This window comes from Rhyacophila brunnea, unplaced genomic scaffold (assembly GCF_057557595.1).
Source record: "Rhyacophila brunnea isolate RB1 unplaced genomic scaffold, BYU_Rbru_1.0 scaffold_11, whole genome shotgun sequence".
Lineage (NCBI taxonomy): Eukaryota > Metazoa > Arthropoda > Insecta > Trichoptera > Rhyacophilidae > Rhyacophila > Rhyacophila brunnea.
In genome coordinates this window covers 42429733-42673525 of record NW_028232763.1, presented here as the reverse complement: position 1 = coordinate 42673525, position 243793 = coordinate 42429733, and the positions used below count along the sequence as shown (strand labels likewise).

Genomic DNA, 243793 nt, shown 5'->3' with positions numbered 1-243793 from the left:
GTCGTTATTCCGTGCGTTTTTAAATAAATATTTTTATAGTTGCATTTATGTATTTTTAACGAAAATATTTCACATGCTCTGTTAGGTAGAAAAATGCACTATCGATTGGTATAGATATAAGATTAATAACTATTTTACCTTGTGTAATGTTGTCGATCAAAGTCAACAATTTTATTTGTATGAGACGCCATAATACGCAATTTTCATTCATATTACAGCCCTCAAAATATTGGGTTTTTCAAGTGACCAGTGGTTCATGACCAATCATATTTTATTATTATAATATTATGTATCTACAATGGTATTTACAAAAACATTATAATACTACGTTTTACTTTTAAAATCAATTATTTAAAATTTAGTACATACATCTACAACACAAAAAAAGAATTAAAAATGATTCAAATTTATTTAATAGTAATTTTTTTGTTTTCTTTAAAAAAACTATTTATCTAACAAGTGCATTTTTCAAATACTTCACGACACATTGTTTTTAAAATCACCGGTCTAATTTCTGCAATAATAATGATGAATGACAAATTTAAAATGTAGATTGATCAAATGAATGACATTATTTTTATAGTGCAACAGTCCATTTTCTCTCACTTCAATTCATCCGAGAAATTCCACTATCATCATTATAAAATACAAAGGAATTATAGATAGACGAAGGACAGATTCTTCTGAAATTCCGGCCAAGACGAAATCACTTTGGAACGGTGTAGTGTCATTTGAAAGTAACAATACTAACACTTAAATAAGTCATTTACTCTGCCAAAAGAATCTGAATGAATGACATTGTACTCTTGTCCAAGCTACCATTGCTAGTCAAAGTGTATATTATCGAAAATGGTCGTACGACTTTACTTCGCGCGATTATATTTACAGACCTACAAACTTATATGAAGAATGGATGTGGGATCCACAGTCGAAAACTACCTAACCAAGACTCGCAACTGGACAGAAAACGTTTTCAAAATGGCGTCCATACGGTAGTTCGTAGTTCCATTTTTGACCGTTCTTTAGATAAATTTGTGGGATACATTCTTATATTAATTATTAATACTTTGGACGCGAAAGACGCACACGGCGCGTAATGACCAGGCGGCCGATCGATGTAATTAAAGTGCATTTCAAAGGGGGCAATTAAAATCTCATTATCTCTTCAGCAGCGAAAGCGTTAAGTATCATGTTTTGTTTTTAAATATCATTATTTTCCATTTGTTAAAAACATACCCTTCGAAAAAGACAGTCTCATATTTTTTTTCCTTCGAGGCAAAGATAATTTTTCATAAGGTTTATCGACATTCGTAAAAAAATTTAATTGCCTCGTAAATACTTGCTTAGGTAATATTAATATTTGCAACGCTTTGAAACGGGGCTGGCCACAAAGTTAATGTAATACATTTTTATAATGTCATTTTAATATAAGAAAGATATTCTCTTTACATATCAACGTAGACATCATTACATAAAATAATTACTTACTATTAAGCTTAAAAGTACCTATCCCAAAAAGCTTTCCTGCATTTTTTTATGAAAACAAGATGTTTAACATAAATATTTATTTTTAATCGATGTTAAGATTAAGTGAACATAAGTGCTACTAGAGGCACGATGACGGAATAATGAAACATACAATTTATTATAATTTACAGAAAAAATACATTTTTAAGGTGTTTTAATTAATCAAAAAGAACGTAAATTTTAAAATACATTAAAACTTTAATATAATAATTACTCAAAAATCACTTCTACATGTTCTAAAAGAATTACTCAAAAAATGATTATTGAACATACATAACTTGAAAACACCTCAGATATAGGTATACCCACTAGAAATATTTGAAAAAAATACGATGCTCGACGAGATTTGAACCCTGGTTTGAAACTGGTATCACGACAACTTTGCATTAACCAATTATGCTACGAGCCTCCTATCTAAATACGACAAGTTAAACCAGTAGGTCATAATATGTACATGAAATGCTTATCAAATCGCGCTATTATTGACTATTGGTCTTTGTGTATTAAATCAAGGAATATTAATTACATTAATTACTAACCGATGCCCGGGTTCAAATCCCGTCGAGCATCGTATTTTTTTCAAATATGATTTTTTCTAGTGGGTATATATCTGAGGTGTTTTAAAGTTATGTATATTCAATAGGTATATAGAATGTTACATTCTCAAAATCTTGTGAATTATTAGTTGAAAAAAAGAAATGGTTTATTATAATAATTATCTAAAAACACGTGCATTATTATGATATATACACTATTACAGTATGATATAAGTTAAAAGCTTTTACTAAGTGATCCCTCGTTAATTTTAGAATGTTTTTTTTATTCTAAAGCTCATATTATTTTGATTTAAGAATATTTTATTCAATTGTTTTTTTTTTAATTTTCTAAGGTAGAATGATTGATTATAACATTTATTAAACCATTTTTTTTCTAAATTGTATTAAATTGAATATTTTATAATTGAGTAGTTTGGAAGCAAAAGGGCTTCACTCATTTTATAAATGGACAACAGTCATTCATTGAAATATTAAAATTATAAATAATTTTATTAGTTTAATAATAAAATGTCCAGTGTCAAAATTGTCTCATTATTTTTATACGCATATCTCAATGTGTAAGTGATGGAGAGAAACCCTTTTGCTTTTAACCCATCCAATTCCGACTCTACGTGTCTCTAGTTACCTACTTCTGAGTATTTTATCATTTCATTGAATTATTTTTTTTTAATTTATATAACTATTAAGATATATTTTAGATTGTGAGATTACAAACTCACATGACGTGTGCCAATGTTATTTACCAATTTAAATTACATAGGTACAAAAATACTTATTATTTCGTCTAATTAAAATAATTTCTTATCTCTTTGGTTTGACCATTTTTTTTTAATCTTTAGTGATTATTACTTTTATAATAGATAATAATATTATGTACTTAAATTAATTTTGCTATACCTATATCTATAATAATGTTTTTATTTTCGTCAATGAAACAAAAATTTTAATATTCACCATAATTATTTAAAACAAAAAATATAATATAATATAGTGTAGTCAATAGGAAAATGAGCTTGTAATCAATTATTTCACATAGTTCATAGTTCGGAATTAATTTAATAACAAATGTATTAAATATTTTATATTACACGTCATTTATAATAATAATATGTTAGTATAAGTGATTTTTTTATGTTATTACATTAAAGATATTTTGATGATTAAATTGTGTTTTATATTTAATTTATATTAAAATCATTATTGTGGATATTGTATACATATAACTTTCGATTAAATAATGGCACATATTGAAATAATTACATTTGCCAGAAAAATAATTAAAATAGACGCAACTCTCAAAGATTTTTTCAATAAATTAAAATACTAGCTTTTATTATGTATAAATATAATCATTACATATTATAACTATATACCAGTGATTCCCAGCCAGGGTACTGCTAGAATTTGCAAAAGTTTTCGCAAAAAAGTAAAACTTGCAACTTTTTACTAATACCACGAGTAAAGAAAAGATTTATTGTGATCTATTTTGAACAATGAAACATTTTGAAAGTTAAGCTTGATTAGGTACCTACTTGAATAGAGATCTCATTAAGTAGGTATCTACATAATATCTTACGAAAGTTTTACTTGAGAGAGGAATTTTTGTAGCTTTGAGATACGATAGAATTATTTTGTCAATCGTACTACATCGCCTACTATGCACTATTCCTTTTGTTTCTGTCAAAACGCTAAAAATGTGCATGCTAACTTTACAATTCATATAACACAAATTTGATTTATTGCTGTGTTATGTATTATTATGTGTGCTTTATTGGTCTCCCCATTCGCGGCAAATTAATGAAGGTAATACAATTTTAAGATTTTTTTCATCTGCCGCACTAAATGAATATTACTGTTTATCACCATGTATATCACAATTGTTTTATTTTTATTTGAATACCCACTATTTAAGTTAGCATTGTAGTCATAGACAATGAATTTCCATAAAATTCTGATAAAAATATCAATGCATGATAAAGTCTGAATCAACTGAGAGTTTATAAAATGCTCGAAGGGTGAAGAAAAAATGGGGAATCACTGGTATATATTATGTACCACACAATTTTTAAATAGTCAAAAATTATTTGAACGTTAGTCGAAGAATTATAAATTTTAATAAAACACTCGTTTTTCCGGGGGGTTGATTTTTATTGCCAGTGTTAGTTTATGTGCTATATAAAAATGTTATAACTATTAAATGTACTTCATTATAATGTCACTTTTCATATTTTGACATGTTTGATATATACCTAACTCTCCATAACCAGATACCAGTGGCGAGGGGTGGAGGTAGGCTGTTAATATTCGACATAAAAAGTGCACACTAAACTTTCTCAGACACACATATTTGTTTTCATTTTACTTATAATACAATTTTCAGATGGTGATGGTTAGTTTTTAAAACACAATTAAACCCTGCCTAATACAAACCATAATAGTTTAGGTATGATATAGGCGATATGATAATAGTGCACACTTTTTCAGTTATACTTAATAATTTTTGTTGAATTAGTATTACATATTGCAGATGGTGTCGGTAAGTTTTTTTTAATTCATTAAGCCCTGCCTAAGCCAAACCATAATCGATAAAATTATTCTTCTATCTATAAAATATCTAAAATTATGTATGGCTTAATCGCACAATTTTAGATATTTTATAAATAAACGAATATTTTTGGACTATTATCTACTATGACTTGGATTAGGACAGGTTTAATTGAATTTCAAATACTAACAAACTCCATCCACACATTGTAGACTTAGTTGGCTGACAATGCTTAGTGTGCACTATTTATGTTGGATCTTAACGGCCTACCTCCACCCTTCGCCACTGCCAGATACAATATAATATTTGGATGTTTGCTTATTTTTCATTAGAAAATCTTTTCCATTAAAAAATGTCTTTGAATTAATTTGATAATTACATCATTTCGTTTCTATTCTCTCTATTCAACGCGATTTGAACAAAGATGTCGTTCCATTATCAGACAGTGTTGTAAATTCTGTTGAATTTCTGAAAACACAAATTCATTGTGCTCTCACAAATATATGAATTTGTCATTAGATTATGTTCGTAAAACAAAATTTACTGAATAAATACAAAAGACGACAAATGAATAATGTCTCGAGTTTAGCTCGTAAACCATCCCCGCGGCTTTCAAAGGAAATGCAATTAGACGTATATTACAAATTGGTGAGAATTTATAAATGCACCATAATAAATTGCTTTGTGAATATTGTATTCGGACGGAAGAACTTTCGTGTCTCATTCTATAAAGTTGCATAGGTGTGGAAACTAATATAATTGCTTTTGTTTAAACTAGTTTGACACGTTTTCGGCAAAGTTTCATAACAAATACCTACTCAACACTAACAAAACATAAAAAATTGTTAGCATTCATTTTATATAATATTTTTTGATGATCCATATTATGAAAGGAGATTGTATCTTCATGTAATAACTTTATTTACAATACTTGGCATTTGATCTGTATAAGTATATAGGTACTTCCATAATATAATATATATAACCACGGCTCTCTAAAATTGATTGTATTTCCAAGCTTTCTGATTACAATCAATAAACTATTTATTAAACACTTAAAATAAGTTTTATTTTTATTTGTTTAATATATCGGTAATATTTACGTATCAAACGATCCCTCTCATTTTTCTATTGTGTGTGCGGATCATTAACGCATCTGAGTAACTAGGGTTGTTGTCACCCGGTGCGTAAATTGACACTCCCCCCCCCACAACACACACATACAATTTTTCATTAAAACTTATATTTTACCCTTCATAGTTTACACCCTACAGGAAACATTACTTAAATTAAGGTTCATATTTCACCCTCAGTAATGATTATCTTGTTTTAAATAATTTCTTTTTGGTGTATCTTTCCAATAATTCATACTAACAACTCAATAATTTCAAAATCAGTATACCTAATATGTAAGAATCCACCAACGAGTTCAGTCACGTTCAACTTTAAGAAGGTACGCATTTGCTATCCTATATAAAAATTGGCAATGGTTTACCATACTTCCTACATTGTTATTCTTCAACTTTACCCCCCTTAACAAAGTATCATATTTGGCTGAGGACAATCACAATTTCCTCAGGCATTAAAAATAAATACACAATTTCCCATTCGTTTTGGTCTTCTTGTCACTATGCTCGTCTTCAAACTATTCTTTGACTGTGAAAAGAGCTTACTGCGGGACTGTAAGAGGAAACTTCGCCTCAGTTTAAATCACATAGATTAACACAATTTTATTCTTTAACTCCGGATGCAGCCCATGAATATGAATCAATATAATTATTGGTACGACGAGGTTACGCAGGCTTCCCTAGGTTAATTTTAAAACTACTTTCACGTAAGCTGGTTTTAGGATAAATAAAATATGAATAGTTAAATCATCCCCTTCAAAACCCAATGTAATAGTATTATATTACATCTGAACGTATACTTTACGCTTATTACATTTTCACAACTCAATTCCTATGGGTCTACCTAAATATGGTGCGATTGACCAAAATCTATCCCGCAATGGACGTGTTGGACATGTCTGATATAGTGTAAAAGGTCCCTGAGAAACCTAATAACACCACAGCACATACCGTAAACATACACGTTATTTCCAAACGTATGCGTAGAAATACTTACATTTAAAATGAGAAATCCCTCACAGATGTGGTAAAATACATAATATTATAATTTAAACGAGTCTGACTATTTATTATACTCGTATACGTCAATGCATCTAAACTACACCAAAGACAATAAACATTGGTACAAAATATACATACAGAAAAAAGTCAGTTATGTACCTACAGAAATAATGTCACTATAGGCAGTGGTGTAGCTTTCACAGTAAACTATAATTGGAAAATTGATCAAAAGCTTGTAATATCACTATATAATAAAAATAATCGCAAATACCAAAGCTTTTTTAATGACAAGTATCATAATATTATATGAAGAAAAATAAATGCAAAAAATGGCCAGAACAGAGTAATTATTGTATTGTTTTTGTATCAATTGAATTTGACATATTTTGCACTTATATGGGATGGGAAATTCGATGCAAAAAAACATTTCGGATTCTTCTACACGCGGTTGTTGCACACTACATAAATTTTGAGAATATCCGTTGTTTTGTCTTCTTATGATATAGTAAAATCTTTCTGTATTGTACAAGTGGTGTGCCTCTTGAAAGGCTACAACTTTCGAACTAATACAGTGTAGGTATAAATACATGACGATAGAATGCGTACTTTTCTCGTCAAGCTTTTCCTTGTATGGTTATCTACGAGTATCAAAGTGTATAAATAACTCTTTTCAAACAAAACAATCCATTGACTGCAATGAAAAATAAGAAAATGTCATTATAACAGATCTGCAGTCTCATGCCGTTGAATCGTAGTTACAAAATTTACTTTAAATGTTTTTAAAATATACCTATGCATATTCTGTCCAACGTCTCTTGAGAAAGCCATAACCAAGCACCTTCTATATTATAATATCTATATTTTTGTTTTAATTATTGTTCTAACCATTATAATATTTTAAATTCACAGTAAATTCTTGTTAACCACAAGATACATAATATCTGTCTTTATTGGTAGTGTGCGTATATATTTTATATTGTACCTAAATTTGAAATTATAGATAAATTATAACTTTAAAGCCATTCCCTAGTCATTTGAATATCAATTTAATATTTTCACATACCTATTTCATTTAGATTGAAATATTTATTTTAACGTAATTTATATGTAATATGCCAACGTCATTCATTATCTTTATAATATTATATTATAGAAATCATGATAAATCACAATATTATACCTACATACTTTCCCAAACTATTTTCTTCCATATAATATAAAATAATGTAATATTTAAATATGATTTCTTCATACTATTCCTACCTAAGCGAACTGTATAGTCACATAAGAAAATTAATTATGATTACATACTTTTATAAAGTCTTATGATTGTAGTATTAATATATTGTAATACCTACTTTAATTAATGTAATAGTAAAATATAAATATAAAATTATATAAGCCAATATAATTATTATTAGTATTAGAATATACATATTATTATATGTAGCTTCTAGAACTACAAAATTTAATTAAAATAAGTTTGCTACAATGACTGAAAGAAAATCACTTTTTTTACGCATCGTTACGTTTTTTCTTTTCTCTCCCGTTGTATATTATGGATAACAATTTGTTTTTGTTATCATAATGTGCTTTTTACGTATTCTTTAACATTGATATTAATGCGTATTATAAAACTGATTAAATTTTATATAATATTATCATACCATTATAAAATCAAACATTTATCACGATGTCAAATAAAAATCTAAAGAATGTTTTCGATGTTGTTAATGATTTATTGAGATTATTTATTTACTATTCCGATTTATACAACACTATAATGCATACAATTTGTGGAAATAATTAAATTAAATAAAAATATTTAAATTTGTGTCATAATTATGAAAAATATACCCATACTATTATTAATATTATTACTGTGTTGATGTATTGCTGGAATCGGATGAACGATTATGATAAAAAAAATGTCTTAATTTAAAAAAAGGAAATAAAGATGTATTGAATGAATAATATGGTTGTTATCTTTATAATAAAAAATTTGCCTACCACAGTCATTGAAATGCTATAATACAAGAGAGGGGACTTTTATACACATACCTGCGCATCTATTTCTATACACAAGACTGCTATCGGCGGCTATCGAGGGTAGGTTTTCATATGTTTGCATTGAATTATTATAATTTTTACAATAAGTTAGTTGTAATTGTTACAATAAGTGCGGTGTTTTAACAGCACCTCTATTGGCTGTGCTAACTTTTAGATCAAGATAGGCAGTTTTGACTGTTTAGACGGCTAACTTATTGTAACAAAGTATTAATACCTCAATACAAAAATATGATGAACTACCCTCGATAACCGCTGATAGCAGTCTTGTGTATAGAATAGATGCGCAGCAACGCTAGACAGCGATAGACAGACAGAGAAAACATTGAACGTATTATTTTTGTAAAAAACAACATGGCGACCTGGTATTGATGTCTGTCTAAATAAATAATGATGGTCCATTTTTTTTTTTTACTTTTATAAGCACTGGGGGCGTTCATATCTCAATACGGCCCTGCCAAATAAATCTCAAAATATAAGAGTGCTAATTATTGCTACAAATAAATCGGTAATTGTACCGCAGAGGTGGCCATGAGCTTTTATATTTTTTTACGATAACAGTTTATTCTAGGTAGACCAATGATACTCAACCTTTTTTTTCTTCGGGCCAAATACATATATTTGTAAAGTAACGCGGGCCGCATCACTACTGGTGTAACGAAAAAAATCATGAAACCCCCCCTTTTTTACAAAACATTTTTGAGATTTCAAAAATTATGCGTGTTTTTTAAATTAATCGTGTGCAATAGCAACACTCTTATACCAGATCTGTGCGTCAAAGTCGAAACGAATCTCAAGATATACGAAATTCCTGATAATAAATGTGTTTCAGGCCGCACATAAAAGCTTAAAGGGCCGCAGGTTGAGTATCACTGAGGTAGACCATGGTGTCAGGGGCGGCTCTTCCTTTGGGTACCTAGGGGACAGACCCCGGTCCCCTCATCATCATTCTATAATCAATATTCAATTGATATTCATGTTATACGTTCCTACCATAATACATTGATTTTGTATAAATTAATTAAGTCTATATTTTATTTGCACCGTTTACCCATCCCTAATTCTTGTTTCGTGGCGCAACCCTGTTAATGCTTCAGTCTACCTACGTAGCAGGTACGTACAACGATAATGTCGGGTCACAGTTCTGAGAACTTTCCGAGTTCCCTTGCAGCCGGGACCGTCTGGAATGGACCCCGTCAAATCAAAACAAATATTTATGCAAGCAATGCAATTATGAGACTGTGAAGAGCATTAAGCACGTCATATGCACGTTTCGCTGTACATGTATTGGTACTGGCTAAGGGTCGCCACTAGAAATACCCACTCCTACATAAAAAATGTTAGTACCTAGGTAAAAGTTGACGTACATATTATTATTATTATAATAATACAACATATGTCACAAGTTGTTTTAGTTTGCCAGTCAGACGTCAGTGATTAACGGTCATCCATCTATTTAAATATGTTTTAAATTATATTTGTTAATACGTACTCCCTATTAGTATTGTGAAGTTTGATTAAGATTTGATTTTTGAAATTTGTAGATAGTTTTCATCTCACGTTACTAAAATAATTTTGATAAATAATATTAAGTAGGTACTATGATGAATGAGGTGGATTATTTATTGAAATATAAGTTCAGTACATTGACATTTGAAGATAAACTAGAAGTGAAACGATTAGGGCCTCATCAACCTAGTGATTTAGTTATTGTGTATGAACTAGTGAAACCAAAAAAAAAATTGACATTTAAATCGGAATGGTTTACTAAAAAAACGTGGTTGACTGCAAGTGTATCCTTAAAAAGACTATTTTGTTTTCCTTGTTTAATTTTTGGTGGTGAAACTGTTTGGGCTCAATCTGGTTATTCAGATTTAAAACATTTATCAGAGAGGCTAACTTCACACGAAACTTCGTCGTCTCACATGAAAAATGCTGTGACATTAAAACTTTTTGGTAAATCAAACATTGTTGAAAAATTAGGCAGTGTATATAGGCGTAATATTCAACGCCATAATCAAGAAGTTGACAAAAATAGATATGTACTTTCAAAAATAATTTCTGTGTTAAGACTTTGTGGTTCGTGCGAAATTGGAATCCGTGGCCGCGATGAGACTTCCGAATCCTTGAAGCCGGGAGTGTTTCGCTCAGTGTTCCAGTTACTATGTGAAGATGATCTAATATTAAAAAACTATTACGAAAATTCGCCGTCATTTAAAGGGACTTCAAAAACAATTCAAAATGAGCTTTTAGACTGCATGTACGATTTATATAGAGAACTCCTCAAAGAGGAGATATCTACCACGAATTTTGTTTCAATCCAAGCGGATGAAACAACCGATGTTTCTTGTAAAGCACAGTTGGTTATAATATTAAGGTATATTACTAAACTTGGGACTGTTACTGAACGATTTGTGCAGTATTCTAAACTAGTGGATAAATCGGCCAGTGGCCTGACAGCAGAAATAAAGTTAGTACTGAGTGAATGTGGAATCAATCGCGAGAAATTGATAGCTCAAACTTATGATGGGGCGGCAGTAATGAAAGGAAATTTAAATGGTGTGCAGGCACAGATTAAGGTTGATTTCCCATACGCACATTTTGTGCATTGTTACGCTCATCAATTGAACCTTGTAATGCAGCAACTGTGTTCGAAAACACACAAGGAACTAAAAATATTCTTCGGTAATATTTCTGGGTTCTCATCATTTTTCTCAGTGTCCACGAAACGCACCTGTTTATTAGACAATGTTGTGAACCAGAGGATGCCAAGACCTAGCGCAACAAGGTGGAATTTTTCTGGGCGTATGATAAACACTGTTTATGAAAATTTGAATGAGATGCGGGAGTGTTTTTTTAAATTTCAAGAAGATCCAGGGTGGGATGCAGTAACTTTAAGTGAAGCATGTGGACTCTTAAATCTTTTATACGATAGGTTATTCTGCTGCCTTCTTTCATTTTTCGCGCAAGTTATGCCGGAAGTTGACATTTTATTTCAAAAACTTCAAAAAGTTTCCATAGATAATATTTCAGCAAACTTAGCTATAACACACTTTAAAGCAGCCATATTAAAAATAAGAGAGAAAACGGATGAATTGGGAGACCTCTACGCTGATTTAACATGTAAAAGAAATTTTTCCGCTAGTGATTTGAAGCGAGTGATGAAAGAAGCATGCGATGTCATTGTTGTGCATGTCAGCGATAGATTTTCAAATACTGACCATCTTACCGCTGCAAGATTGGTGGATGTGAGATTTTTCAAAGATTTTTCAAAAAAATTTCCCGATAAAGATTTTGATATAGCGGTTAAATATTATCCATTTCTACTTAAAAATAAATTAAGAACAGAATTACAAATTCTGTATGGACATGACGAACTCACTAGTGATGTAAAATCCGCCGCTTGTCTCTTAGCGACATTGGACGAGAATAATGTAAAAGAGATATTTACTGAAGTCACCAAACTTTTAGAAATTATTATCACGATACCAATGACGACTTCAGAATCAGAAAGGTGTTTTTCGACGCTGAAACGTATAAAAACATCTTCAAGAAATACAATTGGTAAGGAACGGCTGAATGCGCTTTCCATGTTATCAATAGAAGACGAATTCATCAAGTCCGTTCCTGATTTCAACAACAAAGTGATTGACCGGTTCGCCAAACTAAAAAATAGAAGAGTAGAATTTAATTATAAGACTCTTTCGGACACAGGAGGCATATGAAGATGAAGTAATAGCTACAAAAGGTATGTTTTCTTTGAATTATTTATAGAATCTAAAGCAACAGCTACTATACAAAATAAATCACTTAAGTACACACAATTAATGTTAGAATTCAAAATATTAATAAAAATAGAATATACGTTTTGATTGACATTAATTAGGTATACATATAATATGTATTTCATATGATATTTCACGCCATCTGACCCCACTTACTAAAATATGCTAGAGCCGCCACTGCATGGTGTGTAAAACTCCCACCTCCGCACCCGTTATGTATATGCAGCACGTCATACGCGGCCGCCTAACATAACCCTTACGTGTGCCAGATCAAAAAATTTTAGCCCTCGTCTTGTCCCGAGCAGAGCCGCACGGGACTGGTGATGCAATCTTGCACCGAAGTGCGAATGCATGATGTTAATTTATATGGCAACTATCAGAGTGACTTTAATTTGAAGAGTCGCAAGGGGAGTCGAGGGTATCCCGCTCTCCGTACGCTCTGGCGAATTTAGTAAAGGCTGCGTGTTCTATTGGGCCCGAATGGGGTCGGACCCGGGCAAACAACTCCGCTCGTTCGGGGTCCATAAGTGGACAGTCCCACAGGATGTGCTCTGCGTCCTGCTAGTCGTGTCCACATGAGCAACCCCACCCATGTCTTGCCAAACCAAACCCCTGCAGTTTGGCCGCAAAGTTTCCATGGCCAGTCATGAATTGACTGGTCTAGTTGAGCGGCATCAGTCTACTCGTTATGTGTCTCACCGAAACATCTGGAAAGTATAGAAAAGTCTGGCGGCCCTTAGTGGAGGCCACCCATCTCGCCTGCCATGCCGCATATGCGGTTTTGTAGACCAGCTCAGATACAGTCTTTCTGTAGCTCACGCCCTCCACTCTCGATGGCGGTGTCAGAGGGACACCGGCGAGAGTTGTATTGATCCTGCTCATAAGGAGAGTGATCGATCCTCTAATTTGAACGTGCAAGTCGAGGGGAAAGACCCCCGCATGGACCGCCAGGGCATCCGTAGATATAGTCCTATAGACCTTAGTAAGGCCAATCAGAGCAGCCCTCTGTCCGCTTAGCAGAGCCTTCTTCACAGTTGTCAGCGAGGCTTTGGTGTGTCACGCGCTAGAGGCATAGCCAGCGATGCCCATGAATATAGCCTCGTAGGCGATTCTCAGGACCCGAGGCTTTAGGCCCCAATTGTTGCCCGCCAGGCGAGCAACCTTCTGATAGGCTGAGTTGGCCTTAGCCACAATTACTTTAGCATGCTTCAAAAAGGTCTGCTTCTCGTCCAGAACGACCCCCAAGTAGGTCACCTCTCGAACAAACCTTATAGCAGAGTCGCCGAAGCGCACTGCGGGTAATCGCTTATTTATGTTTATCCTTGAGCTGCCCTTGAGGAGGATAGCTTCCGTTTTGCCAGGTGCCAATGCAAGCTTATTAAGCTTACCCCAGTTTAGGATTCTCGATGATGCGTCCTTAGCTACGCGCTCGAGTGTCGCACGGTTCGACGAGCCAACTAGTAAAAGAAGGTCGTCAGCGTACGGGACGAGCGCGCAGCCCGGTGGCAGAGGTAACGTCAAAACATCGTCAAAAAGTACATTCCATAGCAAGGGGCCAAGCACGGAACCCTGCGGACACCCCATGATGGTCTCCCTGTAAATCAATTCAGTGCTAGAGACGTATATAACTTCCCTTTTATTAAAATAGCTTTGCACTAAGGCAAAGAGGTCCCCCGGGATCTGTCGGAGCTGAAGCTTAGACAGAATTAATGGCCACCATGTGGTGTCGAAGGCACCGGCTATGTCCAAAAAGAAGCCTGCCACAATGACTCCTTCTGAGTCCTCAATAAATTTCTGTGCAAATCTGATGGCGTCCTCAGTAGACTTGCCGGGTCTGAAGCCAAATTGCCTATCCGAGATAGGGTAGATTTTCTCAAAGTGGTCCTCCAGCCTTCTGCTGATTAACCGCTCCAATATCTTACCCAGCACTGGCAGAAGAGTGATTGGACGGTACGCTTTTGTGTCATGCGGTGGTCGTGTGCTCATCTTAGGTATAATCCTAAGGATACCCTTCTTCCAACAGTCCGGGAAGATGCCCCTTCTCATGCAGTCAGCATACAGCCCGACTATCTCATGAGGCGCTCGAAGCCACGCCCTTCTGGCAATCACATTGCTGATCCCATCAGGTCCGGGGGCTTTGCCCGCCCTGAGGCCATCAAAAATTAATACCACCTCCTATTATCCCCATCATAGAGATCAAAGAGATTAATTATTTACAAAGAGATTGGACGATTATTTACAATCTAAATAATTTACCCCAAAGATTTCACTTGATTTTTATGTGGGGAAAAAATATTTAAACGGCTTGTAACTTATTTTAAGTTTATTTATTTTTGTTTTGATAATTTTGACATTTACAGAGTGACAGCTGATGGAAAGGCGCGGTATATCGAGATAAATAACAACATTTTATTAATAATTTTAAATGAATTCTTCCATTAGCAGGAAAGTAATTGATTTTAGAAATGTTTGTCGAGCTTGCATGAGCGACGAATGTGGAATAATGGGGTCCCTGTTCACAGGAGGCTTGTCAGAAATGTACATGACTTGCACCATGCTAAAGGTATTTTGTGTGACTTAAATCATTGGATGTTCTTTATATATATTTACTACGTTAAACATCTGGTGTAACATCATAATAATTATTATGCATTAGGTGTCAGAATTGGATCCATTGCCACAGAATCTGTGTAATGATTGTAGGACACTTTTGGAATCCCTACACAACTTCAGATTAAAATGCCATACTGCTGAAGCTGCTTTTATGAATTATCTTAAAAATCATGAGGTTTGTAATAATATACTGTATTATATTTCAATTTATTCAGTCTAGTTTAAGTTATACTTCTTTAGGCGCGTTTGGAAAATCAGATCAAAGTGCGGCGCGAGTCTCGACAGATATCGAGAGCAACTAAAAGGTAATAGACCTTCTTTCTAGGAAAAAAGACAGAAGAATCAATTTTATAATGAAATAAAAACACTTACAATATTTAATTTTAATAATTTTGATGGTAATAGTATATAATCCAAATAATCTTTTATTTTTAATCAACCGCAGCACCCCCAGATATAATATCCACGAGCCGCCACTGGTTATAATATATTTTTTCTGAAGTGTTTTCAAAATTATATATATTTAATAATTAGAATGTAAATTCTTAAATCTTGTGAATTATTCGTTGAATAATAAAAATAGTTAATTAAAAATATATAGATATATTTATGTGGGCGGTCAAAAGCAATACATTGACCGATATTTTTAAGATGAAAAATCATCTATAACACTTAGAAATACCTACGTAGGTTATGTAACAGACTTCCAACCAGAACAGAAGCTGCCATTTTATTTTTGGGGCTGCTAATAGAAAAAGAAAAAATAATGACCATTTTAGAGTATACGTTTTATATCTTTGCACTTTTTACTACACTGCTACGCCTCTTTACCTGATTACCTCGCATAAATTTAGATCAAATGATATTCTTCTTTCGATCATGTCTGATCCTAAGCGATAGCGCTCACAGAACGCGTCGAGCGGGCGAAGTCGGCGAATGCAGTGTTTATTCATAACCATAATCACACGTCTCTTCCCGCGCATTACCCTTCACCTATGTAATATGCGGCCCAAGCAGCACAAAATAAATATTATTACAGCGCCTCTCATAACAAAGCAATAAAAATATTATATTATTTCGGGGCTTGTAATTAAAATTTACGATGACATTATTCAACCAGCGATAAACTGAACACGCAATAAAATTAAACAATGATTCTCTGTTATTAAATAATTGCTTTTCGCCCGTCCATCGACAACGCCTCGAGCAGCGTAATTTTGGTAGCCGTGTTCAATGAATGGACTCCATTGTATTTTCTTTCATTCGTATCGCCGAGAAGCGGTGATTCGCGAAAAAACGATGATTCATGCGGCGTGCGCGTATAATGCGTCGTGAAATCCAGTGGGCGCTGGCGTATTTAATTACGTTGTATTTTCGTTGATTTACGCGCCACTTGTAGAAATTTTGCGCGAGCGCCGCACTCGCTGCGTCAATGGGCTTTATGCCTAATAGGATCATATGAGCCTCCACAGAGTAGAGGTTTGTATTAACAGATTTTGTTTTTTACGAGAAATGGACATCAGCCACTTGCTCAACCTATTCGGTCCATACCCTGGCACACACAAATTGAAAAACAATATGTGTACTTGCCAGACCCAGGATTCGAACCTGGGACCCACGACGTTATAGTCCAACGCTTAAGCTGCCCGTAATAAATAAATAGATAGATAATATATGTAAAAAATATATTTTTAGAATATATTACATCATTTTCATCATAGAGCCAGAGTGCAAAGTTATGCCGCGTATACTATACCAGTAATACAACCAAACATACAATGGTTCGATTCAAAAATCGAACTAATTTCAAAAATTCTATTATGGAATCTATAGACCAAATTCTTTAATAAGAGCCCCTTACAAATCTATGAGTTAATATTGAAATCCTTGAAATATTACAGACTACTGTTGACAAAACCGTTTTGGAAATTGGACAATATCTCAAAGTTGAGTCAGAGGGAGGTATCGATGCGTCTGATTTTGATATAACAAGAGATTATAATGGACTAAACTTAGTCACCACTAATAATCAACACGACATAGACTCTTCGGATGTTATTAACAATATTGCAGATGATGGTTTGAACCTTGAGCATGTGATATTACGAAAAAGGAAGATGAAGTCTCATAAAACCAAGCATTGGAGGATTGATGAATCAAAGAGACCATTGAAAGGCAATGGAGGTGAATGCAAAATTTGTAAAAAAACATTCGGTAAATACTATCTTATATTATTATTCTCATATTGTTTATGGACTGTTCTAAAGTGTCTTTCAACATTGGCCCTTTTTGGAAATGCTACGCTTGAAAGACAAATAATACAAATACATTATTTATCCTTTTACATTGTGAAAAAAAATTTCTGTTTCCATTCATCATTATAGAGATATATTTCCGGCTTCTTGGAACTTGTGGTTGGGTGACTCATTGTAAGTCAAAGAATAAAACTTCACTTAACACTTCAATAACACTTCCTGCAGACCCGAAGGTAGCCGATTATAGCGGAATGTCACTTCTAAAACCCAAAACGGCCACACATATATCTGCTATGCGCTACGGTCGCCACGTGAGTTACCTACAAGTCAACTCTTGTTTTACCCGTCGATAATCGGCTAACTTCGAGATTGTAGTGTGATGTCTCTGTCACACGGCTTGTCTCGCACGCTGTGTGGGACGGGCATCAGAGATGTGTACATCAGACAGGCGGGTCGACGCTTTGGCCACTCCTGATCTACTCTTACCACTATTAATAATTTAATTCATCCGATTTTCTTGATCGACATCCAGCCACCCAATAAGCTCCTCTTCAATGGATTCTAATTCTAAGGTCTAACGGTCGGGAAAACTGAACTGATTTAGTTGGATTATATAAAATTGACACAGTATCCCTGAGAGTAAAGAAATGGAAGGAGCTTATGACAGACAGAGGGGCCCATGATATTAACATTTCGATTGTTGATTAGTTTTTAAAATTCAATTAAGCCCTGCCTAAACCAAACCATAGTTTAGGTATGCTATGGGCGATCCGACAAAAAGAGTGCACACTTATTTGTTTTGTGTTGGTTAGTTTTTTTTAAATTCATTACACCCTGCCTTACCAAACCATAATCCATATAAAATATTCTTCTATCTATAAAATATCTAAAATTATGTATGGCTAAATGGCAAAATTTTGGATATTATATAGTTAAACGAATATTGTTTTAGTATCTATTATCTACTATGGCTTGGATTAGGCAGGGTTTAATTGAATTTTAAAAACTAACAAACACTATCTACACAATGTAGTCTTAGTTCAATGAAAACAAATACCAGTCAAAGTTTATCGTGCACCATTTATGTCGGATCTTAACAGCCTACCTCCACCCTTCCTTACTGTAATAAACTCATTATTTGATATTATTTTTCAGCTTATTCAGCATCATTACGAAAACATAAAAGATCGTGTGGTAAAAGCAGTGAAGCCATCAAAAAAGTGTACAGTTCTAAAGAAAATGAAAAACCATCATTGACACAACCTCTTCAATTCATATGCGGTAAGGGCATGTAATAATTATTTTAAGTTAAATTCAAAATATTGTACAAGTGCAATTTGTTTAAATACCTTATTCTGTTGATTGTTTTACAGGACTTTGTCCAGATGAGTATCAAACACAAGAATTACTAAATACCCACTTGGAAAATCACAAACAAGTAGGAATATTTTTATGCAAACTTTGTTCATATCAAGGCATAGATTGGGCCGATTTTTTGACTCACAGGTAAATAAAATAGATAACCATTTACAACAGAAGGAAACAAATATTTTTGATGTGAAAACTTTTTATTAGTTCATTTCACTTGAATCATTATGACGCATTATATTACTTTATTTTTCTGTGTCAGGAAAAGTTAGAAAGCATGGCTTGAATGCTGTATGAATGGGTTACATGTAAATTGTACGTATTACATTTCAACGTAGCACAGTTCACCGTGAGCTTTCTTAATGAAAAGATATGACCGTATGATATACGGTCATCTCTATAACACCGAGATGAAAAAAATACGCGTTCGGTATTTCTAATTTAATTACATAAGTACCTATTTTCTACTGTCTTGTATTTCGGTAGTTTTATTACATATTTTATAAGTGTTTTAGGTACATGTCGGTTTACAGGAAGCCAGGCGGGAACAGCGCCAATTTTCATAGCCTATTTTGGCAAAATTCAAGAATGAAAACCTAACCTAACCTAACCTGACCTAACAAATAATCCAGTAGGTATATCGGCTATTTTCAAAATTCAAAATCGAGAACCGTGTTTTATTTAGACATGAATTTTATCTCAGTAGGTACTATACGACACAAAGAGGTTGGACGGTTTTTAATATAAGACCATATATTTCCGATACAACATTTCACGGTGAAGCGTGATACAGCAAACTGCATATGTACAAATTTCCGGACACGATATGAATGAATAGTATTCTATGGGCAAAACTACATGACCAGTACTTATTATGTATACAATGAATCTCCTCCCTAGGAATGCCTGTGTAACACGTAATATTAAATTCTGTTTGCAACATTAAAAAGTTGACAACCTCATTAAATATTCATTATAATTATTACATTTCATTTTAATGGGTTATTATGTTAATAACAACTATAATGCTATGATCCGGTGGCCCCCACCACTGAGCACAGCAACGTTATCATGCAAGAGGCATAGAACGGGTCACTCGTTCAGAAAATATAAAACACTGTTTGACCTTCGTATACCAGTGTCCGTAAGAATTTATTTCCAGTCTACGAAAGCTTTCACCATGCTTTCAATCGACTATACCGCTACACGATTCAGGAAATTCCCACTAGATGAAATGCTGGTCTCCATGTCTACTGAAATTTCAGTAAATCTACTGATATTTTCGCCAATAACTGCATTTTTGATTTTTTTTTTAAATCCAAGATATCTATTGATATTTGCATGTTTTCCTTGTATCTATATATTATATTGGTTTTTATTTCTGACTGATACCGGACCGCGAAATATTTCTCATATGTTTGCCGGGCCACAGGTGTTAAAAGGTTAAAGAACACTGTCTCATACTCTTTTTTTATTACTTTTTTCCAAGAAGGTAAATAGGTGTTTTTATGATTTTTGATACATAAATTACGGTACAATGCCCGATATTTGAGTGACAAAATAGAACTGCAACGTTAAATGTGCCCTGCCATAAAGTACCGAGTAAAATCGTAAAATTCTTTAACAGAATTGAAAAAAGGACCTAAACAGATTCATCACATGACGAAAAAAGAGGTGATATGACAGCGGGTCGCAGTCACAGCTTCGGTATAATTATAAAAAAAAATGTCAGCTTGTGTGTGTATACATTCTTTTAGATATAATTCTTCAGAATTTAATAGGTGATTATCTAACTAATGTATGTTTTTATAAAATTCCAGATATTCTCACCAACCTGACGGTTATAAAATCGAGGTAAAATGCTGGGCTTGCACAAACAGATTCTCCATTGTAGAACGACTAGAATATCACGTGAGACAGGAGCACCTCGGTAAACTTCCAGGTCTTTGCAAGATATGCCATAAAGAGTTTTCTAGCGTCAATAACTTGAGGGCTCATAAATTTATTCATTCAGGAGACAAACCGAGAAAATGTAAAGTATGTGGGAAAGGGTAAGTGGTCCATTATTCACACTAATAGCTTCATTTATATCTCTCTGAAGTATTCTTTTATTAGCTCATCCAAAAACTAAACTAAAGGTTTGCGAATTTTTTCGTTTCATTTTACTATATATTTTGATCATTCAGTAAATTCGAAACACAAATAACTGTGGATAATATAATATACATTATATCGGCAAAGGTGACAAGAAAACAACCATGTTATGCATATTATAGTAGTACTAGTGTTAAAAAAGAATTTATATATATATTTTTTTTTTTTATAATTCACTATAAAACATTAAATATTACAAAGCTTCTCTTAATGTACCTAACAATTATTGTTCCTATAATTTTTCCTTGTTTTTATATCATGCTATGTGGGAATTTATTAGTGTTTTCTAGAAACTGTGAAGTATTGGTTTGTTTGGTTTTGTTTTAGTTTTGTATACAGAAGATCCCTCGCTCTTCATATGAGATGTCATTCTGATGTGAAAAAATATGTTTGCCACACATGCGGCAACGCTTTCAAATTTGCTACTGGACTTGTCGTAAGTTAAAATTATTAAATTTTGCACATCATTTAATTACCTACAGTTGATCAATTGCATAATGAACTCAAAAGAATGACAGTTATAGCGCCTGTACACGTGCATGGATTTACTGGCAGCAATAGTGTGTATTTTAAACTATCGTGACAATAACTGTTTACACGTAAAAGTGCTGACTGTCTCTCCAATCTCATTCTTCAAGTGTAAGCGAGACGCATTGTTGTCATTTTATGGTACTATTTGATAGGTCGTAAAAATCGGTTAACCTCAAAATGAGTCTCCGCGGTGTAGTTCGTTTTTTTGCCGGCAGGTACTATCACTAGCCACTATCATTCTACTGCGCAGTTCGAAAAAATCCCAACTGTCGTATGAAAATTCAGAAGCTTCCGAACTTTCATGACAATACATGTTTACAGGTAAACAGGCAGTAAATCCATGCACGTGTAAACAGGGTATTAATATAACTACCGATTGTGATGACAATGGTGAAAATTTGATATAAAATATCGTATTTTTTAGAGTCACCAATTCCGAATGCACACTGAAGTGCAAATGATGATTTGCAGCCACTGTGGGAAGACATTCAAAAACAGCGAAACTCTACGAGAGCATCTGTTGCGTGTGACAAGTGTCAAAGACTTTGAATGTTCACAGTGCAACAAGAGATACAGAAGCCAGAAAGAGCTGGACTACCATTCAAAATGGCACTCAGATGTGAAGCCATTTCAGTGTTGCGAATGTGGCAAGGGATATAAATCAAACAGTCATTTGATTAGTCATATGCGGCAACATACCGGAGAACGACCGTATCATTGTGATTTGTGCACAAAGTCGTTTATGACCTCTTATGTTCTTAAGAAACACAGAATGACGCATACTGGTGAAAAACCACACGTCTGTGAAGTTTGTGCAAAAGCGTTTGTTGAAAAATCTAATTTAAAAAATCATATGAAGACTCACAAATGAAGCATTATGATATGAAAATATTATGCCTGAATATAATGTTAAAATCATATTAATGAGTTTTATTCACCCCATAACACAGCTCAAAAAAGTTTGTAATTAATGCAGTTCCTTCATACATCATTTTAGAATCCATAAAAATATAATTTCATGGTAAACCCAGAAGTTTTAAAAAAATATAAGGATATCTAGAAATTTTTATTTTAACGTAATTGCTCTTGCTAATAATTTCTAATTGAACTATTTCTTTATTCAATAAATAGTACATAAGATTTAAAAATGTGGCATTCGTTATTGAACATACATTCGGTTCATATCAAAATTTTTGAGAGATCTTGACGCCATGTAAGAATTAAAGTAAACAGGTAGGTACTTATTGTTAATACCTTGATTCACAATCACAAAAGATGATCGCCAATATCTAATTACATCTCGGACACATGACTTTCGATTAATTTCGTCGTGAATAGGTATGATGCAGGTGGCTAAATTGGTGGTAAAGCAAATTAGCCAAATCCCTCGTCCAACACCAAAAATATTTTATTAAATAGGTACATAATAATAATATGTTTATGAGATGTTCTTAATTATGTATATGTTTTAAATTAATTTTATGATGTCTGTAATTACAATATAATTTGAAAATTGATAGATATGGCCATAGATATCCAATAAAACGAAATATATATCATGGCCCCCACATCCCGAAGCGGGCCCCCATAACTATCTCTAAGGTTAAAGGCGGTCTGACGCTCTATAGTGACTTTTCTAAATGGGGTTTGAGGTCAATACAAATTCACAGTATTTTTAGCGATTTTTAACGCATCGAATTATAGAGTAGTCGAGTTTCAACACACAATAACCAAAAATTGCATCGCACAACCATATATTTTTAAATGGTAATAATTCCGAAGTAAAGTAGCCTTTTTACTATTAGAGCATATTATTTAAGATGTGTTTATCACAATTATTTGGTCGACCCGCCACGCCGGGCCCCTAGGCTAGAACCCTGGCAGCCCTTGTGGGGGCCATGATATATATGTATAATATTAGAACTAAGACATTTAAAAGACTATCAATTCTTTTATAGTATAAAAATACGCGATGTGGAAATGTTTATTCATATTATGATGGGGCTAGGTAGGGCAGAATAACAATATAAATAACTTTCCCACAAACTATGGACTTAACCGAAAATCTCGCACTGCTGCCCTTTGACTGTAATGTTGTGTTCTTATGCAGTGATTTTTGTCATTCAACTGTATGTTGAATAACAGTCGAATGTCAATTGCTAAGTGGGAACCATCTTATATCGATTCATGTTGCAAGTGTAGCCAGTGGCCTATAGTAACCAAGGTGATAACAACTTGCATTACCACATCATTTGTTTCACTTGACACCATCTTGATTACGGTTTAACTTAAATCGATACGTGAGAACATTCCTTTCTAATTTTTATTCAAAAATTCAACAGACAGTTGAATGACAAAAATTGCCATGTAATAACGCGGCATTGTCACTTGTTTTATAATAATTTTAGTAATCTCAATACACAAAAAGTACAAAAGGAAAAGAGCTAAATGAGCAATTAATTCATATAAACATACAATAAAACAACCACGATAAGTTAGAAGCAATTTAATTATTTTCTATCTATAATTTATTTGTTCTTTGTACACAATTATTTTCTTCATTATATTCCAATATTGTATAATAATATTGCTCTCCATAATATGCATTACCGAAATGGAACACTTCACTTTTCAGATCCTTAAATTATTAGACATCGTCGGTCCATCTTGTAGATCTCGTAAAGACGAAACAACTTTTTTTTCATTTGACAGTAAAACCTGTCTAATTCAAAATTTAAAATATGAACAAAAAAAAAACAACTGGGACATGAAAATTGCAAAGTTTTCCATTGCATGGACACGATTAAGTATTGTGGATTAAATTTTGAAATTATTGAGACGTATGAATATGAGATTTATAAGATCAACTGACGATGTTTCATTTATCTGAATTCACAAAATTGTCTTTATAATGTGTATAAACTAAAGTTCGTATGGACCCTCCTCTCGCCGGGCATTATATACTTAAATCTTGTCAATAATCCTTTAGCCACTACGACCGTAACCTTTTTGTCTGCCGCGTACCTATTCCCATTGGGAAAGCTGTTCATGAATGGCGACTCCATATCCAACACTCTTCGTCTCCGTATCTGTAGCGGCCTGGACCCAGCGAAATTGAACTGTATACACTGTGAGAATTGGCTATATCTCGCTATTGAGTTATTTGATACGAGAAACTGACTATCGGGAAAATGTCCATTGTCTTCTCTCTTGATCGGGAACTGTTTGAGAATTTTTATTTTAGGTTTTCTTTTGAATGCTTTTCGTTGAAAGTAGTTAGAAGGATCAAAAAACTCTTGTGGTTCCGGTGGAGGCTCTTCTATTTTTTCTGAAAAAAAATAAAGAATTCGACTATAATAAGAAGGAAATACGTTAAGAAATTTCAGTACAGGCGCCCCTCAACTTTCGTACAATTCGCTATTCATACATAATGCAAACTTTTTATCAAGGTAAAAAATGGGAGGTATTCAACTATCTCTTGACGAGTTTACAAATAAAACACCTGATTGCTTTATTATACCCATTGATAAATAAATATTTTAGATGTTTTTTACATTGCTCTACTTTCGTACATTCAACATTCGTACACATTTTCAGGAACCAATTACATACGAAACTTGAGGGCCGCCTGTATTACATAAAATACTTAGGAATGTTTTTAATGTCGTTGATTCGTTAGCCATAGCAAAATTAATATTTTAACATGTCAGCTTATTCATAGCCAAACATCTTTGTTTTGGATTTTCAATACAAATGACGTAATCGCGATTGTTCATCAAAATATCTTGTACTTAGGTATATCTGTGATCTTGGATAATAATATGTGAAAAATTATGATTCAATTACATATGTATTGGGAAGCCATTTGACGACTATCTATCATCCAATTAATGATCGATAACCTGTATCGTATCTTCATTTATAGTCACAGCATACTGTTATATTATACCAATAATTTTTATGAAGCATCGTTGCTTTTTAAAAAATGATTCTACAACAAACAAATTGACACCCCCTACATATAAGGTCGGAACTGCAAAATGGTGACTTTTCAGTAGTACGATTTCAATCAATTTTAATGACACCATAACGTTAATTTAAATGCTGGAATCATATTTTTTTAGTTATGCCTGTACAATATTTACTAATTTTTTGTTTTTTTTTTATATCGTTTTAATATCTTTAAAATTATTTAAAAAAGGCAATGAAGTCAAAATAGTCAAAAACGCAGCTCCACCTTTTACATAGGAGGTGTCGAAATGTTCTCTCGACCAACACTCTTTACTGTCTGAATGCTATGTATCGTTCTACACCTGTGTGACTTTGGGGTGTGCTACCTACCGATTAAAATGCTACGAACTATGTAGTAAGTGCTTGTATTTTTTTTCTATATAATAATACTTTATTCTCATTAAACTTCTACTCGATTTCAATTATGATTAAATCACTTTAAATACAAAGTTATTTAATCATGTTTTATAAGAAAACGTATAAATAATTCGTAATTCATTTCAATGAAAATGATAGTTAACCGGTTCTATGCCTTCACCGAGTTATCTTGCTTTATGAGGCCGTGATCGACAGGTCCGAGAGTTATCTCATCTGACTTTAAACTCAAAAAACTAGCCATTGTCGATTGATTTGCATAATCGAAAAAATTAAGCGAAGTGACATGTCTCAATAATTATGAAATACTAAGCAACAAATTATCGGTATTACAGCGATTGCAGTAAGAGCTTCGCTCTACATTCAACATGTGTCGTTAAAAATCTGCGGCCTATCGGATACTGCCATAGTAATATCGTGAGGCATAGAAAAGGTTAACCTTCGTTAGACATTTCTGTACAACAAAATATGCATTAGTATGCCAAATGACTAGAACTCAGATAAAATAAGTTTTGCGAAAGAGCTAGTTTAAAAAAAAAAGTGTGTACTTATGTACGCGCGTTATAAATTATACTTCTTTGGCGTAACAAAACAAAAACAAAACTTGTGATAAACTAGATTCTTTGACTAGCTCTTAATTATCTGTATAATCGTCACGATTGCAGTATCATACTGTGGTGTAAAGGTAGTGCATTCGGCTGATAACCGAACAATCGGTGGTTCGAATCCAATCGAGTGCGTTTTTTTTCGAATGAAAAAATAAATTATGTGTTACATGTCACATGCCAAAAATACACTCTGATCTGATTTCCCAAACGCGCCAAAAGAACTATAACTTCAAAAATAATCAATATTCACAATTCAGCATATTCATTGTTAAATAAGAGCAAGTAGAAATAAATACCTGGGCAGAGACAGTGAATTCTTCTTGGTATTAATGCATCTCCTAATATTTCATATAAAAATTCATCAATGTGTGACATTTCCGTATGATATTTTATCGAACTAGGCCTGAGAAATACATGCGATGCATTCTGAAAAAGAAAACACATGTGTTCAATTTTAATTTAAAGTGGTTTTTTTCTATAACAGATATACAAATTATAAAAATAAATAAATCATGATATAAGATTATTTTCTAAAATGAGTATTTTAATGAATAAAATCAGCATATTACAATAAATAAAGATAACAAGTTATATTAAATTTACATAAATCCATCACTGGATGAAAATTTCTATTCTGAATATATAATGTGAGCCCAGTGTAGTAGTGGCAATTTCCACCTATGTATCTGTGGGTCACAGACTCAAAGTGGTAATTCACATGTAATTTTTGCAATGAGTGTTGAATTTGGAGCAGACTCCTTTTTAACCTACATTGATGGTAGAGTTGCCACATCATAACTTTGCGCTCCGACTCTCTGATTCTGATTCCAAATACAAATTGAAAAACAATATGTATTTGCCAGACCCACGATTCGAACCTGGGACCCACGACATTATAAACCGACGCTTCAGTCAGAAACTGGTGATCATATAGAAATCCGTAAAATCAATGTCTTACTACAAGAGCCTTCGCACACACAGCCACCGAACGCGGCCACAACTGCGGTCTAATTTATCAATGGGTTTCAATCAACGCTCCTCCGCACACTAGGCGCTTGAATGGACGCGTTCGGTCCACTAGCTGTGTCAGACGCCGCTGCTAGTGGCTGACGTTAATGGTAGAGCACCTGCGCACACTAGGCAGAAACGCCAGCGATTCTGTCTACCTCCGAAAATTGAAAGGCGAATGCGTGTGTTGTGAGTGTATATGTATTGTCTACTCGACATAATGGAAAATTGTCTGGGTGCAATTTAAGCTTTTCAAAAATCAGTGCAAACTCTAGAAGTTAGGATTGGATGAACCCAATATCATCGATAAACTGAACGTCTTCATTTTTGGCGTCGTTCTCTTTGTATTTGTAAAATTATCAACAGAGAATCCATTTCCATACACGTCCGCCTTTGTCAATTTCAGTTTCAGTATGAACTCAGATAGTGGCCGTCACCGGTGGCTTGACCCAGGCATTTGTGGCCGCCACCGGTGGACACCACTAGTGGCTCGACCCGACCGCTAGTGGCCGCGTTCGGTGGCTGTGTGCGCGGAGACTCTTAGTGGTAATTTATTTTAAAGTAGGTGAAAAGACCATGTAAGGACATGCAAAAATAATCTATAGCTAATAATAAAATTGGGGTATCTGTCAGCTTGGTTAAAACTCAAAACATTATTTTTCAGCACCATAAAATACATGTCTAAACTGAAAAGCAATCAAATCACAGGGATATTTGCAAAAAATCAAGTTTGACATCATATTAGTTCCCATCATCATAAAATATACGTCTAAACTGAAAATCAATCGAATCGGGCAATAACTATGAGAAAATTTCAATTTTAGCCGCTTCGATGCCATCTTGTTTTATCTGTCGTTGAGTTTTTAAATGTCAGAAACCCCGTGCGCATTTAAAAATTTTGGAGAAGTAGTATAAGTTTTGAATGCCTAAAAAAACTTACAAGTATAGCTTCATAGAGTCCAGGGCAAGGCATCATTATATTCTCCCCTCGTATAATAGACAATATCAAGTCGAAATGTGACAAGAGACCATCAACAAGAGCTTTTCTTCCGAGGGAAGCAAGACAGGCAACTAACGGAGCTGACAACCTCTCTTCAACTCCTTGTGATAAGTATTCAAGAACAATTCCTCTTCCTAAAAACAGATTCATTATTATCACAATTATATATATATTAGAAAGTATTATCTCAAAACTATGTTTCAGCTGATACATTTTGGCTACAGGACAGATAGAATTTACAATATAATTTTAATTGATATATCCTGCCAACCATCATGCATCAGAGTGTAGCAGTGGCAAGGGGTGGAGGTAGACTGTTAAAATTCGACATAAATAGTGCAGACTTAACTTCGTCAGTCATACTTATTTGTTTTCAGTGAATTAAGAATACATATTGACTGCTTTATCTGCAAACCAGCTATGTAGCTTCATTTGGGCAAATTGTTCAGGAAGGAGAAAAAACTGAATAATTGTTTGACTATCAAGCAGAATTTAACAATTCCAAAAATACACTTGGAATTTTTTTATATAAATAACCTGCACTATGAATTAATACACTATTTCAGCTTCCCTTTAATATATAAAGAAAATTTATATAAAGAGCAGAGTTGTTCCATTTATGATATTGGAAATTTGGCACCTGCAGTTGGCTGTTTTGTTTGAAGTACGATAACTCATTTATTTATAGGTCTAGGAGTTTTAAATTTTGTGTGAGCATAGAAAACATGCTTTATAACAAAATGCCATCAAAATGTCATTTTTGGTCAAAAGTGCAGTTGGCTGGTTTGCAGATTAATCAGTCGGTATTACAGATAGTGTCAGTTAGTTTCTTAAAATTCATTAAGCCCTTCCTACACCAACCATAATCAATAAAAAATATTTTATGGATAAATGAATACTTTTTGACTATTATCTACTATGGTTTGGATTGGGCAGGGTTTAATTGAATTTTAAAAACTTACAAACACTATACATTGTAGTCTTAGTTCAATGAAAACAAATAAGTTTGACTGACGAAAGTTTAGTGTGCACTATTTATGTTGAATTTTAACAGCCTACCTCCACCCTTCGCCACTGTCGTACCCACAGTGTATGTATGTTAAAATTTCATTGATTTTACTATACCTATCATTGCATTTGGTGGCGATGTGACCTAATTACACATATTAAAAAACCGGTTTTATTTGACTGACAATTTTATAAATGCTTAACTGTAAGTCAGTAAAGAGATCTCTCAGTGTTTCCCAACTGCCGGTCCGCAGATATTTTCTGCTGGTCCATAAATTATTATCAACATTTTCAACCACATGTTCATATGAGAAGATTTTTTCGGCTATGTCAGTAATAAAAACGATACAGAGCAACGGAATGGATGTCAATGCAGCGTTTCATCTCTCCGAAACAACACTGAAGCCATAGTTATCTACTATTCTAGAAAATATCTAGTAGCAGATTTCACATATTTTTTAGTAAATTAGAAATTGATTTCTCAAAATTCGAGAAGATCTTTTATTAATAATCGATTTACTGGTCGGATTCCGATATTTTTTTGTATTCGCAATAAGAGTATTATAACTGTTATAATATATGATTTAAAGTACGAGGGGTGTCTGTAAAATAAAGTCTCCAAGGCGCTGGAGTCGCGAGGAACGCTTTAACGCAAGATCCGGCAACACTGGCGTGTAGCTTGGTTCCCCGCCTATAAATCCCCACCACTCTGAGCTGTCTACGACGCTTAGTCTTGATTTGGTAGCCGTTCGCGGTGGAGCTTCCACTCTGCCAGGTGTGAGTTTAGTTCTGTTATTCTTTTTTTGTGTGCTAAGGACACTACGCCTATAGAAATTTATCGACAGTTATGTGAAGTGTATGGACATCAAAAACGTACGAAAATGGTGCAGAGCGTTTAAAAATGGACATACAGACGTCCATGATGAACAGCGTGCCGGACGGCCATCGGTTTCGGACGAAACAATTGCAATAGTGGAGAGGGTAATCCTTGAAGATCGACGGGTGACGATTCGGGAGCTGCGCAAATTGATCCCTGATGTCACTATTGACTATGAGACTACTATTGACAAGATTTTGACCGAACATCCGCATTATCACAGGGTGTGTGCAAGGTGGGTCCACAAAATGCTTACCGAAGATCACCAACGGCAACGAGTGGAAGCCGCCCGCGAATTCCTTGATTGCTACGCAGAAGAGATAATGTCACACACTCCCCTTACAGCCCGGACCTAGTACCAAGTGATAATCATCTCTGTCCTGCGTTGAAGTCACACCTGGGTGGGACAAATTTCAGGACCGACGAGGAGTTGAAGAGGTTGTACACTACTTGCATGCCGCGGCGGGAGAGTTCTATGACACGGGTATACAAAAAATGCTACACCGCATGTAAAAATGCATCGATCGTAACAGGGATTATGTAGAAAAATAGTGGAGTCCAGGCTTTCCAACAATGTTTAATTCATTGCAAATAAACGTGTTTTTCTTTGTGAAAAAAAAATTGGAGACCTTATTTTACAGACCACCCTTGTAATAAACAAAATACTATTTAATTAATAGTTGTTATTTATGTGTTGGCGATCCACGAAATATTTCTAGTATTTTAACCGGTCCGCAGGTATAAAATGGTTGGGAAACACTAAATGATGTTTTGTTATTTCTTTATTAAAATAACATTGTTATTTACGGTATTTTTTGTGTAGATACACGTGTTTAATACGACATAAATTTTTGAAACGTCCATATCTATGAATTTTACAAATATCGAATATCATTGTTTCCATTGCAAAATTGTATATCTGCAAAATATGCGTTTTTGACATTCTTGTATAAAATATCGAATATCATTGTTTCCATTGCAAAATTGTATATCTGCAAAATATGCGTTTTTGACATTCTTGTATAATTAAAACCACAAAAATCCCCTTTACACACCTGCAAAATAACACAATTTACAAAAATTGCATTTTCGTTGAAATTATAAAAACCTTTTTTGAATTGATTCAAGTGCCATACATTTTGTAAACTGTTTTTATGCTCCCCTGAAAACTTGAGATTTTGCAGATATACAATTTTGCAATGGAAACGAGGATACGTCATTTCAGCAAGTTAATTTCTGACTATAAATATCATATAACACCATTCTGTGCATTAACCAGATGGCTGCCAATGACGTCTTAAGACGCGAACTTTTCCGAGAATGGAACGCCGCTCATACAAAAATGACATCGTTGGACGTCCCGCTTTAAATGGAATTCTACGTAAACGTTTAATGTAAATCAATTATTTTAAACAAACAAATATGTTGAACACACAACGACGTATATTGGGAATATTGTCACATACTCAGAATTGAAACCGAATTCGTTTTTACCACTTGAAATGTAAATTGATTTTAATTTTTTATATTTGCAATAAAATTCGCGGCGTGCAAGGTACCGCCATACATACACCTACCGGCAGTAAAAAGGTTAAAGACTTAAATATCATATTACATTATTGTGTTGTAATAAACTAACCTATGTGAGCTAATTGTGGCCAAACTGTAACAATAGACATCATGATTCGGCACATTTTCTCCGATAAATTGCTTTCGGTAAGTACATTCGACACCAGAACAGGAAACAGCCTATGTAGCTAAAAAAATCAACATAAATTATTGCATACATACAAATACATAATTATACATACAGCATTACTTTTAATACCACTGCAGAAGATACGAAAATATATACCTACTATGCATCGGAAAACTTTACATATCAATGATTAATTAGATTTGAAACTACATGTACTACCAGTGGCGAAGGGTGGAGATAGGCTGTGAAAATCATCCGCCATAAATAGTGCACACTAAACTTTGTCAGTCATACGTATTTGTTTTCATTGAAATAAGACAACAATTTACAGATGGTGTTGGTTAGTTTTTAAAATACAATTAAACCGTGCGAAAACCAAGCCATAATAGATAATAGTCAAAAACACTCGTCTATCTAATAAATATCTAAAATTATAGAATTAAATCATGCATTAAATATTTTATAGATAGAATAATATTTTTTATCTATTATAGTTTGGTTAGGCAGGGCTTAATAAATTTAAAAAAACGAACCAACAATATGTTTATTATGTATTCTTAATTCAACGAAAACAAATAGGTATGAATGAAAAAGTGTGTACAATTTTGTCATATCGCACAAAATATACCAAAACTATTATGGTTTGGTTTAGGCAGGGTTTAATTGATTTTTAAAAATAAACCAATACCATCTGTAAATTGTAGTCTTAGTTCAATAAAAACAAATGCGTATGACTAACAAAGTTTAATGTGCACTATTTATGGCAGTAAGTCTACCTGTAATCTACCCTTCGCTACTAGTACCTACTGACAAACTGCTTGGGACACAATATAATCTGGAAGTAATTTTTATTGGCAATGCTAGATCACTCTCTCAAGACAGGAGTGCTTGGCATTGTGTGATTTTCAGAAGTCTCCAAAGTCAACATCAAATCGCTTAAAAAAACCTACAAAATATGGGACTAAATTTTATTTCAATAGGCGATAAATCCAGTCAGTTTATTTTCAAACAGGGTCAAATCCATTTCAACCAATCATATCATCACAAAGGCAGACATCATTTTATTAAATGACATACATTATGAATGTGATCAAAGTGACGATTTGTTTTTGTTGCTAGTAAACACAAACTTTTTATAAAGGAGGAGTGAAAATATCACATTATCTCATTTTGTCATTTTAGATGAATCAAATTATTCAGGACTTACAAAAAAAAATTAAAATCTACCCTCGTTATTATGCTCATAATATAGCAGTTTTGTGTTTCTCCTGGACAAATTTTGTCACATCGGAGTTAAAAACTTTTCTAAGAAGATAGTATGTGCCATATTCATTATCACAGACTGAAAAGTCAGGGGTAGGCCATGGTCTGACCAATTGGATATATTGACCTGGTTCTGTCCAATGAGAATATACCTATTCCAGTTCCGGATGTTATTAAGTATGGTAAATAAACCCATATAATATGTATTTATTAACACACACATGGGCGGCTCTACCTTAGGGGTTCGTAGGGACCATCCCCACATATCTATAATGTCAAAACTACACTATGATATTTTTATTATTCCACATAATATTCATTACATGATTAAATTTAATATTTATTATTTTTATAAAAACAAACAAATCAAATAAAATATATTATTAAATACGCACCATTTCGCCGTGAAACATTAAGATATTTAGTAAGCGTATCAATTACTATGATCACTTAGTCCCATTCCGTTGCCGCAGTACAAATCTCATTCAACAAAGAATTCAAATGCATTACGTCGTTGAAACTAGAAAATTGTGTAACTCCAAAAACACTACTTTACAGGAGAGACAAAAAACATTATGGTTTCCTATACAAATGTATGGTTTTGGAGTGAAATCATCCATGATTTAACAATGATACAATTTTTCTGGAATTACAAAATTTGCAAGACGGATAGATATTATCAACGGCCACTAGATGGCATTCAAAGTCAATTTTCGATTAAAACGGAGTTACACAATTTTCTAGTTTCAACGACGATTAACATTAGTATACATATACTGGGGATGGATTAAAACAGCCCCGAGGTAAGTAAATTACATTGTCGAATTAATTTTACATTTCAAAATACTGATATTTATTCTGAAAAGGGTATTTAATATATAAAATTACCCTCAATACCCATTAATAAAAATCATATTAATGTAAGAGCCGAGCCACACCGGGCGACTCTGGTCTCGAGACCAGTCGCGCGACTGGTCTCTTCGGGCGACTTGCCGGCGACCAGAGAGGCAGCCAATAATAATAATAATAATGAATGTATACGCAATTATGCAAAAAATGCGGCATGGCTGCCGGCGACTAGTCGCCTAGTGTGGCAGCGCTCAATACATAGCTATATGTTTTCATACATCGCTACTGATCGCCCGACCTGAGAGACCAGAGAGACCGGGAGACCAGACCGAGCGCACGAACGAGATTTTACTGATCGTGCGACTTTATTGCTTGCGCGATTACTGGGCGACCAGGTGTGGCATGCTCCATATAACTGCATGCATCGGTCTGGTCTCGGCGACTGGTCTGCTGACCAGAGTCGCCCGGTGTGGCTCGGCACTAAGTAGCTTAGTAGATAATGTATAATATGATTAAGTATGTACACAGGTATATTTAATAATTAATGGCTAAACCCCATTTCCTAAAAATTTGTAGGGCCGCCACTGGATACACATATCATCTGGTAGTTTTCAAATATGGTCAAATCCACTTTTAGACAAAGTGAGAATATGAGAAAACAAATAATATGTCGACTCTCTGATCACCTTCGTAATGTATGGCGTCTGCTTTTGCGATGACATGATTGGTTGAAATGGATTTGACGCTATTTGAAAATACACCTGGTCCACCATTGAAAATTAGTCCCACATTTAGTTGATTTTTTAAACAATATGATGTTGAATGTGGCCAGTTCTAAAAATCACATATGTACTAACAAGCACTCTTAAAGCGCCGGCAAGACACTCATCGGGAAGCCCGTGTGCATGGACGGGAAAACTGTGGCTCGCGCAAACCGAAAACGCTGTAAAAGTGTTCCGTTTTTTTGCACAAACTATACCGCACAGGCAAGTCGCTGCCATCTAGCGGGCGCATATGAGAGTAATCTAACGATGCCAGTAAAACAATTTTTTTTTTTGGAGTTTTGAACTCACCTACTGATAAATGAAGACATCATTTAATAACTTATACTGTTAGCATATTTACAAAACAGCTATTCAAATAATAGGCATTTTGGGTATTATATCATTAATTTCCAACCTGCAAGGAAACATCCGTATCGGAACAACACGGATTGATGAGCAAGGAGTCTAATATGTTGAGTGCTTGATTGTACAACACTTCATGAGCGGATGGCATCATCACAGGCATGCATTCTTCGCTTAATAAATATATCGACAGATTCATCAGATTCGGTACAATCGAACCGATATGTGTGTTTGTACTTAGGTCGCGGAGTGCCACCCTCGCCAACTGCTTGTTATGGCTTAAAATAGCTGAAAAAAAAATAATTTATGTTATAATAATACTACCCAAATACCCTATTTAAAATTCCTTTATTGAATAAAGTGAATATTTTCAATCTGTTTTTAAACCTTTGATGTGTATTGTCCGACAACAAGAAACCTGTGATAACAGGAAGTCGCTGTAATCGCATGTAGAAGACTTCTAGTGACGTACCTGTCATGGCGGCAATACGTGCTAGAGGCGTGTTTAAATAATGTATCGGCTCTTCTTTTAGATACTACTCTTTTTCTTCTCCGCAATAAACCACAAGTTTACTAATAATAATTGTAACAATAAGTTAGTTAACATAAATAATTTTGAAAAACACTTCCGAGAAAATATATTATAACCAATAGAAAAAATCTTTTTGAAAAAAGTAAGACACCCGGCAGGATCGAACCTGCATCTCTTGGGTTTACGCCCCGTGCACGCATTGTCCACTATGCTACTCGGTGACATACTAATTACGACATATTTTAACTATTGGCCTTTTATAATACCTGCTCATCAGCGGTCTTCCAAAATTTTCAAAAAGATTTTTCCTATTGGTTATAATATATTTTCTCAGAAGCGTTTTTCAAAATTATGTATGTTCAATAATTAGAATGGTACATTCTTGTGAATTATTCGTTGAATAAAAGAAATATTCAGTCAAAAAATAAGTTAGTTGTAATTGTTACAATAAGTGCTAATACTTTGATACAAACCTACCCTAGATAGCTGCCGTAGCGGCCGAAAGCAGTTTTGTGTATAGAATAGTTGTGCTGATCGTTTTAGACATATTTTTATTATAAAAAGCTTCAAATTACGTAAATTGACAAATCCGTACACCGCAGGAGCGTAAATTGAAATGATAATTTTGGAGGTGTTCCTCATTTGAAAACGGAAATGTGATTAGCTGCACTGGAGGGGATTGTTAATTGACAGTTGTGAAGTCCTTGTTCGACAGTACACACTTCTTTTGTTTGTATATAATTTTTGCTTTTATTCCTCGTCCAAAATACATAGATCTTATGCACAGGCTAATAGACATTATATTTTGACACACATACCTCTGGATATCTTAGTATAGTAGTTCTGTAATGTGGAACTCAACAAGTTATTTCCAGAAATATTTTTATTATCCGTTATCCAAGCAATTGACAGGGTGGGAGGTTCAACAGCTAAAAACGACTGTTGTTGTGTAGCTATTGTTATCACATCTATAATTGGATCCTGTAAAACAAAATCAAATTTATAAACAGTCTATGTTTTGATTTAACAGATAAAATAATTATACAATTTCATTAAATGCATAAGAAACAATAATAAAAGTGCAAACCCATGAAATTTTAAGTATTTTCTTATATCATCTATATGTCTGAAACTACATTATATTTTAAGTAACATAAATCAATATTTCGTAATTCAGTCATTGAAGAACAAAAAGTATCAAATCATCAAATATGAAAACAAATTTATACTACAAATTTGTAAGCATATTTGTGCAATTTTTTTGAATGAGTGTATGATAATATGAAACAAGTCTTTTGATTGTATAAGCAACATGAAAATATTTGAATTTCTTTACTGTAGTGTCTTTACTGTAGACTTTGGTTCAGAATGTGAATATCGAATACAATACCAGATAACAATATTTTTCCAATCTGTCAGGATATTTTTAGTTATATGGTAACACTGAATTGTCAAAGAATACCTACCTACCATTGCATCGACTTTACCATTGACTTTATTTATAGAACTTGCAGCATGCACAAATAACGAACGTCAAATGATTACAGGGCGAGGGGAGCGAAGAGGAATGGGTTAGGGAGGATTGTAGTTCTCGAAACGGCCACGCTTCACGATATACTTTCCGCAGTCTAGTATTTTCTAATCTGTATTTATGAGATAATACAAAATATAACTTACCGAAGGTGCACAGAGGTTCTCAATATCTCCAACCGCAACCCACTGCGGTTGGGAGGGTCCAAGAATGGGCTCCGTATCCATTAACCGTAAAACAGTATTAACATCATCAACATCCACCCTATGGGTTTTTGTTTGCCTACTATGTAAGGCTATATTCTGAAAATACAATTTAAACAAAGATATAGTTTCTAAATGACTGTAATCTGTTATGTGAAATATTGTAGAGATATATATAGATGTAAAAATCCAGGGCCTATAGCTCTGTTCCTCTTCCTTGGGTCTTAGGTTTAAATCCTGCAACTCGGTTCAATTAATATGTTTCATTTGCATTATGTTTGGATGCAGAACATAGACCTGATGCGGAAGAACCAATCCTTAATCCTTTCCACGTGGACGGCACACCCGTTTGTGCCCTCATTATTTGGCCATTCGACATAATTAGCATGTTATTTAAATAGTAATTAAATGCACCGAGGTCAACAAGTTAATTATCTTAGATATCCCTACACTGCATGTATCAAGTATCGACTAATAATTATGGAATGGTTTTCAGCCAATGAGATTTCTATCGGGTTTGCTCGAACTGAAGGTGGGAAATGTACGATTTTCATTTATAAAACCGTCTCCATTAGCACAGAGAAAAAATTAAACCTCATCGACTGGAACCAATGAAATGACTGAGGATTAAGGTATAGTTTGATAGACTTCTTGTTAATGTGGGGTCATTGCTAAACTTACGTGTATCAGCTGTCGTAGTTTATAACTAACATCTTCAGCGAGGCTCGAACAAGCATCACTGGAAAGTTGCTCGGCGAGAACCTGCTCACCCATACATTGCACTGATTCAGGGCTAATTCCAGCAAACTTTCCATGCGAAAGGCTCTCCTGAAAATAGGTCGAACGTGTTAACATAGTAAGTACGAAAAAATCTGTAATATTCTTAGTCTACTTATATAAAGAAAAAATACTACAAATGACTTTATTTATGTTAGCAATAAGTGAAAAGACAAGGTTTTCAGTTGTTATTATCAGTTTCATATACCTTTTCATTCAAAGGAGGTGTATCACATTGACTTGAGGCACCAGACTCTCCTGACGGTCCTGACCTTTTTTTGTCTCTATCTCGACTGTGACTTGATTTTCTAGCGGCAGACTTGCTGCTGCTGGAATTGCTGGTAGTGGAATTGGAAGTCACAGGCTTGGTCTTCATGTTAAAATTATGTTACGAGCAACAACAAACAACTCAAAGCATTTCTCAACAAAACCAAAACTGTCAAACGTGTGTACATAGACAACTGTTTATTTTAAACATGAATTGTAGAATAATTAATTGTGAAGTTGTTACAGCACAATGATATCACGACAAAAGAGCCCTTTGATCAACGTTCTTATTTTATTTATTTTTACAATAATTAAAAGGACGACCTTGTAAAATTGTAAAATTAAAAAATCCATGAAAGAATATTTGTATTAAATAATTATGTATGAAGGTTTTTTTTGTTGTGATTTTACCGAGGCTTTGACTGCGACTCGCTGTCATATCGCCTCTTCTCTTCTAGAATGGGATCCGTCGATCAGGTCCTCACTCCTATTCTGTTAAATAACTTTACAATTTTGCCTAGCTCTTCCGTTTTACCCATCGCCAGGACACCTTTCAATTCGTCGACATTCTCATAGATATCCGCAATTCGCAGCTGTACTCTGTGAAGTTCATATTTAGGGCATTGTAGTGCTATATGTACAATGTCCTCTAAAACATGACATTCATCGCAGAGCTGCAATTCGCTTCTTCCCATGAGGACATCAAATCTTTTGCCCATGGTGTGCCCTGTTCTTAGCCTCATTATTAACTTAAGCTCATTCCTCGTCAAAGAGGACTTTACAAACCAGGGCACCTCTCGTGGTGATAATAGAATAGACTTACTCCATTTCCCCTTTTCTAATGATGCCCTATGGTGAAAATCTATCCACATACTTTGGCACATTTTCTTTATAGCCTCATTCCAGTCCAGGTTTTCTGGTATCCACTGATATGGTACCCCTGAATGGTCAGCTTCCTGTGCCAGATCATCTGCCCTTTCATTGCCCTCAATGCCCATGTGCGATGGGATCCATTGAAGGCATAGATCTCCTCTCCTATTTTTCTTGGTGTCGATCTGGTCAAGGATGTGGTATGCTATGGTTTTACTGTTATGTAAGCGAGTTGCTGCGGCAAGATGTTGTAAAGCGCTTTTGGAGTCTGTTAAAATGACAGCGGATTGCGCCGAGAAATCATCGCTTAAAGTGTATTAATTGCTTCGTTTATCGCGATGAACTCCACCGTCATTATTGGTATTGCTGGGTTTGGCTTCCAGCTCTTGTTTATACCTACTTCTGGTATCACAAGAGCTGCTCCTGCTCTATTATCATCTTTGGACCCATCTGTATAAAGGTGGATCCATCCTGCGTACCTCTCTGTCAGCATTTTTTCGACGAGTTCTTTTATTTTATCGGATACTATGCTCCGTTTTGGTTTGTCTATTCCTTTGACATCTAGTTTGATAACAGAGCTGAGGTCGTAGGTACCAACTGGCCTCCTCAGCGAATAGGTACATACCTAGGCATTTTGTATTTAATACCTCCCAACTTTCTGTGGCTTTACGGATTCCTAAGAGTAGTGGGAGCTTTCGTTTCTCATAGTATATATTGCTTTCCACGAGCTCCTATAGGAGTTTCATCTTTGCCAATATGGGGTTATCTATTATAGATTTCCACTTCATCCATGTCTTGGTAGCCAGTGCCCATCTTCTGACATTCAGTGGAGGTACGCTGAGTTCCGCTTGTAGCACATGAATGGGTGTTGTCCTGATAAATCCTCCACATATTCTTAATGCTTTGGACTAGATGCGGTCTAGCCTCACCGAATTAGTTTCGGCAGCGGAGTGGTGAAACATGCTCCCGTAATCTAATCGGCTTCTAATGAGTGCCGTGTATAGCCTTCTCATATGAATGGGGTGCACGCCCCACCCACCTCCCGCCAGTACTTTAAGTATGTTCAGAGGTTGTGTCAGGCTGTTCGCGCAATGACTAATATGATGCTTCCACGTTAGTCTATAGTCCAGGTTCATACCTAAAAATTTATAAGTGTCTACTCTTTCTATTATAGTGCCGTCGATTTTTAAATTAAGCTGGTTTTGTCTCTTGCCTCTGGCAAAAAGTACCACCTTAGTTTTGTTGGGAGCTACTTTGAGGCCTCGAGTTTCCAATAATAATTTCATTTCATCAAGACTTCTTTGCATTAACCTTTGACATTCATCTACTCTTTTTCCCAAACAAAAAAGTGCGAAAATATCATCTGCATATTGTACAATGTTGACCTTTGTTATTAACTTTAATATGTCAGTTGTAAGAATGTTGAATAGTAATGGGGATAGGGGGTCTCCTTGTGGAAGGCCTCTTGAGCATACCGTATTCTTCCTTTCATTATTAATGCAAATGGTGATTTTTCTTTCTTTTAAATACTGACTAAGATATTTAACGATCTTCCCACCGATTCCACATTCATTCAACACCCTCGACACTTTTTTCACCTGAACATTATTATACGCATCCTGGATGTCCAGGAATGTTGTCAGAGTTACTTCGTTTTTGACCTGTGTTGCATTGATGTCTAGTACTAGGTTGCCTATGTTCTCTAAGAGTCGACTTTTGCCTTCTGAAACCCGTAGTATTGTGATGAAATAGTTGTTTTTTCTCTGCAAACCATTCGATTCTTCGTGCAATCATCTGGTTGAACGTTTTGCACATGCATGATATGAATGCAATTGGTCTGACTGACGACACCAGGGTAGGGTCTCGCCCTGGTTTTAAGATTGGGATAATCATCGTTTCCTTCCATTGACTTGGGATTTGGCCGGTTTCCATGATTAAGTTGAATATCTCCACTAGTTTATTTTTTCCGGTCTCTGGTAGCTGAGCGATCATGGAATATGAAACTTCATCCATGCCGGGGGCAGTGTCTTTATTTTTGGTTACTGATCTTAGTTCCGCCACTGTAAGAATTTCATTCATTGTATCATTAGGATTATTTGTTTCCTGTTATGCGATTTCTTCCTTCGTTTCGTCACTTTTACTTGCTAGTTGTTGAAGGAGGAGTGACGCCATGCTTTCATCCAGTTGATTGTGTAGGTAATTATATATTTTCTACTTTTACTGTGTATGACTATGCTTTTAATTTGTACTTATTATAGTGTCGCAGTTCTTAATAATGTAATTTAAAATATAGAATATAAATACGAATGCGTAGTGAATTCTTCCAACCACAATTATTTTCTCTTGCCTCAAAATATGGTTTGATTTATCGGAATCCTTAGACAATTTTCCTGATGTGGCAACTATAAATTGTAAACTGAACTGTCAAAAATCCGTCAAACTGACTGTCAAGCAGGCAAATTTTATACATTATCCCTTTTATTGCAATATATTAAATCTTTTTTCTCATGATGGTCCTAGAAGGGTCCCCAGACCCCCCTGATGAAATCCAGGAGCTGTCTCCGCCGATTTGCGGAAATATTGATTTTTTGGAACAGGCCGATGACAGTGAGGATGAGATTGACCAATATGAAGGATACGAACCATTACCATTAGGACCTGTGGATGATGACTTGCGAGCGTGGAATTCAGATCTTATGTCAGGCGATAGCAGCGAAGAGGAAGAGGTAAGAAATACATATTGTATTCAATTTTAGTCTACAAGTCCGGAAGAAACTACAATTTAGGGAAGAAATAACAACAGTAGAACCTTGGGTAAATGTACCGCAGAGGTGGCCATGAGATTGTACAACTTTCTTTATAGACCAAACCAAACCTAACCTACCCCAACCTAATATTACCTCATATTCTAAGTTTGTGATAATGGTGCATCAAAATGTATGAAAAATTCAAATTTTCAATTAACGATTATTGGATCGAAAAGCCGATGCGCCGACAGAAAAAGGTATTTATTATAATTGTCTACATGGAATAAACTGTTTTCGTAAAAAAAAAATTACAAAAGCTCATGACCACCTCTGCAGCACAATTACCTTTTTCTATACTATTTCAAAGTTTTGAAACTAAAACTAAGTAAGTACTAACTCCAACTAATTATGATAATGAAGTCCAGGTAATTGAGATTCTACTACATGTTAGTAGGTAATAAAACAGGTAAAGATTCTCTAAGCATGGATATGTACAGACCTACAAACTTATCTGAAGAATTGATGGGGGAGCCACAGTCGACAACTACCCAACTCGCAACCGGACAGAATCTGACATTCGAATAACGTTTTCAATATGGCGTCCATATGGTAGTTCATAGTTCCATTTTTGACTGTTCTTCAGATAAGTTTGTAGGATCAATCTTTGATAATTTAAAATCAATTCGATTACATTGTTATATTAGGTAGGTACTTATAAAAGTATGTCAATAAATAAAAAAAACAATATGGATAAATTTTAGACATTTTATAGACAGTTACCCCAATTTGAAACCAGTCATGAAGACTGCCAGTCGGATTCTGAAAACAGGGATCCTGATATTTATCGATTTGCTAAATACCCAATTTAAAAATCCAAAATAAGTACCAGTATTCACAGTAAGTATTAAGAAAGTAAATGAATTGCAAAGAATCATCTGAAAAATGTGAAATAAGGTAACCGGATAAAACAGAGAATGAATAAACAGAACTGTGACAAAACAGAACACCCAGTGGAAAAATAAAACATTAATTTTTATTGTAACTATTTATTAATTAAATAGTGGTAAAACTTACGTTTATAAAAGAAATAAATATAAATATTTAATACATATTATAATCACTGCATGTTGGCCATTCGGCGTAAAAACCTCAATTTATCTGCTTGATTTTGATAATCATGCACAACACAGAATTATTAAACTCATTATTACTATTTTGTTGTACCTAGTCACCCTAGCTAGCATTTTAAACGCATTAAATTGATTAAGACGAGATATACCTAGCTTACTGGCAACACCAAGTTGAGTCCCGGCTTAATTGAGGCTTTACGGCGATTGGGAATGCAGAAATTATAATCATAATTTGATATTTTTACGGTGTATTGAAAACCTGTTATTAAAAATCTATACAACAATATATAGAGATATGACAATTTCAATATTAAACGTTATAATTTACCTGAAATGTCATAGTTCTGTTTATCTGTGTTCTGTTTTGTCACCGTTCTGTTTATTCATGGAACCGTGAAATAATGCCTAACAAAAATTAATATTTTTTTAATGAATACCGGTATTCAATACGAAACCGAAATACTGATGTTGATGTTTTATTCAGTATCTATTGCAATAGCTATATGTAGCTAAATGATTATTCATACATTTTCAATTTGTTCTATCGCATTTGAGATAGAGAGTAGAGATTTGAATAGTCATAAAATCCTCAGCATGCACTTCCAACACTCCATGTTTAAGTCATCAATCTTACGTCTTTTTCTTATCTTTTATGTCCCAAGTGTCAACATGATGAATAAAATTGAAAATGACGAGAATCATGACCAGGCGAACTCCGGTCCTCTTTGATACGGCATTGTTTTTCCATGTTGTATTTTTTTCTAGTGGGTATAATACGCATGAGATGTTTTCAAATTAACTATGTATTCAAGAAATTTATGTTGTTATGTTAATGTTTTGTTTTCTCATCTGCTAGATTGATGAACCAGAACCGATGGTTATAGCCGATGAAGCTCCGCAAATGCCAAGCACCGTTCCACCTATAGAATCAGTTGACAGTGAACTAACAAGAGAAGTTTGGACTGCCCCAAGAGACCAACCGAACATCGAAATGGATTTTGAAAAGGCTCAAGAGGTTACTGTTTAATTAACTTTATATTATATTCTGCACTAGAGCAATTGTCCATGAAGCCGTGGGTCGCGCGTTTGATCCACACCTGGTCAAAGAAAAAGCTTGTTGTTTTTTATATTGTTTGTTTGATCTAGCGCAAAAACCCATTGTATTTGGCGAATGACTAATAACTATTCTTCCTAAAAAAATCTCGACTCTGTGGAGTCCCATGTGCTCTACTTAGCGAAAATTATAATTTAGTCTATACTTACAGGACGAATGGATCCATTGAATAAAAATAATTGTTTACTTTTACTCTTGTATCTTTTCAAATTTCTTCCATTATTCATTTGCTACCTGACATCTATTGAAAAAATGTCCAATTAAAAACCATTACCAATTATTTCAAATTCACCATATCTTATTTGAGACTATACAAGATTTAATAATGTAACATTCTTCATTAGCCGCCTCACAATAATCCATATTAGTAAAATCCTTGTCACTGCCGAATCTTGGAACAAATGGGGTTTGAACTTACATCTATCGCATTCCATATCAGTGTTGCCAACTTTCATTGGCAAAAACATACCAGACAGGGTACGGAAACAAACTATTTGGAGAGAAAAAATGCTAGATTTTGTGAAAATAAAATTGCAAGTAAATTTACTTATTCTACCAAGAACGAAGTCAATACTTTTCCTTTCACGTATTGAAAAATAGTGCAAAATTCTAAAAAATGTGTATACATGTAAAAATCACACATTTTAACAGAAATATATTTCAAAATTGACAACTAATGCCTATATTGTGACAACGGCGTTGCAAGTCTCGTTTCATGTTATTCCGATAATCGTCAAACTGATGTCACATACCTCAGCACACATTAGATTATATGATACCATTTCACTATAAGGCCATGAATGCTCCTATTGTTTCAAGTCTTAATATGTTGTTTTATTTCTCACGCTACATGCTAAAATATATAACGACCTACCTGAATTAAGTAGGTACCTGAAATATTCGCATAAAAATAACTAAACTGAATATCTAGAATATTTTCAGCACATTTAAAAGCTGCTGGAGACATCAAAAATGCTAGTAAAAATGCCACAAACCAGATGCCTATCGAAAAATGCTAGATCTGACAAGAAAAATGTTAAATTCGCAACGCTGGCCCCTATGGTAGAGTCCGTATTCTATATTATGCTGGCATGCGGTTTTCCCCCGCTTCAGCATCTTAACACTGCATTCCCTCTTGTTCCCTCCCATTGAAAACTTGCAACAGTCAAACACGCGATGACACAATGCTTTCCGTCCGCGAGCAACGTGACGTGAACGCCAGCTTAAAGAATACAGACTCTAGTAGCTTAGAAAAAATTTAAAAGAAAGTTGAAAAATTTTTCCATATAGAAAGATACTTGGTGTATTTGTTTTTGCGTTGTCACTGTATGTTGTTCCTCATTCCGTTTTCAATGTCTCGGGCTCGTTACAGAAGTCATTCTCATGATTATCATTGAAAGAAGAAGAAAGAACACAGGATGACAACCCAAAAACTGAATATGAACATTCAAGAATGAAAGTCTCAAGTAATATAAAAAGAAATCAAGTTACAATAATTAATTGCCGATACAACTATTTCTTGAACTTTTTTGTTTCTACCGATATTGTATCCATGTATGGCGTGAATATGTTGATAAGTCTAATAACATCAATTCTCAGGGCAGCTATTTGTAAGTAGGTATAAATTAAGAATGTTTTTAAATCTTAGTTTGTTGAGAATTTACAAACATTTTACTAAAATTTAAAAATATCCAAAAACATTTACCTAATCTGATTTACTACAGAAAGCCAAGCGTACAAATAGCTGCCCTGAGAATTTATGTTTTTAGACTTATCAACATATTCACGCCTTGCACGGATGTGAGGGCTGCAGTTTTCATTACTGTATTTATATTTTTGACAGGTGATGACAGCCATGGCGAACTTCAGCTTACCTGCATCTTCTTTCCCCGAGTGGGCTCAAAGCATTACCGAGGACGAATGGAAGCAGCAACTGGCCAATAGAATAAATGTCACCAATGAAAATAGCTGAGAATCTTTTGGACTAAACTTTATTTTATATCGAATGAGATGATTTCATTATTTAACCATTGGTGTAAAAAAATCAGGTACAATAATATATAATTATGTATTTCATTACATTCAACATTATTTTTATAAATATAGTCATAACATGTAAAATAATACAGTGAGCTTGCGATTTATGTAATATGTATGCATAATAATATGACACATTCCTCTGATGTCTTCCCAAAAGCAGAAATGTAGTCAATATTTGCCATTGATTTACATATTGTAGGATACATTTTTAATTAATATCGTATAAGATTTATGCATACAGTTATTTTGACAGTTATCTTCGATTTCAAATGCTATTTATGTTATAGGTTTTATTTTTAATTATTCAAATATTTCGTTAATTTTTTCAAAAAAAAAAACAATAAAACTATTGAAAGAAGCTTTGTTTTGTTATTATATTACATTTGAAGGGGTTATCGCAAGACAATGATATGCCACATAATTATGAATTTGTTGATTTTGAACAAAATCAATTCCCAGGGCACAACTCACATTTTACTAAAGACCTTTTTAAAAAAAAAAAAACACATGTCTCAATAATATGATCTATGTGTAGTTCTTGCAAATTCAAATTTTGCTCTAAAAATGGTTATAACATGATATGCCACACCCGTCAAAATGGACACCGGTCAGTCATATTTGTGCGATATATCGAACATTTTAAGTGAGGATAATGATTTTTCCTTGGATAATAGTGATGTTGATCAAGAACATGTGAACAATGTTAAATTTCTCACATCTCCAAACTATGTTTGTGTGGCATAGTATTTCATAATAATTCAAGATGTTACTGTGTGTTAAATTTTTTAGATTACGCAAATCAATCGACAGTGGCTAGTAATTTGAGTTTAAAGTTAGACAAGATAACTCGCTTAAGGCATCGAACCGGTTAAGGACGTTAATATTTGAGGTTATACTATACAGCCACATCTCGACACTACTTCCCCATATTAACCGTTTAATCGATTATATGAAGAATAAATTTTTTCCATTTAATCCGCTAACTTCCACTGTACATATCTCAAGATTTTTAACTCTAAGTTTGAAAAATTATATTTATCAAAATATTGACAATGAGACTAGCATAAATCAACAGCTCACTGTATGGGTACCTAGATTTTATGCATGTGTTAAAATTAAATTATTATAATACTTTAAAAAACTTATATCAACCATTAAATAATAGATAATTGGAACTTAAGAGTAGTTGGGTACTGGGCGATACACTGCGCCACTGAACAGTATAAATTTGGTTTCTTCGTCTCGGATGACAAAGAAAAATGGTTCGTTGGCTGTGAATACTGGACGCCTTCCATCTTTTGTGATGAAGACTGCTGTGGCAGCCGCTGCTTCGGTGCCCGTTTCTGTTAAAACAAAAATATATTAATTACTTTCTTATCCCTTTGAGACCACTCCAGCAAGGCTATTCTTACATATCACTTAACACTCGCAAAAAGCTAAATGTGATAAATATATCACATGTATCACTTTATGTATCCAGGCAGTTAATTATTTCAATAAGTTATCCGTTTGAACTGTCAAAAAGTGCTATCTTTTAATAGCCCCTCTCTTGGCCGCGAACTGTCAAATATCGAGTGACTAGTAGTAACGTAATATTTGTTTTACTACATGCTGCAATGACATAACTTATAAAATTCAATCAAAATTTCGAGCATTCCTAATTAGGGTAAAAAAAAACATAAATACGCCAGCACGAATGCACCCGAATTTGACCGAATAGAGACATATTTCACACACATGTCTACCAACTCAAATTTTCGCTGTATCACGAATTTACCAATTATTGTAGATAACTGTTGATAGCCACTGATACTGTCTTGTGTATGGAATGGCTCCGTGTTAATTTGGACCAATGAAAATAACTGAAACGTGCTAAAGTGCTAATTGTTAAGAATAGCTACGCAGGGACAATTAATTTACTTCTCAGTGTGTTAATTAAATATAATGCCAAATGAAATTTCAATTATTATTATATACACATGATAAGCTTGCAATCAGTCACAATTCAATAGATATCAAAGTTTAATTTTACCTTATTAAAATAAAACAAAATAGTACTTATATAATTCACATAATTTAACAATGATTAATTAGACGTGATCGAGAAATCTCGTCTCAAGAAATTAATTTTCCGAAATTTCGTGAATTCACATTTTTCGAGACAATTTGATATCTCGGTTATATTAAAGTGTGAATTTTTTCAATTTCTTGTGAAATCAAAAACAACCCTGAATTCCCAAGAAAACAATAATACTCTTGATTTTGAGAATCCTCTAATCTTAAGAAATGACAAGTTTTAATCAAAACTTTTATACAATGTCCTAATCTGTTGAAAACGTTCTTCTCCCAATCTTGTTCGCTAATTTGTGTTGTATGTTAATTTGCAAAATCTCATGAGAAAATGAAATAATCCATCAGTAAAGCGTTTAATAAATTAACTTGGTTAATTATTCACATGATTCGGTTATTATTGAACTACTTTATAAAAAAAAAATGCAATAAAGATTTAACTTACGAACTTGCGAACATGACGTAAAGCAAAAATGTTTCAGCCAGATTCCTTGAGATTTTACTAATTATTTTAATGTGTCCCCCAACCAAAAATGATTTGGAATCATAATTGGGACAAGATGGGTCCTGATTATTTTTCAATTAGTGATACCTACTATGTAATATATATTTTGTTGTATTTTAATTAAGTATAAAGTAATCTATCAATTTGTCAATGAACATCATTAAAATGACTATTTATTACTTTTAAAAAAATAATTAAAGATTTATAAATGAACTTGTTGATAGTTTTATTCAACAACTTTTATTGTACAATTTTATGATTTGGCCTATGCTTTACAACTGCTGCTCCCACTCAAAATTTCACCCGATAAAACCTAAGCGTACGGCCTGAGTGGACAGCGTTCGGCGGGGCATGAGCAGTGTGCGCAACTCAAACGTAAAAGCAAAAAAAGACATTGTCTACGAACATTTTCACACACGGTTATAGGTTTGAGTTGCACACGCCGTTCACACCCCCCGCCGAACACTGTCCACTCAGACCGTACACTAAGAGTTCATTTATAATGTTTGTTTTGCAAATATCAATTTTAATACATTTTTTAGTTGTATTGTCGTAAAAAGATGATCTTGTGTTAAGCCTTGAGATTAAAATTATATTAATTAGATCTATATTTTATCTATTGCCGATTGCCAATATCGAAGAGGAATTTCATTGCAATGATATTCTTTCAATTATCAGAATATAACGAAAAAAATATCTTGCAATTTCAATATCATACTGACAAAATAAAATCAAACTTGTTTTATATAATGAATTTCCACTGTAAATAATTGTCAGAAAAAAACATTAAAATAGGAATCGACCATAATTGACATCTTGCGATTTTTGGTATTTTTGACCCACTCGTCTTCCATCGTCACACTTAGCCACAAAATCTTTTACACCATGTCTAAATTATGTGACATTTTTTGTTTGAAAATAACTATCCTAAGTATGATGGACGTTCTCAGAAAAAAAATATATAAAATCGTTGGTTTTGTAGTAACACAATATCTACAACTCCCCATCCTCTTTGTCATAATTGATAACATTATGTCCCCCCAGAGGATGTGAAGTCATATAATATAGACTTTTAAATACCATTGTGTTATCTCTTTAATAACAGGTCTCATAACGTGTATGTTTTGGAACATAATAAACGTTTCTGTATACTGTCTGACAACAAGATCTCTATTTAGGTACGACTCCTTTTCTTCTTCGCAATAAACAAAAAGTTTACTAATAATAATTTCAATATTTTTCCTGATCGTTTTAGACATATTTTTATTATAAAAAGCATCAAATTACGTAAATTTATAGATCTGTACACCATGGAAGCGTAAAATTAAATGATAAATTTAGGGGCGTTCCTCATTTGAAAACGCAAGGCAATTTTCTACAAACACGTAGGTATCCCAAAAAACACAACTTTTCAGGAGAGGCAAATAACAACTTTATTCTCTCAGTTTTTAATTTAGAAATAAATTTTCTTCTATGACATATCCATTTAGTATGGTTACACATATTTTCATACTTTTTACATTTCATACAGTCATACTGTCGAAGATACGAGAATGCGTTACAACTTTACCGTGAATAATACTGCAGTAAACATGTATCTTGACTTACGAGAAAGAGCTTCAGTATAATCATCTGTCAGAGTTCAGTATTCTGTATACTTACAAACACGTAACTCAAGATACGAGTTTATAATATTTAGAAAAGTTTTTTATTCTGATACGAGTTTTTGTAATTGCTTAAATCTATTATGTTATAAAGTATGTTTTGAGATACGTGTTAGTGGAATATGTGCGTATTCATTACATCAAACAACTCAAAACTGACAAAAATTGAGATACGTGGTTGTAGAAAATTACCGACGAAGTGTGATTAACTAAACAGGAGGGGCTTGTTAGTTCACAGTTTTAACACGTGGACAAAAAGTTCTTGTTTGACAGTAGTTTTTTATTTCTTCGTTGCAAAAAGAAATATTTGTATCATTTGGGTAAAACTGCATAAGTCAATTTTTATTGTAACTGAGTTTTAACCCTCTTACTCCCGTTCGGCCGATATTTCGGCCCACCATACCTATGCGAAAACTCCATCTGGGCCGATCCATCGGCCGAAAGTTTGGAACCAAATTTACGATTCATTCAAAATTTTTTCCTGTCATATTTCGTCTGGTGTAGACAAAGAACTATATTCACTGTGTGTTGAGTGTGAATAACATTTATTTTAGTGTGGTTTTTGTTTATAATTATGACATACCCTAATAACTCACAACACCAAAGAGGGTCATAAAAATAATAAAACATTATTTTTATGACACATTTTAAATTCTGATATTTCTTTTAGTTGTTTTATGATTCATATATATTACAAAATGAATTTTGTAATTTTTATGAACTGAACGATCATACAATGGCTGCTCACTGTACTTTTGGTAGGATGGTGAAAAAACACATGAAAAAATATTATTATAAAAGATTTAGTGCTTTGAAACTTATTTTTTGAAATTACTTCATTCTCATATCAGTTAGTCCTCGATACTGTATCGAATTCTCTTGCGATTTCGTGAATTGAATAATATTCTTGAATACCTTGACACTATACGATTTTTTTTGATTACTTTATAAAAATTCTATTTCATAGAGAAATCATAATATGTTTATTTTTTTCTGTTACTAGATAAGAATAGATTATATTATAAAATTTAATATCTATTATAAATAAAAAAATGTTGTCACACTTGTTTTGTAGTTCAAACATAGTTTTATCTGTTCATTACTAAATAAATATTGATACATTATTTTTTTCTTTTGTTTTATTGATGTAAACTATCAATATTATTAATTATTATTGCTTTATACACCATTGAGAACACACAAAAAAAGTTTCAAATTTTAAAACATGTGTAGAATTATTTATTTAAAAAAAACTAAATCGACGATTTTTTGGCAAAAAACGCTTGGGAGTTTTCACATATGCTAGGCTAAATCAGCTGGGAGTAAAAGGGTTAAAAACCTTTGGGTAGAAATACTTGCCAACAGTCAATAATTTTAAGATTTTAAAAATCAGTATGAAATATTGCAGAAATAAAATAGCATAAATCAATTTAATGTTTCCAATTTACTAAATAAATAAATTATAAGTCGGTAATAGCGATTCATAAAGGTACTTTCAACTTTAAAATATTTTCGACATACATAGTTTTACCCAGATTTATTTTCTAAAAACAGGTGTGACACTGATGTTTATAATTAGTAGTTTTAAATAGAAGAAAATATCTATATTGTGGCTGACATGTCATAACCGCCATCTAGGCTTAACTATAAATCCTACCCACTATTTCACATAAATATCTCTACCTCTCTTCCATCCTTCTGTAGAGGTTTACCTAACTCTACAACCAACGTATTATTGTCTGTGGTCATTTGTATAATACAGACAATAATACTAAGCGGAAATGAGAACTAACAAATCAGTCGCATTTTCGGCGTTGAACTGTACAGTCAGATATTCACTCGCAACTCCGTGAATATCCAAACTCAGTCAAAATTCATAATGTGAAATCCTACGTAATCAACTCTCAATATCAATGTATCTCTATTCGTAATGCCGTGTACAACCCAAAATGTTTTACAACAATATAAAATAAACAATGTCAACGCTGTGTCTTATTTCTATTGTGCCCCGAACATTAATTTATAACGTCACACACACGACGCAACCTTCTGCATACAATTAATAGATGTTATATCCACACAACCAACAACACAAGATCATACATCTACACTTCCACACTGTACACAGCACTATGACATCTAGGTGACAATATTGAAATTCCTCTCGTAAGATCCTTTTATCCTATTTATAAACTATATAGGAAAATAAACCTAACTTTAATTCTATTTGTATATTATGTATTTTTTTACCTGTAAAATCTATGTCCACCTTATGCACCACCTCGTCAGCAAATAGACCCGGATTCCACTGATCACCATTGACTTGCCTATGAACTCTTGCATACTTGTGTTCTTTTAATTTAGTCTTCGATTCATCAAGACTTCTCTTGGCTATTTTCCTTCCAATCTTATCACCCAGTCTCTTGTACGTTACTCTTATCGTCTTATCACCTATAATTTCAGTCGTAGTACAGTTTTTCACGGTCGAGTTTTGTTTTTGGAAAACCTCTGAACATTTATCGTCTTCAGCTTCTTCAGCGCCTATTCTAGAGAATACGAATTGCCCGTCGTCATTGTCTTCAGTTCTTTCAATATACTTATCTTGCGTTGAACCCAGTGATGTTACACCGGGAGACGTACTTGGAGAAAGTAAAGCCAGATTAGAAAGAGAGCTTGAGAAGACGGATTGGATGCCCATTTCTTCAAGAATCAACTTCAGATTGTATGTTCCTGTCACTTTCATCTTTGGGAATGTGACTATAGTTGACTGGCGTCTTGAATTACGGATCAAATTGTCCAACGTGTCCGCATTGAATTCGTTAATTAAATGTTTCAAGTCTTTCTTTGTCGCATCCAATGGCTTAATCGCATATAATATTGTATTATTTCCTTTGTATGGTAATCCAACCAACATACAACCTGTAATTAATTCAAATATTATAATTGATAATTAAAAATGATGTCATTTAAAAATATATACCTAGTCTGGTTCGAGACAATTAATATGTTTGATAAATATCTTCTTTTATAGTTAGTAATATTTGCATACCCATTTATAATAATTGAGGCGTCTAATTCCAAAAAGCGATAAGTCCACATTTGGTCAAAATCGAGAAAAAATACGTACATATTCTGTGTATAATTTTACACAATATGTGTTGATCTATAAATTCCAAAACGCGACCCTACGAGTCTACAAAGTCTCGATTTATTACAAAAAGCGCCAAGTTCGTGTTTCATATTATTTACAGCTTGGTTGATTTCGCGTGTGTTTAAGTCAACCAATAAGGGAACGTTCAATATTGAAAAGAGCGTCTCCCATGCTGTAGCATCTGGTAAACTCATGACAGTGCCACGGAAATATGTGCCTTATGTGGAGTAAATTAAAAAGTGAGGTACAAATAGCGCTACGTCCAATTTTATTTTGCCTATATTTATTACATTTAAGAGTTTATCGGCTGAAACAAATTGCCATTTGGTTCTAATTTTAACATAGAATACAACGGAAAAAGTAATCTCACGTTAAAACAAATAATTGAAGCTTGAAACATAAAAACGTTGTTTCCCGAAAATATTGAATTGTGGACTTGTCACTTTTTGTAATTAGACGCCTCAATTATATCAAGACCGGCTTCCTCTTATGATATTATAATTGAACTTCATATAAGGCCGTCCATATAATAATTATATAATCTCTTACCTATGGGTTAGGGAATCTGATAATATAGTGATGATTTGTGATAATGGGGTTGTAAATGCCACGAAACCAACAAAATATAAAACCATTATTTCATAAGAATGAAATATTACTCTACTGGAATTGGTCTAATGTGACGTAATTTAAGCAGGGGAAGTAAACGATTTTGTGACAAAATGTGACAATGGGAGAGGGGGATTAAAAAATTTGTATGAAGTAATTTGTGGACGATGCCTAATGTCGTAATACAAAAATGGTCTTGATATGTATATTAAAAATGTGAAAAATTTACTGCAAATAAAAATATTTAACAAACGTAATAATAATAACTGTGTTTTTGTTTCTTTTATACATCATATCTTTCCGCCTAGAAATTTACAGTACTCAGCCAGAGACATACATAATTTTGTTGCAACATAAACAAGTAACATACTGACCAAAGAGAATGACTTTGAAATGATGTATAGCAGTAGCGAAGGGTGGGGGTAGGCTGTTAAGATATGACGTAAATAGTGCTCTCTATACTTGGTCAGTCAAATATTTGTTTTCATTGAACTAAGAATACAATGACGTGTAGATAGTGTTTGTTAGATTTTAAAATTCAATTGAACCCAAAGTTTTTTTTTAAATATTTTAAATTATGCCATTAAACCATACATAATTTTAGATATTTTATATATTATAGAAGAATATATGGTTTGGTCTGGGCAGGGCTTAATGAATTTTAAAAATTAACTGACACCATCTGTAATAATATCGCACCATGAGTGTAAAACCAAGGCATCTGCAAATTTCGAGATTAAATGCAAAACAACTGCAAAAGTCGTGAACTTGATAATGTAAAAGTGAAGTAACTGAAATAACATGCAATATAATGTAGATATAAACCAAATATTACGGTTTTTTTTTAGAAACTCTATTTCTCCTAACAAAACGAAGACTTAAAACCCGAATATATCCAAAATATGTGCAGATGCCTTGGTTTTACACTCACGGTGCGATATGTATTCTTAATTTTATGAAAACAAAAGTATGACTGAAAAAGTGTGCACTATTTTGGTCGGATCGTCCATAAGATACCTAAATGATTATGGTTTGGTTTAGGCAGGGTTTAATTGAATTTTAAAAACTAATCAGCACCATCTGCAAAATGTATTCTTAATTCAATGAAAACAAATAAGTATGACTGACAATGTGTAGTGTGCACAATTTATGTCAAATCTTAACAGCCTACTTACACCCCTTGTCACTGATGTATATGATAGAATATGTATATGATAGAATACAGGTACAACACACACTAACACAATGTTTGAGTATTAATATTTCTTCAATTAATTAAATTGATAACATTTTTTTTTATATAAATCTATCTAGAAACGGTCTATAAAGAAGAAGAAACCCCATGTTCGGAGTACCAAACCAACTCCAAAAATTAATAGAATCTATTGTCACCGAATCAGCACCTGTATACCGAATTTCAATCATTCGGTATACGGAAAACATCAAAAATACTTTTTAAAATAATAAGAGACGATATTATAGTGAAGACATAAGTATTTGAAATTGTATATTAACCATTGGCATTATACAATATTATGATGATATGTAAATCAGTGCTATTTAAAAAAAAAAAAAAAAAAAACCCGACTTTCAATATAATATATTCAGGAAATAAGTGAATCATATTTAATTACTGTTAATATTGGAACAACTTATTATTATTGTTTTGTAAAAATAAATTGTGTATTAGAATAACCAGTGCAATGTGTTGACAGTGTTGAAATTGAGAAGCTGGGTGGAAAAGAAACTTAAGTGATAAAACTGCATTTAGAGATTTTGATGCTGTCTTTTTTTAAATATAATACGAACCAAATATGTTGAAGAAAACCTTCTTCTATATGGTTTATTTCAAGAGAACTTCACAGTTCTACTATGAAATTAATTTACGAACAGATAATCTGTCACAATCAGTAGATCACCCAATAATACACACTTCAGTATTGTTATTTAATAGAAAATTTATGGAAAATCATTGATAACTACACTCGAGTAAGTATACTGTAACATAATGAATTCCAACAAGCAGCAACCAATACTTGAGTTAGGAAATCAGAAATACCAACTTAACAGTATTAATATCTATCCAGTTTCCGAATTTAATGAAATTGGCTCAAATATCATAATAGAATTAATAATGAATAAGACTCCTACGGAAGTAGTTCAAATTCTTTGATGTGTATACACTTTTACTGATAGTAGCATCTATGACCGAAATGATTGTTGGTGACATTGTAAAGAAGTATAGTGCTTGTACACGTACATGGATTTACTTGCAGCAATAGTGCGTATTTTAGGTTCCATGAAAAAACAGAACAGTGACAAAACAGAACAACAATAAATATAACTATGACCTTTCAGGAAAAATATAAATTTAATATTGAAATTGTCCTATCTCTATTATGTTGATAGATTTTTAATAGCACAGATTTTCAATACGCTATAATAAATCAAATTATATACCTAATTTCTGCATTCCTAATCGCTAGAAAGCCTCAAATAAGCGGGACTTAACTCGGTGTTGCATGCAATCTTGCAACTTGCATGATAATACATATTTACACTTGCATTTTCTTGTTATGGCCGCGATAATACGTAAATTCAGAAGTAAATCCATCCACGCGAGTTGGAACACACAAATCAGGACATTCCAATTTTGCTTATGCCCATCTTATAAACAGTTTCTAAATAACAGTTGACTTTTATCAAATACTCACCGTGTTCTAGTGATTTATAAAATGGAAATACGCCTTCATTTGCCATCATGTCCACAGTTACAACTTGCTCAGGATATCTCTTGTCGAGAGTGAATGGTAACCTATAGGAAAAAGGGTAATTGCTTTAACATTGATATCATAAACTACATAAACATTATTTATAATGGAAAAAAGCATCCATTGCCTCACAGTGATATCATCCATTCTTATCATCATCATCATCATCAGGGGCGCGACAACCCGGTGTGGGTCCTGGCCTCCTCCAACAGCTCCCTCCACCTGTCCCTATCCAGCTGCTTTCCAATTTGGTACCCCCAGAATACGGCAGTCACTGGCAGCTCCATCTAACCAGCGAATCTTTGGCCTCCCTCTTCTTCTACGTCCTATTGGATTGCTGGACATCACTCTCTTTGCCGGTTCATTGTCATTCATACGGTGCACATGACCTAGCCATCGCAGTCTCCCAATCTTAATTGATTGAACTGCGCTGCAATCTTTGTACAGTCCGTAGAGCTCAGCATTATATCTTCTCCTCCAATTGGTGCCATCCCTGATCGGTCCATATATACGGCGGAAAATTTTTCTTTCAAAGATGTTCAGGGCTCGTTCATTTCGCAGAGTTAATGTCCAGGTTTCCGATGCGTAGGTGAGCACTGGCTTTACAAGTGTCTTGTAAAGAGTGCTTTTAGTTCTTTCCATTCTTATCCTATCTTGATTCTTAGATCAATTAAAAAATGCATGCAAACGAGTTCTCTTATTAATTGATTCACTTGTATTCTCGGAAGTTGTCAATAACAAATGCAACACAAAAGTAAAGCATAATGCCACTCTTTTTGCTTGTACGTACAATAAAACCTTGATGTAACGGACTAATTTAGAAAAGGGGGATATTAAGCAGGTTTTCTGAATGCATATGTTAAAAACTTGTCAACTTAATCAGTTTTCCTGTTTCTAATTATATCCATTTAAATAAACAATATTTACAAAAAATAATTCCTATTTAAATGTCAAAACAAACAATTTCGTTGGTCCCATGTTCAAATCCTGGGTCTGGCACGTATACATATTGTTTTTAGATGTGTGTTTGGAGTCAGAGTATGGACCTAATACATTGAGCATGTGGCTAACATCCATTTCTCGTAAAAACAAAAATCTATCAATTAAAACCTCCGCCTTCAACCTTCTTAGGATGGACATGGTCAAAAAAAAAATCACCATTTGATATCATTTTACAGTGATATTATATTTGGTGATTTAGTTTAGTTTAATGTGTTTAGTGAAAAAATTAGTATTTGGGACTTTTTGACCTACCAAAATTTATTCCCGTATCCACCTCTCACTGTGTACATTCCTAGTGACAATGCCAAAACTGACAGATTTAATAAATCTTCTGTCTCGCTAATATATTTATTTAAAGTTTCTCTTGACTACAAATGACTAATTCAACAGCTGTTGTTAAATTAAATAAAAATACTTATTTATGGTAACACTCTCATGCAAAATTAAATACAAAGGTGATGTTTATCTACAACTACATTATGCAGGCTCCCACATGAAAAAAATAATTGTCTGATAATGAAAATTTTCCGCTTATTAATAATTATTAATGGTCTGTAATAATTATGGTTTAATTTTTATGTAAATACCTGCTTGTAATGCCATCCAAGAAATATTTCTCCCATTCCGCTTTGAAGTATAGTGCACTCCCAATAATCAAGCGAGTTTGAACTGGTGGAACAGACGTTAACATTTCCCTGATTTTGCCGTTGGTTATATCCGAAACCCATCTGTAATAAAAAAAATAATAATATAAGATGGTTTCATTTATAAAATAGAACCACTTCCGGTTTCAGTATTTATTCAGAGTTCACAGAAATTAATCAATAATAACAGAGAATACTTCAAACGGTACACGGAAATGGATTAACAAGATAAGATGACTCGCTCGACCAAATAACCAGATGATCTTGCCAAAGAATTAGTTCAGGTAGGTATCACATTTGACAACTATATAACCACACTTGACACTAGAAACAATCTCGATAGTGTAAGGTGCTTAGTTTCAAAATAGAGGACCTGTATCATCAAAAGGGTCAGATCTAATCAGACTAAGCTGACTGGCTGTAAGACTGAGTAAAAATTACAGAATTAACATAGGGTTAAATCCTAATCCATCTACATAGCGCTTGCGGTGTCCAGTGATTGGGCAGCGCCAACTGTGGGTCTCTTTTCGAAGTCATGCCACTACATAAATCAATATTTATTAGAATGAATATAAACCTTATAAAGACATCAGGGCCAGACTCTGACTTTTTGCCGCTTCAGCAAATAATATTATGGCAAAAATATGGTGTGGATGGGTGGAGCATGGGCTTTGTCATGTGTGACTCGTCCATTATACATGGCCCAGCCATCTAAGGACTATACAATATACAAAGCTCACAGCTTGTTATATCATTTCCGTCTCTACCCCGACTGTGTGACATTAATGGATCCAAATATTGTGTACAGCATGCTACGCTCAAATGATCCCAGCACTCTTTCCATGTGTTTGATCATGCACCAGATTTCTGAGCACCATACATATCGTCGGCTTAACTAGAAAACTGCTTATCTACGTATTTGGTCGAAAAAAAGTTGAGAACGCCATTTTGTAGAGAATTTTATACGTCATCGAACTGCAAACTACGTATAATTAAAAAAAATATGGCATTTGCACAATCTTCGCTTTAGAAAAATGCGTAACTTCTAACATCATATTAGTGACAAGAAAAGTGCGTATCTGCTTTCATTCGCTATAAGTTTGGCGAGCAGCGAGCAACGTTCCTGTTCAGACTAGTTCAATTGCTCAAATTTGGTGTTTTTAAACGAATCTTCACATTATTCGAGGTATGTTATGTCATTATAATATCATTAAATATTAAGTTTATATGAAAAAGTGCTGTTTACATGTTTAAAATGAACTTTAAATTCACTGTGGTAGATACCTACTTTTCTCATAAGAGTGTGTCAGTAGATACGCAGTTTGCGGGCGTTTGTAATACGATTAATATGATATTATTATTTTTGTTGATCCCATTTCTTGTACTAAAACTTAATTACTGACACTACAAAAGTATAGAAAATAATTTACAGTTTGATAATAAATATTATTATGGTTATTTACTTGTTTTATTAAAATTCACGGAAGGGGTTAGTGACACATTGAATTTTTATGTTACAGAAATCAACCATGTCGTCGTTAAGAGCCCATAAAATTATGAATGCCCTTAAAAATTACGTCGTCAATGATGATGGTAGTCTCACAAAGAAAATTGAGCCAGTGGAGACAAGGACTGTAAATACAATTATTGATTCAAACAATCTTGAATTAGGTGAAATTTGCATTTCGGTAGCACAGGTGGAAAATGGTTATGAAGAAAAGACAACTCATTGTTTGCGCAAGCGGAGACTCAAAACTATATCCAAATGGAGTCAAATAACATTTTAGAGACAACTCATTGTTTGATTGAGCAAGTGGAGACTCAAAACTACATCCAAATGGATTCGAATAACAATTCGCTAGACGATGTGTTAGTCTTTGCAGAGCAGGTGGAAGGAATACATACAAAAAAGGAGGTACAGATTAATGCTAGTCTGTCAACTGAAGATAACACAGTTGATAAACGAAGATCTCAAACGGGTCAGATGGATAAAAACCAATGGGCAATCGCAAAAAAGAGAGAAAAGGGTGAATCTTACAAAGGAAAAAAGAAAATAAATGGAAAATGGAAGTATGGCATCGGCAAAGAGAAAAGAACACTGAAAGAAAGGTTTAATTGCAGTTCCTCAAAGAAAGATCGCTCTGTTATAAAATATCAGTCGATATCAGAAGAGAGGAGAGTTATGTTTAATGATTTTTTGGAAGTTATCTTGGGCAGAAAAGAAAGTGTTGGTTAATACGCTTGTAACAGTTAATGCAACAAATAGAAAAACCAGTACGAAAAAAGCATCAAGAAGATCAACTTCCACTGTGCTATCCTTAAAATGCAGAAATAGATATGTCAGAGTGTGCAAGAAACTATTTTTGTAAAAATTTTATATGTTAACATTTTAATAAAATATTATTCTTCCATAAGTTAATAGTTCAAACTTATTTTCCTATGATTATACTTGGTAGGAGAAAAGCTTGCTATGTAGGTACTTCTTTCAGCTTGTTATATCATGCTGTTACATTCATTGTGTGTTGATAATTGGGTAATATTAGTATTTTTTTTTTTTTTTTCCGACCATGTCCGATCCTAATAGGATCATATGGGCCTCCACAGAGTAGAGGTTTGAATTAACAGATTTTGTTTTTACGAGAAATGGATGTCAGCCACTTGCTCAACCTATTAGGTCCATACCCTGACTCACACACATATTGAAAAACAATATGTGTACTTGCCAGACCCAGGATTCGAACCTGGGACCCACGGCATGATAGTCCAAAGCTTATGCCGCGCGGCCACCGTGGGTGTGATATTAGTATTAGTATCCTCACACTAAATTTGCATACTTAAAATAAGTTACGCAAACTGCGTATCTCCAAATTTTATGTTGGTAAGGAAAAGAGAATAATACGTATCTGCATTTTTTGTGTTTTTTGGGAGACAGGTTAAAATTTTTCTTAATATTTGAATGCCAAATCAACAAAAATTATTATTTACGTAACATATGTAAAATTCACAACATGATATTGGTTACAACTGATTTTATTCAGTTTTTATGCTCTCCTGAACATTTTGCTAAACTGTAGATAAGCAGTTTTCTAGTTAAGCCGACGATATGACAACTGTATTATTACTATTTTGTACATGATGCATTTGAAATATCTATTTACAAAAACGACATACCTACATAATACTATTTGTAATTATTTTCACACAATAAGTAATGATGTATAATATCCGTGTATGGCTTGAATATGTTGATATTGAGTCTAAAAACATAAATTCTCAGAGCAGCTATTTATAGGCTTGGCATGTTTTTGGATGTTTTTAATTTTTTTTTTTAAATGTTTGTAAATTCTCAACAAATTAAAATTTAAAAGCATTCCTGATTTACCACAGAAAGCCAAACGTACAAATAGCTGGTCTGAGAATTAATGTTTTTATACTTATCAACATATTCACATCATACAAGGATATAAAGGCATCCCCCGAAAAGGGTCTATATGCAAAAACAAATTTGTTCAAGAGAGGAAAAAAATGCTTTATTCAATCATGCGGACTTTTGGAGTATATCTGTGATAATAATTATGTTCATGAAAGCACACTTTATCATTGATAATTTTTATTTTTTTTTATTTTGGATAAAATAAATCATATATAGACCCCTCTTCTACGGTAAGCATTTTAGTATTGCCAATATCTCAAAAACTGGCAGATAAAATAATAAAACTTTCCAATGACGTGAGCTATAGACCACGATAGAGACTATATAGACCCGTTTTAGTCAATAAAATCACTTTTTGATAAATGATGTATTATATAGATCCCTTTTCGGGGGACGCCTTCATAATATATTGGATAACTTCCAAAACCCACGAAAAGCACATGAAAAAATGTTTATAAATTTAATGACTTTCAGTATGTACCTAATCGGTTATATATTATTTTAAATGGTACAAGTAAATTTCAATACACCCATCCAGTTTTATTGTGTTTATATTATTATGTATGTATTACAATAAAAGGTTTATTACCTAATAAACCCTTTATTGTTCTTGTCTCATTTCTGTTTAATACCTTGAAACATAGCCAGCCCAACTTGGCGTAATACAAAAGTCACCACAATGTTATTTTGTTTCAGATGGGAATTAGATATTAATGGTTTTACACCTCAAAGAGAAATTCAAGTAGTAGAAATATACGGATTTATTTCCATGCAATGCCATCTATTTTTTATGTTTGTAACCTGCTGCTATAATATCAAGATAATATTGTTTACTTGTTAACACTTCTTTGTGCGTCAACTGCATTACTCCGAAAATCAACTGGCATCACCATGCTCCTGTAGACAGTTCGAACGAATTCATCATACTGCTGCCGGATCGGGCAGTCATTCTGAACAAATAATGCACTTCCATATGCAACGTGAGGAGAAGTGTTCAGATTACTCGAAGCAAAGTCTCCTTTTCCTGTTATTTTGTCAAGTAGACCTGCGAATTCTCGGTGAGTGTTTCTGCTCGTTGATATATCTGAAATTAAAAATTAATATTAATATAATCATTACAAGAAATTCAGTTTACTTCTTTTTAATAATAATACGCTGAAATTTTCCAATGGCGAAGACTCAATAATAAACAATGATTTAACATTTGATACATTGATTTGTAAAAAAATATTTTAACACAAGAGTTTGGTAAACGTAAATGCAATTATCGTCAATTATCAATCAAGCGTCGGCTTATCGCGTCGTGGGTCCTAGGTTCGAATCCTGGATCTGGCAAGTACACATATTGTTTTTTAATTTGTGTATGAGTATGGACCTAATAGGTTGAGCAAGTGGCTGACATTCATTTCTCGTAAAAACAAAATCTGTTAAAATAAACCTCCACTCTTGGAGGCCCATATTATGATCTAATTAGGATCGGACATGGTCGTGGAAAAAAATGTTATTATCAGAAATATGTAATGTGAATCAACTTATTATTCCTTCCAGAGGTAATGAATTTAAAACTTTATTATATAATCTTTAAATGACATGAAATTATTGGTTTATAATTGTAATTGATATTTTTTTTATAAAATTAACTATTGCTGTACTTGGGGAAATAAGAAAAATTCACAAGTTTCTCAATAATATTTAAATACATTTAACAAGCCTATTATTGTTCATGTACTTCCAACACCAGATTTTCTACTTACTTCTTTACATAGGTACTGTTAATGTTTTTGTGATCTTTTAATATAGGTACCTAGTAATTTAGTATACAAGCAAGAATTGGCTGTATTCTATGTCAATGTGTATAGTGCCTGATGATGCTGAAAGGTGAAACCCTGGTCACAAAAAAAATACAACTACAAATACTCAAATTGAATAGTACAAAACTCACATTAATAAGAATTTATTACTTATTAAGTTATGTAATAGACATGTCAACTGTTTACTTAAAATATCTTACCGTGGAAAAATCCAAGAGTTGTTGCAATTTCATCATATGTCCTTCCAATGCTTCCCAACAATAACAATGATAATGCACCTGAAAACATAACGATTGATGTACATTCACCTTTTATATATTATATACCTACACCAGTTTAGGAAAAGGTTACATTTTAATAATCTCTATACCCCGGTGGCGAAGGGTGGGGGTAGGCTGTTAAGATCCGACATAAATAGTGCACGCTAAACTTTTTCAGTCATACGTATTTGTTTTCATCGAAATAAGACTACAGTCAGCAGAGTGTTAGTTAGTTTTTAAAAATTAATTAAACCTTACCAAATAGTTTTAATATGGCTGATCTGACTAAAATAATGCACATTTTTTTCAGTCATACCAATTGTTTGTTTCGTTGAATTAAGAATACATACTTTTACTAAATGGTGTTGGTTAGTTTTTTTAAATTCATTAAGCTGTGGATAAACCAAACCATAATAAGTAAAAATATTCTTCTATCTATAAAATATTCAAAATGATGTATAATTAATTTCATAATTTTAGATATTTTATAAATATATGATTAGTTTTTGACAGTTATTTTGTTATGGCTTGGTTACGCAGGGTTTAATTGAATTTCAAAAAACTAACCAACACCATTCTAATTATTGAACATACATAATTTTGAAAACACTCATGAGAAAATATGGCCAATGGAAAACATCTTTTTTGAAAAAAGTAAGACACCCGGCAGGAATCGAACCTGTGTCTCTTGGGTATCGCGCCCTGTGCACTGTGTTTTCAAAATTATGTATGTTCAATAATTAGAATGGTACATTCTTAAAATCTCGTGAATTATTCGTTGAATAAAAGAAATAGTTAATGAAAACAAATACGTATGACTGAGAAAGTTTAGTGTCCACTATTTATGTCGGATTTTAACAGCCTACCTCCACCCTTCGCCAGTGATATACCCAGACACTCCACACTTTGACTCCAGCGATAAACATCTGGCTTGCATAGAGCAAAAGGTGCTGACTATATCCATAAGTGGTTTTCGAATATATCATATATTATAACGGTCATAATAATGTATGAGGGTCAATAGTGTCCGTTTGTGTCGTCCGCACTGTTTTCTCTTTTAGACACATCACATCAGAGTATTAAAGCAAACATTGGACGCCTATTATTCAGGGCCATGGGTCTTTCAATAGCCACAGACATTGCGTGTTGTGAATACTGAGAGGAGTAGAGCCAATCCGTTGAGATGGTTGTTTAACAGCCAAATCATCTGGGTCACGATCCTCAGTCATGAGGCACTAACGAAGATGAAGAAGAAGTAATATTTCATTCAGATAAATAATTTGTATTTTTCTGTTCCTGGAACTCCCCCTCCCTTGTGTGCGTGATCATTAGTACCAATAAGTGAGCACAGAACCACTTGTGGTGGAAGAAGATCCGTGGTAAAATCTTTAATAGTGTTTTTCCCAAAGCCTGGGTGTTTGTGATTGTTCAAATTACTAACAACCAACAACCACCTTGTACGAAAAAGCAAGGACATGGTTATTAATAATTCTAAAAAAAAAAAAAATATTAATGTTCACCATCCTCAATAATGAGGCAACGGAGAAGAAAAATATATATTAAACTATATTTACCTGCTATGCTTAATGGAGACAAGGCAATGTTTTCATTTCTCCCTCCATTTTTGTTCAGGAGTACCTTGTTGATATTCAGAGCAAAATTATTAAGACCCCGTGAGATGCTGTTCTCTTTCAAAGTGCTATCCAGTGGAATGGAGTTCACAAACGAATTGGCGCTTGTGTCCGTATTCTCAGATGAGAAGTTGTCATCAGCTGACTCCACGAAACCAACTCTGCAAAAGAATGTATTACTAATGTAGTGTATTGTAGTGTAAGCGGGTCCGATTTTTGATTTGATTGGTTGTGTTAATTCTCTACCTTTTTCGATTCTCGAGAATCACGAATTCAAGAATGTTAGAGTCTCGAAAATTCGAGATTGCTTTACTGAATTCTAGAAAAATATCTCCTTACGGTACATTTCCTTCACAATTTTATTTCCATGCAGAAAATCTTGTTTTAACTTATCCGGCCAAAAATTTTAACGGACGAATTTAACAAAATCGACTGTTTTTAGCACTTAATTCCGTTTCAAATCATTTGTTTGTATACGGAACCTATTTTAGCCATAAGGTTATTTTATTCCCGGTAAAATATTCTCGTAAATTAGTAGTTTCAATACGTACTAAAAAATAAATTTCGAAATACGAGAATCATGTTTTTTCAGCGCTCGAAATAGAAAAGTTTATGAATCGAAGCACCCGATAATTTTCCGAAAAAAATTGCCTTTAAATATTATTATGATATGCACTACTACTAAACATTTGGGCAGGTAATGAATTTCAGCGCCGCAGGCGAAATAAATTATTTTTTTCGAAATATGATGTCAAAAATGATATTATTATTTTTCCTTCATTTATCTGCCGCATATAAGCATTGCATTTGTAAGGAAAAAATGTATCATAACTACACAAATTGTTATTATAGTTTGTAGAAATAGAATATTTAAACAGGTGTAAGCGACACATAAGTATTTTTATTATAAAAAAGTAAACTTTACCTAGGTAATGATTTTCATAATAATTCCTGAACCGGAGCGCTATTTATAACTTTTCCACGAGATGAAACGTGCGCTCCGGTGCGTTCCGGTCCATTTCGAGCACTGTAACTTTTCTCATTATTTATCGAGGATCTTCAACCTACCATATTCGATATTTTTTACACTCAAACCGAACCTTTCAAAAAATGTGCGTCTCTAACAGCTACTAATCATCTTGCAGAGAAAGATTGGTTATACAACCTCAGCTAGCCCTAAGCTCAAAATATTGCAGAACAAAACAATTATCTAATTTTAGAATCAACATATTAATTAATAATAGTAGATGTACAGCAATTCCAGTCTCTAAATCCAGATGTTGCCGGCAGTGACGTCCCGTGGGGGTAGGCAGATTGAGCGTCGCTTGGAGGCGGCAGTTACTCGAAGGGCGGCAAATCGAAGAGAATCTTTTGGTATATCGCTCACGAGAAAGCAATACCTCGTATGCCACATGACACTTTTTGTGGATGAGATGAAAAAATATCTATATTCTCTATGATTCCATCAAATTTATCACGTATTTTTCGTATTCTACTATTAATCTTAATAGTGATATACAAAAAATGAAGAATTTGTATGCCTTGATAGTGACTAGAGAGAGTTTTCTTCATCTCGTGTTTTGTGGCATACGAAGTATTGTTTTCTCATGAGCGATATATAGAAATAGCTACATAAACTGAGTACTTAATAACGAAAATATCATTTAAAAAAATCAACTCACTGGTTGGAAACAAAATGCATTAATTAACGTAAAACGTTTAACAGGGCTGTATTTTTATTGTCGGGTATGTGATGTCTAGTTTACTTCCGTTTCCCTTCGACGTCCTTGGTCACCAAAAACGACACGAACACGAATATTGTATACTAATATTGTATACAAAAATGGGGCGGCATTTTGTCTAGGGACGTCACTGGTTGCCGGTTTGAAACCAACGGCTGGATCAAATTTACGTGTGGTTTTTCAATCTGTGTTTGTATCTCGAGTACAGATAAAATGAATTGATTGAATTAGTTACAATAAAATTGTTATTGTTATTCCCCGTAAAAATATAATAAGTACAACTTTCATACAATGTAGGTGAATAAGAACTAGGTTGTACCTACTTATAAATAAGAAATTTCCGACGAATCGATTTGTTGTTCTAATTTTAAATTCGAAATTCGAATACCAACTACTTAGATCAAGTATGTCACACATTAACCTCTACTATTGTTAAAAAAATATTATTAGTCGGAAAAAGACTATAAAGGGCCTATTGAATTTCCGGTCGGAATATTAATAATTCAAAGGTAGAATGAAATATTTATTTACAACTGTTACAAAGTGTTCCCCCGCGTTAGTAGTAAAAATAATGTCTGTATTAAATGATTGTGTGTTTTATTCCTGCCCAACTAACAGCCTGCATATTTAATGTTTTAGATGTTTGCCAAACAAACCGTAGATAGTTATGTAAACAAATCACTAATCAGTAAAAAACAAAATATTTTTAAAAACCTAATCGTGGTTAAAATATTATTATTAAGAACATATTATTATTATTGTGGTTGACCGCTAAAAGTTGGCAAATAGCTAGGAAGTTATAATACATTGTATGTAGTTTCATTCCATAGCATTACAAATATAATATTATGTTAATTTATGTAGTATGTAAAAGTAATCATGCCACTCAGCATTAAATGAGTGACACCCTTTAATATGTATGTTTTGTTGTCAAAACAAAACAATAGAGCAAAAATATTAGTCAGCATTAGATCAGTAGGGTCTGTTTTAATTTGTTAATTGCGACAATCTTGTAGTACAATATGTATAGGTAAATCATTCTATAGTGGCACCATGGGTACGGAAAAAGCGACTCGCAGTTGTAGTGGTATTGTTTGTTAGCATTAAATTAGGCATTGCAGCAAAGAATTCCAATACATACGCGAAACGCCTATGGTGCCATTGTAGAATGATTTACCTATACATACCTACAAACTTATCTAAAGAATCGATGCCACAGTCGAAAACTACCCAATCAAAACTCGCAACTGGACAGAATCTGACATTCGAATGACATTTTCAAAATTGCATCCATATGGTAGTTCGTAGTTTCATTTTTGACCGTTCTTTAGGTAAGTTTGTAGGACTGTACTGCATTTGTATAAATTGGAAGGACAATGCATGAATCCTCACTCAACTCATCGAGTCCGTTACAAGACTCAAGTCACTCGATATAGTTAACCATCACTCTACTCGAATCAAGTCTCTCAGTTCATTCATATAATCAATCTCTTGATCACATCGATCTCACCTGTACATCATTACCCACGATTATAATCTCACGTTATCATCCTTATTATTGTACTCAGTGTTATTCTTGTAACGATCAATAAACTCTCCTCCAAACATCCACGCAACTACGACTTTATCTCCTCTATCTCATCAACTTCCAAATATATTTTGTTATATTAGATTTGTTTATATGTTTGTGTTTATATGCTTTTAAAATACAATATTATTTTATTACGACGTTTTTATTAGCTCGTATTCTTGTTTGTCCAGTACAAATCTTGCAATCGATTGTTAACTAACTTCCCGACTAGCTAGACATTTGAAACTTTTATAATATATCAGAACACGATGACAATGCATTCTTTTAATACGTTTAGCCATTTTTAAGCAGAATTGAATTCATTTTCAGTTAATTCTGTTTTGTATGGAAAGTTATTTCGGAAAAAATTCGTAAAAAGTAAAACACTATTATTGGTTGCTGAGGGGGTTCTAGCAACTAAATTATTAATATATACCTACGTGTGTTCCTATAGAAATCAATATGAAATGTCAAAATAACATTTCAATATTCTATATTTATTCAGTATTTCTATCAAGTACAAAAAAATTAATACATAGAATTGTCATGTTTATATGATTCAACAGATAACTTAAAAACATTGTATATAAAATGTTCTTTTTATCTTGTAATTTATTTTATATAAGTAATCACCAAATGTGTTCAGTTCAAGCTCGGAAAAGTAGCATGGTCAGCATAAATAAACATTATTTTATTCATTTGAATGTTTATAGTTCATATTACCTAATTTAATTAAACTATAAACCATCCAATCGTTGATTGGTCTATCGATAATACATTATGTTGTTAAAAAAAATGCAAAATACCTACTCGAAAGACGTTCAATAAATTAGTAAACCTCCTTCTATAGAGACGGAACATAAATATTTGATATTTAAGCTAAAAAATGATTAAGCAAAACATGTCACATTGCAGATTAATTTAAATCAAACACCGCACAATTGTGCTGACAATAAAACATGTTATGTTTATACAAAAAATGGTGTCAACTGTAAATTCTTAATGGAAAGACATCGTATCAATAATTAAATAAAATCACATTACATAATGTGTAGTATTTATTCCATATTATTTAATAATGATCAGCAGTGACGTCCCTAGATAAAACGCCGCCCCTAGGCAGCACCAAAATGCCGCATCATTTGTTCATACATTATTTTTTATCATCCTTTCATGAGTCCAATATCTAAGAAATATGTTGTATGGATACATTACTAACCAAATATCAGACTAATTTTATTATTCGCAAATCTGCACGTGTCGTTTCTGGTCACCAAGGATGTCGAAGGGAAACGGAAGTAAACTAGATATCGCAAACCCGACAAAACCAGTGAGCTGATTTTTTTAATGAAAAGATATTTTCGTTGTTACTAAGTTAATGTACTTAGCTATTTCTATATATTCCAAATGATTTTCCTCGATTTGCCGCCCCTCAAGTAACTGCCGCTCCCAAGCGATGCTAAATCTGCCTACCCCCACGGGACGTCACTGATGATCAGTACTAGTTTACTCCTCTTACAATAATACTTAATTTTGATCTACATACATTTTCTTTCTCTTTAGTTGAGAAAATTATTACCCATTGAAGCGGACGAAATTGTAGGATGTGATCGAGAAAACTCTATAAATAATCAGAAACGGCGAATCTCGAATCTCAATGATTTTCTTGAAACATCGATAAATTATCACTAGGTTAAGAAGCTGCCGACCACATCAAGAAAATATGATTTCTCGATAAAAAAAAGCCTTAATCGGTTTTGTCGGTAAGAAATTTTTTGGTTGGAAGATCTAAAAAATCAAAAAAAAATGGCATTATGAAGTAATTTTGTAATAATGTCGATTTCTCGAGAAATCAAAAAACCAATCACGAATAATTATTATTATCGAGAAAACAATCAAGTTTCTTCATTTCGAAAATTCTCGAATCTGAAATGAAAATAGTTTTGGTATCCCTGTAATATGCTCTGTTATTTAGCTTTACTAAATTGTATTTAAATCATTTTATTTTTTCCTACCTGTAATAATTGGAAAATCAAAAGTCTCCGAGATAGGCAACGCGGTGCTTACGAAGTGCTCGCGAAGCAGTTTTAAAGTACCTATCTGCCACCAACTTCGTAAATACTTTTCTCGGAGTGAGTTCAAAAAGGTTGCTAACCTCTGCCCTACGCGACTAGCTAGTAATGCTAGTGTATGTGAGCTCTCAATTTAGTAACGGGTAATAATTATACCTAGTCATTATCAAACCCTTTTGATGAAAATCCTATTTCTGTGTCAAGGAAATTTAATTCATACAAGTAACCTAGCATTAAATTTAGGTTCACAATACCGTCAAATCAACAATAATAGCACCATTTTCTGACATACATCCGATGTAAAAATAAATATCAGGCCCTTCCGGAATGATTACTTTAAAAATATTTTATTTATAATATTTTGATTGATGAAGGAGAAGGAATATTAAGTTATTTTCAATATTTACGCATTATCATGATATCGAATGTAGAAAATAAAAACGACGTAACTAACCCTCAGTTTTTCAAAATATGTTTTAATAAACTATTTCTTTTTATTCAACGAATAAGACAAAATATTTGAGAATGTAACATTCCATATTATTAAATATGCATACTTATATAAATAATTAATATATAGAATGTTACATTCTCAAATCATGTGTCTTATTCGTTGAATAAAAAGAAATAGTTTTTTTTTAATTATTAGTAAGTCTAAGTACGTTATAAAAACAAATAATGGAGTAATTCGTGACATCGGTTAGTAATTAAGGAATTAATTGATACCTATCTTAATTTAATATACTAAAACCGATAGTCAACATTATAAAGCAATTCGATAAGCATTCCATGTAACAACAGTTGTTACTTTTAAATCGTTGTAATTTAGTAAGATGCCCGTAGCTTAATTGGAAAAGCATACTGGCGCGAATACAGGTTCAAGTCCAGTCGGATGTCGTATTTTTTCTACAAAAATGATTTTTTTAGTGTGTATGCATGAAATGTTTTCAAATTATCTATATTAAAAAAAAAGGTTTTATTGGATAATAACGTTGTACACGAAAATACAAGTAGTGTCCAAAGGATGTAAGTGCCGATTTATTATCTATACGTAGCTGGCATTTTTTTTAATAAAAGAAGGGGAAAGTGAAGTGAAATATTATTTTTGTTGCTGTTAATTGTTGGTGTTTAATCAACTCAATAGCTAATATCAGATTAGGAATATAAAAACCAAATTATTAATTAGCACGCACTTCGCGGTTTTGTCTTTTTTATATTTTAACTTTGGCCAAAAACCATAACAAAAACGTTTTTGTGCTTCCTGTAAAATTCGATGTATGTGAATATGCGTTAAAGTTTGTCACGTAAACGCGCATTATTGATAATATTGCTAATCTTAACTTGCTAATCATTCAACCGAAACTGCCGTCAAAGCCTTGGTGTATGACATCTGGCTTTTGCATTTTTATCTTCTTGCCATCCCCTATCAACATATTGTCAGCGCCACACTAACTAAAAACACAATTTTTTGAGAGTGGCTACGCGGAAATGCTCTAATTTCAGTGGATGTTGTGTACCTAAGTAAATTTAAAGATTTTTGGCGTATTCGTCTATTTAAGATAGCCGAAAATTAAACAAATAATAAAATAGTATCAAAGTCGGGACCTGACGATCTAAGTGTACTTAAGAGCGGTAGATCGCCTAGGGAGATCACTGGCTATTTGGATTGTTCCTCAACATTAGTGTACAAAATCAACTACGCAAAGTGTATGATGACTCAGGCTATTTGAAAATAAAATGTTTGTCACACCCACCGCACCACTAGTTTTATGATATGCCATAGAAAACTCTTAACTTTAAGTTATACCGTGAACCGAAAAAGTTGAGACCCATAGATTTAAATAAAGATGGCCCATTTGCTAAAAAGTTCATTTAGGAATGTAAAAGTTTATTAGCAAATAAATCTTAAGTGTGAAACTTACCCCAAAATATGAACGCCAATAAATTGTTTCGCAGCTAATTTAACCAGTAACCTGAGTAACCTTATTGTCAGCTTTAGTCTCATCATACTATTAAAGGCTCCGTCTCCATAGAAAATGGATTTTCATCTAAGCTTCGATTTAAATTATCTTAATTATTTTTCTTACTGGTCAAACTGGAATCTGCTCTCTGGAAAATGCATTTGGGTGCTTCCGCATCCAAGCTGCAGTAAAAAGACTGCAAGTGCAAGTCCTGCACTCCATCTCCTCCGCATTTTGATGAAAAGATCTGAAAATAACAAAAAAAAAATTATTTAATAAATCACTAAAATCGTTACAAAAATACATTTTTAGAAAGTACAAAATGATAAACAAAGTTGTATACCTACATAATATTTATTAGTTTTATTTTTAAGCCTCGTCTCTACGGAACAACTCTTGGCACACCTTAGAACTAATGAAATATCTAATATATTATAAGATCACTTGTGTATTAAAAACTATTAGTTAAAATTTGTCACAATTAAGTAGGTATGACCCCTTTAGCATAGTGGCGTGATACCCGAGAGATGCAGGTTCGATCCTGGATGTCTTACCTTTTTTCTATTGGTTATTTACTATAATATATTTTCACAGAAAAATTTTCAAAATTATGTACATATATATATAAGAATATCATCATCATGATTAGCCAGGGTCAATCCACTGCTGGATAATTGTTAAAAAAATCATTTATCCTTCATTTGCAATCGAGTCTCAAATTGACTTCAAAATATGTGATCTCTTCACTGATCTTTCACGTCATATTTCATATATGTATACTCATACCAGTCATCTCAAAGACAAAAGTGATGAGAAACTGCTTTTCGAACCCTGCGATTATCTGTATTAATGGCACCCAACTCGAGGAAGTCAACAGCTACATCTATCTCGGACAGCAGGTGCCCATAGACGGAAGCATGCATGATGAAATTGCTCGCAGAACAAAGCTGGGATGGAATGCTTTCGGACGTCTGAATAGTATCTTCAAGAATGACCTACCATTATGTCTTAAGCGTAGGGTGTTCAACCAATGTATGCTGCCAGTGCTCACGTATGGCTGCGAGACGTGGACCCTCAACACGAGAGATATTCAAAGGCTAAGAGTCGCACAGCGAGGCATGGAGAGGTGTATGTTGGGCATCACGCGAAAGGACCGTAAGAGAAACGAATGGGTTAGGAAGCAGACAGGAGTACGCGATGTAATAGACGTTGCCAAACAGCTGAAATGGAGATGGGCGGGGCACATTGCTCGCCGAAAGGATGGCCGCTGGACAAATGCCGTCATCCAATGGTACCCAAGGGGCACGAAACGGCCACAGGGTTGCCCCAAAAGCCGCTGGATTGACGAACTGATAAAGTTCGGCGGAAATACGTGGCAGCGAACGACACAAGACCGAGAGAGTTGGAAGAATCTTGGGGAGACATTCATCCAGCAGTGGATTGACCCCGGCTGATGATGATACCAGTCATACCAAATAACGTATTAAATACCTGATTTTAATAATCCTATGGTCGAAAAATCGACAAAAGAATATTACATCTAACTCGTATGTTGTTAGTATTATCTATAGTTGTAACTTTTAAATAAACGAAACAAAGTGAGAAAGTGAAATAGAAATACTATATATAAAAACGTACTGGTGTATTAACTAGGCGGGATAGTGAATAGATAGTCGGTAACTAGCCCTTGACCGTCTCTCTGGCGCGTCCGAATCCAATAATTCGCCACCTTTTCGTACCAAAATGTGCGTGGCCATGAAATATTCATAATAACTTAGTACGCCGCCGTAGTGAACGGTCGATTTGTTTTATCCGCTCGATAATTGATTTTAAAAAGTAAATTCTTTTAATATTACATAACCATAGAAGACAATAACAATAGTGTGTGACTTGTGTACATAAATATATTGATTAATCTTTATTTAATTATTAATGTGTTAAAACAAATCAATATTTTATAAATAATACTTTATACCCGTGCATTACATAACCCAAATTTGATTCCAATTTTTGTTCATTCTGTTTGTGCCAGTGCCGTGATCAATTAGCAGTAATAGCCAATTACCATAATCATTATTACTGTACCGCGCTCAACGATATTATTTACAAGTACCTATATTTTACCATAATTAATAATACTCGCGATGCCGTGTGCTATTTTAAACTGCGCGTTGACGACCGGAGCTGCAGCTGACTTGGAATGCAGTACTTGCAAATTATCCTTCCATCATCAGTGTATCGGATTACCTGCTTCAACATTAAAAAAAATGACCTCCAGCACCCGATCAAAATGGAAGTGCGCCAGCTGCAGTAAGTGTGACGCCACTAATACCCCTGCTAAATCTGTCGTCGGTTCACAGAAATCACATGATAATCCCAGTTTGACTGACATATTTAATGTAGTTAAGGGCATTCAAATTGATATCTTGGAATTTAAAGATCTAAAAAAAGAAATTTTAGACATAAAAAAATACTTAAATTTTATGGACGAAAAATTCTTGTCCTTCGACAAGAAGTTTAAAGAACTTGAAAACAAAATTAACAAAATAAACAATTTAGAAACCCATTTAGAAGCGGTCAAAATTAAATTAAATGACCTTCAAGAAGAAAATAACAAAAATGCTCAGTGGGATCGTCTCCTTAATGTGGAGATAATTGGAATTCCAGAAAGAAAAGACGAAGACCTCCGTAAAATTGTCTCTATGCTAGGGGCCAAAATCGGAGTAGCCATTCCTCCCAACGATGTCGATTATGTCTCAAGAATTAAGCAATTCACGCCCGTTCCGAACAGACCCAACCCAATTATATTAAGGCTTTGCCGTAGGGATATGAAAGCTGAAATAATATCGGGAGCGCGAAAATCTAAATCCGGCGGAAAAATGCTACATTCTGCCGATATCGGCATCCCAGGATCATCACTCCCAGTGTACATTAATGAACATCTGACTAAACAAAACAAAATACTGCTAAAACTTACTAAAACCAAGGCAAAAGATCTGGGGTTTACTTATACCTGGGTCAGAAATGGTCGAATTTTCACAAGGAAAAACGATACCTCCCCGGCTATTTGTATAGCAAAAGAGGAAGAATTAGGGAAAATGAAATAAACTATACAATGAAACTCACCTTCGTGAGCACTTCACTTTTTATTAATCTTGAGATACCGAGGAATATCATATTATTTTGTGTAATTAACTTTATTGGTGCAACGATATATTTTTATTTAACTATTTATTACTTAAGTTATCTCAGGCTCTGATATCCAAATTTATTATCAAAACGTACGTGGAGTCCGCACGAAGACGCACGACTTTTTAAATAGTGTCCTTAACTGCGACTATGATATAATTTGTCTTACTGAAACTTGGCTTTTGGACGAAATTAGGGATCACGAACTAATTGACTTTAGGTATAACATTTTTCGCCGAGATCGCGATTATAAATCAGTTGGGAAAAAAATGGGTGGTGGTGTATTAATCGCAGTGAAATTGGAATTCAGTGCATCCCTTCAACCTCAGTGGAATAGTAGTGCCGAGGATCTTTGGGTCACCCTGAAGACTGAAAGTCTCGCTAAAATTATAAATCTATGTTGTTCCTACCATCCACGCGGAACCGATTTTAAAACCAATCTTAGCGCGCACTTGGAAAAAAGCTCTACCATATATCATTCTCATACTGATGAAGTTTTTATTATGGTAGGAGATTACAATCTTCCAAATTTAGACTGGACATCATCTGATGACGTCAACTATCTCCACCCTGATTACAACATTGATCCGTTTTGTACCAGTTTAACTGATTTTTTATCCTTCACGAACATGCATCAATTTAACTCTAATTGTAATATTAATAATCGTATTCTTGATCTTGTAATTTCTGACATTAGTAACTGCGTGGTTACCTCGTGCATTACACCCCTTACTCCAGAAGACGCACATCATAAATCCCTTATTATTAATTTTAGTATAACCAAAAAGAAAACGTTACAAGCGGCTGTTCGTGAGACATATTTATTTAAAAATTGCGATTATACCAAACTCAAAAAGGATCTCTCTGCAGTATCTTGGGAAACTATTATGTTACCAAACATGAATTTGGAAGAGGCCTCGGCTTGTTTCTATGCTAAACTTTGGGAGTTAATTGATACTAACGTACCGAAAAAATGCATAACTCCAATTCATCGTTATCCTCCCTGGTTTTCCAAACCCCTAATAAAAGTTATAAATGAAAAACTAAAGTATCATAGGAAATGGAAAAAGTACAGTAGCCCCATAGATTACGATACATTTGTCATTTTAAGAAAAAGGCAAAAACGCCTTGCTAAAAAATGTTATGAAGACTTTATCTTACGGGCATAAAAATCCATTAAGCGAAACTCAAAATCTTTTTGGTCATTCGTTAAATCCAAATCCAATGGGTCCAATATTCCCGGTGAAATGCTCCTTGATGAAAAAATTGTTTCGGATGGCAAATCTATATGTAATTTATTCAATGACTATTTTAAATCTGTATTTATTCCGTCATCCTTACAAACACCTGTTTTGCAAGATGTTAGCACTATGATAATTAATTCAATAATATTCACTCCGTCATCAGTTCTTTCATACATCAAAAACATAGACATAAATAAAGGCGCCGGTTCTGATCGTATTCCTCCCATTTTGATTGCTTCTTGTGGAGAAGAATTGGCCTCCCCGTTATCAATTTTATTTAACTTTTCTGTTAAAAGCGGATGTTTTCCTGATGTATGGAAGAAAGCATTAATTACTCCAATATTTAAAAGTGGGGACAAAAGCGTCATTACTAACTACAGGCCGATATCCAAACTTCCTTTTTTCGGAAAATTGTTAGAAAAGATCATTTCCGACCATATTTTTGCAGCTCTACGTAACTTCATCACACCAAATCAACATGGTTTTTTTAGGAGACGCTCCGTAGAAACTAACCTACTCGAATTCACTGATTTCATACTTAATTCAATGGGCAGTAAAACACAAGTGGACGCTATATATACGGACTTTTCTAAAGCTTTCGACAAAATCAATCACTGCATCTTACTTAAAAAACTCTGGGCCCTGGGGATTCACGGGGATTTATTCCGTTGGATTTCTTCATACATCTCAAATCGGTCGCAAGCTGTTGCAATTAAAGGATTCGTCTCCAGTTTTATACACATTCCATCTGGAGTACCGCAGGGGTCCCACCTTGGTCCCTTATTGTTCATCTTATATATTAATGATATGAGCACCTGTTTTCTTAACTCACAATTTTCCATCTATGCAGATGACACAAAAATATATAAAAATATCTCTTCAGTTGATGATTGTATTGAGTTACAATCTGACTTAGATAGACTGTAAAGATACTGTCAACTGAATCACCTTTATCTAAACGTCAACAAATGCTCGTCAATAACATTCTCCAGAAGTATGAACCCCGTCATCACACCATACAAACTAGGAGTCGAACCCTTGAAACGCAGCTCAAAAATACGTGACCTGGGTGTTATAATGGATAATAAAATGAATTTTAACGCTCATATCAATGAAACCATCAATAAAGCATTAAAATTACTAGGTTTTATCCTTCGGATCTCTAAACCATTCAGATCACCTGATGTTCTGAAGGTTCTTTACTTCTCATATGTTAGATCCTTAGTTGAGTAAGCCTCTGTCGTGTGGAATCCACAGTACGTTACTTATATAAATCGGCTCGAAGCGGTGCAAAAGCGATTTTGCAAGCACGTTAATTTTAAAGCCTACTGTTATGATTTATCTAATTCTACTTCGACCGCTGCAACTTTTATGGTACCATCTTTGGAAAGTCGACGTTCTATATCTGATCAATATTTTCTTTTTAAAATTATCAATGGTTTTGTTGACTCGCCAAACCTACTCGAAAGGGTGGGTTTCCATTGTCCATCAAGATTTACACGAAACCAGACTATGTACCATATCAGTCGTAGCGGTTCTAATTATGCACAAAACTCCTTTATTCGGCGCTCTTGTTTAAATTATAATATGTATTTCTCCACCGTTGACCCTTTTAATAATTCACCTGTTTCATTTAAACATGCTATCTCAAAAATTTTGTATAAATAGATATATAATGTATTTACTTATACATATACATATGTATTTATATTAATTCTTTTATTTTTTATGTTACTTTTTTATTTTTCTTTTTTATCTTTTGTATATTATTTAATTATTCATTATTCTTCCTCATTTTTCTCATTTTTTCTTATGTAATCTTCTCATGTAATTTCTTTATATTTATGTTATTTTACTCTCTATCTTGTTAGGCTTAACTATATTATAATGTATATATGGAAACTTTGCTGGTTGCATTAACTTTTTATTATTATATTATAAATTTCTGTTATCAATATGTAACTGTTTGTTTTCCTTAATAAATAAAAAAAAAAAAAAAAAAAAAAATTTATTGATACTTTGATCAATACTCGTATCTATGTTTTGTATTTCGTGTGAAAAGCGAAATATACTTAATATTATTTAATCTCCCAGAATCCGTAGTTTTAATAATTGTAGTTAAACAAACCCTCCGATGTAAACCCTTACATATCAATACAAACTGGAGTTTCCTTTTTTTAAACGTATTAATAATGAACCCAACTAAAATTATTATTTTTGTTCATTGTAAAAGCGCGTATTTTCCAAGCGTGATTACCATACTGATTCGTCATTTATTACTCAATTTTTTAATGCGTATTATTTAACACATTTCATTCAAAACATATACATTTCTCTAAATACGTATTAAACTCTAACATTTTCGGCATAAGAGCATTTTTTGGGAAATTCTGAAGACAAATTTGACTGTTTTCCGTTTTAGCTATTTTTGCAGACATAAATTTTATTGCTTTTTGCGAGATTTAATAAGCGAATCGAGCCGAGTTTCCCATTTTACGATACTCCTGTCAGGCCATTACAACTACCACAAAACAGATTAATACAGTGACGTCCCGTGAGGGTAGACAGATTGAGCGTCGCTTGGGGGCGGCAGTTACTCGAAGGGCGGCAAATCGAGGAGAATCATTTGGAATAGTTATATGGAAATAGCTACCTAAACTTAGTAATAACGAAAATACTTTTCTATTAAAAATCAGCTCACTGGTTTTATCGGGTTCGCGATATCTAGTTTACTTCCGTTGCCCTTCGACGTCCTTGGTGATCAAAAACGACACGTGCAGATTTTCGAATAATTAGTCTGATATTTTGTTAGTAATGTATTCATACAACACATTTCTTAGATATTGGACTCATGAAAGGATGATAAAAATACTGTATAAAAATGAGGCGGCTTTTATCGCTGCCTAGGGGCGGCATTTTATCTAGGGACGTCACTGGATTGATAAATATAATTCCGATAAGCTATATCCCAATACACTATATTTTGATGCAGGGTTTTGAATGTGTGAGTGCTTACGAAAATGACCCACACATTATAGACATGCAATAGTGTGTGTTATACACCAACATTGCATGAGCGCCAGTGCATAAAACGAGAGCAGTTGTCAGAACGAATGCGAACCTGTATTCTTGACACGTGTTTAAGTTTATCCCGTATCTTTCCACGACCGAGATCGGTTGCCTGTTTTTCCAAACCCGTTAGGTATTTAGTTCCCATTAACGTATGGCTGTCAAAAACACGATGGTTTATGGCGGGGCAAATATCCATTGAAGTGATTTTTTTTTCGAGTGTATGACCACCTCAAAAATATGTAGCTATATGATAATATGATGATTGATATAATTAAATGATAATTCACGCGTATGATTGTATTTTATAATTATTTTAGCGAGTTGTTTCCTGTCTAATAAAAGTGGCTATTTATCCAATATGGCGAAAAGTCGCATATTACTTGGTTACCACAAAATTGTCGCGATAAGTACTCCATAATACTATGATGCTTAGTGCCGACAAGTCAATAATTCAAATTAATTTATTTAAAAATCCCCGGAATGCCGTTAATTTTACCGCGGAATACCATTTTGGTAACACTATTGTAAAACATCACATTGCTCTTAATCGTAGCGGCATGTAGGGGGGTCCGCCAAACATCCTGGCCTGATGGCCCACTTCTAGATATGCGGCCATGGACGTACCTTTCGAATCAATACCAATCAATGTCTCATTAGTGCGTAGCATTCTTGAATATGGGTCGATTATCTGGTGTCCTTATGAGGTTTCCTATAAGCTTATTTTAGAACGCGTCCAGAAGAAATTTCTTCGAGGTCTTTATTTTAAGACATTTAACTATTTTCCTTTCAATAACTCGTCAAATAATTATTTTCCAACTGCCTTTTTACAAGGCATGCTTACTTTTCACTCTCTTGAATCTCGTCGGTCTATTCTTCTCTTGAAACACTTTTGCTTGTTAGCGCGAGGGATGGTTTCCAATCCTGGTGTCCCTTAAATTTTAATTTACATGCGCCTGCCAATTACCTACGTGGTCGCAGCCATGATTTATTCCGGATCGGAACCGCGTCCTCGTGTCAAACCTATCAGGCACCATTAGCGAGGGCTGCTAGATTATTAAATGCGCTCCCTAAAGACATATACATCTTCAGTGATGTACTTTGCATTTTGTATTTGAAACTTTATTTTTCTGTGTAAAATTGTATATTTTTTGTTTTCAAAATTTTATTTTTCTGTATTAAATTGTACTTAAGTATGTTTTGATTTAAATTGTTTTTATGTTATTAGTATTATTATATTATATATTGTAATATTTGTTATAATGTAAATCTCATGTTGTGTACGCCTTGAACTTAGATTTGTATGTCCACAATGTTTTGTATTCTTAAATAAATAAATACTAATTTTAAAATAACGCATCAAAAAAATTCGTATACACAGAGATAATTTGCCAAGTCCTTGTATAACAAAAAACTTCGACAAATACTCGAAATCAAGATCTTTTTTCCAAGATCCAAATTGTAGAGATACTCGCCTAAATGATAAGTATAAGCCTGAGTGGACAGCGTTCGGCGGGGCGTTAGCGACGTGCGCAAACGTATAACCGTGTGTGAAAATGTTCGTAGACAATGTTTTTTTTGGTTATATGTTTATACAGTTATATGTTTGAGTTGCTGTCCTGTCCGCTGTCCACGCAGGCCTTACACTAAGAATAAAATCTATCGATAGAAAAATGTACAGATATCAAAAGAACGCAACTTTTTCCGATCTGAAAAAAGGGTCACAAGGGGGGCTGACAGGGCTCTAGCCTTGTTTCCTGGGCTCTGGGGGGGTCGGCGTGGTGGGTCGACCTGATAAGTGAGATAAACCCACATCACAAAGTCAAACCCATCACTAATGGGAAAAAAAGTCGTTTGACAACTCCATAATAATTCAAGTGGATTTATTCAACAATACAAAAAAATCGCTAAAAATACACCGAATACCCTTAATTTTACCTAAAACAACATTTAGAAAACGATTCTGTGTAGATCGTCTTACTGTCTTCAACCCTAGCGATGGGTAGGGGGGTCCGCTTCAAGATGTGGGGCCATGAAAAGGGTAGTCTGTTAATTATTTCAAATGTATAACGTAAATAATATAATATCCACTTTCCATCTCTTACTTCTACTGAATGCTGACAATTGCGCCGTTTATTAACAAAAAAAATCGGTGTGTGTACTTATGTACGCGCGTTAGAAGTTATACTTCTTTGACGTAACAAAACAAAAACAAAACTTGTGATAAACTAGATTCTTCGACTTTAAATTAGACACTCAAGAAAAAGGACCGCTTATTGGAACGCCGTTGGTTTATTTCTATGCACTTTAACTTATATTACTAAATTATAGAATTATTTATCGTTGTTTTTATTTTTAAAGAAACAACTGCCACTATGACGTTTAATCGTTTGTTTACGTAAGGAATTGCAAATGGCCGAAAATAATAAATACGCTGCCTAGGCAACGGAACAATTCTAAACTATAATATTATACTCTTTATAATCGTCACGATTGCAGTATCATACTGTGGCGTAAAGGTAGTGCGTTCGGCTGATAACCGAACGATCGGTGGTTCTAATCCAATCGAGTGCGTTTTTTTTCGTATGAAAAAATAAATTATGTGTTAAATGTCATACGCCAAAAATACACTCTGATCTGATTTCCCAAACGCGCCAAAATAAGTATAACTTCAAAAAAAACAAATAATTCACTGTTATCGTATTAAAAATACTGACAGATGTCGATAGAAACTGCATGGGTATTGTCGTGTCCTCAATATCGCTCCATAACAGATAAACAAAAGATGACTCATGTAAATAGTTTGTTTTTTCACTTTGTTCTCGAAATTTTCTATTGCCCCACATCCTGTCACCTGTATCGTCTGCCTCGTCGATTTTCCACGGTCAAAGCTGTTGTAATTGCCGAGGTTACAAAGACAATGTCATACAATCCGCGAATCACTAATTTCCTCATCAGCCTCGCAAAAATCAAGTGTTTTTGTGCACTCTGATTAAGTGGGGTTATCTATGCGATCAATTCAATAAAAAAGTATTTAATTTACAATATAAATTAATATTCTCATAATAAATACGTATTTAATTTTGAATATAATATGTAGTTAATTACGTCGATGATCTTGACAAAATGTAGATTGTGTTATTTTTATTGTATTTCAGAAAAATAATAATAATATTTATTTTATACCATAACGTTATTAGCCAATGCGCGACAATAAACCTACAATCAATCAGAGTTAGTTGTTCTCTAATCAAAGTGCTACCTTTTAGCGGATTCCACTAGTCGCAGATGACACAATTGATTCGTCAGAAAAATTAAATACGGTACTCGAAACAGTTCAAACCAATTATACAAATAATATTAAACTATAAATCACAAAATATTAGATAAGTAAAAAAATACCCAGAGCATAACAAAATCCCTGCAACTAACGTCAAAAAACTCTGTAACCACTGAAATAAATACGTACCTACTTGCACACAAAACTAATATAATTATTGTGTTATCAAAATTGTCATTTTCAATAATAATAATTGTATAGGGAAAAGATACATTCTTATATTTACTACTTACTTACGTTGATAGTCGGGATTTATTGTTTTTATTTTACTTTTTTATCTTGAGAATCTTCAAAATCAGACAGAGCCTTTAATATCCAAACCCACCATTGGTTACAAATCCTGTCTCCGTCATTGTCGTCTCAAAATTTATATATTTTTATTACATATTTTCTTGTATCATTTACGGAAAATGCAATACGTCCAGCGCTCAAAATGGAAAATTTTACGAACCGGAGCGCGCTATAATTTTATTAAAACATATTTTTCTAATTTTATGTATATTATTTTATATAAATAGGTGTGTTAGATTTTTTTATTATATAGGTATTTATCTAACGCATACGATCAAATGAACAGGGGCTTACGACACATCCTAAATTTTATTTTTTTACCATGAGTGAGATAAGTTTTATGGTAAACTTAACAGTAAATTTACCAGAAACGCCATATGGAATTTTTCACGAGAGGGAGCGATAATTTAGGGCATTTCACGAACCGGAGCTGAGCTCCGGTGAGCTTCGGTCCATTCCGAGCTCGGATTAAACAAACTCATCGGAAATAAGAACCAACATAATTATTGTAAAAGCGTCTAGCATCAGAAATTGGAACTCACATCTTTCACTTTCTGGGTGAATACTCGTTTGAGCTAGGTACCGATCTGTAGATATTTAATTAATTTTTACAAGTATGTTATCGTATGTAAATTAATTTTAATAAATCTGGTGTACCATTCTAGGTTGTTTAATACAAGTTGTAAACTGTTTGTAGTGTCGAAAAACAGTAGATTTAAAGCCATACCTTCACCAAATGCGCATTTTGCATACTATGATGTCCATTTAAAAAATTCTAAAAGGTAATATCATCATCATCATCATCGGCACTACAACTCAATGTGGGTCTTGGCCGCCTCCAGGAAACGTCTCCACTACCCTATGTCTGCCGCAAATTCCCTCCACCACCTTAGTCTCAGGGATGCTGTGTCTCTTTCTATACAGTCCAGCCACCGCAGTCTATGTCTCCCGACCCTCTCTTTTCCTTCTGGTCTGTTGAAGAGAAGCCTCTTTGGTGGTTGGGTGTCTTCCATCCTTGAGACATGGCCTGCCCAACGAAGTCGCCCTACTTTCAAGTGTGAGACTACAGGAGGATCTTCATACAACGCATATAGCTCATGGTTGCACCTTCAGTTCCGAAGACTCTTCTTAATATCTTTCTTTCAAAGATATCCAGCTTCCTCACATCTTTTTTTTGATAAAGCACAGCATTCCGACTCATAGGTTAATATTGGTCTGATGAGGGTTTTGTATAACTTTATCTTAGTTTTCTTTGAGAGGAGTCTTGATCTGAAGTGTCTCTGTAAACCGTAGTAAGATTTGTTTGCCAGAGTAATCCTTCTGCTAACTTCTTGGCTGATCCTGATAAGGTAATATGGATACAGATAATATATAAGGCAAATAAAGGAATATTTGGAAATATTACTATTTTCGATAACAGTTTTCATGAAAATTATTATTTTATTGCATTGTCACGTTGAACATTAATAATTATTACTCTATTATACATAATTGTTTGGCTTTTCCAAGCTACCAATCGAAAATATGTTTATCAGAATCAAACAAAAGAGAATTTTCTCCACGTCAATCTATGTTCAAATTTTTTTTTCTATTCTTCCGTTTTTCAAAATTTTAACGAAAATACAGTACGGTTTTTGAATAAATCTAAATGATATAACGCTAAAATAAACGACTGTCCTCTAAAATAACTGATGAAATGGTAATCGCATCCACAATAGAAGAATAGTTTACATAACATATTTTTAAATCGCCTGAAGAAGGCAAGCACCGATGCATACGTATATTAGGTATATCGTTGTGATTTAAATTAAGTTGCCAGTGATTTAAATTAAGATTGTTCGAAATTATTATTTTTTCAAACAGTCTGCGACACAACAGCGTTGCCAATTCAGCGTTTTTCTTGCCAGATCTAGCATTTTTTGATAAGCATATAGCTTGCAAAAAACGCATCTGGCTTGTGGCGTTTTTACTAGCACTTTTGATGACTCCAACAGCTTTAAATGTGCTGGAAATACGCTACCTACCTAAATATTTAGTTTCTTTATTTTCGTGCGCATCAGATACCTACTTCATATTGGTAGGTCGGTACCTATTTTAGTAGCGTGAGAAATAAAACAAAATAAAAAATAGTTTAACACGTTGAAACAATATGAGTATTCATGGCCTAATGTTGAAATGGTATCATGTAATTTAATGTGACATCAGTTTGACGATTATCGGAATGACATGAAATGAAACTTGAACACCGTTGACACAATTTTGTCATTTGTTGTCAATTTTGAAATACATTTCTGTTAAAATGTGTAGTTTTTACGCATATAGACATTTTTTAGATTTTTTACCCTTTTTTTTGATACGCGAAAGGAAATATATTGACTTCAGTCTTGGTAGAATAAGTAAATTTACTTGCAATTTTATTTTCACAAAATATAGCGTTTTTTCCTGCCAAATAGCTTGTTTTTGTACCCCGTCTGGCATATTTTTGTCAAAGATAGTTGACAACACTGGACGCAACGCCCATTGGTGTTATTTTTTATCCCTCATTTTGAATACCATTGTATTAAATGATTATTTTACATATTATATATAATACCGGACTAATAATAGAAAATGTTATATTTTAAGTATGTTTAAGGGCGACAATTTGCCTAGAAACGTCACTGATTACAAGTTTATATAATAATTTTATATTGGAGAGCCATTTTATGTCTCTGACTTCGCGAAGATTTATCGCTAAAGCCAGCCCTGCATAATGTGAACAATAATTTATTAATGGTGGAAAACATATTATTATATTATTACAGTAGGTTCGTAAAATTATTTGATTTCTGGGAAAGTTAACACAAAAATATTCACAATTAAATTTCATTGTACAGAATACAGATATAACTAAATACATGTGTCCTTATGAGGTTACCTATAAGCTTATTTTAGAACGCGTCCAGAAGAAATTTATTCTATTTCTTTATTTTAAGGTAGGTATAAATAACTACTTTCCTTTCGATAATTCGTCAAATGATTATTTTCTGACTGCCATTCTACAAGGCATGCTTACTTTTCACTCTCTTGAATCTCATAGGTCACTTCTGCTCTTGAAACATTTTTCCAATCCTGGTGTCCTAAAGAATATGAATTTACATGCGCCTGTCAATTACCTACGTGGTCGCAGCCATGATTCTTATGGATCGGAACCGTTTCCTCGTGTCAGGCCTATCAGGCACCATTAGCGAGGGGTGCAAGACTAGTCAATGCGATCCCCAAAGACGTAGACATTTTCGGTGACGTGCTATGTAGGTATTTTGTATTCAAAATTTTATTTGTCTGCATATGTTTTTTTAATTAAGTATTACTATTACATATACTATTCTCTTCTTCTCTCTTGTGAGGGTAATATTTGTTATAATGTAAATCTCATATTGTGAACGTCTTGAATTTAGATTTGTTATGCCCACAATGTTTTGTTTTCTTAAATAAATGAAAAAAAAATCGGTGTGTGTACGTATGTACGCGCGTTAGAAGTTATACTTCTTTGGCGTAACAAAACAAAAACAAAACTTGCGATAAGCTAGATTCTTTGACTAGCTCTTAATTATCTTGTTAAATTACACACTCAAGAAAAAGGACCGCTTATTGGAACGCCGTTGGTTTATTTCTATACACTTTAACTTATATCACTAAATTATATAATTATTTATCGTTGTTTTTATTTTTAAAGTAACAACATGACGTTTAATAGTTTGTTTACGTAAGGAATTGCAAATGGCCGACAATAATAAATTCGCTACCTAAGCAACGGAACAATTCTAAACTGTAATATTATACTGTATAAAAAAATTCGCTGTCTAGGCAACGGAACAATTCTAAACTAAAATATTATACTGTATAATCGTCACGACTGTAGTACGAGTATCATCCTGTGGCGTAAAGGCAGTGCGTTCGGCTATAAATTATGTGTTACATGTCACACGCCAAAAATACACTCTGATCTGATTTTCCAAACGCGTCTAAAGAAGTATAACTTCAATAAATGATAACACAAGGTCGCTGTGAATTTCAAGAATGCCTGCTAACCTTAGTTAAAATAGGATACAATTACAGGGTCTGTATCATTAGTCCCCTCACGATCATGAAAGTCATTATATTTTAGTAGGTAATAATAGTAATTTTAATATAATTAATTAATATGAAAGAAAACTCTATTTTCCCTAATAAATGTAATAAGCTAACACGAATAGACTAATAAGAACCATTAATATCAATCAATTCATCAAACTACTGTTCATTGACATTTTATAAATAGGATAATTTAATAATAATCATATTTGTGGCTAGGTATTTTTTGTCAATAAAATATAGCTCATCAATCATTTCTATAACAAATATAATACATACAGTCGGTGAACTTACCTTCACGAAATGTACATCATAATTCATATTAATTTCAGGTGCTTATTTCCTAAAACCAATAAGTCCACAGTGTAGTCAAAATCTAAATAGGTAATATTATATTATAAATATTATGTAAAATAAATTATTATAATATGTTTAATTTCTGACAAATTAACGATCGATAACTTCCAAAACCCGCTAAAATAATACATTTTTTTATATTAATGATTCACAGAAACGATTATTCAGCGGTGATTTTCTTTGACGCAGATCTTGCAATCGATTCGTCATATATTATGATTTAAAAGCGGGGCTTGAAAACCTGTCATACAATTATTATATTATACCAAACAAACAAACACACACAAAAAAATCAACCAATAATATTTATATTATAATATATTATCACCACTGCCATTTACAATAATATAATATGAAGGAGATGCATTATGTTATATTTTGTACTAGATACATTGGTAGTTGGAATTTATTTTGTATCGTGAGGGTCTTTCAAATTAATCAGTACCTTGGAGCTCCAAGTCCCTAAGCCTCCCAATGCTATATATGTAATTAAAATTATCATGACTTAAATATACGATATAAAAAGGAACACACCTTGAATACGCTTGAAACACACACTCCTCGTGTATGGTTAATATTAAATTGTGTACTTATCAGTACGTATTTGAAAATACAAGCCTCATATATGTATGTAATTGGCAAACTAAGATATACAATATTATGCCGATTGGTACTTATCAGTGCCGTGCGGTCCATATATGCTGTAGTTGCTCCGCATCTCCAGAAATAGTAATTTAATTAATTAATATTTAATTAATAATTAAATAATTTTGTACTTTGTAATAATATTATGATGTCCGTATGTATTGTGCAGTCAATTAAACTAAATTTTACTTCTAAAGGTTCTTGTTATTATTAATATTAAGTAGTTATTTTCAAAAATATATCAAATCTTCCAGGCTGCAGGACCACATACTATACTACTTCATCGGTCAGATTAAATGTTCTATTACCAATGTAGTAAATATTAGGTAGGGTGAGTTTTTATTATATTACATTTTTCAACAGCATCCCTATAAGCAAAAGACACCGCACGTCACTGGTACATAATATAATATTTAATTAAGTATTTGGTATATATTATTATTTTAACCTTTATATTAATTTCTGACATATTGTGATAGCAATATAATACATTGAAAGCTGTAATAAGCCTGACAAATTAAAAAATAATTATGTTCTATAAAATAATAATTGATTCTTAGGTATTTTGTTATTTTAATGACCATTTAATTCTAATAATATGCTAAAGTAGTTACCTACTGGTTTTTCTGAGAACCTAAATATAATTAACAATATAAAGGATTTATGTCTAACTTTATCATTATTTAGATTTTTTTTTAGATTAATATTTCATGAAAACCAATATACTTACAATGTGTGTGGTTATTCCAAGTTCTCTCTTTGCTAATAATTATAGTAAAAAGATAATACGTACCATAGACAAAAGATATATTTGAATACAGTGTTCATAAATGGTACATAAACTATTCATTATTTTTTGTTACTATTTTAATGGCTGTTGTTTGAATACCTACCAACGGTTTAATAATGATCATTAGTTCACAATAATATTGTTTTTAAAAATAAACGATTTTTTTAATCTACTAAATGACTGATATACGGACGTACTTACTTTGTAATGACTTATGACTGTTGTCATTATTCATTTGTAATAAAAAATATAAATATACTGCAATATATCCTTTATGGTGGACCGCCATGATCAGAAGAGTGGAAAATTTAAGTGTTTCGTAAAATTCAAATGAGACTGAATGTCAATGGCGAAGGGTGGAGGTAGGCTGTAAAAAATCTGCCTTGAATAGTGCAAACTAGACCTTGTCAGTCATACGTATTTGTTTTCATTGAAATAAGACTACAATTTATAGACAGGTGGTGTTGCTTCGTTTTTAAAAATCAATTAAACCTTGCGAAAACCGATAATAGTCAAAAAATACTTACTCGTCAATCTATAAAATATCTAAAACTATACAATTAAATCATATATAACATTGGATATGTTATAGATGGAATAATATTTTTTATCTATTATAGTTTGATTTAGGCAGGATTTAATGAGTCTTAAAATATGAACCAACAATTCGAGGGCTTAGTGTCAAACAACACTATCTACAAAAGTGCAACTTTACAGGAGAGCCAAAAATCGTTATTTTAGATTCTTGTAACTCAACACAACAACTTAATAAGAAATTAGAAAAGATTGACATAACGTTGTTTGACTATCATGTAGCCGTAAATGTAAAATAACGTCATCTCAAAAAAAAAAAAAAAACACTTTTTTGTAGATAACGTTGTGTAAGATGTATTATTAATCCAATGAAACAAATATGAATGAAAAATGTGCAAAATTTTGTCGTAGGTATCGTCCAAAATATATCAAAACTATTGTGGTTTGGTTTAGGCAGGGCTTAATTGATTTTTAAAATCTAACAAATACTATATGTAAAATTATTGTAGTCTTAGTTCAATTAAAACAAATACGTATGACCAGCACAGCAAAGTTTATTGTGTACTATTTATGGCGGATCTTAACAGCCTACCTCCACCCTTCGCTACTGCTGGATGTCCTTCTCTCACTTCACTTTTATGTATGTAGGTTCCATTCATACAGAATTAGGGTTTTTTCAATATATTTGATTTGATTATATTATAATTTTATTAATAGTACTATGAGCACTGTTGAACTTAATAATATGTTTGTAATTAAGTATTTCTTTTATTCAACGAATAATTCACAATATTTAAGAATGTAACATTCTAATTATTGAACATACATAATTTTTGAAAACACTTATGAGAAAATATATTATAACCAATATAAAAAATCTTTTTGAAAAAAGTAAAACACCCGGCAGGATTGAACCTGCATCTCTTGGGTTTATGCTCTAATCCACGCATTATCCACTATGCTACGAGGTGACATACTAATGATGACAAACTTTAACTATTGCCCTTTTTTGCTCAGATTTGGAAGAACGCTGATGAGCAGGTATTAAAAAGGCCAATAGGTAGTTAAAGTATATCGTCATTAGTATGTCACCTCGTAGCATAATGGATAATGCGCGGATTAGGGCATAAACCCAGGAGATGAAGGTTCGATTCCTGCCGGGTGTCTTACATTTTTCAAAAAGATTTTTTCTATTGGTTATAATATATTTTATCAGAAGTGTTTTTCAAAATTATGTATTTTTAATAATATTATAGGCGCATGTGTCGAAATAACATATTTATTTTCCTTACATACCGCATTTTTAATTTTTCCTATCCCAATCACTGAAACACCCAGTATGCCCCCTTAAAATGGGATTCGCGAGCTAAAATTAAATTAAAGGTCCTACTGAGGTTACTGTTTTTTGTTAGATATAAAATTATGACAAAAGTGATGAACCTGATTAGCTAAAAATATTTCAATTACATTTAAAATTATGTTACATAAAGCGGTCCACATTAATAAATTCGAACATCACAGTGGCAATGATTTTAAATTGTATGTGAATACATTTTGGGTAATTGAGATTTGGGCCTGCTTTTGTAGCTGCTTTAGTTAATATTTCCAAACGTTGCTGGCATTATTTATACATTTCAATTATTTACATTTCGTGGTTATTCAAAAAAGTACTATTGCTAACATGTTATCAAAATTAAATGACGTGTATGTACCAATCCAAGGAAAAACGTGAAAATTTCAGTGATAGGAATAAATAATTACAAGATAAAAAGAACTGTTTATATACCTACCACGTTTTTAATTTTTCTGTTGAATCATATAAACTTGAAAATACTATGTATTAATAAATAATTTTTTTGTACTTGATAGAAATACTGAATAAATATTATAGAATACAGAAATGTCATTTTGACATTTCGTATTGATTTCCATAGTAACGCACGTATGTATTAATAATTTAGTTGCTAGGACCCCCCTAGCAACCAATAATAGTGAGTAGTAGATATTACCTTTTTTCCGAAACATACAAAACAGAATTAACTGAAAATTAATTCAATTCTGTACAATGTCATCCATTGCAATGCATTTTCCTCCATTTGTCATGTCTAATCTTTTGGTACAAAATTTAAATTATTTTTTGTTATCTATTTGGTAAAAAACTACAAAAATTGTTGAATTGTATTTAATTGGGTTGCATTAACAAATTATAGATATCTGTTTCATGAACTGTTTCGGGTAGCAGATAAGGCAAAGATCGCAATGATGATGGCTGACCTCAGTTAGGGGATGGCACGATAAGAAGAAGATCAAAACTTGCAGTTATATGCCACACTCTCACTCAATCCGAAAAGTATACTGTACGATGGTATAGGGAACTACGCCTCAGTTAAATGCACTACCTATCGCTTTTGCGATATATCATGAGTAGGGATTCCAATCCCGGGATCCCGAGCTATTTTCGATGCCTATAAATCCCGAGATTGGTAAACATAATCCCGAAGACTTCGGGATTGATTTTTTTTATCAATTTTTATGGAAAATAAAATTAAAACGAAAATATAACAGAAAAAATACTTTTAATAACAAATAACTAAATGAGAAAAAAACTGAGTTTGAATGAAGTTTAATTTATACCCATATGTAAGTTGCGGATTCATTTTATTTTTTTACATAAATTAAAAATAATGAGAAAGATTGGAAAAAAACAATGCTTTGGACTTTTAACAAAGTAATTCCACCATGATCTCATACGTTTTACGGCAGTTTCATATTTGACTGACTAATTAGATTTATGAAGCGGAAAGGCCATACACCACGATTTGTTTTATTATTTTAAATCTCGTTAACCCATCCATTAAGTCTTTATTATCAGAAACAGCAATCTCATATTAAATTCACATTATTATTTATATTACAATATTATTTACTCCATTAAACTTACGTATAACAAGATTAAACGTACCTACACAATAAACAATAAAAATGTCTTAAATAGTATAAATTATACTAGATTTATTTTTGAAAATTCTAGGCCAAAGAAGTAAACTTCTAATTTATAAAACAATTATAAGGCCAGTGGTCACTTATGGCTGTGAGACTTGGTGCTTAACTCAAAAGGAGGAATACAAATTAGCTGTCTTCGAGCGCAAAATACTCCGCAAAATCTTTGGACCCACGTTGGAAAATGGGAACTACAGAATAAAAATGAACCACGAGTTGGAAGAGCTGATTGAACAGCAAACAATCATAAGATACTGTAAGTCCCAAAGACTACGATGGGCGGGACATGTGGAGAGAATGCCCGAAGTTAGAGCGCCAAGGATCATGACGAAGTGGCTACCCCAACGGAAGAGACCCAGAGGCCGTCCAAGAAGGAGATGGGCTGACGCTGTAGACGTGGACTGGCTTCATATTGGAAGACCCGGTAACTGGAGAAGTGTGGCGAGAGACCGGAGTGAGTGGAGAGTGGTTGTGGAGGAGGCCAAATCCCACCCCGGGATGTAGCGCCGTGGAAGAAGAAGAAGATTTATTTTTGACCGATTTTATCAATGTTATTTGTAAATATAAAAAAATTATAAGAACTGTGGAAAAAATGCCAATCCCGGGATTGTCAAATTGTAATCCCGAAATCCCGGGATCAGAATTTTGGCTCGGGATTGGATTCCCTAATCATGAGTAAAGCATTACGAATAAAGTAGTCATACATACTTTTCCTTTCGGTATATTTATTATATGTGTTTATGTTGCGACCGACCAAAATTAATCCCGTGATTGACGCGTTGGACATGCCCTGCTGTATGGGATACATAAAATATTATTATCTATTAGCCTTTAGATAGAGTGTAGTGCAATGTTTACATTATATAATATTTGGATTGCAAATAGTGTTAATAACATTACTGTGTATCTAGAATTTGGAATCTCCTTTGACGACATTGACAAATGAATGCACAGACAAAAGGTGCTAATTAAAAAGGCAAATAATATTTTTAACAAGTTTCCGTTAGAGACAGCTAAAACAATGATTTTTTTTTTACATTTTGACATTTGACATTGACATTTGACCTTTATAATTTCGGTATATTTATTCTTTTCGCTTTCTAATTGAAAACTCAAACACAACATGTATGCTGGTAATTTATAAAAAAAAATTCTCTTCAATTCAGAAGTATCGTTAATATTTAGAAAATAATATTATCATGTGCCTACTACGTGAAGCATGAGTTCGATGGAAGAAAACATGAGTGTTCGTTTAGTATTAATCATCACCGTTCAGGCAAAAGTCACCAACCCAAAAAACATCATTTCTAGATATCGTAATTTGGAGATGAAGGAAAAATTTAATTTTAATGTTGTATCTACGTTGCATAATTTTCTTATGACTTCTTAATAAATTCTTTATGTTACTTTTACTTTTTGATTCTAATTAATACATTGTAATTTATTATTAAATAGTCATTACAACTAATATATTAAGAGCCGGAGTGCTGTGTGAAGGTAGACTTTGTAGAAAAAACGAATATGTCAGTATTAATAATTTATATTCTGGAAGGTTTTGAAGGGGTGGCTAAAATGTGGTTTGGTGACTTTTGCTTATTAATAATCTGGGCCAAAGCGATCTTAATATAACAACCTTAAGTAACTATTCCTGTTAAGTCATTGTTGCCTGTTTCAGACAAGTATTATAAGTTTTCAAATAACAAATCAGTAACAGTCACCATACATAGTTTAGGAACTTTTGCTTCTGTATTTAAAACGAGGATGTATTTTTTTTATAATGTCAATAATGACTTATGACTTGTTAAGATTTTATCGAAAGTCATTCAGTGAAAAACAAATAATTCGGATTTAAGCAAGATTTTAGTAAAAAATGTACCGTGGTGACTTTTTCATCCTAAAGACTAAAGAACATAATTTTACACTGCGGGTGACGTACTCAACTCAAAACTGCCTTTTTAAGGGTTGGTGACTTTTGCCTGAACAGTGGCGAATAGACGCGTGTGAAAAATAAAAATCACTACAAAATTTTAGTGTGCCAGAATCATTCCATATGTTTTTGAATTCTAACGGAATAAACATAGAAAGTGACAGGAAAATTAAATACGCCTGCATTGTACAGACCTACAAATTTATCTGGAGAATGGCCAAAAATGTAACTACGAACTACCATGGGACGCCATATTGAAAAACGTCATTCGAATGTCAGATTTTGCCAGTTACGAATCGTGATTGGGTAGTTTTCGACAGTGGCTCCAAAAGAAAATGATTAAACTTTACGTATTAAATAATATTATAAAAGAGAATTAATGATTTATATAAGTAAGTACACATTGTACGAACTCAACGCTGAACTCTACCTATATTGCAATAAGGGTCTATCAAATATAATGGGTAATTGAGAAAACTTTTATTGTCGGCGTCCTTGAAAATATTTGCTCTATGAAATCTTCATATAAAAAATCCACTTCAAAATAGCTTGGTTATAAAAATAACTATAAGCCCAATAATTGCATATTGAAAATCATCTCGACTGGGACTCAACCTGCCACTTTCTTCCGTGCGTATAGGCGAGGCCATGCCGAGACAGTGACGTCACACGATAAACCAAACTAAATGACGAAGTGCGACATTTCGGGAGTATACCTGCACTTCATGCCATGGGAAATTTGTTACATGCGACACCAGCTTTTTTTCAAACTAAAAGGTTGCAATTAGGGATTCCAATCCCGTGATCCCGAATCCCGAGATCACAACCTATTTTCGATACATATGAATCCCGGGATTGATAAACATAATTCCGAAACTTTCGGGATATATTTTTTTTATCAATTTTTATGGAAAATAAAAAAAAACGAAAATATAACAGAAAAAATACTTTTAATAACAAATAACTTCATTAGAAATAAACTGACTTTTAATGAAGTTTGATTTATACCCATGTGTAAGTTCATTTTATTTTTTCACATAAATTAATAAAAATGAGAAAGATTGGAAAAAACAATGCGTCGCACTATTAACAAAGTAATTCCATTCGTTTTACGGCAGTTTCATATTTGGCTGACTAATTAGATTTATGAAACGGAAAGGCTAGTACGCCATGATTTGCTTTACTATTTTAAATCTCGCTAACCCATTCATTAAGTCTTTACTAACAGAAACAGTAATCTCACATTATTATTTATATTACAATATTATTACTTATGTATTTCCAAGATTGAACGTATACAATATTAACAATGAAATAAATGTCTTAAATAGTATAAATTATACTAGATTTATTTTTGACCGATTTTATCAATGTTATTTGTAAATACAAAAATTTTATATCAACAATGGAAAAAAATGCCAATCCCGGGATTGTCAAATTGTAATCCCGAAATCCCGGGATCAGAATTTTGGCTCGGGATTGGATTCCCTAGCTGCAATCATGCGGTGTACTGCGGTATATTTAGTTACATGACATGTAAACACATAATAATTACATTGTGTTTTGTGAATACCAACAAAATCACATCGACATATTCGACGAGTTTATATGTGCGAGCCGGCTTAGAATAATATAATAATATGTTACACAATTATAAAATCTACCATTGCAGAGTAAAAGTTCTTAGATCGGTATCATAGATTTTGTCACGTGTAAGAAAAATAAATAGATATTATTTTATTTTGTAGAAATAACTTAAATAGAGAAAATAATTTTTAACTCAAAGTAAAATTACTTATTCAAAACATTGAATATAACACAATATCAAAAACTTTAATTATACATAAATGATGTTAAAGAAAATTTAAAACAAGATACCTACACAATATTAACTTCTAAGCAAGAGTATTTTGAAAACTGTGATTTATTTCAAAATCAAATATCTCAGCTGCAACCAAACTAACTTTTACCCGAAACCACTTTTCACAAAAATTTAAATATTTATCAGCAGTGCCAACAATAACACAAAACACGTAAATGTTGTATTGATGCCGCGTGTGTTTCAGAATATTTAATTTATCCTATAGGTATCACATAATACAGTTTAAATTTTGTTGAATGTCATTAATATTATATAAAATAGTGCATATCTTGGGTTATCTACGTTTAATATATTATATTTGGTACAAATTTTATAATAAAACAAAATTATCCGCGTCGATTCATTGCATGGATTAATTTAAATTGTAATATCCATAAAATTCATTCGTACCATAATATACCTATGCAATAAAAATATGATTTAAGCTGCTTGATTCTGTAATACCTACTTCATTTTGTTCTGTTGTATGTCAAATTTGCTTAGAATAAAGTGGTCAGCAAACACACTCGTACTAGTTAACAACATTTTTTTTAATAACCATCCGCATGTTATTTCTCTTTGTGTGTATATCTATGTCATGATATACATCGTACAAACTGACAGTTAATGATACCTAACCACTATGCACCATAAGTGTTCAAACTTTTTCAATACACGGCGCCCTAAACATACTACATAGAATGAGTAAGCCCGTCCTTCAACTTACATATCGCAAATCTTGGAATAAGTTTTACTGGTGTTTTTTATACACTGTCAAAAACCCAGCTTCACAAACGTTACTTATCACAAAAACTAATCTAGGATTCGCTGATCTTTACCACCTAGAAACGGTATTCCTTATTTCCTGATATATCCTTCAACTTAATCAGATATTATATGTTGCCTAGTTTACTTTTAAATGTAACGCAATCAACTATCTTCCACCGCCGCGTATCCAGAAATTTGTACGTAAACAGTTCACCGCAGGGCACTTATTCGTGCGCCGCAGTACGTGAAACTTGAGTGTAACATTTAATGTGTAACATTTAATCAAATGACGAGTTCTTCGTTGAACATTTCACCGTTGAGTATATTTGTACATATGCTACAACATGTGGCAAATTTTATGAGATGTCTTTACTAGGTTAGGTTAGGTTAGGGTTAATCTAATTGGAACAGTACTATTTGCAAACTATCGCCGCATTTTGTAAGATACGTACAAATGTATTCCACGGTGTAATGTTCAACGAAGAACTCGTCATTTGATAAAATGTTATACGAACTCATGTTTCACGTACTGCGGCGCACGAATAAGTGTCCCACGATGAATTGCATACGTACAACTTACATGTAACCCCACTGCCGAAGTTAAGTAGAGATTAGGCTTAGAATGGGTCTTGAATCCACATAATCTCCCCCATCAGTTTAATCATCAATAAATTGTTTTGATCTCCAATATAACAGAACGTGGAACGACCACGACCTGTATCGACACAACGCAACGTGTCGACTCTGGAAATTGTCTAACAGTCTGCGGCGCATATTTTGAACACTACTGACATACTCACTAAGAATGATTAAAATCAATCACTATAGCAGGCATAACTTCGAAAAGAGAGACATCGCAAGCGCTATATAGGATTTAACTCGATAATATACAGCGGGATAACTTCGAAAAGAGATCCATTTTAACTCTATGTTAACTCTGTAATTGGGATCTCTCAGAGACCTTTCTCAGAGAGGATCTCTCACAGCCAGTCGGTTTAGTCTGATTAGCTCTGACCCTTATAATCATAAAGGTCCTCTATTTTGAGACTAAGCACATTACACTATCGAGATTCGTTTCTAGTGGTGAGTGTGGTATCTAGTTTTCAAATGTGATACCTGACCTGAATTAATCCTTTGGCAGGTTCATCTGGTTATTTGTTAGAGCGAGTCGTCTTATTTTGTTAATCTATCTTCGTGTACCGTTTGAAGTATTCTCGCTTATTGTTGATTAATCTCTATGAACTCGAAATAAATACTAAAACCAGAATTGTTTCTATTTTATAAAGACTATAACATACTCTGACTGGTGACCAACGTGGGCCCAAAGTTTTTCTAAGTTATAAATAAAACCATTCTATAACTGGCGTCCAACGTGGCCCTAAAGTATTGTTATTGTTATAAATAAAAACCTTCTTATATCATTTCATAAGAAGTATTCTAGATCTACTAAATATCTAATACAATCTGGGCTTTTTTTAAAAAAAAAAAAACCAAACAATTTACCAACTGTAAAAACGTCATATATTTGAATAAAAGTATTATAGTGATTTCCATGGTACCCACATTCTGAAACGGGCCCCCTACATATCAGTAAGGTTAAAATATGTAGTATGGCGCTCTATAGTACCGTTTTCCAAGTGGTGTTCGAGGTAAAATTAAAGGTGTTCAGTGTATCAACAAACATTAACCAAAAAATGTAATTACACAACCAAATATTTTACAATGTTAATACGCCCGAAGGAAATTAGCACCGCAGGTGATTTTTTTTACAATTATTGCAAATTTGTGATGTGCATTATTTCAAGTATCTGGTCGATCCCCCAGGCTAAAGCCCTGTCAGCCCCCCCTTTGTGGGGGCCATGGTAATTTCCATAGTTCAGTCCAATTTTCGTCTGACAAATTGTCTCGATTCCTTTTCTTATAGTTAGAGTCTATGGCCGAATGTCTTCTTCCACTGAGTCACCATCGATCAATGTATTTTGAATGATCGAAAATTGTCAAATGTGGTCCGACGAGTTTGATGACCAAAAGTGCCGAAACTGTTTTGGTCTTCAACAAAGCTCTTATTAGGGTAATAATTAGATTCATTTGAGAAAAATCGCATTCACATTCACTTGAAGAAGTGATTATAGAATTCAATGCATTTATCAAACGCGATAGTTTTTCAGGATATGTCTTTTCATACGAGATGATTCAGGAAAATTAACTTGTACCTACTATGTAATCGCAAACAATGTTTCATCTAATCAAATCAAATCAAATGTATTTATTTTACATATAATGAGCATAACAAATTATAAATTCAAAGCATTCACGACATGACATAAAATAAGTGTTAATAATTTAAAAAAATAAAAATACAGAGAAGTGTGAGTTAATAATACAATAAGTAATAAAATAAGAAATAAAATAACAAAATAATAAGATAAAAGTAGATGGAAGCACACAGAGTGAACTTTGATAGACCCTATCTTAAAAACTTATAAAACAACGTCCACCTAAATTCACCCTCACGTAAGTGGAATATATCAATATCCGAAGCTATTTCATTAAACATGGTTATTGCCCTCCCAATTGGCATTACTAATGGCAGGTTAGTTCTGCACCGTAGGAGAACAAACAACGGATGCCCTCGATTCCTGAGGTAATTATCAGAGACACACAAGCCACACCACCAAGAATGTCAGAGGTCACATTTACGCCGCGTATAAGTCTGAAAAAATATGTAGCTAAATAAAGATCCCTTCTAAATGTTAAGCTACAGTATGTAAGCATCCCTAAGAGAAAATCAGTCAGATAGAGCCACGGATAATATCCATACAGCCGAAAGTAAAGGAGTCTCAAAAATTTCTTTTGGACTCTCTCCACCATAAGCTAATTGCTTTTGAAACGTTAAAAATACCGTGAAAAAAGGTGCCGGAACGCCGTACCACCGCGTTACATTACAAAAAAAGCCTTGAATATAATAATATCCGCACTAGATTCTTATTAGAAACTGATGAGAGATAATAAATTGCTACTATCTATACAATTTACTCTTCCTGGGTGAAATGAATGTACTTAAGTAATATGTTATTGTTGAATAGAATAATATAGAATACTGACTAATAGACAAATCGCGGAAAAACCAGATAATTTCGCTGAGCTCTAATTATTATCTATGTATGCATAAAATATATTAGCAGCGACAATAGATAATTACAATAATTGTTAATGCCACCATTTTTGCTTTGAATAATTCTAATATAATTATAAATATTTAAATAATTAGTTACTTATCTATATAGCCGATGACTAATAAATAACTAGCAGGTAACTACGTATCTGCATAATGATGATTGGGATTCGCAATTTGTTTTTTAATACAACTAGTGTAATTTTGTATTGGACTAATATTTACTGCAATTCCATTTACCGAACACGTATGCCACGCCATTAAATTAACCTCAAATTAAATCGATACAGTCAAGAGCAAAATGAGCTCATTAGATGCGAAGTCAGTTACCTCTATGTTTGTAAAATCATTTTTTACCTTTCCCAATGATTTTTTGTAGAAAAAGAAGAAATAGATACTAACATATTCACTTTTCTACCTCTTAGCGCTAGTAAAATTGAGTTAAAACATAAAAACCATTAGTTGATAGGTATTGATAAATTATTAGACCAATAGCAAAGAGATCTTTGACCAGTGGCATAATAATAATTAATTGCAGTGTTCTTTTAAAAAAATAACTTTTAAAATTACAACATTCGAAGTTTTTGAAATACATTTACGAACAAGCATTCGATGAGTTTTAGTAGATATGGATAAATTTTCTTCTCATTCCTCCTTCACTCCTGCATTCTTCGATCAGAACATATTATTATTGTTTTTACTCAATAATACTTTTTATTCGGTTTATTTTTATAAGTACTATAATATGTTTGTTATATATCTCGTACTTTAAATATTTTTACATGTTATATTGTTAACAATTTAAATAATAAAAAAGGTAATTTCTAAATTCCCTATCTTCTTTTAAACATACACGACCCTACCCTAGTATTAAACCTTAAAGTTGAATGTGACCCCCACGTTTGAAAAAATTGTCGACCCCTGGTCTAAAGCGTAAATTTCCGCAGAAAATACCTACATGTGGTGAACCATTACCGACTCAAGTAGAAAGCCGATACATTCACAACGACTGGTCCTACTTTTTCCGCCCCTCCCGTTTATGTATGAACTGTCATTGCCTGTCATTTTTCTAAATAGTGCTCATACTGACGCGTCTGTCGTGTTCACACAGGGGATGGTTTGATTTGAATGAGTAAGTTACATGATATAAATAATACACTAGCATTAACACACCTTCTACAAATGTAATGCATAGATCAATGCTACATATTTTTTAGAAATCGATATTACCACTGGTTTTTGTGTTGTTTTGATGAATAACAGGAATGTGTATTATTTATAAATTATTAATATATTTGATTTGAGAATTTTTTATAATTCAATTTGAAACGAGAAAGGGCGAATCAATATGTCAAGTAATCTGGGATCTGATTTTGACAGCTAAACAGTCGACCACTCGTTGCTTGTGCAAAAAGATGTGCTCAGGCTTTATTAATCTAAAGATGGCGCTGGGTGAACCAATCCAATTTTTCTCTATGGCGACTGACCGAAACTATTTTTTTTTTTTAAATAAATGATTTTCAACTACCGAATTGGTTATAAAATTCATTATAATATTAATACATCAATAAATTAAACATGGTCAATAATCTTATGGATCTTGAAAGTATGTTTGTATAAATTGAATAAAAATGCGTAAATACGACAACGTTTAATAATTAAAATATGTTAAATATCGATTTTTATGCACTGGCAATACAATCGTAAAACAGAAACGTTAAGAAAATAAGGAATTGCTTCGATTATTATGATATAATACTCGTAGATAATAAATATTTTTAATAATGGCCACCATTCCCATAAAAATGATAAGAATTTTCAATAATTATATTTTCACGTTTTCCTGCAACAACATTGAAATTTTGAAATATGCGTATGAAAAGTAGGTACATTTATGGGTTTTAAAAAGAATTTAAAACATGCTTATTAAAAACGAGTTTTTCAGTGTACCTATAGACTTTTTTAACAATAATATGTCCATTCAGCAGAGAATTAGGCCCATTAACTTTTAATGGTTCACAAAATTATCTACAAATTATCAAAAAATACTTTTCGACAATAATCACACACGGACATGCAGCGATTTGGCCGATTTGTATATTTTAGTAATATTTTATAAACAGGATCATTTCGATTCGGTTTTTTCATCTTTCAATACAATCGATTACCTAAATCGTTATTCAAAAAACGATTCGAGACCAATCGATTTTCATAGCACATCCCTAGAGGAAACAAACAAAATACAGGAAACTTCTAATAAATTTAAGCCGCAAACTGCTTTGCCGATAAGAAAGAACGACGAACACAGAATAGAAGTGTCAGAAAATGCAGAGAACCGTCTTGTCTTGTATCCTTGTTAATTGGGGATGCTTATACCACCAGAGGCACCTAGTAAAAAAATACGAAGCTTGCAATTTGAGACATAAAGATATAAGAGAGATAAAAAGGATTTCAAATTACTTATACACACTTATATTTTTATAAAAAATCGATGTTTTTTAAAATAAATATAAAAGATATTAAATCTATGAATTAGTCAAGTTAGAGAGAATTAGTCAAGTTAGAGTCAAGAAGTTAGTTTTTCAAAACATAGAAAACTTACGAAAACTAAATTTTAATAATAAATAATAATATGACCATAAAATATATTATGTAATATTAACGTAACTGTGGGCATACATATGTAACAAATTCATATTTTTTTACAATAATTGTAAGTTTATCTTTGATAATTAATTTTTAATTCATAATTAATTCAGTAGAAATTGTAAATTATCAAAAAAAAATGTCTCAAATTTAGAGCTTCGTATTTTTCCGCTAGGTGCCTCTGGTGGTATAAGCATCCCCTTAATCTCCTTCCAATAGTAGCATATCTGTGTATTTGTATTGTTACTATCCGTGGCTTTATCCAACTGACTTTCTCTTAGGCATGCTTACATACTGCAGTCTGCAATTTAGAAGAAATCTTTATTTAGCTACGTATTTTTTTCGACTTATACAAGGTATAAATGAGAACTCTGCCATTCTGGGCAGTGTTGACCTGTGTGTCCCTGATAACTATCTTAGAAATAGAGACCACCAGTTGTTTATTCTCCCAAGGTGCAGAACCAACCTGCCACTGGTAATGCCAATTGGGAGAGTGATAACTATGTTCAACGAAATTGCTTCGGGTGTTGATATATTCCACCTACGTGAGAATGAGTTTAGGTGGATGCTGTTTTATAAAATCTTAAAATAGGGTCTGCTTAGCTCATCCGGTGTACTTCCTTGTACCTATCTAATTCATCTACTGATATATCTCTTTTTTTATGTAATACTGTTATATTTATATATCTTTGTTTCTAAATGTCATGTTGTGAACGTCTTAAACTTATAATTTGTAATGTCCACAATATGTTAAAAAAATAAATGAATTGAATTGAATTGAACACTAGGTACGGGTATTACTAATTAATTATCGGGTATTATATAATAGAAAATTTAATGTAAGTAGGTATGGTAATATTTTACAAGCTCATTTAAATAATCGTTTGCACTAATCCCGCGAGAAACCAAATTAAAAAAAAAAACAAAATAAATAGGTAGAAACCAAATACATTGGTAGCGGTGTTAGATACATGGGTGCACTGACAGATTTGGATGCCACTTTACGAACATAATATTGCCTTTGTGATAAACCTACATTGAGTGTTTTTTACCGATTTTTTTACACTTTGATTGTTTTTTGATAAATATGCAAGATTCTTTTTATGATTTTCATACTTTATGTTGTAAACTCCTCAATCGCCTTCATAGAAAACCATCACTGGCCAAAAAATAACAAAATATCAACATATATTATTTCTTTTCTTTTTCCCATCATGTCCGATCATAATAGGATCACATGGGCGTTCACAGAGTGGAGGTTTGTATTAACAGATTTTTTTACGAGAAATGGATGTCAGCCACCTGTTCAACCTAATAGGTCCATACTCCTATCCATGACTCATACACAAATTGAAAAACGATATGTGTACTTGCCAAACCCAGAATTCGAACTGGGACCCACGAAGATATAGGCGGCTATCGTGGTTGTAAATTTAAAATATTCATAGTAAAAAGGTTTTTATATAGGTACCTATTTACCTAATAATATAACATAATACGTATAATTGATTAATTTTTAAACGTCATTACACACACAACAGTTAGTTACCTACCTACTTCAGATTACGCGTGATTCATCTCATTCAAGATATTATTATAAAATTTACTACGATTATTAAAATGGACAACAATTAATATGGTGGCCCTACGCGCGGCAGAAGTATAACTTAACCGTTGTAATAATTTACATCAAAGTGAAAATTATTCGTCTGAATTATCGTAAATCAAAATTTGAAGAACGTAAATATACTAATAATTATTTTATGATGAATTTACGGTGTAGATTCATGAACTCTACGGACAAGATAGTTTATTGGTACGAGTGCAGCTCCACCGAACTGTTTCGGGTAGCAGACGACAAATATAAGATCGCCTTGATGGTGGCCGACCTCCGCTAGGGGATGGCACAATAAGAAGGACAAGATAGTGGAAGTTAATTATTGCTGCCTTCGAAATGTGGTTTTTGCCAGGGCTCGAAATGGTCCGGAGCGCCGTTCCGGTTTGTGACATCGATAAAATTATCGCTCCGTCTCGTAGAAAATATATTTTGACTGGCTGATCATAGACCATAATTATAATAGAATATCTAACACAATTATTTTTTTATAAAATACACATAAAATTTGATAACTATGTAAATATCTTCAAAAACTTGTCGAACGCTCCGGTTCGTAAACTTTTCCATTTCGACCGCTGGTTTTGGCATCGAATGCTTCGTATATATTTATATGGCAGAGCACGGGACGAATCAGTCAGGTTCCATACAAAGGAAAGGCTTTCGATAAATTATGTCTTAGACGAATTATGCAGTATTTTGGACATATTAATTTGGACCGGATAATTTTAAGAGAGTGGTGATTTTGGATGGCTTCCAGAGAAGGCGAACCATATTAAGAGCATCAGCGCTGGAGTGACCGAGTGAAGGAGCTTACTTGGAACAGCCTTAATTCTTCCCCGAGAGACCAGACAACCGTGAGGGTTGAAGGGTCGCTCAGAAGATATTATAAAAAAGATTTTCTTTTATATTTATGTATTTTATATAAGAATTAAGTATATTTATGTTTTTTTTTATTAGTAAACGTATAATTTTGTAATGTTTTGTAAACACACGGAAAATAAACTATAATAGTAACTTTCACAAAACTAAGCATTATAAATATTTTAATAGCAGCGCTCGAATTGGAAAATTTTACGAACTGGAGTGCTCGATAATTTTCCCAAAATTAAATAACTTAGTTGAGTACTTATCTAATTGTACATATTATATTTTATAAAAAATAAGTGTGTTAGAATGTATATATATATATATAATTATAGACTATCTAGCTTAAACGGAATGATAATTTTGTCAATTTCATGAGCCGGAGCAGCGCTCCGGTCCATTTCGAGGTCTATAATCAATAGTTTGGTTTGACAAAACGATAGAAACCATAAATAATAAACCTCTATATATAGTTATCTCTAAATTATTAATTTAGCATTTATAAAAAAAAATACAAAATCACAATTATTAGGAAAAAATAAACAACATTATATTGTGTGTATTGTATGCAGTTATTTTGTTTTCATTTGGCAAACTGTTTGCATATTATGAAAACTGCAAGGCATTATTTATTACAGATTTAAATAATTTTATATGTATACAATGATAGTAAAACTTACGATTTTCTGCTCAGCTGAATAGTCACGCCTGTTAATAAATTAATCACTGATTTCTAGCACATACGTCCAAGGTTTTATCTTAATATTCTTTCTAAACAAACTGTTTTAACCTTTCTTTTGAAGATGACAGAAATCAGTTTTACGCAAAAAGCAAATAACGTCGACGCGATTTGATCAGGCTTTGTCAGTAGCCTGAGGTTGACTAAATCATTTAAAAATCATGTCGCGAGTTTACATACCCTCCACCACTCTCGGTACCGACTCATTAGATGGCATACACTCCGCGACCAAATTATTAGAACAACGATTATTTCAGAGTTGAGGATTAAAGGAGTGCAGTTGACTTCAAAATTAAATGTGTCATTGTAAATTCTACAGAACTCTTTTTAATATTTTATAAATGAGATAGATAGATTCAGTGGCGAAGGGTGTAGGTAGGCTGTTAAGATCCAACATAAATAGTTTACACTAAAATTTGTAAGTTATACGTATTTGTTTTCAATGAAATTAGACTACAAATTACAGATGTTGTCAATAAAACCCTGCGTACCAAGCTATAATAGATAATATTAAAAAAAAACTCGTCTATCTATAAAATATCTAAAATTATGCATTTAAATCATACATAACTTTGGATATTTTGTAGATATAATAATATTTTTTATCTATTATAGTTTGGTTTAGGCAGGGCTGAATAATTTTAAAAAAATTGAACCAACAATATGTGTAATATGTATTTATTAATCCAACGAAAACAAATAAAAATATGAATGAAAAAGTGAGCACAATTTTGTCATATCGCCCAAAATAAGCCAAAACTTTTATGGTTTGGTTAGGCAGGGTTTGATTTTTAAAACTAACCAACGATAATATCTGTAAACTGCAGTCTTAGTTCAATAAAAACAATTACGTATGGCCAAAAAAGTTTCATGTGCACTATTTATGGCGGATCCTAACAGCCTCCCTCCACTCTTCGCTACAGGACTAGATATAGTTCATAAATGAACCATTATTACTATTTTGAGAATAAATCTTGATACCTACGTAGATATAATTTGTATTAATATTTGAAGGACAAGTCTATGAAGAAAAAAAATTAACACAAAAGTGCATAAAGTATAATATGGAATGTAGGCAAAAGTTTTATAAAAAATATAAAATGGAATAATAAGAAATAACATAAACATAGATTCCTCCAAACCAACCTGCCGTGCACCGCACGTGGTCTTGATCGAGCATATCACGAGGCTCTACGTTTGGATGTGAAGCATCAATGGTTTTTTTACGTCTGGGAATATTTCAGGAGCAAGACTAAAATCGCCATGCACTTAAGTGTGCTTCGACTGAGTTTACTGAGACTTTCTAATGAAAGTGCCCATGGGAGCGAAATAAGAAAAAGCACGAAAAAGAGACCATAGCTGGACAAATCTTGTTATGTTATGTCACGAGATAGAAACGTCCATAGTAAGTTAATTTCTACGGAAATGGTACCTACCTAACAACAAAAATTAAAGCATTCTCAAAAAATGATGTCTATTAATTTGTGGTATCTCTGTATAGAATGAGTTAATAACAATGTATATACATTTTTATGCATCAATACGTCGTTCATTGAAGTAAGTTCTTTCAAGCTACATAGTATAAGCCAAGTACATTGTAGGCACTTAATAATATTATTGAAGAAATTTTGATACAACTGAATTCAACATACATATTTAATGAAGTAATGTAAAATGTAATACTAATGACAATATAGTGTGAAATATGTTACTAACAACAAGACCTATTCAAAACAAAAAATCAATCCATTTACCACGACATGGTCAATAATCGTGACCGGAAACTTGTACGTATGCTGTTCGCCGTATCACACTTCACCATGAAATGTTGTATCGGAAATATATGGCCGTATATTAAAGACAGTCCAACCTCTTTGGGTCGTATAGTACTAACATAAAATTCTTGTCTAAATAAAACACGGTTCTTGCCGATTTACACTTTACAGCAGTGATTTCCAACATGTGGCGTACGCCCCACCGGCGGCAATTTGAATGTTTTGGGGGATAAAAAGGTCATCTTGAAAATCATTTGAAGACGAAGCATAGCACAAGGATCGTACTATTTTTTTCTGAGTTCTACATGTAACGTAATATACATATAATTTACTTACGAAAGTTAAATTAAAAATAGTATTTCCTATGTGTATTTTTTATTTGAAGCAATTCATTTTTACAACGTTTTTATCGGCTCGTATTCTTGTTTCTCCGATAGTTGTTTGTCCAGTACAAATCTTGCAATCGATTTTTAACTAACTTCCCGACTAGCTAGACATTTGAAACTTTTAGAATATATCAGAACACGATGCCAATGCATTCTTTTAATACTTTTAGCCATCTTTAAGCAGAATTGAATTCATTTTTAGTTAATTCTGTTTTGTAAAGAAAGTTATTTCAGAAAAATCCGTAAAAAGTAAAAGACTATTATTGGTTACTAAGAGGGTGGTCCTAGCAACTAAATTATTAATATATATGAGCGTTACTATGGAAATCAAAATGAAATGTCAAAATGGCATTTCAGTATTCTATATTAATTGTTTGTTTGTTTGTTTTTTATTTACTTCATATCAAGTACAAGTTTGAGCAGATTGAGAATAATAATTCAACAGAAAATTTAAAAACGTTGTATATAAAGAGTTATTTTTATCTTGTAATTATTATTTTCAGAATTAGTTAGCTACCTAACTAAAAAGTTTTGATATGGTGGCATGGAGATTTTTGAAGCGTTGAAGTGGAGCTTGGCAGAAATAGGATCGGGAAACACTGCCATATATTAAAGAACGTCCAACCTCTTTGAGTCGTATAGTACTGACATAAAATTCATGTCTAAATAAAACATGGTTCTTGTCGGTTTATACTTTACAGGAAGCCAGCAGCAAACAAATTTTGAAAATAGCCGATATACTGGATTATTTGTTAGGTTAGGTTTCCATTCTTGAATTCATAAATTTTGCCAAAAGCAGCTATGAAAATTGAATTAATGTTTATATTGAATCTAATAAAATTAGAGACCGTATAGTATACGGTCATCTCTTTCCGGTTCTCGGCGAACTATGCTACGGTGAAATGTTCAACGTACAATTTACATGTAACCGCCAATACTATTATAGTACAATCATAATCAATACATTATACTTTTTTAATAATATTTATTTGTTTCTAAATGTCATGTTGTGAACGTCTTAAACTTATAATTTGTAATGTCCACAATATGTAAAATAAATTAAAATTGAAATCGTATTTTTGTACAGCATTTTCATAAACACCGATAGTAAATAACAAAATTGTCGTTATAATGTGTCAATTCCAAATTCTTATTATGAGCATTAGTCGTATTTTCTTTGTTTGGTAATGGTTACTTGGATAAATCACAATGATGTACAAAAATTAGGCGGGAAAATCCAAGATTCAAAGAATTGACAGCTATCCATCATTCTTTTCAGCAGAATATTAGCATATTGTTTATCTCTGTCATATCAGTGCGAATGACAGCCATTTCCATTGTATAACTTTAACAAATGAAGAAGAAGACCTCTTCATGTTACTAAATATTACTACATAAAATGTATGTGTGGTTCCCAACCTTTTTTATAAGACGTAGCCCTTGGGTCTTTTTTATTTCGCGTAATCCCTACTTGGTAGACACGTCAGGCAGGCAGTGACACAATATGTGCCCAAGCAAAAAGTCGACTATAAGCAGACTCAAATTACTCTCAAATTCTAATCTCGAATTATCTTGGCTCGAAAATGTATTTGAAAACGTACACGCTACACATCATTAGTGCCTAGTATTCTTGGATGTGCGTCGATTATGTGTCCTTATGAGGTTTCCTATAAGCTTATTTTAGAACGCGTCCAGAAGAAATTTCTTCGGTGTCTTTATTTTAAGACATACCTATAACTATTTTCCTTTCGATAATTCGTCAAATGATTATTTTCCGACTGCCTTTCTACAAGGCATGCTTACTTTTCACTCTCTTGAATCTCATAGGTTTCTTCTGCTCTTGAAACACTTTTGCCTGTTATCGCGATGGATGGTTTCCAATCATGTCCTAATGAATTTGAATTTACATGCGCCTGTCAATTACCTACGTGGTCGCAGCCATGATTTATTCTGGATCGGAACCGTTTCCTCGTGTCAAGCCTATCAGGCACCATTAGCCAGGGGTGCAATACTAGTCAATGCGCTCCTCAAAGACGTGGACATTTTCGGTGACGTGCTATGTATTTTGTATTCGAAATTTTATTTTTCTGTATAAAACTGTACATTGTTTTTATTATTGTTATATATATTCTCTTCTTCTCTCTTGTGAGGGTAATATTTATTATAATGTAAATCTCGTGTTGTGGACGTCTTGAATTTAGATTTGTTGCGTCCACAATGTTTTGTTTTCTTAAATAAATAAAATAAATAAACGAATTCATTAGGTACCTACCTATTGCATTTTTATATATTTTTATATATTTCTATATCTATAATATAAAAATCAATATTTGTTTGTTTGTTTGTATTTTATGCGCTGCCAAACCGTTCATCCGATTGCGATAAAACTCTGTCAACTTATTGCTTGCACTTGTACGAAGAGCGCGAAGTGGTTGTATGCACACCCGCGAAGGTTTCTGAATTAGGACAATCGTCATCTTCTTCATTCTATTTTCTATTATTAGTATGGTTCCTATATCATTCATCCGATTGCGATGAAACCTTCGTCAGTTGTTGTGGAAACACCCGCAAAGGTTTCTGAATTAGTACAACCATCTTCTTCTGCTTCATTCTATCTTCTTTTATTCGTATGGTCCCTATACTATTCATCCGATTGCGATGAAACTTTCGCTAGTGGTTGTGCCAACACCCGCAAAGGTTTCTGAATTAGTACGACCATCTTCTTCTTCTGCATTATATCTTCTTTTATTCGTATGGCTCCTATACCATTCATCCGATTGCGATGAAACCTTCGTCAGTTGTTGTGGTAACACCCACAAAGGTTTCTGAATTAGTACAACCATCTTCTTCTTCTATTTTATATTCTTCTATTCGTATGCGTTCCTATTCCATTAATCCGATTGCAATAAAACTTTCGTCAGTAATTGTGCCAACACCCGCGAAGGTTTCTGAATTAGTACAACCATATTCTTCTTCTTCTTCTATTTTATCTTCTTCTATTCGCAATGAAACTTTGGTGAGTTGTCGTGCGTATGCCCACGAAGATTTCTGAATTAGAAAATCATCTTCTTCTATTCGTATGCGTTCCTATACCATTCATCCGATTGCGATGAAACTTTTGTCAGTTGTTGTGCGCACACCTGCGAAGGTTTCTAAATTAGTATTATATAAAATACAAAGTTTGTTGTTTGTTTGTTCCATCTAATTTAGTTTTTTTTTTTACTACATAATATTAACATTAATAACGTTTGCATATTTTGGATTCGATTTTAATTTAGTGGTCTTTTGTTTGACCTTTACTCCTATTAGAATTATTTTCATATTGCCATATTGTATTACACAGATATTTTAATAAAAAAAATAATTACCTCGTATTATTTTTTTAAATATCTAAGATAAATATAACCACGAAGCGACCCTGTGCGAAGCTTCAAGAAGACTTCAGCTAGTATTGTATATAAAATCTTTAAACACCTTTACAAATATCTATATGACATCAACGCCGCAGGCAAAAATTTGTAATATTTACGTAATTTACCATAAAGGTACCAAAAACCGTTTTTAATACAAATGAATACCTACATCATTTTCCCCCTTTTATAACTGTTAGAACAATTCTTTTCGCAAGTAGAATTTGGTCTAGTTCAATGATATCTGTGCAGCACCCGAAAAGGAAAATTTTACGAACCGCAGCGCTTGTTTTTTTTTTCTGAATTTTCTGAAAATATTTCCATACTTTATAACTAGAAGATCTAGGCAATAACCGGAACTCACTGGAGTCGAAGTGCGTTTAACTAAATAGGAGGGGCTTGTTAGTTCACAGTTTTAATACGTGGACAACTCGTCGATAACCGGAAGTCGTTGCAGTCGAAGTATGGTTAAAAGTAGGAGGAGCTTATTATTTCACAGTTTTAACACGTTGACAAGAAGATCTCGTTCGACAGTAGTCACCTAATTTTATGTGTTTTATAAAAATAAATGTGTTAAAATATTTTGGTAATATGACCATTCTATTAAATTTATAATATTTTTTTCCACGAGACAGTGCAGATTTTACGACACGGAACGGTGCTCCGGTGCGCTCCGGTCCAATTGGAGCCCTGTATCTATGATACGATATTGAGACCTAAGCAAGCTCAACTTTCCATCACATCATTCACGATTCATTCAAGATGTACCTACTTTTTGGGTGAGCTTTCCGAATTCTCGTATAGCCCCGGTTGGGAATCACTGACATAGACAGTAAATCTTTACTAATATTACTTATGACTCTCTTATTCCAACACAATAATAATGTTATCCGACATTCCTCACCCCAACCGACGTTATTATCGTACCGGAAAAATCAAAGCTATACAAACATTAAAAACAATCGAATAAAAATACCGGAAAGTAGTAACGGACATGGAAGGAAAAGGAAATAATATACCAAACAACATTTATTTTTACATGATTATGCAGATTTTCATAAAAAGCGATATTATTTTTATATTGTGTCTCTTGGTAGATTTATCGTGTCATTGTTTATTTATAAAAATGAATACATAAACATAGGTACCTACTTTTAAAAATACTAGGTTGAAATATGATATAATAAGTCATAGCAATTAATATATTCTACTGATACCCTTTCTTCATAGTATTATTACGGAATACCCACGATGGCCGTGCGGCTTAATAGTCGGTCTATAACGTCGTGGGTCCCAGGTTTGAATCCTGGGTCTGTCAAGTACACATTTTTGAAGTTATACTTCTTTTGGCGCGTTTTTCGCGTGTGACCAGCCGCGATATAGAACATAATTTTTATAATTTCCTAGCTGAAGTACCCGGCTTTGCACAGGGTCGCTTCGTGGTTATATTTATCTTAGATATTTAAAAAATAATAAGGGGTAATTTTTTTTTTTATATTAAAATATCTATGTAATGCAATATGGCAATATGAAAATAATTCTAATAGGAGTAAAAGTCAAACAAAAGACACTAAATTAAAATCGAATCCAAAATATGCAAACGTTATTAATGTTGTTAATATGTAGTAAAAAAAATCAAAATTGGATGGAACAAACAAACAACAAACTTTGTATTTTATATAATACTAATTTAGAAACTTTCGCAGGTGTGCCCACAACAACTGACAAAAGCTTCATCGCAATCGGATGAATGGTAGGTATAGGAACGCATACGAATAGAAGAAGATGATGATTTTCTAATTCAGAAATCTTCGTGGGCATGCGCACGACAACGTACTAAAGTTTCATTGAAATCGGATGAATGGTATAGGAACGCATACGAATAGAAGAAGAAAAAGTTGGTTGTACTAATTCAGAAACCTTCGCGGGCGTGCACACAACAACTGGTCAAAATTTCATTGCAATCTGATGAATGGTATAAGAACGCCTACAAATAGAAGAAAAAGAAGAAGAAAATGGTTGTATCAATTCAGAAACCTTCACGGGTGTTGGCACAATTACTGACGAAAGTTTTATTACAATCGGATGAATGGTATAGGAACGCATACGAATAGAAGAAGAAGAAGTTGGTTGTACTAATTTAGAAATCTTTGCGGGTGTGCGCACAACAACTGGTCAAAATGTCATCGCAATCGGATGAATAGTATAAGAACGCATGCGAATAGAAGAAGATAGAATAGAAGAAAGAGAAGAAGAAAATAGTTGTATCAATTTTATTCAGATACCTTTGCGGGCGTTGGCACAATTACTGACGAAAGTTTTATTAAACATTAAACAGACAGGCAGACATTCATTTGTATATATAAGATATAGCCTATACTCTTCGCAAAAGTGCAAGCAATAAGTTCACAAAGTTTTATCGCAATCGGATGAACGGTATGGCAGCGCATAAAATACGAACAAACAAACAAACAAACAAATATTGATTTTTATATATTAGATATTGTATTCGGGTTGCGTAATACTTTGAAATATTTATCGTTGTGTTAAGCGGATTCAAATTTGTTTCTATTACTTTCCTAACGTTATTCATAATAATAATAATATTCATATTTATATTGGAGTGTATATTTATTTTTCATTGTAAAGATTGCGTATCAATATTTGAGGCTGTATTTATGTAAGTATTATTTATGAGTAAAATGATATATCAATAAATAAATAATTTTTTTGAATGTTGAGTTGGTAACTAATTATTATTACGATTGTATTCATTTCGGTCTCAAGAGTACATGTTAAACCAGCGGCGCTCCAATAAGCGGCTTTTTTTGAGTGTGTAATTTAACAAGATAATTAAAACAGCAATAATAAATAATATTAATAATTACGGAATGAAGCAATATTTTTTTTTTCAATTTGTGTATGAGCCAAAGTATGGACCTAATAGATTGAGCAACTGGCTGACATCCATTTACCGGAAAAACAAAATGTGTTAATACAAACCTCCATCCTGTAGAGGCATACATTTAATGATCTTATTAGGATCGGATATGGTCGAAAAAAAAATATTACGATTGATAATACAACAGCATTTCTGGTATTTGAAAAATCATAAAGTGAAACGTTACTTTGTAACCTTAGCCAAACTTTAGCCATTGAATAATTGAAAATATGTAGGTAAGTACTATTATTGGTTACCTACGTGTAAATTGTACATATTACATTTCACCGTATCACAGATCATCATTTGCCGCCCCCAAATGGCGCGTGGTCTGTTTATCTCCACGAGCCGTCTCTGGTTACAATAAACATTTTTTGTGATCATCGTTTCTAACTTAATGTTTTTTGCCTGATCTATCATTTTTGAATATGCATCTAGCTTGCAAAATACGCATCTGGCATATGGCGTTAAATCTAGCATTTTTTATACCACATACAGCTTCAAATTTCCCAGAGAAAATCTAAATTAAAATACCAGATTTGCTTTGAAAATAAACGTGTTGTCCTATGGTATCATACCGTCTTGCCAATAAACTAAACGTTACACACAATATTTAAGCAATAACACTTAAAAATAAACTTTAAATAACAACATAATAATAACATGAGTAAATTACAGGGTTTCGAACCGTTAAGCGTTATTTTTATCGGAACCGTACGCAAAAAACATCGGTTTTTTCGGTTCGGTACATGTTCAAACACGCACGTTAACATGATCTGACCCCCCCCACCCAACTTCAGTTATCGTAGCATTTAAAAAAATATATGGCTACGGCCGTGCGGTACAGCATAACTATTGGTTTCGGAGCGTGGCCATCATACAAGTATAATTAAATGTTATAAATTATGGTAGAAAATATTTTTTTAATAGAAATAATATAACCATTTAAAAATTAATCACTCAGAGCTGAACCGAAAACTGGAAAAACCATTATTTTTTTGGGACGAAAACTGTAACCGAACCGATATATATGTTTTTACTTGAACCGGAACGTGACACGAAACGAAAAATATAACGCTTCGAAGTCCAGATTGCGAGCACTGGGAGAAAACAATAATAATTGGAGAAGAATAGTAAAAGCCCGAGCAGAATGGAGTACCTACTCAGTCACACAATATAGTAAAGAGCCAATGTAACTGTGGGTCTTAAGTTCCAAGCTCACCATCATACCTGTCCAAAATTACTTGTGTTGATAAGAAAATAGTTACGAGGGAGACTTTCAGTGTAGTTGAGAGTGTTGAGACCAAGTTGACTAAAATACATTTTGCATGTACATCTGGCTGATTTTCAAACCCTATCTGTGCATATTTTCGTGAATGACTCGACTATATTAATAGTAAATAACTTAAAAAATATTTAATGTAGTTCAATATGTACATAGTCGATTTTAATTCGACTCAAGACTAAAGATTTATACTTAATATAAAAAGAATACACACGACAATGCGTCATTTTAAATTACATTTATTTAATTACAAGTATTTTATTTTATTTAACACGCAAATAAACAAAATGCACGTGTTTACATGTAATATGTGTATTATTATAGTACAAATGCATTCTTTGACACGGTTTTTTACTCACTGTAATGATTATATTACGGAAGTACCTCGCACGTATATTGTTAAGTGCATCTATACTATTTTTTATTACATACATCAGTGGCTCACGGAAAACATATTATAATATAGTTTGGATCTAAATTAATTATGATATCGGACGTTGTTAATGGGTGTTTAGTGCTATTGGGGGACTCTAACTATAGAATATATCACATTATATCAAACCCTTCCCAGTAGCGGGTTTAGGGACGTGGAGACACTTGAGGTACCACCAGCGTTCGAAAGAGAAAAGTTTATGAACCGGAGTGCTCGACAATTTTCCGAAAATATTAAAGTTTGCTAGTTTTTATTATATATTATATACGCCTGAGCGCCACAGCCGAAAAAAACTATTTTTCACGAAGTATGCTGTCAAAAATGATATTCTTCCTTTATCTTCCGCATATAAACAGTGCCGTCTGACCCCCCGGGAGATCACTGCTTTGTACTAATGTATTATTTACTATCGTTTAAATACTTCAATTAGTAATATAATATCACACAATATCCACAGACATTGAAGATGTTTGAAGGCGAATCCTGAATAATAAATCCAAATCCTTTGGAATGATTAAAAAACCTCATTAATCAGAATTTATGTTATATTATGATAGTATAAATTTCATAACAAAACATTACACAATCTTATTACCTACTATTTGTAGAAATAGGTGTACCTATAAGACAGTTAAAGTTTCTGAAAATGTAAATTATTAGTGTAATGATATTCGTAATAGTTCCTAAACTGGAGCCCCATTTTAATTTTTTTTCACGAGACGGAGCGGATTTCACGAGCCGGAGCTATGTTCTAGTGCGTTCCGGTCCATTTCGAGCATTGCACCCATACGATAAAAATAAAATACCTAGTAAAAACATCAATGTAGGATCTAATCGATTGATTCACAACCAGTACCACCTCAAAATAATTATGATAAGTAATAAAATGTCTATGGTATAGGCCGCTTCGACGTTAGTTGCAGGTTTTTTGATATCATGCTCCATATTTTTAAGATGTGACTAGATTGAACTATTTCGAACTATTTGACGGTTCCTTTTAGATTCTAACGAATCAACTGTGTCATATTCATGAAATAAAATTATCGCTGCCCCCCCTCCCTCCTTAGGGCGTGGCATCATATTATGTAGATGATCACATTATAAATAATCATCAGGTGCATACTTATTTGTTTTATTTGCGTATGCATCCAAAACGTTGAACTACGCCACTGCATATAATTAATTCAGTCTATAAATTAGGAGTAGAGTTATAGCATTGTTCTATTTAACATGCATTCGGATGACGCGACCCATGACCCTAAACAAAAACATAAAAAATGAAATGGTTATAAATAATGTCGTTTTATGTGGACCTGCATTGTACCTTTAAAAAAAATGTGCTGCAACTTTCCTTGACCTAAAACATAGTTGCCAGTGTCGCTTTAAATGGTTAGCACATAATTATAGTTCATTGTCACATCTTTACCTTGTAAACAATGAGACTTAGTGTATAAAATTTTGGGAATTGCAAAATTTATTTTATTTGGTCCTATCTAATATGGTTATGACCTCGCAAATGTTGGAATCACCACAGCTATCACAATTGAGTTATATATGTATTATCTGCTTTAGGCTAGACAGTGTTATAACTATCGAGGTGGAGTTTAACAAGTAATAGAGACATCTAACGACGAAATTATCTTATATACAAGTTATTCAATGAAAAATTAGCTTTTTGACAATATAATCAATCTGATAATACACGTCATCATTTACCACAAAGATTATAATCTACTTTTTTCTCAGAATAGAGAGAAACAGCGCTTGAAATGGAAACTTTTACGAACCGGAGCGCTCGATAATTTTACGAAAATATTAACCTAATTATCTAATTATTTTATAAAAAAAAATAAGTGTCTCATATTTTTTGTTATATAGCCTATTTAGCTCTGACAGTCAAATTATTTTTTCTGTGATAATTTTGAGGATCTTATGAACCGGAACAGCGCTCCGGTGCGTACCGGTCTATTTTGAGCCCTGGATAGAACAAAATATACAAAACAGAATAATTGGTACTATATATTTATTATTATTCCAAGTAGTAGATAGTTTTAATTATAATCGGTATAAAATTTAAAACCCGTTAATATTAAATATTTAAAAAATCATCCCCGAAAATGGTAGGCAAGTAAAATGTTTCAAATATCACAATAGCTGTACCTTGGGAGAATAAACCGATTTTTAAGAGGATTAACAGAGACACACAAGTCAATACCATCATGAATCGCAGAGTTCTCATTTCCACCACATATAAGTCGAAAAAAATACGTGGCTAAATATTGATATCTTCTAGAATCTAAACTACAGTATGTAAGCATACCTAGAAGCCATAAAACCTCAAATAAAGGAGTATCAAAAATTTCTTTTGAACTCATTCCACCATAAGGTCATAATATTTCAACTGATGCGGGGCCCAAACAATCGACCCACTTTCAAGCCGGCTTCTAACTAACGAATTATAAAGGATTTTTAATACAGAAACATCCAAAAAGACCAGGGCGGTACCTCCGTAAATAAGTTCGTGTATGTATAATAATACATTGTATTATTTTACGTACCTATGTTATCATTTACGGGAGATTTTGACTAATCCGGTAATATTGCTATGTAAAATCCCTGAATAATATGTTATTATGCCTGAATTTTATTATACTGCCGAACATTTTATCGTATTTGCCAACAATTTACATAGAAAACCGAACGGTGCGTTTGATCTCCCGCTCGCCTGTCGACCCTTCCGCCGTAGTAAAATGTAGAAGGCAGCCGACGCGGTACGCCTGCGCAGGGTGTAGAAGTCATCATCATCATCAGGGGCGCGACAACCCGGTGTGGGTCCTGGCCTCCTCCAACAGCTCCCTCCACCTGTCCCTATCCAGTGTGGCCGCTTTCCAATTTGGTACCCCCAGAATACGGCAGTCACTGGCAGCTCCATCTAACCAGCGAATCTTTGGCATCCCTCTTCTTCTACGTCCTATTGGATTGCTGGACATCACTCTCTTTGCCGGTTCATTGTCATTCATACGGTGCACATGACCTAGCCATCGCAGTCTCTCAATCTTAATTGCTTGAACTGCGCTGCAATCTTCGTACAGTCCGTAGAGCTCAGCATTATATCTTCTCCTCCAATTGGTGCCAATCCCCTTTTTCTTTCAAAGATGTTCAGGGCTCGTTCATTTCTCAGAGTTAATGTCCAGGTTTCCGATGCGTAGGTGAGCACTGGCTTTACAAGTGTCTTGTAAAGAGTGCTTTTAGTTCGACGAGATAGTAAGCGGGACTTAAAATGTCTTAACAGACCAAAGTAGCATTTATTCGCAGACATGATTCTTTTGTTGATTTCTTCTGTAATGTCATTATGTCGAGTTACAAGAGATCCAAGGTATATGAAACTGTCGACCGTATCAAACTTGTATGCACCAATATCTAAGGGTGTAGAAGTGCCATATACATAAACTCAACCAGAGACTGCGTTAATAGGCACGCAGTTTAGATCACAAATAATATAAGTTGTTATTAGGTATCATCTTGCCATCTTCTTAGTTCTCGAAAATGGTGATGATTCGTTGACAATGCAGAATATAAAGTTTTTTTATTGTGTTTGGTATATAGGTAAGTATGTACTCACATAATGGTTTTGAAGTGTTCAGTGAATATGCATTTATTAGTACCTACGTATACAGTGGCGCACCCAGGAATTATTATTGGGGGGGGCCCAAGGAGGAGAATGTAAATTAGTCCCATAGGCTCTTTTTCTTCTTCATATAAATATTTTTACATATTTTCACAATACATGGCGATATACATAGGAACATTTTCAACTACTTGAAAATGTCCCTCAGAGGCGGACGAAACCGGTCCTAATCTATTTAATAAAAGTGGAATAAGTACTAAAAAAAAATACGTTTTATTAAATTAAAACAACAATACAATATTTATTCCGAATTCCACCGAAAAAAATGTTCCTTTGATTTACACCACCACCGTAGTGGGTGTAGTCGTTCTTTTCGCAGAATGTTGCAGATTTTTGGTTTTTTAATATTGAGGTTCTAACATATTAATTGAAAATGGACACAAAAAGTATTATTGCCTTTAAATTATACACAACCTACTCAATACAACACAGCCTTATATCTCGTTTATCGGTCTTTTGTCTATTGCACTCGGTGTACCTACACCATGGCTCCCACATCCTGAAACGGGCCCTCAGGCGAGGGCAGTGGTCGGCAAACTGCGGCTCTTTGGCCCCTTGAGTGCGGCTCTGCCACATATGCTCTCTGTCATATTTGACATGGCTACAAAGAAGCAGCAAAGAAAATGGAAGAGGATAACCGTAAATACAATGTTGAATAGACCGAGACTTCGCGTTTATTCAAAACTTAAATGGCTTCCAGACCTATATTTATGTGTCGGGAAAAATTGACGCATTCAAATTTAGAGAGATACTACAACTAAAAACTCGTAATTTTGCGCTAAATATTCTGTCGATGATGCAAGGAAGAAAGCAGCTGAGGAGAAGAGTCAAGAAAAATAAAGTTCTGTATTTAATTAGGTACTGAATAAAATCTTTCAACAATGTTAATATTGCAAGTTTTGTGGTTAGTAAAAAGATTTCCAAGAGAGGAAATCAAGAGTAAATTGAGAAATCGATTTATTGATGAGAACCTGGAATCGTGTTTAAAATTAAATCAACAACATACGAACCTGACTTACCCAAACTTTACAAGGAGGTGCAAGGCCATTATTCACATTGAGTTTGTCAGTCATTGTCATGATTCAATTTTATGGATACCTTACTTACAATTTAATTTTTATTAATAAATAAGATCATTATTACGTATGATATTCAGTTTTATTCAGTGTACCTACCTATAATTTAATTAGGACTTTAACTAAACTACCTACGTATATAATTTAAGTTTAAGAAATTTGGCTCTCAAAAGAAATCTCAATCGTTGTACTGTTGATATGTGGCTCTATTGACTAATGAGTTTGCCGACCACTGGGCTAGGGTATTTGACGGGCCCCCTATCCACCGCTTAGATTAAAGGCAGTGTGAAACACTACATTAACGTTTTTCAAATTGTGTTTTAGTTCAAATTGAGGGTACTTATACAGTGAATTATTGGCGATTTTCAGTACGTCATCTACTTTAATAATGGAGCTGCCGACACATAATAATCAGAAAATATATTGGACATTTATATAAATTAAAATGTTTATAGTCATGAAGTGTAATAGCGCCGCAGGCGACTTTTTTTTACTATTAAAGCTAATTTATGAAATGTGTTTATCTCACTTATCTGGTCAACCCGACACGCCGGGCCCCCCACAGCCCGGGCCCCCAGGCTAGACCCCTGTCAACCCTCCTCAGCCATGACCACCACCACTACCGGAATACCACTCCGGAATTCGGGTGGACACCGAGAATTTCATTAGGGAACGGGTTTCTAAAAAAACCTGACATTAGTGTTTCGAAATTTTTGTATTAGAAATTAAAATCTAAGAAATATTACTAAAAAGGGTGCCGGAGAAATACAAATAATTTTTTGCCGTGTTGTTTGTCTAAGCCCAAGGTATAGTTTATTGGCTTTCGATTTCAATATGTAAAATCATTCTGATGATTTTCATATTTTGGGGGGGGGCAAGGCCCCCTGCCCCCCCCCCCCCTGGGTGCGCTACTGTACGTATATAATGTAAATTTGATCTTTTTTAAGCATGTGGAAATACTAAGTAATATTTTAATTAATTTCACATGTGGCAAAACGATTAGATAATTAGGGGTCACAATTGACATTATCGGTTATGTTATTGTTTTTAAACAATAAATAATATGACGTACCTAGATATGACACAACACGACCTAAATGACTCATTGTTTTTCAACACTTTTTTAAATCAAAATATTGAGTAAAATTACTAATCAATAATTTAACAAACTCGTAGGTAATAAAATGTTTTCCAAGGCATCACCTGAACAATGACTGTATTAGGTTTTCAAGATTGCTGTAGGTATTACGTTAAATTATGCACATTTTAGTAAAATTTTAATTAACAAAATTATATAGTACCTACCTACCTAATTTATAATAGGTAAGTACAGTTACGTCCCTAAACAAAATGCCGCTCCATATTTTTTATCATCCTTTCATGACTCCAATATCTAAGAAATGTGTTGTATCGATACATTACTAACAAAATATACCACTCAAACGTACAAAATTATATTTAGATGTAAAAAGCGAATAAAATATAATATCGGTAATTAAGTTCTGTACACTAGAGGATTAACCACGGAAGTCCAGTTTTTACCGTTTCTGAGTTAAATATGCAGAAAATTTTCTTTTATTTCATTACACAAATGAATGAAACACTGAAGTCCATAAGTAGTAAATTAACCTATATAGCTAATTAAAAAATCACTGAAGTCCAATTCACTTTAGTGCATAAACAACGGGTGTCCTTTTAACGATGTTTATGCTCTAAGAAAAATGTTAATAAACCATTATAATAATTCCATAAACACGGAAGTCCAACAAACGTTATGCTTCAAATACACTATATGACGATCGGTCACATATATGTCGAAAAACCCGTTTCTTATGTTGGCGTCCTGTGTCACAGAGTGTAAATACGATGTCATAGACTGTCACATATATGTCAAACGATCTATGACGGCCTTCTATGTCATAGATTTTAGGCTCAGTGTAAACACCTCGGTAATTTTGTGTGACACTAGTTCCATGTGTGACATCTATGCCAAACATGTTGTCATATATTATTGTTTATTTGTCATAGATCGCGCGGGAAGTGTTTTTTCTGTCTTTGATTTCAAAAAATTTCCATACAAAATCATAATCTTCAAGTCTAGTGGCTCCGTGCGTAGTAGATTTACCACCCCAAAGTCACCCCATGAGGTTAAATACCTAACTGGGACTTGTAAAAATTTCACTCGAATAATTATAAATACCTAAATGGGAATACCTCTTCAGTACTTAATCATTTGGAGACGCGAAAGTTTTAGTTTTGAACAGCGGCTCTTCAACGGAGGCCCTAAATTTTTTTATTCGAACTTTTATTTTATTGGCCATCGGTTTCCAAAGCTTCTTCGTGACGGCTCCGTGCGATTTGTAATAATAATTGTATAATATCGGTGACAGCTTTGTTTGAATTATGTGAACTTTGATAAATTGTGAACTAAATAATAATTGATTCTCTGTCAATAAACAACCCTTTGACTATAATTAAACTAAAACGTTTTAATCAAGTGTGAATGTGGACAATATAAGGACTTAATTAATTTTCGACGAGTTTCATTTGAAGCCCCTTCATGAATACTCCAATCCAAGAGACCACTGCCTGCTCTCCTACATCGATGAACCTCCACTCCCACCCTCAGAGCTAGCCGAGGGATTCGGAGGCACACACCCGGAATAGACGATTTTTCGCATATGGGTGTCTTTTTTTATAATCGGCTCAACCTTTAACAACAATGCATCGAAATCCTCCAGCGACAAGCATAGGTACGAAATATTGTCTACCAACAATAAATATGCCACGGTTGCCACGGCAGTAGCTCCATCCACCGGCATTATAATATGATATGGACAGGAACCAAATAGTTAAATAAATAGATAAACAAATTTAAAATCTCATTAACAAGCCAAGCCTACTGATTTATTTAATTTTATTCTATTATCTGTTTGACGTTTACGAAGGCGTACAAACCATAAAGTTTGTCAAACTTCATGTTGGTAGTATTTATCAGTGGCAAATATGTGACACAATAGATTTTACGGCATCGTGTGTAAACGGATTGGCACATACGGGTGTCATAGAATCTATGCCCACGCCTCTGTCATAGATTTTTTTGACATATATCTGCTTATGTGTAATCGGAATGGCATAGATATGATCATAGACACTAAAACGCTCTTGTCACATATGTGCCCAATCGTCACATAGTCTATTTGAACCTTTGGTAGGTCTATACTATAATTTTCGTTTTTCTTTGTAAAAATCCACACTCGTAGTCGAATTTCGACAAAATTTGGACAGTAGAGGGGGGCTGACAAGCCGGAGTGCGTGGTCGGGGTTTTTAATTTCAGATTTAACCCGTTGAAACCCGGGGACAGTTTTACGGTTTTTGCGGGAAAAAAGTCGCCGCGTACAAGGTCTTGAAACGCCGAAGTTAATGCTACAATCCCCATTTTTTATTAAAAATTTCGCTAGAATGTGTACATTTAAAAAATATTGGCGTTTATTTCAGCTTGATCGGAGGTCAAATGGCAAAGTTAGATTAGAAAAACTAATAACTGCCAGGTTGGCGCGGGCGACGTGTTACGCGTAGATCGGAATGCTTCACTCACGGACAATAATTGTATGTAGTGGCATCAGAGCCGGAGTGCGTGGTCGGAGTCCCGAATCTCAGTTTTAACCCGTTGCACCCCGGGGACGCATCAGAGCCGGAGTACGTGGTCGGGGTCTCGAAATTCAGTTTTAACCCGTTGCACCCGGGACAGTTTTATAATAATAAATAGAATTTGTACTACTTTTTTAGATATTTAAATGCAATAAATGTACGAAAAAATAAAAATCTAAAATATTATATTTTTTTACTTTTTTAAATTCAATTCCTTGCACTCTACGTAACTCCCGGGCAGCGCCGGGTGATGCAGCTAGTTATACATAAACAAGTATTAAAAAAAATGGTTGATTTATTTTCCAAAGAATATAACCACATAAATGAACCCAAAATTGTGGCTCTATCGCCATATACCTATTCAAAATGGATTTCCTTTAAAATAAAATAAAAATTTAATTCGGGTTTGATTTGCCAAGCAATGATACCTGTGACGCCTGCGATAGCCCTAAGACGAGTCTTAAAGATGTCAATATTTCTTTTGAAGAAAAAGAAATTCAAAGACACCTTTTGGAAAACCACATACAGGAAGCAGCTGCAATTAAATAAGATTGATAAAACTCTTGCAACAGAAAAAATTACCAGTATGAAAGTAATAATGGTTGACTTTGAGAAGTGTTTACCTACTCCATATAGTTTCCATCTGAGAAAATTGTGGACTCTGAATTGGTGAAGTGAAGAAGTGGTGAGTGAGACACAACACTGATGTGGATGAAATAAAAAGTGGAAGGGGTGGCAATAAGATCGGCTGCTGCTTGATGAAATGAGCATCTAGCAATGTTTTAGCAAATATTGAAGAGCTGACGATTTGGTTTGATAATTAATTGCCCTGGTCAAAATAGGAATATCATGATTGTTTTTTCATATACCTGGTTTCTGAAAACCATTCCTACGCTGAAAATCATAAATCACAAATTCCTATTACGAGGCCATACACACAAATGGAGATAGACACTGACCACTCTATAACAGAACGTCAAAAAAGATGCTGAACGGTATGCAGATTGTTACTCCATGGGATTGGGTTCAGTTTGTAGGGACATGTAAAAAAACAAGCCTTTTAAAGTTATTAACATGGAGTTAAATGATATAAACAATTATTGCTCTTTGTATGCATCATCTTCAGCTCCTTTTGTGGCTCGAAAAAAGAATATTGATGGCACACCTTTTTTTCTTTTTTATTTATATCATAAGATGGCGCTGGTTATCTACGTTATAAGGCGAAGTTCTCCAATGAAGATTTCCAAACTGTGGACCTCCGACCTTCTCGCTCGCCGTAAAACGCCGCAAACTTTTTAAAAGCTGACAAATTTTCCCCCGTAGATACCAAGTCGCAATGGCCGACCGGTCCAACTGAGGTTCAAACCGACTTGAGAAGCTCTTCCCTTTCAACCGACATAATATGGGGACACTCCCAGAGGATGTGATCGGCATCCTGCAATTCGGCACATAAGCAAGTCGGAGATTCTATTAGGCCAAGACCTGCGAGGCAAAACCACCGTATCCGGTTAAGATCTGCAAACTATGAAACAATGGATATCTCCAGAATTTCAAAAATTGTATGATAGAATTCCACATAATTCCTCATCAGCTGATGTCCCGGAGAATGACCAGGAATAATTCTCATTGCGTTGATTTTTTTCTAGAGCAATAATAAATTTCAAATAATCTTGTACTTATATAAATTAAAAAATATATAATTCCTTTTCATATTTAGACTTAGGTACTGAAATATTTTGTGTATTTATAATAAAATAATTATTAATAATATGATGCACAGAAAATAAAAATAATTTATTCCTACCTATATGGACTTCCGTGTATTATCTATAGGTGAAGTATTGCTTAGTGGTATTTCTACATTATATGTTAGAACATAAAACACGGAAGTCCATTAATTTATTAATTCTAAATAATTTGGTATTTCTATCTATACTATGGTCAAAAATAAATTTAATTATGAATAATACCGTTTACAGGCCTTAATTACTATAGTCCTTTAAAAAGTTATAGAGTTTCAAACATTTAACCTACACTAAAATCACTCTCCTGAACAAAAGTCCAAACGTGACTTCCGTGGTTGATCCTCTAACGTATTGAGTTAGACTCCCAAATCACCAGAGTCTGAGGCCTTATTTGGTTGATATTTCTGACACATTTGGTTTGTACCATTTATCAATACACAGAGTTATTATTTTCATACCATTTTTACTATGCTATTATTGTACAACGTAAACAAAATAATTTTAGCTATTTCTATATAAGTATCATATTTCTATATCCGAATGATTCTCCTCGATTTGCCGCCCTTCGAGTAACTGCCGCCCCCAAGCGACGCCCAATCTGCCTACCCCCACAGGACGTCACTGGGTAAGTACCAATATTAAAACGACACGTCATTAAATAGTTTATCATTAATAAATTGATGAAATAAAGTAAATAAACAGTATGGTTTCGCGCACTATCATGATATTTTTTTTCTAATTTTATTTGGCATGTTTTTCAGAAGTTGAAAAATCTACTGTTTTTATGAAATACATTCTTACAAAATACCTGGGTACCTAAGTACGAGCATTAATTTATTTATGAATTTTAGTCATAAATAGGAAATTATTAACTATCGGCATTATTTTAAGTATTACTGCCTTTGCCTTGCAGTCACCATACATTTTAAATATTATTTATGATAATATTATATTCATATTGCAACACTGTGTTGCATGATGTCTTGAACGTCAGCAGGGTTAATATTTTTTTAAATAACAAAATAAACCAAATTACAACATAAGAATCTTTGTCTTCAAATATAAACTTCATAATATTGTGTAATCATAAATATATATTGAAGTTTTATTCATAATGGATCTAAAAGATTGCGATTCGCCTTTGCGCGGTCTGCTGAACAGTCCTGTCAAACGCATAACTCCAGCGGTGCCCGTGCCGGATTGGAAGAGCTTCTCTGGAAGACCTGTCCCTTCCCCCGTAAGATATTTAAAGTATTAATTAATCTTGTAAATAGTGTGTTTCTTTTCTTTACCATTCACCATTGTACGATTAGAATTAAAGCTGTCACAGCAAGCTTTCAAACCACCTACTTACTGTAGAAATTTGGCTGAACCATACTGAAATTCAGGGAATATTAGATTCTTTATGAAATATGATTTCTAATACTTATGTATTAATTAGTTTATTATTGTCAGAATGTCTCACTAATTAAATACCTATGCAAATATGGTTTGCTTCATATCAACTTCAGACAACATATGGACGCTTTTCCTTTGCAATGTAGACATATCTTAGCAGACTGTTATAATGGTACGTTTACATCTGACACTTATACCGTTATACTTATTTTATGTGTCTGACATAAAAATTCACTTACTGTTTACACCTGCATGGATCTGACATAAAATTCTCGTATACTTCTCGTTGAAATAAAGTCTCTACACTTTATTCAATGGCAACATTTGGAATAAATATATGCGGTGTTTACATATGGTATTGTAACTTATTCGGACACTTATTTCGTATACTTCTCAAAAATGTTATGTCAGTTATCAATATGGGAATGTTAAAAAAGAAAGCAGCGAGTGTTATTATTTTAAGTCTTTTGGCAACAAAAAGGAGGAAAAAATGGTCTAGATGGGTGCGGGAATGGATTCAGCGACGAGAAAAACTAGGTGCCTTCCTGATACACCCCTTGATACACCCCTGTTACAGGCGGGCTTCTCCCGGTGTAAAATAATCATTTAGTAGCTATAAGTCGAAACGTAACCCTGACCTCTAGAAACGGCTTCATAAAACATCTAATCTGATTCCTTGCTCAACCACGTAAGTATTTTTTATTCATAGGTAAAGGCCTTCGTCCGGTGTGTGAAAATCGCATATTGGGCGGAGGTGTAATTAAGATAAATTTAATTTAATTTAAAAAGTATAAATGATGATGGATGAAAGCGATAATTTTAAGACTAAATATAAGTATTCAAATATAATAAATTTTGCCGCGCATTGTGCGTGAAATCCTCGCGCGCCGGCGCCAGGGTCAGACTCGTGATTCGCCGAATCAAAGATCATGCGATCAGATTTGGCCAATCACGAGAGTCCTTTTTGCTGGACGGCGTAGGTACGAGGAATTTAAAAAGAAAGAAAAAAAGGATGAGAGTAAGCGTCCCTTTTCCAATAGGATAGGACCTGCGACTATAATCGTAAAAACCCAGATAAATTTGTGAAACTAAAAATCATAAGAAAATATAAGACCAACTCACACCGACACTCCAACCGTTTAATTTTTTTTTTTTTTTTGTGAATCCGGGGTTCGATGGACACCTGAGCTAGCCGCTGGAACCCCGGGTATCTCAATGGCGCCCTGGCAACATGGGGCTCGAAGAATCGCATGGATTCTTCCGAACCCGTGAAATAAAATTTATGCCCGCGAACGCTAAATAAAAGTTTATGATCCAGGAGCCGGAACAACCAAGAAATGGTTAACTAAAAAGTGGACTCCGACGTGACCCTTATCAAAGAAGAAGTGCTGTCTCCAACATCAAACCGGGAGAGCCCTCCTCTGGTGTTCGAAGACAGTCCGCATACGGAGCTGACCGCGCCTAGCGTCGTGCTGGAGACCGTAGCACCAGCGCGTCTCCAGTACGACGAATGGCTGCACAAATCCCACCTATGGAGACCAGACACATCATCGACGGTATCCAGCGAGGAGGGCTCGTAGAGGCCACGGCCCACTCGCGACGAAAAACGGCGAGCAAAATGCCGATTTTCCTAGGGTATCACTAACATGTCGTGTACCCTAGTCGACCACGGGATGTTCGGTGAGGAGAGAAAAAGGAAACGCGAGGCCAGGGAGCCTCACAAGAGGGCTGAAAAGGCGCGCAAGCTGAGATGAATCGAAGCTGTGCGGGCGCAGGCTCGACCACGAGGAGATGAAGCAGGACCAGTCGCCAACCCTCGAGTCAAGGGTGAACGCCGAGTTGCTGTTAGAAGTGAAATGTGTAGATTATACTAATAAAACATCCGGAAATTCTTCTAATTACGGATATAAAGTTAATTAAGGACAAACTTTCTGAGCCTTGTAATCTTAAGTTCATTAGTACGAAAAATGTACATTCTAGTTTTAAAAATAACGCTTCGCAAAGTGAAGCCAATTCTTTCCGTTCAAATAAAGTAAATATGAATGAATTCGAAAACATTAACATCGAAAATCGCAAACAATTTTATAAACGGGAAAGAGGATATTCTACAGTAGCGCGAAACCTGTTTCAAAGTTACGCCGTGTTAATAATTTGAATTCAAAGAGAAACGAGGAAAATAGTATACGACCGTCACTATTATTTCTTTACAAATTACCAATCGTAAATTTAACACAGCGAAAACGGAACGGGAATAATACGGCATCACTCGACGAAGTGTATATAGTTGTTATGTTAAATTTTAATAATAAGTTAAAATTAGGTATAAGAGGATGAAAGTAGAGATTGTATGCTTGTGAAAAAAAAAAAAAAAAAAAAATTGAGTCAATAAGCCGTAAATTTCTCAACGGGGTTTCAATAATGAAAAAAAATAAAAATAATAATAATAATAAAACGTGAGAGGCACCGCAAATCGGCGCGGCGCGCCTTTGGAAAAGGATGTCGGGCGCGTAAAACGAAACAACAATTTTTTTTTAAATAAAATGGGTTTCACTAAAAATAAAGTTAATTACACAGTTTTAAGTGTACTGATTCAGAAATAAATAAAATGAGAAGGTGGAATATTTAAATTTTTAATATCAATGTTATTTATACAGTCAATACAATGTTGCAAAATATTTATGGGTATTAGGGTAAAATATTAAATGTGATAGTAAGTGCCATAAGTACAATGGGAAGATTTTATATAAAATTAGTAGCTATTTAATGTATGGGGTAGGAGTAATTAATAATGTAAATTCGAATAAATTTAAAGTACAATGAAGTCTAATAAACGAATAAATCACTAAAGAAAGAAAAAGAATAAATACAGATGAAGACAATTTGGAAGCACAAAGGGAGCCACCTCTCGAAGTAAGCGCATCCAAAGGCAGCGTAGCCGAAAATTCATGATACCAAAGCTTGATGGTGTGGAGAGTGCGCACTCTCCTTTCTCGCGCAGGTTCATGGAAAGACTAGGGACGTGACGCCTGAAAGATATCGTGAAACAACAAGAGGTACCTCCGAAGTGTAACCATCTATAAAATAAAGAAAGGGAAAAGGATACTTATTGTGAAAATCCATCCTAGTACCTGTGAGAAAGCCGTGCCGCCGTCAGCGGGCCTAGCCGTTGTACCGCTATACGATGCCTTGCCCGCAGTAATAGGAACAGATGGAGACACAGTATCTGTCCGTGAGGTGATACTCCAGAGACCAGCAGATGAGTGGAAAACTTTCCACAGAAGGATATCCGCTGCTCGAAACGAGCCTGGCTCAATAGTAACGCCACTACCACGCCCTGGTTGCAAAGGCAGACGACGCCAAACGAGGTACGCTCCTATTGCACCAGAAGAAGAAAAACGTAACACGAAATAATAATTCCGAACGAGGGCCAAACGTCTACAAATGTAACCTCTCGGAATACAAAAAAACTGGACAGCCCAAGAGTCGAAGACTATAGCTCCACGACCCCTCCGCTGACTAGTATAAAAGAACGAGAAGAATAACAAAAACATTACGAAAACAAAATAAACGCATGACATTACAGGAGAAAAATAAAATAATAATAAATTATGACAAATGATAATAAGAAAGGAAAATAAATCAAACTCTGACTTATTCAGGAGCATTGCTTTGAGCAGGAAAATAGTAATTAAAATAAATATAGAAACAATACGTAAAGTTAGTTGTGTAGAGTTTTTTTTTTTGTTAGAATAGTTAGATTGTAGTTGAATTTTTTTATAAACTGTTATCATGCCATGTACTTAACGGATGAACAAGGAATTGGATGGTTGGCCGATGAGATCAGGGCGTACCTTTCGACTTTAATCCAGATGGGGCGAATTGATACACCCCTGTTACAGGCGGGCTTCTCCCGGTGTAAAATAATCATTTAGTAGCTATAAGTCGAAACGTAACCCTGACCTCTAGAAACGGCTTCATAAAACATCTAATCTGATTCCTTGCTCAACCACGTAAGTATTTTTTATTCATAGGTAAAGGCCTTCGTCCGGTGTGTGAAAATCGCATATTGGGCGGAGGTGTAATTAAGATAAATTTAATTTAATTTAAAAAGTATAAATGATGATGGATGAAAGCGATAATTTTAAGACTAAATATAAGTATTCAAATATAATAAATTTTGCCGCGCATTGTGCGTGAAATCCTCGCGCGCCAGGGTCAGGCTCGTGATTCGCCGAATCAAAGATCATGCGATCAGATTTGGCCAATCACGAGAGTCCTTTTTGCTGGACGGCGTAGGTACGAGGAATTTAAAAAGAAAGAAAAAAGGATGAGAGTAAGCGTCCCTTTTCCAATAGGATAGGACCTGCGACTATAATCGTAAAAACCCAGATAAATTTGTGAAACTAAAAATCATAAGAAAATATAAGACCACGTCACGAACACGAAAGACCGAGTTTTATTTACACTCCAACCGTTTAATTTTTTTTTTTTTTTTTGTGAATCCGGGGTTCGATGGACACCTGAGCTAGCCGCTGGAACCCCGGGTATCTCACCCTGTTACAGGCGGGCTTCTCCCGGTGTAAAATAATCATTTAGTAGTCATAAGTCGAAACGTAACCCTGACCTCTAGAAACGGCTTCATAAAACATCTAATCTGATTCCTTGCTCAACTACGTAATTTTTTTTATTCATAAGTAAAGGCCTTCGTCCGGTGTGTGAAAATCATATACTGGGCGGAGGTGTAATTAAGATAAATTTTATTTGATTTAAAAAGTATAAATGATGATGGATTAAAGAGATAATTTTAAGACTAAATATAAGTATAAGTATTCAAATATAATAAATTTTGCCGCGCGTTGTGCGTGAAATCCTCGCGCGCCGGCGCCAGGGTCAGGCTCGTGATTCGCCGAATCAAAGATCATGCGATCAGATTTGGCCAATCACTAGTCCCTTTTACTAGTTGGCGTGGGTCTGAGGAATTTAAAAAGAGAAAAAAAGTTAGTAAGCGTCCTTTGTAAACCGTGTACGAACCTGCGAAACTGATTGTAAAAACAAAATATGTAAAAGACTACAAAATAATGTCCAACTAAATATTAAAATATATAACGCTAAGACCCGCACAAGAAAGACTTTAACCTAACAAACATAAATATATCGTTCTTTTTTGTGAATCCGGGGTTCGATGGACACCTGAGCTAGCCGCTGGAACCCCGGATATCTCATTCCGTTTAATGTCAGAGTTTACAATCGAAGATCCAACTCAATTTGTGAACTTTAGTTTGCAAGATTGGACCTTTTGCCAAAAAAACAAGACACACAATTCAGAAATGCCATAAGTGTAGAAGAACGATTAACAGTAACATTGCGATATCTAGCACTTGATCGTCATTGTATATTCAATATAATATTATCGTAATACGAGTGCAGGTGTGGGCCAAAATGAATTAGGTAATACCATTTGAAGCGCATTTTTTCTTCACAGAGTGCATCAGAATTAATCGTATGTGCCGAGAACAAGCGATATTTTATTTTCGAACAAAATCCATAGAACACGGCACATCCGATTTATTTCTCACTGTCTATGATTTTTGACAGATCGCTACAGTACATTTATTAACGTAAACGTTGTGCATACATTCATGGTGTACCTATGATAATTGATTGTCCGTTGTTTTAGAAATATACCTATGCAATTCACTACCTGTCAAACTACGAATAATGTGTCAGGTACTTGACATAAAAGTAGACGGTGGTCCAACTTCGGTGATATATCGCTGCAAGTTCGGAATTGTCGAATACGCGGTGTTTACATTTGCGTATATAAGTAGATTGAATAAGTGACAGGTGAGTGTCGACACACGTAAAATAAGTGGCTGGTACAAATATAATTACTGTTTACACTTAGTGAATATGGTGTCATACATAAATATGACAATATAAGTGTCAAATGTAAACGTACCATAACGCATGTATATGCACTGAGCATAACTTTTTGCACAAGCAACGAGTGGTCCACTGTCATACTATTTATTGATAACGTACTTGCAAGCAGAGTTTGGTATTCTATAATGACTGAAGAGTATAAATAATTTATTAGTTATTGTCGTTTAGAATCGACTGTCACATTCACAAAAGTCCTAGTGTATTATATTATTATACACAGAAGAAGTTTACTTACTTTGATCGTCACTTCCAATTAGACCAGAAACAGTAAATCAGATAAACTCCAAGGTATCCAAGGTCTCCAAGATACGTTAAAATAATCTGAAACTAAGAATACTCCGACAAGTTAACACGACAGACGCGTCAGTATGAGCATTCTATAGACAATGACAGGTCATACATAGACAACGGGAGGTGCGGAAAGATAGATTCAGTCGTGAATGTATCGGCTTTCCTCTTCATTCGGCAATGGCTTGTGTCATACAAGTTGCAACTATTGCGTGAAAATACTGAAGTCAGTACTTTTTTGGGTATAAGTCGGTTATGGAAAACCAGGCGGGAACCGGGTTAATTGTCATAGCCGATTTTGGGCAAAATTCATGAATTCAAGAATGAAAATGTAACCTAACTTAACTTAACCTAACCTAAACTAACCCAACCTAACAAATAATCCAGTATATCGGCTATTTTCAAAATGCGTTTGCCGCTGGCTTCCCCATAACCAACTTGCCCCTTTATGCAGTCTTGCAACTTGCATGATAATATGTGTTTACACATGCATTTTCTTGTTATGGCCATGATAATACGTACTGTCAGCAGTAAATCCATGTACGTGTAAACGGGGTATTAAGCACTTACTAGCACTACCATTGAAACTCATTCCGCGACCTGAATAGACGGCCTTTTCTAGAGCCCATAATTGTAACAAACATGGTGGCATGTAGGAGTTTTTTGCATGCTTGTGTTTAATCCCGTTCACCCCATTTTTGCTGCAGAGTGCCGACAACTTAAATGGCATCTATACCAATCATTATTCATTTATTTTTTCAGGTCGCCTCCAGAAGTGCAGTACCTTCCCCACTATTGGTTGACAATCTAAATCGACAATCATGTATTCAAACCAATTCACCGTTGATGTCACCTGATCCAAATTCCCTCCGATCCAGTGTAATAAGCCACGCAACTCCGGGTAGAGTGTCAGTGGAAAGAGTGCGGAGAATTAGTGAATGTTCAAATGTACCTGATGCTACATTTGACTCAACTTCTAGTGCCAGTGATGGTTCCCAGCAAAAACAATCTTTGAATACGGACAGGTTATTGCAGACGCCCTCGCAAATCAGTAGAATAAGTGGAGATGTGACTTTTACCCCTACTCACAGTGCCTTTACACCAACACAAAATGTACAAAACCCTCACGCAACTATGGTTGCACAGACACCAATAGCCAGTGGACCCACGCAAGCAATAAACAGTATAAAACTTCAGTGAGTTACCATTGTTTATCAATCATTAACTTAAGCACCTCAAGTAGTGATTCGAAAAAAACAGATTTTCTTCCATTATCTTTGTTTTTAAAGTAGTATTCACTATGCCAACTATTTTAGTCATCGAAATGAAATAACATAGACTTACAAACAGAGAGACAGATCTATACTAAAATATTTGAACATATCATCACCCTACTATTGAAACCTTGAAAGTTTGTTTGAGAAGAATGTTGAGGGGAAAGAAAAACCGTAATAAAAACAATATTTTAAACACCTCTCTAATCGATGAATCTGCGAACACTGGTTGTGAAATATGAGGTTTTAATTCCGTGTTTGAAACCACGAGACCTACGAGTTTTTTAAATTTATCGATAGATGGACAAAATACTAGTCTAGAGAACCGAGGTTTTGATCTGATTTAAAATGTTTTTTTGTTTAAATTTTGTTCAACAAACTTCATTTTTCCATAATATCGAACTTACGAAGTCTTAATAAGGTGACGATATATAATAATTTAATATACCCACTATTTCTTTTATTCAACGAATAATTCACAAGATTTGAGAATGTAACATTCTATATATTGAACATCCATAATTTGATAATTTGAAAACATCTCATGCATATTTTTTTTTCTGACCATGTCCGATCCTAATAGGATCATATTGGCCTCCACAGAGTAGAGGTTTGTATTAACAGATTTTGTTTTTACGAGAAATAGATGTCAGCCATTTGCTCAACCTATTAGGTCCATACCCTGATTCACACACAAATTGAAAAACAATATGTGTACTTGCCAGACCCAGGATTCGAACCTGGGACCCACGGCGTTATAGTCCAGCGCATAAGCCACGCGGCCACCGTGGGTGTTAAACATGCATATACCTACTAGAATAAATCTTTTATAGAAAAACTTGGGGGGGACTTGAACTGCTGGATTCGCGCCATTGTGCTTTTCCAATTAAGCTACTAGATGCCAGTTACTTAATTACAATGAATTTTAACTAGTAGTTCTTACATGAGTAGCTTAACAAATTTCGTTACAATGTTGGCTATCGGTTTTTGTATATGCCTATTGTAATACATCCTCGATTATCCAGACTAATAATTGGGCATAATCATTATTTTTCTCTATTATATAATCATCAACTCCACATTTCAGGAACTGCGTTTCCACAGTAAATATGTGCTGTGAATTAAAACTGTTGGATGTGTACTGCCGAACGAGATTTTCAGAATACAACCCTTCGAGATTTCACGGAGTCGTCATGAGAATTTTGGAGCCCAGAGCAACTGCATTAGTATTTAGGTACATAAATCATTTATTATTAAATTTGACAATCATGCTCAGGAAACGAGCATTATCCTGAAATTTTCTTTATAAGATAATAGTTTTAAAAGCCAGTTCAAAAATCATGTGATACATACTGCGTGTCAACACTCGAATAACTATAGTGTCACCTATTGTCGAGCCTACACCTACAGACGAGACACCTACAGCGCTGACGACATGGCTGCTGTGTCAGCATTAGATATAATTAGCATGTTATTTACACACTGACAATGAATACAATTAATTCTAACTTATATAATACATTAATACAAAAAGTAGGTAAAAACTTTATCACCTACCTATTAACCCAATGCTTACGGGCCGCACAAAATTGTGTTTTTGCTAATTGCTTTTCAAATGCAAATTAACACGTTAATTACAAAATTAATTAAAAGGGCCCGTAAGCATTGGGTTAAGTCAAGGATCACAATAAAAATATAAGTGTTTGTAAAAAACCCCTATCACTAATACAATCAATAACCTTATACATAACCCTAATAAATAATCAATAATAATACTAAATTCGAGAGGTGTAAAATCGTCAATACTGGGAAAGCAATGGCAACATATTGGGAATTTAATGAATTTAACTAATGAGATAATAATTTCAGTCTTTAAACATTTTCAATAGTCGGTTAATTTAATTTAATTGATTTACCGAAAATTTCAGTTGTTAACACTCTTTCCAGAGAAGGGCCAATTGAATACGAATTATGAATTATTATCAAGAAGTGTAAATTATTATCAAGAAGTGTAAATGCCAAAGAGTTAATAATATTTATTAAAACATTGTTTCTTGGATTTATCTTAGAATTTCGTATCTACGTTGCAAAATCGTCAACCATGTGCAATGCTCGTGTGCAATCCGTTAATCGTATTACAACTTAAGATTCTTTTTTTTAATCTTTCAGATCGGGAAAACTTGTCTGCACAGGTACAAAAAATGAACATGACTCTCTATTGGCAGCTCGAAAGTTTTCTAGAATCATTCAAAGATTAGGAAATCCGGTAAGAATCATTTATTTATTGTAATATACAGATATGGCACGGATCAGGTTATAATCTGATCCGTGCCACGGACGAGTTAACTCGCGGGTTCTTGTAAACGTCATAACTTCTGAATAAACATTCTATGTATATTTTCTAAACAATATTTATCATTTTAGTGTGAAAATATTCACGATAAACTTGATAAACATGTTGTGTTGGTAAGTTTTCACAAATATTTATCATTCTGTTCCTATTTCATATTTTTTAAGGGATTTATTTTATTCCGAAAATATCTGGCCTACAAGTGTCCACCTAGTAAAAATTGGTTGGCAGTGATAAGGTTAATGCTGAGATGCATAGAATGTCAAAATCATTACACACTATTTTGTCGTTTATTGAGCGAACAGTTAGCGCTAGAATATAATAACCTATGTACGTCACACAGCCATTGAGACTAGTGACTGATAACATAAACATCTGATACTTGTTAGGTTTTACAGGATTTAAAATTCAGCCTTTGTAAACTGTCGATTTATATTTTTTACAGGTTAAGTTTACGGAATTTAAAATTCAAAATTTTGTTGCCACCGCCGACTTGCGGTTTCCCGTCAGACTTGAGGCTCTCCAGCAGGCGCACGGACAATTCACATCTTACGAGCCGGAGCTTTTCCCTGGACTTATCTATAGAATGGTTCGCCCGCGGATCGTCTTGCTCATATTTGTGAACGGAAAAATTGTTTTTACCGGTGAGACTTCCAGTATTTAATTTTATTTTATTTAGGCGGCTTCGATACCCAATACAGTTTCGATATCTGACTTAAATATGATTGCGGGAGGGTTGGGTAACTGACATTACGGATAATCCGGAACTGCCAGAAACAAGTTATCAAATAATGTTAAACAAAATAAAATAAACTTATTACACTAAAAATATATTGCTTATAGTAAAACCTTGTTAGTAAGAACACTGATAATTCGAAATTCGCCGTAATTCGAAAAGATATAAAAATCTGCTTCTCCGCCGCTCTTTTCCATTAATTTAGATTAAGTAATCTTTCTTGTCTTATCGGGAGGAATTTTCTCATTTTAAATCTGTTTCAATGAGTTAATACGAAAACTCTTTATTATTTTTGTAAACATTAACGCATAAAATATGTAAAATTTATTGTGAAAACACTACATTTTTATTGCAGGAGGAAAATCACGGAATGACATTACGGAAGGCCTGAACATCATATACCCAATTTTAAGGAGTTTCAAGAAAAATTAACATCACCATTTCAGCTATTTCTTTTTTCTTTTATTGTTTTTTTAGTACATATAGAATATTATATTTATTCTTCTGTATATAAATTTACTATAAAAAAGTTAAATCTACACTTCCACTCCCAATACGGAACATTAATCTCCACACTGTGAAGGTATCTTAACAGACTTTATATCAGTGTCGAAGGGTGGAGGTAAGTCGATCTCATCATCACAGAACTCATATAGGTGAAAAAATATACAGGTGTGACATCTGTGTCAAGTCATTCAGTTCCTTGACCATACTTACCGAACATAAAAGGTAACATAACAGAAGCTATTTTTGTTTGCTTGACTTGTCAAAATATAAAATTTTACATTAGAATAGTCCTAGAAAAAAATCTTGGACTGAGTGAGATTCATAATCAATTAATCTACCGAGTAATTTTGCCAACTGTACTATAATTATTATAGAACAGCAGTGGCGAAGGGTGGATGTAGGTTGTTAAGATCTGACATAAATAGTGCACACTAAACTGTGCCAATCAAACGTATTTGTTTACATTGAAATAAGACTACAAATAATATCAGATAGTGTCGATACGTTTTTAAAATTCAATTAAACTCTGCATAAACCAAGCCATAATCGATAATAGTAAAAAAAAATCATCTATCTATAAAATATTTTTTATCTATTATGGTTTGGTTTAACCAGGCCTTAATGAATTTTAAAAAACTAACCAGCACCATCTGTAATATGTATTTGTAATTCAATGAAAACAAATAAATATGACTGAAAAAATGTGCGCTATTTTTGTCAGATCGCCCACAGCCTACCTCTACTATTCTGCCTTGCTAAGCAAAAAGACAGTGTTTTTGATTTTAGTGAAATGAAAACCCAAGTTTTAAATCTACACTGTGTTTTTACTTAGCAGGGCAGTATTAATGGTTTGGTCTAGGCAGGGTTGAATTAATTTTAAAAACTAACCAGCACTATCTGCAATTTGTATTCTTAGTTCAATGAAAACAAATAAGTATGACTGACAAAATGTAGTGTGCTCTATTATTGAATCTCTATAGTCTACCTCTACCCTTCACCACTGTAATACAGCCTTAAGTCCATTAACATTGACTGCCTAAAAAGTCTTAAATGGCGTTTTCCTGAAAGTGTTCTTTTTATATTTAAGGTATATGGTTCTCAGGTACAGATATTTGTTTGACTGTTAAAAATTATAAATACATTATGTAATAATGAAACGAACTTGTTCTTTAAGACTGATCTAGTACTTTTTTTATAAAAAGCGTAGAGCAATTGAATACACAAAATAAAATAGGCACTAAGTATCAAAAAGCTGAATCTGAGATATAGGTGTTTTAATGAATAATTCGTTAATTTTTCATAAAAGCACTTTTATCAGCTTCTCAATAGATATTTAACATTCTAAGAAAAACACGTTTGAACAACGATATTTAAAAAAAGCACTACTTGCAACAGTAGTTTCTTCAAAAACAGGACTAAGTACCACGTTTTATATCGAATACAAAGAACTAAATCTCGTGTCACATATTAACCAAACGGCACTTAGTGCTGTAAGTCTCATGACACATATTATTAACAAAACGGCAGTTAGTACCTTGTTTCAAAATAATCACGATACCTCTTACACCCAAAGCCATCTTTGAATATCCATAGAAGCTCTAATATATTTTTTGGCACTTAGACATGTGTTTAGGATATTGATGATGGCACATAGAAAATTTCTGCATACTCACTTTTTTTCGATTTTCGGGCACTTAGTGCCTGTTTTATTTTGTGTATTCAATTTATTAATTTAAAATATTTTACTGGCAGAATTCCATTACATAATATAATAATTAAAAGGGTATGTCTTTAGATTCTACACATAATTGATTTTTAGAATTCATTTTGAGATATTTAATAGAGAATGGAATAATTATGTTGTTTAGGTGTTTATCTTCAATTTATTTATTATTATTATTAGAGGAGTGTTCTATAAAATGTAATGCAATAATATTATATTAACTTGTAGGTAGGTATTTAACACCTACTAACTAATGCCATAGACAAATACATGAGGCATATTTTTTTTTTTTTTTTACTTTTATAAAGTTGGACATAAATGTTGAAAGTTGAAAAAAAAATTATCCAAGTACAGTATAACCTCGTTTTTACGTGCCCGGAATTCACGTTTTCCTGGCAATTGCGTGTAATTTTTTCAGTCCCGATGTTTTTCAGTACATTTAATACCCGCATTTACGTTTTTCTTTCCCGCGATTTACTTCGGAAATATTCAAAATATGCGAGTTACGCGCGCTTGACAATGATTGGGTCGTGACATTCGAACGGCGTAAGGTGTTTGGAGGGAAAACTCCGTGTCTTTAGAACGGCGCACGGTGATTGGTCGGCGAACGACGCTGTGATTGGCCTGAGTTCGGCGCAAAAATTTATATTGAATGTTGGTTTTTTAATAAAACGTTATTTTTTAAGAAACATACAACTTAAATGTTCTTTTTTTCAATACCCCCCTTTTACATTTTCCCTCGAATTAGGTTTATTTTTTTCAGTCCCTTAAAAAACATAAAATAGGGGTTATACTGTATTCAGTCAAATAATTTTTCCATAATCTTATTGTATTCTGTATTTGGCTTTTCACCGTGAGTGACCTCTGCACATAGCACTTATTGTAACAATTTACAACTAACTTATTGTAACAATTATAATACCTCAATACAAAAATATGAAAATCCACCCTCGATAGTCGCCGATAGCAGTCTTGTGTATAGAATGGATGCGCTGAAATGTCTAGGAATGAAGAAAGAAGTACTCGGTGACAGCCCAACAACTGAATGCGTTAATAAAAAAAGTGAAACCCTCAAGCAATATGAATCAATTTTATGTACACGTACATATATACCAGTAACTTATCCAGGCCTATTTTATACTGATTTAAATAGAGCTTGTGTTTGTATATATGTATATATTATGCGTTTTTATTGTTAAGTTTAAGATTTCATTTTGCACAATAATAAATTATTGCAGTTTGGAATTGTAAAATAAAATTGATTTTAGGTGTTTTTAGTGCACTAAAATTAACTGTGTTATGCTGCCAAATTTGGATTGACTAGGTAGTTTTAAAACTGAACTATGTGTGGATTTTAATTTTGAACGATTTTACTTTATTTCCTATAGATCCAATGATTAAATGTGATAATGTTATCCCATCTTATTTACTTTAATAACTACTCTTTATTACTTACTAAAATATTTTATTACCTTAAAAATATCCAGCTGAAACTGTAACAATTTCAAAATATTTATCTAAATTTGTGGTATGTATACTATCCCTGTCCTGGAACCAGACAGTATTTATTTGGAAAATCATTGTTATGAGACAATTGAATGTAACGATTTTAATATCACTAAACCAAACCAACACATTCAATAGAGTATTTGGTAAGGTAGAGATAATTTGGTAAAACTAAGAGCACAAAAACCACACTGATATAACTGAGTCTAACATTTTGTGTAGATATACCAAGGTGGTTGCTGAAAGGATGGCGAAATTTAAATGTGGTCACGATCCTCGGATAAACTGTAGTAGTGCATAATTTTATTAGCAATAAGACATATTTTTGGGAATAATTCAGATGCAAAAGTTTTACTGTTGGATAGACTGCAGTGCTTTGTACATTTGTAGAGATCCTTGTCTTAACTCCTGCCAAAGTTCGAGTTTATTTTGAATCCTATTTATCGGAGTATGTCAATATATTTTCATTCCGATCTTGCATTTATTATTAAGTTCATTCAAGTGCTCAAGTATATCAGCCATGTACGCTATCACCGGCCTTCCGCGTGTGAAGCAGAGATAGCAGGCCGTGATAACGTCAAGGTCAAAGCGGGGTGGGAGACAGAAACGCACGGGGTATGTTGTATTTTGGCTGGTTTATTTTAAGTCGTTACATGTTATTGTCATGGCGGTCGGTCGGTAATTGGCGGGCTGCAAACGTGGCTTCTTTGCGTCCTAGCTGCTGATGCTTGGCATCCGAGGCGATGCTCGCTGTCCGATGGGAGATAGGATCGGGGCTTGTGGCTTGGCGTGCTGCCGATGTGGTCCTTTATTTCCTGGGGATGCTTGAGAAGTCTGCCGACGCGGTCCTTTTGGCGGGATATGTATCTTGGCTTCGCGTCCGAGGCGAGCAGAGACGATGCTCGCTGTCCGGCGGCCAATCGAAGAAGGCCTTTTCGCGCGTGTTCAACCGTCAGATTCGGCGTCATCCCGCTCTTGGTCGCGAACCTCTCTGTTTTACCGACAAATTGACCGGTGGCGGCGCTATCGGTAGGCCGCGTCTGTTTTGGCGGGATTCTGACGAATTTGGATTTTTGATTTCGAGGCGGGCTCCGCTCGGCCGAGAACCGCGAAGAGTGGACGTAGGCTGTGGTGTTCTGGGAAAGTTGATGGTTCGGTCCGCCCTTTGAGGTAGTCTCCTGTGGGAGACTTTCATCTGGTATCAACGCAACACTTTGGCCATTAAGCTAGTATTGTATAATATATACAATTATTTCCATGTTTTTGGAGCAATGCACCGCGCCACACCTAACATCGCCTCGCGGTGCACCGGTTGTGGAGCATTGGGATAAAGGATTGAATAGTTAACTCAAAACTGCATTTTTTTGAGATACTATTGTCTGATTCCAGGACAAAAATATTATTGCAAAAATACTTTGTAAGTACATATGTTTTTAAGAAGTGGTGTTGATTGTCGGCAGAAAATATAAACATTTTTCTATTGAATTAATATTTTGTTTCATTACTTTATTCTAATAAACTTATTTTGACATGCTACCCAAAAAATGTAAACACAATAAACCAGAAGAGGGAGGAATTGTAAAGTTGCTTAAAAAACAGCGAGATTTATCTATAGCGGAGAATAGAATAGGTAAGTATGTTTTACATCACAAATTATATTGATTGCTTGATCTGTAGCACCACACCGAAAAAAAACTGCAAGTACTGGTTTCGTATCCGCGATAGCTCTGTCTTCTGTTCGATTTTTAAAACAAAAATGCGCTAATCTAAAAATTGACACAGCATCTCGCTGCAGTCGATCACGTGACTCATCAGCGCAAAAAAATAACATTTTGCGGATACGAAAACAAATTTTGAATATTATCAACAGCGAATATTTACATATTTAGCTTGAAAATTGCTGTCTCGTAGTCAATAATGCTCATATTTCTATGGGTCTGCCGATAATGGTAAGGCCTCTTTAGGGTTCCATTGAATTTGATCCTTAGGGGATGACACTTTTTGGCAGTGTTACTACCTACTACATTCATAGCAATGTTAAAAACTACAAAATTATCATAACAAGTTCACTGCAATTATTGTGTTGAACATTTACACCGTTCCCATTAGGGGTTCCCAACTTTAATTTTATCAGGAGCACAATAATTATTACAAACCAAACATGGAATGGCGGGCACATTTTTTTTTCAATGAAACTTAAATAACTTAGAGCTACATAAGCATAGATAATATGTGACAAATAAATATTAGATAGGTATATTATATTAATTAAAACATTGTTGAATAATGGTAACAGATAATAATTAGAAATATGTAGGTATGGATTGTTATACATTAATAAAATATATATGAATGTTCTATGTATGCACAAAATATATAAGAAAACAACATGGCATTATAATATAATAATTAATAGGATCTTTCTTTGGCATTGGATTTCTTCTATCTATTGAGTAGGAAGGAATGTATGTAGATATTACTCAAACAGTAATTTTAGATTATCATCAGTGAGTAACGATCTATATTTCGACTTTATTATGCTGGTTTAAAATAATGGATAAATGAATCTGTGAGCTCAAGCAAAAGAGCTTGAGGGCGCTTCTGTGCTCACGGAGCAGGGTTGGAAATCCTTGATTTACAGCATACAATCGCGCCAACAGGAAATGATTCATCCAAAAAAATTTAATAAAAATAATATAGTGGCTCACCTAGTATTTGTCAGTATCACAAAAATAAAATTTTGATAAACAAAAAAAGTAGTTTTCCCGCCATAATTATTACACCAAAGCCTACATACACAAACTTATCTGGAGAATGGCCAAAAATAGAACTACGAACTACCATAGGACGCCATATTGAAAAACGTCATTCGAATGTCAGATTTTGTCAGTTACGAGTCGTTATTAGGTAGTTTTCGATAGTGGCTCCCCCATCTCATTATCCAGGTAAGTTTGTAGGTCTGTATGGTCTGTACTGTGAATTTAACCGTGCGAAATCAATGAATTTTGATAAAAGTTTTTTCCAGGTAGGAACGAGTAAGTCGAGAAACAATAAATTAATATTGTAAAAATAAAAATACTTCTTTATTACGACATACTTTCCATAAAATTATTTAAAAAATGGAAATCTGGAATCAGGATTAATTTATTTCACAGTGGCGACTTTACAAGTAGTACCACTGACAGCAAAAATGTAAATACTACAAATAAAAATAATACTCAGTTGTTCCGATAACAACTTGTCTCGTAGAACTTTGTTCGTAGTACGTGATTTTTGAGAATTAATTATATTCAAAAAGTTGATTCAGTGTTTTATGTGTACGATATTAACCAAGATTATAAACTTCTGTCCTATGTCAGAACTACGTTTTACTCTTATGTATGTTTTGTACGAGTTTTTGTGTCGGTGTTGTAAAAATAACTCTCGTGTTAGTTTATTGTGTTTTGTCAACTATGAGCATTAGGACGTCTGGTGAAATTAAACACATAATAATATACTGTGGTTAGTGCTTAGTTCTGTGAAAGATCAGTTTTCATAATAGTGATGTAAGTTAAACAAGTGCCATTGAAAATGTAAATTATTCGCGAAGCTACTTTGTAAACCTGATTGTCTCAAAATGTCTGCAACTTTGACTTCAACTAATCAAATTAAATTATTTTGGGATTCCTTTTTTCACGCCGAAACCGGTACATACGAGGTAATAAAATTCTGTTTTATATTATAATTTTAATTTCTTTATTTTGTTGTAGTAGATAGAATTTTTCGAGATCATACCTTTAAAATGAAAAACTAGACAGTTAAATAGTATGAGTGTATATTTTGTAACAGTATTCTATTTTTAAAATAAATCAATAGACTTTTCTAAAAATTAAATGATTTTCATTGGTTAAGCCTCGATGACACAGAGCTACTTTACAAGCTGCTTGTTGGCGAATTTACAATCTGCTTGTAAACTCGCCCAGTGTCATCATCGAATAAGCTAACAAGCAGATTGTAAACAATCTACCGAGAAAAGTTGAAAGCCGGTCAACTTTACACGCTACACACTGGCGTGTGGGCCTACTGCGTCTGCGCAGTAGAGCGATAGTAGCGACCTCCCGCTAATAAAATGAACTATTCAAGACGTCCTGTCAAAATGGTACCAAAAATGACGGTTTCAACTCGCTTGCTTGTTGGCTTCTGAGCGAGTGGAAAGTTTTATGTGTCATCATCACAATTGCACTAGCTGACTCGCCCGCTTTTAAATTCGCCAACAAGCAGCTTGTAAAGTAGCTCAATGTCATTGATGCGTCAATTACATTGAGCTACTTTACGAACTGTTTGTTAGCGAATTTAAAAGCGGGCGGTTCAGCTACTGCGATTGTGATGATGACACACAAAACTTCCCATTCGCTGAGAAGCCAACAGGCTAGCGACTATTTTGACAGAACGTAGTTCGTTTTTTACCGGGAGGTCGCTACTACGCTCTACTGGGCAGACGCAGTAGGCCCACACGCCGGCGTGTAGCTTGTAAAGTTGACCGGCTTTCAACTTTTCTCGGTAGATTGTTTACAATCTGCTTGTTAGCTTGTTTGATGATGGCACTGGGCGACTTTGCAGGCAGATTGTAAATTCGCCAACAAGCAGCTCGTAAAGTAGCTCAATGTAATTGACGCATTAGGGCTTAGATAAATACAACACAATATTGTTAGCTATGTAAATTCCTCTCTTCATAAGCTTGGCAGTATATTTTTTACCACACATGTTTTTTGTGTAAATTTTCTTACAATAATTGTAAATCTTTGTAGGTAAGTGTTTCAATTACCAATAATAATTTAATAAAAGCATCACTGCATCTTAATAGACCGCAATATTAACTTTGATAATGTCTGGAAGAAGATAGATAATGTATCTTGTAATCAATATTAATTATTCATTACCGTATGTGCATGGATTGACTTGCACCGATAGTGTGTATTTAAAACTGTTTATGGTACAAGTCGGTTTACGGGAAGCCAGGCGGGAACCGCGCTAATTTTTATAGCTGATTTTGGCAAAATTCACGAATTCAAGAATGAAAACCTAGCCTAACCTAACCTAACAAATAATCCAGAATATCGCCTATTTTCAAAATTTGTTTTCCGTTGGCTTCTCTTAAACCGACAAGAACTGTGTTAACTCTCTCGCCAATCTCAATATTCAAGAGTAAGCGAGACACGACGTTATTATTATTTGGTACTATTTGACAGGTAGTGAAAATCGGTTAACATAAAAACAAGTCTGCACAGTGTAGTTCGTTTTTTTATCAGCAGGTTCGCTACTATCATTCTACTGCGCAGGCGTAGATATTGCCCGGTCCAATTGTCGCGTGAAGCTCATGAATTCTTGCTTCAGTGAATTCAGAAGCTTCTGAACTTTTTTGATTCATGCATGCAATTTTGCAATTTGCACGATAATACGTGTTTACACGTGCAATTTTTTGGTATGGCTGCGATAATACGTACTATCATACGTAAGTACCGGCAGGTTTACTACCATTGTTCTACTGCGCAGGCCCATATATCGAACGAATCCAACTGTCGCGTGGAAATTCAGATATTTCCGAACTTTTTTGATTCATGCATGCAGTCTTGCAACTTGCATGATAATACATGTTTACACATACATTTTCTTGTTTTCGGCCATAACAAGAAAATGCATGTATTATCGTGCGAGCAAAAAAGTACAGAAGCATCTGAATTTTCACGTAATAGTTGGAATTTGTGTGATATCTGCATCTGCGCAGTAGAACGATAGTGGCGAACCTGCCGGAAAAAATATAAACTACACCGCCCAAAGCATTTTGACGTTTAGAATTTTTCACAACCAGTCAGATAGTACGATAAAATGTCAACAACGCGTCTCACTTACACTTGAATAATTAGATTGGTGAGACATCAGCACTTTTACGTGTATACAGTTGTTATCGCGAAAGTTGAATTGCACTATTGCTGCCAGTAAATTCATGCACTTGTACAGGCGCTATTATGTAGTGCTACACTGGGGCACTTATTGCAAAGAATGTCAGTTTCTAAAGCCATTGGTTGTTGATTTTTCAATATGTATTTGATCTTCTCTGCTGACCCAATGAGTTAGAATGGCCAACAGCTAAGTGGCTATTCGTCATAAAAAAAATTGTATTTAATTAATAATAAAAGTAAGTACCTAGTGGTGTTACTTTTCTCACATAAGCACCGAAGACTTATAAAGCCCAGCACCACGATCCATGGGTCAATATAGAATTGATAAGGGTTTGTGGATATTTATTTTTTTTCCCTTTGAGATGAAATTATGACCTGTTTGCCAATCTAATTGAGGTGACAATATGTACCTAATTATCTCTAATTTTTTTTGTTTTTAAAACTTTTTAAAATTTAAAATTCATTAGAATGATACAAATAGATGCCAATAAGTAATTACATCTAATTTTATTTTGCTTATATGCATATGAAATCAAGGGTTTATCGATTATGATAAAAAAAAATGTTAAAACCAACCATTTATGCTTGAATCACAAAACCGTTGTTTACCACAGATATTGACCACTATTATAAATAGACACCTCATTTACTTATTCATCTATTAACTTCTCAACTGATGTAATTCTCAATATATTCAACTCTAAAAAGGAAAAAGGTTGTAACCCTCAGTTTTTTTCAAAATAGGTTTTGTTGGATAATAACATTGTACATGACTAAATACACGTTGTGTCCAAAGGATATAAGCTGCAAACGCCGATAATTATCTAAATTTAGCTGGCAATTTAAAAAAAGTGAAGTGGGAAAAACGACTTCACCATCATATTTGTTAGTTTTTCTTTAATTAACTTAATAATTAATATCAGATTAGGGATATAAAAACCAAATTATTAATTATCATGCACTTCACGGTTATTTATGTCTATTATGTATTTTAACTTTGAAAAATGTTTTTGTGCCTCCTGTAAAATTTGATTTGTGTGGATTACGCCCATTTTCCTTTCTACAGTCGAATGATCAAATATGAATTCGCAATCGATGAACCTCACTTGCAAGCATGTATTTTATCTTGGCTTGAGTCCCATTTTTTTGGCAACTCCTACCATTGCCATAAATGGCTGTTTTGAATTTGAGATTCAGGATATTTTAAAATCTCGGACAAGTAGTATCGAATTCCAAAACAGTTCCCACTACCAGATCTTGAATTCTGAATATATGGCAAGTCCACTCATACTGTTTTGTTCTGTTATCCAATTTGAAAGTCTACTTATATTTTAATAACCAGACATTAACCAGCTTAATGATACTCCTTAGGGCTCAGATATACAGCACAGCAGTTGCAGCGCATCTACACAGGTCTAACTTTATTCCAAATGTATCTTATTTCAATCTCAAATTGGATTTTTTTAAATCTAACTGTGCTCCAGCACTGTGTGTCTGAGCCCTTAGTAAGTATAAAATTTGTGCAACAAAAAGTACAGCGCCCCCTGAACGTTTATTATTTTTATTCTTTATTTTATTTTTAAAGAAATCGTCATGGTTGGACCTCCTGTTAGCTGAATTTCTGATTCAGCTAAAAGACGGAACAGATGCAGCATCAATAATATCATTTTGGTAAGTAGGACTGATAATTATTTTCAAAACAATTCTATAGGTATTTTACTTTATTTTTTTACGTCAAGATAGTGTGAAGGTTTAACATAGTAAAATGTTGAGAAACATAAATAAAAGTGGTGGTTTGCTGTTGAAAATCTTTTTTTAGATACTTACGTACCGTTATTTTCCAGTTTACATAAATGTTTATTGTATAAATAAAAATCTTTTAAACTTGTATCATTAATACAAGGTTTTTTTTTATCTCAGTGCTGCTCTGGCAAATAAATCTCATAGCACTAGTTTGAAATAGTTTGTAGCTAATTTAATCATCATAATTAGTATAGATATAATATCCACCAGCATAAGTAGTCCATTGTTTTAAGTTTGAATTAAGCTCATCACAGTATTAAAAATGCTGAATGATATGTAAAATTTTGGGTTATAGCGCCCTCACTCAGTGGACAACTTATATTGGTAGATCTACAACCTTATCAGCTTTGCTTTCATATATAAATGCTTCGTCTTCCTTCAACATCTTTGGATATCCATATATTTTTATTTGTTTGTAGTCCGATTGGTGGTGTTGTTACGTTAGTTGGATGCGAGCTTCTATGCGGCATTCACTGCGTCACTTCCTCATCATGCTCACACTACTTGCAACTTGCCGAGAGTAATTTCCAACCCGATGGATGTGTAACGAGTACGAATGACGTCAACAAATCAGAAGACGGCGAAAAGAAGTGTGTAAATAATGTAGATGTTCCACTAAAACCCGCCAACGATCAAGATGCGTTTGGCCAGCAAACAAAACTTCACGGTTCGCAGTCTTCTATTCAACCGCTTCAAAAATATGTTCTCAAAGGATCAGCATGGAAAAGCCTTGTTTTGTTACAAGTATTGGGAGTTGAGGTATGTATTCTTATTGAGGGCTGAGGATTGAAGTGATACAATTAGTGACATAAGTAAAAAAATTGTTGGTAGCAGTTTTCGTATCACCACTAAGTATCTATTCACACGTGAAAAGGGATTCAACCTTAATTGTTTCATATGAAAAGTTATTTTTTCATCGACTTCTGTGTAAAAAAATGTTGTTATTATTTTTATAGTATCATATCTAAATATAATAAGTGTTTATTAACAAAGAATTATCAGTATTTTTTCATGGCGTATGACCATTTCAAAACCAGACCTCATTTACAGATTACTGAAAACAGTTATGTTGATTCTATAAGCATATTTCATTTTGAAGTCGATTTAGTGAGGTTGGTTCCTCATCCACTAAAGATGGAAAAACTGGTTGATTTTGAAGACTAAGTATACTTATTACCAGTATAAAAAAATACTTAGTAGCAATAGAAACTTGTTTCAAAATACTTACCAGTATTTGGGATATTCTATAGAGCGTTTGGCGTACTTGACTTTTTAGAACCCATTTTTAAACAAATTGTTTATATAATTATTATCCATTTACACAATCACGCGTAAAATTGGAATTCAGTTTATAAGTTCCAATTATAACACTAAAAAATCAAGAAACTCGACGTGACGAAACCAGATAAACGCGTAAATACTTATCAGAACTCGAGCACTAGTACCTATTCCGGGACTTGAGACTGACGTCAACTCGATATAAGTCTCATACTCAACTGGAACTAAAACTACATAACTCCATATTATTACTATAAAACGAACTTGTCAGTCTTGTCAGTTGTCACCATTTCTGTCCTTCACTATACCAACTTTACAACTGGGGAGAAAGAGAGAGCAATGACGCCAATGACAGTTGAGTGTATCATGGCTTGACATACATGTATTATGCTATCTTGCTTGCGCGCATTTAATGTTGACAGTATTGAAAGTCTACCAACTAGCGAGTCGTGATGCCGATGATCTCATCGCATGCGTTCTAACAAGTTTATTGGGCCACACATACTGAGTATGGGTAGTTGCATCTGAGACTTGCACACAAACTGGTGACAGTATTTCCAACTCAGCTCTGTCATGCACTTTGAATCCTTTAATCTTAAACTAATGCAAAATTTAACATTTGATTTTCTTCAAGTATGTTTAAAGGCGAATGAATTTCTTAATCCATTGCATTTAAGTGGTGACAATATTCAAACTTGAATCATCTGTAGGTTTTGGAAAAGCGTGTACTTAAACAAGCAATGAATCATCATCGACACCAATATGGGTAATGTAAACCTATGTGTTTTGGTCTCATCCAGGAAACCCTTTATCTTCTGTCTGTCGTAGGCTACCTCTATACCCTTAGTCTCAGAGATGCTGTCTGTTTTCTACACAGCACAACCACTTTAGTCTAGATTTTCAAACCCCCGTTTCTCTCTCTACTCTCGGATGGTTAGGTATCTTCTATTTCAGTTGTGATTTGTTCAATATCTGCGCCTGCGCAGTAGAACGATAGTGGCGAACCTGCCGGTAAAAAAACGAACTGCACCATGTACTCATTTTGAGGCTAACCGATTTTTATGACCTGTCAAATAGTACCATAAAATGACAACATCGCGTCTTGCTGACTCTTGAAGAATGAGAGTGGAGAGACAGTCACCACTTTTACGTGTAAACAGTTATTATTGCGATAGTTCAAATACACACTATTGCTGCTGTTCTACTGTGCAGATTTGCAGAAATCGCACCGTCCAATTGTCGCATGAAAATTCAGAAGCATCTGAACTTTTTTGATTCATGCATGCAATCTTGCAGTTTGTACGATAATATATATTTACACATGCATTTTTTTTGTTATGGCCGTGATAATACGTACTGTCAGCAGTAAATCCATGCATAAGTATATTTTGTGTATTTCAAATTGTTTAATCAATTTTCAAAATAAATTTATCAACTTTTCACAGATTAGTCATAATTAATTTAAACAAGCACTGCACAACAATTTTGTTATTAAAAAAAACATCTTATATCTTTCAAGTCCATGTTATTGTTATTATTTGAATTCTGATTCATAAAGTTGAAGATATAGAAGTGTTAGGTATTAAATGCAACACTGAGAATTTTGTTTTGTGTTATTTATTTAAGGGGGGACATGCTCAGCGTAGGTCAAAATGGAGCTTTTGTTCTATTTTCAAAGGATGATCCTGGACATACCTTAAACGTTGTAGATAATCTATTTATATAATTTTGAAGCCTTATTATCCTTTATATTTATTTTAAACATTTGATGACTGCATAAAGTGTTTTTATTACATAAAATAGTATTTTTTTAAACCTCTCGCTCTAATGTTTTAGAATATAGTCATATTTCAGTACATAAATGTGCAGTTGTGTTAAGATTTTTTACGTTTATTAATTTTTAAACGCATTTATAAAACCATCAGTATAATTTATATCGACATTATTTTAGTGAAATATTTATGATAAAAAATTATATTGATAATCTCTGTGATCCCAAATTTGACAAGAATTAGGCATTTTATTATTCAAAAAATGGGTGAGATTAACACATTTGAAGATAATTCTAAAGATACTCATTATAAGCTATGTCTTTGACCATTCAAGTGTGATAAACATCCTACGAATAATGATTGCTTTATAATAATTATTGACCTAAGAATAAGGTAGTGTTTTTTTGAAATACGCCATTTCTTTTGGCATTCCCCAGTGGTTAAGTTACAACATACGGCCGTAGCCATAAATTGACAAACTATAATTGAAGTTGGGAGTAAAATGATGTTAACGCGCGTGTTTGAACATTACCGTTTAAAAAAAAAAATTCGGTTAGGTAAAGTTATTCGTAATCAGAAGTACAATATTAATGATGGCGGGCCGCAAAAAAATACTGGGGGGCCGCAGTTTGCCCCCCCCCTGGTTTAAGGTATGTCCAGGATCATGCTTTAAAAATAGAAAAAAAGCTCAATTTTGACCCACGCTGAGCACGTCCGCCCTTAATAATACATCAAAATGATAATGACAGGATATTTCATCAGTCTAGAAACATAACACAGTAGAGTCATTAATTACTTATTTTCAACGTAATTTTTATTACGCTTCTTAGAGATAATGTGACATAAAGAATAAATTAATTATCATTTAAAAGTTGGTACTGCGCAGCTTTGTCAATTGTTTTCCTTTTAAAATATTGTCATGTGAATTAATTCAGCTCAAATTCCCAAGTTCACCTACCATGTCAAAGAGATATCCAGCAGTACTACGCAAAAAAAAATATATTCAACGGAATACGGGCCTTATCAATGTTTTGCTCCTATACCATGAAACCTAATAATAAATATTTTCTTACAATATTATGGTTGGTGTCATGATAACCTTATGTGTCCACCCAGATAATAATTTAACTATTAAATATCTTCTAGCTTCCTATGAGGCGTTATCTGTAATATAACCTACCTTTCGCGTGATTCTATTGAGTCACATCAACCTCTGAGTACCGGCTCTTTTTTTCCTTGTTTGTTGTTTAAAATGCAATTTCACACTGATATCATTCTGTAGTAACGATCCTACATATTTATATATCGCTTGTCATTACTTAAGACTTTCACGGTTGTTTCTTGTATTCACTGATAATTGGTTTAATACCTCAGAGCAAGAATATTATAGACAGAGCACAATATCCAGCAATATACTGCCATTTTCTGTGCGTAATAATACAATTAAATTACTGCAAATATAGAGTATTTAAATTAACGAGGTTTTATTGCATTAAATATGTGAAGAAGAGTACATAATATGATTGTATTTTTAATTAATTACTTTTTTTATTCAACGAATAATTCACAAGATTTAAGAATGTAACATTCTAATTATTGAACATTTTTATATATACATATTATATTGAATTTATACATAATTTTGAAAACACTTTACCTTTAGCATAGTGGTCTATGTGTGTGGGCGTGAAACCCGAGAGATGCAGGTTCAATTCCTGCGGGGTGGGGTCTTACTTTTTTCAAAGACTTTTTCTATTGGTTATAATATATTTTCTCAGAAGTGTTTTCAAAATGATTTATATATGATTGTATGTTAAAATGGGTATACTGTGTAGACTGTAGACGATGAAAATATCGTCACTGTTCTGGCAGAAGACACTAATTCAAAAAAATGACATATTGAGTTAGTTATGCCAAAATGTTCCTTATTTCAAACTTTACCGTCTGGAAACCTTCTTAATAAATAAACAGTCTTTATTTTAAAGTCATCCTTTTTACGATTACTTAATAAACTCACATGATAGACCATTTCAAACAACTTCAAAGTCAAATTACTCAAAACTAATATTCTCCAGTTAGTGTGTTCTGCCAAAACAGAGACGATATATAAGATGATGTATTGGTATTGTTGCATGTTTTGTAGAACTTCGGTTATCCGGACTAATTAAGGATGGAGGTTTTTTTTATCATTTATCTATACTTTTTTCTGATGCTTGTAAAAAGTTGATGATCGTAATAAAATCGTTTGACTGTATTGTGAAAAAATACCATATTATTTTATCTAAGCGCAATAATTTGTTTGCAGGGCTTATCATGCAGTCGTCAGCTGAGCAGTGTACTTGTGTGGTTATACGGAGAGTTAAGTGGATCGGGGGGTATTTGTAATGGACCCAATCCCTACTTACCCCCACAATGTAGGGGGAAGACTGAGTTCAAAGAACTATTAACAACAAAGTTAGTATCACTTTTTTCTCATTCAATGCCGTCACCATGGCTATATTCCGATCATATTATGCATTTAGTACTTTATGGGATTTTCACTATAGTTACTGTTCGAGGTGAAATTATGGTAACTAGGCTAAATTGTATAATTAGAACCGTTAAGCAAAAAAATCAGGTCTAAATAAATAAATTTGTATAGTATTTACAAATGCTTTGAGCCCTATGTAGTATTGTATGTATTGATTAGATTAAAACACAATAATATGCAGTTGGTACTTATTCCATATTGTTTAAGAGCGTATTTAAGTGAAACGGCAAATAATTTTCAACAGTATGTGGAACGAAATTTCGCCAGTCGGAGAGCGATAGTCGACCTGTTCGCACGTCAATTTGTTTTGTGATGGCGTGGGAGAAATATATTTTTAAATCGTGTAAAGATGACTAAAAAACGTTCCGCATGTACTTGAAAATGAAAACATGTCAATAAATATACTATTATTATTACGTATATAATAATAAACATAACATTAAAAGGACGCATGTTGAATTTTTATGACAAATTATATTTCATTCGGCTCGCGTCATTTGCACAATCCACGCATCGCAGTCCCCGCAGTCCCACGATGCGTCGGCCTATCGCGTCGTGTATCCCAGGTTGGAATCCTGGGTCTGGCAAGTACACATATTGTTTTACAATTTGTGTATAAGTCAGAGTATGGACCTAATAGGTTGAGCAAGTGGCTAACATCCATTTCCTGTAAAAACAATTGGAAAGTCTGGATTTAAAATTTTTTGGATTTGTATTAAAAATCTCAATTTGGAAAGCGCTTCAGAGAGTACTATAAGAGCCATTAGTTAAAATTTGACGTAATTAAGTATGGTACCTGGTATGTGCGTGGGCGCGAAACCTGAGAGATGCTGGTTCGATTCCTGCAGGACTTTTTTCAAATAGATTTTTTCTATTGGTTATAATATATTTTCTCAGAAGTGTTTTCAAAATTATATGTTCAAATATATATCAATTTATTTCTTGATACAATCATTCTAATTGTTAAACTGAAAATTATATTGAAAAAGCAAGACCTAAGTATGATATAAACAAATGTTTTTCCTTGTGTCTAATTAGGTGCAATTAATCTTTGAAACATTAGTAAGAGAAAGTCTCTAAGGGACATTGCTTGAATTACTTACAGAGTAATGAGATAGATAAGGTTCTAAATTATAATAATGTATTTATTACTCACACTGTCATTATTTTGTACTGATAATGTGAATGTTATTATAATTTTAGATTGTTATGTTGACAATAAATTAAGATAAACAAGTTAATAAATTTCACAAATAATGTGTTTTTCTTGATTATTCTTGATGCTTAAATATTGGCATATATTAGTAAATAATATATAATATACTTTTTGGAATTATATTGTTAGTTTGACTGACTTTTACTTAGATAATAGAAACTATCAGTATGCAAAGGGAATATAAATAGGGATAAGTTTAAAGCCCTTTCTACATTCGGGCATTTTTTCATTCACTAAATGAACGCATCGCTGTGTATGCATAGCCTGCATTGTATGCCTCAAACCGATTTCAAAATAGCCGTTTTTGTGTTGAAAGCACACATATGTACGTCCGCCAGTGATAGATTCCTGTTCAACATCACGACTCAGTGCAGCCAACTGAATAATTTTGCGAAAAATGTATAATACTTAGTAAAAAGTAATCACGATGGCCGCGCGGCTTAAGCGTTGGCCTATAGCGTCGTGGGTCCCAGGTTCGAATCCTGGGTCTGGCAAATACACATCGTCGTCAATACAGCAAGAACACTTATCTTCAATTTCGCAAATTTTACAAGAGAGACATAAAACGAGTTTTCTAAAAAAATATAAAACAGAAATATAGTCAGCACACTGTCACTGCCATAGCGATCTGCCAACTTGCGTGGTATTGCAATAAAATAAAAAAACATCACTTGGTATTGCAAATATGAATAAATGCGTTCCCTTTTGAAAATAAACATGTGTGTTAATACAAAAATGTGCCAATGATACAAGAGATTGCAAAAAATAAGAAAAGTTACTTTTACCAAAATATCGAGTTCGTGTTCTTGCAATGTTGGCGACGATATAATGTTTTTCAATTTGTGTTTGAATCAGGGTATGGACCTAATAGGTTAAGCAAGTGGCTGACATCCATTTCTCGTAACAACAAAATCTGTTAATACAAGCCTCCACAGGTGGAGGCCCATATGATTTTATTAGTATCGGACATGGTCGGAAAAAAAGTATATTATCTCGTGGGGTTGCTACCAAAAGTTGGTAAGTCGATAATTTAGGTATTTAGAGTTAACAAAGGATTATGTGTCTAATATGTATACCAACTAGAAAAAAATTGAAGGTCGTAAGGTATATAGAACACACAAATAAACCACTAAGTAATTGGCAATATGCCTGATTTTAGAGGGCATGTCAAACTTTTAAATTCCAATTACTCCATATCATGATTACGAGACTCATCAACTTTTCACTATTTCACCATACTACTGTCATTGGGGCCCATAGCCAGCTTTGATTAAATCACATAAATATATTGTGACCTCACTGCGAATCGAACCCGAAGCCCCCAGATGAAAGGCCAGTGTCTTATGCACTGGACTTATACAACTTACGAATTTGTCATACAAAACCTTCTAACTCACAGTTTTAATGAAAGCTTCTCTTTGGGTCGGGGAAAGGGTTTTTTTAAAAATCTTTGAGTAAACGCTTATTTTGTGCCTAATTAGAAAATTTAAAAATATACTTACACCTTTCTGTGTTGAGTCTGTTTTGGTCCACCTTGGATAAGCCTATATGCAATTCGTTTTTTTCTTTCTGTTTTCAGGTTGTGGGTCAAAAACAAGGAGAACGCAAATAACAGTGCGTCAAGAAAGAAGAGCGTCAATCCTGGAAGTAATCACCAGCAGAGCAATAGTCAACATAGGTAAACTAACATTTACTTTTACTAACAAGATAAGCACTCTGTACTTGACTCATACACTTGTACACTGCAATTCGCTGATAATTGTTTCCATGCGCCTATATTGAAATAGTCTTTTATTTATATTCCAGAAAAGTTCAGATATCAGAAAGTTTAACTGCAGATGTCATAAACATTTAGAAAACCTACAGTACTCTCTCAGTAATCCGCCACCCCAAAAACCAGACAAGTGTCCAATTAGTGAAAGCGGCGGATTATAGTTCATACATACAAAATAATATGGTAAAAATTAAAACAGGTATTTCGTAAAAATAGTTTTTTTTAGAAATTTGTACTAGCAAATTACGGTTTTATTTATAATCAAAATCAAGTATTTACTAAATTATACATATTTATAAAATAAGTTATAATGCTAACAACACGACTGGCGCGTTTGCAGTAGTTGGCCATTAGATATAATTAACATGATATTTAACTCATTTAGTGCTAACACTGCGACTGGTGCGTTTGGAATCGTTGGCCATTTGATATAATTAACGTGTTATTGAAATGAGGTAATTAAAAGGTTAGCAGTGATTGTGTTATTAAATGTGGTAATTAAAAATTAATTAACTGGTCAGCAGTGATGTATTAACTAAATATTAAACAGTAAATCACTTGACACAACCAGTGGTTCAGTGAGGCAGATATTCTTGAATGGCTTTAGATTCCTGGCATTCCCTATGACCAAAAGCTTCATTTTGTGCCGGTTGAATTGGAGCACGGCATAATTGTGATGCGGTCCTTGGGCACTTTCCTCCTTGGTACATTACTTTCTTCGCGATGAATGTACGTTTTGCGAAGGAGAAGTTTCCAAAATAAACCTGTCTCATCTGCGTTGTATACTTGTACGCGGCGGACTACTGAATTTGACAATCGAATACCGGCGAATTATAAAGCTTGATCTTGTGCTTTCAACTAGTAACAATAACGGTGGATATATAAATAATAGTTGTCGAATAATCGAGCGGCGGATTACTGAGAGTGAACTGTATGTTCTGTTTGTGCAACCATACCATTAATTAATTGCGAATGCTAGTAAATGTGTACCTACTTGATTTTATTTTTAGGTCCAATTTTTAATCTTAATATTGTTTATTGATATGCCTTAATATTTTCAGCAGAAGCCGTAGAAAACCGTCAGCGCGGAACCACATCAGGAAATCAGAATCAGCGAAAAAGCCTATAGGAGGGGCTTGGTTCACTACGCAAAACAATATTCCATCGAGTGATTCAGACAAAGACAACAATGACGATCTCAAGCATTTGACGCAATCATTCACGTTAAAAGCGCGTTTCAGTTCGCAGGACTTTGAATATTTCACAACGGTCGTGAGGAGCGACGAGGAAATGTACAACGGCAAACATTACGATGAATTTTTTTCGTCGACTCCCAAAAAGAAGAAGTCTGTCGATGATTATATCACGGATAGACATAGAGAAGTCATTAAGTCGGAAATAAGCCAGTACGAGTTTAGTATGATCGTAATTGACCTGCTGCATCAGCTGTGCGAGGCGGAGTCGAACGTGTCAGGCTCAGAAGCTCTGCATATAAACATCCAATGTGTCAACTTCGCTATAAAACATTTGTGCACTTTGCAGTTTGAATCGTCGGCCGCGTCTCGCGTACACATGACATTCACTGAAGTCTCACGCCTGAAAGCTTCTCTCACAGCCTTACTGATAGTATCCCTAGATAAAGTTCTACTTCACTCGGAACTTTCCATAAAGGTAATTCAAAACGGAATACTACCGATGCTTTTGCGGTTATTAGAAGACGCCACATACAAAATGGATGTGTTGCTCCAGAAAAATAATAACGGTCACGATTCTAACGCGGAGGGGAATTTTGAAAGTAAACCTATAATGCTGGACATGTCCGAAGCGACTGATTTAATGAGATATCTATTTGGAATAAGCTATTCTATTTTGGCATTTTTATATTTCTTTTTAATGCACCGTCGGTCTCTGGGAGATCTTCAAGAATTCACAGAGCAATTCAAAATATTCAATGACTGCAAAAAAGGTCTTTTGCTGAGAGAAAGTATAAGCATCATTCTGAGAATACCCGGCGTCGATAAGAAACTCTCCGTTTCACTCGCAAAGACTCTCATTGATCTTGTTAGCAGGTTAATAAGCGGCATGAAAAGGATTCGCAGCGAGGCGCGACATTCTTCGTCATGCGGTCGTAGCAAACACACACAATGCCGCTTGAAACTGTCCGAGAAGATGCAACACCATAGTGATATCATGGGCACTTGTTACATACCATCGAGAAACATGGGGATATCTCCTCCATGCTGTATATCCGCTCTTTATGGTACTCTAACCTCTCTTCTCTGTGATGCAAACATCACTAGCTACGCAATACTGCGGTATAAACTTCTCAGGTGCATGAAGAGTTGCGGTTCGTGCTGTTGTTTTCCTCCGCAATTGTTATTAGAGAAAGCGATACGAATGATACATGCCTATCACGGAGTTGCTGACCTGTGCTTTTCAGTTTTGGAAAATACTCTATACGGAGACCTCGGGGCGATGAATTATCAGCGAATTGAAAATACACAGTGTTCAGTTTGCGAAAAATATTTCACCAACAATGAATTTGTTAAGGAAATTTTATCACCGGTCGCCGGAAACAGATCCACGAATTCTCCGAATAAAAGTAATAATACTCAAAGAATAACCACTGAAGATGTTGTCGGTAGAGACAGTTCGGATATAACAACTTTATGGCCGTTTTTGGTGAAGTACAACTCACTGTTACAATTGGATGATCATGCGATATTGCACTCGACGATCAGTCATCTGTTGACTATATCAGCGCAGTGTTGTCAAAGTATCAAACATGATTTACTTTTTATCGTGATATACCCGTCGTTCGTGTTGGCGAAAAATCGCTACCTCTCGACAAACAGCGAGTCATCCTTTTTCGTGACTCTCGCGTGTCTGAATTCACTCTCAACCCTTCTCGGCTCAGCGTCATTCGCCGAGGAATTCATTCAGAAGGGTGGACTAACAGGAATATTAGAATTGATGGCACTGCCAGAGTTTTCTAAGCGGTGTTGTTCCGTTCTTGAAATCGCCGTGGTAATCGAAATATTAAAAATACATATGGATTTTCCAATCAGAGATAATATATTCAATCCGCATGAGTTACAATTATTACCGTCTCTATCGATGTTGTTTAAGTCGTTAGGCGATATTACGGAAAAAGCATTTAAATACTTCAGATCGAGAATAGATTCTTCGTTGTATGGAACCTTAACCGATCTATCGAAAGAGAAAGACGCTCCGTATTCCAACGTCCACGATAATCTAACCAACGGAATTGATCCGGAATCCCTTGAAGATCTCCAAAATACTCGCCCATTGCTACATAAAAAATCTAAACCGATCAACATCAAGAATACCAGGTCGCGTGACGATTTACTCTATGGTATGCAGTTCTGCATGTTAGAGCCGAGTGTCGGCAATCAGTTGGAGCTGCTTAAAAATGTGTGGACTTTCTGGAAGACTTGTGCCGCGTTGTGTTTGTACTGTCCGCTTCTGAGGAAGTTCATCGTGAGGCAGAGCGTCTTCAGAGATTCGTACAAGCTGTTGAAGTTGCTGATCTATTATCTGTGTAACGGCCCTTCAAACTTGGAAGAAATGAAGATCCTCATCAAGATATTGGAAGCGGTTATAACAATCAATCTATCTGTCGCCGGTGAGTTATAATTGTTCATTTAAATAACTAGATATTATAGTGGGCTTACATGTATTGATCAGGGAAATTGATAGCTCAAGTCAATCTACTGTCCAATCAACAAAGGCGTTCGCAGCTATCAGTGAGGAGTTCCATTTTGGAAATTATAGTTTTTAAGGGCCCTTGTGTTGCGTTTTTTTACTATCTTTGATTCTAAGAAGATAATAATAATATGTGCATCCATAGGATGGAGTTTGTATTAACAGATTTTTGTTTTTACGAAAAAATGGAAGTTAGCCACTTGCTCAGCCCAACAGGCCATAGTCTAGGTCTAAACACAAATTAAAAAAAACGACATTGTGAATTTGCCATACCTGGGATTTAAATCCGGAACCCATGACATTATAAGCCTGGCGTGCAACTGCTTAACCATCGTGAGAAATACTGCCCTTCCAAGTAAAAAGTTGTCATAGGTATGTCAAAACAATCCAATAATATAATATAATATAATATAACAGAAAAGGTAGGTAGTTAAAAACTTGGGATGTTGTATTAATGGTCGAAAATTAAGAATTTGGAGTACCTTTGGGAGATAAGCCTGAAGAATCTGTTGACACTGTTAAGTAAATGTCATTATGATGTCTTGTCTTTTCTTATTACAAGAATAATTTAAAACAGTGCTATAACGATGTACATCTCATGTATCAAAATATGGCCTTATTTTCAATTTTAGCACAACGACATTTATAATAATACTCTTTTATGGTGTTAACATATTTTACATAATTTTATTATGGATTGATAAAATAATGTTAATTTCTAAGATGAGAAAAGACAGGTAATCGTAAAAACGTATGATATATTATATTAATACTATCGACCGATGGTACTTGATGGAATTTGAATTTAAATTCTAATGGATTTAAGTTTTGTACTATTCCATTTGATTCCAAAAGGCAAATAAACACTGACAATGAATACTATTAACTCTAACTTATATGACAAATCAATACAATAAAGTAAGTAAAAACTTTATCACCTACCTATTAAGTCAAGGGTCACAATAAAACAATTATAAACAATAAAAATACTACACTCAAGAGGTGTAAAATCGTCCATTCTGGGAATAATGGTAACGTATTGTGAATTAATGGAGTTAACTAATGAGATATGTCTTTAAAAATTATTAGTTAAACAATTAATATTCAATATTTTTACATGATACCTACTTTTTTTTATAATATTATTTTTTAAATATAACAAATCCACAAATAAGCCCACATAATATATATATATATATATTTATATACACACCTTTGTAGAAAGTCTATAGATTGTTCAGATGGCACCTGGGCCCTTAATGCAGGAAAGATTTATAATATTAATATAACTCTAAAATTCTAGCAAATCTTGCAAGAGATAATAGTTTCAGATTACACTAACGATTTTACAATTAATGTTTATGTACAAATTTTAATTATAATGTTATCAAATATTATTTTCCAAACATTATGCAATGCTTACAGCCTTAATATTATCTATATTTTATTATAACATAGATGTGGCAATTAAAAAATTCTTTTATCTCACAATTATGGTTATTCATATAATATTTACACACCCACACTAAAAACGTGAATGACCCTATTAATCATTATATTATAGCATTTGTTTTGATACAGAATGCTAACTCCGATAACAGCGTTTTATCACTAATCATCTGGTTGCTTAAAAAAAAGTTAATTTTTTTAATAAAAAATTGTATTTCAGATATTGAATGAGTTCATTCAACTCATTCTTACTTATTAAATAAATGAAGTTTCAATCTTTTAAACATCTAATGAAGACAGTATTTAAAATCAGCTTAGAGTATTTTTGAAATTTTTTTATGAAATCCGCTTATCTTAAGACACATCATATTAATTATTACTAATTCTACATATATTTAGCTATTACAATACGGTTTATTTGTATCCATACATACCTTACAAAAATTACAATAGCATTAAAAACAAAAAATGAAAATTGTAACAATGTGCCCCAGCCGGGGGCAAGTTGTTACAGGGTAGGGGCACATTGTTACCAACTAAAACAATAATTGAAAATGTATGTAAAAGTAATTTTTTTGCTTGTGATTTTCGTTGCATTTATATTTAGTTACTAAAATCATAATTCTGACGCATGAAATTAACTTTATCCCCACGAATACAGGAAATGTGAGCCCAATTTTTGCATGTTGTGCATTGGATCCACTCTTGCCCATATTTAAAGCAAGTATAATTCTCCAAACAGAAACATTCTTCTTTCTTTGAGGCCGAAGAAGATAACATCACTTTCTTTTTCAGTTTCTTAGTTCCTTGGGCCATGAAATATTTTGCTACATTTTCTTATGTATGTTGCAAGCTCGTTTTCTTGATCGACAGAAAATATCTGGCGAGGTTTTGCGTAACCCCACTAACTTGGAAGTGGTCGGACGGTTATCTTTACGTTCTATATAACATTGTAAAGTCATAAAGTTTACTTTGTATGCTTGGGCAGCTTTTTTTCTAAGAGATATTCTGTTTTCAACTACTTCTTTAGCCACTCTGTTGTAGGTTTACTGGGAAATTTTACCTCTATTGGTTTTGTTTTTGTTTGTCCTCATCATTGTAATATTGTAATCTGGAAGAATAAAAATAGATGATAAAAGTACCTACCTATTGCATAATATGCAAGATAACAAAGAATTTGTAGTAAAGTGGTAGTGAGTGAAGTTAATTCTTACAGTAACAACCTGCCCCCACCTCACTGTAACAACTAGCCCCTTTGACCCAAATAAAATTTTAATTGTTATATTATTAACACGGGAATTGTATTTACTTCGGTAAATAATTAAAATATGAGCATAAACATGTAGATTTTTAATAGCATACTTTTAAAAAACTTACCTCTTATGGTTTGGTAACAATCAAACTTAAAATTCGGCCAACAAAAGTTGCTTTGAGACACGAAATTCACTTAAATGATTTTATTTCAACTGCATACAATCAATGCATGCGACCTTTCGTCAGCGACTGCGGACAGGATGTTTACGTGTCCTATGTGACACATACGCCACAGGACCTTATAGCGGGAGAGTTATCTAGGATGTAACAACATGCCCCCGTAACAACTAGCCCCGCCTCCCCCTACTTACCTGAAAGTTTCTCTAATGTTTCTGTATGGCTTCGTTATTTAATTATTATTTGGATTTTAATTAATGTTCACATCAATGTAAGGTTTTTTTTTATCTCAGTGCTGCTCTGGCAAATAGGTCTCGTAGCACCCAGTTTGAAATAACTTGTAGCTAATCTAAACATCATCGTTAGTATAGATATATGTATCACAGTGCCGAAAGTTGGAGGTAGCTTGTTAAGATCCGACACAAATAGTGCACACTACACTTTGCCAGTCATATGTATTTGTTTTCATTGAACTAAGACTACAATAATTAGCAGATAGTGATGGTTAATTTAAAAAAGTGATTCAAAACCCTGCCCTGTGCTCTGTCTATACCAAACAATAATCGATAAAAATATTCTTCCATCTACAAAATATCTAAAATTATGCCATTAAACCATACCTACATAATTTTAGAAACAAATATTTTTTGACTATTATCTTCTATGACTTGGATTAGGCAGGGTTTAATTGAATTTTAAAAACTAACAAACACTATCTACACATTGTAGTCTTAGTTAAATGAAAACAAATAAGTATGACTGGCAAAGTTTAGTGTGCACTATTTATGTCAGATCTTAACAGCCTACCTCCACCCTTCGCCACTGCCGAGCGGGTAATGTGTCGGCCTATAATGTCATGGCGTGCCGTATCCTGGGTTTGGCAAAAACAAATTACATGTTGATTTTTCAATGTGTGTTTGGTCCCAGAGTGCAGATCTATTCGGTTGAGGAAGTGGCTAACATTCATATCTCGTAAAAAAAACAGAAATCTGTTAATACCAACTCCACTCTGTGGAGGCCCATATTATAAATTTGCTAAGATCGGACATGTTCAAATTAATTACTACTAAGATACCTTCGCTATATGGTGGTGTATATCAATTCGCCTTCATTTAGGACTAATAGAAAACATTGAAAATTCTTCATAATATAACAAAAAATTAAGATTGATAGAAATGAACTAATACCAGAGGCGTGTTGTTCCTATAGTTATACAAAGAAAGATATCTTTGAAATGTAAACATAAACATTTTTTATCTTAGGTTTTGTTTTATAACAATAATTATTATCAAGATAGTATGTGCTGTTTCTTAAGTTTCAGTGAGTTACTATCCATAATTTTCACACTTGTATAAAAACATGTCAATGGCAAAACTATCTACGCATTTACATATGACTTTTGCATAAATGTAGGTGTTGAACTTACCTCACTATCAGTAGAATGTATCGAGATGAAAACCAAAATATCATAAACTGGTTTTATTAAAAGAATTTCATCTTATATAAACAACTTCATATGCAAATTTATTCCATGACTGTTGAATTTATATCACATCTCTCAGAAGGACAACTAATGATATTATATTAAAATTTTTGTTTTAATGTGTGTTGATGAATAAAACGCATACAGTAATACTACATTGGTGAAAGTTTGTTAGTGTTGGGAGAGTTTTGAAGACGTGTATATGTGTATTGGTAGACCTGTTTTTGTTAACGAAATTCAATACCTCTGTTGAATCCCTACAAATATTTCATCCACAGTTTTTGTTTTGCTTTTCGGTGTATCAGTTTAATTCACAGTCACGCATACTTGGCAGTAATAATTTAATTATGAAATTAATGGATTAATCTTGTAGTTTATTATTTTGATGATGTAGTTGACATGTTGTATTAATTATTTTGTTTAAATGTTTTCAAACTGCTTGTTGCAATATCACACGGCGTTAAGGAGATAATTTAAAATATGTTTTAAACTTCATATTGATGTTTTAAAATTAATAATGATGTGTTATTTGTTTTGTGTATGTGTTTATATTTACCTACATCCCATCAATATTTATTATTGGATGCTGTAGTAAAAAGTGATAAAGTTTGCTCATGAAGAATTTGTTGTATGTTTTTAAAAGTTAATTATGCAAAAGAAACCGTTGTGAATTTATCTTTATATAAGAGTGATGAAAAAAAAATATATGACAAGTGAAATGTCACATGATTCTGTGAATGTAAAACAAATTAATTTACCTACAGGTATGTTAAAAGTAGTTACTTAATTAGTTTTTTTTGAAACAGATGCATACTGTCGGATAGGTATATTATCCTTTTTATAATAAAGTCTGTCATTTTAAATTAAATTGATGTGTTAAGGGATTAAAGAAGTAAATAAGTAAAAATGTGTTAGATCACCACACATATTTCAACAATTAACTGGTTGTTTGAAAATTTATAAACATTTTATTCCTAATATTCGAGTTACACTACATCGACATCTGTGTATGAATTGTTATTATTTGTTGAACATGAAAGAAATAATGTATTACTTGTGTAGAAGAGATACATGATGAAGAGTTGAAGATTGAAGGAATACAAGTGCACCGTTGACGAAGTCGATTAAATATGCAATTGTAAATTCTACATTACTGTCTTCAATATTCTTTAAACGAGATATTGTTTTCAAATAATCCATTATGTTGCTAAAAATAATAATGTTATAATTCCAGTATTGTTGGACAGAATATAAAACAGTGTAGATTCATGAGTGATTAATACAGTAAATCTTTTATTTGAGATTGTCAATCAAAATAATTACATAACTTTTATATTTTAACTAACTAACCTCAGTGCAGTATTAGCATTTAGGATGTCTCTAATTTCATGCGTCTCAGGTTTGAATCCAGAATATTATTCTTTATTTCCATGTTACTGCATGTATATTCCGGTAAAACCACATCTCGGTAGCTGTTATTTTAATACTAATTTCTTGAGTAAGAGTCTATAACAGTATATATAATATAATATATGGGTCACACACATGTAGGTTATATTAACATGGAGTGGAATATAATGAGGAATGGTTGTTATCCATTTGCTGAACCCGCAGCCCTCATAGTCCAATGCTTAAGGCACTGGCTTTTTATCTGGGGGCTCCGGGTTCGGTTCCCGGTGAGATTACAATACATGTATGTGATTTTCTTACAGCTTGAATGTTTCTGTGATTGTTTTACTGCTACTACTATACTACTGTCATTGTCAACTCGTTGAATCTGAGCGCTGGATCCAAATTAATATTTAAAAAAAATGTGAATTTAATCCAGTCAAGGGATTCGAACTTGAGACCCATGAAATTAGAGTCATCCTAAATGCTAATACTGCACTGCGGTTAGTTAGTTAATATATAAAAGTTATGTAATTATTTTGATTGACAATCTCAAATAAAAGATTTATTGTATTAATCTCTCATGAATCTACACTGTTTTATATTCTGTCCAACAATACTGGAATTATAACATTATTATTTTTGTAGCAATAATGGATTATTTGAAAACAATATCTCGTTTAAATAATGTTGAATTTACAATAATTGCATATTTATCGACTTGATCAACAGTGCACTTGTATTCCTTCAATCCTTAACTCTATATGTAATCATTTATCCCGTCTTTACAAGTAATTCATTATTTCTTTCATGTTTAAGAAAATAATAACAATTTATTATGTAACAATATAGTATAGTAGATACTCCAAAAACTTGGTTTAAAACGGGCAGAAATTTTATTCATTGTTATAAAATAAAAGCTCAAATTGACGTGCCAACTGGTATGCGAAATGAGGAATGAGGTGAAGAATCATTGATTCAACTGACGCATAGTCGTTTTTCAAAACTGTAATGGATGAAAACGGTTTAAATAATGATCAACCTTTGTTTATAAAACAGCATGTAATGGAGACGATCCCTGAAAACCTGTCCCATTATCAATTCCTATTGAGTTAACGTAATGAATGTGTAATTTCTTCACTTTCAGATAGCACAATGGATCGTTCTAAGTTAACGACTCTCGCCATATTGAGAGATACTCTCCTATCAGAAATAAAACCCTCAATCGATAACAGTAATATCAAATCGCTCTGCGAAATGTTGATTCGGGTCGCGACAATACACGCCAGTGATGAGCAAGTGATGCCGCCTATCAACAAAGCCAAGGTTAGATCACTCTTACACTATTATATTAGATTTAATATTATGTAATTAAAATAAAACATTCCATATGACAGTAGCGAAGGGTGGAGGTAGGCTATTAAGATCTGCCATAAAGCATGCACATTAAACTCTGTTAGTCATACGTATTTGTTTTTATTGAACTAAGACTACCATTTTCAGATGGTATTGGTTAGTTTTTAAAAATCAATTAAACCCTGCCTAATCCAAGCCATGGTAGATAATAGTCAAAAAATATTCGTTTATCTATAATATATAACACTAAACTTTTCATAATCTTAAGTCGTACCGGTATGATTTCGACGCAGGTACAATTTAGGACACAAAAGGTTTTCAAAATAAAATCCAGCATAAATTTATAACCGCAACATTAACAGGTAATTCATGTTCCGAAATAACATCACTGAGCACTGTCAAATCGGGAACAATTGACATTTATTTATATATTACAACACTGATAAGTATTATAAGTAATAAGTGGCTCGATACAAGTGGTTGGTTATATGGGCTCAAATCCCGTCGAGCAGATCTAGTGGATATATATATCTGAGGTGTTTTCAAGTTATGTTTGTTCAATACATGGAATGTTACATTCGCAAAATCTTGTGAATTATTCGTTGAATAAAAGAAATAGTTCATTTATATGTTTATTGAATAAGGTTTACGTTAGGTTTTGTGTAACTAATACAATACAACACATGCTTTAATTGTTATAAATTAACCATACCATAGAGTAAACGGGGAATCTATTGAGAGAATTGAAGCATTAGATTCATCCTTAGTCAAACTCTTTATAGAATTGGTCAATTATTTTGCTAACGGAAGTTTAAAGAGAGCTGGCTTTTAATCAATGACACCATGTTTGCTTGAAGTATAGTATATCACGTTTCAAGTTTCAACCACAATGTCATAGCAGATGTATCCATCTCATTTGATTTATTTAATGATCAATTTTTTTATCAACCTATTTCATACATCATAGACCTTTTCGTTATTAACACAATGCTTACGGGCCCTTTTAATTAATTTTGTAATTAACATGTTAATTTGCATTTGAAAAATAATTAGCAAAAACACAATTTTGTGCGGCCCGTAAGTTATGGGTTAACACTTCGTTATCTATTTGAGACATTTGAATTATGATACTTGACATTGTTTCAGTTAACTTGACATTTCTAAATTGTCATGTAACTAAGTTTGATGTATTAGTTAATTAAAAAAGCCACATTTTTGTACATAATATATTATCAATTGCTTTTTAGTTTAAAAAAATGGTGGATAATTATGTTGAGGGCCCAGGAACCTCATAACGGTCGAAAATTAAGAATGTTGAGTATCTTTGGGAGCTAAATCTGACCAATCTTTAGACTTTGTAGGATATATGTCCATGTCATTATGCTTTCCTGTCTTTTATCATCATACAAAATATATTAATTCATTAAAATCGTCTTATTTTATAAATAAAATACATCATTGTTTTAAAATTGAAATAGTCATATTTTTGTAGATGAGATATCTGTAGATATAGCACATTCAAAATTTTCTTTTATCAACATGTGTACTATACATTGCATTGTTTTGCGTTCTGTATTTGACATGATATGTAATAATATGTATTTTATTATGGTTTAATATATTTTTATCTCAATGTTAATTCTTTCCCGTTCAATTAATTTCTAGTATGAGAAAAGATTGGGTATCATGATGACTTAATACTATACATCCTTCTTACAAAGTTTAGTTAATTTATTAAGTTTAGTTAAGTTAATTTTCGACCTTTATACAGCAAGGCATGTATTTTAACCTTTTCCATGCCTCACGATATTACTATGACAGTATCTGACAGGCCGCAGATTTTTAACGACACATTGAATGTAGAGCAAAGCTCTTACTAAAATCACTGTAATAAAGATATTTTGTGGCTTAGTATTTCATATTAGTCAAACAGATGTCACTGTGTGTTTAATTTTTTAGATTATGCAAATTAGTCGACAGTGGCTAGTAATTTGAGTTTAAAGTTGGACGAGATATCTTGCGAAATTTGTATGTGCGACCTATCGGTCATAGCCTCCATAGAGCAAGAAAACTTGCTAAAGGCATAGAGCCGGTTAATACTGTTCTTAGTTTTAAAATCAAGTGAAATCTATTTTTACTTAGTTAATGTTAGTGTACGTTGTGCATTATCGAAAACTAAAATTAAATATATCACCTTGAATGATGAACTATAACTTGTTATACCTTTACAGCTGCCTCCATTACCATTTTCTTCTCAAAGTGACAATGAGTGCGTATCGAGTGGAGATGATGATGATGATGATAGCAATAAAAATAGACCTTATATGAGCGAGGGAAGCGAACCTTACCATACGGCTGATGAAGGTTACGAGGTGAGTGCCATATCTTCTTTTCTACTTTATCGCAGTGTTAATAGTTGATAATATCAATAGATCTGCAATAATAATACAGACTGGTAATTCCAAAAGGTTCTAAGATAATAATTATCCTCAGCAATTAACCCCTGTATCAAAAATACATACTGACATTTTAAATGGGGGAGTTAATTGCTTGAGATTTTTTTATGGGGGTTATTTGTCCGGGGTATTATTGATGAGGGGTTTTTTCCTAGGGGTCATTGTCCTGTCACCGTCCAAAGACATTGAAGAAGACATTCTCTCTATAGATAAAGTCTAAATATAATATTATGAAAATTAAGCTAAAATAAATATTATTAAGACCATAGTCTATCTGCCGTAAGAAGTCAGTTAGCTTAATCGGACATGCTGCCTCTATGTGTGTTATCTTGACGTATGTAACATTCATAAGTTATTCAATCACGCATATTAACTATGAATTGATACTGTCCTTTAATAACTTGTTTTTTTTATTAATTGATGACATTATCAGAACATGGCACAAGAACACTATAAATAAAAATTGTTCAAATGAAAATACCATTGATGGTTGTAAATTTATATCGTACTTACCAATGTTGATATTAGATAGTTTCAATACAGTTTTAGATTCACTGTAACAGCCAATCCATACAATATGACGAATGTGTGATGTTGTCAAAATAAACCTTGTAAACTTGACTTGCTATGAATGGTATTGTTTTATTAAGTAATAGCTATGTACATTGAACATTTCGAATATGTAATATGTTCGACATGTACTGGAGCTAAAGAATTCACATCATTAAAAAATGTAGTTTAAATCTACCTGTGAAATGATACACTGTACGATATGAAATACATTGGACCATCTTGATTTAGAATATGTAGATAAGTATTCACAAAAATTGTGTTTATCAAATGTATATAATAGGTACTAAAACATCAAAACAACTGCCAAAGATGGTGATTACAAACAATAGTTTATAGCTGTCATGTTTAATACATGAAAGTACAAAATATAAAATATAATTTATGTACATATTTTGCAAATTTTCACTGTTTGAAGTTTGCCACTCATTATCTCTGTAGTGTCATATTGAATCAGTCAGTTAGTGATTATTGTTTTAGTTATTGCATCATTTCAACAATTGCATCATACTTATTGATTGACCTGGAAATTACATGCATCATTTATTTACTATTTAGCAGTTGACACACGGATATTATTTATAAAGAAATTATTGTGATAGGTTATTTAGATTTATATAAAACAATTTTGTTGTCAGTTATCGATGTGTATATATTATAACAGCTTTCTTATATGTACACATAATGTAACTTGAACTCTTTGATAGCATTTTCTTCTGACCACACAACTGTTATTGTGTGGATTAATTTCAGTCTTGTTGTGAATTGAGTACAAGCTGTCAGTTTTTCTGATTCAATCAATCTTTGATAAATATTTATTAACTTTCGGTATGTGACTTTTTTATTCTCATTGTTGTGGTAAAAGTAAGAGAAGCAGACCGAATTATGCATTTGTAGTTTAAATTAACGACACATACAAAAACATTAATGGCAAGTAATATTTCATTGGGTTATTTAATATACTTAATGTCTTTTTACCGATGTTGAGTTATTATACACGAAACACCAGTCTGCATCATAACTTTCTTCTTCTTAGTTAGAGCATTTGGAGACCACACTGCCTCACTTTCTAGGTTGTGCATTGCCAAACCCTATCTATCATTTAACCAGACAGCAGATTTGCGGTTTTATAGCGCCTGTACACGTGCATGGATTTACTGGCAGCAATAGTGCATATTTTTTATTTTATTTGTTTCTTTTTTAAACACCACAACAGGCCGCGAAGCCCAATTAGAGTGACAAAACTCCCAGACTTGATGAATGTAAATATATTTTGACCTCACCTGGAATCAAACCCGGAACTCCCGGATGGAAGGCCAGCACCACTATTATGAAAATAACTGTTTATACATAAAAGTGCTGACTGTCTCTCCAATCTCATTCTTCGATTGCGATTTGACAGGTTGTAAAGATCGGCCGTGGTGTAGTTTGTTTTTTTGCCGGGAGGTTCGCCACTATCGTTCTACTGCGCAGGCACTGATCAAAAAAATCCCAACTGTCGCATAAAAATTCAGAAGCTTCCGAATCTTTTTGATTCATGCATGCAATCTTGCAACTACAATATGTTTACATGTACATTTTCTTGTTATGGCCGCGATAATACTTACTGTCAGCAGTAAATCCATGCACATGTAAAGGGGGTATTATGCTTTAAAATAATTTTATGTCCAAAGAGGGATCTTCATAATATCATCATGATGCTTTCCATGTTCACAGCTTTTACCATGATTAAATGGGCGAAGCCTGATTTTGACTTACACAATATTAATATTTTCGCCTCTTCTATATTCAACTTCTCGATCCACTCAATAATTATTGTATTTGCATTGAATTCTATCATAAATATTCACAGATAATTTTTGTATAGAATGCCATTTGTAAAAGCAATTTAATTTTTTATTTATGTTTTTAGGCAGACAATGAGGTCGGAGTGGTAGACATGGTGTCAAATACAAATACTTTGGCCTCTGAACGAGTGTTTGTATCCGCAAACACGAGCCATCACTTGGAACACTCCATACAATCTTTGGAAAATGTTACCAAAACAGGTGAGGAATCTATTTGTAACATAATATATGGTTACGCTGAATATGTTTTATCTTGTCAATCGTTAATTATTAATTACAGAAATTTTTCATGTTATTGGACTGGTAATATTCTTATTTAAAAATAAGTACCTAGAAAGGTGCTTTTAAACGATCAGTTTTCCTGTCCGATCAGTCTCTGTTTTAGACGAGCTATCAGTTAAACTGACATGTAAATGCAAAACTGAAGCAGCTGACTGAAACCTAAACGGAGACAAGACAGAATGGATTTTCCATCAGTTAACGTATCTGTTTTTAGAGTTGCCAGTTAAATTGACGTGTCAATTACTATGTTACCGTATTTTTCATACTACTTTTCTAATTTCGATTAAAATATTATTATTTCTTCAAATATAGGTACTGCATTATACCAACCAATATGTTTAGAAATAAGATTAATTTTTAGTGGATAAAAATGACTTAAATATACAATGCCGTTTCCCAAATGAACTATCAACTGGGACTGAACAGACAACTAAACTGATCGTCTAAATACACCGCCGTTTCAAAACTGAACGGACCAAAACGGAAACCTCAACTGACAGACAACAAAACTGACATCTAAAAAGACCTTTATTTACAATTCATACATTTTAAAACTAGAAAATTATTATAGTAGCACTGCACTACTGAAGCTGTGTGTGCGCGTTCAAATCCCACATCTGACAAAACATCATCTGTTGTTTTTTCAACATGTGTTTAGATTCAGGGCAAATACCCTATGGGTTGGGCTGACTACAACGATTCCTCTTAAAAAAGTCTGTTGATATAATCTGAAAAAATTTAATCAAAAATAATATTGTGCTCTTAACTCATTTAGTGTTGACACTGCGACTGGCGCGTTTGGCGCGACTGGCCATTATATATAATTAACATGATATTTAAATGTGATAATTAAATATTAATTAGCAGTGATTGTATTAAGGGTCATCCATCATTATGATATCCTCAGAGAAAGAGTCTAAATGTATTTTGACAAAGGGGATGGAGGAGTGTAGAGAATGTGACATTACTGAAGTAAAAAAATATTTTTTCCTGACAATAAAATATTAAGAGAATCTGAAATCAATATTTTATTTTGAGGGGGTATAAAATATCAAAAATTTTGTGACGTAAGTAATCGCTTATCTGATTGTTTGTAAAGATTATCTTATTTATCTATTGTAGGAACCGATGATGTCCCTACGAGTGGCAATATTCTGTCGAAAGAATGTCGAGAATACAAGAAAAGTAATTTTGTTGTTCATCCAGAGCTTTGCGTAATGGTTGTGGATCTTCTTTTAGACTTAATCAACAGGTAAGACAAAATATTAACATTGTTCAATTTAGATTTGGTAGATATGCACATGATAATTAAACAGACATTTCTACATTTGAAATAATGTAGCAATCAATTCACAGAAAAATCGAGAGGTTATTTTGTGTAATTTCAAATCGAAAATCAAATGTATGATGCATGTTCCAAAATGCTAACTATATTAATATGGTAAAGCACGAATCAAATTGAGGTGCGTGTCGTCTACTGTCACGCTGTTGCGGCTACAAATTTAGTCTATGGTTTCGTCATTTTGCAGAATATTTTGAACGATCACCATATCTGTAAATTCACTGAAGAATGACACTGATGAAGAGTGACAACTATAATGTATTAGTAATTTAAATTATTATTAATTATTCATGCTAATTTCAATTAATTTTAACAGTTTCTACGTGTGCGTACATTAAAATTACTCATGACATCGTCGGTCCCTATTAAAAAAGTCGGATCTGAAATTTTGTCATTTTCGGATTATTACGTAAAAGTTATTTAAACACTTTAAACATTTATACCACAATCACAGTTTTTTTTGTTTGTTTGAAAAATTTCGAGATACTCAAGTTAAAAATGACGGATCTACCGAGAGTGTCCGAATAACAATGTCGGTTCTTACCAACCGACATTGTTGGCTGGGCGTGGGTGAGCAAGATGCGTCGGATCTGACAGTTGCTGCTATGTTCACCGGACAGACGGATGTTTTAAACGTTTAGAAAAGTTTCTATAACCCGTATTTTTATTGATTATGGCAAGCAATAGGTCACAAAAGATATTTGATGAAACATCTTTGATTGCTCGTACTAAAAAATAGCATTTCGCAGATCCGACTTTTTTAATAGGGACCGACGACATGACATCCAAAGATAATATTTTGAACAGAACCCAACCTGCAGACCATAGCTAATAGACAACATTATTATAAAAAAATACATTGTGCCAACCGCTAAAAACAAAAAAACGTGATTTTGACATGACAGTCGAAAAGTGTAGGCATGTGATGTGATGATAAAAACGTTCATTGAGTCATGCAGGTGTCGATGCAGTGTAGTTTAACGTGAGGTGACCTCATTGTTGTTTTAGTGATTTCGGCAGATTTTGCCAACTGACAATGTTCGTTTAAAGGTTCAAAATGTGCTACGGGATGGGAGCATCAGTCTGATAACATTTTAAACACCAAGAAAAACGACATTACACTCTTTTCCCGTAGTGGCAGCTTACTGTGACATACTGCTGAATCTTTTTAAAATGCTGAAGCTTTTCAGTCATACAGCATTCAGCATCAGGTTTAAATTGAATTTGAAATCTAAAAGCGTTCCTTTTCACCCCGTTTTACGGTATGGAAATTTGAAAATTATTTCCTCAAAATGTCAGAATAAATTAATATGACAAGATGAAACAAAAAACAAAAGCATGTTCCCTTTCCTGCCTATATTTTCCACTACCATAACTAACAAATAAACAATATTGGCCATAAACAACCAAATAGTATCTACTGAAACTTATTCTATCTACATAATTCTTTTAAAATTTTTGTTACCTACCCTTTTTATCTTACTGACAACGTCGTATTTTTCAGAATTCTCGATGCGGAAAACAATCCAGAAGAAAATAGGAGTAGCTGTCCTTCGGCAGCCTTGTGTAATATAATCTGCTCTTGCACAAATCGGTTGGCCACCATTTTCTTTCAGGAGAGTAATTGCTCCGCTGGTGCCGGACTCATCACCAGAATCCTTTCCAATTCTGCATCCAGATTGCTGAAGGCAGATTTCAATCAATTCAGAGGTAGGTTACTGTCGGTTTTTAGCATACCTACGTTTTCTTGTTCCAGCTGATTGCTTCTATTTTATTTTATATCGGTGAATGATCTGAGAAGAAAATTTAAATTTTCAATATTGTTTTATAAAGACAGCTTTCATACGCTTCAATATTTTCAATTATTTTACATATTACCAACATAATAATGTTTCAGTAAGGAATTATATTTTTGCAGGATAGTATTAGATACAAAGTTTCATATAATTGTCATAGATGCGCGTAGGCATGGTTTCAATATAAGATGATCTCTGGATTGAAAAAGCAAAATGACGATGGTTCATGAACATGGTTAACAAGTCCATCTCTGATCTATCCCGGAAAAAACAAGATGTTCAATCAGCTGTATTTTAAAGTGTAGGTAATTTAACATGTAGAATGTATTTAACTATTGAAATAGTAAATTCCTTACGCCCTAACCTCTTTGTCTGTGTTTTATAATAAGTTATGATATTGAAATTCAGTGTTGCGTCAAAAAAGAATACTCTTCGGGAAACCGTTGAGATCTATTCGGAATAAAAAAAAAATGCACTCAATCTCTCTCTTTGAAATCTTGTTCAGTTGCTCTTTGCCTAATGGATGATAACTGAAGGAGGAGCGGAGCTGAGAAGTTTCACCATGTATTACAGAGGGGGGCAAACTGTGGCCCGTCGGGTATTTTTTGCGGCCCGCCATCATTAATTGTACTTCTGATTACGAATAACTTTTTTATAATTTTTTAAAAAATATTGACAATAGATTAAAATTTGAAGAATTTTTTGTTTCGTAAATGTATTATCTCAGTACCTCTTCTTTGTGTCTCGTCTCACACTATGTAACCACTATTTTCTACGTTGAACATCGTGACACATTTAAATACTTTTAACTTCGCGTTACAAGGAAAAAAAATATATGCCCATGATACGAGGGTGGGTCAATAATTCCTTAGAAAAAAGCATTAAAACAGTTTTTATTTTTGTATTTTTTTTTTATTTCTCAACATAATCTCCTTGGAGCTCAATACACTTGGTTAGACGTTTCTCAATTTTTTTAAAACCGTCAGAAAAATAAGTTTTCGGAAGGTCCTCAAAATAAGCATTTGTCCGATCGATGACTTCTTCATTTGAAAAAAAACGTTGTCCACTTAGCCATTTTTTTAAGTTTGGGAAAAGGAAAAAGTCACTGGGGGCTAAATCTGGCGAATACGGTGGGTGGTCGACCAATTCGAACTTCAATTCTTCAATTTTAGCCATTGATCGTAAACATGTGTGAACACGGGCATTGTCCTGATGAAAGAGGATTTTTTTCCTGTTTAAATGAGGCCGTTTTTCTTCAATTTCGTTTTTTAGCTGGTCCAATAAAGATGCATAATAATCCCCTGTTATTGTTTTTCCTTTTTCCAAATAGTCAACGAAAATAATTTCACGTGCATCCCAAAATACAGTAGCCATAACCTTACCAGCTGATTTTACGGTTTTCGCCTTCTTTGGACATGGTTTGTCTTCGCAATCCACTGCTTTGACTGTTCTTTCGTCTCGGGAGTATAGTGGTGTATCCATGTTTCATCTACAGTCAGAAAGCGACGAAAAAATTCATCCGGATTGCGTTGCATGAGCGACAACAGGGCTTTAGAGACCACCACCCTATTGCGTTTATTGTCGACTGTGAGCAAACGCGGCACCCATCTTGCAGAAATATTTTTCATGCCCAATTTGTCATGTAAAATAGAAATGACGCTACCTTTTGAGATCCCTGTAACCTCAATTATCTCACTCAACTTTAATCTTCGGTCACTTAACACCATATCGTGGATTTTATTGATCATTTCTGGTGTAGTCACCTCTACAGGACGTCCTGAGCGTGGTTCATCCTTTGTTGATGTACGACCACGTTTAAATTCATTTAACCAGTTATAAATAGTTGCAAGTGAAGGAGCAGATATGCCGTGAACTAAATCCAACTCATTTTTTATTTCCTTTGCTGTTAACCCTTTTATATTAAAATGTTTAATAACAGCTCTAAATTCAATTTTCTCCATTTTCCATTTTTCCATTTTCCACAAGCAATTTTTTTTTTTAAATGTACGAGAAACACACAACAACCCGACCAATCTGATTGAAACTTCGCAGCATACTGAATCGGTAGTGCCGCTGCATGAAAACAAACCGCTTACAGTACTAGTCGCGCCATCTGTCGGCTTTTCTAAGGACTTATTGACCCACCCTCGTATTATGGTAAAAAGTTTGAATGGATTTCAATTAAAACTCAAGTTATTCCTTCGACAAATATCGAATAACAACATGGACCACTTTCCAACTTTGAAGTTGCTGAATATACCAGAATATAAATTTGAAGAATATGGTAAAATTATTAAAGCTCTGAATGACGATTTTTCACAAAGATTTGGTGACTTCCGAAAAATTGAGACAAGTTTAGCAATAGTACGCGATCCATTCTCAATAGATATTGATAGTGTACCGACAGAGCTACAACTTGAGATTATTGATCTGCAGTGTGACACTGATTTAAGAGAATTGCATCGTCGTAAAGAAATTTCTTAATTTTACAATGCCCTTAATTCAGATAAATTCGATCAACTTAAAGATTATGCAAGAAAAATGTTCGTTATTTTTGGATCAACCTATATATGTGAACAAACATTTTCGATCATGAATCTAAATAAAAATTCTTTACGATCAAATATCTCCGATGCCCATTTACAAGCAGTTTTGAGAATATTAACTACAAAATTAACACCTGAATTTAAAAAAAACTGTTAAAAATTGTACAACAGTTTCATTCTTCTCATTAATTTTTTGTAATGTTTATTTTTCGTGATAATAAATAGTGTATATCTAAAAATGGTATTTTACTTGCGGCCCACCGCTCATTTTGAATTCTTGAATTTGGCCCTCCATCCAAAAAGTTTGCCCCCCCTTGATGTATTACATTGTTTTTTTTATTTATCTTAGAATTGCAGCGCAGTGTGTTAAATCTCATTTATGTCCTGGCGACTCGGAGTATCGATCCGTCCGAGTTAAAGCTATACATGGAATTATTCACGTCTTCGAAACCGCCAGTGAACGCCCTCTTGGATCCACTTTGCAGACTGGTAGACAATGTGCACCCGAATGTGCCTGACTATGTTGTCTGTTTCCCTGTTGAGAAATTTCCGTTGACTGACAATGGTGAGATATAATAATGATTATATTATTTATGTGATGTATTTACAATACTTATTTCCTCACATACTTCAACATCTTTATAAAAATAATAAAAACATGGCCCTATCAAAGAAATCTTGTGTACTAGACGGAGCCTAAATAAAATGAAAGTGAAAAGTTATCACAGCCAATAGAGGGGCTGTTAAAATATAGCACTTTTTGGCTGTTTAGAAGGTTTACTTATTGTAACAATTAACTGCCTCAATACAGTAAAATGACAAACTACCATCGATAGCCGCCTTGTGCATAACTCCGCAAGTCTAGTACATAAAATCGTCTAAGCGAATATAAATTGTTCTATTACATATTGAAACATTGTTTGCAGCTGCAAGTTTAAATAAAACATCTGATGAGCTGATATGTCACATAGAACCCCTGGTGAAGTCCCTTCAATACCACCACACCAAAGCAGGTTAGTATTTGAAGAACATATTCAAAATATATTCCCGTTTACTAAATTTTGTAATTATTTACAAATTATTACAACATTATCATAGTATGTATTACAAAATGAACATCATAACTGATTTTTTAATTATCCATTTAAGAATTTATTATAAAAAATCAACACTATAATAGCAAAGATGTCTTCTAAATGAAAAGTATCGAGTTAGAGTTTCCAAACTTACAACATGTTAATACCTAGCATTTAGAAGTGTAATGACGAATTTGTTTAAAAATAAATCTTATATATTATGATCTAATGTTTTTTTACGCAGTTTTACGATTTTCAGAATATATTTTCTGGATTGTAATTATTTTTTAAAGTTGTAGTATTTCTGATAAAATTTTGATTTTTTCAGTGTACTATACATACTTACTATTGTACATAGAACACAGACCAAAATTATAATGGTATAATTGGTAATATTGCGCGAGTCACTGATAAGTCACCTGATTCTCAACTGTATGTATTTGCTATATTTTTGTCGTGTAACAAATTAAAATGATATTCTTTTGATAAAATTGTTCAACCCCTTCTCAAATCTTTTGTGTTCATTTGGCTGCGCAATACTGAATTCAATTAACAGAAGATACACATTGGTTTGATTCTACATCATACTGTCAATTATTGAAGTGTTGTTTTCTATCAATAAACAGGTATCCAATCATGCTGGTCAGACATGGGTGTCTGGTGTGGTATAGAAGGTGTCGGCTGGGGCGTCTGGCTCAACGGCTTCTCCGTTGCACTGTGGTTGAGAGTTCAAGAAGTCCAGTCGCCGGTTTGTAAGACTCTCGATATGACGCTGTTGAGCTCCAGTGAAGGATCCAGCTCTGAATGTTCTTCGGATCGAAAAGCTACTGCTAGTAAAGGTGATATATTCTGTTAAATAAAAGTCACACAAGTGCACATTTTTATTTTGTAGAAAAATTAATGTTTATAAACTTACATTAAAACTATGAATTATTCAAAAGTCTTTCTATCACTAAGGATACGTTTTGGATATGGTTGCGATATGTGAAATTTCACGATTAAGGGGGTACATATTTAAAAATAACACTATAAAGTACATATGAAAACACTTTATTAATAAACTAAATGACGAAATAAACGTCAATAATATAACTGCAATAAAACTGAAAAGTTAACATTAATTTAGTTCCGTGTTGCAAAAAAGAATCTAGTTTACTGTTCTTAGCTTACTTGTGTTTCACAAATGCTCGTAACTTTATTATGTGTGAGTGATTGTGAAAAATCAAACATGCGTGATTCCACTAATAATGATTCCTGACACGTGGGTGCGGAACAAATAAAAATATTAAAAATCAATCTCGATGTAACAAATTTGCACTCGCCGGGGTCGCGATAAATGAGGGTTACCTCTACATCGAAGTAAACTCAATAATATTTTAATGATAAAAATTACTATATTAATATTTAAATAATATCTACGCTAACTAAAGGCTCGATAACATTGAGCTACTTTACAAGCTGCTCGTTGGCGAATTTACAATCTGCTTGTAAATTCGCCCAGTCATCGAACAAGCTAACAAGCAGATTGTAAACAATCTACCGAGAAAAGTTGAAAGCCGGGCTACTTTACACGCTGGCGTGTGGGCCTATCTCCGTCTGCGCAGTATAGCGATAGTGGCGACCTCCCGGTAAAAAACCAACTACGTCCTGTCAAAATAGTCGCTAGCTTTTGTGGCTTCTGAGCGAGTGGAAAGTTTTGTGTGTCATCATCACAATCGCACTAGCTGACTCCCCCGCTTTTAAATTCGCCAACAAGCAGCTTGTAAAGTAGCTCAATGTCATCGAGCCTTAACTACTGCCCTATCAAAGAATAATTTGTAACTTTACGAAATAACTCTTGCTGACGCGATTTTGGGACAGTGAGATGACATTAAAAATATTCTAATCCCATAAATAACTCATTTTCGCAAAAATGCTTTTTAAACCCTTATTGTGTAACAATGACATGAAAGCCCATATAAACATTATTGGTGAATTGGATTGAATGACTTGCTTCGTATTCTGTCGCTAGATGTCTCTAGAAACAAAGTGCAGTAGCACTGCACTTTGTCTGCAGTGAAGTTCTTACATATTGAAACAATTAATTTGTCTCTGGAAATAGATATTTATATAAATGTTAATGGTTATTTTTCAGGTACGAAAGACAATGTCGACAAAAAACAATCAACTAGTAATGAAGCAGATACTAATTTACAAAATAATGCATCGAATTATTTGCATATGCTCTCAGTTGGACATGAATCCTTGATATTGGAATTCTGGATCAACACAAAGAATGGTAAGCAAATTTTCCGAAACATTATTTATTTTTTTATAAAATAATGTACCTAATATGGGCACCTATTGTTTTTGACATACTGTAAATTCCATAAGGCAGTGGTCGGCGTATTATCATAAGACAGTATGCAGCCAATGCATTTATCCTGTTTATCAAGGTTACATGTAAATTGTACGTAAAATATTTCACCGTGGCACAGTTCTCTGTGAGCTTTCTTATCGGAAAGAGATGACCGTATACTATACGGTCTGTAATTTTATTAGATTCAATATGAACATTCATTCAATTTTCATAGCTGATTTTGGCAAATTTCATGAATTCAAAAATGATAACCTAGCCTAACAAATTATTCAGTATATCGGCTATTTTCAAAATTTGTTTGCTGCAGGCTTCCTGTAAAGTGTAAATCGATAAGAACCGTGTTTTATTTAGACATGAATTTTATGTCGGTACTATAATATGACCCAAAGAGGTTGGACGGTCTTTAATATACGGCCATATTTTATTTTTAGGTAACGTGTTAATAAAATTGACCCGTCCTGACAATGAAAGTAATAAAATAGTTGGAGAAACTACAGTCGAAGGTTGTCTGCCTTTACACCAATGGAATCACTTTGCTATGAATGTAAAGGAGATCATGCAGAAACGGAAGATTTATATTGAGGTACATGGGTTTTGTTTTGATCAGTCTCCACCATTTATTATCTTTACTATTCAAAATATTTTAGAATTAGGTTAAAACCAATATTATTTCTGTTTTAATGATTTACTTTTCATTTTATCTAGTTTTATTTTGGTCTAATTTTTACCCCTTCAATCCTATCAAATTCTTACCACATGATACCACATGTGTGCCTAAGCCGGTTCTCACATCTAAACTCGCCTCGTCTGCCGCACAGCCATAAATCAAACTTTCTAGAAACGTCGTTCCGATGTTGCATATGAAGGCACCTAGCGACAGTCGCGCCTAACTTCTTGAAACATGATATATTGGGTTGTGGCGAGTACCGAGGCCGGTATAGGAATGAATAATTTGTAGGTGTGCGTATGCGATCTGGCGGCTTCGCCTCGCAGCCCGAGACACTTGTGATTTGTTGCTAGCAACACTAGACTAGACTACACGCCTCAGCTAGCGATATGACCTATTTGACAAAATAAATAAACTAAAAACCTTATGCTTGCACTCCAAAAACTATGATTAGTGTAGATTTAGTGCACTAAAAATCTTTATTTGTTACACTATACAAAGAGGAACTTGGTTACGGATCTTTTCGCGAGTGGTTGACGGTTTCGATGAATGGATTGCTAATCATTTAACTTCTCTTTATTAGGTAACCATATTTGTAAATGGTTCGAACACGGGAGTCGCCTTGGTGCCGGTCAACGGTATTTTGCTCCGCAAAGCCAGACCGGCTTGCCTGATGATGGGACACTCGTCTTCGAGCAATGCGGAGAATTCTTCGTCTCCAACAGGCTCTTGGTACCTGTCAGGGTTGACATTATTCCGAACACCCCTGTTCAACGTGTACAATGTCATGCATTTAATGTCACATGGACCAAATATTACAGCTTTGACCAGTTGCCAGGTATTAAAATCTGTAAATTTTATTTTTCAATTAACAACAGCTATTCTTTTGAATATCATTTCAGATATACTTTAAAATACGTGTTCAATTTGACTTCAAATACTTTATGGTGTAAATTTTATTTCAGTCTGGGAACCAACTACCTGATTTTACAATATTCAATGATGACATTTTATTCTCGAACATTGACTGGGACCAAGTAAGTATTAAACTATATAATATATATATATATATATACTGAAATCAATTTTAATTATTCGTTGTGTTCTGATATTGTGAGTTTTCTCGCTCAATGAGGCCATGATCGACAGGCCGCACATACAAATTTCTCGAGTTATCTCGTCCGACTTTAATTACAAATTACTAGCCATTGTCGATTGATTTGCATAATTCAAAAAATTAATGTGTTATCAGTCTGTGTTTGTGTATTTCATAAGATTTTAGAGTATCGGGATAAAGTGCACTGTGTTAAACATTTAACTTACACAAAAAAGTTTGTGTGAAGTCTTGCAACAACCCTGACCTTTTGTAAAATTTATAGATGTGCTTTTCTGCACAACTGGCGGCTCAAACAGCACATCGTGTATATATTCGTTAAGTCTTTATGATATACGTTCAATATATTTCCAAAAAATATAATTACCTGTATTAGGTTTTATTTTTGCAAAAAAATTTGCGGCCTGTCAGATACTGCCAAAGTAATATTGTGAGGCATAGAAAAGGTTAAGAGGAAACAAGAATGAAACACAAAATATGGCAACACGCCGAAGGCTTTATAGTAAAGTTTCAAAATCTCTATATTTGCACTCAAAAACGAAAACAAAACATCAAAACATCTAGTTTAGATTTAGTATTGCAAAAATGATTATTTCAAACACCACAGCGATTTCTTAAATTATTACATTATCTGTTCATTTGCATTGGTTTTGCAACTTTTTCTTCTTCGATCATGTCCACTCCTTAGCTGGAGTATTTGGACACCACACGGTGCCTCCAAAAATCCCTGTCGTTCGCCAGTTTTCTTGTGTCATTCCACCGTGCCTCTATGCCTCATATACACTCTATAGAATAGTTTTTAGTGGCCTTCCAGTATGCCGGAATTCGCAACTAGACAGCTTTAAATGCTAGCTTTTATTTCATTACATAATAATATGTATTTATATTTTCTTTTACAGGTGTTTGAGATATCGAGTGTAGATACTCGTGAATTACAAGACAACCTTTTGCTAACCTATTCTGCAAGTAATCCAATGAGCGTTGAACTATACCATCAAACAATTCCAAATCCAACAAGTAAGATTTCCCTATTATTTCCTCCATACCTCAATTAATGTGAATGTAATTGTTTTTAACTAGAGCTTTGTGAAAGTTGAGCTAATTCATAATTTTTTTTAAAAACATTCTCGACTTAGAATCATATAAATTTACCCTTACTTCCAGTGTTTGGCGGTCGAATGGGTGTCGGAGTGAAAGGAGGCGGATTAGGTGTGCCGGTTTCTCTGGTCGCGACTTGGACCGGCTTATTCCTCTCCAGCCAACACAAAGGACTGCCTCCAGCTGTGTACCTTCTTGGTGGTCCACAGATCTTCCTCTACCTATTCGCCAGAGTGAGTTTTCAATATTTTTCCCAAATTATTTCCATTTTATTCTTAATATCGCCATTTATTCAACTGTCTCAACAAAAGCGTTTAGCTTCCTAGCATGATTAAAATGAACTGACCTACATAATATCGTCGGTGTTTTGTAAAAAGGGCGAATTAACCAAAATGCTATTTTACAGGAGGATTTTTAACTTTTAACATTTATTTATTAATTACCTGTGGATGATTATATTATTATAATAAAGCTTAGAAAGAATACTGTCTCTATAATAGGCTTTATAATATAATATTTTAAAAGGCCTAATTTATGTCACATTCGCTTTTTATCTGTAACACTAAGTGGATATTCGCCCTTACGATTATTGTTTTTAAGTACTTTCCTGTGGAGATACAAATTCGCCGTTTTTAAACAACAAAGCTAGTGAGGTACATATTGTTTTTTCAGTAAAATCTAAATTTCGCCAAAATGGTTGATTTACCATTTTTACAAAACGTCGACGATATTAGCAGAGATAAAAATATAAATGTTATGTGATGACCTATTTGGATTTTTATTTTTAGGTTGTCGAATTGAATGGAAGCAGTGAAGACCAGGCCAGGTCACTCGGTATTTTGTTGAAAGTGATTTGTTCCGATACCAGATTATATTCTATGTTTTATCAGGATGAATTGCTATCTATGCTACAAACTGTTTTCGCCACCTCAAGGTGTCAAATGTCAAACCACTACCTCAAGGTACGTAAATCTATGTAGTAACATGAAACCATTATGTACAATCGATGGTTTTCAGCAACCCGATTTGATGGATGATGGATGATTGTACCATTGCTGTAATTTCTGTTTATTTATTTTAACACACTATAGACATTGAAAATTATTAATTCAATAGGTACTTTCAAAACATGAAAAACAATAAAATCAGGTTATAAAGTATCCAGGAACTGAAATGTGCCCTGGCATTGGGAATATGTAAGAGCTCGGTGAAATCGTAAAGTTCTTCAGCAATATTGGAAGGGTGCCTGAACAATAGATCCTCAATCAGAAAAGAGGCGATATGACAACGGGTCGAAGTCAAAGCCTCAATAAAATTATTTAAAAAATGTTATAATGTATGTATAACATTGAGAAATTCGGTTAAAATAGTAATGAGTGTACGAGTTAAACGATCCCTATTGTAAGTGGAATATATCGAATTATGAAGTATAAATTGTCCTCCTGATTGGCATCATCAATGACAGGTTATTTCTACGCCTTGAGAGAACAACTAACTGATGATCCCAATTTCTTAAGGCTATACCTCAGCTGAAGCATTGTCCAAAAAGATCATGACTACGCGACGCGCAGATTGTGCAAACGACGCGTGCGGAACAAAACATAATATGTCATAAAAATTCAACATGCGTCCATTTAATGTTATGTTTATTGTTATATTAGTAATAATAATAATATATTCATTGACATTTTTTCTTTTTCGAGTACATGCGTGACAGTTTTTAGTCAGCTTTACATGATTTAAGAATATGTTCCTCGGACGCCATCACAAAACAAATTGACGTACTCACATCTCGAGTACCTCTCTCCGATTGGCAACGAGTGCGAAATTTCGTTCCACCTATTGTTGAAAATTATTTGCTGTTTCACCGATGCTCTTAAATAGTTATTATGATAAATTGATGTAAATCTAACCTTACGTGTGGCACAGTATCAAGTGTTCTTGGTTGCAATTATTTTGCCAGGAACAAGGGGTCTGTATGGAATGGGGTGCAATTGCGACCACAGGGGAAAGTAATTTAGTTATTCATAGTGACCTTGAAGATGAACCTGGATATAGTGATTTTATGGCCAGGGTGTGCACTTGAACTTGTGTTGTTATGCAAAATGGATTTCTGCCACACTTATTAAATATTTAGTGTTTGAGTATGTACCTCGTCTGAGTTTGATTTAACTCCTTGAAATTTGATAATTGCTATGTTAACATTTTGTTTGACACTGTCTGAATTGCATTAGTCTACGCAAAGTGACTATTGAGTCCTTTACTTTAAGGTGGACATGTCATTAATTCTCTCAAACATGATATTATATATTTATAGGTTAAATCATGTATTATACAAGTACATATTCTTATGTTATCACTCTGACCTCGTTTTTACTGGGCTGTAGTTAGAAATAAATTGTGCTTTACTTCAGGTACTATTGGACGCGTCCTGCAGTAATTCCATTAACCAATCGAACGTGAACATTGGAGACCTTCTTCATTTGCAAACTCAATCAGATGCCGTCATACTCCATCCACATATCTTGGTTACTGTCATAAGATCTTGGCGAGAGCTGGAAAGAGCTAAGAAGGTATTGAATATCATACATAGTAAAACATTGCTGTCGAAATACACTTTCAAATCTGATGTGCTAAGAATATTGTATTTTTTTGTAAAGATCGGTTTTTAAACAACGTTTACAATAATACTCTTTTATAATATTTTATGTGATTTCTAAGATGAGGAAAGACAAAGCATTATAATGACGTATATCGACTGCTTAATCTGCAAGCCAGCCAACTGCACTTTTGACCACAAATAAGATTTTGATATAAAGATGAGTGTTTTGTTATAAAGCATGTTTTCTATGCTCACACAAAATTTCCTAAACCTATAAATAAATGTGTTATTGTTCTTCACACATAACACCCAACTGCAAGTGCCAAATTTCCAATATCATAATTGAAACAACTTTATAAAAATTTTCTTTATATATAGAACTGAAGCTAAAATTGTGTATTATTAACCCTTTCAAAGCGTCAAGAATACCGCTTTAATACAATAGAGCGCGTCATGATTTCAAGTATTGATAAATCACAATAAATGTCAGTCAAACATGTACAAATACAGTCATCAAAAATATTTTAAGTGTTCAACGGTGATTATGAATAGTCGTAATATTTTTTACGATCTTAAAAATAAACATTTGTGCCCTGATTATGATAAAGAATGACGAACAAGCCGCGTTATACAAAAAGCGTGTGACTTACGTTTCAGTCGCCATTTTGTTGACGTGTCGGCTCCGGACAAGTGCGTCGATGACAGAATTATGTTCAAAACTTCAGAGTTAATGCAACCGTAATCCCAGACCACTTAATAAATTATGAGAAATCCTTTTTTACACCCCACTTGATAATATTAATGGTTTATTTTGATAACATGACAATACACTATTCACTAAACAGAACACATAATCCACATAGTTTCAAATGTTATTAATTTATAAATTTCAACATCGTCTGATATGTAGGTAGGTCATTTTAGTATTTTTGAAACACTTAAATATTTTAATAGTTCACCTTTTCATGGTATTCTCTAAAGCACGGATACACGCATAATGGCATGTTACACTCGGAACACATGTATCTGGAATATTTTTTGGTTTTCGGCTTTTTTTTTGTATTCGCACAAAGATGACAAACTCTGCAAGGATTTATCCGTTTATTTGCGGGAGGAATTATGTCCGGCATATGCTTTGCCATCGCTCTAGCTGATAAGCGCAGTGGATGGTCGACGGGTTGCTGTGCGCGGGATGTGGCTGGAACTTGATATTTTTCAAATATTTGCCTGATTACTTTTAACTGAAAATTAGCTAGACCTGTTTTTTTGCCTGTGATAGTACTAAACAGAATATATGAATTTAATAAAAACAGATCTATGATATGGAAAGCCACCTTTTTGTACCATTTTATTGATTTTCGCATACAACTTAGTGTACTTAACATCATATCAGCTTTATCTACAGATCCCATACATTTATTATATTGGATAACACATGTAGGTTTCAGTATAGGCTCTCCGGTCTGCCTATTGAATTTTCTTGTGGGTGTAAATGAATCATTGTGCAATGTAGTCAACATATGGACTTCGCGCCGGTCGTGCCATTTTATAGCCAATAGCGAGCTACTATTTTTTGACTCCACTTCTCCTTTCTTGAGCTTCCTAAATGTTGGCTTCTTCGATTTTTTCGGACTGTTCCGCAAGCATTTGTTTTTTTTTCGTGAAGATGTTTAAATAAGTCTGGGCTTGAATACCAGTTGTCAGTCCACATAGTATGACCTTTACCGAAATATTCGTTCATTAATGTCGTTACCACAGATCCCGAAATGCCAAGTCCCTGCTCATCGACAATATCTGTTCCTTCCCCGCAATATATTATGAAATCTAATATATAACCAGTCATCACATCGCAAAGAACGAACATTTTTATGTCGAAACGGTGGCGTTTTGAAGGAATGTACTGTTTAAACAGCAATCTACCTTTGAAAACAATTATGCTTTCGTCGATACATAAGTTCTCGTGCGGCATCATTGTTTTTTTGAATATTTCTCGGCAATGGTCGATCAGAATTTTAATTTTATATAATTTATCTCCAGGAATTTTTGTATTGGGATCCGAAAAGTGCAACATCCTCAAAAGCAAAGTATATCTGTCTCTTGGCATTACTTTCCCGAACATTTGGCTGGATAAGAGTGGATCGGTTGACCAATGTTCCTCTATTGTGATGTGACGATTTCTAGTCATCAACATACTTACAGCAAAAAAAATGTACATTTCTGGGACGTCTGTGTTGACCCACTTATGCATTCGTGATTTCGGCGATGGTTCTTGTCTTCTAATGTCTTCTGTATAATAGTTATTTGTTTCGATTACGATTCTGTCCATTATATTTGAATTCAAAAAATGCTCAAAAAATTCTATTTCTTTAGAGCTATCTGATAAATTTGTGTGCGGGCTGACTCCAGAAAAGAAATCATCAAATTCGTGAACAACTGGTATGAAAGGTCCAGTAGTCCACGAAGACAGATCGTCAACATTACGATTTACATTTAAATTAGAGGCGGCGGCAGCAGCACTTTCTGATGGGGTACTGGAAGTATCTGAATCATCGTAGTACTCATTTTCACTCAATTCATAATCTGAATCAGGATCATGAATTGCTTCTCCCATTTCATCGCTCAAATTACCAGGGATATCCATTTTAAAATAATTACAAAATATCGACCACACACAATATGCTATCACAAAATGTTTTTAATTTTTCTGATACAGAAATTTTCAATTGTGTGAAAATGTTTATTTACTTAACATATCTTTTCTTTATAAATGACTGATAACTAAGGTAAATAAACAACTTTTGTCCGTTTTACCTATTAGTATAATCAGAAAATAGTATTTAAAAATGTTAATCAACAATAAACAAAGAGAAATATTGAATCGCGGACTCTTATATTTAAATTACACCTTGTTCAAATTATTTTCCGAAACTATTAACTCGCGGATAATATACTAGCAGGTAGACGAATGAATGCAATCTCAAAAAGCATTCCTTTTGTAAAATGTTTTGTAAATTCACTTTGATCAATGTAACTTTCGAATATTCTATATAACAGTTTATGCACCAAATAGTTTTTCAATCACTAAAAACAATATAACATATTATATCGCGAATTCGTATCGCTACAAACGCGTCAGTCAAATATCTTCGGCGCACATGCACTAAGAAGCGATAAGACACTATATACCCGGCAAGTTTGAATTGGCCCGATGACTGATATTTTTTTATCCAAGACACGCTCCCGAAAAATATTTATTTAAATTAGATAGAACAAAAGTTTTGGCTATTCATTGACAGATGTCAAGAGAAGGATGATTTCTGAATAAATTAAATCAATATTAGATTTTTTCACGCCTGGCCGAAAGCAGTACTAGGCAAACGAAAATCGAAATGACTTTAGTCAGCTGACGCGCGGATGACTTGCGCGTATAGGCTGATTAAAGTCAGTTGCCGCGTTAGAAAGGTTAATTCATGGTGCAGGTTATTTGTAAAAAGAAGTGTATTTTTGGAATTTTTAAATTCCGCTCGACAGTTAAATTATTATGTTTTTTCTCCTTCCTGATCAATTTGCCCAAATGGAGTTAGCCTGTTTGCAGATTAACCAGTTGATATGTTTTTCCTACAAAATCTACGTATTCTCCGACCATGTCCGATCCTAATAGAATCATATGGGCCTCCACACAGTGGAGGTTTGTATGAACAGAATTTCTTTTTTACGAGAAATGAATGTCAGCCACTTGCTCCCTATTAGGTCCATACTCTAACTCAGGGTTTCCCAAACTATGTTCCGCGGAACACCAGTGTTCCGCCGAACCTGAATAGGTGTTCCGCGACAATTTGGTAAAGCTTTATACACTTTTGCAATATTTTCTGAAAACTAGTAAGGACGATTCCTGGATTCGGAATCCATTTTCCGTGACAGCTAAACTAGTAGGCTTAAGCGCAAGTGACTATGAAAATCTTATTGATTTAATTAGTGACTCTGATTTAAGATCAGCCTTTAAATGATTTCTGGGCGAGTTTGTCAGAAGAGTACCCCAATTTTTCAAAACAAGCTATTATTGTTTTCATGGCCCCCACAAGGGGGGCTTATAGGGCTTTAGCCTGTGGACACGGGCTCTGGGTGGGCCCGGCGTTGCGGGTTGATCATATAAGTAAGATCACACATCAAAAACTTGCTTTAATAGTTTAAAAAAGTCGCCTGAGGCGCTATTATACTTCATGACTATTAATATTTGTTAATTTTAAATTATATAATTGAACGATGTAATTTTTGATTATTCCGTATTCTACTCGACAACTCCATGATGAATGTAGATATATTAAAAATAGAAAAAAATAGTTAATAATACACTAAATAAGTGCCCTTAATTTGAGCTGTGACAAAATTTGAAAAATGTTAATGTGATGTGTCACACTGCCTTCATTAGAGATAGATAGGGGGCCCACCAAAGATCCTAGCCTGAATATACCAGCGAGCCTTCTTTATTAAATTTTAGTTGTAAGGTACTTTTACACATTCACTTATAATACTAATTAATTTAAGAGGGATCCTATATGCCAACAGAGAACCTAGCGGAACAATATGAAGCTTGCAATTTGGGATTTTTTTTTGATAATTCACAATTTCAACTATATTAATTAATAAATATGTATCTGAAAATAAAAAAATAAAAAGGATTTCAAGTTATACACATTTATATTTTTATAAAAATGATGTTTTTTAAAATAAATATGAAAAATATTAAAACGATGAATTAGTCTAAACGTAAAATCTAAACGTCAAAAAATTGAAAACTTAAATTAAATTTTAATAATAAATATGACCATCAAATATAATGTAATAATAAGATGCGACCCTGCAACGAATTCACATTTTATTACATTTTTTTACAATAAAATTGTAAGTTTATCTTTGAATTAAAAAAAAAAATCTATTTCATGTTTTCAGATACATATTTATTAATTACAGTTGAAATTGTAAATTATCAAAAAAAAATCTCAAATTGCAAGCTTCGTATTTTTCCGCCAGGTTCTCTGTTGGCATATAGGATCCCCCTTAAAATGCCTGTTTCAATGTTTAAAAATTTCTAATGATTTACATGTTTTTTTTGCAGAATAATAAAGAAACAATACCGTCAACCGAGAATAGCAATACACAATCTAAGGCAAATCAGATATTCTTTGACAAAAGTGATTCTGCTACAACTGTTGATGATGATGGGCTATTAGGAACAGTATTCCTCGCTATGAGTCTCATGCTGAGAGAGGATAACATGTTCCGAAAGTTTAACGTCTATCAAATGAACAGAGTGAATATGGTGGACCACCTCCTCCTTCTCTGCAAAGTAAGTTTTCTTATGTTCTTTATAGGCAATTAATTTAGCATCCATTGTGACCCAATATAATAAATTAGTATGACACATGAACCGATGTATTGTTGAGTTTGGAATTCAATTAAATGTCCTATTTGATTTTTTAATTTTCATATTTTTCACTGGTCACTCACTGTTGCTAAAGAAGTTTTTGTTGAATTCGTATAAGTGCTGCTAGCCCCATTTTGATAAAAAAAAAAAAACAAAATTTTATCGGTCCATTTACATTATGTTTTAAAGTATTGTGTAAATGTGTAAAATCTTATTTTAGTGCGTGTAAACTCTTCGCATAAATAACATAATATATTGACCACTTGGCGAATTTATTTTCAAATACATTAAGGGGGGACATGCTCAGCGTACGTCAAAATGGAGCTTTTATGCTATTTTCAAAGCATGATCCTGGATATTCCTTAAACATTGTAGATAATCTATTTACATAATTTTGAAGCCTTATTATCCTTTATATTTATTTTAAACATTTGATGACTGCGTAAAGTATTTTTATTACATAAAATAGTATTCTTTTAAACCTCTCGCTCTAATGTTTTAGAATATAGTCATATTTCAGTACGTCCATGTGAAGTGGTGTTAAGATTTTTTATATTTATTAATTTTTAAAAGCATCTATTAAACTATTAACATGATCTTACTCCCTACTTCATTTATCGTTTGTCAATTTATGGCTACGGCCGTATGTTGTAGCTTAGCCACTGGGAAATGCCAATAGAAATGGCGTATTTCAAAAAAATACTACCTTATTCTTAGGTCAATAATTATTATAAAGCATACATTATTCATAGAATGTTTATCACATTTGAATGGTCAAAGACATAGCTTATAATCAGTATCTTTAAAATTATCTTTAAATGTGTAAATCTTGCCCATTTTTTGAATAATAAAATGCCTAATTCTTGTCAAATTTGGGATCACAGAGATTATCAATATAATTTTTTATTGTAAATATTTCACTATAATAATGTCGACATAAATTTTACTAATGGTTTTATAAATGCTTTTAAAAATTAATAAATATAAAAAATCTTAACACCACTTCACATACTGAAATATGACTATATTCTAAAACATTAGAGCAAGAGGTTTAAAAGAATACTATTTTATGTAATAAAAATACTTTATGCAGTCATCAAATGTGTAAAATAAATATAAAGGATAATAAGGCTTCAAAATTATGTAAATAGATTATCTACATCGTTTAAGGAATGTCCAGGATCATGCTTTGAAAATAACATAAAATCTCCATTTTGACATACCCTGAGCATGTGGGCTGTTAACTCCTTACTTTAAAATTTCACTTCGGGTAGTGGAAGATCTAAGTCCTACTGTAGTTTTTTTTTGAGTAAATCTTTTGAATGATTTGTTCAAAATGTATTCTAATGTTATTTGCATTGATTTTAGGAGCGTTTCCTGAACTCTGATTTTGCCAGTTTCGGTGACATCATCAGCTTAAGGTTAGTGGAGGTGATCAAGTTGTTGATGGGATTTCCTCCACTGTTACACCATATGGCGCTATTATCAGATTTTTTGATATTAATGCATCAGGTGAGTCGAATGTGAACAATTGTGGTCATTTCTTAACACATTCGCAGACACATGTTAGCTAATACATGTTAGTGAATTGACACATTCAAATTATTGTATTAAGAAAGTTTTACTTACTTTTTTTAACTTTTCGATTTAGATACATATATAGAAATGAAGTCTTAAGATACGACATTGTCTAATGGAAATATGTTCGCACTGTGACACTAGTAGACAGGGAACATATTGTTTTAATCCAAAATACGACTTCTATAAACGTTGTGTCGTATTCCGTTCCACAGTAGAGGACGTCAATGGACGTCCTGTCATATCACATGTCACAGAATACGACATTTATAGATGTCGTGTCCGCCAACGTGTTATTAAACAAACATAATTATTACGTCCATGGTTTAGATTTTTGTTTTAATAATAACATTTTATGTTTTAGGACAGGGCAACTTTCGTTACGCACGCTCGGTCAACTTTCTACTTCCTCCTTACGCCTCAGTTGCAACCGTCTACGCATTCAAAGACCAATGTCTTAGAGTTGCCGGTACCTTTCTTGAGCAAGAGGAGGAATAAACGGAGTGGCTGGAGAAAGCGCAACAACAGCAGCTCGACCAGTGTATCCGATAACCAAGATATATGCAGAAATTTCCCTGCACAGAAGATGGAATTCATCGCCACCGATAGTGACTTGAATGAAAGTATCAATAGTTCAAGAATTGAAGACACATATGACATTATTTCAAATGACTCCATTAGTAATATTGAAAATACCCCGTCCAATAGTAATGTGACACTCGGAGATAGTATACCCGACGTTGGTGTTTCCAAGCAAGAGAAAGCCATTATTAATATGAATATTAAACAAAGAAGCAGTCGGAAAGAAAGAAGGTATTTAAATATTTTTGTAAAATGGATTCACCTAAAACTACATCAATTTTAAACCCTTTATTATATGATTAGGGTATTAATTTCCCCTATGCTCACTTTGATTGCTGCAGGAGCTGAAATTCATCGAGATATTTAATTTTACAACATCCTTTCAGTGCTGTAAAACTAAATCATCATTTTAATATTGCATATTTAATCAAAGTTTCATTTTCGTATTTGTGTTATGGCAACACGTTGGAAACAATCAAAGACAATAATTTATATAACTATACCTCTTTTTCACAGGAGAAGAAACCGTTTGAGGAATAGCGGGAATAGCTCGAGTGGATTGAGCACATTGGACGGTGGTGCAAACGATGAACCCGGACCTAGTCACAGACCAGACGTAAAAGGCGAGTCGTGATTTGTCCGCAATGAGATTGATATAAAGATTTTATTGATTTTGTCCACAGAATAAAATATTAATAAGATAGAGATGCGAAAGCCAGTCGCCATGCACCATGACTTTAAAGTCAGTTTTGGTTTATGACTTAATGACAGTCAAGCCATTACATGCAGGAAGTAAAAAGCCGCCTGAATGTCTTCAAATATTACCAATATTGAATGCGCGTTTTGTTTATGTGACAAGCTTTAATGCATTGATCCAAACGTAAATATTGGAAATAACATATTCTTTATCACATCGAGAACCGTACCTTCTTACAGTCACACCCAAAAGAAAACCCACTTCTCTTATTTTTGTGTTGTAAAATAGTTAAAAACTTCTTCATGGAATAACTCTTGCTGACGCACTTTTGAGATGTTGAAGATGACATTTTAATTCTTATCCCATAAATAGGTCATTTTTGCCACTGTACCATTCAGCTTAACACCCTAACCAAAATTGGTAATATGTTATACTCACGTATATGTTGTGTATTATTGTTCACAGATCAAACACGAATGACCGATTCTCCTTTGAATAATACAGTGATTGCAGACGAGTATATTGTAATTGATACTGAAGAAATTAACAGGCAGGAAGTGCAAAATGATTCCATAGCAATGTATCAAGAGGTAATTATTAGTTCATTCTTACAACTTTCAATCAATTTGTCAGTCATTAGGATGTCAGAAAATATAACATTGCTTTGGCGGAGCACTGACTTACATACAGTAAAACCTTGTTAATACACATTCCAAGGGACCGAAAATCGAAAAAAAATTCGAATTACAAATTATGAAATGTATGGGGGAAAAATATATATTTTTTTTTTTGATTTTCATTAATATTGTTTACGATTACTACCACATTTCCGGTTCTGTGTGTGTTAATGGGGTCATAAAATGTCAGGATTATTTTTATTACCTTAAAAAAATAAGTAATTTATAATGTTTTAAGAAAAGTCTGTCATGATTTTCAATGACTGCCTCATGAGATGAGTATTTTATTACGATTTATAGAATATTTTTATATGCCAGGACTAACGAATTACGAAATTCGAATTAAAGGTATGGTTTTATATGAAAATAATGTTCAAGGGACTTGTTTTTCGCGAAAATTTTGAATTATCCGTGTTCTTATTAACGAGGTTTTACTGTATACCTATAGTTACCTAAAAAATAGTTTTATTTGCCCAAAAACAAAGGGCAGTAGTAGATTCCAGTGGTGAAGGGTGCTTCTATTGACAGAGGGTAGGCTCTGACAGCCATATTTTTTTTTCTTTTCTTTTATTTTGTTAACTGTCTATTAGTGGTGGAACTGCATTGTATTGTTGTTTAATTTAATGAAACGCATTTTATTTTTGTAGTACTTATTCCACTTTTAATCAATAAATTAGGACCGGTTTCGTCCGCCTCAGAGGGACATTTTCCACTTTTGAACAACTTTTCAACAGTTGAAAATGTCCCTCTGAGGCGGACGAAACCGGTCCTAATTTATTGATTAAAAGTGGAATAAGTACTACAAAAAAAATGCGTTTTATTAAATTAAACAATACAGCCATATTTACTGAGCAAAAAATATTACATTATAATATAAATGATTTTTCATTAAAAACAAATAACATGCAGTAAAATAAATATTTTCACAAATAAAGTGATGCCAGATCGGGTATCAAACTTACGCTAAAAAAATCTACGGCTTCTGTTAATTGGACTTCTTGTCCGGTAGGCCATCTGGAGTTTGCCTACTGTGCACAAAATAACATAGTCAATGCACAAAGGTAGGTGGGGTGGAATTGTATTTTTGTATTTGTTTATTTCTGTGCAGCGCACATAGTGATGATTATTAATTTATATATTACAGTTAAGAAGTCCAGTTTTGCTGCGTAACCTGCAATCGGGATGGTCGCACAGTTCCACAGTCTGCGAAGGCCTTCTTCTGCTACTCGAAGATACAATCACCATTATGCCTGATACGTATGTCAACCAGGTAAGATATTCCAATCTCAAATTCATAACGGATTTCAAGGCATCTTTAGTTGGAAAGATGCCAAAATATCGTTTACCTGGGATACCAAAGGGTCACGAGTAGGCTCTGGATCTTTAATTCAATGTTTTACCGAATTTAAACTATTCCTCAGGTATTGGGTGTGGTGATACACAGTGACATGTTTCTGATACTGGGAAACCACTGCGAAGCTTCCGTTCGAACTGCTGTGGTAAAAGTTGTCTGCGCCTTATCCCAGAGATGCCCTCCTGAGTACATGAGAAGTCTTGAGATCGGATTCTTCTTCTATCATCTGGCCAATCAGATATCTCTATTCCCGGCTACTCACGATCTCGTTTCCGCTTGTGCAACATTGGTCACCGAACATAGGTCTCGGCTAGAATTTCAGTTAGAGGTGAGAGTTTTTATGTATTTTTTTAATTAAATTATAATAAAGATTTTGACTGAATTCACTATAACAATATTAGGTACTCAATCTGAAGGACTGGAGTAGTTGCACGGATAACATAAAAAACTTCACCTTGACCTATAGGTAGACTTACCATAATTACATTTTTCCAAACCAGCACAAAATAAAATACAGTCGAACTCGGTTATTACGATCTCGGACATAGCGAGATCTCGGATGTAATGGGGAAACATTCGTTGACATTATTTTGGTTTATGATTTTTTCCATACATTTATTCACTGTTATAACGAGCAACTTATCGGATATACCGAGCTAAAATACTGTTAATGTGTCGAACGTTTAAAAACATTTTGACCCTAAGCAATAAAATCCGAACAGACAGGATGCCGCCGGGGACGGATTACGTCAATTGTTGTTTTTGCCTTAATAACCCATATGGTTGAAAAATACAAGGTTTGTTAAGTCCATAGGTACCTACCAGCGTTCATTACAATAAACAACTTCTTTTGTAGTTTATGAAGGCCACGCTTGTTTCGGGGATTTTTACGATGGTTTTCAGATTTTTTATTTTCGACTTTTTTTGTTATGTGACCACTCATTTAAAAATACCTGTTCTCTGATGTAACGAGTACCACTTATAACGAGCAAATTCAGTCGGTCTCATCTTCCTCGTAATAATCAAGTTCGACTGTATAAAGGAAACAATAATTATGAATGATCTAAATCAGACATTAATCGTTCGGTTTCGATCACCCATAGAATCGAAAAAAAATGTACAATCAGATCTTATCTCTTTAACCTTTTCTATGCCTCACGATATTACTATGGCAGTATCTGACAGAGATTTTTAATGACACATTTTGAACACACGTTGAATGTAAAGCGAAGCTCTTACTAAAATCGCTGTATTACCGATAATTTGTGTGTATTTTATAATTATTCAAACAGATGTCACTGTGTTTAATTTTTTAGATTATGCAAATCAATCGACAGTGGCTAGTAATTTAAGTTTAAAGCCTTGCGAAATTTGTATGTGCGGCCGAGAGAAAGCGAGAGCGAGAAAACTCACTGAAGGCATAGAACCGGTTAAGTGCCATGCCAACAGGATGCAAACCTGTGCCCGTGACGCCCATGTGTCCTATCTAATTGTCGATTGTCACAAAGTTAACTATAGTGGTTTTTACAATACTCTTTGAAGCACTTTCTAAATTATGTTACTTTTTGGCTTATCAGCTTTTAAATATTTCTCAGAAGTTTTTTCAAAATATGTATGTTCAATAAAAGAATGTTACATTCTTAAGTCTTGCGAATTATTATTGTAATGATTATGTATCCATTCACACAGCATAGTAAAATTATGTGTAATTTGTATGGTTCCAATGATATCCATGCAATAATTGAAAGTCATTTTTACTCTACTTTTGCGAAAGTTGTAAAGGTAGCTAACAAACAGAAACAACACTAAATTGCTCTCTTTAAAATAAGGTAAGTGAGTTTTTTTGTGTACCCCTACTGAAAGCAATTTCAGGAACCGCCGCCCGCCACTGTTCCAATTTATAAGAGTGGTACCTACAGCATGGCCCTCACATCCTAAAGCGGGATCCCCAGGCCAAGATCGTTGGCGGGCCCCCCTACCTATAGGTTAACAGCAGTGTGATGCTTTACAGCAGCGTTTCCCAAATGTTGTTCCGCAAGGTAAAATTAGTAAGAGTATTCAGCGTATTGTTAAGTAGGTACTTACCTACATCTATTCGAAATATTTAACTGTAATAAAAAATTGTAATTACCATATTATTACAACCATATTATATTTTAAACTTTTAATAATCCCGAAGAAAACTTGCGCCGCATGCGATTTTTTTTATTATTAGAGCAAATTTTTGATACGTTTATATAGTTTAGTACGTGGATCAATATTATAGTACAAATACTATAATAATTATACAGTTGGCAACACTGCACCAGACCAGTGTTGCTATCATTTTATGACCAAAATATAGTACATGTTCCCAAAAATTATAGTATTGAGTGCAAAAATAAAATAGTAGGTACGAGGGTGGGTCAATAAGTCCTTAGAAAAGCCGACAGGTGGCGCGACTAGTACTGTAAGCGGTTTGTTTTCATGCAGCGGCACTACCGATTCAGTATGCTGCGAAGTTTCAATCAGATTGGTCGGGTTGTTGTGTGTTTCTCGTACATTTAAAAAAAAAATTTGCTTGTGGAAAATGGAAAAATGGAAAATGGAGAAAATTGATTTTAGAGCTGTTATTAAACATTTTAATATAAAAGGGTTAACAGCAAAGGAAATAAAAAATGAGTTGGATTTAGTTCACGGCATATCTGCTCCTTCATTTGCAACTATTTATAACTGGTTAAATGAATTTAAACGTGGTCGTACATCAACAAAGGATGAACCACGCTCAGGACGTCCTGTAGAGGTGACTACACCAGAAATGATCAATAAAATCCACGATATGGTGTTAAGTGACCGAATATTAAAGTTGAGTGAGATAATTGAGGTTACAGGGATCTCAAAAGGTAGCGTCATTTCTATTTTACATGACAAATTGGGCATGAAAAATATTTCTGCAAGATGGGTGCCGCGTTTGCTCACAGTCAACAATAAACGCAATAGGGTGGTGGCCTCTAAAGCCCTGTTGTCGCTCATGCAACGCAATCCGGATGAATTTTTTCGTCGCTTTCTGACTGTAGATGAAACATGGATACACCACTATACTCCCGAGACGAAAGAACAGTCAAAGCAGTGGATTGCGAAGGCAAACCATGTCCAAAGAAGGCGAAAACCGTAAAATCAGCTGGTAAGGTTATGGCTACTGTATTTTGGGATGCACGTGAAATTATTTTCGTTGACTATTTGGAAAAAGGAAAAACAATAACAGGGGATTATTATGCATCTTTATTGGACCAGCTAAAAAACAAAATTGAAGAAAAACGGCCTCATTTAAACAGGAAAAAAATCCTCTTTCATCAGGACAATGCCCGTGTTCACACATGTTTACGATCAATGGCTAAAATTGAAGAATTGAAGTTCGAATTGGTCGACCACCCACCGTATTCGCCAGATTTAGCCCCCAGTGACTTTTTCCTTTTCCCAAACTTAAAAAAATGGCTAAGTGGACAACGTTTTTTTTCAAATGAAGAAGTCATCGATCGGACAAATGCTTATTTTGAGGACCTTCCGAAAACTGATTTTTCTGACGGTTTAAAAAAAATTGAGAAACGTCTAACCAAGTGTATTGAGCTCCAAGGAGATTATGTTGAGAAATAAAAAAAAAATACAAAAATAAAAACTGTTTTAATGCTTTTTTCTAAGGAATTATTGACCCACCCTCGTACCTACTCATTATTTTCGGTTGAAAATATACTTATAGGTTTTTTATCTGTCACAAAAAAGTGAGAAACGGATTCAGAATTATATTTTTTTTTACAAGTGAATCTGAAAAACTCTTCAAGGACTGTTTTTCCTGACCTAACAACTTTTTTTTCTCGGTTCGACAAGGTCAGGTAAGACAGGTCCGAATTTACCATAGTGCAAAAAGGCACTCCGAATAGGGTCCCGGAGCTCTGAAACTAAATTGTACAAATCTGATATGATGTTGTCTACTGATGATTCTGCCTACAGAGTCACCAGTAGAGAACTACAGGCAAAATTTCTTGACATAATCATGCATAGCCTGATTTCTACAAAACTTGAGTCATTTACAACGAATGAACGCCATGAATTTAGATTAAATACCATTCTAATGAGTGGGGAGACATAGCGAAATGTGGAAGGGAAAGCATTTTCTATATTACATATATTTTTTTTTTTTTTTTCAGGACGATCCTTGGGCAAATGTATCCGATAAAGATATCCTGAGATCTCCACCATTGTTGGCAATTTTACCATGCACGCTTCATGATATTTCTCTTGCTCATAATACGATTCTATTACTCAGGAAAATTGTTGACCGGGTAGGTGTGATAATATCTCTGTTTTAAAATTTTGAAGCCTGAAATGTTTTCTGACAAAAAAAAACTTTTGTGATATATTTTTGATCTCTTCATTTATACCAGGGGAAGCCACACTTTTTGTTTCTAGGATCGACAAGTTGATAAAATTATTTATGGCGATCGACTGATATCACTCGTAATTATATCATGCGAGAACAATAAAAACCCATTTTTAATATTTCAAATAATATGTATTTATGTATTTTGAAAACAGATATTTTATACATATAAAAAATAACGATACAAAAAAATCGAATTAACGACAGTAATTTAATATTATTATGTCTTCCACTTATAAAAAATTAAGTAGGTACACATTAACTGTAATATCGACATAGTTACACAATTTACCTGTATATCGAATATTAGAAATTTTGTATTTGTCAAGTAACAACATGCAGCCATTCGCCAGGAAATATACTTAAAATAAATTCTACACGTGAATTATCATTTAATTACAGCAATAATCATATCACATCAAATTTCATCGCACAACCATGTATTTTAAAATGTAAATATCCCTTGAGGAAAATAGTGCCGCAGGCGACTTTTTTTTTACTATTCGAGCAAATTTGTGGTTTATGTTTTTCTCATTTAACTGGTCGACCCCCCTTGTGGGAGTCATGCCTGCTGGTGTATAATGCAATGATAACTGATAAAAGTGGGTATTGCTTCCTCATTTTTACATAAAGTAATAAACCCAACATGATTTCCAACCATAGCAGGAGCTCCATCAGTCATTACCGATACTAGCTTATGAATAGGAAATCGAGTATGATTGATATACGACTTAAATGCATTAAATATATCTTCTCTTTTGGATCGTTCCTAATAATTCTTCTGAAGCAGACATGTCTTTAAAAACCAATCGAATAAAAACGCATAGTTGCGCAATATCCAGATGTTTTCCTGTAGAATTTTTTCCTCGCATGACTGTATTTCTTGATAATGATATGTAAGAGAAGAAATAAGAACTGGCGGATTTTAAGAGCTGTAACGTCGAGTAGTTGTGACTCGTTTGAACAAGAAATAGTACAATATATTATTATGTCCGCGATCGACCAAAATCTTATCATACCTTCGCAAACGACGCACTGGCCATACCTGAGTTATACAGAGAATATGCGAATATGTGAATATGTTTATGTATTATTATTTTTATGTACGTTGTTGAAATAGAATCGCCACGTAATCTGTGATTATATTCAATTTTCAGGGTACTATAAAGGTCCTAAACGATATTGGAATCTGTGAAGTAGTTTTGAAATGTTTGCAAGTAGTCGGCTCCGTGAGTGATGCTTCCTTTGACGGAAGAGACCTCATCTTGGAAGACCTTCGCGGCCTTCTAAACATGGTGGCAATTAAAACAATATTCTCCCAACAAAGTTTACAAGTAAGTAATCATATTATGCTTGGATTACTTTCTCTAAAACATTGAATCTAACGTGAGTGATCCTCTTAAATCAGGGGTTCACAAAGTGTCACATGGTGAAAAAATTAAATATTATTAGAGTAATAATAATGTATATTATTTAGATAATAATACAAGTTGACACAATGAAATATTTTTTTGCCTTACGTTTTTTAAGAACAGAAAATATTTACAAAAGAAAAAGCGTCCCGCCAAATATTTTTGATTTTAACATTGGCCCTTTGACGAAAAAGTTTTTGAACCCCTGTCTTAAATCATCAGAATAGTATTACATAGTCCAGCGGCACATCTAAAAAAAAGTGCGCTTTTTTATAAAAGCAAAGTGTAATACCTTTTTATAGACTTAATAATATTTACTAGCTGAGCCAGCTGGCTCTCGCCAGTCTGTCTCGCTAGGTCTTGCAGACAGCTTTTCGTCATAGTGACTTGGTGTTGGATTTTAATATAATAATTGTAAAGTGTGTATAGACGGCGCCGTAGTTTTCCCTTCGGGAAGGATTTTCATTCACGTCAGACAATTGAAAATTTATCTGATTTGTCAGTTTTACGATATGCATGTCGTCACTGCCAATACAAATTTGGAGTCATGTGCGTAGTCTATTCTGGAGTCTGGCCTTCTCAATATCATCTGACACCATTTCAGGCTGCTAAGCCTAGCAGAACAGCTGGCAATCGCCGATTGCTACCACTGTCATTTTAATTTTAATACAATATATGTGTAGGTATGTGCATTTAAATATGATAAATAATTATACATCTCAATCGTGATTATCATAAATAGCGATCCAATATAACGCGAATATTAATCTCTTTCGGGTCCCATTTACATAATAGAAAAAGGATAGCAGCATAAAAAATAAATTTAAACATTATTTTGTTTCATTGTCTATAAAAAATAAATGCTTGGAGCCACAGAATAATATTTTAAAAATCATAATTTGTTTTAAAAATCAACCTTAAACAATATAGTTTCCCGGTGCGGGACATTCATATCGAGACAAATGTTGATAAATAATGAAGCAATACATATTATATCTGATAAGAATAGGAATTTATAAGACCTAAAGATGTGGAATCAGCTTAACGCTTTCGCTGCTGAATAGATAATGAGATTTTAATTGCCCCCTTTAAAATGCACGTTAATTACATCGATCGGCCGCCTGGTCATTACGCACCGTGTGCGTCTTCCGCGTCCAAAGTATTAAAAAGGCCTTCATCCAGCAGTGGATTGATACAGGTTGATGACGATAATGACGATATAAATGGTAGGTATATAAAAACACAAATTTAAAAAAATATTGCAGTTTATATGACCAAGAAGAGTAGAATTAGGTTGGGAAAACCTTCATCCAGCAGTGGATTAATCTTGGTTGATGATGATAATGACGATATTATGAATGGGAAAATATAATATCAGGAATTTTGATAAATATACCAATTCATATTATGACCGACAGAAATTAAAACAACTTAGAGAGGCCTTCATCCACCGGTGGATTGATTCAGGCTCATAATGATAATGGAAATATAAATAGATATAATATAATATCACCGATTTTGATAAATACAGCAATTCAAATGACAGAAAGGAGTAGAATCAGGCATGGGAGGCCTTTATCCAGCAATAGATGGGTTTAGGTCAATGATGATAAGGACGATAGAAATAGGTATAATATAGTAGTAGAATCAGGTTGCGGAACTCTTCATCCAGCAGTGGATTGATCCTGGTTGATGATGATGATGATTATGATGACGATATGAATATGTAGATAAATAATATTAGAAATTCAATACTGTCAAGAATACAATCAACGTAGAGAGGCCTTCATCCAGCAGTGGATTTATTGAGGCTCGTGATGATAATGGCATTATATATAGATAGGTAGATAATAATATTATATCACTGATTTTGATAAATATAACAATTCATGTGTAAGTAAGGAGTCGAATAAGGCTGAGGAGGCCTTCATCCAGCAGTGGATAGGTCAAGATTGATGATGATAGGGACGATAAAAATAGGTAGATATTATACAATATCACACATTTTGATAACTATAACAATTCGTATTAATTTCTTTCATTGTTTGCAATGGCAACTTTGTTAGTATGGAAATTAGTAGCCTAGGTAATTATTAAATAACAAAAATAGTGGGTGAACAGCCACAAAGAAGTATTTAAAAAAATCAAATTTGGAGTATCACGTTATCTATGAAATGGCCGACAGTGGCGCACGCGCCTGTCAAAATTTTATTTACGTAGTGAATTGTACCAAAATTATGATTTTTTCACCGGAAAAAAGTGCGCCAATGCCTACATTACGATATTTGAATAAAAATAATCGAATTCGTTTGTCAAATAAAGGATTAGAAGGTCTTAAGCGACGAAGACGTCATTCTGCTGTACGTTAAAAGAAGTATGGCGAATTGTATACGCTATATGAGAAAATATCGGTTATAAATGTCACGTTTCTGGAAAATCATCGGATATTTCTCAAATTTGGTCAATTCAATCAGTAGATAATTTGGAAGCGCACATTTCGAAGTGAAGATGTAAAAATAACAATAAAATGTCGCTTAAATGAGCCATTGGTGCGTTTTCCAAAATCTCTTAGGATAATAATATATAGGAGATTATTATTTGACCATGTCCGATCCTAATAGGATCATATGGGCCCCACAGAATGGAGGTTTGCATTAACAGATTTTATTTTTACGAGAAATGGATGTCAGCCACTTGCTCAACCTATTAGGTCCATACTCTGACTTATACACAAATTGAAAAACAATATTCGAACCTGGGACCCTCGACACTATAGACCGGCGCTTAAGCCACGCGGCTATCGTGGGTGTAGAAATAATAGCATAAAAAATAATTAATCGAAAAATAAAAGTATTTTTAAGTTTTTTAGTTGCCATCTTGGTATTTCATAGTTTTCCAATTGAAAAATGAATATCAAGTTCAACTTTAAATTAGTATTCAGCACCATAAAATACATCTCTAAACTAAAAATCTATCAAACCAAACTGTACTTATAGAAAATTGAACTTTTGACCACTATTTTGGCATTTAATGGACTTCTATTTGCAAACAGTCCTTAGCTTCAAATTGGTTTTCACAGCCATAAAATACACGTCCAAACTGAAAACTCCACCAATTCGGATGGTAATTGTAGAAAATTGAATTTTTCTCCGCCATTGTGGTATGTAGGGACTCCTTGGTAAATTTTGATGTGGTTGAATATCTAAAAACAACCCATAGGATATGCCTATTCATCTTGTGAAAATTCTCTTTTATACAAAAATGCACAATTTGATAGAAATTCCGACCATGCCGGTGGACTATAATATTATATTATATGCATACATAAAATTCACATAACTGTTATGACTGAAATACTAAAAATTATGATTTTCATCATAGGTTAGAGTGGATTTGCATTTCCAACTATGCTATTTGGAATTAAAGGAGCGATCGAGGTCGCATGTAAACTTGCCCGCTTGCCACGTAGCGAGGGTAATACGAGACACGCAGTGCTCACTCTTCAAGGCGGAGCTCGACTTCATTGAAGAGAAACTTAAAATGGCCACCACAACTGACAAGATGAAGACTGTAAACTATTTCGCTTCAGGTGACTGATTATTTTTTAAAATTTAACAAAACAAAGTGCAAACGTATACACATAGATCAGCATTTCTTAATCTATGGGTCGCGACCCAAAATTCGGTCGATTGGTATATTTAGTAGGTGATGAAGTATTCTCAACAAAACAATATTCTGGCAACACTGCTTAACGTTGGGATTTCACGCAATCGCAGTGGTCAAAACTAATAATTTCTTTCGAGACGACATTCTCTTCTCTGTTTCTCTGTTACCATTATATTATAGTCTGCTTATATTAATTTATTCTACCCACAATGGCAAAACTTGAATACAAAGGAGCATTTTTAGAAATTGCTTTCACCTGCATTAATGATCACGGAGTAGACAAGCCACAGTATGTTGTGTAGTATTAAGTAATGAATTTTTGAGAGAAAACAAGGACAGATCAAAGACAGCGTTAGAATCAAATGTTGTTTACCAAAACTGTATTTAGTATTATTAAAATAAAATATTTTTTTGTTAGTAAGTACATAATATGTGCTATTTTATTTATTTTATCTTGGGTCGTGAACCAAAATTATTACCCTAAATTGGGTCGCAGATCAAAAGGGTTAAGAAATGCTGTCATTGATAGATACGAAATGATTCATTTTAAAAAGGATGCAAGAACGCCTCAAAAGCTGAATGGACCATTCTTCCAATCAGATTAACATTTTAATAATGAAACTATGTACTTAACACTGTAAAATCGGTTTGAATACATATATCAGATTGGTAATGTATATTGAAGCATCTGTGATTTTGAAATATTTGCTTTTTGATTAGCATTTTGACTATTACCATGATACCTAAGCACGAAATATAGATTCTTTAGGTTTTCTCTGTGTATGTTTATTTCATTATAACTCATAAGCTATTGGATCGATATTGATGTAATTTTCACAGCTTTTAGACTACATTGTTATTACTAATTTACTAGTCTCAATATCTAAGTTGCAGAAGTTACAAGGTAAAACTTCTCGAAAATCACTTGCAACAATTTATTATGGATAGGTAAAGTGGTCAGATAGCAGCGGTGGTATGATGAGGTGGTGTGCGGGTTCACACCTCCATCTAATCATTGTCTCTCTTATTGTTTTTAAAATAATAGGTGGATAAATTACATTCAAATCGAATCAGTCTATTTCTTCATTCTGTATATTCTGTCTATTTTTTCTTTTATGTGGATAAAGTCAAGAGCGATCGTGGGTTGTGGGTTGGGCTAGTCTTTCACTAAACAGTTGAACTGCAATTAATATTTTATTTGTAGTGCTATCCGGCGGAACATCTGGCGGTAGCGACCGAGAAAGTTCAGATCCTTGGAACTGCGCCATCCGGAAAACTGTAAAAGGGCCTGCTGCGCAACAAAGCACCTCGAAGCTGTCTCGTTCCGACCTGACCAGCCGGCACGGGACACTATTAACGCATGTGACAGCTTTTCTAGTCAATAGAGGTATGCTACAATTTTATTAATATTCTTTTCAGAAGTTAACTAAGTTCCAGGGGGCACATCATCCTTGAATTTATGGAACTAGAAGGGTCATCCAATGTTTCTAGTAGCCGGTCAAGAGCCACCATGGGATGTAGTTATTTTTTTATTAGCCAGACACATTGAGTAATTTTTACTGAAATTACATCAGTTCACAATGGTAATAACTCAATACAACCAATAGACACTAATTTTATAAATGACATCCTTGCAAAAAATCACAAATGTGGCATCGGACTGTAAAGTTGTGTCAGTTCTACGGTAGGATTTTCTTTATAATATTATAAATAACCATGGCCTTTTTTTTGTACAAGGTGATTGCGAGGGTTAGTTACATTGATCTTCAGTTAATTATGTTCCTCCATTTATATCTTTAATATTCTTTATGGCCAGAAATAAATATTTTGTGTAGTGTTCTTGTGTTGTTTTGTTGTTTAGTATTTCATAAGGTTTTTGGAGGTCAATTGCATGGTTATGCTGTCTACATAGATTTCTGAGAGTCCATCGCTCCTTTTCTATTATTACAGAGTTGTTGATGACATGCCACACAGTTTGAGATGTGTAGTCGTCACATGGATAACAATCATCGTCCCTCAATTTAAATCTTTTTAGATAGGCTCTCACTGCTCCGTGGCCTGTTAGTACCTGTGTGAGTTTGTGTGATATTTTTATGTTCCTGGCAATAGGGATGGCATAGTTTATGTTTGGAATAAATTTTTGCCTAGAATCGGCGGTAGGATTACATATTATCGTTGATTTATACAATTTACATTAACAAACTTGTGTAACTTACGACACTACAAGTATGTACGAAGTCTTTCCTTTTATACCATTAAAATGCCATTACATACCAAGTTGTCTATGCCCTTTTTTCCAGATGTAGACCTGCAGCCTTCGTCTGCCGAGATCAATTTGGTTGAAAGAGTTTTCAATATCCTCATTATGAGTAAGTAATCCTTTTTGCTCATTCTCTACATCGTTCTGATGTACAGTTTATTGTATACTATCATAATTTCTCTGTATCTTTATGAATTAACTGGGTGCCGTAACTAGGTAGGTGTGACAGGTGCACAGGCAACGGACGAAGGAAGCCCTGAAATGGAACTGCCAACTTGTGAAACTTGCTACACTTGTTAATAGGACACTAGTGAATTTTTAGAATCAATAAATTTTACTGATTTATATACAAAAATCAGCTGCAGATCCCGCCACTAAGTAAAATTAAAAATTTTAAGTTTGAAGTCTCGATAATTGAGTTATATCAATGTATATAATATCAATGATGCTCTCCAAATATTTCCCATTTCCTGTTTGTACTGCTTCATGTGAGAGAAGTTTTGTCAAGTCAACACTTTACCTACCTACTGTGTAAAATTACGCCTAGTGATAAAAGTCAGTAATTTTCGATCGCTACATTAAAAATTATGTAACTTTTGAACGTAGGTAACAATATATTTCAATAAAATTTTCAAATAACACTCTTGTTTATGGCTTTGCAGTTAAAATCTATTGAATGAATTTTGTGATTTTTAATTCGACTATTTCAATTTAAATATATAAAAAGGTTTTAATTCACTGTAAAATAAATATTAGTACCACATATCCATGACCCATAGTTTATTGTAATGCCTTCTTTGTTATTACAGTGATAAAATAAAACAAAACTCCAGATTTTTTAAAATACTCAGAAGAGACATTTTTATTAGTATTTTTGACTCGCTTATTTGGGCGAGCCATTCAATAATGCAGTGACACACTCTTGCACGTTTAAAATTGAATACCGAATGTATTTTGTATGAAAAGGTTGTATATGACTGTATAGACTATGCAGTTGTAACGGTTAGTTACTAGGACTCCACGTTGGTGGGAGCGGTGGATAAAGTGTTAAGATTTAATTAAGAACTGTATAAGATCGACTATTGGGCAACAACAATCATCAATGATTTCGATTGAATAGAATATCTTTTTGGGGTGTGTGGAGATGAGAATTGATGAAGTGAGATGAGCGGAGTATGAAGACTTGTAGTTGCTGGAGGAGATGGCGAGTTTATTTTTGGATTGACAAGTGCAGTTTACATAGGTACAATAAAGTCAATACCTAATATAATATATATAATCTAGTGAGACAATATATAGCCTGAGGCTTGGCGATACTGAGTGACAGTTACACGATCAAGATAAAAGCGTAGTGAGATATTCATTCAATCGTTGTAGCCTATTTATTGAACCCCTCACGATCGAATAATACTGACACTGAGTATCCCATGCCTTCGGTGAGAAATGCATTTTTAACTTAATAAATATTACTGAGGTAAAAGTTCTTATTTGCAATTGGTAATTAGATTCGTGTGAAATTTGTATGCTAAAAATGTATGTACTAATCAATATTATTTTCGCCATCAGCGTTTCTCACTGAGTAGGCACTAACCGATACCGCTGGCGGCATGTGAAAAATGTATATAAAAATAATTAAATAATATTTCCGCCATCGATTCGTTGGCACATATTTTGCTGACAATCTTATCATCATCTATCTGACATCTTTAAAGATATTAATTATGCTACGGCACTTATAATCGCTAAGCAAAATTTCTCTAGATTATTAGTAAGGATGTGGGTGCTATACCTTCATAATTTTAGTCCCGAAAAATTAATGGTGAACATTAACTTCTTCATTGCAGTAATATGTGGCAATCACGGCCTGCGTGCAAAATGGTGGAGCAGTCTCAGCGGCAGTGATCGTCAAGGTGCACTCTCTGAGATTTTCCATTCCATGATATCACCCGCCTCCAATCCCCCAGTTTTGAAGAGGATTGCAATTAAATCGGTGTTCGATTCTTCACCATTCGTACAGCAAACTATATCTCCGAGTGATCCTAGTAATCAGAGAAGAGTGAGTATTAATGTTTTTATTTTATTGATCTAGTTTCTCTGTTATCGAATTCATATCATGGGGTTCGAACTGTGTCCCACGACTGAAGACAGGCATTCTGTTACTATCAATTCAATTAGTGCTTTTTTTCATATTAAAATTTAATACTTTGATGTTCATTTAGTTTTCTTTTGACATCCTTTTTATAGTGTATTTTCTGTGTGCATTCGACTAAATTTTAATATGTCATTACAACACTCAGTGGATCTATTCTATACACAAGGCAGCTATCGACGGTAGTTTATCATATTGATTTATTATAACTGTTACAATAAGTCAGCCGTCTAATTTGTCAAAACTGATCTCGCTCTAAAAGTCAACACGGCTAAGAGAGGATCTGTTAAAATATAGCACTTTTTGACAGTTTATGCAGTTAACATATTGTACCAATTAACCGCCTCAATACATAAATATGATAAACTACTGTAGATAGCTGCCGATAGCCGCCTTGTGTGTAGAATAGACCCACAAGTTCAAATACTTATGACTAACACTCGTGCGTGGCTATTTTTCTTGGATACATATTTGCAATCTAGGATTTTGCTCACGTGAGATAAAAGCCTCACTGTTAAAATAACCCTTAAGCCTTGTATCAGGAATCGTCATAATGGATAGTGTCACGCGTGTACCATCAGATCATTGACAGTTATTGACAAACTTTACATAATAAGTGCACACAGGCCAAGAAGGGTAAATGGTATGTAAATTCTTTTTTGCAACGCAGAACAAAATGAATGTTATTTTTTTCAGTTTATTGCTAAGTTATACATTTTATGTATGACGTTTATTTTGTTATTAATTGTGTTTAGTTTATTAATAAAGTAGTTACGTTTAAATTCGTTTGTTTTTCAAATCCCCCATTGACCGTGTCCAATACTTATTAACCATACCAGATGAGGATTACCTGTGCTCAGTGGCGACTCGACGACTTTCTAGGTGGTGGGGTTTAGCCATTAATTATTAAATATGCATACCTACCTACTTTCTCATATTATACATTACTTATGTACCGAGCTACTTATAATAATATGATTTTAATAACCGAATGGCTGTCAATGACGTCTTAAGACGCGAACTTTTCGCGCTGAAACGACGCTCATACAAAAATGACATCTTCGGATGTCCCGCTTTAAACGGGAGTTTACGTAAACGCTTAACATAAATCAATTATTTTAAACATACAAATATGTTGAACACACAACGACATATATTGGGAATATCGTCATATACGCAGAATTGAAACAGAATTCGTTTTTACCACTTGAAACGTAAATTGATTTTAATTTTTTATTTTTGCAATAAAATTCGCGGCGTGCAAGGTAACCGCCATACATACACCTACCGGCAGTAAAAAGGTTAACCTTTGGATGAGAACCAATGAGGAAATGAGTAATTTTTCAGAATAATATGATTATTAGAGTCATTACTTAATCATATCTATAAAGCATGCTTAAAAATATTAACCTAATTAATAATAATAATTATTATAGACTTACCATTATCATTACTTACCATTACCGACATACAGCGAGGGTTTTTACTCACCAGGGGTCATTTGATTCGCTCCCCAGTATCCGTATACTAACGCTAATGCATTCACATCCTTTATAGAATGAGATTTGTACCGCGGAGACGTGATGGGATTGAGTGACCCCCGGTCAGAGAAAAATAGACACCATAGCTCTCTTAATTTGTACATAGGTGTCACCATGAAATAGGGCGTATTTAATTAAATTAATTATTTTAATACCGCATAATTTTACAATCATTGCTTTATTTATTTGTATGATCATAATAAATATTGCTATAAAATTGTGACGGATTTAGATAAATAAAATAAATTAAATAGTTCATTTAATCATGTAATTAAGTAGGTATATTATGACAATGATAAAAATATTAGAAGTGTATTTTTGACATGATAATGATGTGGGGATGGTCCTTACAAACCCTTAAGGTGAAGCCGCCCCTCCCTGTTCTATATATTATATTGTACTTTATTTTAGTTATGAAAATATTATGTACTATTTTTAGCTTGCTGTGTATCTGACAAGCGCGTTAGACATATTTACGAGTGAAGACCATGAGGATAATTTGATGAAAGCCTTTGTCGTGCGGTGGATATCGGAACTGCAGCCATCCGACCAGATATTGTCTTCAGAGACTTTGGGTGAAGAAGCTACTCATTTAGTAGCCAAAGATGTCGAGCAGCGGCAACGCGTTCAGGCTCTGTCTTACAGCTCCATACAAAAGTAAGCTATATTTCAATAATAGCAAAACTTAATATTTCATTTAATTCTATTTACTGATTTGATTTGAAAGATATCATTTTAAAAACTTAGGACACAACTAAGTAGGTATTTATTATTCTCTAAAATTGTCACTCTAGCCTTAGCCTCAGTGGTTTAATGGACAATGCTTTCTGTTATTTAAAAGATCGGTTGTTTTGAGCCTAACCAAGATCTATTCGATTATTAGATCAATTTTAATAATAATAGCACGTGGCATTCTGCCGAATCATATTTCTAAAAAAAATTAACTGGAAAAAGTTAAAAGGCTTTGAAGTGGCTATCGACGCGTACTTAATGACATATTACTATGCTAATACAAAGTAGTATAGAGGTGTGGAAACCATCACCCCTATTGGTAAAATGAAGTTAGTTAAGATCGCAACTACTTGGCTAAATTATGAGTGTCGCAAGGCGCTGCAATGCCTGGTCTAACTATCCTTAACCTTTTCCACTCGAAAATTTTTTTATAGGTACATACCACCCACTCGAGACTTTTTTCCGTAAAAAGCATAATTTCAATATAAAACATTTAATTGGTGAAAAAAATGTAAATTTTTTAATTTTTTTTTATTTCTATAAAATAGATTTATAATGAATATACTGTACTTATTTTTAGTTTATTTATAATTCTTCATTGTGTGGTATTTCACAAAGCAATCTCCAATATGTAATCCTGGCTTATCAGCTTATCACAGAATCGTAATGAAATAGCGGTATGTAGTAGCGCTATAAAGTGTAAATCGTCCATACATATAGTTATGACTGTAAATATGATCCAAATGATTTGCCTTCAAATACACTTGTAATATAAGCAGCCGTCTCGTAAATTTTCTAAATTAGTTTCGGGCTCATAACAACTCATTCCCAGTGCGATACACAGTATCAAAAGATTTCTCAAAAAATAATAAATCGATACGTAATAATTTTCATTTGACTCATTAGAGTATTTCACATTATATTTGTAAGGTTCTGAATCGGCATAATATAATAGTAAGTATTGTCATCAAAAACAGTCTATTCAAATATAAAACTGTAAACTATACGAGACGCCCCTGCGCAAGCGAGAACCAATAAAAAAAATAAACACACTTCAAAATCATGCGTGACAAACAACTTCAGTTCACTCTAGTCTGGGAACGTTCAATAAATAAAATTTATGTGACAAAAAAACATTGCTTGCAAGCAAGCGATCTACGAATAAAAAAAGAGAAGATTCCGATAAAAATACTATGTAGAAATTACGCACGCAGTATTCTTTTGCCGACTTCTTTCTCAGATAAATGTAATAACCTATTATTATTCATTCTAATTTGATTGAAATCGCATTATAAAAATTGCTGAAAATATTACAAAAAATGACTTTATTGGCGTGGCACTCGAGTAATACGGGAAACTTCTAATGCCGCCGATATGGCGGCACTCGAGTGTTAAGGGTTAATATTTTAAAAAATGTCACGCGTCGACTCTCTGCCTTACACGTAATGTTTGAAATTATCTAACCGTCTTAATATAACATATTATAACAGTACAATTCGTGGTGTAAAAATTTAAATCTAACATCGTGTTTTGTAAATATAAAATAATTCTTTAGACAATTAAAAAAAATGTAGTTTCCTTACAGATAATTATAAAATGCTTCTGCATGTCTCTCTCTTTTATACAATACATAGTCATCATCAACTTATAAAACAATTATTTATATAGTTCCAGATATTCCTTACATTCTAATATATCGACTACTTAATCTGCAAACCGGCTAACTCCACTTGGGCAAATTGTTCAGGAAGAAGAAAACACTTAATAATTTAACTATCAAGCGGAATTTAACAATTCCAAAAATACAAATATGCTGCACTATGAATTAATACACTATTTAGCTTCCCTTTTATATATAAAGAAAATTTATATATAGAGCGCAGTTGTTCCATTTATATTGGAAATTCGGCACCTGCAGTTGGCTGTCTTGTGTGAAGAATGATAACGCATTTATTTATAGGTTTAGGAATTTGAAATTTTGTGTGAGCACAGAAAACATGCTTTATAATAAAATACTATCAAAACCTCATTTTTGGTCAAAAGTATCTGGTTTGCAGATTAAGTAGTCGATATTGATTTTACATATTTTATACATTTTTAAAGTTAATCATTTATATCTTTCATAGCCCTTATGGACGACTTTCATTTCTTTCCACCTGAAATTTTTATCTATCAAGAAATCGGTCCATACAGTTTGTTGGTCTGGTTGACTTATGAGATCAGGGTATATCAGTGATCGCCAAACGGTCGCTCGCGAGCTACCAGTAGCTCGTGGTGGCATTTTCGGTAGCTCGCGTAGGATATTTTATCATATTTATATATTAGTAAATTTTATTATTAGACTCCGAAATTAAATATTTCTCAAACTAAGTTTCAATGAAATTTGTGCGTACAGACTAATAGAGAAGCAGTCAGCGATGTATTACGATGGGAACTGCGCCATACACTTTATCCTTCTCTCGCTCGTTTGTATCGCCGCTTAGTTGGGAATGACAATCAGCAATGCATATAAATCACATGGCCTCACCCCTATGTCATGGCCCGCACAAGGGAAGGCTGACAGGGCTCTAGCCTAAGGGCCTGGGCCCAGCACGCCACCGGGGTCATATATAATACTCTAGAGCGTTTTTTCTCTTCTCGAGTCGACTGTGATGCTTTTTCATTCATTACACTTCAGCCACGTTTACTCTACCAACGATTTTGCTGTACTGCACGTAAAAAAGTTTCTCTTTAAAATTGTATGTTCATTTTTACAGGAGTGTATTTAACAAGGAATCACTCGCCGTCAAATTGACTGAAACAGCAATGTCAACCACCCGTCGAGTGGTGGACACTCAAAACTCAGAAAGGAAATCCTTCTTGGACCATCTACGAAAGCAACAGAGCGTGTATATAGCCTCCGCTCAGAAGTGGCAGAGGCTGATTGAACTCATTGCTCATGAGCAGGGAATCTGGTATATAAGAGATTCCTACCCAATGTCATGGGAAATAGATCCTACGGAAGGTCCGTCCGGGGTTCGTGTTCGTTTGAGGCGCTGCCATCTCAACATTGGCAAAAAGTTTGTTCTGGAGGAGTTTCAACACAAGACTGGTGAGTGATTTTAATGAATGATATTTAATTCTTAACATGTAATGCGCCATCGTAAATGAAAATTTTCCAAATACAGTCGAACTTGGTTATTACGAGGAAGATGGAACCGACTGAATTTGCTCATTATAAGCATTACTTGTTATATCAAAGAATAGGTATTTTTAAATGAGCGGTGACATAACACAAAAAGTCGCAATTCAAACAAAAATACACAATTAGAATTCTTCCCCAACACAAGCATGGCATTCATAAACTATAAAAGAAGTTGTTTATTGTAATTAACGCTAGTAGGTACCTACTGACTTCGGCTTGGATTTTTTACATGAAATTTCAACCATATGCGTGGATACTTTTTCAATATTATCGGCAAAAATACCAATTAGGTACTTAGACACTTAACTAGCGTCATAAACATAATCCAATCCCAGCGGCATCGGTCTACGGTCGGATTTTATTGCTTAGGGTCGAAAATGTTTTTAAGCGATCGACACATTAACAGTTTTAAGAAAAATTTTGATGACATTTTTGCTCGGTATATCCGATAAGTAGCTCGTTATAAAAGTGAATAAATGTATGGAGAAAATCATATACCAAAATGTAAAAAAAATAACTGAGTTTGACTGTACAAATACTTTACAATTTTGCTTTGCTGGAAAGTGTGTAATTATTCAATAATATATTTACTTGATTTCTGTGTCCCAGACGTTTTATTTTGATGGCTGTCACTTGTGTTTCTAAATTCCGCCACTATGTTAGGGGAGCCACTTGTTTTGTCGCCGACATTCGGATATGTAAGTTATGCCTTGTAAATGTAATTCTGATTACAGATAGTGCATCATTAGAAAGTCCTTTGGGGTACTTGTTCGACTGGCCTCAGAACACTCTCCAGAATGGGCTGGTGGAGAGGCTGCATCTCAACGAAAGCGTGAATTACAAGACGCAAGCCGTCTATGTAACCGTCAACAACGAACAGCATGGAGAACTGCTTCTCAGCGACAGGTTCGACAATCAATTGACAAATTTGTATGTGGGTAAATCACCAACTCCCTATGAGACGGACCATATGGATGTTGAAATACTCCGATAGTGTTTTTCACAAGGATTAGTTTTTGGTCATTCAAATTGTATTATAATATAGTTATGTAATTGGCCCCACGATAGCCGAGTGGCTTCAGCGTTGGCTTATAATGTCGTGGGTACCAGGTTTGAATCCTGGGTCTGGCAAATACACATATTGTTTTTCAGTTTGTGTTTGGAGCCAGAGTATGGACCTAATAGGTTGAGCAAGTGGCTAACATCCATTTTTTGTAAAAACAAAATATGGCTAATACAACCTTCACTCTGTGGAGGCCCATATGATCCTATTAGGTTCGGACATGGTGAAGTAGTAGTATAAATAATTAAATAAAGTGCTACTATGAAAATTGTTCAGCTGGGCGCTGTCATGCTCTATCAATATTATAAATTTGTAAAATGTAAAAAATGTACATTACCAATACCAACATAGGTACAAGATGTTTTCATCCTTCATAATTACTCCACCGTGTTCTAATATTTTTGTTGTTAGACTCGTCTCTTCTCATAAACCAATATTATCCATTTGTATTAGGTGCATTCACTTTTTACCTGAACCGGCAAATGCAGCCAGCAACAATTGGGTGACGGGGGTCTATTGGCCTCTGGACAACATCGTCAGTGTGTCCACCCGGCGGTGGCACTTGAGAGAGCGAGCAGTGGAAGTCTTCCTGTCGTCAGGCCACACACATTTTCTGGCTTTCGATACAACCGAGGAAATGGAAGCTTTCCTCAAAGCACTTGATAATTGCCATCTTCCAAACAGGTAAGAAATCAGCAGTAGTCTTTTGTTCGTGCATGTTCAAATCCCATTCTCACGCTTTTTGTTGGTGAAAAAAACATTGACATTTTGACATTGAAGACTTGATCGAATAAAATCACGGTACTTACCCTTATCCTGTATCACACGTTTGCCGGTAAGCGAACAAATGTTGGTACAGCCCTAGCAGCACTTAACAAATGTCAAATGCAACACTCATTATAATATTGCATATTTCACTCCATTATAGAAAAAACAAAAGAAGTTGCTACAGTCAAAATAAAACTTATTTACAGACCTACAAAGTTATCTGTAGAATGGCCAAAAATGGAACTACGAACTACCATAAGATACCATTTTGAAAATTTCATTTGAATGTCAGATTTTGTCTAGTTACGAGTCTTGATTGGGTAGTTTTCCACAGTGGCTCCCCCATCCCATTCTTTAGATAAGTTTGTAGGTCAAGCATTCATCATATTCTAATTATTAACCATAGACAAAAAAACAATAAAACATTACCATAAACAACAAACAATAGTATAGGTAATTTAATAGTAATGTAGGTAAGATAATCTTTAAACTCTTATATAAAAACAAATTATTGATCTATCAAAACGTGAAGTTGAATTAAATACAATATTCTGAGACTGTTCGGTTTTAAAAAACAACACTGTTAATTTACCTCACTTTAGAGAATCCATAGAAGCGAAATTTAACTATGTAAGTATTAATATTTTTTTCATATATTAACACTTATGCTGCAATTACATTATGATCATGTCACATACTGTCACATGCTGGTACTGTAACAAATTTAGTCTATGGTTTCGTCATTCCGCAGAATATTTTCTATAAATTCAATGATGGAGAGTGCCAACTCTAATGTATTAGTATTTTGAATTATTATTCATTTTTTATGCTAATTTCAATTAATTTTAACAGTTTCTACGTGTGCGTACTTTAAAATTACTTACGATATTGCATCCATAGATAATATTTTGAACAGAACCCAACCTGCAGACTATAGGTAATAGATAATAATTTAATAGAAAATACATAGAGAAAACCATTAAAAACAAAGAACACGTTATTTTGACATGAGTCGAAAATGTGTAGGCATGTAAAAAATGATAAAAAATGTTCATTCAGTCGTGCGGGTGTCAATGTAGCGCGGTACGCATGAGGTGACCTCATTTTTCTGGTGTTTTCGGCAGATTTTGCTAACTGACAATGTTCGTTAAAAAGTTCAAAATGTGCTACGGGATGGGAGCATTAGTCTGATAACATTTTAAATACCAAGAAAAATGACATAACACACCTTTTTCCCGTAGCGGCAGCTTAACTGTGACAGCACATAACGTGATCATAATGTATTTGAACCATTAGTTACAATTCTTTTGTATAAAGCGACTTAGGCAACTGATGATGGAAGATCTCATAGTATTAATGTTGTCTTTCTAGATTTGAAATCGACTCCTTGCCCGAAAGCGTAAACCTTTGGAGAAACGGTTCAATGACCAATTGGGAATACTTGATGCAGCTGAACGGGTGGGCAGGAAGGACATACAATGACCTCATGCAATATCCGGTGTATCCATTTATTTTGGGCGACTACACCTCTGTGAAGCTGGACTTGAATAACCCCCAATCATTTAGGGATCTCAGAAAACCGATGGCTGTTCAAAATAAGACGAATGAAGCTCATTACATCAATAAATATAATGTAAGGATATTAATTGATTTTTATCAACAATATAATAAAATTATATTCATCATCTTTTTGTCTATGGAATCGGAAAAGAACTCATTTTGCTAAATTTTAAATATATATTTATATCTTCTCATTCTTTGACTGTGTCGGCTCATATGGACACCACACGGCGCCGCCAAGAATATGTATTACGAAATTTTTAATGTAACAAAATTAAAATTTTACAGGAGAGACAAAAAACTGCTTTGTAAATGTAATATAATGAAGATAGACTTTAAATTCTCTGGATATGTTGATTTCTGTAAATAACAGATAATTCCTCTAGTAGGTGCTCTTTTTAAATACAAATTTGAAGAATGTTTCACGCTCGTCATGCCTTGGGTACGGGATGTGACATTGTGTTTGAGGTGAAAGCATGATATATTATCTCATGTTCATGAAACAACCTGAAAAAAATTGTTTAATAACCAATGTATCAACAAAATTGCCATACACTAGAACAGGGTTGGCAAACCTTTTTACGTACCTACGCATACCAAAATTTCTGAAATATTACTTTTCAACTGACGTGCCGAGCAGTTTTTCATGGGAAAAAAAATGAAAAATAGTTTTTAGAATGCTATTAAAAAAGTTCAAAAATTACAATTGAGTTCCTGAGATTCTATTTTCACCGTGTTTCTAGCCAAATGCATATCTTTTACTCTTTGAATAATTTTTTCCTTGTTTTCAAAATTTTCAAAGATAATCGTGGAAGCATTTAACCCACGCTTCTTTCATATATTCCCCATCGCTGAACGGTTTTCCATTTTTTTTTTAAATACTGGTGAATATTATTGGTAAAAATAATATTAAAAACTGAAGAAAATACGCATGGCTATGTCATCATTTTTTTTTTTAAATATATAGAAGTAAGTACATTTATTTCTAAAACTTTTGTATATTTTTTTATTATTGTAGGTATTTTTCCAATCCCTTCAAAATAAAACTTTCGCGTGCCATAGGTTCGTAATTACTGCACTAGAAAATAGATTTTGGTTGTAGGTAATAATATGTATGTGATTTAATTTTGTCTCACTAGTGGAATACATTTAAATGTAAGAGTTTTTTTTGGATTGCAGGACTTAAAACAAGAAAGTAAAGATGGAAACTGTGTGAAATCCAATTTAAATATAGAGCCTTACCATTATGGATCACACTACTCTAATTCAGGCATAGTTCTACATTTCCTCGTGCGGCTACCTCCGTTCACCAAATTGTTCATCACATATCAAGGTAAATATGTATTCGTGTATTAGTGGTAATTTTTTTTTTTATTTAATCATAATGCATTACAGTAATATTTAAAGACTGGCAATACTCAGCGTGGAGTTGTTACCGCAGGTTACCAATCACCAGTGGCGAAGACTCCATACTAGGCGATTAAATCCTACCATCTTAAGAAAAAAAAAAAAATTGCCTATTAACTATTCAACATAAATTATGTAATTTGCTAACGACATCTGTCTGTAGGTAAGTATTATAAATTGACTGCTGGCTTGTTTAACTAGACAGACATGTAGCTATTGGCACTAATATGTATGCAGCTATTACACCAATGTCACCAGCACAATCCATCAAAGGCTTCAACTAATTTGGTGCATTTCACGCAATTTCAAAACCAGTGTCATACTATGTATCATGTGACCTGAGGCTGTAGGTATTGAAGTCTAAAGGACCCTCCGGTCCATGCAATTATCCATACGTATGTCCTATCCTATCCATCAAATTATGCTTTCGTATTTTGTTTTCAAAACATCGACACAATTGAAAAATCAAGATTACAAAATGATCGTCATTTGTGAATTCACTGTAAAACTTTGATTTTAAATTACGAATACGGTATTTCATATTTCTACACTGACATCCGCTCACAAATTTGGAACATAATATTAGAGCATCATATTTTTTTGTATTCTAAGTAAACATGTGTTGTATGACGCCAATTGGCGTTCCCGGTATTTAAAGCGAGGTTTTAATGTAATTCTGCCCATGTTTTTTTAGATGATAAATTCGATATGCCGGATAGAACTTTCCACTCACTTAAAGCATCGTGGCGTAACTGTGATTCGACAACCGACATGAAAGAATTGATTCCAGAATTTTTCTATCTTCCACATTTTCTCTGTAATTCTGAACGTAAGTGTATTTTAAAAAAAATCTCTTGTAAATATTTAATGTAATATTATAGAAATTAAAATGTATTATTACTTGGTACAAATTAAACATGTGATTAGGGGTGCAATTTGAGTGATGTTAATCATTTTGTTTTATCTTTTTGTCTATCATGTACAGTTGAATGCAAAGTTATTGGAAAGGTTTTTATGAATGTACTAATGAAAATCATCTGTCGGATGAATTTCGACTTAAAATTATTGTTTGACAGCTTAATTTGTCTCAAATGTTGATTTTTAAAAATATTTCTTTCGAATTTCGAATTCTACTTTCGAAAACACAAAAAATTAGGCAAAATTATTTTTTAGTGTTTATAGACATAGACAAACGAAACACAAATCGTTTGTTATAAAAAAAATGTAGTACCTACCTATATTATAATTAAATATTGTGAAGTACTGAATTAGTGTTTTACAATGAAATAAGACTTTTTCTTGCTAATATTTTAATATACTGTTTAGACATCTAAAAAAAATGTGAAAACAGTCCAAAAACAGCTAGATTGCCTTTTTTGAAAAGGAATGTGATCTTACAATATTTTTATGTCTATAGAGCAATGCTTAACTTCTTCACAATTATTAGTTTTATGTATGTGTTACGCCGAATGTGCGAAATTGACTATTACATGAAATGGGCAAAATTTTGACTAAATCATGAAAAATGCAAGCCCATTGCCTTATTCATGAATTAGGCAAAATATCTGCCAAGTGCGTGAATTCGGCAGTAATTTTTCAGCCTAGTTCATGCATTGGGCAAATTAGATCGTAGCGATGACGCTATCCATCCGGAAACTTTACTTATAGATTCCTCGTGGATGGTTTTCAGATAGACATATAAAAGGACACGCGTGTCATTGATCTACTTTTTGAGGTAATGGATCTTAAACAATATATTAGGGCGCGTCATCATTTTGCATACATAGCAAATGTGTAGGGGCTCTAGTATAGGGCGGGGTCTGAGAGAATGGCGAATGGCCAGACAGCCAGCGGGCAAACTCCTCTAATGGGAGGCTGGGCAGCCGAAAGTGGCCAGGGGTGCGACGTTCCACTAGTATTTCTATAAAAAAAAATGCTTCAGTTGAAGGAAACAGAAGAGCATTCTACTCTAAAGTTTACTTATTAGAATTTTGAACAGTTGCAGTTTGGATTGAAACGATTCTGTAGCAATTGTCTACGAAGATTTGGCTTGTATCAAACGCCAGCATATGGAAGTTTGAATAGAATTTTATGATAAAAAATACTGTGTAAATACTTATCATCGGTAATATCAAGTTCATAAGAATGCTCGAATAAACAAAATAATGACTTCATTAAATTGAAATATAATTCAAAAGGGTAAACAATATGGCAACATTCCTCACGTAGCCGCTGCATAGTGAACGTTTTGTGTTGGTACATCAGTATGGTATAGTATGTGTTTAAATGTGGATGTTATTTTTTGTTTTTATTTTAATTTTTGCTTTTTAGGCCTGAATCTAGGAGTTCAGCAGTGCGGTCAATCGGTTGACGATGTGCATTTGGCCGCGTGGTCGGCCAATGCTAGGCTCTTTACGTTGATACACAGGCAGGCCCTGGAGAGCGCATATGTCAGGGAAAATCTCCCGCACTGGATAGATCTCATATTCGGTTTCAAACAGACCGGACAGCCCGCTGTAGACGCTCTCAATGTTTTTCACCCTGCTGTATGTCACTTTTATGTTGTTTTTACTTTTATCTATTACCCAAAAAAATCCTGTTAATTTTAATTTGAAGAGACAGATAAAAATCGAATTATGACTTACAAATTATTATTACCTACAGTTTTTTTTTGTACATATTGAAATGCTTGCATCATCAGATTGAAATTCGAATTATTGAAGTTGTCAAAAATAATCACAAAATATGATTTACGAATTTTGAGATAAGGAGTTAAAAATTCGTATTACAGTAGTTGAACATTGATTATTCACATTACATAATTAATGGGCTAAGGCAGTATGTGAATATGATAAATCCTGATAATTGAAAAACCTTTTTTTTCTGAAAATCTGAATTTTCAATTTTTTCTGATGCTCATACAAAATTGATGATCGTAATGAAATCCGGGTAGGTACCCATTGTACAATGGTAACCGGACAAAGCAGAACATGAAGAAACTGAACCGTGACAAAACAGAACAGCCAGGTGAAAAAGAAAACATTCATTTTTGTCATATCTATTTATTAATTAAATACTTATAAAACTTAAAACTTACGTTTATAAACGAAATATATATAAATATTTAAAAATAATAATCACTGCATGTTGGCCATTCGGCGTAAAAACCTCAATTTATCTTCTTGATATTGATAATCATGCACAACTATTGCCACTCAATTACTAAGGGTCTCATACCTTTTCTTTTTAACTTCAAGGTGACCTGTATGGGCATTGGCTAATAATAATCGCTGGCAAGCTATATCTCGCCTTAATCCATCTAATAGGTTCCAAATGCTTGGGTAACTACAATGAAATAATGAGTTTGCGGCGTATTAAAAACCTCTGTTATTAAAAATCTATACAACATAATAAATATAGAGATACGACAATTTCAACAGGTATTAAATGTTATATTTTTCCTAAAAGGCTATAGTTATATTTATCGCTGTTCTGTTTTGTCACTGTTCTGTTTTTTCTTTTGTCATCATTCTGTTTTATCATATTCTGTTTATTCATGGAACCTTATACAATATTGTACTGTACAGAAAATTTCAAATAATTGATATTTGAATTAACTATGTTATAATTTTTATTTGTATTTACACAAGCGCACTAATGCACTAAGGATTGTCTAATTTCAACCGATCACGTTCTGATACATTACACTACACCTAGTACGACATAGTCATTTTATTTTTGTACTGTATACATAACAATTGGACAATTTATATTAATTGAGTGGGTATCAAAATGAAAGTATAATAATAAAGTAATATTTTGTTTCAGACATACTATGGTTTCGATTGTAGTGTTTTGAAATCTGACGATGATAAAGACGCCTGGGAAAAGATGGTTCAAATGTATGGCCAAACTCCAAGACAACTTCTGAAACACCCTCATCCCCACGCTATTACAGATTTACAACATATTCCAGACATTCCGGTACTTACCTACCTATTCAATTGTTGGGGGTTTTGTTCTATATTTAAATTATTGAAATTTTCAGGCTGGCAATATTATTTTTATCCATGCGTGGTAATCGAAGCTGTTATACTAATTTAGCTGCAATACATTTCACATGGCGAATTCATTTATGTTATAGTAAACTTTACTATTTTTATCTGTGTCCACCAAAATCCGCATTTTAAAACAATTTTAAATTCACTGAAACAATCAATTCCATCAAATATTATAATTTTGTTTTATGCCTAATTTTATTCATGAAGTCACCTAATCCGTGTAATTTAACTTTAATTCATAATTATTCACATACATATTAGTCAAGTTTACAGTTTCAGTAGAATATCTGCGAATATTGCCGAGATATTTAGAAAATACTTAGATGAACAATCACAGATATGTCAAACGTTTATGTCATTCATTTTAAAAAGCCAAAATAACAATGCACTGACTTACAAAATATTAATTTCACGCCAGGTACCAAACCGACTATGCTAAAAAAAAATTTATACCAAAATTTCTTCAATGGTCTTTTTTATTTTGTAATCTGTTTTTTGTTCATGTGTTTGTACGATTTTTTATTTGTATTTTTATAAATGAATTGTTGTGAAGCTGTTGAAATAATGAGAATGATTTTGATTGTCTTCTGCAGCTTCAAGTATTGGACAGCGTGAGCGGGCTCCGCTGGGGAAGGTATTGCGGTTCACCGGAGGAAAATGAACCGATCATTATTTGGCAGCGGCAACAGACTCCACCTGCGCTCAAACTTATTCCACTCTTGACCAATGAAGTCATCGGCGTACCGAGTCACACAACTGTCATGCTTACATATGTTAAAAATAAAGGTAATAAATCATCCAGTTGTCAGTGTGTAGAAATCAGAAGATGGAGGGATAAAACTTTTGACCTAATATAAAATGACAGCCACTATTACAGACACCTGTAGTATCTGAAGTTACAGGTGTTTGAGGGTTAGTAGCGAAGGGTGGAGTTAAGCTGTGGAGATCCGACAAATAGAGCACACTAAACTTTGTCTGTCATACTTACAGTAAAACCTCGTTAATACGAATTCCACACGACCGAAAGTCGAAAAAAAATTCGAATTACGAATTATGAAATGTATGGGGGGAAATATTAATATGTGAAAAAAAATTATTTTTTATTTGATTTCCATAAATATCGTTTACGATCAGAGATGTGCCTACCAAATTTCCGGTTCTGTGTGTGTTAATGGGTCATAAAATGTCAAGATTATTTTTATTACCTTTTGAACCTTTCTTACATGGCAACTGACTTTAGTCAGTCTATACGCGCGAGTCATCCGCGCGTCAGCTGACTAAAGTCATTTCGATTTTTGATAATATACAAAATATTCTTCTGTCTACAAAATATTTAAAGTAATGTATGTTTAATGGCATATCTCCACTTCAGAACTCCACATAATTATGCCATCTTTTTTTTATTATTTACAATTAGGTTTTATACATCTATTGTTTATTATGCAATCAAGAGTAGAAATTGTGATTGAGAATTCTTGAAAAATGAAGTTTTATTTACATGAAATTTTGAGAATTTCATTTCTCTAGACATCGTAAATGAGATTGTCGAGAATGTTGTGCATTGAATTTTCAACCTGAGAGACCTACATATAAAATAAATACAAAAAATAAACTAAAAAGAAGCTCTCAAATTTGATAAAAAGGAATCAAATGAAGACTTGGAAAATTTCACTCATAATGAATATTTCCCACACTGTAAATAAAAATGAATTGCTTATGTAACCAAAGCGAAATGTGATTACTTGTTTATTTACCATAGCCAACATAATATAGAATGTTGATTTTTTGTAGCGACTATTCAACCACACCAAAAGAGGTCTGGAGTCTTCCTCAAGTGTTTGTCGTAATTCAAAAAGTCAAACATTGTTACTACATATTTTTATTCCGATCTCTGATCATTTTTTCTTTCTCCACTCTTTTGAAGTCCATTTGCTGATTTATCTTTTTAATTTTATATTTAGAATAAGGTATATCAATAATCAAATCTAAATCGTCAATCGGTCAGCTGAAGAAAAAAACTATTTTTATTTAAACATTCTGTATTTTTTAGGTTTTTCTGTATTAGGAAATTCAACAATTGGAACTGTGGGATTGATCACTTGGGGACACTCGGATGGTATTATTAGAATTAAACAAAAGAAAGACTTCCCTCCTGAGCCCTTGATTCAAATTCATAATATTGACCGTGTAAGTATTTTTTCATTCATTCTTCATTTTGTTAATATTGTAAGAAGATTGTTTCCCTGAAGGATAAAATATTACAGGGTTTTGATACACTCTCGCATTTCAAATGTTTAATGAATAAACCGAAATATGATTGTTACGAAAAATAGATTACCTAAATATTTTTTCTATTTTTCATTTAGTTATAATATAATGTTCAGAGGTTTCTCTGTTAACTCGGCAGTTAAACGGAACCGTTTAACTGCCGCAAGCAACGAGCCCTAATTGTACGTTAATTACACCAACCAACTAATTGTGGTACAGAAAGGATTAAAAACTATCCAAAACGAAATATGAAAAAGTTGGAATCATCTTTTTATATTGTTGCAATTTTGTGATTGCAAAACTACAAGGTTTTAAATGTACGGCCTAAGTGGACAGCGTTCGGAGGGGCATTGAGGGGCGTGCACAACTCAAGCGTATTTGTGTTACGCACGCCGCTCACCGCCACGCCGAATGCTGTCCACTCAGGCCATACACTTAGTGTTTATTTTTTTGGCGAACTCATCAACTCCGTAAAGCTTTTTTTTTCATGCGTTTGATCATAATAATTATAATAGTAATATGACATTAAAAACTCAATGCTAGTACCAGAAGAAATCGTTCCAATGAATATTTGTTTCATCTCGAAAATAATGATAAAAAACTGGATTAGCTAGAATTTAGTAAACCAAAAAGAAAGATTTAACGGCCCACATGCTCGTCGTAGGTCAAAATTGACTTTTTATTGTATTTTCAAACCATGATCCTGGACACTCCTTAAACGTTGTAGATAATCTATTTATATAATTTTGAAGCCTTATTATCCTTTATAGTTATTTTAAACATTTGATGACTGCATAAAGTATTTTTGTTACATAAAATAGTATTCTTTTAAACCTCTCGCTCTAATGTTTTAGAATATAGTCATATTTCGGTACATAACTGTGCAGTGGTGTTAAGATTTTTTACATTTATTAATTTTTAAACGCATTTATAAAACCATTAGTATAATTTATGACGAGATAATTTTTGTAAAATATTCACGATAAAAAATTATATTGATAATCTCTGTGATTCCAAATTTGACAAGAATTAGGCATTTTATTATTCAAAAAATCAGCAATTAGCAAAAACACAATTTTGTGCGGCCCGTAAGTGCTCGGCTGTAGTGATTTGGCGGGCGCGGCGGCGTCTTGCGAAACTCAAACGTATAACCGTGTGTATTATGCCCCAAAAAAGACACTGTCTACGAACATTTTACACACGGTTATACGTTTGAGTTTCGCAAGATGCCGCCGCGCCGCCCCCGCGCGACCACTACGTTCTTGCACTAAGCATTGGGTTAATAATTAATATCAGATTAGGAATATAAAAACCAAATTATTAATTATCATGCACTTCAAGGCTATGTCTATTTTGTATTTTAACTTTGACCAAAAACTAATGAAAATTGTGATTTTGGTGGATTACGCCCTTTTTTCCTTTCCACAGACAAAATAATCTTCACCTTTTGTATATTCTAATTTATTGGTTTCAGCTTTGCGTGGTTTCACACGGTACGGGTGACACAATGGGAAAACTGTGGCTGGGTTTACAGTCGGGGCGCATTTTGGTATTGCCTCCGGCGCCTGTCAACGCCGCTCCGCCTACTTTGAATTTCTCTCGGAAGCCGGTTTATCTAATCGGACACAACACGGCCATTGTAGCTATTTATGTGAGTGCGGCTTTTGGTGTTGCCGCAACCGCCAGTGAAGATGGAACCGTTATTATTTGGGATACTGATCGGTTGGTTTTTTAAAATCCATATTTACAAATAATCAAATCAAAATAAAAATCAAATAACATAAAACACAATATATCGATGGTTTGGTAGAAAATTGAATTTGAAGGATTGCAATCGATTCAAAATCAAAGGCAAAATCAACATGACATTATGTATTTGAATGAGACAATATTTTACTCAAATACATATCTTTTTTGGACATTCAATTCTTTTCACCATATGTCGATGTCGATGGCCGAGCGGTTTACTCATCGGCTTGTAATGTTGTGGGTGCCATGTTCGAATCCTCGGTCTGGCAAATACATGGCATGGCAAAGGCATGGATCTAATTGGTTGAGCGAGGGGCTAACATCCATTTCTCCTGAAAACTAAAATCTGTTAATACAAACCACCACTCTGTGGAGGGTCATATGATCTTAGAATCTGATAAAAAAAAGTTTTTTTGTGTAAAATAACTCAATTTAGGTAAGAATTACTGTGAAAATAATACTCTATGAAGTGATTTTCAAAATTGAGCTGCACTGGCTATCAACTTTTGTACTTTAAATCAAAGTAGGTATTACTTAGTTTACTAACCGACGTGACGTCATGGATTACTCCAAGATATTTTGTGTTGTAACTTACTTGAACTTCCTAATAATTTTTAATTAACCATTTTTTTTATTCAACGAATAATTCAAAAGATTTAAAAATGTAATATTCAGAGAGTATTATAAGAGCATTAGTTAATATTTGTCGCAATTAAGTATGGCGCCTTTAGCATTGTGGTCAATGTGCATGGCCCGAAACCCAAGAGATGAAGAGGTCTTACTTTTTTCAAAAAGATTTTTTCTATTGATTATAATACATTTTCTCAGAAGTGTTTTCAAAATTATGTATGTTCAATACTTAGAATATTATATTCTTAAATCTTGTGAATTATTCATTGAATAAAAAAAAGAGATAATTAACAATAATTTGTGTTATTTTGTTTTTATTTCAGGTTGACTTATGTACGCAGCATTCCCAATGTTTGCAAGACTGTTTCCCACATAGTCATAAGTGATACGCTGTGCGACATCGCTACTGTTCACCAAATGACACCGAATAATTCTCAGACTTCCATAAGTAGCAGTAAACCCAATGTAACGAGCAGTAGACCGAAAGAAAACCCAGCCGACACGGAAAAGGGAGCATTAGAGGATATGAAACAAAAACCAGAGACATCTAAGACTGCAGAGCCCAAGAATAAAAGAAGTGCAATAATGAAATACAAATCGAAGATTCGTATTCATACAATCAACGGTGTATTTGTAGGCCAAGTGAAGACTGTTGAGAAAGTGACTTGTATCTGTTATTCTAACGCTCCCGAAGGCGTCAGCGTGAATGCAGTAGTTGTTGGTCTCCATACGGGTGCCATCAGACTGTTTTCATCGTGGGATTTGAAGCCAATAATTGTTTTATCGCCAGCCAATTATACTCATCCATTAGTTAGGTAAATATAACACTTTGAAAATGCCAACTGATTTTTTTAAAACTATAACAGACTTTAGACTTATTCAAAAGTGAGTATCTTACTAATGTTTATTTTTATAACTAGAAACATAAGCATGGCGTTGAAGTTCGGTTAGGTTCGCAAGTTTTCGGTCAGTTACGAAAACGGCAGCCTGTATTATTTGTAGCAAATCGTTAAAATTACTTTCAATATGAATTATTAAATTACTTACAATACAAATCGTGCATTACTATGACATCTCATCTGATTCACTATTCTGTTCCGAAAATAATAATCATCGCTGTCATCCACTTCGCACCAATGTTTATTATTAAGTTTTCCATGTGTGTGTATATTCCTAAATCACTTGCCCTTCACTAGAATCTTCAATTTTTATATCATGCTTGCAATTGAGGAGTTGTAATTATTGAGGAATAACCGATCAAAAATTGGATGTTACGTGTTATCTATCGATTTTTGCCTTCCCACATCACTCTGATAGGTACACGCCAGTTGCTTCGTTTGCTGATTTAACAATATTATATTTCAAATTGTACTGTTTTTTCATCAATTTTAAATATTCGGTCACGTTAAAAACAATTATTTCTCCCGCTTGTCTTTGAAAAGGTTTTTTTTAATACCCCGATTGAGATTCGAGGGTATTCATTGTATAATATCGTATTATATCGTGTAAAAAAGACTTTTCACACACAGATGTAGCGTTTACACTCACGGACGCAGCGTTTACACATCTACTCTATGCGCACGAAAGTAAGTGTGCTTAAGTTGTTTAGCTATATTAGAAATATGTACCGAGACGTGGACGTATGTAATAATTTATACATAATTTGGAAACCTCAAAAACTTGCATATAAGAAAAAATATTTTTAACAATATAATATTGATTGATATGCCACATTCTTAAATCTTGTAAATTATGTATTGAATAAAAAATAGTTTAATTAGATGTTTGTAATGTTGTTAGAACCTATAAGTGGCATTGCTAGTAAAGCATTTAAAGCCTTAATGCTGCGGGGTCGTGAGTTTAATGCCGCAACTGGCAAAAAATACGAATTGTTTTTTTAATGTGTGTCTGATTCACTACAAATACTACTTGTGCGAATAATAAACAACCCTCATTAAAAGTCTGTCAATATAACCTTCATTCTTTTCAAGTTGACCATTTAATTTATTTTACAATCATTAACTAAAACGGTTGGTTAGCAACCGATACAAAAAATAACCATTGTAAAGACATCCATCTATAAGGTGTCATGAGCTTAACCTAAGTGCTCAAATGGTAAGTAAAACTATTCTAAATACATAGGTCTCTAATATAAAAAAACCTGCCAATTTGGGAAGTACCTAAACTTACCAAAGCGATTATAAGTTTTCTAGCATTGTGGCATATTGTATATTTTACTTTGTATAAGATTATGCGAAAATTTGTACATAATATGTACAAAAAATTATATTATAAAAACATGCCACACTGAGTACTTGTAAGTTTTTATTAATAAAATGTTGCCACATCTTCTAGGTACTGAAAGAAGTTGACTCTAAATAATTACAAGATAAAAAGAACTTTTTATATACAACGTTTTTAAATTTTCTGTTGAATCATATAAACTTGACTTGACTAGCTTAACCTTTCTAACGCGGCAACTGACTTTAGTCAGCCTATACGCGCGAGTCATCCGCGCGTCAGCTGACTAAAGTCATTTCGATTTTCGTTTGCCTAGTACTCCTTTCGGCCAGGCGCGAATAATTCGAACATTGATTTAATTTATTCAGAAATCATCCTTCTCTTGACATCTGTCAATGGATAGCCTAAACTTTTGTTCTATCTAATTTAAATAAATATTTTTCGGGAGCGTGTCTTGAATAAAAAAATATCAGTCATCGGGCCAATTCAAATTTGCCGCGTATATAGTGTCTTATCGCTTCTTAGTGCATGTGCGTCGAAGACATTTGACTGACGTGTTTGTAACGATACGAGTTTGCGATATAATAAGTTATATTGTTTTTTAATGATTGAAAAACTATTTGGTGCGTAAACTGTTAAATAGAATATTCGAAATTTACATTGATCAAAGTGAATTTACAAAATATTTTTACAAAAGGAATGCTTTTGGAGATTGCATTCATTCGCCTATCTGCTATTATATTATCCGCGAGTAAATAGTTTCGGAAAATAATTTGAACAAGGTGTCATTTAAATATACCTAGGAGTCCGCGATTCAATATGTCTCTTTGTTTATCATTGATTAACATTTTTAAATACTATTTTCTGGTTATAGAATTAGGTGAAACAGACAAAAATTATTTATTTACCCTAGTTATCAGCCATTTATAAAGAAAAGACACGAACAATCAGATGCCCGTTCCCGCATAAATGCGGAAATTGTCGTATTACGCTACACCAGGTCCCGCGCTACTGAATTTTTATACACTGCGCGGCAAATCATCGTCTGCTGGTGTGAGACAGACACTTGAGAATTATTTTTTTCGTAACACTATTCAAAAGGGTTTGATTCATGACTACTATTTTTTTTTATGGAGAATTCTTCTTATATTTATAGTCGAAAATAACTCGAGTTACTTACTATCATGTCATTATAATAAAATAAGAGATTACCTATTCTAGTACCAGTGGGTCTATTCTATACTTATCGACCGCTAAAGTGATAAAGTAATAAATATTATCATACTTAGGGTAGGTTTGTATCAAAATGTTAGCACTTATTGTAACAATTACACGAAGTTGGTTTTTATTGTTGCAATAAGTGCTATATTTTAACAGCACCTATCTTGCTGCTGTTGAAATATCGCACTTATTGCAACAATAAAAACCAACTTCGTGTAATTGTTACAATAAGTGCTAATATTTTGATACAAACCTACCCTAAGTTTGATACTATTTATCACTTTAGTGTTCGATAAGTATAGAATAGACCCACAGGTTATTGAAGTAATATAATAAAAAAAAAACAAATGAACTTGAAAATAAAATTGTGGTGACTATAAAGCATTTAGAAGTGCAAAAAGTGTTTGAAATTTAATATTTTACGAATTGTAATAGCCTAATAGGTATTCGAAAAATAAACCGTTTTGTTATAAACTATGTGTCATTCGATTCCATTCAGTTCGGGGTCAATGGTAGGTACAAACCAGGCACTGGTGGTAAGTACATTACTCTCAAATAGCCAGTAGTTCTCAAGGATGATTTATTTATACTCGACCTGCAGTGCTGCAATGTGTATGGGAGTTCAAATAAAAGTTACACAGTTTGAGATGTCCTGGATGCTATAAAAATGAGCTATTTATGACTGATATTTTTTTAACACACTCAACAAAAATGCTCATAAAAGTCATAAACCATATTATTATTCATTATGTGTATGACATATTTGTCGAAATCGTAGCCGTAGTAACGCTTAGAAAGGGTTAAACGATCAAAAAAATTTGTACTTGATAGAAATACTGAATAATAAAATGTCATATTGATTTCCATAGTAACACATGTATATATTATTTAATAATTTAGTTGCTAGGACCCCCTAGCAACCAATAATGGTATCAAAATAACTTTTCATACAAAACAGAATTAACTAAAAATGAATTCAATTCTACTATGGCTAAAAGTATTTAAAAAATGCATTGGCATCGTGTTCTGATATATTCTAAAAGTTTCAAATGTCTAGCTAGTCGGGAAGTTAGTTAAAAATCGATTGCAAGATTTGTATCGGACAAATAAGAATACGACCTAAGAAAAACGTTGTTAAATGTTCCATGTCCCATGCCTATTCTAACATATCACTTAACATCCAAAAAGAGGTCATTGTGATGTATTCTGGTGGTTATTATTATAATGTAAAAAAGTTAACCATCTGAACTGTCAAAAGGTGATTTCTTTTAACAGCGCCTCTGTTGGATCTGCTAACTTGAGAACGAGACATAGTATGTCAATTTTACATATTGAGAATTGAGACGCTATATCCGACTGTTTTGCTGCAATCGCAATGACATGACTAAGAAAATTGTAGGTTATGTTGATGTGTCCGACATCTCAATACAAAATTCTTGTGTTCGGTTCATTGCCAACTAGATGGCGCTCGTTCGGCTTTATCCGCTTGGGTTCGGCATTACGAACATATCTCAATTTGACCGACATGTCTACCAACCTAATTTTTCGCCGTATTATGAATTAGAGATAACCGCCACTAACCAATTATTGTAAAGAATACCTTCCGTGCTAATTTGTAAGAATGGAAATAACGGAAACGTGCTAAAGTGATAACCGTTAAGAATAGACCTGCAGTAATCCTTTTGTATGTATTATTTTTTTCAGTATCTGCTACAGCCATGATGCTCATCATCTTTATGCGGCCGGCGCCGATGGTACCGTCATGATTTGGGAAGGGGACAACATTCCTGGAAAATCTCCCAACTTTAGAATTCTAACGTCCTTATCGATTTTCTGATTAAAATTGACTTATTGCCACTGCGACATCTACTTCTCAATATTTTACAATACTCTACAAGATAACAAAACAAATAAATTTAGACCAAAACTTATTTCTTAGTCATTTTAAGATCCATGACCTAAAATTATTTCTAGGATATATTTTTATAAGATGTTAAACCTATATTCATTGTCATACCAATACTTTTTTACCTGCTAATATTATAAAACTCAAATTTACATAGTATATTTATATGAATAACTACATATTATACCTATATTTAAAAGTTGTTATATTTGATTGATAATTGAGTGGCTGAGGATTAAGAGGTACAAGTGACATTTAAGTAAAAAATTAGTAGTTTTCACATTCCCACAGATCCATTTGTGTGAGAGAAAATTCACACATATAAGGCTAAGCGCACATGAACAATTAATTTATTGGACGATCAACAATCGAAGAATCGGGGTCAGAGATGTTCGACCACGTTACGTCAATGTTTTTAAAGTGACATTATACAGGTAACATGTGTAACAACACAACATGATAAAATACAATAAAAATGAAATTCTACTAACAGAATACAGTCTCGAATAACGTTTTGATATATTACAATATACGGTAATATTAGTTTTTTTTTTACCATTTTTATGATTGCTACATCAGTCCCTTGCAGCATCGCTTCGGGACAAGGAAGTGTGGCACTAAAATCTTTTCATTCTGACACGTTTATTGTATCGTGAAGGCGGCCGTGCACAAACCGCGGCTGTATATACATGGCTGGTGGAGATGGGGCAACTCAAACCATTGTCCTTTTACTAGTCTAGCATCCAGCAAAAGTATCTTTTTTCATTTCCTTTGATACAATGTTAGAAGAAGAGCACCGACATGTGCAACTTTTATAAAATTCATACTTTTTTCTAGTTGCAGAGTACCATATTGGCCGATTAATTAATCAATCATGCGCGTTTACACTAACTGATTTTTATGAATAGTTATACGCATTAAACTGCTATCACGAAAAGTGCCTAGAAAGCGCTAACTTTGAAGTGAATTTAATCATTTTGGTCAACTGTGCACTAAGGTCTCTTTAATCCACAGCTCTTCAATTATTACTATTGTTAAAATTTTGCATTATTATGTATCTCTTTTCAATACAATTATTTAAAGGCAAAACCATACATTTTTTTTTGTATTCAATGTAACAAGGCATGTAGGTTCTTTATTTGTTTATTTTTTATTATTCGTCCACATATTTACATTTACTATTGTCTTTTAGTGTTTTAATTGTGGCAGCAATGCTAACTTGACTGCTTGCAGTAAAAACTACTGTTATTATTTTTTAATAATTAAATGAATCTGTATTTACATTACTATACGTAAAATTTAATAATAATTGATTGAAATTTATTCTAAAAAAAAATAATGAAGGGTTCATAATAAATTAGTTTAATCTTGCCATCTATAATGAAAGCAGCTTGAAGTCGATTTAAAATTGTGAAAAACGTAATACTATTTTATTATATTGTGTTATTTGAGTAATATAAATAAGTTTTGTTTCCTACTTACTGGGTTAATATTGCCAGACTAGTGATTTTTATGGGCCAAATGATGCCATGTGACATATTTTTACCAATAATATGTGTAAAGCGTCGATGACATTGAGCTACTTTAAAAGCTACAAGCCGGCGAATTCACAATCTTCATGTAAACTCGCCCAGTGTCATCATCGAACTAGGTAACAAGTAGATTGTAAACAATCTACCGAGAAAAATTGAAAGCTGGGCTATTTTACTCGCTACTCGCTGGCGTGTGGGCAGTAGAGCGATAGTGGCGAATCTGCCGGAAAAAAAATAAACTACTCAATACGTCCTGTCCAATAGTACCAAAAATGACAGTTTCGACTCGCTAGCTTGTTGACTTCTGAACGAGTGAAAAGTTTTATGTGTCATCATCACAATCGCACTAGCTGACACGCCCGCTTTTAAACTCGCTGACTAGCAGCTTGTAAAATAGCTCAACGTCATTGACGCTTAATCAAGGAGATGGATACTAGAAACAGTACAGCATAAAAATCAGAAGTATGGCGTATTCCTAGAGTAGGTGTGATGGTTTTGTTTCGATTTTTTGTCGTAATCAAGTATTTTTATTTAATGGGGAGTAACCCACTAGTCCTTTTTAAAACTAATTCTTCATTATGTGTTTATGTTTCTATTATGTGATGCCTGTTAGTTTATTTAAGTATTATATTTTTGAATAATATATCATTAATATAAAAATTGCAATCTTTATTTAACATATGAATCTAATAAATAACCAATGATCTAACTTAAAATTTTCTACTATTGTCTGACAATAACTTCTTGCCCGTGTGTTAAAACTGTGAACTAACAATCCCCTCCTGTGCAGTTAATCGCACTTCAGTTTTCAAATAAGGAACGTCCCCAAATTTGTCATTTCATTTTATACTCCCATCGTGTACGGATCTATCAATTTATATAATTTGAATCTTTTTATTATAAAAATATGTCTAAAACGATCAGGAGTGATGTGAGAATTATTATTAGTTAACTTTTGGCTTATTGCGAAGAAGAAAAGGAGTCACATCTAAAAAGAGAGCCGATACATTATTTAAACACGCCTGCCGTGCGCGGGGATCTTGAGTTAAAATTCAAAAAACGGTGAAATTCGATTTTTGAATTATCGAGGTTCTACTGTATGTACGAGGGTGGGTCAATAAGTCCTTAGAAAAGCCGACAGGTGGCGCGACTAGTACTGTAAGCGGCTTGTTTTCATGCAGCGGCACTAGCGATTCAGTATGCTGCGAAGTTTCAATCAGATTGGTCGGGTTGTTGTGTGTTTCTCGTACATTTAAAAAAAAAATTTGCTTGTTTACAAAAATGGAGAAAATTGAGTTTAGAGCTGTTATTAAACATTTTAATATAAAAGGGTTAACAGCAAAGGAAATAAAAAATGAATTGGATTTAGTTCACGGCACATCTGCTCCTTCACTTGCAACTATTTATAACTGGTTAAATGAATTTAAACGTGGTCGTACATCAACAAAGGATGAACCACGCTCAGGACGTCCTGTAGAGGTGACTACACCAGAAATGATCAATAAAATCCACGATATGGTGTTAAGTGACCGAAGATTAAAGTTGAGTGAGATAATTGAGGTTACAGGGATCTCAAAAGGTAGCGTCATTTCTATTTTACCTGACAAATTGGGCATGAAAAAAATTTCTGCAAGATGGGTGCCGCGTTTGCTCACAGTCGACAATAAACGCAATAGGGTGGTGGCCTCTAAAGCCCTGTTGTCGCTCATGCAACGCAATCCGGATGAATTTTTTCGTTGCTTTGTGACTGTAAATGAAACATGGATACACCACTATACTTCCGAGACGAAAGAACAGTCAAAGCAGTGGATTGCGAAAGGCGAACCATGTCCAAAGAAGGCGAAAACCGTAAAATCAGCTGGTAAGGTTATGGCTACTGTATTTTGGGATACACGTGGAATTATTTTCGTTGACTATTTGGAAAAAGGAAAAACAATAACAGGGGATTATTATGCATCTTTATTGGACCAGCTAAAAAACAAAATTGAAGAAAAACGGCCTCATTTAAACAGGAAAAAAATCCTCTTTCATCAGGACAATGCCCGTGTTCACACATGTTTACGATCAATGGCTAAAATAGAAGAATTGAAGTTCGAATTGGTCGACCACCCACCGTATTCGCCAGATTTAGCCCCCAGTGACTTTTTCCTTTTCCCAAACTTAAAAAAATGGCTAAGTGGACAACGTTTTTTTTCAAATGAAGAAGTCATCGATCGGACAAATGCTTATTTTGAGGACCTTCCGAAAACTTATTTTTCTGACGGTTTAAAAAAAATTTAGAAACGTCTAACCAAGTGTATTGAGCTCCAAGGAGATTATGTTGAGAAATAAAAAAAAAATACAAAAATAAAAACTGTTTTAATGCTTTTTTCTAAGGAATTATTGACCCACCCTCGTATCTTCTATTTTTTATGTTATATAATATTTTTAAGCGCTGAAAATGCAACCATTTTAGGTAAAGAGAATCATAATTAAAAAAAACCACGTCACTTGATATTAAAATATATAATGATATACAAATAAATTATCACGAACATGTATAAACTTACCTATGAAACGTAATACCAGCTTCTTGCTTCTCAGCACGGCTGCCATATTTAAATACAACACAGTTAACCAACCACCTTTTCTAGTAAATTAACTAAAAATAATTATCACTAACTTTATATTTCACATAAAAACTATAAATTTCAGCTATAAACACATGCTAGCAGTTTTTGACGAACTACCGTCATCCAAACTAGTATTTATACCGGCTACGCGATATTGTACACAGTCATACACTTTCAATCTCACTCTACTAACGCATATCTAATATTGCGGAGATTATAAGCGTGTCGAATGTTTTCTCACTCGCGCTTATTTTTTGTTTTTGTTCAGATCTTGGTACCTACCTTTAATTGAAATTAATGTAAATTTAAATTAAACGTAATTAAAAAAAAACAACGAAAATAGTTGTTTAGTATAATTTTATTTTAAATTATGTTTAATAATTCATTTAATGCGATGGCTGAAATTGCATGTTATTAACCAGCCTCAAAATTCGTGGGTGAGTTTTTGTTA

General features: G+C 33.6%; 6 protein-coding genes across 8 annotated transcripts; 4 read left to right on the top strand and 2 right to left on the bottom strand.

Annotated features, from left to right (window-relative positions):
• The first annotated feature begins 14962 nt into the window (after window positions 1-14962).
• Window positions 14963-22451, top strand: LOC147078743 (uncharacterized). Its single transcript, XM_085960422.1, has 8 exons — window positions 14963-15173; window positions 15267-15398; window positions 17125-17437; window positions 18634-18759; window positions 18852-18984; window positions 20667-20897; window positions 21328-21436; window positions 21956-22451. The coding sequence occupies exons 1-8, from the start codon at window positions 15036-15038 to the stop codon at window positions 22400-22402; spliced, it is 1629 nt and encodes a 542-aa protein (XP_085816548.1). The 5' UTR covers window positions 14963-15035; the 3' UTR covers window positions 22403-22451.
• A 1568-nt stretch (window positions 22452-24019) lies between these two features.
• Window positions 24020-38854, bottom strand: LOC147078742 (uncharacterized). Its single transcript, XM_085957668.1, has 9 exons — window positions 38608-38854; window positions 38304-38450; window positions 37566-37721; window positions 36707-36869; window positions 35409-35644; window positions 32058-32175; window positions 28474-28667; window positions 26822-26951; window positions 24020-24859 (listed from the first exon to the last, which is right to left on the bottom strand). The coding sequence occupies exons 1-9, from the start codon at window positions 38773-38775 to the stop codon at window positions 24438-24440; spliced, it is 1734 nt and encodes a 577-aa protein (XP_085813794.1). The 5' UTR covers window positions 38776-38854; the 3' UTR covers window positions 24020-24437.
• A 3102-nt stretch (window positions 38855-41956) lies between these two features.
• On the top strand, window positions 41957-47591 carry LOC147078741 (uncharacterized). Its single transcript, XM_085960421.1, has 3 exons — window positions 41957-42262; window positions 44270-44428; window positions 46371-47591. The coding sequence occupies exons 1-3, from the start codon at window positions 42044-42046 to the stop codon at window positions 46497-46499; spliced, it is 507 nt and encodes a 168-aa protein (XP_085816547.1). The 5' UTR covers window positions 41957-42043; the 3' UTR covers window positions 46500-47591.
• Spn28Dc (Serpin 28Dc) lies at window positions 46502-107778 on the bottom strand. Its single transcript, XM_085960420.1, has 9 exons — window positions 107575-107778; window positions 73590-73710; window positions 66062-66279; window positions 64428-64505; window positions 63251-63500; window positions 58927-59067; window positions 57281-57381; window positions 53057-53725; window positions 46502-47910 (listed from the first exon to the last, which is right to left on the bottom strand). The coding sequence occupies exons 2-9, from the start codon at window positions 73694-73696 to the stop codon at window positions 47744-47746; spliced, it is 1731 nt and encodes a 576-aa protein (XP_085816546.1). The 5' UTR covers window positions 73697-73710; window positions 107575-107778; the 3' UTR covers window positions 46502-47743.
• A 21208-nt stretch (window positions 107779-128986) lies between these two features.
• On the top strand, window positions 128987-141645 carry LOC147078739 (TBP-related factor-like). Its single transcript, XM_085960411.1, has 6 exons — window positions 128987-129261; window positions 136416-136849; window positions 138015-138161; window positions 139097-139193; window positions 139723-139921; window positions 140369-141645. The coding sequence occupies exons 1-6, from the start codon at window positions 129139-129141 to the stop codon at window positions 140443-140445; spliced, it is 1077 nt and encodes a 358-aa protein (XP_085816537.1). The 5' UTR covers window positions 128987-129138; the 3' UTR covers window positions 140446-141645.
• A 5255-nt stretch (window positions 141646-146900) lies between these two features.
• Window positions 146901-239659, top strand: mv (lysosomal-trafficking regulator mauve). Of its 3 annotated transcripts, none has more exons than XM_085960418.1 (49): window positions 146901-147446; window positions 151274-151359; window positions 151911-152250; window positions 156847-156995; window positions 159867-159965; window positions 161126-163707; window positions 170687-170865; window positions 173127-173267; window positions 175834-175969; window positions 177173-177302; window positions 178897-179102; window positions 182084-182299; window positions 182661-182747; window positions 183437-183649; window positions 184945-185088; window positions 185601-185752; window positions 186420-186674; window positions 186802-186873; window positions 187850-187967; window positions 188115-188281; window positions 188837-189010; window positions 190463-190621; window positions 195767-195997; window positions 197444-197587; window positions 198018-198466; window positions 198752-198858; window positions 199398-199522; window positions 200754-200879; window positions 201031-201291; window positions 205148-205282; window positions 206538-206714; window positions 210174-210381; window positions 211663-211845; window positions 212759-212827; window positions 214563-214774; window positions 216848-217065; window positions 219897-220231; window positions 221059-221230; window positions 221841-222071; window positions 223527-223788; window positions 224895-225048; window positions 225817-225951; window positions 227454-227668; window positions 228951-229106; window positions 229777-229969; window positions 231234-231370; window positions 232926-233173; window positions 234154-234645; window positions 238997-239659. In XM_085960418.1, exons 1-49 carry the CDS (start codon window positions 147366-147368, stop codon window positions 239127-239129), a joined length of 11394 nt encoding a protein of 3797 aa, XP_085816544.1. In that variant the 5' UTR covers window positions 146901-147365; the 3' UTR covers window positions 239130-239659. The 3 variants fall into 3 exon arrangements, with proteins under 3 accessions (XP_085816544.1, XP_085816543.1, XP_085816545.1); XM_085960417.1 differs by having other exon boundaries at window positions 146951-147446; window positions 161123-163707; XM_085960419.1 differs by lacking the exons at window positions 146901-147446; window positions 151274-151359; window positions 151911-152250; ... (1 more) ...; window positions 159867-159965; window positions 161126-163707 and adding an exon at window positions 167971-168076.
• The last annotated feature ends 4134 nt before the right edge of the window (window positions 239660-243793 follow it).

Coding starts and splice junctions, on each gene's coding strand:
- LOC147078743 (XM_085960422.1), top strand. CDS start 15,036: ATGAATTCTTCCATTAGCAGGAAAGTAATTGATTTTAGAAATGTTTGT. Junction 15,399..17,124: donor ATTATCTTAAAAATCATGAG/GTTTGTAATAAT, acceptor GAAATATTACAG/ACTACTGTTGACAAAACCGT. Junction 20,898..21,327: donor TGTAAAGTATGTGGGAAAGG/GTAAGTGGTCCA, acceptor GTTTTGTTTTAG/TTTTGTATACAGAAGATCCC.
- LOC147078742 (XM_085957668.1), bottom strand. CDS start 38,775: ATGAAGACCAAGCCTGTGACTTCCAATTCCACTACCAGCAATTCCAGC. Junction 37,722..38,303: donor AACTACGACAGCTGATACAC/GTAAGTTTAGCA, acceptor TTGTATTTTCAG/AATATAGCCTTACATAGTAG. Junction 28,668..32,057: donor GCCACAATTAGCTCACATAG/GTTAGTTTATTA, acceptor ATCTGTTTTTAG/GAAGAGGAATTGTTCTTGAA.
- LOC147078741 (XM_085960421.1), top strand. CDS start 42,044: ATGATGGTCCTAGAAGGGTCCCCAGACCCCCCTGATGAAATCCAGGAG. Junction 42,263..44,269: donor ATAGCAGCGAAGAGGAAGAG/GTAAGAAATACA, acceptor CTCATCTGCTAG/ATTGATGAACCAGAACCGAT. Junction 44,429..46,370: donor ATTTTGAAAAGGCTCAAGAG/GTTACTGTTTAA, acceptor TATTTTTGACAG/GTGATGACAGCCATGGCGAA.
- Spn28Dc (XM_085960420.1), bottom strand. CDS start 73,696: ATGCGGAGGAGATGGAGTGCAGGACTTGCACTTGCAGTCTTTTTACTG. Junction 63,501..64,427: donor AACTCTTGGATTTTTCCACG/GTAAGATATTTT, acceptor TTTTAATTTCAG/ATATATCAACGAGCAGAAAC. Junction 59,068..63,250: donor GCACAAAGAAGTGTTAACAA/GTAAACAATATT, acceptor TTTTTATTACAG/ATGGGTTTCGGATATAACCA.
- LOC147078739 (XM_085960411.1), top strand. CDS start 129,139: ATGGATCTAAAAGATTGCGATTCGCCTTTGCGCGGTCTGCTGAACAGT. Junction 136,850..138,014: donor ATAAACAGTATAAAACTTCA/GTGAGTTACCAT, acceptor TCCACATTTCAG/GAACTGCGTTTCCACAGTAA. Junction 139,194..139,722: donor TTCAAAGATTAGGAAATCCG/GTAAGAATCATT, acceptor TATTTTTTACAG/GTTAAGTTTACGGAATTTAA.
- mv (XM_085960417.1), top strand. CDS start 147,366: ATGTCTGCAACTTTGACTTCAACTAATCAAATTAAATTATTTTGGGAT. Junction 214,775..216,847: donor ATCCTAGTAATCAGAGAAGA/GTGAGTATTAAT, acceptor TACTATTTTTAG/CTTGCTGTGTATCTGACAAG. Junction 233,174..234,153: donor ATTATTTGGGATACTGATCG/GTTGGTTTTTTA, acceptor TTTTTATTTCAG/GTTGACTTATGTACGCAGCA.